Genomic DNA, 287,694 nt, shown 5'->3' with positions numbered 1-287,694 from the left:
GGAAAAATCCTTACCTGGGGAAACAACCTTTCTCGGAGAGGTGACCTTGGTTAAAACACATAGCGCTAAGGGGAACAAACATATTAAGAACAGTATGCTATATACGCCAGGTCCTTTGAAACATATGCTGTGCAGATGTTTCTTTCCTGCAGCGACTGTGTCAAGCAGCAAGGATGGACCGGCTTCCGGCAAATGTGTGTGTGATAGCTGGTTTGGCTCAGTGGATAGAGCATCAGCCTGCAGACCAAAGGGTCCAGTTCCATTCCAGTAAAGGGCTCTGCAACCTTGGTTTCAGGCTCCTCTCAGGCCCCAGACCTGATTGGGGCTTGGGCAGGAGGCAACAAATCAATGTGATTCTCTCACACTGATGTTTCTCTCTGTCTTTCCCTCTCTCTTGCACTCTCCCAAAAAATCAATGGAAAAAGATCCTTGTGTGAGGATTAACAACAACAAAATGGTGGTTAGTATAAATGAGGAAGTTAATTTTTTTCATTTAATTTTATTTTAATTAATTTAAATTTAGGGAGCATTTGAGATCTTTCTCCCCAGCATCTGTTGTCAATTTGGCTCAAATCAAAACTTATAATATTTTAAATAAATTAATTTTCATTTAAATAGCCATACATGGCAATAAAATAAAATAAATTTTAAAAGAAAAAAAAAAGCCACACCAGGTTATTGTGTATGCTCCATACACACATGTTCATTTCCATTTCTATATTTTATAATGCCCACTTCAGCCCTGGCTGGTTTGGCTCAATGGATAGTGTCGGCCTGTGGACTGAAGGGTCCCAGGTTTGATTCTAGCCAAGGGCACATGCCTGGGTTGCAGACTCAATTCCCAGTGAGGGGCATGCAGGAGGCAGCCAATCAATGATTCTCTCATCATTGATGTTTCTATCTCTCTATCCCTCTCCCTTCCTCTCTGAATTGAATAAATAAATAAATAAATAAATAATAAATAGAGTAACTTTATATAATGCCCACTTCACAGATGAAGAGAGGCTGAGCAAAGGAATGTGTCGGCTCTAAAGTCACACAGCCTCCAAGTAAGCCTAACTATGCAGGTCTTCCTCACTGATGTTGCCCAGGAGAAGCTTAAGCAACTGAGATGTATAAGCCATGAACCCATTTGCATGAGACCCTATCTCGCAAGAAATTCAAAGCACTCTAGTTTATGTGAATTTTCCCAAATTTTTTAAATAGATTTTTAAATTATAATTGACACAAAAGACTATCTATATTCATTTCAGGAATACAACAGAGTGACTAGACATACAAACCTTACAAAGTTATCCCCATGATAAGTCTAGGACCCGTGTGGCACCATACATAATTATTCCAATATTATTATTTTTAAAATATATTTTACTGATTTTTTTACAGAGAGGAAGGGAGAGGGATAGAGAGTTAGAAACATCGATGAGAGAGAAACATCCACCGATCAGCTGCCTCCTGCACACCCCCTACTGGGGATGTGCCCGCAATCAAGGTACATGCCCTTGACCAGAATCGAACCCGGGACCCTTCAGTCCACAGTCTGACGCTCTATCCACTGAGCCAATAACCGGTTAGAGCTATTCCAATATTATTGACCACATTCCCTCTGCTGTACTTTACATCCCTGTTACTTATTTTATAACTGGCAGATTGTACTTTTTCATTCCCTTCATCTTTTACACCTTCCCCCACCTCCCCCACCCCCATCAGGTACATATTAATTTGTTCTCTGTATGTATGAGCTTGTTTCCATTTAGTTTTCTTTGTCCTAGTTTTTACATTCTACATATAACTGAAAACTGATGGTCTTTTTCTTTCTCTGTCTGCCTTTTGTCACTTAGCATACTATCCTCTAGGTCCACTTTGTCACAAAAGGCAAGATTTCATTCTTTTTATGGCTGCGTAGTATTCCTTTGTACATATGTAGCTCGTGTTCTTTACCCATTCATCTACTGACAGATGCCTAGGTTGCTGCTTGTGCTGAATGAAGGGCATTTGGGAGAGATTGCAGGGCGTGCCAGAAGCAGGCCGTCACTCCTGTAGAACGTGAGGCTTTTCGGGGAGACTATGTGGGCTCTTGTGAAGGGTCTGGAGCTGCCGGAAGAGGCCCCAGCAAGGTGAGCTGGTTGGGTGGGGCAGGGTCTCAGGGAAAAGCCAGAGCAGGGCAGACAGTGTAGGCCAGGTTAATAGAGAGAGATTTTGTGCCTGCCTGCTCAGGGCCAGCTGGATGGGAGAACTCAACAAAGGGACAATAGCACTCTGTCCCCTGAGAGAGTTCCTACCAATCCCTGCCCCTCTAGCCTGTGCCCTAAGGTTAATCCATTGAGTTCCTCCCTTAGGTCCCAGGCACTTCTGGAGCTGTTGCCTCTGTGCTGGAGCTTAGAGGGCGGGAGTTCATGGTGCTAGGTCTCCTATAACCCTTCCTCCATCTCAGACATAATCCTCACTGGTGCCCAAAGCTGGATGTTGCAGGAACTCTTGGCACAGGTGCCCCATGCTGTGGAGCCTGGAGGTGGTCAGACCTCTGACTCTTTACTGGGGACCTGTGAAGCCCAGCTATCCCTCCCATTCATTCATCACTACACCAGGGGTATGGTACCTGCCCAAACCACATATCCACCCTCCTACCTGTCGCTTTGAGGCACCTTCTTTACACCTTTAGTTAGAGAAATTCTGCTCAGCTAGTCTTCAGGTGGTCCTCTGTGATGGGTGTTCTATAACTCAGTTTTAATTCTGATGTGCTCCTGGGAGAAGGTGGGTTCAAGATTTACCTCCTTGGCCACCATGACTCCACCCCCCCAACCACCACCCCACCCAGTATTTTCCCTAATTTCTATTGGCTTAAACATTGTTGTCCTAATGTGCAAGCAACTAAATTCGATTTTCTCTTCCGCATAAATTTCCAGAGGATTCCTTTCTAGCTCCTCTGATGCTTTGTCACCAATCCTTCCCCCAAGGGTTTTTATGGATAAAGACAACTTTCTTCCAGCATTCCATTCTTTATCTCTTGGCCACACCTTGACATCAGACCATTGGGAAGTATCTTTGAAGGTCAGACTTCTCCAGTCTGCCACAATCTTCTTACTAAATGTATCTACTTCCTAACTTAAATAGATTAATGGACTGGAACAACATTTGTTCTCTGCTAGGCTGTCTTTAAGATTCAGCACAGAGCTTGATTTTGGGTCAGACTCTGGAGCCTAAATGCCACGCAAATTTTGAGACTGTTTATATCTGAAGGGATCTTAAACTACTGGGGCCAACTCCTCAACTGATAATGAATAAACTGAGGGCCAAAAAGAGGACTAGAGGATGGGACCCACAGAAGACACACTGTGGGGCCAACATAGAAGAGAAAGCCTAGAGTGCCTGCTCCTACTCAACTGTTCTTGTCTCTCAACACACATTATTTCACCAAATATTCATTGAGCACCTAATGCTAAGCAATGGGGCATCTGATGGAAGAAAAAGAAAAAAGCAAACCTTTTTACCCTCAAAAGTGTAGGTAAACAAGCTGCTACCTTTAATAAAAAATGAAGTAGATCCCTGGCTGGCATGGCTCAGTAGTTTGATCGTTGGCCTGCGCACTGACGGGTCTCGGGTTCAATTCCTGGTCAAGGGCATGTACCTGAATTTCAGATTCAATCCTGCTGCCGGCCTAGTCAGGGTATGTGCGGGAGGAAACCAGTCAATGTGCCTCTCTCACATTAAAGTTCCTCTCTCTCCACCCTCTCTCCCTTTCCCTGTTTTGTTTTGTATTTTTTTTTTTTGGTTGGGGTTTTTTTTGGGGGGGAGGGCTCTGAAACCCAGGTATCCCTCCCATTCATTAATCACTATGCCCACCCCTTCCACTCTCTCTAAAAATCAATGGGAGGAAAAATATCCTCAGATGAGGATTATTAAAAAATAAAAAAGGAAGTAGAGCTACACTGTGCCCCAATATAATTGATATAAATCTTTCCGATGTTAATAGCATGTCCATGGCCACTCTGGGTTTTGAACTTGTGTATGACAAAAAATGTCAGAAAACTGGGAGGGACAGCTGGGCTCCTCTCACAGCCATAGGGCAGTCCCTGTGCACTGTAGAACGTTTTCTAAGAAATCATGAGAGTAACATGACTTTTCCTTCCTAAAACCAAAACAATGGGTGTTGTCTCCTTAGAAACATTGACAATATCGCATCTTTGCTTTTGGATGAGTACTTTCACTTGCAACCAGTGTGCCTTATTGTATGATCACATGATTATGAGACATTTCCCCCACATTCAATTTTGGAAAGATGGCTGGGTCAAAGAGACTTAATAGCATTGGTATTTTGCTATTTATTATTATACAAAATACTGTAAAATATTTTCTGAAGGTGACCCAAACATAAAATAAGCATTTTTAAATTTATTATGTGTTGGTATCTTTATTCTTTGGTTAATCCTCACCCCAGGGTATTTTTCCATTGATTTCATTTTATTTATATTTTTTAGAGAGTGTGGAAGAAAGGAGGAGAGACATAGAGAAACATTAATGTGAGAGAGATGTGAGAGACACACATTGATTGGTTGCCTCTGTGGACGAAAGGGGCCATACGCTGACCTGACAAGCTCAGGGAAGGCCTGCGTGGCAGCCTAGCAGACTCAGAGACCTAAAATAACCACAAAGGATGGTCTGAAATTAAACTTTAACTAAAAGCAGTTATGGTGGGCAGTTATGTCCTAAGCCAGTATCTTCACTGACAAGATCAACTTTGATCCTTACTGAGCCCATTTGCCTTTTTGCCTCTAAGATAACATACCCTTGAAATGTCTGGGTAACTTGTAACTTCCCTTTTTCTGGAGCCCCTGGGGCACAACCAAATGTTCTGGGCACCAGGACAGATACTACAAATTCCTTCATTATCATGTTAATTGATCCTGCACCCAACTAAGTATGTGTCCATCATTTTACTTTTTATCCTATCACAGAGGTTCCCCCCCCCCACCCCCCACCACCCACCCCCCCCCACCCCCCCCCCCCCTCCCCTTCGTTTAATCCCACCTCCTTAAATGTGTCACCAATGAATTTCATGTATAAATACGGATGTAACCCTGCCATTCTCCGGAGCACTATCTCAATTCGTTGAGGTTCTGCTTCCCGGCATATGTCGACAGTTTGGCTCAAATAAACTCACAAAAATTCTTTACAGGTTTCAATGGTTTTTTTATGTTAACACCTCTCACATGCGCCCCATCTGTCCAGGGCTGGGATTGAGCCTGCAACTGAAGTATATGCCCTTTACCTGCAATAGAACCTAGGACTCTTCAGTCTGAGGAGTGACACTCTTTCCACTGAGCCAAACCCACTAGAGTAATACGCATTTTAAACAAATCCCACCACCACCACCATACATGACTAGTTTAAATAATTAAAAAGGTTTTTTTAAAAAAAGGTTTTAAAAAAAGCTCACTGCTTTCTCTGGGAAAAGAGAGTCACACCAAAAGCAGAAGGAATTTCAGCAAGAACTAATAAAAGAAAATCATTACTGTGAGTAAATGAGTAACTTGGAATGCCCTTAATAGTTCCAGTCAATGTAACTACAGAAGATCCAGAAGCCTAGAACTAACATTTCTGACTCATGCTGCTCTTTGCACAGGTTCCAGAAAAATCGGCCCAAATCTGAGCCATCCTTAAGCTTGAGAACTTTCCACCCTAATGGTGCAACTGTCCTTTTCCCCACTTCCCACTGAGTCCCAGAAAAGGTTGGTGGAAAACCTTAAAAATAACAGATTTAAGGCATCTCAACTTATCTCCAGAAGGATCCACACTTTCTCAATAGAAATCTGGAGACAAAGTAATGTGGTTTAGTTTAATTTTTTTAATTTAAATGAAAATGAAGTAGGTTTTTGTTATGTTGTTTTTTTCAGCCTGTAAAATACCTCATCTGGTTGCTTTTGCATATTAAAGGCAAAAGTGTATGTGAAGGTATTCGATAGCAAGCACAGAAAATGCACCAAATAAATTTTAGCTTTGATAAAACTTTCTAAGAAAAAGATTGAAAATAAAATTTAAATTTAAATGGAAATAAGCTCGAGGGACACCCCGAAGTCAATTGCAGCACACCATGCAGATGATGCGGGATCACTCCTAGACCACGCACAATAAAGTTAGCCTGGATCTTTTTGCTGTGGCAGGGCCCTGCCTTCAGTTTATAAAAAATAACACAACACCTGTGCAGCACCATAAAGGGAAGTACAAACAAGGAACCGCTTGAATTTCTGCTTCCAGAATTTCAAACCTAGAAAAAGGAAAGACAGATAAACCATAGTAAGACCTTACTTTTTCAGTCTCAAAAGATAAAGGGGCCCCTCTTTTCGCAGCCCATGAGTCTCTTAGGCAGAGCTCTGGGAGAGAAAAAAAGCCCTAACGCACTTCCATAAACAGATCATATATTCAATATTATTACACTGTGATTAAGTTACCACTTGTCATCTCCAGGGCACTGGTCGCAGCTTTTCGTTCCTCTTTCTGCCATCTGTCTCATTCCAAGTACTTGATGGAAAGTGGATCCCACTCAAGTTCACTGACAGCTTGACCTTTAATTTACTTAACCTGTCCCAGGCTTCATATCTTTCTTTCTTTTTAAGTGAAAGAGAGTTTGTTAGTGAAGCACTGTGACAGAGTGGCTACGCCACAGACAGAGCAGCCTTCGTTTCTTTCTATGAAGTGGGGGGCAGGCAGGAAAACACTGCTGTAATGCTTAACCGTGCCTTTTCATTACAAAAGGAAATGGAGATCATGGAATCCTTACAGAATCACCTAAAAGGTGTGGACGAAAGGGGCCACACGCTGACCTGACAAGCTCAGGGAAGGCCTGCGTGGCAGCCTAGCAGACTCAGAGACCTAAAATAACCACACAGGATGGTCTGAAATTAAACTTTAACTAAAAGCAGTTACGGTGGGCAGTTATGTTCTAAGCCAGTATCTTCACTGACAAGATCAACTTTGATCCTTACTGAGCCCATTTGCCTTTTTGCCTCTAAGATAACATACCCTTGAAATGTCTGGGTAACTTGTAACTTCCCTTTTTCTGGAGCCCCTGGGGCACAACCAAATGTTCTGGGCACCAGGACAGATACTACAAATTCCTTCATTATCATGTTAATTGATCCTGCACCCAACTAAGTATGTGTCCATCATTTTACTTTTTATCCTATCACAGAGGTTCCCCCCCCCCCCCTTCGTTTAATCCCACCTCCTTAAATGTGTCACCAATGAATTTCATGTATAAATACGGATGTAACCCTGCCATTCTCCGGAGCACTATCTCAATTCGTTGAGGTTCTGCTTCCCGGCATATGTCGACATTTTGGCTCAGATAAACTCACAAAAATTCTTTACAGGTTTCAATGGTTTTTTTACATTAACAAAGGAAAAAATGAAAGTCTATATCTTGACCATTTGCTCCTGTGGGGTAAACGTATTCATTTGGGTATATTTTTCCAGATTTTTTTTTAACCGGTGTCCCTTCACTTGACGATAGAACCAGGGGACTGGAAACCATGGGCAACAAAGACCTGATACCAGGGGCAGAGCTTTCCCTCTGCCTCCATATAGTTCTGGGACCAGGACCATGTGCCAGGTCTTAGCAAGAAGAGGAGGGTCTCCCAGACTTTTTTAAGGTAAAGAAAAAAGGTCTATCACTTATATATACTATTCTAGAACATTCTTTTTAAGTTATCAATAAAGCATTCCCCTCTGACAAATGGCACAAGCTTTGTCAGAATAAGGGTTTCATCTGCTTCCTCACTGTTCTATTCAAAGGGACTAAAATAGTACCTGATAAAGTAGATGCCATAAATGTTCACAGAATGAATGGATGGAACGAATTCTCCTGCAGTCAGACTAGAAGTTCTATGTGGTCAGAGATGTGTCTATTTGGTCTCTCTCTCTGGTCTCAGTATCAGACTACCTGGCACATAGTAAGTACTAATAAATATTTGTTAAATTAGGCAAACAGCTCAAAGATGAAATCACCCTGAATACATCTTACCTGCCTCGGTGTGCTGATGCACCACAATAATCAACTATTCCCCTATCAATGGAAAGAGGTTTTTGCAAACATCATTGCAATGATCATCCGGGTGTACGTACCCTTGTTTAAAGATTTCTGTGGGTAAAAATCTCCTTTGGAGGGAGCCACTGATGTGGTCTAAGTGTCTTCTGAAGTCCCTTCCCTCCAGGTGACTAGCATCATGGCATGCAGCACAGCAGCAGGTTGGTCATCACCAAGGCAGGGGCAGTTTTCAGACAGTGATGGGTGCATATTGGTGATTGATTCCCTATGTGCTGGGGAGGGCTCAGCAGAAAGGGGGAAATGGACAGGGAGGAACAGACTTCCAAGAGCCTGACATGGGAGATGATGCAGAAACAATAGCCACTTTTGCCTACATAGCAACACAGATTGAGCTTAGGGTCTGTGAGTTCTTCAAGGAGTGAGGTGACTGCCCTGACCGGTTTGGCTCAGTGGATAGAGCATCGGCCTGTGGACTGAAGGGTCCCAAGGTTCGATTCCAGTCAAGGGCATGTACCTTGGTTGCGGGCATATCCCCAGTGGGGCATATGCAGGAGGCAGCTGATCGATGTTCCTCTCTCATTGATGTGTCTAACTCTCTATCCCTCTCCCTTCCTCGCTGTAAAATATCAACAAAATATATATATTTTTTTTTTAAAAAAAAGGAGGTGACAGAATTCTGTCTGAGTACTTCAATGGAAAAGCTTTCCAGAAAGCTACCTTTCTAGGTATTTAAGATTTTCATTGCAAAGATATTTAGTAAATTTATCTTATGTCTCACACAGAGGCAACAAGTAAGGAGGCAGAGCTAGTCTCCACAGTCTTGGAATGGGAGCTTAGGGACCACTGTCTTCCCTCCAAGGGATCTGAGGCTGACTAGTACAGATTGCTGCAGCCCTTTGTCTTCCTTCCACCAGGAAACGGAATTAGCATCCCAGTCACTGCTTCTTCTTCTGTGAAAACATGGCCCTGGTTCTCTCCTTGAATGGAGAAGTTGGTCAGAGACGTTTCCCTCTGAGTTCACTCCAAGCAGAACTTGACAACATACACAAATGCACTTCCTTTTTCCCCAGGAGCTCCTGCCACACCACTGCTTTCTGGACCGGCTTCTTTGCTGAAGAAGGAGAATGTAAGTTGGTATCTGTAGGAGAGCCTTCATTCAAAGAAGCTTGAACGTTGAGACTCAAAGGAAACCTTCAAGGCCATCTAGTCTACTCCAGGAGTTTCTTCACCTTTTATGAGTCAACCTTCTCTTTGAAAATCAGTGGCCCCTTTAGACTTTCTGTACCAAAAAGGCATGCATATATCTTAGCACGGAATTCCCCCTATCCCTCCCCCCTCCCCTGCTCCCCGCCCCTGCCCTTTTCAGGAGCTTCGTGGACACATCATGGGACTGAAATTCCTGGAATTCAGGAGACCCCACATTAAGAATTCCTACTTGACAGAGGAGCTCATTTGTGATCTAAAGCCCTGATTATCAGTCTCTGAGTTGAGTAACCTGTTGGCTGCAATGCAGAGGTAATGTAATAACATGTCTGAATACTGGGTAGGTCATGGTTCAATCGTTTTGTGAGCTAATTACCTTCAGAAAATGGAAAAAGGATGCTGGGTAGCTGTAGGCAGAACCTTAAGGTCAGTCAGCTGACACATCTGACAGTTTTCGAAGAAGACGATACAAACTCAAAAATAAAGCTGGGGCCTGGCTAGTGTGGCTAATTGGTTGGAGTGTCATCCATGCACCTAAGGGCCATGGGTTCCATTCCCATTCAGGGCACATACCCAGGTTGCGGGTTCACTTCCTGGGGGCACAACCAACTGGTGTTTTATTTGTTGTTGTTGTTGTTTTTTCTCTCTCTTTGTCAGTCTCAGCCCTGGGAGAGTGACTTTTGTCTTAGAAACTTAGACGCCAAGGGTTCTTTACAAAAGGCAAGTGAGATCACAGACTGAAGAGTTTCTCCAAACCCGTGGTCTTTCTCTGTCTTTCCTTCCTGCATTTTCCTGTCACCCACCTTTGTGCCATCAAATGCATTTTTCAATATATTTTTATTTGTTTCAGAGAGGAAGGGAGAAGGAGAGAGAAACGTCAATGATAAGAGAGAATCATTGATCGGCCGCCTCCTGCATGCCCCACACTGGGGATCAAGCCCACAACCTGGCATGTGCCCTTGACCAAACTTGAACTTGGGACCCTTCAGTTCGCAGGCCTATGCTGTATCCACTGAGCCAAACCAGCCAGGGCTCCGATACATTGACTACAAACCTCCAGCTTGTTCAGCGTGTGCCCTTGCAGAGCACCACAGAGCTAGAAGTTACCCAAGAGATCACAGCCAACCTCTTCATTTATAGACAGAGAAACTAGACCCGAGAAGCTTGATTTGCCCAAAACACAGGATTTCAAATGAGAACACAAGTCCCTAAGCTCCAGATTGTTCCACTATAAACCATGTTTCATGAACTTGATATTTGCCCTTGATATGTCTGCCCGCATAAAAACTAATAACCAGCAAATGCCCATATTCAAGTGTAAGGCAGACTCAATTAACTATGGGCTCAGGGCTTATATTTGTGAAATAGCATGTGGTATGTGAATTATCTCTCAATAAAGCTGCTAAAAAACATTTTTTTTTTTTTCAGCTAAATTCTGACCAGGGCTCTCTCACTGGGCATTTGCTAGGGTCACTCTGCCAACTTCCTGCCCCTGACAGGACCAAGTTTACTGTCCTCCCTCTAAGAAGTCCTTTCTGTCTGCCAGGAAGAGTTCTAGAATTGAGTGCAGGCCTGCAGTGGCTTCTGGCCTTTAAAAAAATTACTGCAAACATTACGATGCCCCTCCTTGTATCTTCATCTTGCACTATCCAATTGTCATCCTCCAAGTACTTTTTTAGGCTCAGCAGATTCAGCATTTGCCAGACAGAGCAAACTCCATCTCAGCAGTCCACAGTATAAAACAAAGAAGGCGACCTTAGCCGTGGTTCTCAATCTTCTGGCCCTTTAAATACAATTCCTCATGTTGTGACCCAACCATAAAATTATTTTCGTTGCTACTTCATAACTGTAATGTTGCTACTGTTATGAATCATAATGTAAATATCTGATATGCAGGATGGTCTTAGGCGACCCCTGTGAAAGGGTCGTTTGACCTCCAAAGGGGTCGCGACCCACAAGTTGAGAACCACTGTCTTAGAGTAAATCTCACAGGCCAAAGGGACTTTTTCTTTGCTTATTTTTACAACTTGTGGAAGAAAACGTTTAGTCCTCAGGAAGCCCGGGGACAGTCAGCTCAACAGCTGCGGGCTGGCTTCCTGAGCTTTCAAACATGTGGCAGCGTCCATGTTTCCCTTCCCAGGGCTGCCACCAATATAATGCTGTTGCCATGCAAGCCAGACACAGGAAAGATCTGCTATCACCCAGCGTCTGCCCACCTGTCCCAGCCCGCTATCGATATTGTTTTAGTCTGTACCTTTTATGTTTTGCAGAGCTCTCTTCACACAGAACAAGAGCACAAGTTCTCACCTTCCCTTGCCAAGTCCTTCCAGTTCAGTGGTACTCCCTCTCCGCTACACATTGAAATCAATCACCTTGGGGGAAAAAAAAGACAGACTCTTTCTGGCCCCACAGCTGAGATTCTGATTGACTTGGTCTGGGCATGCGTAGTTGGCCACGCTTCCCAGGTGATTCTAATGTACAGCCAAGGTTGCAAAGCACAGGTCTCAGCTGGTCATATGAAGAGAGTGGTTTCTATCTCATAAAAAAGTTTTAAACACTCTTAGCTCTTCCTCTGCCTCTTCTTCCCCAGCACCCATAGAAAGGTTCTAGGAAACATTCTTTGACTGTATTCCCCAATTTTCATAGGTATGTACTAAGCACCTGCAATGTGTAAGCTGGGTGTTGAGAAACAGCAGATGCTGCCATCAAAGAGCTCAGTATACAAAGCATCCTCAACCCACACATCTCTAATACAAAGCACTAAGTTATAGGGTCACTATAGAGTCACAATTTATGCTTGTAGTTTGGACAGACTCCATTTGACAAGCCTTTGCCCTGGCTCAGGGGCTGTGCCAGCCAGAAAAATGAAGGGGAGTGTGTCTGTAATTCACCCAGATGTGCCCCACATGCTAAGTAGGGCCCTGGCCTCATGCAGAATGACCCAAGCTAGGCGATAGCACCGTGCCTGGCATATTTGTCTAGTGGCTAAAAAAGGCTCCACAGAAGTGTTCACAAGAGAAGATTAATTCTGGCTAGAGAGATGAGGTCCAGCAGGGTTTAAGAGGTGACATTTGGGCTGAAACTTAAATATATTCCCAGTGAAAATACAGGAGACAAGCTTTCCCCAAAGATGGGTTGAGCTTCAGAGCAAGAGTGGGCATTTGTGGCATTTGTCTCTACTAGAGTACAGCGGGGAAGGCTTGCATGAAGCAGACCATGGGAAATCAGTGAGGGGCTTATAATGGATTAGAACCTTTTACCCACTGGGAAGCAGTGGGGGGATTTTCAGTTTACCTGGAACACAATCAGATCTTGGTTTTTTATTATTTTTTCATATATTTTTATTTGAGGGGAAGAGGGAGGGAGCAAGAGAGGGAGAGTAAGGGAGGGAGGAAGTGAGAAACATCTATCTATCTATCTATCTATCTATCTATCTATCTATCTATACATATATATATATATATAAGCCTAATATGCAAGGTGTCCCTTCGGGAGTTCAACCAACCAGGATTTCGATCGCTCAGTATGATGTGAGCTGACCACCAGGTGCGGTGTGGAAGGAAGGCCCCAGCCGGCAGCCACTAAGGACTCTACCCATGCACAAATTTCATGCGCTGGGCTTCTAGTCAATGAGAACCATTGATCAGCTGCCTCCTGCATGCCCCACACTGGGAATCGAACCCACAATTTGGGCTTATGCCATGACCAGGAATAGAACCATGACCTCCTGGTTCATAGGTGGACGCTCAACCAGTGAGCCACAGCAGCAGGGCAGATCTTGTTTTTTTAGATTACACTGGAGGCTAGGGTGACAAAAGGGCTCAGGGGACATTGGGTAAAGACCCAATAACCACCACACTCTGAAGTCAGAGCTCCAAAGGCCCTAAGGGAACTTTACAGTTAGATTCCCAGGTATTCTAAGTCCCACATACACCACACTGACATTTAGTAATCAAGGCCGATAAGGCACCACCTTACACTTTGGTGGCTACCATTACCTTTTCTCTAGATCAGCAGTTCTTAACCTGTGGGTCGCGACCCCTTTGGGGGTCAAACGACCCTTTCACAGGGGTTGCCTAAATACATCCTGCATATCAGATATTTACATTACGATCATAACAGTAGCAAAATTAGTTATGAAGTGGCAACGAATATAATTTTATGGTTGGGGGTCACCACAACATGAGGAACTGTATTAAAGGGTCACGGCATTAGGAAGGTTGAGAACCACTGCTCTAGATGAAGCCATGACATTTTTCTATTTCCTCAGAAAAACTGATGTAATCAAGTCAAAGAGACAGTCTGGGGAGTGTAACTCCCGACCACTCAAAGCTGTTCAAAACCAACTGACCAAAGCTTATGATTAGGGGGAGAGCAAAAGACAAATTATCTCTTTACTTCCAGATAGCACGTTAATAAATGGTATCATAATTTGGTGATGCATAGAATGTTTAACCCTTTACATGAAGTGTTTTGTTTCCTAAGAATAGGACTCTTCTCAACAGATGTGTTCATAGGGCCCTTTGCATTCAGCCCCGTGAGAAAATGCCCATGTCTCCAGCTAATCTCTTTCCAAACCTCCTCACTCACTTTGCTGCAGCCACACTAGATTGCCTATTTATTTGTCCATTCATTTGTTTGTCTAAAAGAATAGTTTGATTTTTAGAGGAGGAAGGGAAAAGAGAGAAACATCAATGTGCAATATACATAAGCTGCCTCCTGCATGTTGTCTTGAATTTAAAAGAAAAACGCTGTGGTTTGAACAAAAATGTATAAACCATATTAATCTCACCCTATTTGGGAAACCCAGTGGACAATGCTCAACAATATTATTTGCCCATATACTATAACCTTTATTCAGAGGTGCTATAATTTTCTAGAATTCTGTAGCTACATATCAAAAATGTTGCCTTCAAAAACAAGCATCCTGCCCTCCTAGTCCACTTTGGTGTGAGTAGCACTGAACATCAAGTGTGAATTATTTCAAAATTAACTCAAATTGAAATTACTACCCAGCCTTGTGAACTATTCATGTTGAAATGTTTCTGATATGAAGAAAGAAAATGTTTCTGGTGGCTAAAAATATTCTTACCTTTTTTGTGTTGTTTCACTATCTTGGCAAAACCAAAAATTTAATTCATTTGTGGAAAAGGAACAGCATTGGAATTGATGAGATAAAAAAATTCATCCTTCTAAAATAATTTTAATAATCAAAGTGGTTTGGGAACAATTTAGAATTCCAGTTGAAACTAGTAACACTCTCAAACAGCACTCTTAGATTTGCACTTACTTTTCTAAGGCAGAGGCCTTTTGCCCTAACCTCTCCCTTCCTTTTGCCCTTTTATTTATCTCTGTACTGCATCACTCTAAAAGTTAGTTCAGAAGCCCTGATGGTTGTCTATATGGGGCACAGCTGTAGCAGAAGTAGCACACATGTGTTAAATCACATGGCCATCGATTTTCTCCACCTATTTACTTGCTCCGCTCACCAGCCTAGCATCTTCTCTTAGAAGCCCCAGCTTGGCCCCAAGGAGAGCACTTAAAACCTCATATTTTCAGAGCCATGAACAAACAGATCTAATGGTGAAATCACACTATTTCCCCATGAAGAAAATAAAAATCTGTGTGCCTCCATAATTTGAAACCTTTGGGAGAACTTATGAAATGTAATGTTTTAATTGCAAGATTAAAAAAAAAAAAAAAAACACAAGAGTTAATCATGAAATGCTTCCAAGTGAATTCATTTAAGTACCAAATCGAATTTGCTGATTTTTTTTTAATATATTTTATTGATTTTTTTACAGAGAGAAAGGGAGAGAGATAGAGAGTCAGAAACATCGATCGGCCGCCTCCCGCACATCCCCCACTGGGGACGTGCCTGCAACCCAGGCACATGCCCCCGACCGGAATCGAACCCGGGACCCCCCAGTCCGCAAGCCGACGCTCTATCCACTGAGCCAAACCAGCTTCGGCCGAATTTATTGATTTTAAGTCCTATTCTCCTCCTTGTGACAGCTTTAGTGACCAACGTATTGGTTCATTTGTCAACCCAATGAGAAGTCTTGATGGATACAGGATTCATAAGGTTTGTACAGAATATACAATTCTATTGCTTCTCGGCCTTTTGGCTAAGATCAAGTGCAGAATATACAATTCTAAAGTGTTCAGTTCATATTTAGAAGAGGGCTCTGCTTTGACCAGAAAAATTGAGCCAATTTTAATATAAAAAATTAAGACTAATTACCAATGAGGTTTGACTTCACACTGATGAGCTAAAGATACTCTAACCAACATCACAGACACATTGGAACGCCATGAAATATTGACAGAAAAATTATCCTGGAGCTTAAAAGGACTGACATGGTGAGATCTGGTCAGTGCTTTCTGCAGTCAAAGGCCTAAAGGTCCTAGCACCGATGGGTCTTGATAAACGTTATAAAGATCGTTCTCAAAGCAGAGATTCTCATGTGGTTGGTAGCGCACTGATGTTCCATTTTGTGAAGTTTCGGTCAGAGGCTCTTTGCTACAAAAAGAATAACATAAGTGAAAAGCAGATCATTTCTAAATAATGAACAGCACGTTTGTCTATTTGCAACACTAGAGCCCCATTCACACAACATATTAAATGGCTAGGAGATTCCAGAGTTGTAAATATTAAGTTGTGGGGAAGTTTGTTTAATAAGCAAAATTGGGGGGAAAAAACCATCTAAGATGTATTCAGACTATTCTCATTCAAGACATCCAGTACCAGAATACATAAATCAAAAAACTAAGACAGGTCTGGCCAGCGTGGCTCAGTGGTTCATTGTCGGCCTATGAACCAGGAGGTCACGGTTCGATTCCAGGTCAGGGCACATGCCGGGCTGCAGGCTTAATCCCCGATGTGGGGCATGCAGGAGGCAACCCATTGATGATTTTCTCTCATCATTGGTGTTTCTCTCACTTCCTCTCCCTCTCCCTTTCTTTCTGAAATCAATAAAAATATTTTAAAAATCTAAGACAATTATCAGACATCAAATGGAAGTACTAAATCAAGATGCATATTCACAAAGGTGGCTAATGAAATGGTTTTGCTGGTGATTTTCCAACTGTGGATTGTGCTCTTTATAGATGGTTATTAAATACAGGAAGTGGCCTTCTTCCTGTATTTAAGATAAACAGAGAATACAAGATAGCAGAGCATAAAAGTAGTAAAATAGTGTGTACTGGATCATGGTGTCAGAAATATTACTGTGTCTTTATGGTCAAAATGTGAATGCCATGAGTTAGATGACTTTCATAACACATACACTCACACACCAAATGTATAAAAAGGTTATGTGTAGAGTTTTGATATAGCTGCTTTATAATTTGTACATAGTGATGGTTTTTATTACCTGAGCCTGCCCAGAAATTATATGAAATGTAGAGTCTTCACTGAACTCAGATCATTAAAGGAACCAGGCATACATGTGAGAACCAATTTCGGTGTTAACAGCTGAAAATGAGTCAGTGTGAAATAGCTGCCCCAAATGTGTCATCATAAATGCTCTCTCTCTCCCCTTTTCTTTCTACCAACCCCAAGTAGCCTGCTTCTTTTAGTAGTTTGGGCTTTAAGCAAGGTCCCCTTAAAAGAGGACTTAAACTTTAACTTGGCAATAGGTTAGATTTACAAAATTGTATATTAAATGCTTATGAGGCCACATAACCAATGTAAAGCAGCAGAGCATGCTGAGTGTAGAACAACAGGGGATGGGGGACTGCTTCAGCCTGGAGTTGTCTTCCTCCAGATCTTTGCCAGCAGCCTTCTACTCCATCAGGCTCACTCACACAGCCCACTACCCTCGTCTACATTCCCCATGCTATCTGTCTAGTAGAAGCACTAAAAGGACCCTGGTGACTTGCTTCTATGTTGTGTCTGTTTTGTTCATCTCTTTGGACTAGAATAGGCTTTCAGTAAACAAAGCACTGAATGAAATCAAGAACAAACCAAACAACTCAACCAAACGTAATTTCATCAAACACTATTGTGATTTAGTTCTCGTGCTCTGAGAGCGTAGGGTTGGGGTGCTGTTTCTGTAGTAGTTTCAGGGAAATAGAGAAAGCTAAAAATATCACTGGAAGGTGTGGACAGCGATGGAGGTACTCATTGAACTAGAATTTTTAGGATCCAGGGTGTAAAATGGAGAGTTCAGGAGAAAGGGGAGAGGAACAGAGATGATTTTTTCTTTATTTTTATTAGAGTAGGAACATCAAAAAGCATTGACACAAACCTTTCAAGCTTACCTTATATGAAACACCTTTCTTCTCCCACATAAATATTCTAAATTGGAAAGGAGTTGAAGAGAAAATAAAACATGTCAGCCAAAGAATTCATGAGACCTTTTCTAAAACATATATATTATTTCTACTATTACTTCATTTTCTTAATCCTTCCCCGAGGATATGTTGAGATTTTTTCATTGATTTTAGAGAAAAATTAAATTTAGAAGAATGGTTTTTAAAAGAGGAAAACAAAACTCAGATTACACTCTTCCCTAATAAGCCCCGGTGTGCAAACTATCTCATGTTTATTAATGGTTTAGCAGTGGTCGGCAAACTGCAGCTCGCGAGCCACATGCGGCTCTTTGGCCCCTTGAGTGTGGCTCTTCCACAAAATACCGACTTCCGCGCATGGGCCACAAAGTTTCAATCGCACTGTACGTGCGTGCCCGCACATGGTATTTTGTGGAAGAGCCACACTCAAGGGGCCAAAGAGCCGCATGTGGCTCGTGAGCCGCAGTTTGCCGACCACTGGTTTAGAGTATTCACACATGCCCAAACTTACTTTAATATAGTTATTAATGATTATATTTCATTTTAAGAAATGGACAGTTGTGGTTCTTTCATGGAGGCTGGCATGGCTAGTTTTTGAAACCCGTTATTCTAGCCTTGGCCTGAAATCTGTTTCCCCTCCATTGTCTCATTTGCCTCTTTAGCTAAGTGAGTGCTGTAAGATTCTCAACAATATTATCCTTCATGGGAGCAAAAATGGGGTCTTGAGGGCAAGGAAGGAAGAAGAGAGAACAAATCTGCTTAGTAGAGCGGTTTGCTGCCTTCCAAATCCCAACTCCAACCAACAAACTCTTATTTCTTAGTGTTTTATTTCTCCTGTGGAGAACTTAATTTCCTTTTTTCCTTACAGGCCAATATTTTTAAGAAACAAAAGGAACAAGGTTATGAAACAGGGAAGTTATATGATGTCAAAAGTACATGGTGTGTGAAGCTCCTTGGACCCAGGTAGTTTGGCTCCAGAACCCTCACTTTATTCCCTCAGGCACAGTGGTCAAATGACTTACTTTTGGTAAGTATGGCAGCCAAAATGGTGAGCAATATCATGGCAGCACTGGAGAGTCCAATGTACAACTTACTGGTGTTCCTCGGTGTATTTTGTTTCAAGCTCGTGTGCTAAGGAAATATAAGCAGATTGAAAAAGCATCTTGTTAGAATTATGGGCAGAAAACATTTCTTATACTCAGACACATTTATCTTTATTGGCTCTAGTCTACTTCTAGATTAGTGATGGCGAACCTATGACACGCATGTCAGAGGTGACACGCGAACTCATTTTGGATTACATGCATCGAAAGAGACAAAAATTTGCATAATTCAAATATTGGTCTCTCGCAACGGCCAGAGTTGGGCATCACTCGAGTAATATTATTACTCATGTTACTCATGATCAATAATGCAATTCTAAAACCGGATGTAAACATGTACATCGGTGTTGCGGAGCAAAGATACATAGTGAAAACATCCAAGATACACTGTTCCAATATTGACAATATAAAAAGGTTAATAATTGCACTATAAAGAGGTTAATCTTTACTCATGACATTTTATTTTTACTCGAGTGACAAAATGCCCAATTCTGGAAACGGCCTTGTTATTGTCAACATGTGCCTCAGGTAAGCTTCCCGTGCGTTCGGGTGCATTCGGCAAACGGACGCACTTGATCGCCATGTTCATTAGGAGACAGGAGTGGGAGGGTTAGAAGAAAAAGATATACAGTGCAACAGTGCTTGACGAGACATTCTGCGTGTCGGATAATTGATTACAGCACCATATATTTGTTGGTTATACATACTATCTTTGAATTGTTTTGTACCAGGAGTCAGTGCAACAACACTGCAAAAAGTTAATAGGTAAGAAACCTATCAACCTTTTATAAAAAACGCTGTGATTTATATTTATTTATTTTTGCAGCCTTTTGATGGAGAATCAAAAAAATAAAAAAGAAAGATTGAATGATAAAGGAAGTGGAAGTAGCAGTAGCCGACCCTTTCAAGACACATGGACTGAGATGTACGGGATTGTCCACAGAAACAACAGATCATTGTGCATACTGTGTAATGAAACGGTAGCAAGCAGAACATGGAATGTAAAGAGACATTTTGAAACTAATCATTGTCAGCTCTTGAAAAAAAAGTATCGATGAAAAGAAGGAATACATTTCTAGGCAGCTACACCTCTATAAAAGTCAATCAAATTCCATCATTAAATTTGTAAGATGCTCTACAAATTTAACATCAGCAAGTTACTGTATTGCTCACTCCATAGCTCAGCATGGAAAAGCCCTCAGTGATGGAGAATTTATTAAGGAAACATTTCTAAGATGTGCACCAACTCTATTTCACGATATGAAAAATAAAGATAATATTATTAAAAGAATTTCTGAGTTACCACTCAGTAGAAATACTATCAAAGACATAATAATAGATCTTAACAAAAACGTACAACATCAATTAAAAAAAGACTTAAATAGTTGTAAATATTTTTCAATTTCTCTTGATGAAACTACTGATGTCACATCAAATGCTCGGTTGGCCATTATTGCTAGATAGTCTGATGGTCTCACAACGAGAGAAGAGTTGATAAAGTTAGAATCAGTGCCAATAAGTACATCAGGAAACGAAATATGTAAGGTTGTTATAAAAACATTCAGTGCCTAAACATTGATATCTCTAAAATTGTGTCAGTCACAACAGATAGGGCACCAAAAATGGTGGGGAAAAATGTGGGATTCCTGAAATTGTTTATGGAAGCTTTAGACATCCACTTGTACCTTTTCATTACATTATCCATCAGGAGGTGTTGTGTGGCAAATCGGGATTCTCAGAATTGAATGATTTAACATTCAATTGTAACAAAAATTGAATGTCAGTTGTAACAAAAATTGTGAATTTTATAGCTTCTCGACCCCTTCACAAGCAAGAATTTTTTGCACTTTTACAGGAAGTTGATTCAACCTACAGTGGACTACTGATGTTCAATAATATGAGATGGCTGAGTCGAGGTAAAGTTCTTGAGCGATTTGTGGAGTGCTTTGAAGAAATTACGGTATATGTTGAGAATAAGAATCTGGCAAACTTTCCTCAGATCAATGATCATAAGTGGGTCAGCAATTTGATGTTTTTACAGATCTCTCTGTTCATATGAATGAACTGAACTTAAACTTACAAGGTTTTGGCAAAAGTATTGACGTTATGTTTGGATACATCAAATCTTTTGAAAGTAAACTTAAAATTTTCAAGCGAGATATTGAAACTAAAACTTGTAAGTATTTTCCTCGGGTAAAAAAGTATTTCGAGAAGGTCACTACAACGAGTGTAATGGAGTCCATACTTATGTATCAGAATATAGTAAACTCGTTATTTCAACACTTCAGCGAAAGATTCGACCAATTTAGAAGCCTAGAACAGACTATTAAAATAATTAAGTATCCGGATGTAGTTGTTTATAGTACTTTGGAATTAAAGGATTTCCAATGGATGCAAATTGACGATTTAGAGATGCAACTTGCAGATTTTCAAGGTAGCATTTGGACTCATGTGTTTGTCGACTTAAGGTCGAAACTTGAAAATCTGGAATGAAAACATTTGAATAATGAAGAAGAGTGCAACTATGAACAAGAAATTTTGAGTGCTTGGAGCAGAGTACCCGACACTTTTAGCGACATAAAAAAATCTAGCGATGGCTTTGCTAACAATTTTTTCATCAACATATTTTTGTGAGACTTTGTTCTCAGCATTAAATAATATTAAAACGAACAAAAGAAACTGGCTAACAGATGAAGTTAGTGGCGCTTGGTTGGCCTTGAAGTGCACCAAGTATGAACCTGCAATTGAAGAATTAGCAGACAAACTTCAGCACCAAAAAAGCCACTAATTTCTAGTTTTCGTACCATTTGATTATCATTGTTATTATTATTATTTTTTCCTAAATGTACATTGTTTTTCTGTTTTTATTCATTTTATACATATTTTTTGGTTTATTTTTCTTTGTTAAATGGCATTTAAATATATAAAATAAATATCAAAAATATAAATCTTTTTTTTACTATGGTTACAAATAGCAAAAAAAAATATGAATATTTCCATATGTGACACAGCACCAGAGTTAAGTTAGGGTTTTTCAAAATTTTGACATGCCGAGCTCAAAAGGTTCGCCATCACTGTTCTAGATCATGAGGGACAAAACCAAATGATCTCCAGAGGTCATAACCACGGTGAAATTCCCAGACAATTTGAAATTCAATTATGTATTTAGAGATGTGGAAATATTTTATATATGCTTGGAGTTAGATTTTTGTGGGTGCATGGCTTATCAAAGCTCAAAGTGTAGTTCAAAGGCTGCTCTTTATTATATGTAAATTATCCATATTGTTCTTTAAAATTTCAATAAGCTTCATCCTCTTATATTAAAAGAAAGAAACAATTTTTGTTCATATATAAGTTCACTTGTTGATGCTATCTGAATGTGCTGAATTATTGAATTTGGCCTTTGATACAGTGTTTATGTTTTTAACATAATTCAAAATTCTATTCATGTCTATTGAAATGGGCCTGAAAGTGGCTGCTCATAGACATAACCCTGATTAACAATGAACTTAAATTGTGCAATTGGGTGGAAATGCAAATTTTGCTTAAATCTCCTGGTGCAGTTTGTAAGTATCCCCCTCCTAGAATAAGCTTAAAACATGCCAGGCATCATGCCAGGCCTCATTCCATAGCTTAGTTCTAATACTGAAAAGATCCCACAAGGTAGATATTTTAACAGAAAGCAAGTGGAAGATCAGTGAGAAGGATTAAGCTTCTTGCTGCATCAAAGTTTAATATCTGAAGTCAGAATCCTGACTCTTTCCTAGTCACTTACTCAATCACAAAGTTGTTTAACACATTAACACCTTAATAAGTCATCCTATGGGGAAACTTACTACATCAGGTAGAGAAAATCTCAGCATTGGCCTCAAACTTTCTATATGGAAGGCATTCAGGTTGGAAAAGGATATTGGGGGGGCATATTTCAAAGCAAGCACACTTTCACTTACATAATATAACTGTTTAGAACAGCCTCCATGCCACCATAGCGACTCAAAGCATGTTATTCCCCTAATGTTAACTGAAGTCTTCCTGGGAATGGTATGTTAACTCACTCTCCTTGAATTAGTTCATTCATTTTTATTCAAATTTTTGGCCAGGAGAAAGTCTGTGATGTGTGAGTATTGTGTGTATGTATGAGTAAAACATCACTTATCAGGCATCTGTAACAAGCTGATCTACCTGTACCCATATGAACTTTAATCTTTGGGCTAGCCTTACAGAAGTAATCTCTAAATATAACTTGCTTCCAGGGGAACATAGCAGAGAATATGGCTAATAAATACGAAGAAATTTGCTTACAGTTTCATTGTATTGCCAACCGCTATCTGAAGGCTGGGTCACAGTGCTATTCCCATCTGTTCAATAGGAAATTGAAAATTTGTTAGAATTATAAAAAATATTGAATTTTTAATACAAACATGAAATATATTTGCATTGCTTTCTGGTGATAAAAGAAACAATGAATAAAAAATATGGCCAAGAAATATATACATATGGCCAAATGGAACAGGCATTATAAGAATTAAACCAAGTTACTAGTATTTATTAATCTATCCTGTAAGGTGTGATTCTTAACAATTTTGTCATGGAACCTGTGAAAATGGATCCCTTTTTTCTTCTTTATGAGAAAAATATGTATTCCATAAAAAGTTTTACCTATAATTTTAGGAGCACAGAGGCCATTCATGGAATCAGGTTAAAAGTGCCACCGGTATGTATTCTGGACATCTACGTAATAGTCATAGTTACTATTGCATCTATCACTTACCCTCCTATACCTATGTCCCAAGCTCTTCATCTCATTTAATCCTCACAAGAATTCTGCATGATCAGTGATGTTCCATCCATTTAGAAATGATGAAATCAGATTCAGAGAGGGTAAGACATTTGTTCCAGTCACATAGCAGATTAGAGGGGCCAGTGTCGGCACTCGTGTCAAAATATGTACACATAACTCTATGTCAATGACTTTCAAATTTTGAATGCTCTAGGTCTTCAGGAAAGAAAATGCAGTTACCTGTTGGGCAAGAAGAGTTCAATGATGAGGTGGTCGTACTTGCTTCCTGTGATCTGATAGGCTGGGTTTCTGTTGTCTGCAGTGGAGAAGATGAAGTGGTTTCTGAAATAAAAAGGATGCAAGAGCTCTGTTCTATTTGTAGAAAAATCTCCAGCCCCAACAAAAATAGGCAGCAAACCTAAAATTGGGAACTACCTTCAACACTTTCTTAGAAATTTATTCAAATATAACATTGAGGCATTGCACAGCCATCTAGGTCTTTACTATCAGGAATAAATCTGATATAGATAACGGTCTGGATAGTCATCTATAGACAGAATTATTTCACACTTTCCACACTTTTAAGATGTCCCTAAATGCGTAATGCCTACAAAAGTGCATCTTATGAAAGACACCCGATTAAGCTTTTATCCATACAAATGACATTTCGTGTTCATAAAACAGGGCCTAGGAATTTACACTAATCTGTCATCCCATCTTCACAATAACCCCAATCTGGATTTTCTGACATTATTCAAGTTCACGATTACCCATCCACACATCTTTCCAGAGAGACACACATATGTACCAGCACAGAATACATCCTCATAATATTTAACTCCTTGAAGTTTCTTCAAGGTGACTGCATTGCCCAATCTCTCAACTTGGTAATGATTCACAGCCCTCGGCCAGGTTCCTGGTAGACCGTGACCCCGGCTCCTTCTGCAGTTGCATTCTGCTCACTCCTTCTGAATGACTGATTTCCTGTGTTACCTGACTCATCTTCCATTTCTCACCAAAAAGCTTCACTAAGAATTCTCAAGCACACCGCTATGCATCACTTGCCTCCTCATAAAATCTTCATATTCCCTCCCCAGAGAGCACCACAGAACTTAGAGCAAATTAGTGGTGCTGGCTGGGCAAGAATTCGCAGACCTGGGCTTTCCTTATTGCCTTTCATCAGTCTTCCTGATTCCTCTTTCCCACCACCATCTTCACATTTCGACATCATCCTTTCTTTCTTTTTTTTTTTTTTAACATGTTTTTTATTTCTTTTAAATATATTTTATTGATTTTTTACAGAGAGGAAGGGAGAGAGATAGAGAGTTAGAAACATCAATGAGAGAAAAACATCGATCAGCTGCCTCCTGCACATCTCCTGGGGATGTGCTCGCAACCCAGGTACATGCCCTTGACCGGAATCGAACCCGGGACCTCCGCAGGCCGATGCTCTATCCACTGAGCCAAACTGGTTTCGGCAACATCATCCTTTCTTATGTTTTACTCCAATACTGAACCCTGTAACAGGATGTGGAGACGTGGCTCTCTTTAGGAACAAAGAACAGGACAGTACAAGAAAGTCAGATGATCAGTCTATCCAACTTAGGTCTGTGCAAAAGGTTTCTGACCTTAACCTCTTCCCCAAGTTTGATTTCTTGTGGGCATCTTTCTTTGCTCCCCTCCTCCTATAATCTTACATCCAACCATTTTATGCATATTTTAGGAAACGAACATGTGCTGGAGGCACTGAGGACAGATAGGAAGTGGCTGTAAAAGTAAATGTCTCTGCATTGAATTAGCTCCAGTGCTCACCTCCCTCCTGTACTGTGAAGCTCAACTCTAGACTCCAACTCCTTAGGAAACGATCAGGATAAACATAAGGTTCAATTCAATTAATAATCAATTAATACTAGTAGCCCTGAGCACAAATCCATGTGCCAGTAGCTCTTTGCAGGGCCTGGCAGCTCCATGCCTGCTGCTCAGAGGCTCTCTGTGGCCCAGAGGCCCATCCGGAGCTGGGAATGGAATGCTTGCCTCGTTGCCAGGACAACACAAGCGTTCTGCTCCAAGGCCTGGCCAGAGGCCCATCCATGACTGGCAAATGCAAACGACTTCCCTCCCTGTTCTCGGGAACTCTGATAAAGGACTTCCTTCCTCTTTCTTGGCTGGCTTTCACCCCTGTGCCTCCACCGCCAGCTCCTCCTATCACACTATCCTCCACCCCCTCCACCCTCTGGCTGCCCGGACTTGACCTTGCCCAGGAGTCAGGGGCCACTCGACTCTGCTCAGCTCGCTGGTTCTTTCTCTTCTTATGCAAGTGTTCCATGACCTGGCCTGGCCAGAGGCCCATCCAAGGCCGGGCACAGAACGCTTGCCTCGTCGCAGCAGCGAGGAAGCAAGCATTCCACCAGGCCACTCACACTGCCCGCTCTCAGCAGCTGCCTCCTTGCCTCCCCCCTCCACTGGGTGACTCCCTGCTGGGGCTGAGAGGACTGGGCACCACCATCTTGTGGCTATGGGCACCACCAACTTTGTGACAGAGTGACAGTTAATTTGCATATTACCCTTTTATTAGAAAGGATTCCCCAGGAGGTCACACAGATCTTTTCTTCTGAATTTCTACTTTAAATGAAGTCAAAAACTTATGTACGTTCACTAAACCAAGTTGACTAATCCACACACTTTTGCAGACACACACTATGTGAAACTAAGTATATAGAAGCTAAATCAATATTAAGAAAATCAACACACCCAGCCTGTATGCTCAGTGGTTGAGTATTGCTCTATGAACCAGCAGGTCATGGTTCCATTCCCATCAAGGTACCATACCCCAGTTGGGGCTTGATCTCCAGTATGGGGCCTGCAAGAGGCAGCTGATTGATGATTCTCTCTCATCATTGATGTTTACCTACCTACCTACCTATCTATCTATTTATCTCTATCTCTCTCTTCATCTCTGAAATCAATAAAAATATATATTTAAAAGAAGAGAGTCAACAGATTCTCTACTGTGTTCAGCAGCCTGGAAGAAAGCCATTTTTCTTACATACATTTAAGGCTCTAAAATCTGAGTTTTAACCTAATGCCCTCTCCTCCATACTCAGCTTATAGCACAAATGCTTCAGATCCCTTATGGCTAAATATACACAAGACTCAATAGGAGTTAAGGAAAAATCAATGTTCCATCAGATTTCTCTGGCTAAGAGGTTGAGACATTTCAGAATCCAGACAACCTCAAGGAGTCAAAAAGTTTTGAAGGTTTTGAGAATCTTCACTAAAGGTTTTCTTTTTAATCTTAAAACTAGAAGGTTTGATTCTGAAGTAGTCCACAGGAGGCCAAGCTATTTCTTGACTCATGTCAAATTATTCTCTATTTGTATTACAATTAAACACTTAACTATCCAAAACTTGAGGTGTGAAGCACGTAGCCTGAATTGAAAAAAGCCATACATTCTAAATTCCTGAAATCCTTAAATCACATATTTACTTTGTCATCAGTATAAACAGCATTTTTTTTTCAATTTTTATGCTACATACTAAAGTAAAGAATGCTAGAAGCAAAACTGTCACTGAGTGACATAAAAAGACAGGATAATTATATAAAGGGCTTTTTCAGTGAAGATCAGGACAAATTCATCCTAATATAACTTCAGGCCTCATGGTAGAAACACCATCCGGTAGTTATACCCACAGTCCCAAATTCAAACTAATGGAGACTGAATCCTGACTCAACCACTTTCTACCCATATGTCTTTCAACAATGAAATTAGACTCTGTGCCTAGGTTCACACAAATATAAAACAGAATTGAATCACACCTATAATGGGTAGGGCTGGCATAAGAATCAAGTAATATACTACTTGTAAAGAACTTAGCAGATGGGAAATGTATTAGGGGCATGGGTAAAAAAGATTGAGGGATTTCGAAGTACAAATTGATAGTTTCAACAATAGTCACAGGGATGTAAACTACAGCACAGGGAATATAGTCAGTAATATTGTAATAACTATATATGGTGTCACATGGATCTCAATTTATCAGGGCGATCACTTTGTTACTTATATAAACATCTAATCATTGGGTTGTACACCTAAAACTAATATATTGTATATCAACTATAATTTAAAATACTAAGTAAATTAAAATTTGTAAAGGAAAAAACTTAGAATGAATCCTGTCACACAGGAGACAGAGGAAATGATGATCTTGATGAAGCCTTACCTTCCAGATGAGGCTCTGACTTCACAGTGGATAAAGGATCTCCACTTCAAGCTCCCTGTGGACCTGTGCTCCACTGAGCCAAGTTCACACCATTCTCATTAGATGTCAAAGAGAAATGGTCTAGGGACTTGTGGGCTAATAATTAACCCCTGGAGAATCTGATTTAAAGAAACTATGGGTCTCTTCACTCTGAAAAATACTTACAGTTACAAACGAAACATGTAATTTGGAATGAGAATTGTCAGCTACTGTGAAGCTTACGTTTGTAACCCAGGGAAGAACATTAATCCGAGATTATACTTCCACCTTATAATAATACCCTGGGTGGTCTACCTCCTCTCATTGGAAGGCCTCTGGGCTCAAAAACATATCATATTCTTTCTCAGGATGTTCTGCAGGTGAACTGGTGCTATAGCAGAGGTGGAGACCCCAGGTGATCTTGGGACCGTGGTGAGCTCAGGTGCAGCTAGAAATCCACATGATAGCAAGTATAAATCCAGCAGAAAAAAACAAGGGCTTTGTGCTGGGCATGAACATCAACAAAGCCAGTGAGGCACTGGGTTCCCCTGTAGACCTGGGCACAAATCTCCCGAGCTCAGAGTTTCTGTCCTTGCTCAAATAGACTCTGACAGGGGAGGGCTTGAAGTCACACTGGAAAAAAGAAATCACCTGTATGAGAAAGTGTATTTCCCAGGGGTTTCACAGGTGAAAAGGAAACCTGTAATTTACATTGAAGCACTCTGAAGACCATGCATATCAGATGTATGTATCTTCAAAAACATGTGTGAGGTGGAGAAAATGTCTAGAACATGAAGACCGACTCTCATTAGCCTAACCCCACTTCCTGGCATAACCTAGACTTTCCTCATAAACCTGTGCTCCACTAAGCCAAATCCTCACCATCTGCATTAGATGTCCAAGATGTCTGAGATTTGGGGATAATAAAAAACCCCTTTGAGAATCTCATTTGTTAAAAAAAAAAAAAAGATTCCTTCACTCTAAAAGTACTTATAAGTGAAAACTGAACGGACATCACCCAGAACCACAGGAACGCTGGCTGAGTGGACGTCCTACAACTAGGAGGAAAGAGAAACGCATACGGACACTCAGAGGAGGCGCAGTGCTGAAGTCAAATTCTGAGGTGTGGAGTGCGCGGAGCGGGCTGGCGGCGGAGGGCGCGGTTGGCGTTTTCAATCGGGAGGGAGTCGCAGACTCTGAGCTCCAGATACGGGGGAGTCTTTAGGGACCCAGACTCAAACGGGAGAAGTGGGACTGTCTGGCTTCGGTCAGAGCGAGTGCAGCTTTCTCTCCGAGCTTTGCAGTGGGTGCTGGGACTCAGAGAGGCAGAGCCCCTGGGGACAGGACTGAGAGCCGCCATAAGTGCTCTCTCCGGCCCACCCTGTTGATCCTGTGCGACCCGCCCCGCCCAAGCCCTGCACACAGGCATTTGTAAGATAGCCTCAGGCAAAGGCTAGATTAGCACCTCCCTAGAGGACAGAAGTTCTCTCACTGCAGACACAGCTGATTCACATAGCCACTTGGCCTGGAGGTCAAACCCTCCCTGGTATTAGCTACAACAATCAAGGTTTAACTATAAGACTGTGCACAAAGACCACTAGGGGGTGCACCAAGGAAGCATAACAAAATGCGGAGACAAAGAAACAGGACAAAATTGTCAATGGAAGATATAGAGTTCAGAACCACACTTTTAAGGTCTCTCAAGAACTGTTTAGAAGCCGCCGATAAACTTAATGAGATCTACAAGAAAACTAATGAGACCCTCGATGTTATATTGGGGAAACAACCAGAAATTAAGCATACACGGACTGAAATAACGAATATTATACAGACTCCCGACAGCAGACCAGAGGAGCGCAAGAATCAAGTCAATGATTTGAAATGCGAGGAAGCAAAAAACACCCAACCGGAAAAGCAAAATGAAAAAAGAATCCGAAAATACGAAGATAGTGTAAGGAGCCTCTGGGACAGCTTCAAGCGTACCAACATCAGAATTATAGGGGTGCCAGAAGATGAGAGAGACCAAGATATTGAAAACCTATTTGAAGAAATAATGACAGAAAACTTCCCCCACCTGGTGAAAGAAATGGACTTACAGGTCCAAGAAGCGCGGAGAACCCCAAACAAAAGGAATCCAAAGAGGACCACACCAAGACACATCATAATTAAAATGCCAAGAGCAAAAGATAAAGAGAGAATCTTAAAAACAGCAAGAGAAAGAAACTCAGTTACCTACAAGGGAATACCCATACGACTGTCAGCTGATTTCTCAACAGAAACCATGCAGGCCAGAAGGGAGTGGCAAGAAATATTCAAAGTGATGAATACCAAGAACCTACAACCAAGATTACTTTATCCAGCAAAGCTATCATTCAGAATTGAAGGTCAGATAAAGAGCTTCACAGATAAGGAAAAGCTAAAAAAGTTCATCACCACCAAACCAGGATTATATGAAATGCTGAAAGGTATCCTTTAAGAAGAGGAAGAGGAAGAAAAAGGTAAAGATACAAATTATGAACAACAAATATGCATCTATCAACAAGTGAATCTAAGAATCAAGTGAATAAATAATCTGATGAACAGAATGAACTGTTGATTATAATAGATTCAGGGACATAGAAAGGGAATGGACTGACTATTCTTGGGGGGGGAAAGGGGTGTGGGAGATGCGGGAAGAGACTGGACAAAAATCGTGCACCTATGGATGAGGACAGTGGGTGGGGAGTGAGGGCGGAGGGTGGGGCGGGAACTGGGAGGAGGGGAGTTATGGGGGGAAAAAGAGGAACAAATGTAATAATCTGAACAATAAAGATTTAATTAAAAAATAAATAAATAAAAATAAATAAAAAAAAATAAAAGTACTTATAGGTAACACACACACACACACACACACACACACACACACACACACGGAACAGAGATTCAAAGATACTGTGAAGTCCATGTTTAGAAACCAATAAAGAATTCATACCCTAGAATCGTAACTCTGCCTTAGCACATGCTCTCAGCTGTCTACATCCTCTCATTGGAGGGCCTAGGGCTAGAAAACACATTAGTTTACTTGTCTTGAATTTCTGCTGCCCTCCTGCTGGCTTTGTAGGAGTAGACATGGAGACCATAGGTGATGCTGGGTCCATGGTGATTTTAGGTGGAGCTAGAAATCAACATGAAAGCAAGGATTAATCAAGCAGCAGAGAATGAGAGCTTTGTGCTGCGCCTACACACACAAACATCCAATGAGAGACTGTCCCCTGCAGAACTGGGCACTACTCTCCCCTGAGCTCAGAGTCCTTGTCCTTAGTCTACTAGAATCTGACCGGGCTGGGATTGAGGACCAGCCTTCAAAAAAGAAACAGCTGCATTGAAAGTATAGATTCCAGGAGCTTCAGATGTGAAAAAGGTTGCTCGGATTATGCACGGAAGCACTTTGAAGACTCTAGCCATGCGTATCAGATTTACATATCCTTCTACACATTAGTGAGGAGGGGAAAGTGTCCAGGGCCAGGACCTGACTTTGTCCTCTCTGTGGTGCATGACTAAGATTTAAACAGTAGTTCCAGGCCCAGAATGTTTACCCAATAAATTTCATTCATTTCAGTCAGTCATGAATACCCTCCCAGGAGTCCTGCACCTAAATTAACTCACACCACAAGTATATGCTAGATCACACAGACCATTTATACATTATACACTTGGTTGAAAGGTGAATTAGACCACCAATGATTCCTTCCCAACTAAGAGATGAAAAAGGTAATAACTTGGGCTCTTTCCATGACAGAGCAGATTTAGGATTTCAAAGCAGTTACAGAAGGTCTCAGAGATACCCAGAGAGAGAGATGGCAGTGGAATTAAGCACAAACACAGTGCCTGGCACAAAAGGCCATCAATGACTGCCTGATCTACAATGTGTACTTTTTCCTCATCAGGCACCTTTTTTTTTTTAAATATATTTTTATTGATTAAGATATTACATATGTGTCCTTGTCCCCACGTTACCCTCTACCCCACCCCCGCTCATGCCCTCACCCCCCCCCCCCCCCGTTGTCCATGTCCATTGGTTAGGCCTATATGCCTGCATGTAAGTCCTTTGGTTGATCTTTCCCCCTTACCCCCACCCTCCCCTACCCTCCCTCCAAAGCCCGACAGTCCAATCAATGCCTCTCCGTCTCTGGATCAGTCCTTGTTCATCAGTTTATGTTGTTCATTATATTCCACAAATGAGTGAGATCATGTGGTATTTATCTGCTCTCCAGTTTCATCCATGCTGTGGCAAATGGTAAGAGTTCCTTTTTCTTCTTCCTCTTCTTAAAGAATACCTTTCAGCATTTCATATAATGGTGGTTTGGTGGTGATGAACTCCTTTAGCTTTTTCTTATCCGTGAAGCTCTTTCTCTGACCTTCTATTCTGAATGATAGCTTTGCTGGATAAAGTAATCTTGGTTGCAGGTTCATGCTATTCATCACTTTGAATATTTCTTGCCACTCCCTTCTGGCCTGCATGGTTTCTGTTGAGAAATCAGCTGACAGTCGTATGGGTACTCCCTAGTAGGTAACTGACTGTCTTTCTCTTGCTGCTTTTAAGATTCTCTCTTTGTCTTTTGCTCTTGGCATTTTAATTATGATGTGTCTTGGTGTGGTCCTCTTTGGATTCCTTTTGTTTGGGGTTCTCTGCGCTTCCTGGACTTGGAAGTCTATTTCTTTCACCAGGTGGGGGAAGTTTTCTGTCATTATTTCTTCAAATAGGTTTTCAATATCTTGCCCTCTCTCTTCTTCTGGTACCCCCTATAATTCTGATGTTGGTACGCTTGAAGTTGTCCCAGAGGCTCCTTACACTATCTTCATATTTTTGGAATCTCTTTTCTTTTTTCTTTTTCAGTTGGGTATTTTTTGTTTCTTTGTATTTCAAATCTTTGACTTGATTTTTGGGATCCTCTTGTCTGCTGTTGGATCTCCGTAGATTATTCTTTATTTCAGTCAGTGTATGCTTAATTTCTAGTTGGTCCTTTTTCATGTCCTCCATGGTCTCACTATACTTATTGAGGGACTCATTAAATTTATCAGCAGTTTCCATAAAATTCTTGAAAAACCTTATAAACGTGGCCTTGAACTCTATATCCAGTCGTTTGCTTTCCTCCATTTCTGCCATTTGTGACCTGTTTCTTTGTCTCCGCATTTTGGCTGCTTCCCTGTGTTGATAGAGTGGCTTTGTGTGCTAGGTGTCCTGTAGGGCCCAGTGAGTCAGCCTCCCCAGTTACCTGAGGTGGACACTCTTGGTGCACCCCCTCGTGGGCTTTGTGCACAGTCTTGTTGTAGCTATGCCTTGGTTGTTGTAGGATCACTGGGAGGAATTGACCTCCAGGGCAATTGGCAGCGAGAATCAGCTGTGTCTGCAGTGGGAGAACTTCTGTGCTGGAGACACTCTTCTGGGGCAAGACTTGCTTCAGTGGGGTTTTGGTGCTCACTGAGACTGCACCCTGAGTGTGTCCCTTATGGATCTGAGGAGTTGTGATCTGGATGGTTCCCCTCTGACCACTGGGTACAGTGGCTCTTGGATCTAAGGAGGTGCTAATTTAGCCTCTGCCTGAGGTTACACAGCAGGAACTACGAAGAGAACTGCAGATTCCCCTTCCTTTTTTTTGGAGTTTGGAAGTGCCCTGATGATGCTCAGCTGTGTAGGAATGCAAGCCGCTGTGGGGCCTTGGGCCTTCTCTTGGAAGCTCTGGGTCTATCTGGCCCGGCTTCAGCTAGGTAATTACAGGTTGCAAATGGCCGGGGCATTCATATGCAAAAGCCTCTGCTGCAGCCTGGGCGGGGCAGGGTCTCAAGAAATCAAAGGGCGGAGAAAGCAGCTATGGCGGAGCCTCAGCCCTGCCCTAAGGAGTCGCAAGTCCCAGTGTCCCGGCAATGGCTGCAAGCACCTCTGAGGGAAAGCCGCTCTCAAGCTCGCCCGCTACCAGACAGTCCAGTATCTCCCCGTATGAGTCCTGGGTCCCCAGAGACTTCCCGGAACCGGATTTCAGAGCCGTCGGGAGCTTGTGTCTCCCTCCGGATTCAAAAAGGCAGCCGCGTCCTCAGGTGCCAGACCCTTCCATGCGCGAGCCCCCGTACCTCTGCACTCCACCTCCGCAGCTCCTCCCGCTCGCAGTGTGCTTTTCTTTCCTTCTAGTTGTAGAATTTACACTCAGCCAGCCCTCCTGTAGTTCTGGATGATGTCCACCTTGTGTTTTTGATGCATTTATCGATTGTTGTGGGAAGCAGCAATTTCCCAGTGTTTATCTATGCCGCCATCTTAGTTTCTCCCATCAGGCACCTTTGTATTCCGCAAGAATCTTCCTTGAATCTCAATTTGAATAACTAGAAAAAAAGAGAACCTTTGCACAGGAGGCCAATGGTTTAAAAGCTCTTCTTTGGAGAGATACAGTTGAATTTGGAATCAAGCCAATTTTTGCTATGCTGTGCAAAAAACATAAATCAACAAATATTTTTTTAGTGTCTATTACATGCAAGGCATTAGTCTAAAGCACAGGTCAGCAAATCTTTAGTAAGTACCCAGTTGAAAGTGTTAGGGTTTGGCGGCTGTAGTCTGAGTGGCTGTTGTTCAACTCTGTCATTGTGAAAGCAGCCATAAACCTACCTGATGGTACAGTGATTAGAAATTGTTCTTTCAGTAAAATATTACAGGTAAAACTAGTGGTGGGCATGTTATCCTTGTATGAAGGGTCCAACTTCAGAGAGGACTAAAGGAATTCCACTCAGATTTCCCTTCTTCTCTAGAATTACATAGATTTTACTCATAAACCAGTGCCAACTAGACCAAATCCACATCATTCGTTGTCCAATATCATAGGTCTTGGTTTTTTGGCTAATGATGAAACCCTTTGAGAATCTTTCTTTTTTTTTTTAATTAGTCTCTTCACTCTGAAGATACCTATTAGATGCATGTAATGTAGGACAAGGTTTCACAGATCACACGAGGCCCTATGGAACCCAGGGAAAAACCTTTAGCAGAGATGGTAACTCTGCCTTAACACATACTCTGGTGGCCTTTATCCACTCACTAGAAGGCTTAAATCCTCAGAAACATATCATTTTACCTGTCTTATGGTTCAGCATTGGTGTTGGAGTTGTAGGAGCAGAGGTGAAGACCTTAGATGGTGTTGGAACACTGGTGACCTTAGGTGGAGCTAGAAATCAACATGAAATCAAGGATTAATCAAGAGCAGGGAACAAGAGCTTTGTGCTGGACCTGTACATCAACATAGCCAATGAGAAGCTATCCTGAAGCGAAGCTGGGCACTGATTTGCCCTGAACTATGACATCCTGTCCTTGGTCAATGAGATCCTTACAGGGGAGTGTTTGAAGAACAGCCAACGAAAACAGAGATAGCTGTATTGCAAGAATATATACTAGGAGGTTCAGAGGGGATAAAGGATACCCAGGATTAACACTGAAGCACTCTGAGAAGACCAACCACGCAAATCAGATTTATGATCTTTGTAAATATTGGGGAGGCAGGGAAAATATCTAGAGCCTGGACCTGTCTTTGTCCTCTCAGTGGTGAATGACTAAATTAAAAAGTAGTTTCTAGGCCCAGAAAGTTAAAAATATATTAATCAATACATAGCATTCATTTCAGTCTTGAGGATACTCTCCGAAGAGACCTGCACCCTAAATGAGGACTAACTCACACCCACTAGCATAGATAAGATCACACAGACACTTATATATTGGCTGGAAGGTAGACTAGACCACAGGTAGTATCTTTGTCTCTTTCCTGGGTCAGATAGGGTGTTGGATTCCAAACCACTTACGGAAGGTCTCCGAGCTACCCAGAGAGTGCTGACACTAGAATTAAGCTCAAACCCAGTGCCTGGCAAAAATGCAGATCAATGAAGGCCTGATTTAAAAAATGTGTACATTTTGCTTAACAGGTACCTTTATATATATAGCTTCCTTCAAACTCAACTCTACTAACAATAAAAGAAACCCTTACAGAGCAGACAATTGATTTGAATGCTCTTCCTTTTAAAGAATCAGTTTCATTTGGAATTAAGCCCATCTGTGCCTTGAACAGACTAAACTCTTTTTCAAAAATTTTTTATATCTATTACGTGCAAGGCATTAGTCTTAAGCAGAGGTCAGCAAACTTCCTGTAAAGGGCCAGACAGTAAATGTGTTAGGCTTTCCTATGGCCTCATTGTCAGCAGCTCAACTCTGTCAGCGTGAAAGCACCACAGTCCAGCTAGTACAAGGAGTGAGTATAGCTGTTCCAATAAAGCTTATCTATTAAAAAAAAAAAATGCTGGGCCTGTTTTGTATGTGATATGGCCCTAGGCTATAATGTTGGCTGACCGTGATCAAAGCCATAGTCAGAGGCTTTTAAGAAGTATTCAGTCTAATCCTTTCCCTTCATTTAAAAACCTAATACCTAATATAGAGAAAAAAGCAAGCATGCAAAAAAATCTGATCAAAGGAGCACAATGAACAATAAAGAAGAGGAAACCAAGACAGATCTAGTAATAAACTTGTCCTCATCAGTAGAAAATATCTTCCCCAGGAAGAAGGTAGGAAGATATAAGGGTAGATGCAGGTGAGGAAAGCTCTAACAGAAAGGTGAGGAGTAAGCTGAGCCTGTGAAAAATGAAAGAAAACTTAAGCATAGACTTGGTTATTGGAGGCTCAAATATCTATCAAAGGAATGGGAGGACTGTAAAGTTTCCTACTTATTCCATTCCATGTCACATTTAAAAATTCAGACGGATTGCCCTGACCGGTTTAGCTCAGTGGATAGAGCGTTGGCCTGCAGACTGAAAGGTCCCAGGTTCAATGCCAGTCAAGTGCATATACCTTCGTTGCAGGCACATCCCCAGTCGAGGGTGTGCAGGAGGCAGCTGATCGATGTTTCTCTCTCATCGATGTTTCTAGCTCTCTATCCCTCTCCCTTCCTCTCTGTAAAAAATCAATAAAATATATTTTAAAAAATTCAGATGGATCAAAATAATTTCACAACTCCCAAAATTTCATAATCATAATCTCTTCTCCATGTGCTGCCTCCCACATCTGTCTATACAGCTCTGTCTCATCAGCTTCTTTGGCTTCTCTGAATTGCTTCCCAGATATAGTTTCCACAGAGTCAGCTGTTTTTTCCATCTGAACTGACCTTATCTTACTTGCCTTTTTAACAATCATTTGTATATTTTTTTAAATTGATTTCAGAAAAGAAGTGGGAGGGAGAGAGAGATAGAAATATCAATGATGAGAGAGAATCATTGATTGGCTGCCTCCTGCATGCCTCCTCCTAGGGATCAATCCTGCAACCCGAGCATGTGCCTTTGACCAGAATCAAACCCAGGACCCTTCAGTCCACATGCAGATGCTCTATCCACTGAGTCAAACCAGCTAGGGCTCTCACTTGTCTTTTTAAAGGAAATAACCTAGTCCAAAATTTGAGATGATGCAAATAAAATTTTCTTAATTTAATAAAAATGATAAAGACACTCAGCTTATTAAGGTCACAAATATTGTATTCTACTGTCAATATAAGACTTTACTGGAAGGAGATTAAGGAAGAACTCAGAAACCTGGGCCATTATAATGACCATCTCAAGAGAGAAGAAATGTGAATTTGCCAGATTTTTATATTTCATGAAAATCTTAAAGGCAACTAATAAATAGTTATTGGGATGCATCAGTTTTTATATTACAACTAGAAGCCCAGTGCATGAAATTCATGCACTCGTGGAGAGGGGGTCCCTCAGCCCGGATTGCAAGAGGGTGCAGGCCAGGCTGAGGGACCCCACCGGTGCACAATTGGGGCCAGGGAGGGACCTTGGGAAGGCTCCAGGGCGTGTCCAACCTGTCTCGCTCAGTCCCAATCGGCTGGACCTCAGCAGCAAGCTAACCTACCATTCAGAGTGTCTGCCCCCTGGTGGTCAGTGCACATTATAGCGAGCAGTTGAGCAGCCTTAGCATATCATTAGCATATTGTGCTTTGATTGGTTGAAGGGATGGCCGGACACTTACCATATTAGGCTTTTATTATATAGAATAATGTCATTTTAATTTTTAAACAAGCAATATCACAATATAATGTGAATTATGCTTCATGAAATCCAAGGTAAGGCAGAGTGTGGAGGTGGGACTATATATGCTTACACAATGCATATGCAACAAGATTGAGCTGGTAATGTATCTACTTGACAATCTCTTATACAATATTGTCTATACATTTGAAAATCTCCATTTTAGGTTTGAAATGTTAAGAAAGGTCATTTTATAAATGTTCGGGGACATCATCTCAGAGAAAAGGTACAGTTGTTTACATTGAATAATTTCAGTTTGAGAAAAATATTCACCTCATCTCCCTATGGAGCCATGAAGGCCTCTTCATGAACTAACCAGCATTTTTGAAGCACTGCTGTAAGAGATAGTCTGCAGACTGGGAAGGCCCTCTAGTCTACACTCCTGGCTCTAGGTTATTTAACACTTCATTCTACACAAGTAAGTAATTCTATTTCCCCAAAGTTATTAAAAAACAGGATTGAGGAACCTCCTCTTTCTTTCTTAAAGGAAGAGAATATCACTACCAAACAGTAAACATCTCAGTTCATGCACATGAAGTGATCACAGGAAGACAAACTCACCTGGCTTTATCTCCAAAAATATATTCTTTTTATAACCATTAAACCACCCTTTGAACTCAATACGGCAACAATAAGTGCCAGTGTCAGACAGGGCTGCATTCTGTATGGTTAGAGACAAATCCCCTCTGGAAATGATTCCATTCATCCTATAACGTTTGTCCTTCTCAAAGGTGACATGGTAGCCATCGGTCATTATGAGTTCATTTGAGCAACTGAATGAAGGACATGCCCTTCGACCCCAGCACATGGGTGAGATTTCATGAGCTGTTGAAAAGATACAGGGTAGCGTGACAGACTGACCCACCACTCCAGTCACATATGACACAGAAACTACAGCATCTGCAAATAAAAACAAAACTGAGTGTGAGGCCTCAATATTTTAATTTTACATTTATGCCCACTTACCTTTTTTATATGGTTTATTTCATTTGTAATCATGTGACTTTAATCTTAAATCTAAAAATTTTTATCAGTTTTTTTCTTTACATCTTTATCAGCATTTTGGTTTTTTGATAGTTGTAAACAACAAATAATTTAACCTTATTTCTATTTTTTGTTAGTCCTTACCCTAAGATATTTTTTCATGGCTTTTTAGAGAGTGGAAGGGATGGGGAAAGACACATAAAAACATCAATGTGAGAGAGACACATCAACTGGTTCGACTGGTTGCCTCCCGCATGAGCCCTGACCAGGTCCAGGTTGTAGCCTGCATCTGAGGTACATAACCTTGACCAGAATTGAGTCTTGGACCCTTCAGTCCACGAGCCTCACTCCACCAATGAGCCAAACCGGCTAGGGCTATTAAACTTATTTCTTTATTTAGGATTGTTTCCTGATAGGATAAATTTCTAAAATAGAAATTATCAGAACGAAGAGCAGAATTACTTTTTCCAAATTTCTTTCCAAAATATTTGAACCAAATGACACTCTATCAGTACATGAGAATGTATTTCATTCTGCATTTGACAGGTATTTGATTATTAAATAAGTAATGTATACATGTTGCTTTTCCCCTTCCCTAAATCCAATTACTATCTCAATGAAATACATTTGAAAATGCCATTGCAATTAAGTTTTAATTTTTATTGCAGTTTTAAAAATGTCTATTCCAAATGAAGTCACCTCATTAACCATCTCTCATAAAAATAAGCAGAGCTAATGTTTTCTTTAAATTATTGTTGGGGCCCTGGCTTGTGTGGCTCAGTTGGTTGAGTATTGTCCCATGCACCAAGAGGTCACCCAATATGGGTTGAGGGTTCATTCCCCAGTAGGAGTTTGCAGGAGGCAGCAGATTGATGTTTCTCTCTCATTGATGCTTCTATCTCTCTCTCCCTCTCCCTTCTCTCTCTAAAATAATCAATAAAAACATATTTTTTTAATATATTTTATTGAGTTTTTACAGAGAGGAAAGGAGAGAGATAGAGAGTTAGAAACATCGATGAGAGAGAAACATCGACCAGCTGCCTCCTGCACACTCCCCACTGGGGATGTGCCCGCAACCAAGGTACATGCCCTTGACCAGAATCGAACCTGGGACCCTTCAGTCCGCAGGCCGACGCTCCATCCACTGAGCCAAACCGGTTTCGGCAATAAAAACATATTTTTAATTAAGTCTTTATTGTTGAAAGTATTACATATGTCCCCTTTCCCCTCCCCCTTGCCCCCATCTCAGGCCTTCACCATCTTATTGTTTGTGTCCATGGGTTATGCATATATGCATACAAGTTCTTTGGTTGCTCTCTTCCCATCCACCCAACCATCCCCTCTGAGATTCCACGGTCTGTTCTATGCTTCTATGTTTCTGGATCTATTTTGTTCATCAGATTTCATTTAAGGACCAACTTGACTGCATTGGATGATAAAGGGGTTTTTTAAAAATATACTTTTATTGATCTTAGAGAGATCATGTCCAAAAAAAATCCAAGTAGAAATCATTCTTATGAGGAGATGAGCATGGCACTGAGCGAGGCCCACTTCCCATGGTGAACCCACAGAATTAGAGAACATTCAATCAAGTACTAAGTTAAGCCACTTAAAAACAAAAACTCTCTCCTGTGGTAATGGCATTAATAACCCCATATTTCACCCGCCTGGTATGGCTCAGTGATTGAGCATCAATCTATGAACCAGGAGGGCAAGGGTCAATTCCAGGTCAGGAGCCAAGCCCTGGTTGCAGGCTCAATAGCCAGGAGGGGGCGTGCAGGAGGCATCCTATCAATGATTCTCTCTAATCATTGATGTACTCCCTTCCTCTCTCTGAAATCAATAAAAATATAATCACTCTATATTATTTTTACTTTTTAAAATATTTTTATTGATTTTTAGAGAAAGAAGCAGGGAGAGGGAGAGAGAGAAACATTGATGTGATAGCAAGACAGTGATAAACTGACTTTTCCATGCCCCCTACCTGGGATCCAGTCAGTAACCCTGGGCATGTGCCCTGACTGGGAATTGAACCAAGACCTTTTGGTGCATGGGGAGATGCCCAACCAACTGAGCCATACTAGCCATGACATATCTTATTTTTAAAAGCGCTATTTGCACTTTGTTAAAAACACATGCACAAAATGTACAATGAAAAACACACACACAAAATGTCTCTTTCCATTCTAGCACCATCTCTTCTTTTCATTCCCTCCTACACCAGGAAAAAGCTGGTTCTATTTCTTACATCCATGTGAGAAGTCCATGTATACCCAGCTACCCACCACCCCCTTTTTTCTTAAATAGAAATGGCAACATATAAGTGTTCTACTTAGCCTTAGATTTTGTGATTCATACCATTTAAGAATTTTTTTTGTTTCAGCCTGGTTCTTTGCTCACTAGTTGACCCATTACCTGCCAACAGAGTCCAAGCATATCCATCTTGCTCCCCCACATCCACACACACCCTGCACTGCCTCATGCCCAGGCCTTCCAAACCCCAGCCCATCTATCACTTACCTGCCCAAAGTAGTATGAGGCTGGGGAAGGCTACCCAAGAAGGCATGATGATATCAGCCTAAAGGGAAGAAAAAAGAGAAAATGGACTGTTTGCTGTGCCCCCAACAGATGGTATGGGGACACATCTTAATTCTCAGATTGCAACTTTTCCTTTCACCCTAACTGCATGCATCACATGAGCCTACCCTGCTATGGATGGGAGACCATGTACAATGGCTTCAGGTCTCTGTTAGCTCAAGGTGGCTGAGAGCTCTGTACCTCCAACAGGCAGGCAAAGCTGCCCTTGGAAGTAGCCCCTTATTTCCCAGCTCCTTTCCACACATAAAGTCCACACCGACTCCCGATGCTCAGAAAGGAGATTAGGGAGGAAACAGGAAGGAAACCAGAGCCAAGCTCAGTGGGGGGACACCAGAGCAAAGACTAGTCCTCCAATGGTCCTGATGCACTTGCCCTTGGGCTCTGAGATGACCGTCTACTGGCCCTTGGGTGGATACAGGGTACTTCTTGCCCTGTGGCCACAATGGCTAGTCCCTAGCCTCCGTTATATCACCAAGTTATCTATTAACAAGGATTAAGTCAGAATGTGAATCACTGTGTTTCATCACTCATGCTACAGGAAGCAACGACTCAGACTGCATCTTATTGAAGGATGTCAGGAGAACATTTCAGAAAGCAGAATGTGGTCCAGGCCCAACGCTCATAGACCCAGACTCAGAGAAAAGCCCCAAAACTGAAAGTCTACCATCATAAATGGGGGGCAGAGAGAGACTGACAAAAGAAGCAGCCACTCCAATCTGGCAAGTAACAGTTTAGCCAAAAAAACTCACATGCAAGCTTCTTCTCCGGTGACTGCAAGACAAAATGGATGCCCAAGCTTCTTGGCAGGGAATTATATCGAGTAAAGGTGGGAAGAAACAATCAAAGATACTAGTTCATGAATGCTACCAGCTATTGGAAATTACTTTACATGCTTGACAAGGTAAGGACAAAGGCCTGCTCCCAGAACTAGTGCATAGCAGGAGGCAAAGCAAGGATACTGATTAATGTCAGAATGAATATCGATTATGAGCAGACAATCAAAGGGGCAGTTTGTGGAAAGCAGCCTCCATTCTGGCCTGAACCAGTTTGTGGGACAAGCAGAAGTCACGTCATAGAACAGTCTCTCCTTACACTCCACCCTCATGACCAGCTCTTACACTCCCATGCCTCCTCCCTTCTGCAAGGTAGCCTACAGGTCAGCAGGGACTTCAGTGGCAGGGAGGTAGCTCAGTTATTGCTAATTGTCTGCACTGAAGACACAGTTCTCAGTAACAGTACAGACACATACAAGGAAAAAGACAAATTAAATAAGCAGCCCAGGTATTAATAACAAAGTTTTTCTTCATGCCTCCTACGCCCTAAGCCTATGGGTAGTAGGTCACCTAGGCTGTGGCCAGATCATTTATTTACTTGACTTTTCATATGTACTATCAAAAAAAGAAATATTATAAGCTGCATCGGGTATAAAACCACAGCATTTGGTTTGGATAATGAATGCCCCCCCACCCCCGACACACACACACACACTCCCCATAAGTGAATGCCACAACAGCAGAATTCTAGGGTCAGAAAGACAAATATTTAGTAGGAACTTGAACTGAGAGATCTCCTTTGAGAATTACACCTGCAGCCTAGCCAGGCTGTGTAAACCACAGGTTGTCCAGCAGGAAGTTGTGCTCTCAGGGGTATGGAAGGGGATAGGAGGAGGAATATGCCAGAAGAGGACCCATTCTCCCCTTTCAATGGATGGGTCCCAACTGCATTAGAATGACAGGGTCCCAACAGAGGCTAAGCAGTTCCTCCCCACGCAGGGATGTGAAGACCTATCCTGGTGGAAAATCCCATTGTAGTGTCTACTAAATGGTCCCTGTTCCAGGGGAAAACGGCTTGGTGTCCTCATCATAACTCCTTGGTCCATGGCAAGTTTAGGGCCTATTCCTGTGTCCTTTGTTTTCTATACCTTTATTTTAACACAAAGAACAAAATTCTGATTTTGTATCAGTTTATTTTTTTTAATATATTTTTATTGATTTCAGAGGAAGGGAGAGGGAAAGAGACAAAAACATTGTTTATGAGAGGGAATATTGACTGGCTGCCTGCTGCTTGACACCTATTGGAGATTGAGCCCACAACCCAGGCATGTGCCCTGACTTGGAATAGAACCAAGACCCCCGGGTTCATAGAACAGCACCCAACCACTGGGCCACACCAAACTGGCTGTATCAGTTTACTTTTGATATTTGAAGTCCATCAAATAAACCCTGGCCAGATAGCTCAGTTGATTAGAGCATCATCTTGATAGGCCAGGTTGTGAGTTCCATAAAAGAATCAACCAATGAATGCATAAATAATAAATAAGTTGAACAACAAATTGATATTTCTCTCTCTCTTTTTCTCTCTCTCTCTCCCCCCCTCTCTCCCTCTCTCACATCAATAACAAAAATTAAAAATCAATTAAAATAATAAATTCACTTAATTAAACCTATTCTAATTTTAGAATGCTTAACCAGATCAGGACAATGGGCCTATACGAGGGACCAGAACATAGGAACAAGCAAGAAAGGGGTGCTGATTTATGTTAGAACTAGAGGCCCGGTGCATGAATTAGTGCTTGGGTGGGATCCTTCAGCCTGGCCAGCAATCGGGGCCGATCGGGCTGTCTTGCCCAGTCCCAATGGGCCATTGGGGCCAGTGGGCAGGGGGAAGGGACTGAGGGAGGTTGGCTGTGGGAGCACACTGACCACCAGGGGGCAGCTCCTGTGTTGAGCATTTGTCCCCTGGTGGTCAGTGCACATCATAGTGACTGGCTGACCATTTGTTCTACTGGTCCTAATGGTCACTTAGGCCTGTGGTTGGCAAACTGTGGCTCGCAAGCCACATGTGGCTCTTTGGCCCCTTGAGTGTGGCTCTTCCACAAAATACCACATGCGGGCGCGTGTACAGTGTGATTGAAACTTCGTGGCCCATGCACAGAAGTCAATTTTCGGCCTGGGCAAGTCTATTTTGAAGAAATACTGTTGATATTTGGCTCTGTTGACTAATGAGTTTGCTGACCACTGACTTAGGCATATATATATCAATTGTCATCAGACAGTCTCTAATGGGGGGTTGTGAAAAGCAACCTCTGATCCAGGCCAAATCCAGCTTGTGGGACAGACAGCAGTTACATCAAGAAAGAGTTTCCTCCACACTTGGGTTCAGATACCAGCTCTGCCACTTAGGAAGCTGGGTATCTCTGTGAGTTACTAAGTTGAGCCAAGCCTTGATTTCCTCATTCCTTAAATACTTGTTCTATCTCTCTTAGATTGTTGTAATGAACAAACTCAAAACTAAACCTAAATATGCATGAATACTACAGCCTCCATTTCTGGAGAATTTACTGTGTCATAGGCTCTGTGCATTTTACTTTCACCCTTAGGCAGGTGCTCTTATTAACCCATTCTTGGAGGAAGAAGCTGAGGTTTGGAAAGATTATATCAGCCTACATATTTGTTTTCCCTTTATGCTTTGTCTTTATATACTTACAGTGGACACTACTGACCCTACCTCAACCACCACCAAAGTTAGGAGACATATTCTGAAATGCTTCACATACAAACAGGTCATGCCTTATTATTTGGGAGGCAAAAGGTTTTAAAACCAGCCCTGGACCATGTGGCTCAGTTGGTTGGAGCAACACCCTTTGCACCAAAAGGTGGAGGGTTCTGTTCCAGGGCAGGATGTATCCAGGTTGCGGATTTGATACCCAGTCTGGGCATGTGTTTTGGAGGCTACTGATCAATGTTCTCTCTCACATTGATGCTTCTTTCTCACTCTCTATTTCTTTTTTCTCCCCCTTCCTTTCTCAATATCAATAAAATAAAGTAAAAAGATTTTGACTAGTTTTGTTATACGCTGAAACTCTGCCAAATCCCAGTAGGTCAGAGATAAGGATTTTCTAATTAAATTAAATACTTTTTACTATTATATTGAGGCTAACAAGTATACCAAAGGATAAAAAAGTCCAGGATTATTCTATCAGGCAGAGATACAGGTAAAATAAGCATTTAACTAATAAAATTGTGCAGAAGGACATAAAGGGCCAATATAATTAGACCATGACACTCCCCCACTTACAACCCTCCCATGACTCTTTCAGAAGAAAAAAAAAATCTAACTCCTAACCTAGATACAAAGGCCCAGTGATCTAACCTCTGCCCAACTCTCATATTTTTCTATCTCTCCCCTGCCCATGGGGTTCCAGTCACTCATGGTTCTTTCAAATGCATCCCTACTTTAGTACCTTCTTGCTGGTGGTGTCTCTGCCTAGATCCCTATTCCTTTAGCTCACCATTTCCAGACTTCCCCTTTTCGTTCTGATCTCTGCTTAAATGTCACCTCAGACATTCCTCATCACTCTCTTTAGTTTTCTACACTGCATTTGTTACCTCCTTTCCTGTGATGTGTGTGTGATGTGATGCACGCACATGTGAGTCTGTGTGTGCGTGTGTGTGTGTGTATGTGTGTGTGGTGTGTGTTGACCATCTCTCTTAGAATTTTCTGTGATGATGGAGTTATTCTATATAGGTGTTGGACAAGCACTTAAAATGAGGTTAGTACAAATGAGGAAGTTAATTTTCTTTTCATTTAACTTTATTTTAATTAATTTAAATTTAGGGAGCATTTGAGATCTTTCTCTCCGGCATCTGTTGTCAATTTGGCTCAAATCAAAACTTATAAAACTTTAAATAAATTAATTTTCATTTAAATAGCCACACATGGCAATAAAATAAAATAAATTTAAAAAGAAAAAAATATATAGCCACACATGGCTATTGTATGTGCTCCAATGTTTGTTCCTATTTCCATATTATACAATGCCCACTTCACAGATGAAGAGAGGCTGAGCAAAGGAATGTGTCGGCTCTAAAGTCACACAGCCTCCACGTAAGCCTAAATACGCAGGTCTTCCTCACTGATGTTGCCCAGGAGAAGCTTAAGCAACTGAGATGTATAAGCCATGAACCCATTTACATGAGACTCTATCTCCCAAGAAATTCAAAGCACTCTAGTTTATGTGAATTTTTCCAATTTTTAAAAAGGATTTTTAAATTATAGTTGATATAAAAGCTTATATTAGTTTCAGGTGTACAACAGAGTGACTAGACATACAAACCTTACAAAGTTATCCCCATGGTAAGTCTAGGACCCGTGTGACACCATACATAATTATTGCAATATTATTGACCACATTCCCTCTGCTGTACTTTACATCCCTGTCACTTATTTTATAACTGGCAGATTGTACTTTTTCATTCCCTTCATCTTTTACACCCCCCCACCTCCTCCACCCCCATCAGGTACCTACCAATTTGTTCTCTATATGTATGAGCTTGTTTCCATTTAGTTTTCTTTGTCCTTGTTTTTACATTTCACATATAACTGAAAACTGATGGTCTTTTTCTTTCTCTGTCTGCCTTTGGTCACTTAGCATACTATCCTCTAGGTCCATTTTGTCACAAAAGGCAAGATTTCATTCTTTTTATGGCTGCGTAATAGTCCTTTGTACATATGTAGCTCGTGTTCTTTATCCATTCATCTACTGACAGATGCCTAGGTTGCTGCTTGTGCTGAATGAAGGGCATTTGGGAGAGATTGCAGGGCGTGCCAGAAGCAGGCCGTCACTCCTGTAGAACGCGAGGGCTTTTCGGGGAGACTATGTGGGCTCTTGTGAAGGGTCTGGAGCTGCCGGAAGAGGCTCCAGCAAGGTGAGCTGTTTGGGTGGGACAGACTCTCAGGGAAAAGCCAGAGCAGGGCAGACAGTGTAGGCCAGGTTAATAGAGAGAGATTTTGTGCCTGCCTGCTCAGGGCCAGCTGGATGGGAGAACTCAACAAAGGGACAATAGCACTCTGTCCCCTGAGAGAGTTCTACCAATCCCTGCCCCTCTAGCCTGTGCCCTAAGGTTAATCCATTGAGTTCCTCCCCTTAGGTCCCAGGCACTTCTGGAGCTGCTGCCTCTGTGCTGGAGCTTAGAGGGCGGGAGTTCGTGTGTACCCTCTGCCTACAGTGCTAGGTCTCCTATAACCCTTCCTCCATCTCAGACATAATCCCCACTGGTGCCCAAAGCTGGATGTTATAGGAACTCTCGGCACAGGTGCCCTGTGCTATGGAGCCTGAAGTGGGGTTCAGACCTCTGGCTCTTTAGGGGGGACCTGTGAAGCCCAACTATCCCTCCCATTCATTCATCACCACACAGGGAGTATGGGACCTTCCCTGACCCCATAGTCACACTTACCTGTGTCAACGTGGTTCCTTCTTTATAACCTTAGAGACTTCTGTTCAGCTGGTCTTCAGGTGGTCTCAGTGACCTTTGTGCAATAATTTCCACACGTTCCTGGAAAGAGGTGAGTTCAGGATTTATCTACTTGGCCACCTTGATTCCTTGGCGCTCTCCCCTGGAATTTTCCCTAACTTCTATTGGCTCTATCATTGTTGCCCTAATATGCCATATAATACTCAGAAAGTTCAAGCAACAAAGTTCTGATTTTCTCTTCTGCATAAATTTCCAGAGGATTGTACTTACACATGAGTTAGGAGGTTTCCAGCTCTTCTGATGGTTTGTCGCCGATCCTTCCCCCAAGGGTTTTTATACCAGTAGATAAAGATAAATTCCTTCCAGCATTCCATTCTTTATCTCTTTGCCACACCTGGACATTAGTCCTTTGGGAAGTATCTTTGAAAGTCAGACTTCTCCAGTCTGACTGGATTATAAGGAGATATTAGTGGACGGGAACAATATTTGTGCTCTGCTATGCTGTTTTTGAAAGGTTCAGCACAGAGAGTGATTTTAGGTCAGACTCTAGACCTGCAAGGCCATTTTTTAAAACTTTATTTATTTATTTATTTACTTACTTATTTATTTTTACTGATTTCAGAGAGGAAAGAAGAGGGAGAGATAGAAACATCAGTGATCACAGAGTATCATTAATTGGTTGCCTCTTCCACTCTCCCCACTGGGGATCAAGCCTGCTACCCAGGCTTGTGCCCTGACTAGGAATCAAACTGTGATGTCTTGGTTCATAGGTCAAACTCTGAGCCACACTGGCCAGGCTAAAAGGCCATTTTGAGACTGTTTATATCTGAAGGGATCTTAAACAATCAGGGCCAACTCCTCAACTGATAATGAATAAACTGAGAGCCAGAAAGAGGACTAGAGGATGGGACCCACAGAAGACACACTGTGGGGCCAACGCAGAAGAGAAAGCCGAGTATGCCTGCTCCTACTCAACTGTTCTTGTCATTTAACAAGCATTATTTCACCAAATATTCATTGAGTACCTCCTGCTAAGCAACCATCATCCTATGCTAAAACAAAGAAACAAACATATAGCCTTTACCCCCAAAAGTTTAGGAAAACAAGCTGCCACCTTAATTAAAAATGAGGTATCCCTTGTTGGTTTTGCTCAGTGGATAGAGTGTCAGCCTGTGGACTGAAGGGTCCCAAGTTCGATTCGGCCAAAGGCACATGCATGGCTTGCAGGCTGGATCCCCAGTAGAGGCATGCAGAAGGCAGCCAATGATTCTCTCTCCTCATTGATGTTACTGTCTCCCTCTCCCTCTCTGAAATCAATAAAAATACATTTTTAAATGATGTAGAGTTACACTGTGCTTCACTATAATTGATATGCAGCTTTCAGATGTTAATAGCAAGTCCACTGAAACTGGAGATTTTGAACTTGTGTATGACAAAGATGTATGGTTGAAAGGGGCCACTTGCTAACCTGACAAGCTCGGGGAAGGCCTGCATGGCGGTTCTGCAAACTCAAAGACCTAAAGTAACCACAAAGGATGGTCTGAAATTTAACTAAAAGCAGTTCTGGTGGGTAGTCACATCCTAGGCCGGTATCTTCCCTGAGTTAAGGTCAATCTTTACCTTAACTGAGCCTATAGTCTTTTTGCATCTACCACAACATAGAAAATATATCTAGATACCATATCATTGAAATGTCAGGGTTACTTGTAACTTCCCTTTTTTCCAGACTCCTCGGGGCACATCAAATGCCCTGTGTGCCAGGACAGATACCACAAAATCCTTCATTTTTACTGTTATGTTAATTGTTGACTGTAAACTATCCTGTACCCACCTAAGCAAAAGAAGTATGTGCCTATCATTTTATTTTTTTTAAATAATTCTTTATTGTTGAAAGTATTACATATGTCCCGTTTTTCCTCCCACTGATCCATTTCAATCTAATCCCCTCCCTGCCCTTCCCCCCACCTCCCACTCTCTACCCCAGAGCCCTCATCGCCCCATTGTCTGTGGCCATGGGCCATGCATATATGCATAAAAGGTTCTTGGTTTATTACTTCCCACCCACCCACCCTCCCCTCCTGCTCTCCGAAGATTCCATACTCTGTTCCATGCTTTCATGTCTCTGGATCCTCCCTGTTCATCAGTTTATTTTGTTACTTAGATTTCAAATATGATTGAGATCATGTGATAGGTGTCTTTCTCTGACTGATGTATTTCACTTAGCATGATACTCTCCAGGTCCCTCCATGCTGTCTCAACGGGTAACATATTCTTTTTTACTGCTGCATAGTATTCCAGGTATAAACATACCAAAGCTTTTTATCCACTCATCTACTGATGGGCACTTGGGCTGTTTCTAGATCTTAGCTATCATAAACTGTGCTACTATGAACATAGGGGTGCATACATTCTTACTGATAAATATCATTTTACTTTTTATCCAATCCCAGAGGTTTCCCCGCTTTGCTTTCTCCCACCTCCCTAATCTATCACCAATGGATTTCATTGTAACCCACTTACATCTCCTCCTTTGACTGTAGAGTATAAAACAAGGTGAAAATCTGCCATTCTGCGGATTATCCCAATCCGTTGAGATTCTGCTTTCCGGCAATTGTCGACAGTTTGGCTCAAAATAAACTCACAAAAATTCTTTATAGGTTTGAATGTTTCTTATGTTCATAGATGACATCGTCGCATATTTGCTTTTGAATGAACACTTTCATATGTAACCAGTGTGCCTTGTTGCATTGCCACATGATTGTCAGACACTTCTTTCACATCCGTTTTAGGGAAGTTGGCTGAGTCAAAGAGACTTAATAGCATTGTGCTTTTAGCCAGATAGTGTTAGGGTCATTTACTAAAGGACTCTGTAACTCTCCCAAACTAAAACCTTTATAGAACCTGGGCACCAAGTGGAAAAGCCTGTGCTAGTAACAATTACTTAAAATGTATGCTGAGCCCTAGCAGGTTTGGCTCAGTGGATAGAGCATCGGCCTGTGGACTACAGGGTCCCAGGTTCAATTCTGGTCAAGGGCATGTACCTGGGTTGCGGGCACATCCCCAGTAGGGAGTATGCAGGAGGCAGCCGAATCGATGTTTCTCTCTCATCAATGTTTCTAACTCTCTATCCTTCTTCCTTCCTCTCTGTAGAAAATCAATAAAATATATTATTACACTGTGATTAAGTTACCACTTATCATCTCCAGGGCACTGGTAAGAGCTTTTCGTTCCCCTTTCTGCCATCTGTCCCATTCCAAATAACTGATGGAAAGTAAATCCTACTCTGAAAACCAGGGTCCCAGTCCTAGCTCGCTGCCAGACTTGCTCTTTAAGTTAACCTGTCCCAGTCTTCATTTCTTTCTATGAAGTGGAGGGCAGACAGGAAATCACTGCTACAATGCTTAAATCTTACCATTCTATTATAAGAGAAAAATGGAGATCATCAAACACAGAAGCATGTAAAAAAAAAGGTGAAAGTCTCTTTTTTAAAAAATATATATTTATTGATTTCAGAGAAGAATGGACAGGGAGAGATAGAAACATCAATGATGAGAGAGAATCACTGATCAGCTGCCTCCTGCACGCCCCACACTGGGGATCGAGCTTGCAACCCAGGCATGTGCCCCAATAGTGAATCAAATCATGACCTCCTGGTTCATAGGTCAACGTTTAACCACTGAGCACCACTGGCCAGGCTGAGTCTATCTCTTAACTATTTGCCCTTGTGTGGTAACCATATTAACTTGGGTATATTCTTCCAGATTTTTTAAAGATTAAAAAAATTATGCGTCAATTGTATATATTATTCTAGAACTTTTTTTTTCTTTTGATTTAGCAATATAGCATTTCCCTCTGACAAGTAACATAAACTTTGTCAGATTAAGGGTTTCATCACTGTTGTAATCCTAGGGACTAAAACAGTGCCTGATAAAGTTGATGCCAGTAAATATTAACAGTGAATGATAGAACAAATTCTCCTGCCTGTCAAACTAGAAGTTCCATGGGGTCAGGGATGTGTCTATTTGGTCTCTCTCTCTGGTCTCAGCATCAGATTACCTGGCACATAGTAAGCACTAATAAATATTTGTTAAATTAGCAAAACAGCTCAACAATGAAACCACTTAATTCTTCTTACCTGCCTCGGTGTGCTGATTGACCACAATAATCAACTATTCCCCTACCAATGAAAAAAGGTTTTGCAAACATCATTGCAACAATCGTTTAAACCCTTGTTTAAAGATTTCTGTGGGTAAGAATCTCCTTTGGAGGGAACCACTGATGTGGTCTACGTGTCTTCTGAAGTCGCTTCCCTCCCGGTGACTAGCATCCATGGAATGCAGCACAGCAGCAGGTTGGTCATCACCGAGGGAGGGGCAGTTTTCAGACAGTGAGGTGCATATTGTCACTGTCTGAAAACAGCCACTTCTGCCTACATAGGAGCACCAATGGAGCATAGGCTCTGTGAGTTCAAGAAGCGAGGTGGCAGAGCTCTGTCTGAGTGCCCCAATGGAAGGGCTTTCCAGAAAGCTACCTTTCTGCATATTTAATGTTTTCACTCCAAAGATACCTAATGAATTTCTATTATGTGTGAGAGCAGAGGCAACAAATAAGGAAGGCAGAGCTAGTCTCCACAGTCTTGGAATGGAAGCTTAGGGACCACTGTCTTCCCTCTAAGGGATCTGAGGCTGACTAGTACAGATTGCTGCAGCCCTTCGTCTTCCTTCCACCAGGAAACAGAATAGGTATCCCAGTCACTGCTTCTTTTTCTGTGAAAAACATGGCCCCGGTTCTCTCCTTGAATGGAGAAGTTGGTCAGAGATGTTTCCCTTTGAGTTCTCCCCAAGCAGAACTTGACAACACGCATGAGTGCACTTCCTTTTTCCCCAGGAGCTCCTGCCACACCACGGCTTGCTGAGCCAGCTTCTTCATTGGAGAAGGAGAGTGTAAGTTGGTATCTGTAGGAGAGCCTTCATTCAAAGAAGCTTGAACGTTGAGACTCAAAGGAAACCTTCAAGGCCATCTAGTCTACTCCAGGAGTTTCTTCACCTTTTATGAGTCAACTTTCTCTTTGAAATCAGTGGCCCCTTTAGACTTTCTGTACCCAAAAAGGCATGCATATAGCTCAGCACGTAATGCCCCCCCACACCCCCGCCCCACCTTCTCAGGAGCTTCGTGGACACATCATGGGACTGAAAATCCTGGAATTCAGGAGTCGCCACATTAAGAATTCCTACTTCACAGAGAAGCTCATTTGAGTTCTAATGCCCTGATTAGCAGTCTCTGAGTTGAGTAACCTGTTGGCCGGAATGCAGAGGTAAGGTAGTAACAAGTCTGAGTACTGGGTAGATGATGGTTCAATCCTTTTGTGAGCTTATCCTCAGAAACTGGATAAAGAATGCTGGGTAGCCGCAGGCAGAACCTTAAAGTCAATCAGCTGACACATCTGATAGCTTTCAAAGAAGACAATACAAGCTCCCGAATGAAGCTGGGTCTGATGGCACAGAAGGGTGAAGACCCGGAGTTGTCAGGCTTGCTACCCACTAATGACATAGCAGTAATCCGCATACGGGTCCTCCAGTTCATATAGGTTCTCCTCAATTGTATAGATGTTTTCCCTTGAGCGCATCCCCTCTGCTACTGTATTTTCTAACCCTGAGGGAGGAGGGAGGTTGGCCAAAGTGACGAGGCTGTGGAAATAAAATGTCGCATTTCAGGTAAGCATTTCCCAGGAGACATAGAACAAAAAGAGAATAGGCTTTGCTGAAGACATGCCAACCAAATGCAGTACATGATGCTTGACTGGGTCCTGACTGGGGGAGAAACCGTAAAACAGAATAATCTGAAGAACATTCAGACAATGTGAATTACTCTTTAATTTCCTTAGGTGTAAAAATGGCATTGTTGGAAACAAAAAACAATGGCATTGTGTGATCTAAGAGAATATCCTTATTCAGATGAGATACAAACTGAAGTTTAGTGAAGTGTCAAGATGTTGAAATGTCCTGAAAACAGTTCAGAAAAAACATACACGTGTGTATAAAAAATAGATAAAGCAAACATATTAAAATGTTAAATTACACATCTTGGTGAAGGATTCTACTATTCCTTGTATCATTAGTTCAATTACTTTGTGGGCTGGAACAATTTCAAGAAACAAAAAAGAAATAAATATGTTATGTACCCAATCAGATTTGAGTCTGAATTTTATCCCTGTCACTAAACCAGTCGTGTAATCTTGAGTTTTGTTATTTCATTTGCTCGGGAACTATTTAGTGTGTTACACACTGTTTCATGCAGCAAGAGACACAGCAGTGACTAAAACACACATCCCAAGAAGGTTACATAGTAGAAAACTTCGTCTCAGGATCCTCATCTGTAAAATGGGAATAATTAGTACCCAATCTGACCAGGCTGCTATAAGGAGCATTTATTCATTCATAATAAAATACTGAATACTTAGTGCCTACTAAGTGTCAGGTGCTGTGCTAGGGGATACAGTTGTTAATGTGGCAGACAAGTTCCTTATTTTCTAGGGAGTTTACCTTTATAGGTAAAGATGAGCATTAACCAAATGGTGTGACAAATAATGAATTAATGCATGTAAATGTCACTATTAATGTTATCGCATTTCAGGTTTCAGCTCTATGAAAGAACAGTGACACAGATAATCTAAAACCATTGATACATATTTTACTTGACCTTTTTTGGCTTCTGACTATTTACTATAGACTATTTTGTTTTCATAAGTATACTGTCTCTACTTAGTCTAAAATTGTTATTAATGTAGATAGTATTCAATGGACAGAGTCTTTTTTTTTCTTGATACACACTGCATTCTACCAATGTACCAAATGTTGCTAAAATGAAGTAAAAGTTATGTACACTATATGTATTTGGAATTGGGGTGTATGCATATGTGTGTATGGAACTATGTGCAGATAGTCAGGAATGGACACTAAGACTGCAATATAAAGGACCAGTTGTTCTCAACCCTATTTGCACATTAGAATCACTTGGGAAGCTTTACAAAAATATCTGTGCTTAGGCTTTATCTGTAAAGAATCTGGTTTATTTGCTCTGGGGATGACAACAGATTGTGTAAGTGACTCTAATGGGTTATTAACGTTAAGAACACCTGGACTGGGCTATAAAAGCCCTGAGAGTAGATTCTTGGTGTCTTGTTTACTTAGGGGGCACAGTGCCCAACCAGAGCCTGAATGTAGTAGATAATCCATCAATTGAAGGGTCAGTCAACTAAAAAGGCTGATTAAAATAGAAAGAAATATGCACTTCCTGTCATGGGGAGATGACTTCTATACCTTAACTTTAGGACTAAGGAAGCTAGAGAGATCAGGAAGTAAACAGAGGAGCATGTTTACATTTCATAAATCCTAAAGATTAGATCCCAGAGTTCCAGAGCAGGACTTCTAAAAGCAAAGATCAAAGCCATATTGGTGTAGAAACCTCCAAGATTCCCACCTTCTTTCACCTCATCCCTTATTCTTACCTGGAATTCTGTAACTTCTCTTTCCTATGAGAATACCCTGGGTAAAAAGGTGAAGAAAAGTCAATTAAAATTGCTTTCATAAATTAAAAAAAAAAAAAGGGCTCATAGGAGGCAAGGATTATTTAAGAAAATCTGGTCTCCCTTAAATTGAATTAAATAAAACTACTAATGTGTGTCTTAGTTTATTACATGAACTACCATATGCTTTAAAATAATAAAGATGCATTTTTCATATCATTTTAGATTTTTTAAAATTGATTTCAGAGAGGAAGGGAGAGAGAGATAGAAACATCGATAATGAGAATCATTGATTGGCTGCCTCCTGCATGCACCCCCTACTGAGGATCAAGCCTGCAACCCGGATATGTGCCCTGACTGGGAATCAAACTGGGATTCTCCTGGTTCATAGGTCAACGCTCAACCACTGAGCCACGCTGGTTGGGCCATTTTTCATATTTGACAAATATATGGAACACCTACTTTGTGTCTGGCAGTATGCTAAGTAAGCATCAAGGACACAAAGGTAAATTATGAGCCCCGAGTTTGTGAAACTTGTGTTCTAGTGAGGGTGGATTTCAAAAATAATAACAACAACAATAATTTCTCATTGTGCTGTGATATAAAGGAAACTAACAATGCACTGGAACATATAATAGAGAAGGTCAGGAAAGCACTCTCAGAAAAGGTGACCTTGAAGGGCAGCTCTGGAAGAGGAGAGTGAGTCAGCCACGTAAAGAGCCAGAAGGAGCATTCCAGGCAGAGAAAACTGAGGAAGACCACGGTGAGTGCCTGAAACTGAAAACATGGCTGGAATAAGAGAGTAACCCAAGATAAGGTCTGAATGGTAGGCTAGAGCTAGATTTATAGGACCTTTTAAGTCATAACCAAAGTTTCAATTTTATTCTAGGACCTGTAAGAAATAATGAAAACATGTTTCTCTACACCTACTATGCAGTCTATTCCTTTTTATAAAAAATCCTCACCCAAGGATGTTTTTTCCATTGCTTTTTTTAGAGAGAGTGGGAGGGAGGGAGGGAGGGAGGGAGGGAGGGAGGGGGAGAGAGAAACATCAACGTGAGAGAAACACACTGATTGGTTGCCTCCCTCATGCACCCAGACCAGGGCCAGGGATGGTACCTGCAACCCAGGCACGAGCTCTTTACCGGGAATCACAACTAGGACCTTTCCTTCAGTGTACGGGCCAACACTGTAACCATTAAGCAACACTGGCCAGAGCCAGTCTAATCATCTTTAGGTATAAATATAAACATATTTCTGCCTAGGTTTATGTTGGTTCCTATATTAGCAGTTCCTAACAGAGGAAAAGACATACAACATCAAGTGACTTACATTTGAGAATTAAAGCACCAAAGATAAGAACCAGAGCCAGCCCAGCAGTGATCCCTGCTCCAATATAGACACTTATTCTGGTGGTCCTGTAACCAGAGTCTTGTAACTCATCCGCCAATGTGGATATTTGCTATAGAAACACAAACAGAATTGCAGCTTATGGCCAGAAATAGGTTGTATGCTCAGCTATTTTCATGACTTATGCATTGGACCATCCTTTTTGCAGCATCACAGGAATACAGGAACCTAGAAACCACCCCTGATCTGTTCCCTTCTCGACAAGCCTCAAAACACCCAAAGAAAAGGAGTACTTAATCTTTGGAGTTCACAAGGGAATAAAATGTGCCCTTCTGTGCTGTGCAAAGAAGGAGCTCTTAGTAAGTGGACTCCCCTCTCCCACAAAAATGGCCTTGGAGTAGAATCCTCTTCATTCACACCCCTTTGTGTTCCCATAAAGTTTCAGAATGGTCTAAATTTTGTGGCTTGCAGTGAAACCACTATTTTTGCAGAAAAACTGTGACTTAAAAGCCAGACAGTCATGAGTTCAACTCCAAGCTCAGTCCTCAAGAGTTGAGTCATCTTATAGAGTTATTGGGAAATGTAAGTGACAAAAAATACAAAATGCATGGCATAGGGCCTGATACATGATAAATGCTTAATCAGTAATAGCTACTGCTATTGCTGTAATTAATTTGACTTTTTGACAACTGAGAGTGACACAGAAAATCCTCTCCTTGTAAAATTTCAGTCCATGGTCTCCCTTTAAAACCAACAACAGGAAACACTTTTAAAACAAAGTCAAGGAAATTAAATCTTCCATTTATTCAACAAACATTTACTACAGGAGTGCTATTTGCAAGGTATTGTGCATCAAGCATTATGGGTGCACACTTAAAAGGCAGTCCTTGGTCGCAAAGAGGGGAGAAATACAAAATGTTGAGCCTCAGCTGTGAACACACAAGCACGAGATTGAGTTAAATGAATGAGGACCCCTAGAGAAGTCCTCAAAGAATTTTTAGGTCAATGCTAGAACTTTGCTTTCAAGAGGTTTTTCTCCTTTACTCGAAGAAAGTGGGGGACATTAAATCATCCTGTTTTTGTTTATAGTTGGATATATAAATTCCTGGCTTAGAATATTCCTGACTGGTATCTTGTCATACATAAATAAATGAATAAATTCAAACAAAAAATAATCTTTCTCAATCGGATTGCAATGGAAGCAAGAAAAAACATGTTCTGGGAAGATGGAGGATCTTTGACTTGCCCACAGTGGTGTACAGCTATGAACTTTGAGAAGAGGGACACAATGCTAATGCTTCTTCTTTTTAGTTTTCCAGGGCTAACTATGTGCCTGGCCTTCACAGGCATCACTGCATTCCATGCGTACAACAGGCCCATGTTACAGCAGTTAGAAGTGTTATCATCAACATGTTGCAGTCACGGAATCTGAAACTAAGGAAGATTGGGCATTTTTCCCAAAGAAAGAGTGGGCAGGAAGGAAGACTAAAGCCACACTTTCTTTCCTCTGGGTTAAACACAATGTTAGCTCACACACACACAAAAGTTACTTACTGTTTGATTTTTATCATGGAGGGTCTCCAGAGTCTGTGTCTCTGCTACAAAGAGGAAGAATAACCAACAGAACAGTTAAAAATATTTTGTTGCTTAAAAGCAGACTTTCCTTTTAGATAGAAATTCTCTTGCATTTAAAATGCATTGGTATACATACCAGTAAAGACGTTGGCTTGCTGCTTGCTATTCCACCCAACAGTGGGCAGTGATAGAAAGAATGAACATGATTCTTAAAGACCTGTGTAAACGCATGAAAGTGCTTCTGAGGAAATGGACAGGTCTTGAGTTTTGTTTTTCTTGCCAAGTCAACTATTCTGCCCTATCTGTGTTGCTTAATATTTAAGTCTAGTTCTAAATATAGATCCATTGGGGGGGAAAAAATATTTTATTTTGCCCAGTTGTTGTGGCTCAGTGGTTGAGCATTGACCTATGAAGCAAGAGATGACGATTTGATTCCGAAGTCAAGGCATATGCCTGGGTTGCAGGTTCGGTTCACAGTGTGGGGTGTGCAGGAGGCAGCCAATAGATGATTCTCTCTCATCAATGATGTTTCTATCTCTCTTTTCCTCTCCCTTCCTCTCAAAATCAATAAAAATATATTTTTAAAAGAGTATGTTTTCTTTTATTTGAATTTTAAAAAAATCTTTATAAGCCTATTTGAAATGAATTCTACTCTATACTTTTTACAATAATTAATTGGGAGACCAACAAATTTTACTGAACACTTATATGTCCATGTTAGGATTCCCCCCCCCCCCCCCCCCCCAGGTAATGAACCCAGCTACTTATGTTCTATGAAATGGAGATTTCTGCCCTGAAGACCTATGTTCAATATGTAGTTTGTTGTGTCCACAGGGCCCTAGTAGAATCAACAAAATCCCAACATTGATGACACTCAGGCAGGCATGCTATTGTAATTCGATTTCAACAAATAACAAAAGTTAATTTTCTTGAAAAAGTTTGGCATTTTCTCAATAAGAGGAAAACGGGGTATTTGGTTGCCTAAACATGAAGATAAAAATAACTATAGCTACAATTTACCATGAGCAGGCATTGTGCTAAACTTCTGAAGTAACTCATTTAGTGTTCAAAACAACCATCCTAAAGTAGAGACAATTAGGTCCATTACACAGATGAAGAAGCCAAGAATTAGGAAGTGACTTAACCGAGGTCACACAGCTTAGTGAGTGACAGAAATGATCTTCCAATTTAGTTCTCCATGGCTTTAGCATACACTCTTTAAAAAAAAATGTTTTTATTGATTCTATATTGATTTTAGAGAGAGAGCAAGGGAAAGGCAGAGAGAGAGAAACATAAATGAGAAACACTGGGAATCGGGCCCACAACCCAGGCATGTGCCCTGCGGGGGGAATTGACCCAGTGACCTCTTGATGCTTGGGTCGACACTAGGCTACTGAGCCACACTGGCTGGGCTTTTTTTTTTTTTTTTTAATTGATTTTTTACAGAGAGGAAGGGAGAGGGATAGAAAGTTAGAAACATCGATGAGAAACATTGATCAGCCGCCTCCTGCACAACCCCTATGCAACTTATGAGATTTGTGACATCAGAAAGTCAGATTTACCTATTTTTAACTGCATTTTACGGAATAAAAAAAATGAGCTCCAGAGAGTGTAGGAGAGACCAGGTCTCTGAGAGAAAATATTTAAGATTAATCTTTCTGATCAATGTGACCTGAAGACTGCTTTTCTGACCTTATCTTCTCTTCCAGAACAGCATGGAAAAGGCCTCGCTCAATTACTTAAAGAATTTAGCTGCTCCCACTGAGATCACAATCTGAGGAGGAGGCCGGGCTTATTCCAGTTAGAAGAAGTCCAGGAAATCACAGAATCCAACCCCAAACATGGACTGGAGTCAATTCAAGACAAAACATCACCAGTCCAGGAATAAATCACAAAATAATAGTGCAATGTAACGAGTTTTTCATTAGATTAAATTTATTTAATTTAAAAGACTAACCCTTTTTTGCAGTGATAGCCATTTTAACACATTTCATACCACTCAGGAGTTTTCTCGTGTTTCGCGCGCCATCTGTTAAGGCCGGCTCACGAGTGTTCTCGTTTTTCACGCCCATGGAAAAAGGAGCGAATCTAGATACTTACGTAAATTTTGTTTGGTCCCTCTTCATAGAGGAAAATGTTTTACGCAGTACCATATGTTAAAAAAGTACTAGGAACTTTAATTGTTTAATTGTTTTTGTAAATAAAAATGTTATAATTATTGAAAAACAACACCTAAAGTGCATTATGATGATTTAAATAATGTGCAGTTTGCCCAAAAACGTGCGGTCCCTGGCGTATGTCTTAGAGATTTCTATGCGGTACGCAATGTGTTAAGATAGAAATTTTGCTTCTTTTACTTGGCAAAATATGTTGATAGAAATACTTTTAGGTGGGGGTCAGGAATTTTTCTGGGTCATGAAAACCATAATTCTCTGGACAGAAGAGAATGCTGAGATGCAAAGAAGTGAAAGGTACGGGCCCAGGGCTCATTACATTTCTCAGTACAGGTTAATTCCAGCACCTCCCTCACCTGAAATTCTCTCTCATGTGTACAGAAACATTTATATGTCAGTTCTTACACCATTTCCTCGTTTTCCCCATATTCAAAATCCTCTGAACTCCGAAACCAACTAAAGGCTTCCTCCTATGCCCATGTAAAATTACCTGAGCCATGTTCCTCAGTGGTAAATATCCTTGGAAAGACTGTAGTGAAGGCTCTCCGTGGAGTCCCAGCAGGGGTGACCTTGGCTAGTGTCAGAAAGCAGTGTAAGAAGGAGGCTTCTCTGAGAGCAGAGAGCTTATTTCAAGGAAGTAAAAGGACAATAAATAAAGAGAAACACACGCTCACCTTCAACCTAAACACCTTCGTTAAGAGTATATCACACACTTTACGAACTGTGTTACAGTCATCACTGTCACAGTCTAATTGTTAATAACAGAACTAATAGCCACACACTAAATGCTTTTCATAATACATCTCCTAAAATCCTTCCAATGGCCTATATGATAGGTATTACCATATTTCATAGAGGAGAAGGTCAAACAGTTTAAATAACTGGTGCAACATTACACAGCTAGTAAGAACTGGAGTTGAATTCAGCTCCGTCAGCCACAAGTACATGCTCCATAAACCTTAAAACATACAAGCACATGCACCCCCGTGCACACCCACAGTTCAGTGGGTCTCAATCCTGGCTTCAGGCAGGGAGGAAGCACCTGGGGAAGACTTTGTAAACTCCCAGGGCTCAGGCTCTACTTCCAGAAACACTGGTTTCTCTGGTTTGTGGGTAGGGCTCTAGCATCTATCGATGTTAAAAAGCCCCCCAAGTGCATCTGATGAGCAGCCAGGGTTCCAACTATTGATCTAGGCCTTTCCCGCCATTATATAGATCCTTTCCATAAGTTTCAATATAGATGGAAGAATTAAACACGGCCAGACATTGCTTATAGGCCTATTGGCTTAGGGGTCCACCACCAGGGCTGTCACTGGTGAGGAGAGAAGTGAGAACAATTATTATATTTAATATGATCTGCAGGGGATTATTCATAAAGAAAACATGCAAAGTCCACTCACCTGGTTTGATGTCCAACTCCAGGTTTGATTTTTTATCATTCATTGGGCCTGGGAATTGGATACGGCAGCAGTAAGTCCCACTGTCGGCTAAAGTCACATTCTCTATGGTCAAGGACACATCTCCTTTGTGGACATTCCCCTTTAGCTGGTATCTGCTGGAACTCTGGTAGTTCAAGTGCCTTCCATCAGTACTGAGCATCACACTCGTACATTGAGTTAAAGGACAGGGTCCCCTGCCCCAGCACATGGGCACAAGGTTCTCTGAGGTGGTTGGAAAGTAGTGGCAGGGCAGATAAGCATTCTTGCCCACCTCGGCTGTGCGTGACCCTTCCAAAGACCCTGGATAAAGAGAAAAGGAGAGCAAGATGCAGGTGATGAGTGAGATTGGTCCACTTCAGGAAAAGTGCAAATAATGCTTGCAGAGCAAAGAAACCACTGCTGTTCTCCAGTTTAAAAGGAGGATCCACTAAGGCAAGACTCTCAGACTGGAGGGGCATCTGAACCACTGGGAAGTCTGGTTAAAACACAGATGCTTGGCTCAACTCCTAGAATTCCTGACTTACTAGATCTGGAGTAGGGCATAAAAATGTATTTCTAACAAGTTCCCTGGAATTGCTGACATGGCTGGTGTTGGAACCTCACTTTGAGAACCAATGTGCTAGGAGAGACTTGTGGCCCGGTCCTGTGAACAAGGCAGGGATGATGGAAAGAAAAAATATATATATTATAATAATAATCATTCATTGTCAGCCAGGAAAACATCTCAGCCATTTGGGCTAGTTGTTGTTCATCAATGAAGAGCAGTTATCCTAACACAATTCTCTCTCTCTCTCTCTCTCTCTCTCTCTTTTTCTTTTCTTAAGTACCAGGTACATAAGAATAAAAACCCTTACCTGAATAAGAAGTTAATATATAGCCCTTTTTAGGTTTATAATTAATTGGTTTCTTTAAAAAAACATACACTGTAAAACAAACAGTATAAAAGGTGCATGAAAAGTCTAGTCCCTCTGCTCTTTCCCATTCCCAGCTCCCCTTCCCAGAGTCTACACACTAAGAAGTATCTGTGTAGGGCCACACCCTGCAACACAAAAGACAGAAAGAAGTCTACTATACACATTATTCCTCTCCTTTTAAAAAAAAAATTTAACATTAACTCAGAGACACTTCATATCATTTTGTTTAATCAGATTTACTATTTGCTTCATAGATATATCACAATTTATTTTGCCCACTTCCCTGTTTGTGAACATTTAGGTTGCTTCCAAACTTTCTCTACTGCAAATATTATGAAGGCCATCCTTGTGTCTTTATCTCGCACAACCCCATTGCAAAAGTCCATGCCCAGACTTACTTGTCAGTGGTAGCAGCCACAGAAGGACACAATCGAAGGAAAGATGTGAAAACATGGGTTATAAGAAAAGCTCAAGAGTGGCTCTGTTGAGGTGCCGTTTTAATTCTTCAATTGAACCGTGTGCTTCCTGCAACTGAGTTTCTACTCCACAGTCACGCGAGTGGTGGCCACTTCCCGAGTGCCAGACCAGCACACCAGTGCGGCAGGCTACTGATCATTCCTCTGTTAAAGCCACTAAGTCTACATCAAAGGAAACCCCAGTTCTCTGTCATGCTCCACCAACTTCCTGTAAGGGCTCTGATATTCATTCTGATAGTATAAACAAAGAGGAAGCAATACTCAGAAAGTATTACTCAGTAAAGAAAAAATAGTGTCTCTCAGTGAGTAGAGAAAGCCTTCTGATACCTCCAGTAAAATAGTCCTTTGTTTCAAATGGATCATGTGTCGGTCCAGCTGGTTACCAGGGAACACAAGGTGGAAACACATGCATTCATTCAGACAGTCAGTAAATTGGTCAGTGATGACCATTGCTTATGAAGCACCTACTGTGTGTCAGGCACTGGACCAGGAGCTGGAGAATATCACATTGAATGGCATGTTCATTACCCTTACCTTTATGGGCCCTTTCCACTCCATCATAAGCCTAGTTCTTAGCCTTGTTCTAACACAAATTGGCCTACACCATATAATCTTGCTGGATCTCAGTTTCTTCATTTATAAAACTTACAAAATGAGGAATTTGTGCTAATATTCTGACTTTGACCTGAACTTTTAAACTCTTCCACTTAGGGAAGACACAGTCTTGTCACCAATGCTTTCTCCCCTCCTTGGAAACCTCAATATTCTATTCCATCTCATATACACAAGGTGTCCCCTCCCCACCCACCCTAGGGGCTTCAGGCATCAACTGATGGAAAATATTGAATTACCGCCACACTCTCCATCACTGAGCTAACATCTCAGACCCAAGCAGTCTCAGCCCTGGGAGAGTGACTTTTGTCTGGGAAACTTAAAAGCCAAGGGTTCTTTACAAAAGGCAAGTGAGATCACAGTCTGGAGTTTCTCAAAACCCATGGTCTTCTTCTGTCTTTCCTTCCTGCATTTCCCTGTCACCCACCTTTATGCCATCAAATACATTTAATATAAACTTCCAGCTTGTTCAGTGTGTGCACTTCCATAGCACCACAGAGCTCACAGTTACTCAAGAGATTGCAGTCAACCTCTTCATTTTATAGACAGAGAAACTGAAACCTAAGAAGACTGATTTACCCAAAAGTATATGATTGGTAATTTCAAATGAGAACGCAAGTCCCTAAGCTCCAGATTGTTCCCTATAAACCATGTTTCATGAACTTGATATTTGCCCTTGATATGTCTGCCCACATAACTAATAACAACCAGCATATTCAAGTGTAAGGTAGAGTCAATTAATCATGGTTTCAGGGCTGATATTTATGAAAAGCATGTGGTTTGTTACCTCTCAGTAAATCTGCTAAAAAATAATAAAAATTCAGCCCAGCCAGTTGGCTGAGCATCCAGTTGGCTGTGCACTGGAGGGTTGCCGGTTCGATTCCCAGTCAGGGCACATACCTAGGTTGCAGGTTCAATGCCTGGTAGGGTATGTACTGAAGGCAACTGGTCAATGTTCTCTCTGTCTCTCTCTCTGTCTCTCTCTCTGTCTCTCTCTCTGTCTCTCTCTCTGTCTCTCTCTCTCTCTCTCTCTCTCTCTCTCTCTCTCTCTCTGTCTCTCTGTCTCTCTCTCTCTCGCGCGCGCGCGCGCCTTTGGCCTTTTTATTAATTAGCCAGATGGATTTTACTTTTTGAGGAGGGCATTTTAATCACTTGCTCATGATTACATTCACAGTTCCATTTCTGTACTTAAAATTATTCTGATCCTCACTTTACAGTATTACTGCCTTCTTAATACCTTTGGAGTCACTTAAGACATTGTATGACTGGAGATGTTTAGGTAAAAGGAAAAAGAAAAAGATAAGTAAATACTAGTGGTACAACTTGGAGAGCTCTGGCTTAAAAGCTGAAGTCTTGTCTGTGACTGTGACTGGTTAGTTACTGTCCTGTCTGGGACACACTTGACTGTCACTTTGAAATGTGCCAGTCATGGGTTCACAGTTTCAAAATGTGCTCCAAGTACAGACCTCACTCAGCTCCCATTCCTGCCCTTGGGAAGCTGGGAGACAGCTCAGGATGCCACCGAAAAAACCAACACAAACAGCAGAAAACAACCAGATAGAAAGGACGCCTCTTGGTGTGGAGGCCAGGAACATTATTTTGCATCATGATGTGTTGGAAAGAGTCTGACAATTGGCGTCAGGGAACCTAAATTAAATTTGTAGTTTCACCTCTACCCTTGGTGTGACCTTGGACAAGTCACCTTACCTTTTGGTATCCTTAGTTTGCTTCTTAGCAAAACAAAGGTGATGATCTTCAGGGTGGGGGATGTAATGTGTACCTTGGCTTGGGGCAGGTCACATACACAGGGGAAGTGGGCTTGGTGGAGACTGTGGAACAAGAGATGTGCTCCACCGCCCCAGCCCCAGGCAGTTGTCACCAAGGGGAGTGAATGCTTATTGGGACTAGAGTTCCATTTTGGCAAGACTCCTAATTTTTAATTGTTGGTAATTAATTACAAAATTGTAAACCCTGGAGAGAGAAGCGGGGTGTGGGGGGGTGTTGGGGAGTCACCTAGGAGGAATATAGCCATGGGCTAACGATTTGGAGTCTCTAAGCTTCCTCCCAGCTTAAATTTTTACTTCTAGGTGTATATATTAATATTTCAGTTGTGATATTATATTATTCTAAGTTTTTTATTTCTTATTTTTAAATCTTCACCCGAGGATATGTTTTTATAGATTTTTTAGACTGAGAGAAAGCGAGGGAGGGAGAAAGGAAGAGAGAGAGAGAGAGAAAGATGTGAGAGAAATATCAACCTGTAGCCTTTCATTCGCACCCTGACTAGAGATAGAATCTGCAACCTAGGTAAGTGCCCTGATTGGGATTCAAACCCACAACCCTTTGGTGTATGGGACGATGCTCCAACCAACTGAGCCACCCGGCTAGGGCTATTCTAAGTTTTAAAGACAACATTTTATTCCTCTGCTTCAGTTTACCAGTCCACAACTGGCCGTGTTATTATTAGCATACAATTCAAGAAAATGATGACATTTCACTATTTATTAATCATTGTTGGAGATGTGGGTATGTCCTACCTCCTTCAGCTAGGGGGCCTCCCGCTCTCCAAAGCCTTACTTCACTTCTCTCCAGAAGATTCAAAGGGTAGACAGCTCCTTAAGGTTCTTAGTAACAACAGTGCCCTGGAAATCTGCTTCTTTGTAGAATTAATCAACCAACCACACATAACCACCCACTCATACGATAGCTACATAAATATCTACTCAGCAAAGGGTGACGATGGGCTCTTTCATGGGTGGTGTGTGGGTGTGGACCTATGATGCTAACTCATGTTGATTTGGGGTATGGTAATACTTTACCTGGCCATTGAAAAATCCTATTTGAAATTGCCCTTTTTAAGACTTACAGAACCACACCCCCCTCCTTGGCCCCTCCACTCGCACGCCCCCACCTCCAGCAGCTACTGCACAGTGAGACAACCAGGTATTTTCACTTCTTAGGTGACCCGTAGGAGCCTCCGTTTTCCCTAATTCTGGGCTTTTCACCATCTCGTTTACAGGTAGCCTGACTTATTTTGAGCTGCGGCACATCTCTATTTATATCCTGCATGTCAGACAGTTGAAGGAAAGTTCCCTTTTGTGGCTCCATCTTTCTGCAAATGAAAGAAATTGAGATCATTCTTTACACTCATGCAGTCTCCCTGTGTGACCCACACACTCACAACTCTTGTGCTCACATAACTGTCCCTGTATTTCAAGTAGGAGAGTTGCCAAAGGCAAATTTATTTCCTGAAATCTTGTGTGATCCACAGAGGGTGACTGAATCCCTGCTTGCTGAAGCTGTTGGTAACTGCTCTCACCCTTTTTCCTCATTCATAAATACTGAGATGTTCTTTGCTGGGTATTTGTGGGAGAGTTCAGGTAGTGAGGTTTCCTCCTTAAGCAATTGCTTTATGGGAGAGGTATGCGTGGAGAGAGAGGCAGCCTCAGGACTGCTCTCTGTGTTCCAATTTTTGAAAAAGTGCAGGCATAGGGCCAAAGACACTGAATTGTCGCCACCACAGTTGTGAACTGCTCCAGCTTGTGTGCCTGCCCTGTCTTCCCCTCACTTGGGTAAATTCCTGGGATTGTGCACTGGGGATCTTCAAAGGGCTTGGGGAGGGTTAATACTGTCCTTGTTCTCCTGAGTTTCAGGTTGGGTTTAAGGCCAATTGTGGCATTAGTTTCTTTATATTTCCCACCCCCATGGCAAAATGCAGTGCCCTCACAAAGCTATAGTGCAGGGACCCTGTCAGCTAACACTTTATTACCTAACTAGAGGCTCGGTACATGAAATTCATGCACAGATAGGGTCCCTAGGCCTGGCTGGCAATCAGGGCCAATCTGTGGGGCAATCAGAGAGCCCCCGCTGGCACCCACCTTAGCCGGCCTGGCACTGCCCGCTCACCGCCCCGCCACCCTGCCGCCACTGCCAGTTGCCTCCTTCTGCGGGGTGACCGTGGGGTGACCTGGGGGGACCCCCCCCACACTCCACCCCCTGCCCCACTCACACCTGCCTTGGCTGGCCTGGGGCCTGTGGGTTGGGGGCAGCTCCTGCATTGAGCATCTGCCCCCTGGTGGTCACTGCATGTCATAGCGACTGGCCATTCTGCCGGTCATTCAGCTGTGTGGTCAATTTGCATATTAGGCATTTATTATATAGGATGATCTAATATGCAACAAGGCAAAGAGCTGGTGCTCATCATCCTGACATTGTGCCGGGAAAAGTGACTAATTAGGTTCCATTAGCCTTCGCAGCTGTGGTGAACTCACCGGCAGCGTTTACGTAAATGCCAGTGAAGACACTCTGGTGGCTTTGTCAGGAAGCCGTCTGACAAGCAGTTTAAATGCTCATTTTTTTAGGGGACTTAAAAAATTTTTTTGATGTGCATGTTTTTTTCTCATTTCCTCCTTTTTGTCTTCCCTTCACTCTCCCCCATTTTTGGACTATTGGAGGACCTTCCCTAGTCACTAGGGAAGTCTGAGCGAGTAGGGAGCCATGCCCTGTCCCACACTGAAGTTAAGCCCCCAAACTGCTGTTCTTCAGATTTAGAGATATTATTATTGTTGTATATTTATATAATCTTCATATTTATTTGAAAAATCAGTAGAACTGTGATTAATCAAGAGCTTTAGAAGATGAACATCTTAAAACTGAGGTCCTACTTGGTTTCTTGGCTCAAATAGAGATGCTTTAAAACACCACTGCTTTTAAAAATGGAAAATGATGGACATTTAGCTTTTGTGGGCATCAGATACGAATGAATTAAATTTTCCTTCAAAGTAATTATACAGATTGAGATGTGAAGTATGCGTGTGCCAGGATCCCAAAATAAACAGAATTAAAACAAAAGTGGGGTTTGGTCAAACGAAAAGTACTTGTAGAAGCGAGTGGTGACAGAATCACTGGGCCCTTCTCCTTGCTATGATGAAGCAAGCAAAGGATACAGAAACAAATTTCCAGGCAGATGAACCAGGCAAAGGGGACAGAAACAAATTTCCAGGCAGATGAACCAGGCAAAGGGGACAGAAACAAATTTCCAGGCAGAGAGAACAGTGTACACAAAGGCTGTTTTGCTTAAGTGAGTTCAAGGCACCAAAAGAGACAGGGATGGCTCCTGCTGCTCCAGGGCTGGCAGGAGAGGAGGCTGGGCTGGCTGCCAAGGGCCAGGTCACGCAGGCCTGGGATGCTCAGGCCCTGGTTGTAGAAGTTGTGAAATGGCGGTGGGGACCAACCAAGTAGGGTTTTGATGAACTCAGTTTCAATTACAGGAACTGCTCTTGTGCCAGACAGTCCAGGGCAAGATTGCTCTGAGTTGCTTATAACTTTGCCCTTCCCTGCCAGCCTCTGGAAGCTCACCAGGGAGTTGGCTGTGCCTTGAAGCCGTCCCCCTAATCACTTCTCATTCCGTCAACAGTGCATGTGTTCAAAACAGGAAGAAAGTCAAACATTTGAGGGTTCTTTTTCTAGATGGCTTTGGCTTATGAATTCACTGTTTTTCCCCATAATCAGCTTAGAAAGAGTTTACCTATTGGCTTTTTTTTGAACTTGTAAAGACTTAACTTTTTTTCAGGTCTGCTGTTATTTGACCTAGGAAATGTAAATTACTTATCTGACCCTGACAAAATTAAAATGGGATGAGTGGAAATAAACCAAACAACAAAGAGAAATGCACCCTCCCAAATTTCTCTCCTCTCCCACCATGGTCAGTGGCCAAGTCACAGCACATTCAAGCATGGAGGCCATGCAATAGATCTCCTGGAGACCCAGAGAGGGGATGCAACCAGCTCAGGCTCACATAGCTACTTTCTGTCAAAAGCCGTTTAGTGCTCTCTGCACTTGTCATGGTTAAGTTGGCTAGCAAGTATGAATTTCAGGGGTTGCACAACTAAAAGGTCATTTGGTTACACAGGATGTTGGAGAACTGGGGGTCCACCCTTGATGCCTGTGCAATCCAGGTTGGCTTAGGCTTGCAGGGACCTCTGGGATTCCAAGGATCATAGAAGGTTGTCTGTAAAATCTCTCCAGCCTCATGACTGAAACGCACCTTCAGATCACATGGGCAGAGGATGAGGGGCCCAGAGCTTTACACTTAGAGTTTCAGTGAGAACTCCAGCCAGGCCTCCTTTGGCAAGAGCATTTTGGTGAAGGGTCCAAGTTACGTAGAAAAAATGGCGATAATATTTATTGCCGAGGGTGAAATATTACCTCTTATTTGATTTTCCTACTTGGGAAAGCAAGAAAGATGTAAGATCAGGACATTAAGTTAAGAATAGCCTATTGTGTCACAAAGTAGAGCACAAAGGCCCCAGATTTTCAAGCATCAAATCAGGCCTTTTTCTTTTTTAAAAATGTATTTTAAAGGGACACATATGTAATACCCTTTGTAATACTGTAAGCAAAAATTTAAATAAATAAATAAATAAATAAATGTATTTTTATTTCAGATCAGAAGGAGATAGAAACATATATGATGAGAGAGAATCATCGATCAGCAGCACACCCCACACTAGGGAGCAAGCCTGCAACCCAGGCGTGTACCCTGACCAGGAATCAAACCATGACCTCTTGGTTCACAGGTCAATGCTCAACCACTGAGCCACGCCGGTCAGGCAAGGCCTTTTTCTTTGAGGAGTGGGGAAGATGTCTTTTGTCTTCCCTCATAATAGAAAGGATGCAGCAAGAAGTCAAGATAATGAACAAGGACCTAAGTGAAGACTGACTTTCAGTGTATCCCCTGAGTAATCCATAGAGCAAGTAATGCCAGAAATCCCAACACTGGGAACTTGGTAGCCAGCAAGCTCTGTGTCAGGCGGATCAGAAATCATGAGCCACAGGTCACTGCTAAGAAGGTGGTCCACGTTATCCTTATTTGAATATGACACCACCAACAGCGTTAGTGACAAAGGAGAAATGGTGCTCAGACTTTGCCGCCCGGCTTAATGGTGATCGGCCAGGTAGTAATATGTATTAATTATTGCTATTATTGTTATTTTTGTACTAATATCAACTAATATTTATGGAGCATTTACTATGGGCCAGCACTATGGTGATCATTTTACTTATATAATCTTATCAAATCCTTACAAATCTAAGGACCTATAATAATTATTATCCCCATTTTACGGATGAGAAAACTGGGCTTTAGAAAGGTTCAGTAACTTACCCAAAGCCACAAAACTAATCAGTCTTAGACCTGGGATGGGACCCATGGTCTACCTAAGCACATAGCTCTGGGTAATAGTAGTAGTACTAAGAATAATGACAACAAACACTCATTGAGCCCTTACCATGTTTGCACATATCTGCTATAGGCACCATGGTAAGAAACAGAGACTTTCCCAGAGGTGCACAGCAAATAAACCAATAATATGAGCACCTACTATGAGTTAGGCCTGAGAGATGATTTTATGGACATTATGTGTGGGGTGATGGGTGAGGGGAATGTTATGTCAGCAGTTCCAATGTATTAAATCCAATAGTAGGGTCGGAGATGGGTCTGAAGAAATGCCAGCCTCCTTGCGGGGCCTTGTGCCTTTTCGCTGCCTCCTCTTAACACACAGCCGGCCCGCAGCCGCCCCCCCGGCATGCGTGGCCCTGGGCAACCTGTTCCAGGCCAAAATAAGACTCGGAACCTCCGAAGGCTTCTTCCAGCTTTAAGCCAACAAATGTGGCATCATCTTCCCAGCCAAAAAGAGTGAGTCCTAAGCTGGAGCTTAGTCCACAGCAGATACAGGAGCTACGCCAAGCTTTTGATCTCTTCGATACTGATGCAACGGGGACCATCGATGTTAGAGAGCTCAAGGTGGTGACGAGAGCAATGGGCTTTGAACCAAAGAAAGAAGAGATTATGAAGATGATAAGTGAAATTGATCCAGAAGGTACAGGAAAAATGAATTTCAATGACTTCTTGACTGTGATGACTCAAAAAATGTGCAAGAAAGTTTCCAAAGAAGACATCCTGAAAGCTTTCAAGCTCTTCGATGATGATGAAACTGGGACCATATCGTTCGACAATATCAAACGTGTATCCAATGAGTTGGGTGAGAACATCACTGATGAGGAGCTGCAGGAAATGACTGATGAAGCTGATCGAGATGGAGACGGGGAAGTCAATGAGGAAGATTTCCTGCGTATCATGAAAAAGACCAGCCATTACTAAGAGTATTCTCTCCTGTTGCAAGCACACACAACTAGTTTTAGTGCCTGTTATTGTGTGAAACCTGGTTTTTGAGAACACAAGTGTTTTTTTCCCCCACTAACCTCCCTGTATACCTTTAGTAACAACCTCACACCCATTTTCAACTTTTTTAAGTGTTCTTTGACAATATAGTCCTTTGTGAGGTGACCTGCTGCTTCCTTTAATTCTCCAAAACAGAACAAGAGCACATTAGAGCATTTACCCACTTGCCATTCTACCTTGCATTGCTTCACTCTTGTCACGCAGTCCCACATTTATGCCACCATAGAAAGACTTCGCAGGCAAATACATGTTGTAACTTTGTCACCACAAACAGCAGGCATCTCTACAATGGTTCTGGTTTTAATTGACACTTAAGCACAGCTTTCTCTTTTAAAAAATACAGTGAACTCTCTCACTTGCAAAAAAAAAAAAAAAAATCCAATAGTAAAATGAAAAACAAACAGGCAAGTGTGAGTGTTTGCTCTTTAACATCCAGATTGAACAGCCCAAACCTCAACAAGTAATTGCTGAGAAAGCTGAGTCAGTTTTCATGAAGTTCAAATGGAAGTGGAATTCCCACTCTTTGCAGCTCTGTCTGGATAAATTTGATGATACACATTCCGGTGCATGTGTCGTCACCGATCATCACCACGGAAACATAAACATCTGTGCTCTAACAAACACTGGAGTGCAGCGTCACTGAATGTGTCAGGGAGGAGAGGAAACTGGCTCAGGATGATAAGGCTCTCCAGAATAAAAGTTCACTCAACTACAATAGCAGTGGCAGCCTCGGTCGTGGAGAAAAATATAAGCATTACTTTTCTGAAAAGCACAAAGCGGGAGTCATGCGTTGCTAAAGGTTGGGCAAGGTTGATTTCGAGATGCTGTCCACATTCAAAACAGTTTCCTTAAAAAGTCACTCTCTATGCTGTCTTGCATGATGACAATAGAAATCCTTCAGGAGCAGGGAGCTCATCTCCCAAACTGCTCACAGAAAATCTCCTGCAGGGCAGAGGAAGGCTAGCGGGGACTGCTGTATGGTTCTGGGAGAGGCCTCGAACAATCAGAAGTAGAATTGACCGTGGTTGTGGTTTGTGTTTATTGTTTGATGAGTCGGTGGCAGTATTAGTTATGTAGTTGTAGAAATTAATAACTAAACGATGGTTCTTGGCCCTGCATGGATTTATAGAAGTTGCACATGGGTGAGTCAGATCATGGACTGAATCCAGGGCTGAGGTATGTTTAAGTTTAATTTGTATGGTGCTTAAAGAAATGATATATTTGTTGCTTTAGAATGAAAAGTAATGAAATTTTATATAAAGTTCTGGATTTGCAAATTATGTTTGTATTCAGAAGATCTAGTAGTGCTGGAATCACATTTTCAAATGACAACAATTTGATCAAACAGAGGAGTTGTGTCCCTTTTAGGTGGGGCATATACTCTACAGTTAGCCACAGTCCCCACCTCTCCCATGGTGTTGCCCCTAGCTAATTTTAGTTACTTTCCTTTCTGTCTGGCCCTATGAGCATTTGATTTTGTGATCATTGGTGGTGGTATTAGAGAGTAATTATTCCTAGCAAAGCTCCTGGCATATGAAAGGCATCCCTAAATGGTAGCTCTGATTATTCTTTATCAATTATGGGCACAGGTATTTAAACTTGATCTTTAGGTTAGCACTGTCCAATAGAACTTCCAGTAACGATGAAATGTTCTATCTCTGTTCTGCCCAACATGATAGTCACAAGTCGCATGTAGCTATTGGCCGCTTGAAATGTAGCTAGTATGACTAAAAAAAAAATTTCTTTTTAAAAAAGTTTAATTAATTGAAAATTAGATTTTAATAGCCACATGTGGCAAGTGGCTACTGTATTGGGCAAAGCAGATGTAAGTAATGGGATTGAACATCCAGTCAGGCGTCCTTGTTCAGAATAAAATGTGGAGAATAGACATTGGGGCTGTGTGGGGGCATGTGCATTTTACAAGAGATTACTTTCTAGTGGGCTTCATCACACAGCATCACCTCCTTTCAGAAAGGAAACCTCCCCTTATTACCCAACTAGAATTTTTGTCGATTTAAGGAGCCAAAGCTATGTGTTTTTAAGATGTTGACTGTCCATTCCTACCAATAAGAACAAGTCATCTGAAGCGTGAACGGGAAGGTTTGCTGCTGTCCAATTAAGGATCCTGACTGTCCAGTTAAGGGTACTGCATAAATATAGTAACTAGACCTGTGGGTGGGAAAGCCTAATTTTTTTGATGAGCTGCTTGACTGACCCTGTCATTCACGAGAGCATAGAGCCCAGAGCCAGTGCTGCCAAGGGGACTGTGGAAAGGCGATGGTGGCCTGCTGACTGCTAGAGGGATCCGATATTCCCAGAGCCAGGGCTCCGTGGGCTGCCTGCCGTCTCTGCGGTTTCCATCACAAACACACATTGATCACATCGAATGATCACATTGCCATATACCAGCTACAAAGTAGGATTCTCAAAGATCCCCCTTTCATGCAACTTACTCATTGCATGTTGTTTGCCCAAAAGTTTCTGACACTGACCTGCTTTGCTGAGCCCAGCAGTCAGAACCCTCCCTTCCTTCGTCACAGGTTTGGAAACCCCAGAACCATCCACCAGACTTCAGCCTATTGGTAACTTACCAGTCTCTGTTCTGAAACTTGCCCTACCAGTGGTTCTCAACCTTCCTAATGCCGCGACCCTGTAATACACTTCCTCATGTTGTGGTGACCCCCAACCATAAAATTATTTTCGTTGCTACTTCATAACTGTAATTTTGTTACTGTTATGAATCGTAATGTAAATATCTGATATGCAGGACGTATTTTCAGGGGTCGCAACCCATAGGTTGAGAACCGCTGCTCCAACTTGTCTAGCTAATAAATAACTTCACTGCTTCTAGGGATTTATGCACAGGAGGGTAAAACTAACATTAGCCTGTTTCATTCAAGATGAAGCTCTGAATTATATCCCTCCTCCCCCCCAAAAAAAGGCCCCCCCCAAAACAGAGAAAACCCTGTTTCCCATTTTTTCACTTCTCACAGGAATCTACTTTACAACAGAATTTGAGTAGTTTTCCAAAGTGCTTATCCTAGCCTACATTCTCACTAGCGGTGAAGAACTCTTATGATGCTGCATGTCTTTGCCAATATCGGTACTGTCAGACTTTAATTTTTTCCAATATGATGGGTGTATGATGATGTCACAATATGGCTTTAAGGTTAAACTATTGTTTAGTGGAAAATATAACAGATGTACAGAACATTACATGAACTTATAGTTTAAAAAACACAAAGCAAACACTCAAGAAATCAGGAACCAAAACAAAAAATAAAGCAAATCTCCTAAAGTCCCTCCAACCTCTACTCCAAGGCCATGTGTTCCTTCCTGATCTCAAAACCTTCCCTCTCCTACAGGTAATCACTATTTGAAATATTGCAACTGTTTCCTTGCTTTTAAAAATAAATAAATCTATTTTTTTATTTTTTTTTTATTTCAGAGAGGAAAGGAGACAGAGAGAGAAGTACAAATATCAATGATGAGAATCATTGACTGGCTGCCTCCTCCATGCCCCACACAAGGATCGAGTTTCAAACCCGGGCATTATGCCATAACCAGGAATTGAACCGTGACCTCCTGGTTCATAGGTTAACGCTCAACCACTGACCCACCAAACGGGCTGTTTCCTTGCTTTTTTTTTTTTTTTTTTAATATACATTTTAATGATTTTTTACAGAGAGGAAGGGAGAGGGATAGAGAGCTAGAAACATCGATGAGAGAGAAACATCAACCAGCTGCCTCCCACACACCCCCCACTGGGGATGTGCCCGCAACCCAGGTACATGCCCTTGACCGGAACCGAACCTGGGACCTTTCAGTCCGCAGGCCGACGCTCTATCCACTGAGCCAAACCGACTACGGCTCCTTGCTTTTCTAATGACCTTGATAAAAGGACTAAGGGGAGAATCTGACTTATGTGATACATGTAGGAATTCCACCTACAGGAGAGCTTCAGAGACAGAAAGGGAAAATGAGAAATAAAAAACATCATGAGCTAAGGATGAGGTCAGGGACCAGGGGCTTCAGAGGGGAGGAAGGTCATTCATCGAATATGAGGAGCAGATATTCAGTAATTAGCTATTTGTCCTGCAAACCTATGTTTGCATCCCAAATTTTATGTATAGTTTTATTTTAGAACATCATGAAAATGGAACCATATTGTCTATAGGCGTTTGCGTCCTGTCTTTCCCTCAACAATGTGTTTATGTGATCCACTCATGCTGTTGTATATCCCTGTAGATTGTTCTTTTTTTTTTTTTTTTTTTTAATATATTTTATTGATTTTCCACAGAGAGGAAAGGAGAGAGATAGAGAGTTAGAAACATCGATCAGCTGCCTCCTGCACATCTCCCACCGGGGATGTGCCCGCAACCCAGGCACATGCCCTCGACCGGAATCGAACCCGGGACCCTTCAGTCCGCAGGCCGACGCTCCATCCACTGAGCCAAACCGGTTTTGGCTAGATTGTTCTTATTACTCAAAGTTTTCCTGGGAGTAGATATGCATCAAATTATTTGTTCATTCTATTTTTAGATGAACATTTAATCTTCTGTTTTAGTTATCATGAACAATGCCGTACTGGACATTTACATGAATCCCAGTGCACACTTCTCTGAAGTATATTTCTGAGAATGGAATTACTGGGTCAAAGGGTACATACCTTTTTAAAAAACATTTTTTATTGACTTCAGAGAGGAAGGGAGAGGGAGAAAGACAGAAATATCAATGATGAGAATCATTGACCAGCTGCCTCCTGCATGCCCCACAGTGGGGATCGAGCCCAGCAATCCAGCCGGGCATTTGCCCTGACCAGGAATGGAATCGTGACCTTCTGATACATAGGTTAACACTCAACCACTGAGCCACACCAGCCAGGCAAGGGTACATAACTTTTGAACCTTATTAGATAATGCCTGTTTTCTGAGACATCTACCAACAGTGTGTAAGAATTCTTATTCCACATCCTCATCAACACTTGATATTGTGTGTGTGTGGGGGGGGGGGGGGGGGGTACTGGTAAGGATACAATGGCATCTCAGCATGGATTTCTCTGCATATCCCTCATTACTTGGAAGTTAAAAAACCTTTTCTTTTGTTTATGAACCATTAAAACTGGGACAATCAAGCCCTTGAGGGTTCATGAGAAACTTACATCTTCTTTAAAGAATTTAAACTAGGAGCCTTGCCCATAATAAGCATTATTATTAAAAAACAACAACAAACCTTTTTGCTCTATAGGACAGAGCAAACCTCCTATTCATTTTAGAATCATCTCATCAAATTAAAAAAAGAACCTGGCAAAAATTTGATTGGCTTGCACTGAATCCACAGATCAATGTGGAGTAAATTTGACGTCTCTACAATATTGAGTGTACCAACCCATAGACATATTTTCTCTCTCCTGTATTTAGATTTTCTTTAAAATCTTAAAATTTTTCTCCATAGAGGCCTTCAACTTATTCCTTGATTTTTTTTCCTGGGTACTTCATATCATTGATTTAAATTTTTTTTTTCATTTGTTGTTGGTATTCTGAGATGCATTTTTTAATGTATTATTTTTTGTTGTTAATCCTCACCCAAGGATATTTTTCCATTGATTTTTAAAGAGAGTGGAAGGGAGGGGGAGAGGCAGAGAGAAACATCAATGAGAGAGAAACACATCAACTGGTTGCCTCCTGCACACACCCCGACCAGGGCCAGGGATCAAGCCTGCAACCTAGGTGTGTGCCGTTGACCAGAATCAAACCTGGGACTCTTCAGTCTGCAGGCTGATGCTCTATCCACTGAGCCAAACCAGCTAGGGCATGAATGTATTTTTCTCCAAACAGGAAACTCTCTTTTTAATAAGTTATCTGTAGATTATATTGAATTTTCCATGCAGAAAAACATTTTCTGCAAATAATGGCAGTTCGGCTTCTTCCTTTTTTTATTTTACCATGCTGGTTAGGGAATCTAGTACATATTTAACAGAAGTGTTGATAGCAGGCATTGTAGTTTCATTACAGATCTTAAAGGAAAGGTTTTAGCTTTCTACCTTGGGTGTAATACATGTTGCAGATTTTATGGAGCTACAACTTATTAGATTAAGGAAGTTCTGTTCTATTCCTAAATACTCTAATAGGTTTTCTTTTTTAATTAATTTTTTAACTTTTTTTTTTGAGAGAGGAAGGAAGAGAGAGAAACATCAATTTGTTATTACACTTGTTTATGCATTCATTGGTTGCTTCTTGTATATGCCTTGGACCTTAAGGTATCAGAACAACACTGTAACCAACTGAGCTACCCAGCCAGCCAGATCCCCCTTTTTTCTTTTTCATGAATGGATACTAAATTTTATAAAATGCTTTTTGTGCTTCTGTTAAGATGATCAAGTGAATTTTTCTCCTTTTATCTATTATAGTGACAGACTATATTAATTAATTTTCTATTTTACATTCTTAAACATGGTTTGGCCATAAAGCATTACTTTTTATTTTTATACACTGCTAGATTAACATGCATATATGTCTATGCTAATCTCATAAAAAGACCTTAAGAATGTTTCTTCTTTCTGGCAATCTTTAATAGAACTTGCCAGCAAAGCTATACTTAAAAGTTTCTTTGTGAGATTTTAACTACTGGTGTTTTTTTTTTGTTTGTTTGGTTGGTTTTGTTTTTTAATCATTAGAAAGCTAATCAAGTTCCCTATTCTTAAACCGATATTGGTCATTTTATAAGAATTTGTACATTTTGTCTAAGTTTTCCAATTTTCCACAATATTTTTGTATTATTTCTTACTGTCTATATAATCTATAGTAATGTCACTTTTTATTTCTGCCATTATTTGTGCCTTCCTTTTTTATTTATTGTTTTATATATTTTTATTGATTTCAGAGAGGAAGGGAGGAGATAGAAACATCAATGATGAGAATCACTGATGACTGTCTCCTGCATGCCCCCTACTGGGGATTGAGCCTGCAACCAGGCATGTGCCCTGACCAGGAATCGAATGGTAATCACCTAGTTCAGTGGTTCTCAACCTGTGGGTCGCGACCCCTTTGGGGGTCGAACGACCCTTTCACAGGGGTCGCCTAAGACCATCGGAAAACACATATATAATTACATATTGTTTTTGTGATTAATCACTATGCTTTAATTATGTTCAATTTGTAACAATGAAAATACATCCTGCATATCAGATATTTGCATTATGATTCATAACAGTAGCAAAATTACAGTTATGAAGTAGCAACGAAAATAAGTTTATGGTTGGGGGTCACCACAACATGAGAAACTGTATTAAAGGGTCGCGGCATTAGGAAGGTTGAGAACCACTGTCCTAATTCATAGGTGCTCAACCATTGAGCCACATGGCCAGGCCCTCATTATTTCTTTATCGCTCTCCCTAGTAGGTAGCAGTAACTCATAAAGTCCTAGGCTCACCCACCACCTAAGCCTCCAGGCACCACCTTCCCTCTTCTAGATCAGATACTTCTACATAGATGATTAGCAAGCCTAAAACCTGACAAATTTCAAAAAGAATTAGAATGAATCTTCTCTTTCATTGTCAACATTAGATGGTACCTACCCTTTGAGATGGGTACCATAATTACTATAGTTAAGGAAATTGAGATTCAACCAAAACTACACAGTTAGTAAATAATGGGGCCCAAATTCTACCATGCTCTTTTTCTTTCTCTTTTTAAAATTTTCCTTTAAGCTTCAGTTTTAATTCTGCCATTTACTAGCTGGTGTCCTTTGTGTATAGAAAGTTACATTTGAGTCTCAATATCCTCATCCATAAAATGGTTTTTATATAATTTTCCAAATTTGACTCTGCATAGACAGCCACAAATATACCCAGCAACTTACTTTTATCAGATCTTGAATATCTTTCCTCAGCAGTATGCTCTCTTTTTTTAAAAAATCTTTATTATTGAAAGTATTACATAGGTCCTCCTTTTCCCCCCCATAAACCTCTTCCAGCTCCCGTCCTCCCCCAGTACTCTCACTCGTAATGGCTCTTAAATGGTTGCATATTATTCACAGCAGATTCCTTTATTTATTGAATGAATGTAAAAATCAGTAAAGACCCACAAGATATCTTTCCTTATAATGCTGATACAATGCATTCCTGGCCAACCATACCTCCTTGCAAGACTCTCATCTTTTGAATGCCTTCCCTTATTCCAAACCTAGAGTGGGGGACAGGGAACCAGCAGCTTCACAGAATTTGGTCATATATTAAGCAAATGTGAGAAGCATCTTATTGTCTTATTCACTAACCAATAATGGCTGAGGTCTTTCCCAGAGCTGCCTAGATAAGACCTTGTCTTATCTAGGCAGCTCTGAGAGAAAGGTTCTAATCAAGACTCTTATTCAAAACATAATACTGATTATTTTGAAGAATTCACACCATGTTCTCTCCACTAGAAAAGGCCACCAACAGGCACAGGCAGCAAGTCTCACTTGTTGAATAAAAAGCTCAGTATTATAAACAGAACCTCTGAATTTCCTCATCTTTGCCCCTCCTCTGCCACCTGGCTACAGCTACAAAACTTATGGTAAGAGTGCCACTTACTGTTAGATTCATTACATTGCAATTTGAAACCAGTTCTTCAATCTTTGATTCTAAATGCCAAACACAAAAGGCAAATGACTTAGCAGAATTGTTGACTTTTGATAGTTTACTAAGTACCATAAATTATGCTACGTGCTTTGTAGCCATAAAACCACAAAACTGACCCTGTTTCTTAAAGTGGAGATGATACATAGGTATTTCTTTAAAATACACAGAGAAGTCTAAACATAAATGCCTTAACATGTCCAATTCCCACATACAAATCTCTTCCTCAGTCCAAAATCATGTAGTATCTATGGACTTTATATGGTAAAAATGTTGGATTCTACTCTTGGCTCCACTATTTATTACCTATTACTTATTAACTGTCTGATGCAGTAGAAAGGTGGTAAAGTATGGAGGTTAAGTGCTTTGGCTTTTTTTTCTCCTCTTTTTTTTTTTTAAAAAAAAATGTTTTTATTGATTTTAGAGAGCGAGGGAGAGGGATAGGTAGAAACATTGATGAGACAGAAACATCAATTGGCTGCCTCCTACATGCCCTCTATTGGGGATTGAGCTCAAAATACAGGCATGTACCATGACCTCTTGGTTCATGGGTTGATGCTCAACCATTGAGCCACACCAGCTGGACTGCTTTGGCTTTGAAAGTAGAAATTTTCAATCCTGGCTCTGCCACTGTCTTGGTAACCTTGGGTAAATTACATAACCTCTCAGAGCAATTGATTCCTCATCTGTAATATGGGTATAAAAAATCATGATTTCATTGGGTTGTTGTGAGGATAAAACGACTATGTAGTTATTAGAACAGTGTCGACAAAGGCCTATATATGTTTGCTATTGACTTTCCATCAGATTTAGGATAAAACAAACTCCTTCCCTTGGCCTTTTAAATCCTGTAATCTGCTCCATATCTGCTTCTCTAGCTCCACCTCCTCCCTATGTTGTGGCAATAGTAACCTTTCAAATCCAATTCATGCCACCTTTTTATTTCCTCATGAGACCCTTGCACTTGCTATTTCCAGTCACTTCAGGACCTACTGTTAAGCAGGATAGATAGCTGCTTGGGCAGGAGGGGAAGAGAGGAGGGAAAAGGGGAGTTTATCTCACCCACTGAACAAAGAAGTCAGCAGACTTGGGACTTGCCAAGATAAAATTGTCAGATGCTCTCATAAATTCTGGGAAAAGCCACAACAATATAACAGGGGGACCTTGAAATCTAGTCTGCTGCCCAAGATGTCAGCAAGGGGAAACTTGAAACCTAAGGGGAGAGAGAAACATCAATGTGAGAGAGACCCATCTATTGGTTGCCTCCCACACACCCCCAAGTAGGGGTGGGGATCAAACCCCTTGACCAAGAGTCAAACACTAAACCAGTGGTTCTCAACCTTCCTAATGCCGCGACCCTTTAATACAGTTCCTCATGTTGTGGTGACCAACCATAAAATTATTTTTGTTGCTACTTCATAACTGTAATTTTGCTACTGTTATGAATCACAATGCAAATATCTGATATGCAGAATGTATTTTCATTGTTACAAATTGAACATAAAGCATAGTGATTAATCACAAAAACAATATGTAATTATATATGTGTTTTCCGATGGTCTTAGGCGACCCCTGTGAAAGGGTCGTTCGACCCCCAAAGGGGTCGCGACCCACAGGTTGAGAACCGCTGCACTAGACCAATGTGTAGGTTGACACTTTAACAGTGAGCCACACTGGCCAAGACCATATAAGTTTTTAAACTTATAACTATGAGATCTTGTGCTACTTTATACCACTGAAATAGTTCACATCAAAATTCTTTTAAAAAGACCTACAAAATTGGATCCTCTCAAAGTCAGAATTTAAGATTGCTAATGGAATTTAAATCCTTAATCCTCTCCCCAAACACACAAATTCATATACAAATTATGTCATAACTCTTATAACAATGTGATTCAATTAGGTTTCTTTTCCTTGCGTGGATTTGCAAAACAGCCAAAAATTGGCTTTGTACCTTCTTAGCCCAACATCCTTAAGATTATAAAAGGGTTGAGGGGAAATAACAGGATTTCTTTTGAGAGCTGCTCAAGTGTTATGCAATGTCTAGCTTGCTCCCCCAGAAGGGAATGAGGGAATACTCCTTCACCTTCATTGTAAACTTAAGACTGGCCTGTGTCCTCTGGAGCCCAACGATCCACACCAAATACATGTCAGGAAAAAAAAAAGTGGCCGGTCTACTTGGGAACAGCCTACACTCCAAAGATTTCTAAAGAGGATGAATGTTTCACGTATAGAATTGACCTGTGGTCACTTTAAACTGGTTTTTGCCAGCTCTAGAGCTGAAGACCTTAATAGAGGAAGAATGGTATATTGGAAACTGGGGACTGAGAGAATTACCAAAAGTGTACATCTGGGAAAAGGCATTACCTTTATCAGTGATTCTTTTTTTTTTTTTAATATATTTTATTGATTTTTTACAGAGAGGAAGGGAGAGGGATAGAGTTAGAAACATTGATGAAAGAGAAACATCGATCAGCTGCCTCCTGCACACTCCCCACTGGGGATGTGCCCGCAACCAAGGTGCATGCCCTTGACCGGAATCGAACCTGGGACCCTTGAGTCCACAGGCCGACGCTCTATCCACTGAGCCAAACCAGCCAGGGCTCAGTGATTCTTTTTTTTTTTTTTATTAGTGATTCTTAAATCTTGATTATTTGCACCACAATCATCCGAGGGCTTATTAAATCACAGCTTGTTGTATACCACTGCTGGAGTTTGATTTAGTAGGTCTGGAGTGAGGCAAGAGAACTTGCATTTCTAACAGGGTCCCCAGTAATGCTAATGTTCCTAGTCTGAGATTACTTTGAGAACCACTGGCCCACATTAAGAGAAAGGCCAGCAGAGAACCTCAGATACAAGGCAGACTCTTCACCAAGACTTTGGTGGAGGAGAGGTTAGCGGGAAGAGAAGAGAAATACAGAAATAAAATCTGTGATCAAAACAGGTGACTTCTTGCTCAGATAGTCAAATCAGCTGGATTGGGGTCAGGGGTTAATGAAAGGAGGGCCTAGTCCTCAGTCATTCAAGGGCCCAAACTAACTGAACCTTTATCATCTTCAAAATGGTAAAATTATGCTGGCCATCCAACCAGAAGGGAATGGAGGACCCAAAGTTATCCTGGGTGTGGCCATCCACCCAACAGATAAGAACAGAATGGAGGATTGTGCAAGAAAATTTTTATGGGGCAGGCCTGAATTTTTACCCTCATATTCCACTGCTAAGAACTTAAATCACATAGCCTTACACACATGCAAGGGGAGTGAGGAAATATAGTCCCTGGCAGGGCAACCTTCTCTCAGCACCGTATCTCAGGGGAGATACAATCTCCAGTGAACATCTAACAGTCTCTGCCACCAAACTCCCTTCCCATATCAGGTTTCCAGCTTTAAACAAGTATGAACTGAATTTTAAAGGAAATGTACAATTAATTACATAAACATTTCAATTACTAAAATGGTTGCAACTAAAAGTGATCAAAGGACTTATTATCTGATTGACTAAAAAAGGATAGGGCCAAGACTGTTCGACATAGTGTATTTCCAGGAGCAGTCGAGAGGAAAAATTGCTATTTTATAACTCTATGGGGTTCTTCTCTTTTAACATGTTACAATACTTTTTTAGAGAGTAGGCAAATTTTTAAGTAAAATATAAAGATTTCACAATTTCATATTTATACTACTTGACATCCTTTATTTATCACTTTTTTTTTTTAACACCAAGCAACCTACAGGGCTGCTGCTTCTATTAAATAACAAGTCTACGTTCCAAGGACGGAAATTTGCTATTACTGAGGATTATCTTCAATGTTTAGTGCAACTCCAAAAACAGGAATATTCCACACAACAGCAGCACTTTGCTTTTTAAGTTGATTACTCTTAATGCAGTCACACTCGCTGCCTATGTTTGCCATAAAATGAAATTACTGCCTGTGACATCTCATAATTGATAAAGCTGGAGAGTGAAGCTGTTACTAACTCCTAGTTATATCTCTTTTAAGACTCTCCAAGAGCAAATGAACTAATATATGATGCTATTTACTGAAAGGAAAAAATAAAAACAACAAAAAAACCCTTTATGGTCTTTCATTCATTTCATCAATTAGAACGCACAAGGCAGCATCTTTCTCTATAATCTGGTCTTTCCGATGACCTGAATTTTCTCTTTCTTGTTCATTCTGTCCAGTACAATTGTTGCTATCATCAGCATCCATTGGTTCAGTTTTTACTCTTATCCCTGCTTCTGAATGAGGCAAATCATCAGGCAAAGAAGCCAAGCAATTTTGAATCATCTCAATGACTCTTTCCAGATGCTTTTGAAACCTCTCAGCTGTTTCAAGGCGTTGACGTTTCTGCACCTCCATCATGACCCTGAGGGTCTCTCTTGCTTGGTGAGGTCGGTATTCATTTATGAGATGATGAACATGTACAAAAAGCAGCTTAAGATCTTCCAGTTTCTCTTCTCGTTTTATACTCCCAGGGCTCCTTATCAAGATATCTAAGAGGTCTAAGAAATTAATAAGGATAGACATATTCAGTTTTCTCAGTTCTTTCTTGTGATCAAATTGCATAGGATGAAGCCGTTCGATGCCCTGACTTTCTAAAGGGCGGATGATAAGATCATCACACTGGAACTGGTTGCCAAACATCATATAACTGTCTTTTATTGGAGGTGGAGGCTTGGGAGCTAGTCCTTCCTGAATATTTTCATCCGTATACTCCTTGATGTATTGCATCGGAGGTGGCGGAAGGGCACTCACTTGCTGTGGCTCACCCATTGTGGAAGATCAAGAACCTATAGAAATAGACCAAAGATTTAGAGTACCTCTACAAAACAAACCTGTCACATTGGGTAACTAGAGACAGAGTATTTTCCTTTTTTCGCCCTGGCAGTTGGGGGCCCAGAACAAAATGATCTCCTTGGTTTCTAAAACTAACATTTACAACAGGGAAAGGCTATGATCCTTTTCTATTTATCCAAGTACTTTCCTTCTCTACTTAATACTTTCAGCGGCACAAAAAAATATGCTGCAGTATATTTTCATCTATAAAGAAAATTGTGCTCATTTAGACTGACCTTTCAGGTTTTCAAGATATAATATACTGGAGGCAGTTTTATACTGGAATTTGTGAAGTTCTAAGGGCAGCTATAGAACATTCCTGAGTTTCCACCAAGCCACAGTGGCAGAGAGAATGTTGCTGAGAATCAATGCGTCAGTAGCGTTTATTCTCTGTATCGGTATCTGATTTGTCTCCCCAAACAGACAATAAACTCCATAAAGGGAAAAATTTTGTCTATCGTAGTTCTCACTGTGTCCACAACCTTGAACACAGAAGCTTCATAAATATTTGTTGAGCAGCTTCATCCATTTCAAGAGGGCTCCAAATCAAAGAGAACTTGGAAGTAGGTACAACATCCTTAATGTGTGTTCATTCTTTCATATATTTGTTAATATATGACGCTGAGTATCCAGGAATGATAATTATGATAACAGATAATATCTGTGTGCAAACTATATACCAGACACTATTCTAAATACTTTTCTCATGGTTGTGAGAAATCCGAGAAAAGAAAGGTGCTCTTTCCATTTTAGAGATGAAATAAGTGGTTGAACCATTTGTGTAAAGTCACAGAGTAAGTAGTAGAGGATGGATCCAGAGTCTAAAGATCTCAAAACATTACACTATACTACCTTTCAAGGATAAATAAAAACCACTACCTCCATCCAACTGCTGCTTACAATCTATCAGAGAAATAACTACATGTTTTAAGGCTACTACAAAAGACCAACAGATCTGACTACCAAAAATAAATATAACACAACAGAATGGTGGTTACCAGAGAGAAAGGAGGGTGGGGAAAGGACAACAAGGATAAAGGTTCAAATACATAGAGACTAGACTTTGGGTGGAAGGCACACAATGGAGTAAAATTATGAGGATGTACACCTGAAACTTACATAATGTTATGAACCAATGTCACACCAATAAATTTAATAAAAATAAATAAATCTAAAAATTCCATTTAGCAAAGTATAAGCAAAATAACAGGCAATCTCATTTTTCTAGGATATAAATGCTTGCAAGCTAACAAAGGGCAAAAACTAGAAATTTTTATTTTTCAAAAACATTATTTTCTGACTCCATTTCCCAGGAGCACCATGACTTCAGTAATTGCCTGTCTTGTTCACAATTCTACCAAGCTGCACCTCAAACAATGCCTAAAAGGTGGTAGGTCCTCTATAAAGGTCCATTGAGTGAATCTCTTAAAAAAAAACAAACAACAACAAAAAAAACTACATTAAAGAAGGATATAGGCAGAAGATGACAAAGAAAAAGAAAATGCAATTGTTAAATAAAGTTGGGATGCCCTGACCAGGTAGCTCAGTTGGGGTTAGAGTCATCCTGATATGCTAAGGTTGCAGGCTCAATCCCCCAGTCAGGGCACATACAAAAATCAACCAATGAATGCAAAAGTAAGTGGCACACAAATCGACACTTCTCTTTCTCTCCCCCTTCCTTTTAATAAAGTCGACAAATTTAAAAAATTTCAATATAAACAAACAAAGGGAAAATATTCAGGCTAATACACTTTGTTTTAAGATGTTACTAATTTATAGAGCGAGGGGAAGGGAGAGGAACAGAGAGAGAGAAACATCAATGAGGGAAACCTCATCCACTGGCTGCCTCCTGCACGCCCCTGCTACCCCGGCCCCGCATGCGCCCTGACTGGGAATTCAGCCGGGGAGTTAGGCCTTCCTGAATATTTGGTTCATGGGTCAATGCTCAACCACTGCGCAACACCAGCCAGCCCAGGCTAATACACTTTTTAAACCAATTTTTTTAAAAGGAGACTTTCAACAAATAGAACACCTTCTATGTGGCAGACCTTGGATTCCAGCAGACATCACACTCTCCTTTTCAGTGTCTGCAGGGCGGTCATCCTACTTTTAGAAGCAGATGTTTAGCTACCCTGGCCCTTCGGGGAAGTGTCTGGGGTAACACTCTTAGGTGGTAGGCCAGCACCCCCCCTCCCCCCCAAGATAATGTGGGAAATTCTCATACACAGCTGATAGGAAAGGAAACAAGTACATATTTGGAATTTAACTTGGCAGTATCAAAAAGTTTAATACTGATATTCTTTGGACCAATAATTCTATTTATAGAAATTTATCCTATAAAATTGGTACAAGTACACCCCAAAAAAAAAATGCCTAAGTTTAATGCAGCCCTGTTTGAAAAGAGCAGGACAAGTGGGAATTAATACATGATTTTATAGATGAGGGCTGTATAAGGTAGTCTATATAATACAATACAGCCATTAAGGAAAAGGGAATGAAAGCGCATGGGAGGAGGGTTATAAACACTGTGTACTGTTCCACTAAGTTACAAACTTAGGACAGCTGCAAACAGTTACAATCAACCCTTTAAACCATCTTAACAGCCCTGCTCGGTTTAGCTCAATGGCTAGAGCACTGGCTTGCAGACTAAAGGGCTCAATTCTGGGCAAGAGCACATGCCAGGGAGGTCGGGTGGGGACGCTGTTCTCACTTTACAGAGGCCGGAGTCGCCAGAGGGCTGGCCAAGGCCACCCCGGTTCGGTCCCCCAACCTGCAGCCCGGCCCGGTCTCCCCACACGGACGGAGGCACCCCCAGCCCGCCGGGCGGTCCAGCCGTGCTCCGCGCGCGGCCGGGAAGCCACGCCGGGGGCCGCGCTGAGGGAGCGAGCGCGCCCCGCCCCGGGCCCCCCCACTCCACTCCCGGCCTGCCCCGACGAAGCCGCGGGGTCCCGGGAAGAGAAAAGCGTGGGGAACCGAGCCCCAAACCACCGCCGCCCACTCACCTCAGAACTGCGTTTACTCTGGTAACGGCCTCTCCCACGGCTGGCGAAACTCAACTTCCGGGAAGAAGTCGATGATGCTGTCTCTTTATTGGCTGAAAGAGCTGTTCTTTATCCGAGACTTGTCCCGCCTCACACCGCTGGCTCGCTAGTGCGCCTGCGCATAACTTTTCTCCCCGACCTTCCCGCCCCCCCCTCCCATCTTCCTGCAATTTGGTGGCTTCGTCGCCAGGGGGCGTTAAAGTGGGATAGTACCTCTACTTTCTGCCCCTAAAAGTAGCGGCTGGTAGCTGCCTTTCGTGTTTGTTTTTTAACGCTTAAAATTAAACAAGGCATCTATCTGCATGCCTTCCATAAAGGTTAGAAAATAAGGATAAGCAGATCTTTTTTTAAAGTTATGTCGACTCTAACCCCACCATCAAAAATAAATTTTTAAAAAATGAGATTGGATTTTATATACTATTTAAATGGTGTTTTTTTTTAATCTGGAAATATTTGTGACCATAATTGGAAATGAATAATATATTCCTAATTTCCATTTCTTCACCATCCACTGACTTTTATTTTTATTTAGAAATTCAGAGATATCTATTCTATTCCCAGGCAGCAAATTAACAAAAAAGAAATCAGACATAAAGATTTCTTTAAAGGTTATTTTCATTAGAAGTGTCACAAACTTCTAAATTCGTGGGCTGCTTATGAGAGCATGGTGCACTCAAACGGAAAGATTGTTATTCTGATAAAAAGTTCTCAAATTTACCTCATTAAAATAAGATTCTTTGATTTCATTTTCAAAAACTTCTTATGGAGCATTTGAAATGTTGATAGGTCGCTGCCACCAACTCTCATAGTTTGCTGGCAGAAATAAAACATGATACAGCCTCTTTAGAAAACTGCCTGACGCTTTCTTATGTAGTTAAACATGTAACGATTACAGGGCCCAGCAATTCCATTCCTATGCAGTTACTGAAAACATATGTCCATATAAAGACGTGTATATGGATGTTTATAGGACTGAAAATAGCCCAAATGTCCATCAACTGGTGAATGAATAAATGAATTATGGTACCCCCGTACAATGGAATACGCCTCATCTGTAAACAGGGACAAGCCCTTGATACATGCAACAACACCGATGGACCTCAAAAGATTTATGCTAAGAGAAAAAAAGAAGCCAGATATGAAAGTCTATATGTTGTCAGATTCTATTTATATGACATCCTAAAAGAGACAAAATTTTGCACATGAACAGCTATCAGATTACTGGTTACTAGGGACCAGGGTTAAAGGGAGAAGAAGGAACACAGAGGGGGCAGAATTTATTTGGGGTGATGAAAATATTCTATATGTTAATTCTGGTGGTGGTGGTGGTTATATGGAAGTACATATTCATCAAAACTCATAGAACCATACACCCGACGTTCATTTTACCGTATATAAATTATACCCCAATAAATCTATCCTTTAAAAAAAATTCTGTGGTGCCCTGGCCGCTTTTGCTCAGTGGTTAGAGCGTCGGTCTGCAGACAGAAATGTTTCCAGTTCGATTTCCGGTCAAGGGCGTGTATCTCAGTTGCAGATTTGATTCCCAGCCTCTGTAGGGGCACATGGGGGAGGCAACCAACCAATGTGTCTTTCACATCGATGTTTCTCTCTCTCTCTCTCTCTCTCTCTCTCTCTCTCTCTCTCTCTCTCTCTCTCTCTCTCTCTCTCCCTCCCTCCCTCTTCCTCCTCCCTCTCCTCCCTCCCTTTCACTCTCTAAGCAATGGAAAAAATCAAGTGAGGATTAACCAAAAATAAAAATAAAAAAATAAATCTGTGGTTAATCTTTTCATTTTCTTAACCGTGTTTTCTTGTACGGTTCATATGCTTCTTGTGTCCTAGCCAAGACATCTTTGCCTAACACATGGTCACGAAGATTTCCCCTTGTGTTTTCTTCTAAGCAGTGGTTCGCAACCTTGGCTGCACATTAGAATCACCTGGGAATCTTTTTAAAATCCTGATTTCTGGGCCAATGAGGATTTTAAAAAGATTCCCAGGTGATTCTAATGTGCAGCCAAGGTTGAGAACCACTGCCATCGTGTCTTGTGCCTGCTACGCCATTCCTTAGCAGCAGGGGACGGTAGTAACCCTAACATTTGAGAACTATCTTCAGTTTACATTTTCTTTTATATCAAAGATTTGTGCCCCACATGTGACGCCCCACTGAAGGACAGTGAGCCCCCACTGAGGACCAGTTATCTCTTCTTACAGAAGTTAAAACGGAGTTAGAGTCCTACAAAAAGGGAGGTAAGCCCTTTTGAATTACTTGCAGCTGTTACTGTGGTTGAAGTCTCCATTTGCGTCGCTATGTGGAATTCCATCGAAGAAAAAGTAAATATACTATTATCATGCCTGTTTTGGAATCATCACAGAAATCTCCCCACGTTATTGGTTGCTTGGGTGGGGGAGCACTGTCTTTTCTGCGACGTTCGGCTGGAGTAGAGCAGTTACTGTGTGAAAGCTTTCTGCCCTTTTCTGGCTGTTCCTTTCCTGGTCTTTTAGAGAGAGAAGGTTTTTGTTGGGACTTTTTTTCAGGATTGCCAGCTTCTTCAGCTCCAAGTCTGAGATGCATGAGACAAAAAAGAAAAACCCGGGGAATTCACCACCTCATTTCCTGTGGTCCCTGGCAGGTCTCTCTGTGTCTCCCCGCCTTTCAGAGTCTTCTCATGTTTATTTTACATATAATGTCCTAGGTCTTTAGTTGTATGAATGAGAGGCGTAGGGGAAAATGTATCTGCTCCATCTTTCTGGAGGCATAAGTCTAACCCAGTGGTTCTCAACCTTCTGGCCCTTTAAATACAGTTCCTCCTGTTGTGACCCAACCATAAAATTATTTTCGTTGCTACTTCATAACTGTAATGTTGCTACTGTTAGGAATCGTAATGTAAATATCTGATATGCAGGATGGTCTTAGGCGACCCCTGTGAAAGGGCCGTTCGACCCCCAAAGGGGTCGCGACCCACAGGTTGAGAACCGCTGGAACCAGTTCATTTTTGAGTAATCGGTGAATTATCAAGGCAAACAATGGGATGTTTGTTTCCTTTTTTTCATATCTACATGTTCTAAACTTTCCAAAGTAGACACACTTTTGCAGTAAGGAAATGTACTTTATATTTAAATTTAAAACCATATATAGTATATTATACCCTTCCTGGCTATCACTAACTCTCCCTCTCTCTTTTTTTTTTTTTTCAAATAGAAGCAAAAGTTTATTTAGAAAGATACAGTGGCAAAAAAGAAAAAAAACAAAAGAAAAAGGAAAAATAAATTTTTTAAAAAAGAAAGAATAAAAAAAACACAAACAAAAAATAGAAAGATACAGTGGTATAAGAAGTGAGCTGTGGAAGAAGTGAGCCAGCTGAGCTGCGTGGGCTCATGAAACAAGTTTTAGAGGCAAAAGAAGGGCCCTTGGAGCTTAGGAGAAAGAAAGCAAGGATGTAAGGGCTCTGGTGTGCTCCAGAAGAAGGGGTGGGAGTACCTACACTCAAGGGAGGGGGAGAGAACGAGAGAATGAACGTGTCTATCACCAACTCTTTTCGCAGGGTTAATGGAGTCAGAGGAGGTGGCCACAGCACATTATACTAACACAGTGTTCCCCCCACCCCAATTTTTTTTTTTTTGCTTTTTGCTCTTTTTATTTTTAAATATTATTCTGAATTAGTTTCAGTTGTGCAGCATAGTGGTTAGATAATCATACTTTACAAAATGTTTCCCCAATAATTCAAGTATCCACCTGACACCGTACAGAGTTCTTAAAATATTGATTACAGTATATTCCCCATGCTGTACTTTACAGCCCTGTGACTATTTTGTAACTACCAATTTGTACTTCTTAATCTCTTCACCTTTTTCACCCAGTTCCCCTTTAACCTACTCCCCTCTGGCAACCATCAGTATGTTTTCTGTATCTATGAGTTTGTTTCAATTTTGTTTATTCATTCATTTTGTTCTTTAGATTCTACATGTAAGTGAAATCATATGGTATTTGTCTTTCTCTGACCGACTTATTTCACTTAGCATAATATCCTCTCGGTCCATTCATGCCATTGCAAGTGGTAATATTCTTTTTCATGGCCAAGTAATATTCCATTGTATATATGTACCACAGCTTTTTTTTTTATCCACTTGTCTATTGATAGGCACTTGGGTTGCTTTCATCTCTTGGCTATTATAAATAACACCACAAAGAAACCAATTTTGAGATAGAGCTTTATGAAAAGGATGTTTATTAAAGAGTGCCCTTAGGACCAGCACCTGTGGACGGGAAGGGAAGAAAGCAGGAGTACACAGAAGAAGAAGTCGAGCTGTGAGGCAGGCCCAACAGAAGCTCTCAAACTCAGATGGCCCTTGAGCGTTGGTCTGTGTTGGGCTAAGATGGCCAGACCTTCACACTCCATGTCGATCAGTTGTTGTTGCGTGCTCTGGGCATTATCTTGGGTGAGGGAGTTGTCTGAAGCCAAGGCAATGTCCAAACACACTCCTAGCAGCCTGGGCCACAAGTCCTTCATTGAAGGAATGTCCACCCACATGGATATTTCAAATGGAAAGGTGTCTTTCAAAACATCCCCTCCAATCTCCTCATTTTATGGATCCTGTGGCAAAGATAGGAAGTAACATAAACTCACATATTAACAACCCCCTCCCCAAATATCTCTCTTCACAGCGACCACAGTACCCTTTACAAAGTGCAGATTTGATCAAGTCATGCCCCTATTTACAGCATTTCAGTGGCTTTTCATTACTCTAAGGCCAGACATCACCATCCTTTACATGGACCTCAAAGCCTTGTCTGACCTGCCCCCTGCAGATATTCTCCGGCACCTCTCTCATCACTCTCGCCCTTCAGCCCTGACACCGCCTTCAATATTTTGAGACACCTTGTTTCTTCCCACCATAGTACATCTTTCTTCTGTCCAAAAGACTCCACCCAATCACCACAACTCCATGAATTATCTTATTTTGCTGTTGGCAAAAGATCCCTTTCTCATCTTTTGTACGTAGGTGTGTAAGCTAGCGTTTAAATTTGGGACACTGGTTAGTAGTCAGCCATTCATCTCCTCATTACACTTGCTGCAGAAGAATTGCTACCATGATGATGCATATTATTGTCAAATATAGTTTTTATTAAAAAGTATGGAATGCTTCATGAATTTGCGTGTCATCCTTGCACAGGGGCCGTGCTGATCTTCTCTGTATTGTTCCAGTTTTAGTATATGTGCTGCCGAAGCGAGCACCTGTCAAAAATATTGGCCGTTATCTGATGGGGTGTATTGACTTGATCCCCGAATTGGTATCTCCCCCAGAGGAAGAGGACTGTTGCTTTGAAATATGTAGGTATTTACGCATCTGTTTCTTGATGAACTGTGGAGATAGAAAAGGAAATACAGAGAACGTGCTGGTAAAGTCCCCACCTCCACTTTACTTCACTGGACCTTTGTGTAAACTGTGGGTCTGCTCAGCTAACACCATGCACAGTGGATAAACTAGGTTTGTTAAAGCAATGTTTGGGGGTGTGACAGTGGGAATGCCTAAAACAAGACTAAGAGAGGGACAAGAGATAAAGCCATAGTCTACAAATCATGAGATTAAGCCACTTATGACTAGGATGTATCAGCCTCTGGTATTGTGTAAATTTGATGGTTTTAAAGAGAGTTCACCTTTCTCCCTCTCCTCTACCCCATAGCTTCTCACATTCCCGGAAGGCTTCCCCTAAGCTCCTCTCAGGTCTTGGAGAGCATGCCTCTTTCTCTGCTTCTACCTGTATTCACTGCTTCAAGAGTCTCCTCCAAGGACACCTTGATCCCCAGCATCAGTCCCTGCATATCAGAACTCACAAGGTGGGGTGTTCCAGCCGCCCATCAGAGCAATTGAGCAGGGCTTCCACTGATATTCCTAAGCCGCCACTCCTCCCAGAATACCTGGTGTCTTACCTCCTCCATCTCTGCCACACTTGCTCGGTCTCCGGAAGTCCCTAAGTTTTACTGGAAACCCGACTTCTGCCCTAGCAGACTACTGTCACAGAGAAGAATGAGCAAAGAATTGCAAGGCTGGGCAGATGACTCCCAGATGACAAACACACATGATCCTCAGAATCATTTTTCTCAAGTTCAACTTTTATCATCTATTATTAATACAACCTAATGATGTTTATAGGCTCGTGAAATTTATTTACTTTTTAATTTTTATTTATTTTTTAAAATATATTTTTATTGCTTTCAGAGAGGGAGCGAGAGGGAGAGAGAGATAGAAACCTCAATGATGAGAGAGTATCATTGATCGGCTGCCTCCTGCACGCCCCCTACTGGGGTTCGAGCCCGCAACCCAAGCATGTGTCCTTGACTGGAATTGAACCCGGGACCTTCCAGTTCCCAGTCCAATGCTCTATCCACTGAGCCAAATCAGCTAGGGCTTATTTACTTTTTTAAACTGAGAAGACAGTAATTTTTTTTAAGTAGACATTTGTCATCTCATTTCTAATGTATGATTTTTTATGTTTAGAATTACCTTTCCCATGCACACATAATTTTCAGAGTTCATTAGTAAACCACATTTTGGATTCTTCTACAAGATATTTAACTCTTTCCCATGTTCCTGGATTCTGAGTATTTGTGTTACTTAGAATTTTTCTTTTATTTATTGAAAGATATCTTTCAGACTTAGGTATTTTGTCATCTAACCTCTCTTGCCCAAAGGAAAACATAAGAGAAATAACTTGGTTGGTATCTTTAAAGCTGTGACTGCCACCTGGCTGACAGCATTTTAAAACCATGCTGATTTCAGAGATGTTAAAATAAAAAAAGATACAATAGCTTACCATAGACCTTTGCTTAACAGAACAATCCCCTCCCGTCAAGCTCTTTGTATGCATCTCTCAGATGATCCCCCCCTCCTTCTCACCCTATAGATATCCACCCTATAGATCAGGGGTGGGCAAACTTTTTGACTCGAGGGCCACAATGGATTCTTAAACTGGACCGGAGGGCCGGAACAAAAGCATGGATGGAGTGTTTGTGTGAACTAATATAAATTCAAAGTAAACATGATTACATAAAAGGGTAAGGTCTTTTTTTTTTTTAGTTTTATTCATTTCAAATGGGCCGGATCCGGCCCGCGGGCCGTAGTTTGCCCACGGCTGCTATAGATAAATGTGTTTATCATTTCCTTGCCTTTTTCTATACCTTTAGCAAATACATATTGTTTGATCTTGTTTCTGAACTGTTCTGCAAATGGAACTGTATCATAGGTATCTTCTGACTTGTTTTTATTATTCAACATTCTCTGAGGTTCATCCATGCTAACATGTATAGTTGCTGTTTACTTTTGCTGTTGTATTAGGTGCACTGTAGGCATATTCCACAATTGATCATTTCTTCTGTTTGATAAACATTTGGGGTTTTGCTATTATAAAATTTTTTAATATATTAAAAAATCTTCTTTGCAAGCCTAAGTGAGAGTTTCTCCACAGTATATACTCAAGAGAAAGGAGAATTGTTAAGATTAGATCCATGGTGGGAAAGCCTTTTCTGGAAAGTGCTAGATAGTACATATATTAGACTTTGCACACAATACAGTCTCTGTTGCACCAACCCAGATCTGTTGTTTCAATGTGAAAACAGCCATAAACAATATATGAGTGACTGTGACTGTGTTCTGATAAAACTTTATTAACAAAACTGGGCACTTAGCAAGATTTGGCCCTCAGGCTACTGATTCCTGACTTGGATGATAAACTTTACTATTGTGATTGCCTACATCCCTTTTCCCCTCCCCTATTGATTTCCTGAGGAGACATGAGTCCTGTCTTCACTGAATCTATGGGCTGGACTAAAGGTACATGTTCGGGGACCTTCTGGAAGAAGAGGAGGAGGAAGGGCCTGGGGACTTGGTGGTGGTGGTCCTTCCCAGCCCATAACCTGTCACTTGTGGCCATAGTCTTGGGGAGACCAAAAGACAGAAGGGGGTTGAGGCAAGACAGGACACTCATATTGGACTTGGGTGGGAGGTGGGGATCTGCCTGACTGGAGACTGGAGTCTCAGGCTTTAGCACAGTTTACATCACAGACGCCACTGTGAAGTCACTACCAGGAGAGAGGACATTGAAAGCCAAACAAAAGCAGCATTTCTCTTGGAGGTGTATTGTTTCCTTTATTCAAGAACACTGGCATTGTCTCTCTAGGGATACTTTCATGAGGCTAGGTCTCCACTGCAGCTTCCTGCCCTGGCTCCTATTTAATTGGATTTGGTTTCAATGTAGATCGTCTCCATCATCTCCGATGTCACGATGCCAGTGACCTCCAGGTCCTGGCCACCCGGGGCTTTCTCTACCGTCGCCTCTATGTTGCGCTTCCCCACCTTCTTAGCCTTGAAGTCCATCTCCCTGTCGTGTGATGTGACCTCAGTTTTTGAACCACGAGTGACTCTGAAGCTCCTGAAGAAAGAGCCAATCCTACTGGACTTCTTACTTAAATTACCCGAGCTGGCAGATCTGCTCTTCCCCAGTTTGTGAGCTGTCCTCGACTCCTTCCCAGCGGCGCTGTGGCTGGAACTCTTGTGAGAGCTGTGCTTTCTGCCCTTGACGTTGCTCGCCCCTTTTTCTTTTTTGTCGTCTCTTGCGTTTTTATGGCCCGATGATGACCGGTGGGAGGATGATTTCCGGAGCGGCTTGCTCACTCCTGTCCTGCGGTGATGGGAACTTTTCCTTGTGGAAGCTATGTCCTTCTTTTCTCTCTTTCCTTTTTTTCCCCTCGGAGATTCGGCTCTGGGTGGGGAGACCTTCTGGTTCCCTTCCCGCTCACTCTTCAAGGTGGAGACGTGGTCTTCAGCTCTTTCTACGGCAGGATTTGTGGTTGTCACTGTACACGTGATGCTGGTGCTGCTATCCCGGGAGATATTAGTAGTCCCTGCCATTGCCATGGAAGTGTTTAATGAGGACGAGCTGCCAGCACTCACCAAGACCACATTCGTGCCCTCTGAGGATATGTTGGCAGCACCTGCCGCGGCCTTGCTGGATCCACTTTCTCCTGGACCCTTGGCGGTGGCTCCGGCCATGGCTACGCCTATCTGGCCTGTGCCCCCATCCTTGGTTGCTGCTATGCTCAAAGCACCTGCTGTAGGACTTGCTCCCGCTCCTGCTGCCGCCACGTTGGCTTTAGGTCCTGTTCTCACTCCTGCTGCCGCCATGCTTGCTGTAGGACTTGCTCCCGCTCCTGCTGCCGCCACGTTGGCTTTTGGACCTGTTGTCACTCCTGCTGCCGCCATGCTTGCTGTAGGATTTGTCCCCGCTCCTGCTGCTGCCCTGTTGGCTGCAGGGCTTGTTGTCACTCCCGCTGCTGCCACGCTTGCTCTAGGGCTTGTTCCTGCTACTGCCAGGCCTGCGGTTGCCCCCTTGGCCGCTCCTTCGGCGGTCCCTGGAGTTTTCTTGATGTGAGTTGCAGTGGGCATTCCCTCTCCCCCAGCATAACCAGAAGAAGTGGCTCTGGACACATCACAAAGATTGCAAAACCTCGCCTCCTTCTGATCTCCATCTCCACGGAACTCTGCGGTCTGTGCCAAGGGGAGGAGAAACGGGTGAGACAGAGATGACAAGGTGAGACCACGACAGTCTGCTCGCTCTCATCTTGGAGCTGAGCATCTCCAGGGCTTCTAAGTAGAAGCACCTTTAAGATCCTTAAGTCTAAGCTCCCCTGGGAGGCAACGTCCCATTCACAGCATCCCTGTCAAACAGTCACGTGGTTTTGCGTGAACAGTCCCCATGCCAAGGAAAGCGCTGATGCAATTCCCAATCCTCATGCAGTGGGGTTTTTTGTTTGTTTGTTTGTTTTTTGCACACTTGTGCTTATTTCTCTGCAGACATCTTACAAATGGGATTGCTGGGTCAAGGTTGTCACATTTCACATTTCAGTGGCTGCTAAAAGAAATAGTACATGTGCAGACACCCAAGCTGAATTGCGCTGATTTTAATCAGCAATGGCAGTCACAGGGGACAATCAGCAATGGCAGTCACAGGGGACAGAGGAAGGAAGAGACCATCTGGGTCGGGGGAAGTGTTCAGAAAGGGATAGCACAGTCAGGATGCTATAGAAGGCATTACAACCCTGCGGCTGAGACCCGAGCAGCTGACGCCTAAGGTCTCGCTGAACTTCGGCTTTGTGGGACAATGTGGAGAAGCGCGTGGAATCTCCTCAGTGTGGCTAGTGCCATTGTGGTGGCCCTGAACCTTCTGAAAATGGAATGCACTTCCCTAGTGAGCTTCAGAGAGCATCAGCGACTTTGTAGGACCAGTTTTGAGCTGCTCCCCCAAAGCACCCGGGCCCATGATCTTGAGTCTTACCAATAGGCTTACCAATAGGCTGCTGTCATCCTCTATGGTTGCTGCATCCCCGCTTTGTGGTACCCGAGCACTGCTGCAACTCTCCACTGGTGGTCTCAGGAGATAGACAAGCTTTTCCCAGTAGCAAAATAGGTCTTCCCGTGCGTCTGCGGAGGGACACAGCTGCAGATAGAAAGTACGACCAGTGGCAAGCTTCAGGCGCAACTGCTGCTTCTCACGATCGTGAATGGAGATCTTGACAAACTTCAAGGGCAGGAGCCTGGTGAGCTCTAGGGTCTTCGGGGGCTTGCGGCCTCTCCCCTTGGCGGGCCGGGGGCGTCTGGTATGCTCTTCGCAGACTTTAGTTGGTCGGGCTAGCAGCATGACGTCAGGCAGCGGGAGGATGGGGCTGGTGGATGCGATGCCCACAGTCACCATTCGGACGCGGTTGTGTACGTCAATCATCTCTCCCTTTTTGCTAATCTGGATAAAGTCGCTCTCAAACATCGGTGCGTACTTGAAAATATCATACTCCCCTCCCTTGTACAGTTGTCGTTGCAGGTCCCCCATGCAGGTATTGAACACGCCCTGGGAACGGTAGCTGTGGGCGGTGTAGTAAGGTAACAAGCACTCGCTGCTCATGGTTCTCTGAATGTAAGACAGCCATAAATCGAGTCTCCGAGAGAGAGGGAGTGAAGTCCACTGCCCATCTCCCTGCAGGGTTCTGCCTACAGCTCCTCACACCACTGCATTGACCCTGACAGTCCTTTGTGACCTGTCACTATTACACACCCCTTTGTCCAGCCTTCAACCAGCCACCCCCTTGCGACAAGGTCACCAGCCCTCCCCGCCCAAAACAAAACAAAACACAAACCAACACTTCCAAGGGTGACAGGCTGACCCTGCCAGGGTGTGGGTGGAGGTAGGCTGGGTGTTCTTTCTAATCAAGATGCCGGGATGTGTCATTGATGAAACCATCCTGCTTTGGTAAACATCCAGGTTGTTTCCAGTTTTATTGTTGTTGTTACAGATATCCCTGCAATGATTATCTTCCTTCAAATATATTGTTGCTTTTGCTGAAAAACTGCCTGGGGATAAATGCCTGGAAGTGGGTTGTGTGCTGGCAATGTTGTTCTCCGCGTGCCCAGTGAGTAGCACAATGCAGGCAGGCACTCAGGAGTCCAGGGAAGTTGTTGAATGAACACTCCAAAGGGGCTTCTGCTACCGATCAGAACTAGAGTCCCATTCATACAGTGGTTCCCAGGGTGTGGGACTTCCTCCCCCATTTCCTCATTTGAAGGAGGCTAATTTTCAAAACCATAATTTTATGGTTAGGGATTGAGGCTCAGAATTGTCCTGCACAGCATCAGAATGCAGAACTGGATTCTACCTGAGGTCTGGGGACTCAGATCAGGGATTTTTCTCTGCCTCCAGCTGCATGGCTCACCATTAGAGTCTCACTTTTCTCTAAATATAGAACTGTTTGCAGTTAGCCATATGCGTGGGGACTTACTGGGAACCACAGGAATTCAAAGAGCTCTTGAATCACCATAAGATTTCCCACACTGGTATGCCTGTTGTTTCACTCTTGATGTCTACCTGATAAACCACTGATGTTTGGTTTCTTTGAAAAGCTCTTCAGAGAAATTATGGCAAAGATGTATTTCTTTGTACAGGGTCATAAATCCAAATTTCCCCTCCTTCAGTTGGAAACTACTTCTGAGATGAAATACATCCCCCAAACCCAGTGATTGCTCTGTAAAGGTCTTGAAATAAACTTCAGCCCTCAAATGTTCTTTTTATATCCCTCGAGCCTATTGCAGTACCTGGCATGTTGCAATTTTTCAAAACATATGAACTTGCTTGTGCCCATTGAGATTCATTCTTTCATTTGTTTATTCAACAAAATGTACTGAGCGAGTACTATTTTCAGGACAGGTCAGAAAATGGAAATGCAAAGACAGTCTCTACCTCTAAAGCACTAAAATGCGTTTTCTGAAGATGTTTAATGACTTTTCCAAAAAAAGAACAAAGTGCTTATATTCTATTGTAAGGAGATAATCACTCAAAGTTAATACTATTAGGTTTAAAATAAGAAGTGAGGGATTTCTATATTATATTAATTTTTTTTCTTTAAGACCTTTCAAAAATTTATTCCCTTCTTCCAAAGTTTAAAACTCTAACACATCCTTACCAAAAAAATGGAGGTTAATTTATCAAGATGTATTTATTGATTGCCTACTATGTGCCCGTCACTGTGCTGAGAGTATTCAGGTTGTCAAACATAAGTTTCAAATATTTGTAAACATGACTCTTATACAAATACAGAATGAAACATGTCAAACATTTAATTAATTCATCAATAAGGGAACCAGCAGGATGGTAACGATGGTTCAAAAGGGAATTAGGAATATGCATTGGCATTGGAGAAAGAATGGTGACCTAACATTGCCAGGCTAGATTTTTTTTTTAAATGGTTAAATGTCTACAACGCAATAAAAGGATAACCTTTGGGGTTATCTTTTCTGCTAAACAAAAGTCTCTAAGTTACGTTCACAGAGTCTGAGCCTTGGGTCAATATTAGCTTTCTTGGGGTGCTGAAAATGTTCTAAAATTACATTGTGATAGGTACACAACTCTGTGAACATACTAAAATCCACGGGCCTGCACAGTTCTAATGGATAAAGTTTATGGTATGTGAAATGTATCTCAACAAAGCTGTTAGAAATAATAGATAAGAATACTTCACTCTTAATTTATTGATCCAATCTCATTGTCTTACTTTCCTCTCCTGTATAATTAAATAATCCTTGGGCAGGCATATTAAACAAGCTTTAATATGACATTGGACATACATGTTGCCTGCCTTACAATTTTTTAATTTATACGTTTTGGGTCATTTTTTCCTATGGAGGAATAAAGTGAAGCACGTATAAGTCATGACCCTCAATCCAAAAAGCTTACAATCCAGTAGGAGAACACAGTGAAGAAACAGGACAAAACAGGAAGGAAGTGAAATACATGCTAGAGGAATACAGAATAAGTTGAATGAACGGTGGGCCTAATAACATTTATTACCAATAATTGTTTTCGTAAGAAGAAAAACTGCCAAACCCACCATTCTGAGGATAGTTTTCTGTGCATTTTAAATTGGCTTAAGATAGAAGAGATGTAAAGAGTGAAAACACAAAACACTGGATAAGATGTACTAAATATGTGTAGATGTGCAAGATTATAGATGGTCCAAGTCTACCTATTTATTGCGGGAAGAGGTTCCAAGTCCATCCCTTCTGTTCCCCAACTATTATTTTGAAAAACAAGGCAAGCAGACAGCTATAAATAGCCTTTTCAATGAATATGCCTCCTGAGAGGGCACTGTGAGCTAGGCAGGATGTGAGGGTGGGGAGATTTCCATACTGTACACAATATGTATGTGCTGGGTAAGTCCCCGGGCTCAAAATACAATCCACAGTCCTTTTATGTTGATGCTGCTAAGCCGAGATGGCGTGGGATGAGCTGCGGTTAGCCTTGGGCACCTAAGGACTTCAGGAAGCCAGTCTGATTTCTGCCTTACCTTTGGCTGTCAGAAAAAGACCACAGTCACCTAGACTCTTCCCCTGAGAGCCATTATGCAAATCAATTTGCTTCTGCCTTGGGTTTCAAAAGAAAATGGGCTGGAAAGAAAAAGAAAGAAGATGGGCTGGGATACATCAAAGAAGTCAGACAGGTGATCAAAATAATTGTATTTCTCAATTTGCTGGTCTGAGTAGCGGGGCCCCTCTTCACCTCCTACTCTCTTTCTGCTCCTTTGTTTTTGTTCTGCTCAGCCATATCTAGCCCGACTCAGAGCCAAAATTCTGCCCTGCTTATCAGTCTAAGGCTGGGGTCCTCAAACTACGGCCCGCGGGCCACATGCAAATACAAATATTGTATTTGTTCCCGTTTTGGTTTTTTACTTCAAAGTAAGATATGTGCAGTGTGCATAGGAATTTGTTCACAGTTTTTTTTTTAAACTATAGTCCGGCCCTCCAACGGTCTGAGGGACAGTGAACTGGCCCCCTGTTTAAAAAGTTTGAGGACCCCTGGTCTAAGGACTATTTCCTTCTCTCTGGTTCCAATTTTGCTATGTTTCTAAGCCATGAGATATCCCGCCTCAGTTTATATATTTATTTCTTTGATGTTGTACTGAAGAAGCTGAAACTGGAAAAGTTGACGTTGGTGCTACCCATCACCACCAGGACCACTAAGTAGAGACAAGGATTGAATCTGAGTGGACACTTTATTCAGAGGACTGGTGGGCTGAGAACAAGGCAGGTTATGTGCCTTAAAAGGTGGTCATCTTACATCTCATCTCAAGCCAACCCTTCTTATAAGGATAAGAGAAGTGTAGGTAAAGGGTTTGGAACTCAGGAGAAAGTAGGTTAATCAGATAAAAGGTGCAGCCTGGTGACTTTCTGAGCATCCCTTCATCTGCTGACTGGTGATTCTTCATCTGCATCCTGGGTGGTGAACACTCTCTCCCTGGAGCACAATGGTCCAGGTACTGCCTTGGCCACTCGTGGTCCTCCTGGAGCACAAAGGTCGAATTGCTTGCAAGTCTTCTGAAGTCAGGACAGATCCAGTCATACCCTCCAGTCCCTGGACCAATAGCTTTTACATGCATTAGCTACCAAGCCTATTAACCGTATAGCTAAAGCTACAAAAATTTTAACTTCTTGAGTTTCCCATGAAAGCTTGTAATGGCCCAGCCAGCGTGGCTCAATGGTTGAGTGTCGACCTATAAACCAAGAGGTCACAGTTCAATTCCCGTCTGGGCACATGCCCGGTGTTGCAGGCTCGATCCCCAGTGGGACATGCAGGAGGCAGCCGATTAGTGATTTTTCTCTCATCATTAATGTTTCTTTCTCTCTCTCCCTTTCCCTTCCTCTTGGAAATCAATAAAAAAATATTTTTTAAAAAAGCTTGCGATAAAATAGGCACACAAGTAATAATACAGTTAACATCGAAGTTCAAAATAAAGATGAAAGCCTCTATACAGGTAGAAGGGAGTAAATGATCCAGAAGCTGGGATAAGATGATAATTGCAATTAAATATTAAATTTAACTCTGAAAATACACTGGAAGAATGCAAAATAAATGTTCACATTGGTTTTCTTTGAGGGGTGAGACTGGAAATGATTATTATTTTTGTCTATTTGCTGGTGTGCTTCTCCAACAAGAATATATTTCACTTTTATAACCAGGAAGATATATATTTCAAAAAAAATAGCTCTAAGCTTCTGGCCACCCCAGTGATCACTGTCTTCTACTAATCAAACCAATGATTTCTGACAAAAGACTTATTTTTATTTTTTTATCTTTTTAAATTTCTTTATTGATGAAGGTGTTCTGTCCTTTCAAAGGTATTACATATGTGTCCTTATCCCCCAACTACCCCCCGACATATTTTTATTTTAAATTGGAAAGTAAAAATATTCTCCCACAATATTACCTTTTTGAATTATATAAATTTGGAAATGCAACATCGCTCTGGCTGGTGTGGCTCAGTCAGGAGGAGCGTCAGCCCATACGCTGAAAAGCTGTGGGTTCTATTCCTGGTCAGGCAAGTGCAGGAGGCAAATAATTGATATTTCACTCTCACATTGATTTTTCTCTCCCTCTCCATTCCTCTCTCTCGCTCAAATCAATAAAAGCATATCCTCTGGTGAGGATTAAAAAATTAAAAATAATGAACCAACTTAAAAAAAGAAAAGTGAAACATCTCTCTACCTCTCCAGTTCCACTTGCTAGAAGTTTGATATGTAACCTTCCTGACATTGCCCTATGCATATACATTAATATAAACACAAAATGCTTTTATGTAAAAATGGATCATACCTATTTGGAAAAATGTAATGGTGAAGGCTTATGGAAGAGCTGTTTACTTGGTGCCAAAAGGAGAAGGGGCTATCCTGGGGCAAGAGGGTACATCTATTAACCGCAGGCCAAGGATGCCTGAGATGGGCCAAGGGATGCCAACAGAGATGGGGGAGCAGGAGGCACCCTGGAGGTGGACAAGCAGAAGGCCAAGGGCTGAGGGTTGGGCTCATCGGCCAGTCAGAGCGGCATCTTCCAGGCCAAGAGAAGTACTGGCAGGGCACTCTGAAAATAATGGCAACGACAAAACTTTCCCATGAAAGAAAAAGCAGCAACGATGCATCTACATTCAGGAGGCATCAACCGAGATTACACCTCTTGCCTCATTAAATGCTGTGCCTTTTCCCTTCTTCCTCCCCACACCTGAGCCTGAAGGGGTCGGTTGGGAGCCTGGCTAGGATGTGTGAAGAAGGAAGAGTTCAGACTCAGTGGAAAAGACAACATGCTTCAAAGCCTGAAGCAGAACCATACTTAGCTTAAGGGAAAAAGCATTAAATTGAATGCATGTTTGGAGTTTTGATTTACAGTGAATGGACAGGCCTTTTTCCCCCTTAACTTTTCATTATGGAAAATTTCAAACATATAGCAATGTAAAAAGAATAGAATAAAGTACTCCCACCTACCCATCCCTCAGTGGCCAACTCATGGCCAAACAGTGTTTATCTCTTACCCTACCTATTTCTCCCTCTCTACTGGACTATAGCAAAGCAAATCTCAAACATTTTACTACTGTATCAATTGTTATTTCAGTATGTTTCTGTGCAAAATAAAGACTCCTTTACCATAACAACAGTGCTATTACTACACCTTTAAAACTGAATAAAAATAAAAATTTGATTAATGAATGATTCATTAATAACCAAATATGCAGTGTCCTGATTTCTAATTGTCTCATCATATTTTTCTACAATTAATTTGTTTGACTCTACATCCAAACAAAATAATCACATGCTTGGCCTGTCTCTTAAAGTCTCTTTCAGTCTATAGCAGTGGTTCTCAACCTGTGGGTCGCGACTCCTTTGGGGGTCGAACGACCCTTTCACAGGGGTCGCCTAAGACCATCAGAAAACACATATATAATTACATATTGTTTTTGTGATTAATCACTATGCTTTAATTATGTTCAATTTGTAACAATGAAATTGGGGTTCACCACAACATAAGGAATTGTATTAAAGGGTCGCAGCATTAGGAAGGCTGAGAACCACTGGTCTATAGGTTCTCCGTAACCTATTTGCTGTAGACACCAGTCACTTGTCTTTAATGTTTTGTGTATTTTGGACTTACCCAATTACATCTGCATGCTTTTGACATGTTCCTCTATTTCCTGCAAACTTGGATATAGATCTAGAGATTTGATGAAAATTTGTGTTTGATTTTTTTTTTTTTGCAAGACCTCTGTGTAGGTGGTTTTGTGTGCTTCCTATAGCATCATATCAGGAAACAGAATGTCTAGTTGTCTCTCTTTTTGTGATGTTAAAGTTGATCAATGTATTATAGTATTATCTGATATATAAATTATAAATTTTCCTGATGGCTTTTTACATAATGATTTTATTTTTTTTAAATATATTTTTGTTGATTTCAGAGAGGAAGGTAGGAGAGAGAGATGGAAACATCAATGATGAGAGAGAATCATTGATCATCTGCCTCCTGCATCCCCCCTACTGGGGATCAAGCCCACAACCTGGGCATATGGTCTAGACCGGAATCAAACCTGGGACCATTCAGTCCTCAGGCCAACACTCTATATACTGAGCCAAACCAGCTAGGGCTCACATAATGATTTTAGCAGTCATTGATGATGATTGCACAGACCCATTATGTCATTGGGATTGCAAAGTGGTGATATTCTATCACTTTTTCATGTATTAGCTGGAATTCTTTTCTAAAGGACTTTCCCTTATTAAATATTTGATTACTAAACTGAGATAGAGTTCCTCAGGAAATTTCCAGAATAATAAATTGGTTCTCCAGCATCTTCCAAAAATGATCAATGAGTTGGGATTTTTCTTCAAATATCTTATGAACTTGTGATTTTAACATTTTGGTTGTTCTTCAGTTTGTTTACATTATTGTTCTTTTTGATGCCCAAATTCTTCCATCTTTGATGAGCGGGAGCTTCTTGAAGTTGGCTCCTGTGAATTGAACTTTGTAACAAAAGCAAAGGGACTATTCATCTTCACGTACATGTTCCTGAAAGTAAGAGGGAAAATATTGGGACCTTAAGGTTACAAAGACAGATCCCAGTGAGTGAGTTTGAAGGTGCTATGAGAGAGGAAATAAAATTACTTATGACTGTACTCCATGGAAACTTGGCAAATGAAAGGTTCCTATCACAATCCTATATAATAAAAGCCTAATGTGCTAAGTGTCCGGTCAGCTGGTCAACCATTCAACCAATCAAAGTGTAATATGCTAATGATATGCTAAGGCTGCTCAACCACTCGCTATGATGTGCACTGACCACCAGGGGATAGACAGTCGACCGGTCAACCAGTTGCTATGATGTGCACTGACCACCAGGGAGCAGATGCTCTGACGGGTAGCTTAGCTTGCTACTGGGGTCCAGCTGATTGGGACTGAGACTGGCTGCACACTCCCTAGAGTCCTCCCGCAGTCCCTCCCCGGCCCTGATGGTGCACCAGTGGGGCCCCTCGGCCTGCCTGCGCCCTCCCACAATCTGGGCTGAGGGATTCCCCCAAGTGCACAAATTTCGTGCACCGGGCCTCTAGTACCCACATAAGATACTTTGTGAAGCCTGTACATCTTTTAACTTGAATAAACCAGGTATAAATCTCTCCTTCTCAAAGAAGTTTACAGTCTAGTTTGGAATATAGCAGTGTATTAGTTAGAATTAGGTTTGTGTTTATGACAGTATGTCAAAATAACAAGGGCCTAAATTTTTTTTTTATCCCCCTCCCCTATTTCTTTTTGTTAAAAAAAAAAAAAAAAAGTGCTCCCAGGCTGACATGGAGGACCCAAGGTCACCAGGTCCCAGGCTCCCTCTATTTTATGTGTCATTGTCCTCAACATATAATTTCTACCTCATAATATAATGCAGCTGCTCTAGCTCCAACCACATCCACATTCTAGTCAGCAAGAAGAAGGAAAAAGAGAATGAATATGGTCTGATGATTGCCCTTAAGGACATTCCTTAAAAGTCATGCTCATCACTTAGGCTATGTTCCATTAGCTAGAAACCAGTTACATGACTGAAAAATGTAATCTTTTTTTTTAAATAATCCTCACCCGAGGATATTTCCATTGACTTTTAGAGAGAGAATATTGATGTGAGAGAAACACTTCAATTGGTTGACTCCCGCATGTGCCCTGACTTGGGCCCAGGCCAGGGAGGAGCCTGCAACCTAGGTACATGCCCTTGATCAGAATCGAACCGGGGACCCTTAGGTTTGCAGACTGACACTCTATCCACGAAGCCAAACAGACTAGGTCTGAAAAATGTAATCTTTATTCTGGCTAGCCAGAGGTCCAGGTAACCTTTAGAGAATCAGTTACCTGGGAAGAAAGGGAGAGTAGATACTTGTAGAAAATAGAAATCACTGTCTCAAACACATTTCAAAAGATATATATATATATATATATATATACATTTTCATTTCTTCTTCTGAGAATATGTCTTAAAACCTCAGAATGGGGGAGGAGGGGTCATTTAAAGTGCCCCCTTCCCCACCATTCTGAGCGCCTTGATTATGCAGGGCAGCCAATATATGAAACAACATTAAGCTGTAATCTTATAATTTACATTTTAAAATTAATTTAGATAATTGCATTTCTATACAGCAATAATGATCATCTTGTTTCATTATTTATCTCTGTACAGTATATGCCATCTCTGTCTACACTGCGATTTCTTGTCTATTCATGCTAGACAAGGGCTCACGTATTATACTTCAAATATGTACTAATTCTAAGGCGAGATACATAGCATCCACCATTCACAGATTCAGTTCTCAAAAGGCCCCTCACAAGGAAACTAAAGAACAGACAAGGTAAGGGGCTCACTGAGATATAATCAGCTCAGTAAGTGACAGAACTGGGATTCCAACACACCTTTGTCTACCTTCAGAGCCAATGCAGGCCTTGTTCATTATGCCATATTGAGAGATTTACTTATTTTCTGTTTTTCCACTAAATTTTGGAACAGAAAAGTAATTATCTACCTGCAGTGTAGAGAGATTTCTACGGGTTTTTATTTAAATTATTTAAAATAAATAATTTCAATATGTTTTTCTTAAGTGTTTTAATGCTTCATGTCTCTTTTAATTGTCAGACCCAGTTTGGTGATTATTCACTCAACACATCCTTTTTTATGTACTAAGCACTGTGATGGTTGCTGAGTATATAATGATGAGCAAAACTACACATAATCCTGACCATCATGGACCTTTTAGACTTGGGGAACACAGGCATTAACCCAAAAATCACCCTCCAAAATGTACAATTGCAACTGTCACAAAGAGGTAAAAGAGAAATGTGTAAGGTGTCATCTGGGTAAAATTGGTGGATCTGAGTTAGGAAAGCCAGGAAGACTTCTCTGAGGAGGTGACATGCGGGCTGAGGCTTGCAGTATAATTTAGAGTTAACCAGGCAAAGTAGGGAGAGAAGATGTTTTCAGGCAAGATGAACAGATGTTCAAAGCAGCATAAGGAGCATGCATGAGGGCTGGAGTGAGAATGTGTGAGCGAGGTGTGAGATGAGACTGGCAAGGAAGCCGGAGGGGAGCCCTGCGGTACCTTATGTAGGGGCACTGTTATTCCCTTTTACAGATTAGAAAAAATGAGACTCAGAGCTCTTGAGTAATTTGTCTCATCTCACAGCTAGTTAAGTGGTGGAGCCAGATTTCAAGCTGTGGTAGGTAGAATAATGGCTCCCCTACAGATACTCATGTCCCGGGAACCTGTGAATATGTAAGGTTACATGGCAATGGGGAATTAAGATATGAAATGAAATTAAGGTTACTAATATTTGACCTTAAAATATGGGGGTTATTTTATTTTATTTTTTATTGATTTCAGAGAGGAAGGGAGAGGGAAAGACAGGAGCATCCATGATGAGAGAGAATCATTGATCGCCTGCCTCCTGCACAACCCCTATTAGAGATTGAGCCCACAACCCAGGCATGTGCCCTGACCTGGAATCTAACTGGTGACCTCCTGGTTCCTGGGTTGATGCTCAATCACTGAGCCACACCGGTCAGGCAGGGGGGTTATTTTAGATGATTCAGGCAGTACCAAGGCAATCTCAAGGGTACTTAAGTATGAAAGAGGGAGGCAGAAAAAGGGCTTACAGTTGTGAAACAGGAGTTTCTAGGGGTGAAAAAGACAAGTTTTAGGGAATTTTAGAAATTAAGGGGACCATGGAAGAAACACAGGGCTGCAGAGCAGCAGAAGGTATATTTCCATAGAATAGGGGAGCTGAAAAGCTGCAACAAGTATATTTCCATAGAATGAGGGAGCTGGGAACAGCAAAAGGTCTATATTTACAAAATAAAGAGAAGGAAGCCCTTCATCCAGAAGGAGAAGAAGAAAGCCCAAAGGGAATAGGAAAACAATAAGGAAGGAGGGGGGAGAGAACCTCACATGTCCCATGTGAGGTTCCACCTTTGAGCCCAGGAGTTACTCTAGTAACCAGTGAGGGACTAGTGACCAATCAGAGGGGATATCAAGGCACAAGGATCTGCAGTCTTTATAAGCCATAGGGAAAAGGAACTCAGTGGGACCCTTTCCCCCTACCCAGGTGGGTCTCCGTTCTGTGAGACTCTTCCCCCTCCCTACATGGGAGTCTGTACTTATTCTTTAACAAATTTCCACCTTTGCTATACCATCTTCTGTCCGTGGATTCATTCTTCGACTCCAGCAGACAAAGATTCTGGGTTCCAGTCCAAAAATCCTGCATCACTAGAAGCTGGAAAGGACGAAGAAACAGATTCTACCCTAGAGATCCTTCCTGGCTGACATCTTGATTTTAGCCCAGTAAGACCCATTTTGGACTTCTGAAGAACAGAATGCTAAAACAATAAATCTGTGAGTCACTGAGTTTGTGAAAATTTGTTACAGCAGCAATAGTAAACTAATACACAAACTATGCCTATTGACTATGTTCCTACCCTTTGTGCTACATGCCTTAACTGTTGGATAGGCTAAACCAAGAACTCTAAAGATTAAACTCTAATCTTTCATGTCATTGAGTCTAAAGTTTTTCAGATATCATTTTCAAACCATACAGCAAAGAGTGTGAGTATTTTATTTACATATGCCTCTTAGTTTTGTGAATTTCGAAAGGATGTGGTTATGGCCTTTGACATCAGAGGGGAAGCTCAGCAATGTTGACTGAACACTGATAGAAAGATAACGCTGGAGGCAAGTTGCCTCTGAACAACTCTCTCAAGATCAACTGCCTCCCCATTGCATTCCTTGCCCTGAAGCTGTTTCCTCTGGTTGTGCTGAGGGCTGATGCCCAAGGTGCATCACTTTTCAAGAACTGGATCATGAACAACTCCAACAACTCTATCCTCCTAGAAGAACAGCTCATCAAGAAATCCCAACAAAAGAGAAGAACTTCTCCCTCGAACTTTAAAGTCCGCTTCTTTGTTTTAACCAAAACCAGCTTGGCGTATTTTGAGGACCGTCATGGGGTATGTGAGAACTTTGTGTTTTGGGGGGCTTTTTTGTCTTTTTAAAAACAGTATTTTCTACTTAGACTGGGCTGAATGAAGATATACATGGAATAAAGTAAGGACACAGGGGACATGCTCGTTATAACAGCCTAAAAAGTACAATAAGAGTAATCAGAAGAAAATGTGGAAAAAAGTCAAGAGATGGGGTGGTTGTATTAGGTGATTTTAGTCCTAAAATCTATACAAGAGTAAATTTAACATTCATTAGCTTTTCCCCCCCCTTCAAGTTAGAGTTCAGTGTTTAAATTCTAATATTTCATGTGGCAAATGTTATGATTGGGTAGAATTTAAACTTCATTTGAAATAATTACTTTTATGGAATGTAGATTAATAAAATATTAGCAGTCACTGTGACCTAAGTGATGATCTTGCTCAGTTTCCCTAATGTATACTGGATGAAATTAGTACTTGGAATGGCTAAGTGATGGGTTCAGTGTCAACATTTTTATGAATTCAAATCAATTTTGTTTCAATGGTCATCGCTAATCTGATATCTTGGAAAAATATTCTCTGGGCATTTAATTGTCTCAAATTTGCAAGGCACAATGGTCAACCTTTTTATCCCTTACAAACTTTTAGGAGACTAGGATTACCATGCAGTGCTAAGTGTTAAGCAGTACAGACTGGCGATTCTTATCCAGAAGATTACAGCTGCTTAGCTAAGTTAGTCTTTTCATATCTAAAGACATTCTTATATTCCATAACAACAATAATAATAAGAGCAACATAAATTATCAAAACTATGTAGTTTGCCATCTTTAGCAAATTGCAGTATGTTATAAGCTTGGCACTAGATTTATGACAGCCTGTGAAAAATAGTCCTACCTTTTCAGGAACAAATTCTATAATTCTGCAAATTAAATATGTTTTTATAACTTTAAATATCCATTGTCATTATAATGCTGGTTGAGCCTTTTATTTTAACATGGATTTAGCTCATGGATTCATGTCTGTTTCCCTTATTGAGATGTGCAAATGTTTTCAGCAGAACTCTGTCTTCCTGCTGGAGCAGTGGGCCAGAAAGAAGCATAGAGCTGGCTCACTGGTAGACATGATTTCAGATGCTCCCCTGTGCTTGCCGAATTTCTTTGCTAAGTGGTCACTGATGCCTGACATTTACTGAGCACTTACCACATATCGGACGCTGTGCTTAACAGAAGACAATGAAAGATTAGGGGGCCTGGTGGTATGTTGGTAAATGTTTAACAGCCATTGTAGTACTAGTGACAGTAGAGTATTGGGGAGCTCTACTTCAGAGCGGTTGCTGCTTCCTCTGGTGTAAATACTCCCATTGTGGCCAATTTCAAACTACTGATGTAATGTCTACTGGCTCACAAAATTCCTGAAAATTTAACAGTCAGGCCCTAGCTGGTTTGGCTCAGTGATTAGAGCATTAGCCTGTGGACTGAAGGGTTAAGGGTTCAATTCCAGGTAAGGGCATGTAGCTCAGTTGCAGGCTCAATTCCTGGCCTCCTTGGGGGCACGTGTGGGAGGCAACCAATCGATGTGTTTCTCTTTCTGGCTCTCCCCCTCCCTTCTACTCTCTCTAAAAATCAATGGAAAAATATCTGCTGAGGATTAACAACAACAAATTTAACAGTCAGCTTCCATGAGCCAGTATAAGCCATTTCTAGCCCACTGGCAGCTACATACAAATAATCTCTGGAGAGGTAGACATCCGCTAAGCAAAATGTTTAGTTGCACGTGACTGACATCAGATCCTGTTCAGGAGTGAAAGAGAGGGCCTCTGGGACTGTGTATAAGCATGGGCTGGAAGGGGCAGCATAGACGAACAAGCCTCACAGCTTGGGGAGGCCAGGGTAGCCAACTAGAGTTGAATTCATATCCTCCCTCTATCACTTTCTTGATGTGGGTGAAATATTTAACCTCTTTAAGCCTCTGTTTCCTATTTGTAAAGTAAGAGCCCCAATACTACCTACCTCAAGGGATATAGAATATTTCATGAGAAAAGTATGTTATAAGCTTGGCATGATAATAGTACCATCTTCTGAAAGGCCCTCAGGGGAAATGGAAAGGTTTCCCTATTTTCATGACTCTGCGCCTTAGGAATCAAGCTTACTGTGCTCACTATGGCATGGAAGCCATTACCATTTACGTGGGATGGGATGAATCCTCAAGTTCATCATTCTAGTCACTTTCTGGAAAGGGTCATCACTCCTCATGGATGCTTCCCTTTAGCCTACAGCTGATCTAGCAACAGAGCCAGCTCTTGTAACATGCGTCCATCCTAAATGAAAAATGGCAGGTGGCGGAGGTGGTCCCCTTTTCTTGCTTTTATGGCTTTGACCACTGCATAGTGGTCAAAACCACTTCTGGTGCTAGACAGATCTGTGTCAAAGACCAGCTCCCCACTTAAGAGCTGTGTGTCTTTATATAAATTGTTTAATGCTGTATGACCCTCTAGAAAGCTATTTATGTCTTTTAAAATGATTAAACAGTTCTTCTTGATCTTGTTTTCTTTTAATGAAATGGAGGTCACAATTATTTTAATAATAGTAGTAACTAATATTTACTGAGCACTTACCACATGTCAGTCACTGTGCTAAATGTGGGTTGTTTCACCTAATCCTTACAATCACCCTGTAAATTAGGACCTATTATTACCCCAGTTTACAGATCAGGAAACTGAGGCAAAGAGAGTTTAAGTAACCTGCCTGAGGTTTCCTATGTCTCCGGAGCCTACACAGACTCCCTGATTAATGGAGCTTATACTATTAGCAGTTGTTATCGTAGGTAGTTTGGGACTCCACTGGGTTATTACAAAGTGCAATGCCTTCTTGTTCTGAAGTCCTCCAAGTAAGGGCAGTCCTGGAAATCAGAAACCCATGCCAAATGGTTCTTCTGCAATGAAGTGTATTATGAGCGCTATCATTTCCACATAGACTGCAGAACAAATCCTTGTCTTCACTTACTTCAAGGAGCCCTACTATGTGCCCATAAAGAAATGAGATCCTTGGGAAACGTTGCCTCCTAAGTGCCTCTAGAATCTGTTCACTTCTCTCCATTTCCTAAGGTCACCTTCCTCGTGAAAGCTGCCAGCATCTCTTACCTGGGACTGCGGCCACCTCCTAGCTGTGTCTTTGCACCCACTCTACCTCCCCTAACACACTCCATTCTCCACACAGGAGCCAGTGTGAGCATTTAACATGGTGACAGTGATCATGTCCTGATGCCTCTCATCAGAAACTGACTTGTGCCTTCAGCGGTTCTCTCCTTTGCCCTGAATGTGGACACCAGAATCCACAACACGGGTTCTCTTGCCTCAGCTCATGTCCCTCTTTCTCCCATCTTTCAAGATTTTCTTCAGCTTTAAGGCCTCCGCTCTAAATGGCACTTATTTGGGACACCCTCCTTGATTTCCCTAGACTAAGTCATCTCCTTTTGTTAGGCTCTGCCACAGCAACACATATGCATTATTCAGAGCACATGCCTAAGTTGTAGTTGCCCACTTATTAATCTGGTTATTGTACCAATGTCATCCCTCACCCCATCTTCTGTTAGATAATAAGTGTCATGAGAGCTGGCACCCAATTGGCTAAAGATGGCACCACCAATGTCTAGGACAGTGCCTGACACATATTATCTTATCCATTAATTATCTGTGGAAGGAAGGAAAGGAAGGAGAGAAGGAGGAAAGGTGTGAGGTATAGATACATTTGAAGAGGTTAGAGTTACACAGATGATTCCTAACAGAACCAGGTTCAAGGACAAAAGTGTAGAAAACAAAGCAAGTGATATAGGACTTTAAACAGGAAATTCCTGCGTGTCCGAGTAACTAAACAAGACTCCCTGCAGATAGAGTTTATGGCTTAGCCTTGAACTGAGGAAGAGGAGGGTCAGGAGGTTGGACTTTTAAGAGTTGGGTCAGAGAGACACATGTAAGAACCAAGAGGTGGGCCAGCCTCCCCCACCACAACTCTTTTTAAAAGAACCAAGCAACTCTGCTCTCTTTTTTCCTCCATCTTGTCTTCCCCCTTCCTCCCTTGCTTCCTTCCAGGTAAAGCCTTTGTGGGTAATATTCTTAAAGCTGCCTGAGCATGTTTGCTTGAGACCTTCATCAGTCAAGCTCTCCCCACCTCATTCTTCCATGATGAGTTGCCTTCTAGCTGGGCTCTCGCTGATACTTGATGCTCCATACAACCTATTATCCACGAAAAACCTGGAATAAACGTTTCCAACAATGAAGCAGATATTCTTTCTTCTGTGGCTGTTTTCAACTCTTCATCTTGTGGTCCCTAACTGTCCCTCCGATTTCATTTCACACCACACTTCCCTGTACCCATCATGCTCCTACCCCAACTGCCTTCTTTCTGAGCCTTGAACACCCCAAGGTAACGCTCCCCCTGGGGCCTTTAGACAGGGTCAGAACTGGGGTGAGCAATGGAGAAGCACACTTAAGCGCACCCCCCCACACACACCCGCTCACCCTCAGGGTCCCACAAGTGCAGGGTCTTTGCATTCGCTGTTCTCACTGTCAGGAACACCACAGCTTTTTTTTTTTTTTTTTTTTTTTTTTTTTGCAAGGTTCTTCATTATTTCCCATCTCTTTAAATATTTCCCCAGGATTCTCTTTCTTTTTTTTCTTCTGAAGCAATAGATACTTCAATGCATCAGTATCTGCACTTATGTATTGGGTCTATTGATGTGCTTCCTTGTTTATTTTCTGTCTGTACATCCATCAGAAGGTGTTCCATGAGACCAGAAATCTTGATTGCCTTGCTCATCACTGTAGCATCAACACAAGCTGCTGGGGTGTCAGTAAATACTCAGTGAGTGAATGAAGGTCACATAACTCCAATTGAATTCAGAAGAACAACCGGGAGCTAAAACTGTGGGCCTTGTCTAATCAGGCAAAAAAATAAAATAAATAAAAAATAAAAAAAGAATCCAAAGCAGAGTGCTTTGCAATTCAAGCCCCTCAAGCCCAAATATATGCAGTTTCTATGTCTGCCTTAGTGGACTTTCTTCGTGAATTGATTTTTGCCTGTGTGTTGATGTTTTGTGGAGATAGCGTCTGGCTACAGCACTTTTGTTTTGGAAGCAAATACTCCCACATTAAAATTAGATGTGATTCCTGCTGCTCAGGGACTGGTGCATCCATTAATGAGAGTCTGCAGGAAAACTAGGTCACAGCGCAATACTAAAATGTGAGGGCTTCGTTACTGACTCAGTCTGGAGAAAGGTGTAAGTAGAAAGCATGGGAGTCTCTTGTATGAGGTCCATGGAATACAAGACATCTTCATAACTAACGTAGTAATGGGCCCCACAGAAAATAACTCTAAAGTTCTTAACTTTTCATTGACCAAAAAAAAAAAATTCTCTCATTTCCTTAACCAACCAGTAATAACCATGAGTTATTACTTCCACTTGTCCATGAGTTATTAGGCCTGCTGAAGAAGGGAGATCTTTCAAGATCTCATTTCCAGCTAGATGCCAGTCTGGGTTTGCTGTCATGACTGGGGACCTCACTTAAAGTGATCCAGAGGAGGAAACAGAAGCTCCGAAATGGTACCATGCATATAAAATTCCCCTTTTAGATCAAATGTCTGCTTGGCTCCTTGAAATTCAGTAAAAATTATCAGTATGTTAATAGAATAAAAACCTTATCCCAAGTCTTATGTTGTCACATAATCCCCATTAACCTAAAGTATTTATAAGCAGGCTTCTTACTATATAGTAATATTTGTAAATTTATAATTTAATATAAACTTATGTATACATTTTATATATTAAAAGTCACAGGAATTACACCTACTTTTTATAAAAAACTCAAATCGTATAGCACTTTTTTCCCCTCCAAAATTACATATATGGTACCAAAGCTATTTCATTTTTCTTTATTTATGTATTTTCACTTAACACTGTATCAAGGACGTTTTCCTGTTTTGGTGGGTGTAGATTTATTTATTTGTTCAGCAAGCCTTTCTTGAGCACCTACCATGTGCCAGGCTCTGTGGTAGATGCTGGGATTACAGTGGTTAATAATCGAGACAAGGTATCTGCCCATATAAGCTCACATGCTAGTGGAGGAGACAGACAATACGCAAGCATAAATACAGGATATAGACTGCGGTAGGTTCTGCGGAAAAACTAAGCAGTAGCTGGGGCTGCTTGGGAAGAGGGTAGTCAGAGAAGGAATTTATATCTAATGTCCGTGGGGATGACAGATTATACAAGGGGCAGGAGTAGAAGCCAGGAAGCCAGCTGACACACGATGTGGTCTAGATTGGTGAATTCTTCTGATGTATTGTGTAGTATGCGACGGGCAACTCTGTTTTAACTTTCTTATAGCATCCCTCTCCCTGAGAGTACTTGATACAGAATCATTCTACTCCACATTTTGGTGGAAATGTACCTGGTGTCTAACCTGCTTCATGACCAACACTGAGCCCAGACAGTCTCTAGAAGCAAGGACTGGTGAAAAGTTAGAATCAGGTTAAACTCATTGATTAACTTCAAAAGACAGAGCAGCAAGCCTTCATATATTGTTTTAAAAAATGAACAAAAAACAATGACACAAAATGTTCTCCACAATTCTTTTGTCTGAAGACATCAACTTTAATAATTGAATTGGTTCATTTCAGAGATATACTTATCTATTTCATGTGTCTAAACAAATTGATGAATTTTTCTATCATCTATTGTTTGACATTTATTTCAGGTTGTTTCCAGGTAGTCAGTGAAAACACTGAAAAATAATAATATACCTAAAACAGTGCTGTCTCCTTTTTAAAATCAGTCCCTTAAGATAGAGTACCATGTGTGAGATAACAGTGTCACAGGCTGAGAACACTGATGGCCTCCATCATTTGTTGCTACATCCCCTTCCAAAGGGACTGAAGCAATGCATGGGGCCACCAAATTTACCAGAACTAATAAAAAACAGAAGAATACACCCTGGCTGGTGTGGCTCAGTGGTTGAGTGTCAACCTATGAACCCGGAGGTCATGGTTCGATTCCCAGTCAGGGCACATGCCCAGGGTTGTGAGCATGATCCCCTGTGGGGGGCGTGCAGGAGGCAGCTGATCAGTATTCTCTCTCATCATTGATGTTTCTATCTCTCCCTCTCCCTTCCTCTCTGAAATCAACTAAAAAATATATATGTGTATTTTTAAAAAATCCATTGTTGTGGCCATTTTCAAGTACACTGTTTTTATCGGTTTTTAATGTTATGGTAAGAGAGCAGGGAAATATATTTTATACATGGGTAAGATGATTTGATTTAAAGTCAGTATAGATGCGTATAGATGAACCCACCACCTATATAGTAGGATTTAAGGGGTGCCAAAAGACCTCCTACTCTGCAAAATATCAGTCTCCCTACTTGATCACCTTAGAGGAATCTGAAAGGTTTGCAGGAATGAGCTCTTTGGGTTAGATCCATGGTCGGCAAACTGGGGCTCGCGAGCCACATGAGGCTCTTTGGCCCCTTGAGTGTGGCTCTTCCTAAGCCTTAGGAGTACCCTAATTAAGTTAATAACAATGTACCTACCTATATAGTTTAAGTTTAAAAAATTTGGCTCTCAAAAGAAATTTCAATCGTACTGTTGATGTTTGGCTCTGTTGACTAATGAGTTTGCCGACCACTGGGTTAGATCATCAAGTGTCTTTATTAAGAAGCAAATGAAGTACACATAAACCATTTTTGACTGCTCCATAGAGATCAGCTCTAATTTTAGACAGGGCCTAAAGGACTGAAAGCCTCAGATGCACTGCAGTTCTGTAATTCCAGAAAAGGGAACGGAGATGAGGAAGCAACAACCTGGCAGTTTAATAGGATGAAGATCTGGCACCAATTAGCCTGGGTGACCTTGGTACTTCCTTATTCTACCTGGAATTTCATTTTCTTGTCCATAATACCAAGGGATTGGACTAGATGAGTGGTTTTCAAACTTTCTATAGCATGGAACCCTCTCTCAGTACAAAATTATACATGGCACTCCCACCCCCGCATATGAAACAGGTAAAAGTGGAGAGGCTCTGCTGGAACACCAGGACCCTACTCTCTGGGCTGCCCTTTGACCTGCAATAATCACCAAGCTGCCTTCCAAGTCTATGTCCTCAGTCTGCTCAGAGTGTAAATTGAATAGTAGAAATGGAAAGATAAGAGCCAATTTAGAAAGTTGTTTCACCTTGAGGTTAAATATTTAACATAAACATTTAGATACTGCCCTAGCTGGTTTGGCTCAGTGGATAGAGCATCAGCCTGTGAACTGAAGGGTCACGGGTTCAATTCCAGTTGGGCACATGCCCGTGTTGTGGGCTCGACCTCTGTAGGGGGTGCATGCAGAAGGCAGCCAATCAATGATTTTCTCTCATCATTGATGTTTCTCTCCCTCTCTCTCTCTCTCTCTCTCTCTCTCTCTCTCTCTCTCTCTCTCCCCCTTCCTCTCTGAAATCAATAAAAAAATATATTTTTTAAAAAAGAGATACTGATGGAAAAATTAGATATTCATTTCTAAAGACCCTTTAAGCTCAAAAAAGTAGAAACTATGTGATTATAGCTCTCTCCAATGATATCATGAGTTCACAAATAGAGATGGAGATTATCTAAACATGGATATCTTTCCATTTATATTGAGTGTTATCTTAGCCCTACAAAGAACATTTTCTGCTGCACACTTGGTCTTATCTGCTGCTCCCTCACTCAACCGATTGACAAATATTAATTGAACATCACCTCTGTGCAAGGAGTTATTTCCTGAAATGCAATGAAGTTGTTATTAATTTTCTATTCTCTGGTTACCAACTCTCCAGTGCTTTAAAAGTACATGTAAAAAATGTACTCTTTCAAACTAATTAAAAATCTCATATCACTATTCTGGAAAGAAGGAGGGCTTTGAAAGAGCATTCACAGACCAGAGACAATGAGATACAAAAGGTGCAGGACACCGTGACGATCTCCTTTGTACGGCTTATAGCACTTAGTTCTTAGTTTCCGCAGAAGCCCTTTTCTCTCTGCCCAATTTGTACGCGCATTTAAACAAACACACTTTTTAAAGGCTAGGATCACTAATGTCTTTATCAAATATGAATAAGGGTTGGAACTTATTCCTGAATTATTGCTTCGCTTCTAAGATAAATACACATAAAAGCACACAGAGTTGCTTCTTTTGAATCTCTGGAGAAAGTAGCTATCACTCAAGAAGAACATGAGAGGGCCCATCATGAACTTGAACCTACATGGATACAGAGGAGCAGGTGACAGGTGCTGCCTGGCTGCTGTTTACTGCTAATGAGGTCATGAGGTTCCAAGGCAGAGCTGCACCACTTTGCTCACCCAGCATTTGATGTGCAGCCCTCACCCTTCTCCCCTCGTCATCTGACAAACCCGTATTACAATATGGTGTTTTGAAATTTTCTGACTGCTTTAAAATATTATTTTAATTTTTCTGCTTAGTAAACTTACATGCTCACTGTAAAAAAACCCAAAACTTCAGATATTATAGAAGTACTAGATGCCTGGTGCACAAAATTCGGGCATGGGTGGGATCCCCTCAGTCCGGCCGCCTGCACCCTCTTGCAAACCGGGACCCCGCAGGGGATGTCCGACTACCAATTTAGGACTGATCCTGCAGGTGTCACCTGGCTGCCTGCCTGCCTCATCGCCCCTAACCACTCTGCCTGCCTACTTCATCACCCCTAACTGCTCGCTTGCCTGCCTGATCATTCCTAACTGCCTCTGCCTTGGGCCCCTGCCACCATGGCTTCATCCGGAAGGACATCCAGAATGATGTCCGGAAGGTGTCCAGTCTAATTAGCATATTACGCTTTTATTCTTATAGATGTCACTTGCATTGCAAAAGTCTGCCAAACCCCACCCAGAAGGGAGAGCCAGTGTTAGCAGTGTTCCTTCTTATATTATCTCTTCGAATTTTGCATAAACTGATCTACAGGGTATCCCAAAATGAATGCACACTTTGAATAATTATGAATTCCAATGGGTTAAATCTGAAAAGAAAGAAACATCAATTGAGCTATCAGCTGTTAAGTGTGTACACATTTTTCTGTGTCATCCTGTATATTAGATTATTTTTTCCAGAAGTGAGATGAATGCTTCATCTTTTGCTCGAAACCTGCTTTTTACATGTAATATAAATACTTTTGTCCCTCCATATGCACCAATGTTATGGTTACAGAGCAGACGCAAAATGGATGGATCATAGCTAAGTTAACCATTTGTCTTTGGTGGATATTTAAGTTGCTCCAGATATTTCTTTAGTTTCTATGACTAAAAGGTCTTGTGGAAAAGGTGAAGGAAAAGTCAGTGTGGGATGGATCATAGTCTCCAGGCTTTTAAGTCAGCCCAGGAGCCTCGGAACCAATTACCTTGACTCCAGATCTTCCCAGAACTTTACATTTTAGTGGCGGTAGGTTCAGATGAAGCTGGGTGGGAGGGAAGGAACCAGCAACAGCTAATTACCAATTGTACTTGTGGATACTACTTTTTCTACAGAGACAGTAATAATCACATCTTCACTGGGTATCAAGCAGCGTGTTAGGTGCCTTCTTTGAGTGCAGGTCATAATAACGCCAAGCTGCAGCCATCAGCATCCCCTACTCCTGAAAAACTAAAAGAAATAAGAAGCGCTAAGAAAACTAAGCTCAGAGAACCGAGACAACTTGCTCCATGTCACCTGTCATAGGGATTCAAACCTGTCCTTTCTCCCTTCTGAACCTCTGCTTCTCTCCCCTGCGGTACAAGGGTTGCCTTTGTCTTAAAAGACAGAAGACTGAGTGAGTTGGGAGACTGGCAGGGAATTTGTGGATTGCCTCTAGCATATTTTTGCAGAAGGGATGAAACTAGAATCCGGGAAGACCCCTAAAACTAATTTTAGAACTGATATTGTGCATTCGGCTAGGAGCATGGCAAACAACCCCCACGTCAATCACTTAGGTTTCATCTCACACATCAGTTTTTATTTCAATTGTGTCATTGTGGGATTTCAGATTGGTGCCATGGCTATGCTACATCCCAGAAGAGGCTATGAGCAAAATATTTGACATGTCTGGTTAAAATCATCATCAGAGCCCGGCTGGGTAACTCAGTTGGTTGGAGCATCATCCTGTACACCAAAAGGTTGAGGGTTCAATTCCCAGTCAGGGCACATATGGGAGGCAACCAATCAATGTGTCTCTCTCACATCAATGTTTCTCTCTCTCTCTCACTCTCTCTCCCTTCCTCTCTCTCTAAAATCAATAAACATATCCTCGGGTGAGAATTTAAAAAATCATCAGAAAGATTTCCTAATTTTAAAGAAACTGATAAAGGAAGACAGCGTGTGACTACATTTACCAGTACAGTGTGATCCAGGAAAGTCTTAAATGCATCACTCCCCTTTGAGAAATATTCTCAGCTGATGCCTGGAATTCCATTATCCAAGTTTCCTCTTGGCTTAAGTCCTCTAATACCTGTCCTAATCCGAAATCCTCCAAAACAAGTGAAGCATTAAGTTATAAGTAAGTCAAGCCTCTGGTGAATGTCTATTTGAGGAAGGTTTGGACCAGAGACTTGAGAGGAAATAGAAAGCTAAAGTCCTCACATTGTGACAAAGTTGGGAAGACCAGGAAGCAGGTCCCTTTCATGGTTTTGCTCTATGTTTACAAATAATTGACAAAGTAAAAAAAATGACTCCAGTTAAAAATTAATGCTATCTTCCCAAATGGTGGTTCTTGGTTACGTATTTGCCCAGAAAAAAACAATTCCTAAGGAAAATGTGGGCACCTAAAGACGAGAGAAGAGCCTTGTCTTATGGGCAGCATTTGGAGAAGGCAAGGAAAGTAACATTTGAATTAGTATATCATTTGAATGATTTTATTTTGCTGGTAAGTTTATGTCATTCTTTTCAGTCCTCTAAATTAACCCATGATTCAAGGATCGTTATTAGTCCCACTTTAAAAACAAACAAACACAAAGCAACTGAGAAGTTCAGACACTTGTCTCAGGTTGCACAGCTGGTCAGGCAGATGTGGGTCTTCCTGACATGAGAGTTCTGTTTCTGTCCCATTCTGCCTCACCAGAGCAGAAAGCTCAAATTCTGCTGTTTGCAAGAAGCGTAGAGATGTCCTCTCGCATGGGCACCAGACATATAACTTCTCACTAATGTATCCACTGGGCTAGCTGAGCAGCCAAGGAGCAAATGTTATGGAGCAAAGAGGAGCTATTATGCTGAGGAGCCAGGGAAAGCACTCCCCTTTGAAATCCACAGGAGCATTGCATGACCAAATGTGCAGAAACAAATCTCTATTGGCTCATGGCTTGGAGAAATCGGTCATGCCATTGGCTGTTCAGTGTTGGGGTTGGGGAATAAAAGCCTTCTGTGGAAAGCCAGGGTGAGTGCAAAGCCATGAAGCCTAGTCATGAAGGCTCTGGGGTCTTCGAGTTGAGCTTGTGTGCTTCTCTTCCACTTACGAAGAGACTCGACCCTTCTGAACCTCAACTTCCTTGCCTGTAAAATGGGGATCGTGATTAAATAAGATGGCGCATCAAATGCCTGAAGTATAGGAAATGCTCAAAAACATTATCATTTTTTTATATTGCCCCCCTCGCCTCTCTCTTTGAAAGTCACAATCCAAAAATCTATTTTATACAAAAGTTAACATTAAGAGAAAGGAGATATCAAAGCCACTCACACAAGCTTGCCTTTTCACATGTATATGGGCACCTGTTGGATTGTGTTGGACACACGTCAGATGTCCCGGAGGAAGCTTTGTAATGTGAGGACAGCTTTGAACATGGCCAAGCAGGGAGACAAGGCCAAGTGAAATTCTGCGCCTTTTACCCTGAGCAACGCAGACAGAATAACAAGGAAGAACAAAGTCATGTTGTACTTGGTGTCTCTCTTCCTGGTGGCTTTTGTGTGGTTTCCTTGGAAGGTTTTACCCTGGTATTTCTCAGAAATAGCACCGTTATTTGGGATGATTACAGGCAATCACCAGTTCCCAGAGAAGGAACTATGTTTGGCTCGCTGACTGGCTGCTCCCCAGGGCCCGGCTGGGGAAAGGTACAGCTGACTTGTTGTTTACCACGTATCAGGTCTTGTAAGATCCAGGAAGAATGGCCCGGGAGCCTTTGGAGAGACTGGCCAAGAAGGATGGCTTGTGAGGGGGGAACCCACGCTCTCATTTGAGAGTCAGAGTGAGTTTGACAGTGGGACATCAACCCATCCAACAGAAGAGCAAACCTGATAGCAGGCTCACCTGACAGACGGTGAAGGCACAAATGTCTCTTAAAATCCATGTTTGAAATCAATGAGTATTAAGAACTCACAGGAGAGCATCTGAGTTCAGAGGAGAAGTCTTTCTTGGAAATCTTGAAGCCACACTGTCCAGTAAAGTAGCCACCAGCCATGTGGTGACTACTGGGCACCGGAAATGTGGCAGGTCCGAGTTGAGATGTGTTATAAAATGCATGATTTCACAGACTTAGTATAAAAAAGTGACATATCTCATTAATTTTTTGTGGTGATTCCATATGGAAGTGATAATATTTTAAGTATATGGGTTAAACAGAATATATTCTTAAAATTAATTGTACTTGGTTATTTGTTTTTTGCCTTTTTTAGTGTGGTTACTAGACATTTTAAATACATATTTGGCTCACATTAAGTTCCTGTCAAACAGTGGGACTTTAGAATTTCATGTATAATTTTTATCCCTATTCATAACTCCAGTTACCATTTACCTCCGCTCATACCCTAGTTATGATGATCTCAGGCTACTGAGACCAACACTCATCCAGAACTTTTCCACCCCAGGGCTTTCTGCTCTGACCACTCACTCTCCCTAGGCTGCTCACTCCCCAGACCCTCTCATGTCTGACTCCTTTCTCAGCTTTCTGATCTTTTCTCAAATGCCCTCCCTCTAGAAAGGCCTGCCCTGACCACACGTTGATCACATCAATCTGTTCTGTTGTCTTTATAGCACTTGTTGGTATTGATTGCCTTCCCAACTAGACTGTGAGCTCCATGAGAAAGTCTACTGTGTTCGTCTCTCTGTTACTGCCTTCAGAACAGTGCCCAGCTCATTGCTGGCCTGCAATAAATATTTCCTGAATGGCTAAATGCATTAGCCTTAAACCTGATGGAGACTGGCTTCTATTCTCAGAAAACACAGGACTAAGTGAGTTCCAAGGACAAAAATGTCGGCAAATGGAGCCGTCATATTACTGCCATGAGCCCTTTGTTGCATTTCATTGTGTGTACTGCTAAGGAAATAACCCAACAGAGATAGAAAAAACAAGATAACCTCAAAGCTGAGACACAATGTTTACTGGTAGCAAAATGGCTGTTGAAAGGACTGCTCCTTTGTACTCTTCTGTTTTGTTTTGTTTTGTTTTGTTTTTAAAAAAAAAAAACATTCTAAAGACTGTGATTATGGGTAGGATCAGGGCATATATTTCTAGCTGTGGAAGACCCTAAGTGAAAAGATAGTATGAGTCCAGGGCACATGTTTACAGAGGCTTTTAAAGGGAGACTGACCTCTTCATACAATGCTAGATTACAACGTGGCTGTAGACCACTGCGTGGGGCAGATGCTTGTTTTTGTTTGTATATATCCTATAAATGTGTGTGGGAAAGTCAAATGCATTCCAAATGGTTAACCTTGACTGCTTCAGGATTGTGGCGAGGGTAGGATAATAAGACACTATAAATAGTTTCTTCATAGACCTCCAGGTTGTTTTATTTCTTGAAAGGACCATGGAGAAATTTTTGTACTTTCAAAAATAAATAAAGTAGATTTTAGAAAGAAAATTTAAACAGAAATACCAGAAAGCTTCCCTGTACTTGATAGGAGGCACTTCTCACATTTTGAAGTTTTTTTTTTAATTAGTTCTGTGCCCAGCTACTAAATAAAGTACAGGCCAGCAAACAATCTGGGTATCAAAAAATGAGAGGTAAAGACTGATCTCACTTCTGGCCAATTCGATGATGCCATGGCTCTCTGAATACCACCAGCCAAGTGCACTCATATATCACAACTCTCTTGTCATAGGACTTCTGAACCTCTTTAATTGAGAGGGTATCCTTTATTGAGGGCAACTATTATAAACAATGTAATTACACCTTTTTCTCCTAATCAACCCTTAAAAGGTAGGTGTTATTATTCTCACTTATCAGATATGGAGATTGAAGTTTAGGGAGGTTGGTAAATTGTCCAAGATCATGAACCTAGTTAGAATCAGAGCTCAACTTTGAACCTAGTCCTTTCTAAGCTTTTACCTAGTTCATCACCACTTGTTGTCTCTTTGTAAGGGATGAGGTGTAATGAAATGTTTCTCCACTGGTTCCACAGATGAATTAAACTTTAATTTCAACAGAAGCCTAATTCTAGGCTCCTGTGAAAGGTTTCTGATCTCAAAAAGCTTTTCCCTAACTGGCCTTCCATGAGCCCCAATAGTCCATTAATAGAATCAGTCCTATTGGGTACCATCCCCTGGGATCCACTCTCCAAGGACAAGGACCCTCACAAACAGGTAACATGTAACATCATTATAAATCATGAAGACCATCGTGTGAATTAGTTTTCAAGGAAATATATCTAACAAGCTTCTAAATGAAAGAGACAAATGGGCCAGTAAGATTTTCTGGGGGTGTGGTGAAGGGAGAGTTATAGAGCAGATTCAGGAACATGCTACAGGGCTGTCATTGTGGGACTGTGGACAACTAAGGGACACGGAGAAGCCAGATGTAGAACAGAAAGATACTACTAAAGGTATACATCAACATCCAGATCAGGCCTGAGCTAATTACTGACTTAATAAGGCTATGGATAGACACAAAGCAGAGAAAACTGGCACATGTGTGACTGGTTTCCCGTAGACTTTGCTACCCATCCCAGGTTCAAGTTCTGCAAATGCTGCCGTTTGTCACAAGCTCACAGAAATGTAAGACACCGTGCTCCATGAGTGGAAATCAGTCACCTCATCAAGAAGACAATTCAAAGAGCATGTTCTCCTAGGACTCTGCTCAGTGTCCTGCTCAGACAATGAGGCCAAGGAGTCGCTTCTGGATATTTGGAGGGTTGGTTTACAAACCTAATGGATCTTACCTAGTAATGGATTTCCGGAAGTAACCTGGATAAAAATATTGTCTGCTCTCTTTTTAAATGGGGTGTGCTTTCCCCTCCCACAGAAAAAGCGCACCTTGAAGGGCTCTATTGAACTCTCCAGGATCAAATGTGTCGAGATTGTGAAAAGTGACATTAGCATCCCTTGCCACTACAAGTATCCTTTTCAGGTAAGTCATCGTGCCTGAGGGCACCAGTTCCTCATACCTTATATATGATGGTTGAAAGTCTCAGTCATTGTAACAGAAGATGAGACAGGGGTGACTCTGGTCTAGCATTAGAACTTAGACAAACGGAAGGAAACAGCTGCTGTGTTCTGTCGATCAATTACACATTCATTCATTCATTCATTCATTCAACAAAGATGACAAAATCTTGAAAAAATTGTCATTCCTCATTCTCCTTTTCCTTATGTCTTTCCTACCTCAAGGAAAGTCGTGGGGGAGGGAAAAAAAAACTAGCAAGGGCCCCAAGCCTAATGTTCTTTAAGAGTAGTTTAGTCATGACTTGGGGTGACCAATTGCAACTCTTGGTTAGCAATTGCTTGGGGGTGCTGAGGTTAAAAGGGATCAGATTTTGCCATCTGAGAACTAGCCGGCATTATGCTGTCCAATACAGTAGCCACTAGCCACATCTGATTGTTTACATTTAAATGTGAATTTGTTTAAATTAAACTATTAAAAATTCAGCTCTGAGTCACATTGGACACATTGAATGAACATTTTACATGTTCAATAGCCACACATGGCTAGTAGCCACAGGTGATAGAATATTGCAATCACTGCCGAAAGTTCTATTGGAAGAGCTTTCTGTCCAGGTGATAGGAAGTTCTATAGGGCAGAGCAGGTGGAGGGTATCTTTAGCCTTTAGGTCATGATATTGCCTACATCTTATTACCACTCTTGGCATTTGTAGCTCTCCAGGAGTGGGTAAGTCCTTGAACATCCTTGGGTATCATTCTTGTTTGACAATCTGGGTGGCATAAAAACGGACTTCTGTCATACTAGAAAGGTGACTTCCCTGGGGTTGGAATTTTTAGGGCTAAAAGTAAAAGGAATAACGTGTATTTTCCTGTCATTAAAATTCCAATTACAAGTGAGTGCAAGACAAAAACTGGTAAAATTCAAAGAAGTTCTGTAGTTTACTTAATAGTTTTGTACCAGGGTCAGTTTCCTGGTTTTGAAAATGTGCTGTGATTACATAAAAGGTTGTCACTGGGGAAAGGTGGGTGCAAAGTACACAGGAACTCTGTACTATTTTTGGAACTTCTTGGGTGTCTTACATTGTTTCAGAATGAGAAGTTCTTAAAATCCCAATTAAACATTTGTCATCTGCTAAGGTAATATCTTACTCTTTCATATGCCAGAAAGACTTTCTTTCCTGAAAAATCAACATGAGAAATAAAGGTGCTGTCAAGAGAACTCTTTCTTCAGCTGTTTTAATTTAGTGATGGCTTAACTGGTGACAAGCAGCCTAAGCTGTGGAGGTTCACTCTGTGTCTGGACAGCACCCCAAAGTCTGAATGAAAAGGACACTGGTCCCCCGATCATCCAGAGTTTGCTTTTTGGACAACAAACACTGAGACCCCACTCTTAGCCCAGGAAGCCAGATGGGCCTGCTGTCAGTCATCCCTCTCCAGCCACACCACTCACCTTGAACTCTGTGTGTGTCTCCAGGTTGTGCATGACAACTACCTCCTGTATGTGTTTGCTCCAGACCGTGAGAGCCGGCAGCGCTGGGTGTTGGCCCTTAAAGAAGGTAATTAACCTCCTGTGTGGCTGGGTCCTGAGATCCCTTGATCCTCTAGCAGGCTTGGGTTCCACAGTAGAATAAAGGGCAGCTGAGGGTCAAAAATTTCTTCCTTTTGGTGTTGCTGGAAGGTCCAAACCTTTCACTCTGGGCCCAAATGGTAACAACCAGTATAGTGCAGGGTCAGAAAATCCAGCCCACCACTGGTTTTTGGTTTAAGGTTCCAAGCTAAGGATGATTTTTTTTTTAATGGTTTCATTTTACAGGGTTATAGAAGTACCTACATAATGTATCAAATCTGCCTGCTGATGAGCAACCTAAAATATTTACTATTTGTCCCTTTAAGAAAAAAGTTGGCTGTCTCCTGGTTTGGGGTGAAGAATAAGAGCATGGACCCGCCAGTTAGATGACCTGGACTTGAGTCCTGGCTCTGCCACTTGCTAGCCATGTGTGCCTGAGCAACTTCCTCCACTGCTCTGTGCTTCAGTTTCCCCATCTATTTTTAAAAGGGGGTGTAGGAGGGAATAATAATAGTGCCCGCCTTCAGAACTGCTGTCAGTAAAGCCCTTGGAGCTAGCTGGCCCAGAGCCAGCGCCCAATAAATGTTAACTAGCTTTAAACGCTGTCAGACCAGCAGCAAGGGTATTTCTTAAGGCTCACCTTTCTGAACGCATAATTAGAAACAGCACAGCGTTTGGGTCCATGTGATGTGGAGCCAGGCTGCTAAGGTGAAAATCCCAGCTCTGCCAATTACTAATGTGTGACTTGGAGCAAGTTCCTTGACCTTTCAGTGTCTCCATTTCTCAGCTGTGAATTCTGACTGGTAACACCCATAAGGTTATTGTGAGAATTAAATGGCTTAGGACACGGCAGATGCACAGGACAAAACCAAAAGGGAGCACGCAATCGGTGTTTCTATTATTATTATTATTTAGCTTGAAGCCCTGGTTTTACAGGAGAATGGGGTTCAATTATTAATCTGTCTCTAAGTAGCTATGGGGACTCATGGTAAGCAAGCTATTGGAAATCTCAGTAGCCACAATGCCCCTCTCTGAAAAATGAGAATAAAAATGGGAGTCTTATCTTCTCCCAAGGTTAGTGTGAGTCTCAACTGGTATATGAACAGGCAAGTGCTGGGTAAATTGGAAAGTGCTCTCAAGTATAACAGCCACAGAACAAACATGAGAAGTAATCAAAAGGGCTCAAACTGTGATCATTGCCCTTCTCCCTCTGGGAGAGGCTTTTACTCATAGGATGCTAAAACTAGGAGAAGCATGAAAGACAGTCCATCTAGTTCTCCAGCTTTTATACTGTGGTTTTTTGTGTTTTTTTTTTCAACAATAGAGTCTTCCCCCCACCTCACCATAACCTTACTTTATTTTTTTTAAATATATTTTTTATTGATTTTTTACAGAGAGGAAGGGAGAGGGATAGAGAGTTAGAAACATCGATGAGAGAGAAACATTGATCAGCTGCTTCTTGCACACCCCAAACTGGGGATGTGCCCACAACCAAGGTACATGCCCTTACCAAGGTACATGCCCTTGGCCGGAATCGAACCTGGGACCTTTCAGTCCGCGGGCCGACGTTCTATCCACTGAGCCAAACCGGTTAGGGCCATAATCTTACTTTAAAGCCACAGATCTAGAAGGGATAAAAGCAAAGTTGCTGTGGTTGAAAGTGGGAGAGATAGAAAGGGGGAATCCCAACTACTCAGTCTTCCCATTACCCTAAGGCAGTGGTCGGCAAACTGCGGCCCCTTGAGTGTGGCTCTTCCACAAAATACTACATGCGTATAGTGCGATTGAAATGTCGTGGCCACACTGAAGGGGCCAAAGAGCCACATGTAGCTCACGAGCCGCAGTTTGCCGACCACTGCCCTAAGGCACTTTGTGGGGCCCACTGAACCAATCTAACAACCTCATTGTACACTGGGGAAACTGAGGCTCGGACAAGGGTTTTGCCCAACCTAAGGACATATAACTAATCCAAGACAGAGCCAGAGATCTGCTGATACAACATGCACTCCTGCATACATGTATATGCCTGGGAAAAGGGACATTTTTCTGACTATTCTGAGTACTAGTCACTCAGTTCACACAGGTGGGTCCAATCTCAAGTTAGTAGTCCTCTATAGACTGATCTGGAAATAACTCTTCTGCTGGTGTCAACTCCTTTCAGAAACGAGGAATAATAACAGTTTGGTGTCCAAGTATCATCCTAATTTCTGGATGGATGGGAGGTGGAGGTGCTGTGCTCAGCTGGAGAAGCTTGCAGTGGGCTGCACCCAGTACGATCCAACCAAAAATGGTAAGACACTGGGAATTCCCTTTCTTCTTTGTAAAATGCATGACCTCACTATTGGTAGGAAGTAAAAGCTCTCAGCTTCTCCGACATCAGGGGTGTTGGAGACCTGATGCAAAATTCTACATTTTTAGAAATTTCAGAGGAAAATCACCAGCCTTTACTATCGGGTCTGTTGATTTTTTTCCATCTCTATACCTCCTCCTACTCAAAGGGTGGTCCTTGGATCAACAGCATCAACATCACCTGAGAGCTAGTTAGAAATGCAAATTCTCTGGCCCCATCCCTGGTCTTCTGGATCAGAATTTGTATTTTAACAAAATCCCCAGGAGATTAATATGCACAGTAATGTTTGAGAAGCACTGCTATAACTTTCAAGTTAGCAAATTTGAATGCATGGTCTACTTAAATCTTAAATTTTAGGAACACCTTAAGAGGTATATAATATTTTTTTTATTATTGTTTAAAGTATTACATATGTCTCCTTTTCTCACATTGACCCCTCCCAGGCCACTCTCACCTCCCCCAGGACACGCCCCCACCACCCCAGTGTCCGTGACCATTGGTTATGCTAATATGTATGCATACAAGTCCTTTGGTTGATCTCTTACCTCCCCCCATTATATTTATTTTTTATAGAGTCATCACATCACACAAGTATTAATTACACAAGTTCAACTCTATACACTTGGAGAGGGAAGAAAGTAAAAACAAAACAACAGCTCTCTGGCTCCTCCCCACTTCCCCTTCAAACTTGCCCTGGCCCTCCGCAATGTCAGAGAAAAGGAGGCCACAGCTTATATGCAAAGTGAAAACAAAAGAAACTGTTGTTTGGCCTGCGAAGTCAAGGGCTCAGATCCTGGGGATGAGGGTGCAACTCGATTTTACTTTATGTGATGACTTGGAGACCTGAACTCCCAATAAAGTGCAGCTCCACTCTGATACACTTTTATATGCAATATGCTCCCGTTTCTGGGGTAGAGGATGTGATGTTAAAGAAAGAGGGGACTGAGGGTTCAGGATGCTCAAGGTTACACAGCGAGGAAGTGTTCTGCAAAGCCACTGTTGAATAGGAATGATGGAATTTTTTGCTCCCATTCCCCTCACCTCTCAACCTCTTAGCCCAATTACCTTTTCTCATCTGTCAATTTTTTTTTTTTTGCACTAAAACCTAATACCTCAGATTGACAACTCAAGGCGGATGTGTTAAATGTGACACATGGCTGGATTTTCTGTGGCTTCCTGAGTCATAGCCCATTTTAGTACCAGTTTAGAAAACACTGCTTCTCACCCTCCACCTTGGAAGAGAAAGTTCAAGGTTACCAGTCCCTTGGCCCAGAATAATACTGTTTATCTAATTTTAGAAATCAATGATCCTCTGCATTAGCCCTGTTGACCATACTCATGAAGATGATGAGTATTTAATGAAAAGGAAACGGAAGGTTTTATGTGGGTGGAATTGACCACAATGACAGGGTGGCATGGGCTGGCCTCAGGGAGTGAAAACCCTTCCCAACGCCAGAAATCTGGTGTCCAAATTCCTGCCAGCACCTTGCTGTGGACCCCCAGATGAGTCACTTGGCCATTGAAGGACCCTAACATCTTTATCTGTGAAATGGTCAGGGAAGCTTTAGGGGGCCTACGCTGAAATATTCTCTAAGCCCCTTTCCATTTTTGAAATGCTTTGAATCTGTGTTTCCATTTGCTGTTTCCACCATGCATGTCACAGCTGTATCGGTTCAGGGTGAGCAGTGTTTCCCTCCGCTGAGTGGTGGACACATGACTGAGGTGTGAGAACCATCGGAATAACTCACCAGATGACACCTGGGAGGCTGGTCATGCTGAGCTTCTCCCCACATGAACCCAGGGCAGTCACTTTGCCAATGGTCCTGCTTCTGCATTGCCACCTAGATCATGTCCCCACCTGACCATGCTTTCTTTATACTCTTTTAGACTTGTTTTAAATAGCTATGCACCACGGCTTTGACAGAGCTAAGAGAAGAGTCTGAGAACATACCACGCTGTGCACACAGCACATGATCGTTAGCTTTGGGTGAAGTCTCATAGGATTCCTGTGTTGGGCACACGTACAGGGAAGGGTCCAATTCCACAGACCTCTGGGGTGAAAAACACTTGGAGGGGTGAGTCCCAGCCCCATCACTTCCTTGCTATGTGACTTCACATATGTTACTTAACCTATCTGCATCTCTCTGAGTCAGTTTTCTCATCTATAAAATGGGGACAATGATTATAAGTAGCTACTTTGTGGGGTTGTTGGGAGACTTGGGTTATGCAAAGCTCTTAGCACAGCTTCTGGCACTTACTGAGCTCTCCATAAATAGCCATTTTGTCTATTAATCTTTCTTATCTGTGGACAGAAGAATGAAGCTGAGATATAGTAGTATGTGTATGTATGTCTGGGAAGCAGGAGAGGTGATTGAGTAAAAATGGACCCTGCTGTACCCAACCCACAGCAACACTTATTTTTGCAACCAAAACTGGCCTTGATCTCACCACATACCAACTTCACACAGAGGGCAAGGAAGGAAGGGAAGAACAAGGCCAGAGGAAGAACGAGATCAGTCACAGAATGTTCAGGGCCAGAAGGGCCCAAGGCCACACAGCTGGTATGTGGTGGAGCTGGGGTGAGAATGCCAGTCTCCTGGCTCCAAGTTCAATGCTGAGTAAGAAGCATGCTTCCTATTATGTCAGTTTTCCCTCTTCTCTGTGAATTGCATACCCAATGCCCAACCCTGCCCGTGCTCAAGGAGTTAGCACAAAAGGAGGTGAACCTCCTCTTACCACATCCCTGACACAGGCTGCCCAACATCAAGTCAGCCTCATGCAGAGATGAGGAACTCACCATCTACTTATGCATCCCAGTCCCCTCTTATCTCTGATTGTTAGAGAAATCTTTGAATTGAGCAGAAGCCTGTGAACGGCCTCTTATATGCCACCCATACACACACACTTGGTCCATGGATTCCAGGCCTGACTTTCCAGGGTCTGAAAAGAGAAATACTGAGAGATGGGGAAAGAGATGAAAAGAAAGAGAGAGGAAGAAAGAGAAAGAATAGAGAAGAAAGAAGGACAGAAGGAATGGAGAGAGGAGAGATCAAGAAAGGTGTTGGTGTGTGCTGTGTGGAGGAGGCAGCAAAAACACATACTCAGAGGCCCTAAGGTAACTAAAAGTGGATTTCAGCCTTGGTGGCCGCCCCCCCTCCCACCTCCTCCTCTAGCCCACAACAGCATCAGGAAGCCAGTGAGTCACTGCCCCCCTGAGTCAGCAATTCCTACTCCTGGGCTTAGCAGGTGCCATCGTGGAAGTCTCCAGGAAGGACACAAGCCTAATCCCTGTCACAACCTTGGGGTTAGGCTTTGCCTGGGAACACAGAAAAAGAGGCCTGGAATATTGGCTTCCAGAAGTTCCTGGTGTCTCCTAGAACGACATGGCGAACCAGCAGGCTGAGGGAGATACAACAGAGGTTCTACCAGGGTCGGTCTTTGTATTTCTGTGTCTCACCGGCTCTTTCTGCCCCTTTCTCCTGCTGTTCTCCTCAAAGAGGGCCCCTTTTCTCTGAAAAGCCCCCGACAGCTCACCTCCGGTTGGGGATGTTCAGTTTTAGGCTCATTTTCTTTTTCTGTTTTTCTCGTTTCAGCTTCAAAGAAGCCTCTTCCTCCTACTCCTGAAGACAACAGGGTGAGTGAAACCTTTAGCGCCGAGTGAGGGTGGGCCCACTGCTGCGGGCTGCTTGACTGGCATGTTCCCACCTGCATTTTTCCTGCGTGCCCAGATTCCTCAGACCCTCTGTGAAGGCAATACCAGTAGAGTGTCGTGCTTCAGCTGAACTCAGCACACTGGGCCTGGCAGTTGGGCCTGAACTGTCTCATGGGTCTGTCCATGTAAATGGGCCACTGAGCTGCTAAAGCTTCACCTCACTTTGCCCACTCAACAAACACTGTATTAAATGCTGTGTCCAGCCACCTGACTACTTTGGAGTATAATAGCCGCTCACATCTACGTAAACTTGCATATTTACTCCGTGTAAAATTGCATATTCGTTCTACATAAAGGCACTTTGGAAGCATATATTTGATATTACTTTATATTCTTTATAGCACTTCCGCACTTTTACTAGTTCAAAACTCACTAGGAGTTCGAGCTGCTCAAGAGAGGTAGCGCTTCATTCTCTTCCTAACGCTTGGGAAATCAAGTCCCAAGAGACGTGTTGGGACTCTCCCAAGGCCATTCAGACACTTGGGAGTCAAACCAGTAGGCTGCAGAGTTTCTGGTGGGGTGGTCTCTAATTTGAGTGGTGGTTCTCAAAGTCTAGTCCATGGACCAGCGGCATCAACATCACTTGGGAGCTTGTTAGAAATTCAATGCGGACACTCAGGCCCCTCCCCAGACCTACTTCATTAAAATCCTGGGGAAGAGGCCCAGCAATCTGCATTTTAACAAAGCTCCAGGTGAGTCTGAGGCACACTGAAGTTTGAGAAACACTGGCCAAGATTTCAGTGATATTGAGTCAACTCTGGGGAAGCTATTTAGTCAAGAAGACAAAAAAAAAAAAAAAAAAAAAGGAGAAAGATCAGCCTGCCCCTTATGATCATATCAATACCAAACACCACATTTTAGTACTTGCCCTTTAATTCCAAAACCTACTGATTCTGCTTCCTCACTGCTCTTCCCAAAGGATCAGCTCTGCTGCTTCCCTCCACATGGTGACATTTCAGAAACTGGCAGCGTCCTCATAAGAGAAGTTTTAAATCGCTCAAAACCTCAGGCTGGTTTTTAGATCTGTGTCATCGGCCTCACCCCTCACAACAGGAAAGCAGTGTGTTAAGTTATAGCAGAAAATGAGCTCTTCTCCCTCTTTTTTTCATTGATCTTCTAAAAATATTTCACCACATCTCTTGAAGACATGGGTCGGAATCTCACCACCCTGGCACGCAGATGGTTTCCCCCCCAGTCTCACCTAAACCCACACACCTCTACGCCTTAAGCTGGTTTGCCCTTGTCTGATTTTCACTATCCATGAAGGTGAAGGACAGAAAGCACTGCCCACCCTGCTCTCCTTGGATTCTGCCACTTGGCTCTTGAAGACTTTTCAGAGCACATGGCCTTTGCAGTCGTTGTTCTACTTTCAACCACAGGTTTAAATCCATTGCAACATTTCTTACCTTGAGCCACTTGAATTTACTTCTCCCTTCACTTATGTGCTCTGTCCCCTAACGGGTGACAGCATCTTGAATGGGCATCTAGAGGTGCTATATGTATTTTTTAACCAGTCTGAGCTAACAGGCCTGATGCTCTGTGTGAGAGAGACTGTGGAATAATCATATCCCGCCTTTACCTCCAGATGCCCTTGACACAACTCCTTCTTCTTAGGGCAAAAGCCTCAGGCCCATCAACTCTACTTCAAGGAACCCAATGTACCACTTCACAAGCTTCATAAATAGCTAGGCTTCAAATTCCATTCTGGACACAGCTGGGATCACACACAAAAAAAAAAATTCTTTTTTTTTTCTTCCTTTTTAAGCACTAGTATTTTTATGCTATCAAATACTTCAAGGACTCAGAGAATTTTTGACTTTTATAACAACAAATCTCATTCTAGCCGGTAATCGCAATCTCTTCCCTAATTAACTCTCTCACTAAATTTGCCAACCCGCAGCATGTGTGCCCATCCTGGACTTGTCAGCCTTACAGTCTCTTCTTCATGTCCTCAATCTCTCATCCTAAGAAAGGTATTAAAAAGTAGTGACAGACCTGACTGGTTTGGCTCAGTGGATAGAGTGTCGGCCTGTGGACTGAAGGGTCCCAGGTTCGACTCCAGTCAAGGGCATGTACCTTGGTTGTGGGCACATTCCCAGTAGGGGGTGTGCAGGAGGCAGCTGATCAATGCTTCTCTCTCATCGATGTTTCTAATTCTCCATCCCTCTCCCTTCCTCTCTGTAAAAAATCAACAAAATATATATATTTTTTTAAAAAGTAGAGACATAGGCAACAGAGCCCATAAGAAGGGAGCCCGTGTACTATAGTGGAAAGAGCATTAAGACTAATTCAAGTGCTAAACTGAGTACATGCATTACTCCATCTGGGCCTCAGTTTCCCCATTCTAAACAAAAGAGTGAATTGCATGACCTCTAAGAGGAATTCCAGCTTATGATTCTATGGATCTGGACAAACCCACAAATCAAATCAGAGAAGCATGGGCTAAACGATTTAGTGTTGGCTGTATCACCTTCACCAAGAATGTCATGCTTCCAGCAGAGAGGCTGCAACATGTGACATAGTACAAATGGAGAAATCAGCAGGCTTTTGTGAAATGTGAGTGGCTACTTGGAATTCACTGTGGTCGGAATTCACCTCGTAGAATGGGAGGGGTGATGAATTCCAGGTATTGAATGTCCTTGTGTCATATTCAGTACCGTGATCCTAACACATAAAGAGAGACAACTAGAGAAAGGCAATTGTCTCAGAGAATACCCCAGTGGATTGTAGGAACTGGTGTTTGACCTGGCACCCTCCCAGGAGCAAGTTATAGCTCAGGGACTTGCTGACCTCGCTCTGCAGTTTACCTCCTTCCTACATCTTTGTTTGATTTTGTCTTCTTCCTCCAGCGATCACTTCAGGAGCATGAAGAAACCCTGGTCATTGCCTTGTATGACTACCAAACGAACGACCCTCAGGAACTCACGCTACAGCGCAATGACGAGTACTACCTGCTGGACAGCTCTGAGATTCACTGGTGGAGAGTTCAGGACAAGAATGGGTAAGGCCTCTCTGGTTGCTGTCCAGCGTTTGAGGTGAGGTAGTTTGTCCTGCCCCTCAACAGGACCACGGCACTGAGTTAGGAGAGGAGAGCAGCAGTAGAGGAAGTGGAAGGAAGTCATTGAGGGGTGTCTTTCCGTTTCTCAGAAGTGGCTGGGAGGCAGTCACTTGCTATGCTTGCCCCCTGCACCCCATCAAGCACTCCGGGGCCCCCAAACTCATCTAACAATCTCCTGGGTTTTTCTATTAACATCCACCATTTGGGAGGCTGACAATTTATTCCACAAAGAAGCACTATTGTGCCTATATGGGAAGGCTGTACTAGACACAGGTTCAAGACTGCCTGGCTCTCCAAACAGCAGTGGAACCTACTCAGAAGTCCATCTCTTCAACCAACTGACATTTCATTAGCACCTGAAGTGCCAGGAAATTTCTTCTCCTAGGTCTCACTTTCCCAAATGACAGTTTACCCTTTGTTCAGGGGCCTGTAGAAAGGCTCAACTCTACACTTCAAAGGGATATGAAGAGGACACCCCAGAGGCCAGTCGGCATATGGGAATTTCCCCGTTTGCTCTGTAATAGTGCGATATCATGGAAAGTACACAAGGTGGCAAGACAGAAGAGTTGCACTTTAATGTCAGCTGCTCCTGTTGCACAGGACTTTGGAAAAAGTCCCTTAACCTTTGTGAATGTATTTCCTCATCTGCAAAATGCAGACTATAATATCAGCTTTATTTATTGATGGGAGGGAGAGAGGGAGGGAGGGAGGGAGAGAGAGAGAGAGAGAGAGAGAGAGAGAGAGAGAGAGAGAGAGAGAGAGAGACTTGTTGTTCCAGTTATTAATGCATTCTTTGGTTGATTTTTGTATGTGCTCTGATCTGGGGATTGAACCCACAGCCTCAGAATATCAGGACAGTATTCTAACCAACTGAGCTACCCGGCCAGGCCTGATAATATCAGCTTTGACTATCTCAGAATTTTGAGAAAAATCAGTGAGATGATGAAAGTGAAAGGTCTTCGTAAATTCTATATCCACAGACGAGTGAAGATAATTATCATCATAGTGTAGAGAACTCCACTTTGGTTGGCATGTTAAAACTCAGTCATTCTACTTGAAAGCAAAAATAGTATTTGACCTATTATTATAATTGTAAACATATGGTGTGGCAGGAACAGATATTAAGAGAGATATAAAAGAAATAGCAAATTTCAGAACAAGCTGACTCCTACCACTTGGCACTGACTACCGTGAGCACGGGGTTAGGGAGGCTTCTGTGGCTGGAAGTCCAATTCTCCAAAGAAAGCGCATCGTGACTGACTAGCTCTGTCAGCCGTGGGCACAGGCCATGAGATCATCATCCCGTGATGGACAGCCCCATTCTTGCTTTCTTCAAACCTCAAAGCAATTCTGTGAAATAGATTACACATTCCCCATAAGCATCATCCCTCGATTGAAAAATGGCAAAACACTTTACGAAGTAAAAAGCAAGAAACTGTCGGCCATCTTTTGATAGACTGGCAGAGTCTGGAGGGATTGTATGTGTAATCTAGTTTAGGTCCCTTATTGCAGGTACAGAGTCAGAGGCCGAGAGAGTGAAGGCACACTGTTCTCACCTTGTGGTATGAAAGGCAATCGCGAATGTGAATGTAAAAGTGCTTTGGAAAGCACAAAGCTCCACACAATTGTGAAGTATTTGGATGCGCTTATTCGTCCCTTAATCTGTATGTCTTTGTTTATGCAAAATTATTTAGTCCTGCTCAAAAGGGATGCCCGTCCCCAAATCCAACATGACTTGTTCCTTTTTTCTCATGTTTTACCATTTATGTCTGAAGGAGCTCAATTAACAAAGAATATTAGGGAGGCTTTGAATTAAAACTTACAATGCTGACTGGCAGTATTTTTTGACACCTGTGGTTGGATAGTAATTTTTTAATATTTTAATTATTTTGGTTTCCTGACTGTAGCAAAATAGCATTAAAGTGGAAAAGATACTGATTATCAAATGCAGAAAAAGTTTCCTTATAGAAAATAGAGACCACACATTGACCTTTTTTTTCCAGTAGAGGAACTTTCACGCTGAGGAGAGAACAGCAAGCAGCATGTTTTAACTAAAATAGTGGTGTTTTATTTAGTATGGTTCATGTTTCAGTAGTGAATCTATTGCCTTTAACAGATAGATTGTTGTTATTTTTTAGCAATGTTTTTATTCTCAAACTTCAAAATCTCTTGTCAGGAATGCCAAATAATGTGAGACTCTCCCAACTCTAAGGGACTTTTAGCAAATTAAACTTATAGAATGGAGATATGAAAATTAGTCCTCTATTAGTCTAAACCAGCAGTTCTCAACCTGTGGGTCGCGACCCCTTTGGGGGTCGAACGACCCTTTCATGGGGTCGCCGAAATACATCCTGCATATCAGATATTTATATTACCATTCATAACAGTAGCAAAATTACAGTTATGAAGTAGCAATGAAAATAATTTTATGGTTGGGGGTCACCACAACATGAGGAACTGTATTAAAGGGTCGCGGCATTAGGAAGGTTGAGAACCACTGGTCTAAACACTGATTTCCCCTTTCACAGACACGAAGGATACGTACCAAGCAGCTATCTGGTGGAAAAATCTGCAAATAACCTGGAAACCTACGAGTAAGATATTTTATTTATTTTTAAAAAATACGGTACTAAGGAGTCCTCCTTGGTTTAGAAACAAATTGTTGGTTGATGATAAAATCACCAGGCATTTTCTCTTCTTGACCTGCTTTCTTCTCCTCATCCCTAAGTAGCAGCAGAAGGACATTTTATATAGGAGAAGGGGAGGGGGGCGTGTTCTCACCTGCCCTTTTACCAAGAGGATACTTCTCAGATGCCTATGCAGATTGTAGGAAAGGAAAAGGTTCTGAGAGTCCGAGAATATTGGTCTTAACTGAGAACGAAAAAAATGCTATGAACACTGGTTCAAATACAAACTGATTCAAAACATGGTTTCATACATCCAATACCAAAATAGCAGACAAATAGGTATTAAATATCTGCTTAGCTTGTGTTGTTTGTTCCAAGCTATCATTTAGAAGAGCCCACATGGGTATTATTTTAGTGGAACTACTTAGAGTTTAATACAATCAAATTGCCGCGTCCAGGGTACTCACCATACGTACATAGATTTCCTGGCTCAGCTGCTGAAAGGCCCAGAAGCAACAACACCAAAGTAGCAGTGTGCACACTGGATCTTGGTTTGTAAACCACACTTCCCCCTCTACAGACCAGGAGTTCTTGGAGGAACGAATTGTGGATTCAGAGGTGGGGCACTAGTAATCCTGGATTGGCTCTTGAATCATTAAAAAATCAGCTGTAATACACATTATTGGGACAATTGATGAACACTGAATAAGGTCTGATATTAAATAATAGTATTGTATCACTGTTAAATTTCCTGATTTGGATAATTGCATTATGGTTATATAAATGTATACTCTATTTCTTCGAAATACATACTGAAGTCATTAGGAATAAAAGTCTATTTTCAAATGGTTCAGAAAAATATAGATTTATCTATCCAGAGACACTGGTAAAGCAAATGTAAACAATTGGTTCCTCTGGGGGAAGTGTATATGGGAGTTCTTTTATAGTGTCTTACAACTTTTCTATACCCTTGAAATTATTTTAAAAAAAATTCTTTTTAAGTCCTCACCAAATATGCAATACCAAGGTTGAAGAATGCTAGCTGTGAAGACTTCTATTAACTTCTGAGGGTTCTTAGTAGTTCAAATGCGATCAAGTTATTTGTTGCCGAAATTTGAATAAATTCTACAGAGAAGAACTGTCATTTATTTTCTGAAGAGTCTCTCAATATGAGATTCATTTTGATGACGTACACAAATAACCTCACCCCTCAGCTAAAAGAGCCATCAGTTCCAAGAATCCTTGAGCTACAATGAAACACATAAAACATGCTTGAATAGAATTCTTTTTTAAAATAATCAATGCCTGTAGAAAGAAATATGCATTTATTCCAAATGCTCACCAGGCTTGGAAGTTTTGTTTTTGCTTTTAATTCGAATCTCCTAATTTATGATGGAGGAGACAAACCCAAAATTCCAACCGACTATACAGCAATATAGAATGGTGAAGCCTGGGTCAAATGAAAATGTATATTCTCCCTCCTGGAGGTATTTCTGGCATTAATTATCTTTCACAAGTAAATCATCAAAAATTTCAAATGTCATTGATATATGGCTTTTTCCTGCTTTCAGGTGGTACAATAAGAGTATCAGCCGAGACAAAGCTGAAAAACTTCTTTTGGACACAGTAAGTCTCCTTCACCCGCCTTTTGACTTAAAATAAATTGTACTGGCATTAGCCATTTAAAGAAAAATCTCTCCATCCGAGTCTAATATTCAGATGATGCTCTGACTAGTGCCCAACCCTAACCTTCCCAGTGAGACCAGTAGGCAGTAGGCATGAGTTAATGAAGGCATTAGTCTCCTTATGCCAAATATCAACACTATTCCTGCCATGTCATCATATACCGTTTTCCAGCTGTGGTTTGAAAGTATTTCCTATCTTTAAGAATCAAATGCAAATCTTTCCTGAATGGAATGAAGCTGGAATGGCCAACTCATCTTGGCTTGCCTGGAATTGTTCTATTTGTAAAACGGAGACTCCTGTGTCCCAGGGGCACCCCTATCCCCCACCAGTCCCAGGCAAATGGATAATTGGCCACCCAAACCATCCATGATTTTGGACAGTGGTTAGAAATTTAGAGAAGGAACCTGGGAAGATGTCAGGAAAGGTGTGAAAGGCTGTGATGGGAAGGTAGAAGGATGACGAATATTTTCAAAGAATAATTTTAAGACACAGAGTTTATTATTAATGTCTGTTTGCTTTTGCACAAGAGAAACTGAGAATAGATTGATTCATTCTATCAGAGGAAACAAATATAATATCTGTAAGAGGAAAATGGGAGGGGAGAAGGAAAGTCCACAGTCATATTGGGGATAGCGAACTTGGGTTTTTCTTCTTTGGGTAAGTTGCTCTTAGCAGGCAGCTAACAAGAGGACAAGGTAAGCTGTTCTGCCCTTGGGCAACTTGTCCTCACCAAAAAGGGAAGGTTTAGGTGTCTGTGGATTCTCCAAAAGACTGTGTGTTTACCAGTGATGAATGTGACACCGGCAGTCTATTACACCGGCTGTCTCAATGATCACCTGTCTCAGTTATGGTATGCTTGCACCATTTCCTTTATTAGGACTTCTTAATATAAACTCCAGGACCTCACCATGTTGCTGAGCACAGGACTAAATACTTAGGATTTTTGAGCTCAGTGAGCTTTGGGCTCTATTGTTTTATTTTCAAAACAAACTCTGAAAAAAGACTTCAAGGGCAATCTAAGATAAGCTATGAGCATATGAGGCAGGCTCGCAGTGGTCTCTGAGTTCAGAGAAGATGCTAGCGGAGTTAGAAAGATTTCATGGAAGAAGAGGAATTAAGCTGAGTCATTATTGGACTCTGGTTTCTATTTGGTTCCACATTGACTTAGCATTTAATCTTTTCCTGGTGTTCCCAACAGAACCACTGGGGAAATTTTATTTATTTATTTATTCATTCATTCATTTTTTTATTGATTTTTATTGATTTTTTATTGATTTCAGAGAGGAAGGAGAGGGAGAGAGAGACAAAAATATCAATGATGAGAAAGAATCATTAATTGGCTGCCTCCTATATGCCCCCTATCGGGCATGTGCCCTTGACCAGAATCGAACCCAGGACCCTTCAGTCCACAGGCCCACGCTTTATCCACTGAGCCAAACCATCTAGGACCCACTAGGAAACTTAAAAATTCAGATTCCCAGGGACCACCCCAGATCTACAGGTCAGAATCTCTAGTTTGAGGTCCTGGGGATCTGTATTTTTCCAGTCAAACTTGGGATCCATATGTAGCCACCCTGGCACCTGGTTTCCCCAACCTATGTTATTGGATAACATAGTGAAACTCAGCTAGTTGAGAGGAGTGCAAAATTATTGAAAACCTGGATTATACTGAGTTTAAACAAGTGCGGTTTTGTTATTTTCAATCACACACATTGGTTGGTGAAGTATTGCCTATGGCCTCATGAATGACTAGCTAAAAATGACTCCTATTTTACAGCAGTTCTTTGAAGGAATTTAAATACAGTCTGCTTGCCCTGGATGTTGAAACATTCCTCCTTACTAATACTCTGAGCTACTTTATCAAGTCCTTTTTGCCTCCTTAGGTAACACAAGTGTTATATGCTGTTTGAAACAACTGCTGAATTGTTTCATGGGTATATTAGTGCCTCCTTATCTAACAAGTATAGGACCATTATGACATGCATTGACTCATTTTCCTTAACCAATAATGGATTTCTTTCATTTTTAAACTAAGTCTCCTGATGTAGTGCCCTATACATATTTCTCCACTAGATTAGACATCCTTTACCATATCATGTACCTACTGTACCTAGGAACCCAGACCTGTACCAAGTAGTTGCTCAATAAATGAATGAATGAATACATAAAATGTTTAACAAATGCTTTCAAATGAACAACTGTGCTTAAGGAAAATCTGGCTGATATGAGCATTATTGGGGGAGGTTTTTAAAAAATACAAATTCTAAGACTGTAGCCCTCACCAATCAGAAACTCTGGAGGTGGCTCCAGGTGATTCTGGGACTTACCCAAGTTTGGGAACCACAGAAAAGCATCTCCTATGGTGTCCTATCAACTCTTCAGGTAACACATCCTTGGCATGATTTTTTGTCTATTGTTATCAGTTTAATTATTTTTTAAAAATCTTTTTTTATTAATTTCAGAGAGGAAGGGAGCGGGAGAGAGAGAAACATCAATGATAAGAATCATTGATTGGCTGCCTCCTACACGCCACCCACTGTGGATTAAGCTGCAACCCGGGCCTGTGCCCTGACCCAGAATCGAACTGGGACCTCCTGGTTCATATGCTCAACTTCTGAGCCACGCCAGCTAGGTATTTTTCCTTCTTTCTTTTTTTAAAACTATATTTTTATTGATTTCATAGAGGAAAGGAGAAGGAGAGAGAGATAGAAACATCAATGATGAGAGAGATACTTTTTTTTTCTAGATAAAATATAAAAGGTAGCCCTGACCAGTTTGGCTCAGTGGATAGAGCGTCGGTCTGCGGACTGAAGGGTCCCAGGTTCGATTCCGGTCAAGGGCATGTACCTTGGTTGCGGGCACATCCCCAGTGGGTTTGTGTGCAGGAGGCAGCTGATTGATGTTTCTCTCTCATCGATGTTTCTAACTCTCTATCCCTCTCCCTTCCTCTCTGTGAAAAATCAATAAAATAAATTTTAAAAATAAAAATAAAATAAAATATAAAAGGTAAATAGAGACCTTGACAATGTCCCGTTGGAGTGAGGTTCCCCTGCCCTGGGCTGCATCGCTCAGGCCAGTGCCCCAGTGTATCGCAGTGATATGAGCAAGACCCTTCAGCCTCCCCTGTTCTTGGTGGTTGTGACTTCCTCTGAGCCCTTTTCGGAAGTAGGTGGTGTGGCATGTGCTGGATGCCTCATTTTCCCCAGAACTCTAGGCCCCCTCAGCCCCAAACCAGAGTTTCCTGTCACCATCGCTGCCTGTCGCCTAGAGCAACTGCAGGGGAGGAGGAGCTCGGGGCCTCCTGCACCGCAGAGCTGACTGCAAACCTGGCCTCACAGGCTCCTCATGTCTGCCATGACTCTTGTTAACAGCTGTGCCCGGCTCTGATTGCAAATCTCTGTCCAAAAAAACCCCATAATAATAATAATCATGATGATGATGATGATGATGATGATGATAATGGCTTCTTGGAAGGAATAGCAACAACAAAATGCTCTTAATTCAATAGAAGAGATGTACCCACTCCCCTCTTCACAAGACAGTTGTTAAACTTCTGGGCTTTTGGTCTATGTTTCTTCCCCTTTAGAATAACTTACACATGCAGATAAAGCTGGCCTCTGTTGAAGTTTTGTTTCTTCGTGCCTTGCGTTTAACCCATCACATTTCCACGAGGCAAGAGCAAACGCTTCGCTATTTAGCAAAAGGGGAGACATTTGGAAGACAATCTATGCTACACATAATGGGTGGATGAATATCACAAACATAATGTTGAGAGACAAAACTGACATACAACATTGCATAAGTTCAGGGTGTACAACCTAATGATTTCATACATGTGTATATCGCAAACTGATCGCCACAATTAGTTAACAGCCATCACTACACAGTTACAAGGTGTGTTTTTTTCCTTATGACGACTTTTAAGACCTACTCTCTCAGCAACTTTCAAATATACAATTCAGTATCGTTAACTATAGTCGTCATGCTGTACATTACATCCCCAAGACTTATTTATGTTATACCTGGAAGTTTGTACCTTTTGACCACCTTCATCCAATTCCCCTATTCTCCACCCCGCCACCCCCCCCCCCCCCAATGTCAAAATAGACTCTTGAAACTCCCAGCAGAGATAAGAAGAGTTTGGGGAGTTTCACAAAGTTTATGTGGTAAACTATATGTTTGGCAACAATGAACAGCATTTGTAAGAGCCAATTGTCCCCAATCTCCTCCCCCGCCCCCCACCACCACCCCCCACACACATCCTGCATGTTTAGGGCCAAGTGAGAGGAAGCAGATTGTGTGTCTGTGCAGGATAAGCCGTTAACTCTCAGTGCTTTGTGAGACAGAGACCATTCATCAGGACTGTTGTAAGTAAGAGCTGCCTGTTTAGCTGGGTCCGTGGACATCAAACCTGGATGTCTATAAGGATCACATGGCAAGCTTTGGAAAAGTTCAGGTACCAGGGTCCCCGTCTTGAAGATTCTAGTGTGTAGATAAGGGGCAGAGCATGGTCAGTTGTTTGCTGTTGCTATTTTGTTTTGTCTCAGGGACTTGTGATAATCAACGAAGTTTGGGACTCAGGGTTTAGGGAGTTAGGCCAGATCAGCGGTTCTCAGCCAGAGGTGGTTTTGTCCACCAGGGGACGCTTGCTAATGCCTGTCATCCAATGGTTAGAGGCCAGGGATGCTGCTGACTATCATAAACAGGAAAGGCTCCTACCACATAGAATTACGGGGCCCAAGATGTCAATGGTGCTGAGGTTGGGATAACCTTGAACTAGATAGCCTTTACAGGGTCCTTTCTAACCCTGAGGCTCTAGGATTCACACAATTAGCATGGCCATCTGTGGGTATTACTTTTATGTGTAGACAGCCCACCGTTGGGGTTGGGGAATGGAGGGGCCTGTGTTGTTCTAAACTGTGTATGCTTTGCTCCACATGTTACAAGTGTATGCCCCCCGCACAAGGTTCCTGTCTCTTTCTGGCCTTCCCTTGACCATACTATGTCTGCGTTAAGTAAATCATAATAATAGGTTTTGCAGATATTACCAGCAGAGATTTACAGGTGGGTGGGAACAGAACATTAGACATGAAGTACTCAAACAAAGCTAAGATTTTAAAGTTGCCACCAGGAAGAAATAAACTGGAATATCCACGTGCTTATACTGATTTTATCAGCACTAGCAATATTGTCGGGGGAAGTGAAGGGGACATACTTGGGTCTTCCCCTTCTCTCCACTTCCCTCGTGCCCTCAGGAGCTTCACATTTTTTCTCCTTTTACCCAATAGCAAAATCAGCACTTTGGAAAGGGCCTAAAAGATTTTTTTTTCCCATTAAGGGACTGATAAAGTTTCCAGGACAGAAAGCTTATGCCCTTGTGGGGGAATGCAGATGGGGCTTCTAACATTTGATGAATGGAGGCACCACGGAGCAGTAGAACGAGCACTGGCTTTGCTCACAGGCCATGTTCAAGGTTCAAATGCCAGGTCTGCCACTTACTGGTTGTAGGTCATGAGAAAGCCACTTAAACTCTCTGGCACTCGGCATCCTCGTCAGGAAATCGAAGATGGTAACTTCTAGATTGTAGTGTTGTGGTGAGGGTTGGACAATATCTGCAAGGAATCTGGCATGTGGCCAGCTGCAAGAGGGCTGTTTGTCTCCATTACTACTTAGATCCCCACTAGAATAGTCTCTGACCCATGGCCCATGGTAAGAGCCCGAGAGGTATCTGTTGAATGAATATGTAAAATGGCAGCCATTGTTGCTGAAAGTCTGCTCTGTGCCTAGCTGGCCTACAGAATCGCCCCGTCCCCTTGTTCACAAGCAAGAAAGCGGAGCTGCGTGCGTGAGCCTGGTCTTCTGGGATCACTAACCTTCCATTCTTTCTAACCATTCCAGGGCAAAGAAGGAGCCTTCATGGTACGGGATTCCAGGACTCCAGGCACGTACACCCTGTCTGTCTTCACCAAGGCCATCGTAAGGTATGGCGCCACCTCACTTGGCAGAGTGGGGAGAGGCCGTCCTGAAGGGGATGAGGAGGGCAGCCCACAGCAATGTCAGAGCAAGGGGTCAAAGGGCCGCTAGGAATGATGTGTGTTCCCTGTCTCCCCTTCCCGCCCTCCCCTGAGATGTCCAAGGCCAGAGAGATTAGGGACATAACTGCAGTCACTTAGCAGGAACATGGCAGAGCTGGGGCTGGTGCCAGATTCCTTTCCCGGTGAGCATCCCTGAGTGCAGAGCTCCAGAGAAAGAAAATACCTGGCCCTGTATCTGATGAGTTTGTAATTAATTACACGGAATAATAAAAACGATACCTCTGGCTGGCAGTGAGGAGATATGAATGCTAGTTCTGGCTCTGCTAATGAAGCTGCCTGCCATTTCCCGAGTCCTTACTATGTGCCAGAACATCGCCGACCATGTCCAATCCTAACGAGCCCTGAGGCAGGTGTTACTATGCTCCCTTCACAAAGGAGAGACTGAGGCTCGGGGAGCTGCCTGCACTTTCCTGAGGCAACGGAGTGCGAGCGGCCAAGCCCGTCATGTCTCCGCTGACTGCCTGCAAGACCCTCACTACTTACTTGTCTGCCCCTCTCCGGGCCTCAGTTTCCATCTCTGTAAAATGATGTCAAATTCTCTTCTAATCAGAAAATCAGGAAGAGTAAGCAGTTTGGCAATTACCAAAACTAAAGAAGAGAAGAGGGAAAATGAATTATGAAGGGGCCCTCGTGGAATACTTGTTGGAGGACAGAGGATGTGAGCAAGACTCAGAGCAAGAGCAGGGTTTAGACAGGCGACAGGGAGGAAGGGCGCTGTCCAGGGGTGGGAAAGATGGGGTGCACATCACAGAGGGGCCCACCTCTGCCCTGCCTGGGGGACAGTGGCGAGAGTGACACGCAACTGCGTAAGGTAGAATGGAGGAGAGCCAACCAAAGCGGTGTGGAAGTCTCCGAGACCACCCCCAGGTTCAGTGATTCATTAGGAAGACTTCCCCGGGCTCAGCATGTAGTGGTACTCAAGGCTGAGATTTATCACAGCCAAAGGATGCAAAGCGAAATCAGCAAAAGGCACCTGGGGCCAAATCCAGAGAAAACCAAACACAAGCGACCAGAGTCCTCTCCCAGTGGAGTCACACAGGGCATGCGGAACTTCTCCAGGAACAAGTTGGGGCAACAGGGTGAGGGGCAGGGGGCACGGGGGTGGAGGGGTGGGGGTGTTGAGTGGCATCTACGAGGGAAGCTCAGGAGAGACTCAGTGCCGATGGTTTTCATGGGGGCTGGCCACGTAGGCAGCCTCTGCCTAGCACATAGCAACATTCCAGGCTCCCAGAAGAAAAGCAGGCATTGGGCATCACCACATTGTTTATACAAACCATTTAGGCCCAGGGAGCCACCCCTATTAGTTAGAGAATGGTGAGAATCCTCCCGAAGTCCAAGGTCTCAGATGCCAGCCCAGGGCCAACCTTGCAAGGGGGTCTTTCTAAGGACATGAGTCAGGGCTGCTAGGTTAACTCTGCTGCACACATCCAACGGGTGCGAAGGGCCCGGCATGCTTCCCTAGCATATGCTGACAACTAGGTAAACCCTTAGAGCAGGGAAGGCCACTCTGGGAAGGCCTTAGAGCATGGCATCTATGAGGCCACTCCCATTTTGTGGCTGTGGGAGAAACATCACGGCACTGACTCTAACTGGGTCCAGGTGCAGACTCCAGTCCTTCAAACAGCGCTCAGAGCCAACCTGTCCAGGCGGACACAGGTTGACATATACCTGTCGTCTTTGTGAGCGAGGAAAAAACACACAAAAGCTAGTAGGAACCTGATACCAGTTGGCATTTTTGTGTCAAAGCATTGCTTCTTAATTATTGCATTTCTGTTTCATTTGTTTAAGTGAGAGCAACCCCTGCATAAAGCACTATCACATCAAAGAAACAAATGACAACCCCAAGCGATACTATGTGGCTGAAAAGTATGTGTTCGATTCCATCCCTCTGCTCATCAACTATCACCAGCACAACGGAGGAGGTGAGTCCTGCAGGACAAGGGCGGGGGGGGGGGGGGGGGGGGGGGGACGGGGTGGCGGCTCCCACAGGCACTTGGAGAAAAGTGACGAACGACGAGCCTGGTTTCCTCATGTCAGACACGCTGACCTTAAATGATAAGTAAATAGACAAATAGAAAAGGGTGCCAAACACTGGATTATATTACATATTTTCCATTAGTCAATTCTGCTGCTGGGAACCTGGGATTTCGCCACCTGCCCACCTGTGTTTCTGACTCCTCTCAGAGAGGGTGGAATGTCAGTGACTGGGCTTTGGGATCTGTTTTCCAGAATAAAAGTAGCGTTTGCACTGCGTTATATTGCTTCCTGGTGATTTAACTTGGATGGTTGTTGGTACAGCAACGCTCTAACCACAGCCTTTTGCTTTTTAATCAACCCAGGCCTGGTCACGCGCCTTCGCTACCCTGTTTGTTCCTGGAGGCAGAAAGCCCCCATCACAGCTGGGCTGAGATACGGTGAGCAGTGCATTTAGAAATGTTATACTTTTGCCTAAAACTCATGTCCCTAAAGGTCTGGGGGCAAATCTGAATGGACGTTCCATGAACCTCAGTCTTCCCCAGACTTAGAATGGCCATTAGAACAGGCACATCTGGAGATGTGTGTACAAAGAAAGCATGTATGTGTGTGAGTAAGAGAGTTTTATATATGAGACCATTTATCTTGGCCAAATCAATGTCCATTGGTTTTAGCTGAGCATTCATCGATGAAGTGCTTATTGAACCCCTACTTTGTACAGAGCACTCTACTAAAAGCTATTAGAAACGTATTAACAAACAATGCCTGAGTGCTGCTGGCCAGCCCTGGAAAACCCTCTCTGTCGCCTCCAGGGAAATGGGTGATCCGTCCCTCGGAGCTCACTTTCGTGCAGGAGATCGGCAGCGGGCAGTTCGGACTGGTGCATCTTGGCTACTGGCTCAACAAGGACAAGGTGGCCATCAAAACCATTCAGGAAGGAGCTATGTCCGAAGAGGACTTCCTGGAGGAGGCTGAAGTCATGATGTGAGTGGTCTGAACCAGGGCAGACAGAGGTGCCGTGGGGAGGGTGTTCTCGGCTGTGTTCTTTAAATAGCACTCTGATGCCGTGTTGTGCCAGCTCCCTGCTCAAATCCAGCGATGGCTTTCTATGGCACGGAGAATAAAGTCACACTCTCACCCTGGTCCCCAGGCTTGGCATGGTCTGGCCCTGCCAGCTGGTGAATCTCACCTCCTACCCAGCTCTCCTCCGGTTCACAACATGCCAACCCCACAGGCCTCCACTCATCCTCATACCCAGTTGCCATCCTTCAGGTCTAGGCTCATGTGACACGCTTTTTGGTGGTGGTGGTGGTGGGGGGGGGGTCCTTTTCAGGAAACTAAATGTGGACCGTCTCACCCCTTGCCTTTTTCCTCCAGGAAACTCTCTCACCCCAAACTGGTCCAGCTGTACGGGGTGTGCCTGGAGCAGGCCCCCATCTGCCTCGTGTTCGAGTTCATGGAACATGGCTGCCTGTCGGATTACCTGCGCAGCCAGCGGGGGCTCTTGGCTGCAGAGACCCTGCTGGGCATGTGCCTGGACGTGTGTGAGGGCATGGCCTACCTGGAAGAGGCGTGTGTCATCCACAGAGACCTGGTAAGACGGTGTAGGGCATCCACCTTCAGGTCCGGGAGGAAGGGCCCCTCAAATGTAGAGCTACTGGGATGCATTAATCAATATCAAGTCACACACCCACTCCCCTCCCATCTCCTCCCTTCCCAATCTTACTTCCTCTACCCACTTCGGGATGTCCCAGTGGGAAAGCGTTTCATGAGGACTTTGAGTGGGGCTCTAATCGCAGCCCCACCTCTAACTTTAACCCTCTGAGATTCAGTTTACATTCTACCAAAATGCAACGAAGCCTCTCTGTGTCCTCCTGGTAAGACAAGGGACGTGGACAAGTCATTTTTTCTTAAAGTGTTAGCCCAGGATCTATGAGAATCCCACCTAGAACTGTCCTCGGAACCTCTGGGGCTTGGGGCTCCGGAATCCTTATTTTAACACGCTCCGCCATGGGCTTGTAGGCACATTAACATTTGAGGCTCCCTGGAGTCTCTTCCGATGCCACATTCTGGGATACTGATTGGGGAATAGGTACCCTTCCTACTGAGACATAGTTCCAAGGGGATTAGCAACTTGAAAACATTCTTATTTTAGTCAAATGGGCGACAGACTCTTCCCAGCAGCCCTAATGTTAGCGTTTTTATCACATATGGTTGCATTAGAGCATATCATTGGTTAGACCACACATGGATTTCTCTTCTAATTAGGATCCCGGAAAGAAGATAAAAGGCCCAACTTCCTCATCCTGATAAAGCACCTCCCGCATTCCTCTTTCTCGCTACCTTTCATCAGGCGTTTGTGAAGCTCCATTAACGTTTGTCGAGCTCCTCGAGGCCTCCGACAGCAGCACCTAGAAAAGCAAAGGACCTGATTATAGGAGACGCCTTCATTATTGATTATCCACTAACAGCTTCTCTTTCCCTTCTGTTGGCCTGCCCCCTGTCCAGGCTGCCAGGAATTGCCTAGTGGGAGAAAACCAAGTCATCAAGGTGTCGGACTTTGGGATGACAAGGTAACTTGGGGACATGGTGCCGGCACAGCCTCAGGAGGGGGACTCAGGCCCCCAGAACATGCCGACATGCTCTCTCCGCTCTCTTCCCAGGTTTGTCCTTGACGATCAGTACACCAGCTCCACGGGCACCAAGTTCCCGGTGAAGTGGGCATCCCCGGAAGTCTTCTCCTTCAGCCGCTACAGCAGCAAGTCGGATGTGTGGTCATTTGGTGGGTGTCGCCTGGCCCAGAGCCACGTGATCTGAGTCTGCTTGCCCTTGAATTCTGGATGGGAGGGAGTCTGGTAGTCTGTGTGTAATAATCGCTCTCAAAAGCATGAATCGTATTTATTCTAGAGATCTTTCAAACTAGGGTAAAAATGAGAGTGGGAACAGGATTCTGGTGACAGCTGCTGTGAGATCCAAAGCTGGAGGAGTCAGGAGACTAGAATATGAGTTCCTTGAGGATCAGAACCAGATTTTGTCCAATATTATATTCCCTCATTTAATCCTCAATAACTACTTATTTATTCAGCAACAGTTTATAGAGCATCTGCTGTATGCCTGGACCTAATGTAGGAGGTCACAGTACAGTAACGGATAGTACAGCTCACAGTACAGGAAAGACTGCTCTTGAAGCTGAAGTTGAGGAGGAGACAGATAACAATTATGTAAACAAGCTAATCCAAAAAGTCAGGTAGTGATAAGTAAGTGCTATGAATAAGACAAAGTAATGGGGTGGAGAGTGACAGGGATGGAGAGAGGGTCTGTTTTAAGTACATGATCTGGGAAGGCCTCTCTGAGGAGGTAGCTCTTGGGCACCTGAATGCTGAGAGGGAGCTGAGTCCACCCGCAAGGTTTTGTCCTAATTGGCTGTAGTGTTTTAAGCAGTCCGGTTTGGGCCTTCCTGAAGTTTCTCATCAATGCCTTACAAGGTTTGCATGAAAGCAATTGTTTTCGAACCAGCATTGAGTCTCAGACCCCAATTTTCCAAAAAAAAAAATCTCACTAGAAATCCTGGCATCTTGGGATACTGAGCAGTCTTCTTTACAGATAGATTCTGAATTTCCAAAATGCCTGAGGCATTCTTAAGGATCCTTTGGAATCTTGATCCAGAGGCCTGGGCGGGGGCCAGGATCTAGCATTTGAGCCAACTTCTGGGGTGATATTTATTCAGACGTTTTGGAGATGCTGCTTTGAAAAAATCTGCCCTAAGGTTCTCTAGAATATGCTCTGAAAACACCTGGGCCGCCAGCTGTCTTCCCACTCTGTCCCCGAGGAATGTATTAGCACATGATAAAGCTGGGTGTGACATTTGTACTTTGGGCAGAAGAGGAAAAGGAATTAAATCAGGTGGTCGAAAGGGACAACCTGAAGATGTCTTTGGCTTGGTCTATACCAGCCGTGGGCAAACTACGGCCCACGGGCCGGATCCGGCCCGTTTGAAATGAATAAAACTAAAAAAAAAAAAAAAAGACCGTACCCTTTTATGTAATGATGTTTACTTTGAATTTATATTAGTTCACACAAACACTCCATCCATGCTTTTGTTCCGGCCCTCCGGTCCAGTTTAAGAACCCATTGTGGCCCTCGAGTCAAAAAGTTTGCCCAACCCTGGACTACACAGTATTCTTAAAAATGAAATGGAGTTGATATTTTAAAACTCTCAGTATATGACGTCTTTTGGAAAATCAGAAAATGTGATAATCCTGAGCCCTCATGTGCTCTGTTTTGCTGGAGCTAAATCACAGCTGTCTTGATAAGACAGAACTTTTGCTCCCCAGTTTTCCACAGTCCTCACTAGTCCCTATTACACACCTCACCCTCTTCACTCATTTATGTCACGTGTAGACATTTGAGTTTATGTCCCCTGCAAGTTTTAGTAGTAGCATTTGAGTTAGATGTAACAGGGGGCTGAGCCTGACAATTCTTCACCACTAAGAAGGTTGGGAAATCTCTGTTCTTTAGAAATAGTACAGGCCTAATGAGCCTCAGGTGGCTTGATATTTTACTTCTTGGAGGTAGGGACTTGAATCTTAATGTCAAGGAGTCTGTGATTTCTAGATGTATGTTTGTTTGCTATTTGTGAGCTTTCTCATTACTTGTGCTGCACTCACCATTTCTTATAGGTGTGCTAATGTGGGAAGTCTTCAGCGAAGGCAAAATCCCATATGAAAACCGAAGCAACTCAGAGGTGGTGGAAGACATCAGTACCGGATTTCGGTTGTACAAGCCCCGGCTGGCCTCCTCTCATATCTACCAGATCATGAATCATTGCTGGAAAGAGGTCAGTAAAGGAAGTGGGTTCCGCTGCATTACAACCTACAGCTTCAGTGTCTGCCCCCTTCCCCAGAGAAAGAGACCCTTTTAGAGGATGAGTCAGCAGGGATGAATGAAATAGATGAGCAGGAAAGTGACTTTGAGTGTCTATTAACTAGAGAGATCTGGCAGTGACCTGAAATATCATTTGATTTGCTACATAATGTCACAAGCCATCAGCACATTGTCAGAGAGAATGAGGGAGTGAAGCGTATGTCAGTATTTCAGTTTCCTGAGGGGGCGGGGGGAAGCATTTGTGTAACATTGTAAAACCGTTGTATGTACGTGAAGTTAGTTCTATAAGTTGGGGATCAGAAGTTCATGTGTGCTGAGAAAATATTAAAATGACTTAGAGTTCATTTTACTCATGTAGCAATTCAGAAAGGAAATCCAATTACTCTGCACCCTCCCAGATATCTCAGTGATCCACGTTTGGGTTACAGGCTGTGCCTTGAACCACATCAGCATGAGTCTTAGATGTCCTTGGGTGAGCTAGGAAATTGTAAATTTCAACCAAAGTTGAAAGTTGCTGAAATAGGGAGTCAATACAAATTCAGATCATTGAAGGGGAACAAGGTAGAATTAAAAAACTATAGAATACTTGGGTTTTGTCTCAGCATTCCCCTGTCTTAGTCATTAATCTTAGACAATTCTCTAAACCTGCTCTTTCTTGCTGGTAGAGAATTACATAATGCTTGATTTGTAAATTGATAGAGCTAAGTTCATAGATCTTTTATAATCAGAAACAAAGAAACAAACAAACAAGGTCACAAAACAAATCTAGTCCATTTCACAAGGGCTGAATGCTATAATAATTATGATAGATGATATTTATTTAGCACTTTTTTCTCTTCTTTAACCTGATAAACATTGTTAACGAAGTTTTAGATTTACAGAAAAATTGAGCAAATAACAGAATTCCCACATACCTTTCCCCTGTGAATACCATTTTTCATTAGTGTAGTGTATTTATTATAATTAATCAACCACTATTGGTACATTATTAACTGACATCCATCATTTACATTAAGGTTCACTCTTTGTGTTGTGCAGTCTTATAGGTTTTGAAAAATCTATAATAATAAAAGGATAATATGCTAATTAAACCGAATGACCTTCTGGGCGACCTTCCAGATGACCATGCTATGACATCCACTGGGGCCAGGCCAGCCAAGGCGGGTGCAGTGCAATTGGTCAGGGACCCGGCCATCGCCCCATGATTGCCCTGCAGAGGGAGGCCCAGGCCACCGACCAGCAGGCTGCAGTGTGTCGGTGGCCTCCCTCTGCGAGGGAAGCCCCCCAGGTCCTGGGTGCCAGAGGGGAGCTGGTGCTGGCAGCTGGGGGAAGGAAGGTCTACTCTTGCATGGATTTTGTGCATCGGGCCTCTAGTGTATAATATGTTTCTACCATTATAGTATCATACAGAATAGCTTCACTGCCCTGAAATCTGCCATACTTCACCTTTATTTATCTTTTCTCCCCTTCTCCCCAAATCCCTATCATCTATTGATCTTTTTATTATCCAAGTTTTGCCTTTTTTTAGAATGTCATCTAGTTGGAATCATACAGTGTATAGCCTTTCCATATTGAATTCTTTTACTTAACAATATGCATTTAAGTTTCTTCCATGTCTTTTTGTGGCTTGTCCACTCATTTATTTTTATCACTGAATACTATTCCATTGTATGGATAGTCCACAGTTTGTTTACCCATCCACCTACTGAAGGACAACTCGATTGCTTCCAGTTTTTGGCAACCATGAATAGAGAGAGCTGTTATAAACATTTGTGTGTAGGATTATGTATGGACATAAGTGTCAGCTCAATTGGGTAAATATCTAGAACTGTGATTACTGGATCTTTACGATAACAACGTCATGTGTAGCTTTGTGAGAATCTGCCAGACTGTCTTCCAACGTGGCTGTACCATTCTGCATTCTCACCAGCAGTGAGCACTCCTGTTGCTCCACCTCCTCACCAGCATTTGGGATTGTCAGTGTTCGTGTTGTAGATTTTAGCCTTTCTAATAGGTGTATAGTGGTATCTCTAAAACAAGTGGTATCTTGTTTTAATTTGCAATTTCCTAATGACATATGACGTTGAGCATCTTTTCATACTCACTTGCTATTTGTATATCTTCTTTAACGAGGTGTCTGTTTAGATCTTTTGCCCATTTTATTTTTTTATTTTTAATTTTTTAAATATATTTTATTGATTTTTTACAGAGAGGAAGGGAGAGGGATAGAGAGTTAGAAACATCGATGAGAGAGAAACATCAATTCAGCTGCCTCCTTCACACTCCCTACTGGGGATGTGCCCACAACCAAGGTACATGCCCTTGACCGGAATCGAACCTGGGACCCTTCAGTCCGCAGGCCGATGCTCTATCCACTGAGCCAAACCGGTCAGGGCAATCTTTTGCCCAGTTTAAAATCAGGTAATTTGTTTCTTGTTTTTAAGTTTTTGGTTTTTTTGAAGCTATTACTTTTTTATTATTTTTTTAATTCTTTATTGTTGAAAGAATTACATATGTCTCCTTTTCCCCCCATTGACCTCTCCCAGCCCACCTCCCAGAACAGGCCCTCCCTCTCCCCCCCCCCCCATTGTCTGTGTCCATTGGTTATGCTTATATGCATGCATACAAGGCTTTTAAGTTTTAAGAGGTCTTTGTATATTTCAGATATAAGTCCTTTATCAGATGTGTGTTTTGAAAATATTGTCTCTCAGCTTATGGCATGTCTTCTCATTCTCCTAACAGTGTCTTTTACAGAGTGGAAGTTTTTAAATTATAACAAAGTTCAACATCAACTTTTTCCCCCTTTATGAATCATGCTTTTGGTGTTGTAGCTAAAAAGTCATTGCCAAACCCAAGGTCACCCTATGTTATCTTCTAGAATTTTTATAAGTTTTACATTTAGGTTTATGATCCTTTTGAGTTAATTTATTTTTTTTAATATATTTTTATTGATTTCAGAGAGGAAGGGAGAGGGAGAGAAAGATAGAAACATCAATGATGAGAGAGAGTCATTGCTCAACTGCCTCCTGCACATCCCACACTGGGGATTAAGCCCACAACCCAGGCATGTGCCCTGACCAGGAATCGAACCTCGACCTCCTGATTCACAGGTTGATGCTCAACCACTGAGACACACCCGCTGAGCTTGAGTTAATTTTTGTTAAGGATATATGTATGCGTCTAAAATCATTGTATTGAATATGGATGTCTAATTGGTCTGGCACCATTTTAAAAGCATATTTTAAAATCAGCAGAGGGTATTGCTGGTGAAGTCTAGTTTGCTTTTGGAATTAGCTATGGCACACAAGTACAAGGAACTCACAGAGTTCTTTTCTTCCTTCTCTAGAAACCTGAAGACCGGCCACCCTTCTCCAGACTCTTCAGTCAACTGGGTGAAATTGCAGAATTGGGACTTTAGCAGAGACTCGGCTGCAGATCCTGAGCCAAAAGAAGTCCTCCCTCCACAGAGCATTAAAAGCTGCCACCAGCCCAGGACTCCCCAGGGGCAGCTGGCCTCTGGTGCCAGTCCCTGAGCTGCCAGGGAGGCAGCACCTTGACAGAGGCTGGCACTCCGCCACCAGCAGAAGCCTCAGCCAATGAACTGGGAGCCAGGCCAGGCAGCGGCCATGTCTCCACCCTCCCTCCAGCCTCTTATCTCGGGTGGTGCACAAACCTCAATCTGACAGCTTTCAGGCAACCTTTCTTGCACTTTTTCTTAGAGAAAGAGAGTGGGTAGGACCCTGGATTGTTGTTTTATTATTATTATTATTTTAACCATGGATCTAAGGTTAGTGGCCAGGGACTTTTTATTTGACTTGACAACACAAAATCCCAGGGATGGGGCAAGAGGAAGAGCAGCATGACTCCTGATCAAGGAGAACTGTGAGCTAATTCAGGTCAGAAAGCGTGAGCTCCTCGCACGATGCTGTCAGCCACAGCTTCCTGCCAACATGGAGGGAGGAGCAGCTGCTCACATCAGAGGCCGGATATTCTGAGAAGCAGCTATGTGAGGTTTTACTCGGAGCACACCGCCACCTTTCTCCTTGAAGGCAGCCTTATGGATTTGGGTGGACAATTCTGATCCACTGTTGGAGCGTTGGGTATCTGGTGTCTGCGCAGAAAGAGGGCATCTGATGGTAGGGAACCCGCTGAGAAAGACCTTATATTGTTACCACACCAAATGTTCACCTTTAGTACTGAGCCAGGCGGGTAACTATGCCTCCCTCCCCTCTGCACAGAACGCCCGCAGGCATCCTAGGAGGAAATGGCTGCTTCTGAACACAGACTCTGAGGACTCTGTCACCTGCCACCCACGCCTCCAGGAGTCAGGCCCCTGTCTGCATGCTTCCATCAACAACAGAGGGCAGCCTTGCGTTGTGCAGCATGGCCTTGTAGAGAAATAGAAGCCTGTTTAAGCCCTAGAAATTCACAGCTTTACAGTTGAGACTTGAAGTATCCCAAAGTTCTGGGAGAGGAACAAGGGGTCTGTTCTTTCCCAAACCATATGGATGTAAACTGAGTCAGGCACTAAGTGGGGTGCTCCTGTAGCAATGGCCACTGTGGATTGAGCACCTAAATAGGCAAAGTGAAAATGTACTGAGCTATAAGCTTTCTCTGCAATTCACCCTGAGTTCACCCCAATCTCGTGCGATAGTATTATTATTCCCGTTCTACAGACAGTAAAACTGAGGCTTTAAAAAGCCAGGAAACCTGCCAGAAGCAACAGAGCTAGGAAATATAAAGGCCAGGATTCTAGCCCACATCTGTCTGACTCCAACGCACAGTTTCTTTATTCCTGTTCAGCACTGTCTTTTACAGAGGATGAAAGGGATTGCAGAGGAGACAAATACAGCAGAGGGGAAAGACAGAGAAAGCCAATGAAGACATAAACAAAGCACCACCAGAAAAAAGGTTGCTCCTGGGGTTGGCACTGTAGCCCTCCCACTCAGAATAGGATCTTCTCTTTCCTCATCTGTAGCCTCCCTTTCGTCAAAGTTAATGAGTTTGGACTTACTCAATTAACCCTTTGATTCACGCAACCCACCAGAGCCATGTTGCATGCAGCCATTTATAGGTGAGCTTCAAAGCAGCTTAGAAAGACTCTCCTGCAGAAGTGTAGAGGCTCTTTAATTATTCCAGTGTTGAGCTGGCTGCGGTCTTCTGGGACACTTTGTGGGGAAAGGTATTCCCTGATGTAAGAGAGTGCAATTTTCCTCCAGTGTTTAGACAAAACTCTTGGTGTGATTGTTGGATGGTGTTGCAATCAGCTCTTTCTAACCCATTTGACATTTTGACTGGCTGGAGATTCAGATGTTAACTATCATGATTGTGAAACTGGGAGCCCCAAGATAAACGCTGTCATTCATAAGATGATCTTACTCAAGTTATCCAGAATCACCCCTGTGTACTTGTTTGTACATTTTCTTTGGGAAACCTTCATTAGAGAGGATTTCTCATCCAGCCTAGAAGGAAAACGTCAGAGGTGACAGATTTCTGTGGTCTGGTTTAGAAAACCCCCCCTTGCATGGTATTATCTTGTCCAGGCTCAGAGTCATTGGGGCCTTAACCGAAGGTGTGCAGAGAGTTCACCTCCCACTGCCCTATCCTGCAAAATGGGCTTCTGGCCTGTTTTTATTTTTAGTTTTCTAACATTTTGAAAATGGTGCCATGTGTTCCCTAGAATGCCCTCATACAAGGTTTGGGTTCTGGGTGCATTTTGCCTTGTCTATCTTTGGAGACTATGTATTTATATATGCATAGGTTGGATATTTATTAGTGTACAGTCATTGCTAGTGTTCACAGTAAAAATATTACCAATATCTCTTTCCCGTCATAAAGCACACAGAGTTAAAGGTGGAGTCCAGCAAATAAAGCTGTCGTTTTAATAACTAGAGTATGTATGGCCTGGGTTTCATATTTGTCCAAATGTCAAACAGTCACAGATTCTCCTTAAATAAACATGGTTAAATGATTTCATGTCCCACAGACAAGTAAAAACTATACGTCAGTCAACATTTGTTCAACAGGTAAATATCAAATGCTTCCTATGTTCCTATGACATGCTGTGCTGAGAGCTGCAGAAAAGGCACAGTCTTTACCTTTAAGAATGGTAGGTGGGTGGTGGGGGAAGGGGGTCCTAATATATGGTGACAGGAGAAGATTTGACTTTGAGTGGTGGTCACATCGTGCAATATACAGAGTTTGTAACATAGAAACCCACACCTGAAACCTATATGTTCATGTTGATCAATGTCACCCCAATAAATTTAATTAAAAAAAAGAAATGGCATGTATGTTTGGGAAGGCAGACATATAAACAAATAAGATTATGTATAATACTAGAGGCCCAGTGCACGAATTCGTGCATGGGTGGGGTCCGGCCGGCTTGGGCCCAGTTGGGGAGGATCAGGGCCAGGCCTGTTGGGAGGAGGAGATGGCGAGAGGTTGGCCAGCCAGCCCACCCCATCAGGACGATTAGGGGGAGGGGCCTCAAGCGATTGGCTGGCAGGCCCTGCCCCCAATTGGGGTGGGAGGGGCCAATCAGGTCAGTGGCCAGGGGAGGGGTTGTGGGAGTTTGGCCTGCCAACCCCACCCTCGATTGGTGTCTGTGGAGGTGATCAGGGGCAGAGCTGGCTGGGGGAGGGGCCATGGGCCAATCGAGGGTGGGGCTGGCCAGGGGGAGGGGCTGCAGGAGGTTGGCTGGACAGCCTTGCCCCCAGATCAGGCCTGTTCGCTGGCCACAGTGGGCATCATAGCAACCGGTCATTCTGGTCATTACAGCGTTCCGGTGCCTGGTTTTTTATATAGACAGATAGTATTAGAGCAACAACAAAAATATGGTCAAAGAAGAGAAGAGTTCAGAAAACTGGTGGAATCTAACACTTTTAATAGAGGGAGGCGATGTGACCTGCTGCTTTAAGTGTGGTCCCTGGACCAGAAAGAGCAGCACGACCAGCTTGTGAGAAATGCATATTCTCCAGCTTCACCCAGAGACCTGCTGAATGAGAATCATCATTTTAACAAGATCCACAGGAGATTCTATGCACATGAGTTTGGGAAGCACTGCCATAGGAGATATAATGTCTGACTCAGTTTTGAAGATGAATTATGGTGTTTTTTTTAAGACAAGCAACTGGGGGAAAAAAAATAAAAATAAATAAAAAAAATAAAGTTAAAAAAAAAAAGATAAGCAGTTGGGCAGAAATAAGAGAAATACTTTCCAGATAGAGAGATAGAGGAAACAAAATGTATTGGGAAGCTATTATCAATTCACCATTGGTGTGTGCACGCGTGCGTGTGTGTGGTCTGGGCAAGGGTGAGGATGATAGAAAGGGTAGGCAAATTGAAACCGAGGCTATAAATCTAGGCAAGGACCATGTTACAAAAGACAAAAAAAAAAAAAAAAATTGGAACTCTACCTATAGATACAAAAGTTATCATTGAGCAAGGAGAGAAAGCCAAAAAAATTTATGTGTTTTTATTCATTTTTTTTTTAGAGATCAAGGAAGGGGGAGAGAGAGAAACATCAATTGGCTGCCTCCTGCATGCACACACCCTGTCAGGGGACTGAACCCACAACCTGGGCATGCACCGTGACCTGGAAATGAACCGTCAACCTTTTGGTGCATGGGACAATATTCAGCCAACTGAGCCACATTCGCCAGGACAAGAAGGCCAAATTTGTGTTTAAAAATGTATTCTGGCAGCAGCATATCGAGGAGATTTGAGAGAGGCAACCTGGTGGAAGAGAAACCAATTTGGAGATGATTTGTGTCTTGCTCCCAGTATCAGATTATTGTTCAGACTCATTCACTGTCGTCTGCTCTGTGGGCGACATGTGGAAATTATAATTCAGTCTGCAGTCACAGTTGGACAGAAATAGATGATCTTCCCCTCCCTCTTAAAATCTCAGGGATATGAAAGCCAGGTTATTATATTTTGGGGTATGAAAGCCAGGTTATTATATTTTGGGGTATGAAAGCCAGGTTATTATATTTTGGGTGAGTTGAGCGCTCCCTGTACCTTTCAGTTCACCAAATGCCGACGTCCATTTCCCTGCAGGAACCAGTGCAGGCTCCAGAGGACCTCTAGGCACAGAAGAGAAAGCCTGTGGCTTCACGCCTTCCTTCACGGGACTCCCCTCTGGCCTGGCTCCTGCTGGCAAGTGATCCAGACAGGAAACTTCTAAAGGGGGTAGGTGAACAGACTGCTTCTCGGAGCACTTATCCTGAAGACCCTGCTCTTTCCAGAATCTTCCAAAGCTCTGAGGTCCACCACTCTGAGGAGGCAGAATAAACTCCACCCAGAAAGATGGGCCGTGCACACTCACTGTGAGAGGGTATGCATGGGCAGAGGGAGCTGTGGATTCCCTTGTCAGGGGCTCAAGAAGGCGGTCTGATGATCAGGAAGACAGGGTTGGAGTTGAAGCTGCATTTGCACAGAAAGCACATATTTTCAATTAGAGTCTATGTTTATTTGCAGGGGCTTTGAGGGAAGTGCATTGTAGCCTGCTCCCCAGAGCCACCCCTTGGTGGCAGCACTGTGTGTGCATGTGTGTGCGTGTGCATGTATGTGCCTGTGCGTGTGCGTGTGTGTGTGTCTTCAATGACTTTGAGGTTCTCTCCAAGTCGTGGTATGTAGTTGGCTTGGGAAATAACAGAAGCATACGCATACTGCTAGAAGGAGCTATAGAGATCCTTCATTTATTTCATAAGTAGTTACCATTCACTTGCTATTGCCTAGCACGGTGGTAGGTGCCTAAGATGAATAAGATGTCAGCGATCAAACACATCACACTCACAGAAAGCTCATCCAAGCAGGGTTGATTTACAAAAGGACAATTTAAAAATAGTGTGGGTCAGGTTTGGGAGAACCACGGGAAGTGGTACAGAGGAAATAACAGCCACGGAGCAGTCACCACACCGAGGCCTGGAGAGCAGGAGGGGAGTGGTCATATGAATGTGGAAGCAGAGGGCCCGTGGGAGAAGGCTGCCTTCAGAGAAGAGGACCTTTAGTCAGGACAGAGGAAGCCCCAAGCAGCATCCCAAGGAGGAAGCCAGAAGAACAAATATGCTGACCCTGCTCTCCTCCCTTCACCCCATCAACTGCTGAGGCTTCTTGTTAACCAAACCAATGGGGGCCAGAGGGCAAGGAAACCCGAGTAGGGCAGTCCACAGAGGTCAGTCTCCAGGGGAGACAGCAGGTGAGGAGAGTGGAGTGGTCTGGAGGACTGAGAGACACCAACCTGTCTGTTTCCAGATTACATGCTCCCAGCCATTCTGTGGGGTTGACTGTAGGGCCACCTATGCTAGCCTGAGCACACAGCAGCACCGACTCCATTTTACCTCAGCTATGTTTTTACATTCTAAACCCATTTGGAATATGCTCAGATCAGTTCTCATCCAAAATTGCTATAACTAGTATGTGTTTAAATAAAGATGAAATGGGGGGGGGGGGAGATCAAATGTTCTTTGCTATAAGTTATATGTAAAAGAGCTGACCTTCAAGGGAGGCTAATTCTCTGAAAATTGTGGGAAATGAACAAAGTGAAGGAAGACAGCAGAGAAGGGAGGGAATGCATTTCCAAATGGCCCAGGATGGAGCTGCAATGTTTCAACAGCTAAACATCCTCAATATTCTACATAATAAAGTCCTAATATGCAAATTGACCAAACAGCAGACCGACTATGATGCACACCAACCACCAGGGGACAGACACTCAATGCAAAAGCTGCCCCCTGGTGGTCAGTGCACAGGGGGACCTCCGCTCAGCCAAAGATGGGCTCACGGCTGGTGAGTGCAGAGGTGGTGGCAGGAGCCTCTCCTGCCTCCACTGCAGGCAGGTGGTAAGGAGCAAGGGGAGCACCAGACTGCGAGAGGGATGTCTGACTGCCAGCTTAGGCCCGATTCCAACCCCCTCCCTCCACCCCCCCCCCCCGGGGATATCCCCTCGGCCTGATCCCCCAGGCAGGCAGACATCCCCCAAGGGGTCCTGGACTTCGAGAGGGCATAGACTGGGCTGAGGGACCCCACCCCCACCCCCCATCCAGTGCATGAATTTTGTGCACCGGGCCTCTAGTCTCATCTATAAAGAAACAGACTCACAGATGCAGAGAACAGACTGAGGTTGCCAGAGGGGAGGGAAGTAGGGGGCTGGGCGAAAAAGGTGAAGGGATTAAGAAGTACAAGTTGGTAGTTACAGAACAGTCATGGAGATGTAAAAGTACAGCATAAGGAATATAGTTAATAACTTGTATGGTGCCAGGGGGATCACTTTGCAAAGTACCTGATTGTCTAACCATGATGCCATATACCTGAAACTAAGACAAAATAATATGAATGTCAACTGTAATTGAAAAATAAAAATTTAAAAAATCAACTTAATGGGTAAAAACAATACCTTAAAAATATTTCATCTATAAAATAATAGGGTGACTTCTAAGGATTTTGTGAAGATGAAATGAGCCCACCCATGTGCAATACTTAGCATAGAGGCTGGCCCCAAGTGAACATCCAATAAATTTCAGTTTTAAATATATTCTTTAACAACTCTTTTCAGATTCAATGAAGAAAATGGCCCTGACCGGTTTGGCTCAGTGAATAGAGCATCGGCCTGTGGACTGAAGGGTCCCAGGTTCGATTCCGGTCAAGGGCATGTACCTTGGTTGCGGGCACATCCCCAGTGGGAGGTGTGCAGGAGGCAGCTGATCGATGTTTCTCTCTCATCAATGTTTCTAACTCTCTATCCCTCTTTCTTCCTCTCTGTAATTAATCAATGGAATATATTGGGGGGGGGAAAAGAAAGAAAATTGGCAATCCGGTTTCCTATGAAAAGACCAGGGTCTGGATCTTGCTGGTCTTGAGCAACACTGCCCCTTTCTGGGCCCCAGTTCTTTCATTTGTAAAATGAGGCAATTTTGAGCAAGTGGTCAGGTTTGATCTAATGGATGATGTAAATTGTGTAACTGACCATTAACCTTGTCTTTTCCTGATAACTACACGAATGTTAACTACATGGACCAGATGTGTGAGCCTTCTGTAGCAATATAGAGATTTTTTTGGTATTATTCACATTTTCTCTCCATTGCAAACCTTTTTCCATCTTCCTTTTAAAATGCATTACTCATTTAAAGCATTTAAAAATAATGCATCTCTCTAATTTGCATTAACTATGGTTTTGGAATAAAGTGGCGTATTAATGAATACATGGATTCCATTGGGGAGGGACAATGAGGCTGTAGATAATTTTGGTTAAAAGCGTGAATTTGGGTTTCACTACCTGGGAAAGTTATTTAATCTGCCTTAGTTTCTTCTATTATAAACTGGGGCTAATAATTATATTTATAGGATAATTGTAAATATTATATGAAGATGCACTTGATAAATGTTAGCCATTATTATTAATATCAGTACTTTTTATTTCTCCTTCCAGAACCAATTCGTACGCCCATTACATATACACCACTATTGGTTTCTATGAAGCAGAATCTGTCAAAGGATTTTATTTATTTATTTTTAATATGTTTTTATTGATTTAAGAGAGAGGAAGTGAGAGGGAGAGAGAGAAACATCAATGATGAGAGAGAATCATTGATCAGCTGCCTCTGCACTTCCCCTACTAGAGACATGCGCTCTGACCGGGAATCGAATCGTGACCTCCTGGTTCATGGGTCAATGCTCAACCACTGAGCCACACCAGCCAGGCCGGCCAAAGGATTTTAAATGGAGACTTAGATGTCCTAAGTAATGAGGCTTTTCTAAAAACAAGGCAATATTGCCACACACAGAGACACAATGCGTGGGACACAGTTTTGCCAGTGGTGCAGCAATTCTCGCCTGATAGCCACGGTCCTCTCATTGCTGATGTTGCTGACCGGTTGGACATGGAGGGAATCTGAAGGCAGTAGATAGACGGCGACACATTTCACTGGCAACACAAAAACTAAGATTTCATTTTTGATTATTCATTCAACCCACTTTTACTGACCTCCTATGAGTACTAGTCTCTGAGGATGCAGTGGGGAGCAAGATGGACACATCCCTTCTCTTAGGTTTTATGTTCTACTGATGGGAGGCAGGCAGGTATGTCAATGATTACAATGCAGCATAACAAGGGGTATGATAGAGGAAGCCCAGGGAGCTATAGACAGCTGATCTTAACCTACCCCCAGACACGGAGGGAAACTGGAGGAAACGACATCTAAGTGGATACCAGAAGGATAAGTAGAAGCTGGGCAGCAAAGAGGGGTAAAGTGTAGAAAGGGGAGGGAAAGGAGGAGATCGTTCTCAGCAAAAAAAAAAAAAAAAGCCCAGCTTGTACAAAGGCCACAAGAGAGAGCACAGCAAATTTGGGGAACTAAGAGATTCCTTTCAGCTGAAGCAGAGCAAGCTTGTCCACAGGAGAGGTACATGCCAGGTCATGAAGACACCATAGGTCACGGTAAGGAGTTTGGGCCCCATCCTGAGAGGGTGGGGAGCTAGTGAAGTGCTCTAAGCATGGCCAAGGCGTGTCCTTTGTTTTAACTCAAAAGACTTTCCACATTCAGAGGGACTTTGGAGTGTATCCAACCTACTTCACTCTATAGAAGGAGGCACAGGGCGGTAGAGTGAGTTGCCTAAGAACGCTCAATTGCAAAACTAGGACCAAAAGGCAAGGCTCTGAACTGCCTGCATAGTGGCGACAAGAAGACCATACTGCTTCCCTTCTAAGCGAATAGCATGCGGGAGTCAGAAAATCATTTTTGCCTCAGATCTCACCAAACACACATGTAATAGTCTCTTCTGTTTTTAAGCAACTTGTTCCTAAAAGGTGAAAAGACAGGGAAGGAACCTCAGGGAGAAATACGTCTTCTGGAAGCCAACACCATTCACAACAGTATTTTCTTCAGAATGAAATCCATTCTCTCATTGTCACATATTTGTAATCACTGACACTTAAAATCCCAAGGATCACAGTGGAAAATGAAAAAAAAAAATTTTTTTAAAGAGAGAAACCTCAGTTCTGTTTTCAAAGCCATCCTTCACAAACACGCCCACAGTTTTCTCACATGGCTTCAGGAGCAGAAATGCATGAGTGTATATATGTATATATACACCACCCTTTCTAAAAATAGCCATTTAAATTAGAGTGATGTAACATCAAACCACAGAGGATCATGACTTCTGAGTGCTTGGGGACTGGTGTGAGATCGGTGAGGACAAAGACTGCCCAGCCCTTGAGTAACATGGCTCCTTTATAAATAGCCCTGGATAGGAAGAGGGAGTGATTAATATACATTTGAGGGCCCTAGGCAAACATTTCCCAATGGTTCCCTTAAAACAGGACGTTATCCCTTAAATCTATACACATCTCAAATTGCCTCAAATGCTTTGGGATTATTGACCCTGTGAGGTAGGTATGGCTCCTGATAGCCATGGTGTCATCTCAGGAGCAGGTAGTGAAATGACTTACTCCAAGGTTAGGATTGGGTGCTGTCGGCGGAGAGCCCTAAGTGGCCGATTAAGCCACGAAGAAGGTGCCTGTGCTCTTGGTTCCTTCTTGGGCTTTGCCAGGAATTACTTCATGTCACCATATCTTGTCCTTTTTGTCCATTAAGCAATTCTTCCTGAATGAGCTTGAGGCAAGTCCTGCTTAAGAGATGGCAACCTCAGGGATTCAGGAACTGAAAAGAAGGCCCCTTTCCCCAACCCCAAGGTGTTTTTCCTGTCACTTCGCCCTGTTCCCTTCCTTCACAGAACTTCTCCAGGCTGTAACTGGACAAGAGCTAGGTTCATGTACGTCTGTCCCTCCTGGGAGATCAGTTCCAAAAGGGCAGGGACCCCGTGGTTTGTACACATACCCAGCTCCTGGCACGGTGCTTGGAACAAAACAGGTGCTCACTGCCTATTAGGTGGACAAATGAGCGCTTGGGGAAAATGTGAGATCCACGAGATCGCGTGGAGCCCAAAGCTTCTGCCCTCCCGCTGCTGCAGGTGTGGGTCCAGGCGCGCGGGGCCTGGGGACAAGTGCTCCCTCTCTTCTCCTTCCCCAGAGCAGGGTGGTGGCCGGAGGTAGCCGGGGCGGGAGGCCGGGGTACAGGTCTGGGATACGCCGGCCGGCAGCGGAGAGGGGCGCACCCCGAGCCCCTCGCCGCAGCCATTTCCTGCTCTTTGTGTGACAGCCGCGCCGGCGAGGGGCCGGCACCGGAGGCGGGGGCGGGGCCGCGCGGGAGGAGGGGCGGGGCCGAGGGCGGGGCCGCGCGCGCAGCCGGCGGACCCGGGCCCGCAGAGCATCCTGCGCCCCGGCGCGGGGCCCCGCGGTATCCTCGGGCGGCGCCTCCGGACCTGCCGCACACCCAGGTAAGCGGCGTCCGCAGGCCCTGGGGCCGGCGCGGGGACCGGGATGCGGCTGGAGACGGCGACGTGGCCGGGAGGATGCGCGAGGGGTTGGCGCCCCTTCTCCCAGCCTGCGGGGGGCGCTCGGCGCCGCGCCCCTGCTAGCGCGGCCTGAGGGCCCCCGGAAGCCCTGGAGGCTGGGCCCCAGGCTCTGCGGGGGCCCCCGTTCCCCTCCGGCCTACCCTGGGCCCCGCGGCGAGGACACCCTGCGGAGAGGCGCGGGCACACCGAGGGGCTGGGGCGCGGCGGCAGCAGCAGCAGGTGCGCGGCCTGGACCCGAGCTGCTGCCGGTGAGGAAGCGACGCCGATCCGAACACCGGAGACACCTGCAGCGGCCGCGGTCCGGGCAACGGCAGCAGCCTTGCGCGCCCAGGTGCTGCGGGGCTCCAGCCTCTGTCTCTGCCGCCGCGGCCACCCTCACCTCCCCCAGGGCTAAGGGAGCCGCCTGGGCCCGCCTGGCCGTGGCCTTGGGCACTCTGCGCCCCGCTGTGAACCTGAGATGGGTGGGGCGAGGGGGCGTAGCGGCGCTTTGTGGGGGGCGGGGGGCATTAATGAGGGAGGAGGCGCGTCTGACCCGCTTTGAAGCTTCCAGGCCTCCACGGGCAGCGCGCTCTCTCCTCCCGGCTAGCTGGGGCGGGGGAGGAGGGGGGAGGGGTGGAGTGGGCTGACTCCTGGGGAAGAGGTTGGGTTGTCTCGAGCTCTGAAGAATCAGGAAGACGCCCACCTGTCTGTTGGTTTCAGCTTTTCAGGACAGCCGGCCCCCTGCATGGTACACACCACCTATGTGAAAAGCAAGAGAAAGGGGCGCTCTCTGTTTGGGGGTGGGGCAGGAAGAGTAAGGCTCTCTGTACAGAGAACCCGGCAGGGAAGGACACAGCTGCCCAGGTGCCCTCTCCAGCCCAGGGATTCTGACTTTGAATTAGAGTTTTCCCGGCACAGCAGAAACACCAAGGGCCAGTGGCCCTCAGCTCCCTCTCCAGCCAGGCCAGGAAGGGGGCAAGAATATATTCTTGCTGGCTCTGGGTGTTTGTGCTCCCAGGGAATGAGCGGGGATATCGGGGCAGCCCTGTGGGCATGATCAGGAGAGTGCTGGCCCCCACAATCCCCCTTTCCACCTCCTGCCTGCGTCCCCCCCTTTATTTAGCACAGGGGTCTTACCTTTCTCTTGGGCACAGGCCCTGTTGGAAGGTACTGGCGAATCTGAAGATCACAGATGGTGGAGGGTAAAAATCAAGGTCCACATTCTAGCGCAGGATTCTTAAGGCCTTAAGGTGTTTTCTCCAGCATCAGCTTCCTCTGGGACCCTCCGTGAGGCCTCCCACCTCCACTTCCACCCAGTGCCCTGTGCTTCCCATTCTCCTTGTTTTCAAGAAAGGAGCCAGTGACCATGTTTATCCTCAAGAGCTAAATACAAAAGAATTTCCCATTCCACACAGAGCAGGTGCTTTGATGTCATTTGACCAGAAAGGAAACAGAGGAGGAGAGGCATTTTAATGGGAAGCAAAGCTTTCGGCCAAATACCCGATAGCTCTAATGGTGGAATTTCAGGCGGTGGCTGGAAGTCAGAGTGGGGAGCTGAGGAGCAGTTTTGGGGAACAGCTTCCTTTGGGGAGCAGCTGCCAGCTCCATTTGCTGCAAGGGCAGCTTTGGACCCGAGGGCAAAAATATAGTAAGAGTGTGTATGTGTAACTGGTCAGGGGTTACTGTCACCGGAAAGCATTTGTTGAGTGAGCACCCAGTGTCCACTTGGGGAGAGTTACTCCTTGGCACTGGCTGCCACCTGCCAGGATGGCTACTAGGCCACAAGAAGAATGTGGAATGTGTGGTTACTTACAGAACCAGTGTCTCTGGCTAGTTGTGCATGCTGAGTCTCCAGCTGGGGGCAACAGCTCTCTGCTCACTAAGCTTCTTTATTATATTTCCTGGCCAGTTCTGACCGGTTCTGTAGGCACCCAAGGCTGCTTTGTTCAGTCCCTGCTGGAAATGGAAAAGGAAAAACTTGCTTTAGGCATTAGGCCAAGAGTGGGGTATAAAAACCAGCAGGATTGAAGAGTTTTCCTCAAATCAAATCAGGCTGGCCCAGAGAAGGAAGTCAATGTGAATTTTAAAATGTGAGAAGGGCCCCAGGAGAACATGACAGGTCTTCTCTGGTGAATCGTGCCCGCTCAGGGTGCTCAGTGGGCCTCCACCGCTGTCATTGACCAGCGAGCAGAATTAGTTGATCAATAGGCCACAAGCTAATTAACATTGGGGACAGCGCCCCTGGAAAATTGTGCATAGCTCCAGTCTCCACGTTTGAGGATCAGCCTACACTCTCAAAGGGCTTTCTTTGGGCCACTGTTGGCCCCAGGGTTCCACCAAGGGCTTCACAAAATGGCCTTTTGTAGCCTCCATGTGGCCACCATAACAATGAGTCTATTTCTTTACTGGCAAGTATTAATTATTCACTTGTAGCTGATGAAACTAGACGTCAGTCACCTCATTGGAGCCTTTGTAAAAAGGTCTTTGGTCTTGTTGTTTTAAGGAGCAAAGCCATGCGTAGGGGCCAGAGGATGGGCCCTGCATTTGTGGTGGGACAAGGAGGTGGAGCATGCTGCTGCCTACTGACTGGCAAGGGGGCAGGCCAGCAGCAGAGGGGCAGGAGCTGGTACTTCCTTGGATGTTCTTATTTAATGAGGGATGCATGAAAATGCTTAGTAGAGTGTCTAGCACATGGTGCCATTATATGTATAAATTTATTGTTAGAGGTCTCTCTTACGTAATCATTAAGAATGTGGCTCTTATGTGTAATTAATCCACAGCTCTTTTTGGTTTGTTTGTTTTGTTATCCTCACCAGAGGACATTTTTCTATTGGCTTCTTTTAGAGAGAGCAGAGGAGAGAGGGGGAAACAGAGAGAGAAACATCTATGTGAGAGAGACCCATCAATGGATTGCCTCCTGCATGCGCCCTGACCAAGGCCAGGGATCGAGCCTGCAACCAAGGTACATGCCCTTGACTGGAATCAAACCCGGGACCCTTCAGTCCGCAGGCTGACACTCTATCATCTGAACCACACTGGCTAGGGCTTAACCCACAGCCCTCACCAACTCCTCTACCTCCAGAGCCTTCCTGGATTTTGCTTTTCTCAAGGGAGTTGGTCTCTGTAACCAGGAAACCGAGCCCCAGGTTTACCTGCAAAAGGTAGCCAAAGGAAAGAGTGATAAGACCGGGTGTCAGTAAGGGCTTCAGGTAGGAAGTGCTCTTGAGTAGCACTCTGAAGGTGGGTATAATTTGAGTAGGCAGAGAGAGGGGGGAGGGAATATGCGGAGCAGAAGCCCAGAGGTAGTTCTCACATTTCGACACAGGTCAGGAAGGACCTCTTCCTCTGTGTGCATTCAGCATTTTGCAACCAACCAGGCACGTTGGAGGCACGCTTGGCTTCTCGGGCAGACAGAGCAGTACAGTGGACTTAGGACACAGGACTTGCTGTGTTTCTTTCAATCAGCCACTAGCTCTCTGACTTTAGAAATTGGACAATGGAAAGCAGCCTGCCCAGCCTGTTAACCTACCTGTCGCCACAGGAGCCCAAGATGAGATAATGTCTGTAAGTCCCAGACTAAGAAGAAAAGGCCATGGGAAGAGAGAAGAGAAGGAGGTTCCGGAATGTGTGCTTCTCTTGGATGGCTGCCCTCCATTCCTAAAGGAACAGTTTATTAATTCTATATTGTGTGTCCATTTGAGAGGACAAATCTGTAGCCTCTCTGTACTATTGTGCCAAAGGGAAACTGAAAAGCATTTTGTGATTCACAGATTCTGTCAAGGCCCCTGGATGGCCTTGTCTGTTCAAAGACACTTCAGATTTCAGTCAGTGGGTGTGGGACACCTCCCAGGGTGCAAAGAATTTGGATATTGGCTTCCTAGCCATGGCCTTTGTGCTGAGGGCTGTGTGTGATGTTCCTCAAAGGATGACCTTTCGGGACATACTTGTTGGACTCTGGTAACAGAGGAGAGAACAAATGGGGTGTAAATTCTTAAAAGAAACTTTTTGAGAAGACAGCTTGGGTTCAGGCAGAATTTCTTGCAGGGATCTTTCTGGCTGAGTGGCATACATGGCCTTCTGGAGAGATGCCCAAGAAAGACCCAGTGATGACTTCATCAATAGGCCTTTTGATTTTGTGTTTGCATCATCATTATGTCATTTTACAGCAGTCGTTCTCAGACTTCCGTCTCTTCGTGGGATGGAGGGATGATTAGTATGTCCAGGTTGTATGGTCCCTGTCTTCTGAATAAGGCAGGAGATGAGGTCTTATGCAGAAACTAAAGGTGGTGGAGTGGTTAGGAAAGTTCAAGAGCCTTCCGGAGGTTTGGAGCAGCTGCCTCTGTGGGTGGAATAAGAAATCTATTGGGGATGAATGAGGGGATTGTCTAACTCCACTGAAGGCCCAACCAAAACCAAAGAGCATCTGCAGGGCTAGCCCTCATAGAAAATACTCAGTAACTCAGTATTAAGTGAAGGTGTATCTGAGAATGATTTTGATTTGTGCTTTTAAAATGTGATTCCTTATGACCGATTTTGGTCTATATAACGGGAGAGACAAGAATTCAACACCGAGAGTCATCCATCAACCTCCAAGTGTGCTCTCTCACATGGAAAAGAACAATGAGGTTCCACTTTTTATGGATGGAGGTGGGAACTATGACAGAAGGATTTTGTAGAGGTCTCTTCAGATTCTTACAGGAATAAGACTTACTTAGATACGATACCTTAAGGACCATGGTGTTTTATGTTTTGTGTTATTTTCTTAACTAGAAGACATGAATTTTGGCCATTCACGCATGCATTCAACAAATTATTCATGAGGTGCTAATTAAGCAAGTAATGCCTTGTATGTGCGCAGCTCTGTAGTAATTGATATCCCCCAAAAGATGACTTTGGGTGATCCACTTCGGTAGTAAAGTATAAAGCAGTTTATAATGCAGTAGGAAGTGATGGACTCTAGACTGTGAGTGGAATAGGAATCCAGAGAAATGAAGGTTGTGTTGGAGCTCAACTGGTCACACCTTCACGGAGGCAGTCTTCCTTGAATAGGGCCTTGACAATCAATAGTCAAGGGTAGGATTTGAGAAGGGGAGTAAACAGCCCAGTAGAGAGTGGAGAGAGTTTGAGCAAAGGCACAAAGAATGCCCATGGGCTGGTTCGTGGCACCCTGAACACCCTGGCCACAGTGGCCAGTCCATGTTGGGAAATGTGATTTTTACAGAAGCCCTTGGGATGGAGTGTCCCATCTATAGTCAGTCATTTGCTTTTGAGTTGGAAAGAGAAGCTCAAGTCCAATGATTCCTAACTGGTTGGAGCAATATTGACATCATACCCACAGCTATTCCCTCCCCCTAACTCTACCCCATTTTCTCCCACTTAAGGAAAGAGATGAGCACACAAGCAATGATATCATGGGAGGACTCTGAGCCCTCCTTCACACATAACGAAAAGCACCTTGTTTGCAAACCTCACTCCTTAAACCGTTATTAGTACAAGGTGCCACAACAACCTTCACAACAGAGCTTTTGACAGAGAACCAACACCAGGTCACCCTGCATATTTCACAGTCAGGGAAATTGCCCTTTTACAGCGAGTGAAAATGTGATTCAGGACCTAATCAGTCTTCAGGCCGAGCCACCCTCAAGTTGCAATTTCACCTCGATGGAGCTGAGGTCTGGGTGCTCCCATCTGGTGGCCAAACCTGAAGTCTCATTCTTTGTTTCGCCAGCAGGTGCAGTGGCTTCCCTTTTTTGAGTTTTAGCAGGTGCCTCTGAGAGGCAGCTGCTCTCCCTGGATTAAAGTCCTTTCTATTGGTGTCCCTCATGTGGTGGTTTGTCACAGGCCCCCCTCGGGAGCAAATCAGCAAGCTGCCTTCCGTGGTATGACCCCCCCCCCCTCCCCCGCCCCTGGAGGCTGGTATCTGGCTGGTTGGGTGATCAACAGAAAGTCCCCCTCAACCCTGACAACAGGAAGCTGCTGTAAATCAGCACATGCAGTGGCGAGCCCTTGGGCCCCACCAGGGTCTCTTTCTTCGCTGTTAACAAAGAGGACGATAGGCCTTCTCCAGAGGCCCAAGTCCAGGCTGACAGCCTTCTCTGCTCTAACCTCAGGTCCCCTGTGTGGAGAGAAACTGCAGGTGGCAGGGCCTCTGGTCCCAGAAGACCCAAAGTGAGGCCCTTACTTAGCAGAGTCTGCCTAGAGACAGGGCTGGGGGACAGGCCAGATGTCTGAACTGCTAGAAAGGAGGCCTTGGGTTGTTGTCTTTTAAAGTAAAATTTAAAATTTTGATCAAAGCGATGCATGCACATGCTTAAAAAAAAATCAAATGGTATTGAAAGGCGCATAATGAAAAACAACCATTCAGTGCCCACCTCCTCCCAGAGGCTGTGTGGCTTTTAACTCACTGTTTGTTTCCAGTAGTTGCTTCCAGATCTCTAAATGATACACTTGCGCTGCTATTTCTTGATTTATCTATTCTGTGCACCGTCTACTTACTTCCTGCTGTGATGGATGAAGATTTCGCTTTCTTACACCATCTCCCGCCCTCCCCTCCCCCCGTCTCCCCATACAGAAAGAGCTCTATTTTAACCGAAATCCTGTATGAAGTGTCCACATTATTATTATTCTTAAATATATTTGTGTTGATTTCAGAGAAGAAGAGAGAGGGAGAGATAGGTAGAAACATCATTGATAGAGAATCATTGATCAACTGCCTCCTACTGGGGATTGAGCCTACAACCTGGGCATGTGCCTTGACCGGGAATGGAATTGTGACCTCCTGGTTCATAGGTCAATGCTCAACCACGGAGCCATACCAGCCGGGCAAGTGTTGACATTATTAAGATGTGTAAAGGATGATCACAAGAGAGCCAAGTAATGCCCTTTGACTCTATTTCCTTTCTTACATGGCTTTCTGTTTTATCTCAGAATTAGAATGCATTCTCCCCCCATTCCTCACATCCCCCCTTTTTCTTTTACAGTCTGTCATAGCTGTTATTGTATCACGTCCCCATATCTTCCCAGGAAGTCAGTGTTAGCCCCAGCGCTGCCCCTAATCACCAAGTGACCATGTGCACAGTGCTCCTCATCTCGAAGCCTCAGAAAGAGAGCTCAGGTGGGAGGAGGAGAGCTGAGACCCACCGTCTTCTCACCAAGCCCATCACCCCACCTCAGAGGGGTTTACTGTCCGAAAAGGCGGGGCAGCCCCAGCACCTGACAGGTGGCAGTGCACATAAACGGGGGGTTGGGGAGTCGCGGGGGGGAGGGGTGAGGGAGCTGATTTGAGCCCTGCCCATGGTGGTCCAGCTCACCCTGCAGCCTTGGGGGCTGCCCCTTGGGGTTAGTATGGGTGTGTCTGCAGCTCTCTTTTTCTCTCCTACTGTCACCTTTTGATTTTTACTCCACATGGTCTCTGCTTGTAGGGACAGATTCAAATTCCTCAAACTCCCCAAGGTCCTACTCCAGCTTCATCTCTCTTTGTATCACTCCTGCTTATGTACCCCAAATTTCCCCAAAGTAGTCATACAAATACTAACATTTTTGTGGTAAGGACTTTATTGAGATATAGTTCACATACTGTACAATTTACCTATTTAAAATATACAGGTCAGTAATTTTTAGCATATTCACAGAATTGTGCAATCATCATTATGATCAACTTTAGAACATTTTCATTACCCCAGAAAGAAACCTTGTGCCCTGTGGCAGTATCACCTATTTCCCCTAATCCCTACCCCTGGCCTAGGCACCTGCTAATATACTTTATGTCTCTGTAGATTTGCCTATTCTGGACATTTCCTTTAGAAAAGCATATTATACTTCTTTCATGTAGCCTAATATTTTCTTTCTTTTTTTTTTTTAAATATATTTTATTGATTTTATACAGAGAGGAAGGGAGAGAGATAGTTAGAAACATTGATGGGAGAGAAACATCGATCAGCCGCCTCCTGCACATCTCCTACTGGGGATGTGCCCGCAACCCAGGTACATGCCCTTGACCGGAATCGAACCTGGGACCTTTCAGTCCGCAGGCCGACGCTCTATCCACTGAGCCAAACCGGTTTCTGCAAGCCTAATATTTTCAAAGTGCATTCATGCTGTAGCATATTTTCACATTTCATTCCTTTTCATGGCTAAATAGTATTCCATTAAGTGGCTATACCACATTTTATTTACCCACTCATCAGTTGATGGACATTTGAGTCGTTTCCACATTTTGGCTATTACAAATAATGCTGCTATGAACATTTATGTTCAAGTTTTAGTGTGGATGTATATTTTCATTTCTCTTGGGACTGCATCTAGGAGCAGAATTGCTGGCATATAATGGAACTCTATGATTCAAATATTGAGGAACAGCCGAACTGTTTTCCAGAGTTGGTTGTATTATTTCACATTCCTACCAGCAATGCACAGGGGTTCTGATTTCGCATCCTCACCAACACCGCTAAGAAGCCCAGCGAGTTCCAAGGAAGGAGCAATCATGTCGGAGAGGGGAGGGGCCTTGAAGGATGAGTGAAATCAGGTCATACAATGATAGAGGAAAGAGATTTTATTTCATAGGTAACTGTTTACCAGTTATGGAAGCTTTTCACTTTAAGAGCTTGAATGTTAAAATTTGAACCATTTTGATGCAGTTCTTTCTAAAGTATAAACAACTTCTTTGCTATTTATATTCCTTCTCCTCCTCCCCAACTTTGAAAAACCTGGTGTCTTGGACATAGCAATGCCTTTCTTGATGTCTTGGGTTCATCCACTCATGGAACACAGAGTTCAGCTGAGTTATGAGTGTGTGCTCAGCCCTGTGCTGGGAGCTGAGTGTGAATTAGACGCAGCACCTGCCCTGAAGGAGTTTATTGTTGAGGTCAGGAGTGAAAACATGCTAAATCATGTAATAAAGTATTATGGAAGCCGTGGAAGAAGAAGCATGCTGGGTTCAATGAGGAATGAGGGAGAAAGTGGATTCAGGTGGGGGAGGGGGTCAGAAAGGCTTCCTTGCGAGGTAACCATTCTTGGTCTCTCCCAGCTCTGGAATCATCCTGGCAACAGATGAAATAGGTTGAGTTCTGTTGTAAATCATGATGTTGGTGATACTTCTGCAGGCTATGGAAGTGCGGAGAGTGGTCATTCCATGGCTGAGCTACATCTGTATGGTTCCTCTCCACCTTGTAGAGCTCTGTCTCCTCTCTACAAGCCACTGCGAGGCTTGGCTGCTCTTAGCATCCGGCCTGCTTCTAACCTGTGACTGTGTTTTACAGATGGTTCAGGTAACACTCTGCAGGTGGCTCCAAGTGGCCCCTGTGGGGTTTGGAGCCACAGGTCTGACCACTGGACAAGAGGAGCGTTCCTCTAAAATGCACTGCCTGTCTGCTCAGAATTAGCTCCATGGTCCATTTTGGCGCACTCTTTGGCAGTCTTATAAGAAGCACACAAGTGACCTTGTCCCTGCTCGGCCCCCCACACCCATGAAGAGGCTCTGGCATGTAAAAGGGTCTTAGCTGTAGGGGAACGCTATGACCTGTAGAGCTATAACCTGTCACAGCAAACCTGAGCCCCCATACAAACTCCAGACACACCCAGCTTACACCCGCGATGGACATGCTAGCTAGATGCCAGATTTCTTCTTGGAATTTTTTTTTCTTGCTCAGTGAAATGCTACTTTTAAAACATTTTTTTTTAAAAAAAGGGACCATCTGAGGCTTTCTTTTAAAATATATTTTATTGATATCAGAGAGGAAGGGGGAGGAGAGAGAGACAGAAACATCAATGATGAGAGAATCATTGATCAGCTGCCTCCTGTACGCCGCCCCCCACCCCCACTGGGGATCGAGCCTGCAACCTGGGCAAGTGAATCAAACCTTGACCTCCTGGTTCATAGGTCAATGCTCAACCATGAACCACACCAGCCAGGCAATGTTCATATATTTTAAAATTTGTTTTTATTTATTTATTTTAGTTGCTTTCTAGCTGGAGAGATTTACAGACAGGGAAAATATTTCCTGGCCTCTTGATGTTCATGAGACCCAAAGGGCAAAGTTACCTAATCTTTCTAGCTTGTGAGAGTCTTGTTCTTTTTGCGGAAGGAAAAGGCAGCCAAACTGAAGAGGGGGAAAAAGTAAGTGCTTGGTACCTTCCAGAAAGGTACAAAGGTAGGTGTGGTCTAAAAGAAAGGGCAGAGAACTGAGAGTCAAGATATCTGCTTTCTGCCCAGCTCAGCCACTGGCTGACCATGTGACCTTGAATGGGAGTTTTCACTTCTCAGTGACAACAGCAAAAATAGCACCTGCACTTTCTTAAACCTGCAGGGTCGTTGTGATTGAGGAAGTCAAACGGAAAGATCTGTAGAACTGAGATAAAAATATAGAGGTGTGATAATAATAATGCCTTCCTTTTTGTGGAAGAATTGCTGCAGTGTTTAATTCATCCATTCACTCTATTTAAAAGAGGCCGCCTGACCAGCTAACATTTCCCGAGTGCTTCCTCTGTTCCTGCTGCTGGACTAAGCATTCCACATGCCATCATGCTATATAATTCTCAGACTGACTCACTGAGGGCAGCGACTGTTATTAATTAGCGCCCTTTTGCAGATAAGGACACTGAGGCTCAGGTTAAGTAATATGTTTATGGTTATATAGCTAGTAAGTGGCAGGAGACAGATTTGAGCCCGTAACTCAAGCTTAACTACTATACTTAGCCTAATATTCCACTTCAGTAAAAATACCTTTTCTTCATTTCCTTCCAGAATGTCAAACAGAAAATGACAGTGCATCTTTTGCTCACAGAGAGGCAGGGTTTGGGGTGTGGGTAGTCAGGCCTGCATTCCCAAAGCCAGGTTCTCCTAGCAGCTACCCTGCATTTGTGGGCCCACCTCCTCTTGCTCAGGCTCTGTCAGTCATCTCAGCCATGGGCGATGGTGGGGCCTGAAGCCCTTCTCAGAAGCACATTGCCTGCAAGCCCAATGTTATTACTTGTCTGGTGACTCCAGGCCACTGCGTTTGAGTTTGTTGTGAAGACACTGAACTTAAATACGCCGTGAATACCCCACAGTGAGAGGTGGCAAGCTGCGTCTGGCAAATGATGCTCCCAGAACACTGTTCATTTTTAAACATTTTATTAATTTCTCTTCCAAAATGACAAAACAACCATGTAAGTCGAATATAAAGAATGCCTCTCATTTGGAAGGTTGCATAACAGGCAGGGCATGTGGGCTAGAAAAAATAACTTCATTTCCATGTATACCTCTGTTAACATTTCCAGTAGGTTTTTTCTTTCTGATTGATGTGGAGTTGGCAGTGACTTTCAGCACTTGAGTTAAAAACATCTGATTTCCTTCTTCCTTAGGCAGTGAGTGATCTACAAACACACAGAGAAATCCATTAGAGAAGCTGTATTTACAAGGAGAAAATAGAGGTTGCATTAACGAAATAAAGACTCCTAACTTACTGGCTCTGTAGGCTGTTCACTTATGATTCTCTTCAAGGAAAGTGTAAGGTTATTATTGTGTTGAAGCAGGAAACCTTAAGGATTATTCTGGTCAACGAGTATTTTGATGTCTGCAAAGCCCAGAAGAAACCCAGGTTATAGGAGAAAGGAGAGGGGAAAGGTCATGGCAAGTAGGAGTCAGGGCAGACAGATTCAAACTGGGAGTACATACGCTGAGCTGGAGGGCTTATGGGAAATTTCAACATTTATAAAATTGGATAAAAATATAATAAATTCCTACGTCAGCATCACACAGCATTGACAATTATTACCGAATGGCCGATTTTGTTCCATCTAGTATCCACTCTTCCCCATGTAGTATCATTTGGAAGCAAATACCTGTACCCTTTTATTTATATTTTAGAAGGTATTTCTAGAAGATAACTCTTTTAAAACATAATCTCAATATTATTATCACATCTAAAAACTAGCACTATTTCCTTGATATTATCAAATATCTGAGTCAGTATTAAATTTTCCAATTTTCTTACAAATGTGATAATTTTATTTTTATGATGCTTTGTTTGTAATAGGATCCAGATAAGGTCTTATCATCTATAGCTTCCCCCTCCATCTCTTTTTTTTCTTGCAGTATTTGTCGAAGGCACTGAGTCATTTGTCTAGCAGAGTTTCCCATAGATTATATTTTACTGATTACATCACTGTGGTGTATTTTAATGTGTTCTTCTGTCTTCTGTGTTTCCTGTCAGTTGGTATCAAAGGCTTGATGAAATTCAAGTTTTTGTTTTGGCTCCAGCATTCTTCATAAAGTGATGGTGTGTTTTTCCATCAGAAGGTGCATAATGTCAGATTCTTTCATAACAGTTGATGGTCAGCGCCTATATCCATTTGTGTATTAGGGGCTGGGGAAATAGGAATATTTTAATTATGCCACTGTTTCTGGAAATAAAAAGAGAAAGAACTTTATAGAGAAAAACATCTCTGTCTTCTGCAATTTGGTTTTCAAGTGGTATCGTTTGTATAGGAAAGACTGGTTAAGTGTTTGCTTCTTTTCTTTCAGTTGGTGATTTTCAACATAAAAATTGGTTCACAGGCATCCTCCAATACGAATAAAGTAATAAAATCCAAGTTTTTGTTAAGTGTCTTTATGATCTCATGGATTAAGACATATCTGATGTTGTTGCAAGTCCACTGAGTTATGCTGGGTGGTTCTCACTTTGCCCTGTCTTTGGCTAATGGAAGCTGCCTCAGCTTGGCTGCTGGGTCCCTTTGACACAACCCCGTTAGTTATAGGTAGGTAGCTGCTTCTAGGCCTTTTTTTATAGGACAAACCTGGGTTCCAACTACTGCTCCACCACTTTGCCAGCACTTGACCTTGTGCAATTGCTTAAATTCTGAGTTTCTGTTTGCTCACCTGTAAAATGGGAATAATCATAGTTTGTAGGGTTGATGCAAGGTTAAAATAGTCAAGTATTTGGCAGAGTGTCTGACATGGAGTAAGGGCTAAAAAATGTTTAGTTTTATTATTGTTATTATCATTATTATTATTTGAATTAATGAATAGTGTCATCAGGGTTTTGTAGCTTGCTCCATAAAATCATTAATCCCATAAAAACTTACCTCCTCCTGCAAAATGCAAGAGGAGTTAATATTAATGCAAGAAAGAAGGCCATCTTTCTTGTGGATTGGCAAATGGTTTTGCTGTGGAACTGAATGCCACACTTAGAATTCAGGAGAGAGAAGAGAGAAGAGGAAGGAACATAGGTGTGGGAAGGGCCTGAAACCACAAGATGAGGCCAGATGCCTGTAGAAGGCAGAGGGGAAACCTACTTCTGAGCTCTCTGTGTCCTAATTAAATGTGGCCTTGGCTCTTGCCAGAGTGCATGGCAGGGGTGAGGGTGGTGTGTGGGGGTGAAGGTTGTTGGGAACTCTAAGTGTGAGTCATAGTTAGCTGCTCAGTCCCATCTGCCCGCCCAACCACAGGCCTAATGGCAACAGTAGTTTAGGGGCAGCAAGCCCCTGGGGACACTCCAGCTGTTTCAGCCCCTGGACCCAGTTCTCAGGTTCTTGGTCCCCTTTTCCCCATTTCCTAGAACTCCTGCCCTTAGGCACATCTCACTCCTCCCTGTGATGGGGTGGGAAGGGATGGGTGGGACGACTTCTGTGACAGCAAAGTGGGCCTTCTCTTTGCTTCCTTATTCAAATGTGCTAAAGGGTTAGCTTAGTATTAATCTTCTTGTAAAAACAGTTTTTAGATTTTTTGTTCACATAGTCTACTATTCGTCTGTTTTAGTTTGCTTTGTTCTTTGCTTCATTTATGTCTGCTTTTCGTTTTCATTTCTTTGGGTTGAGGAAAATTCACTTCATTCAGTTCCACTTTCCTATTTTCTACGAAATGCATTTAAGACGTTTATTTATGCTCTCGTTCAGTTCTAAATATTCTATAACTTCTATTTGGATTCCTCTTTAGCTGTAAGTAACGTTGAAGTGTGTTTTTATGCATTTTCATAGGTGTGGGGTGCTTTTGGCTGTTATTTGCATTATTGAGTTCTGATTTTATTGCACTGTGATCCGTGAATGTGACTGCTAGGAGATCATGCTTGGGAAAACTTAATGGTCTGAGTCATGATCATTTTTTATCTACATTTCACTTTTGCTTGAAAAAGAAATGTGGATTCTCTTTGCTGAGTTGGTTAACTAAGCTGACTGCCTGCAAATCCTCATGGAAGCCACTGCACTCTGCCAGCATCCCAGACACAAAAATGTTTGTTCAGGGCTGATTTGTTTGGTGGGACTCAAAAAACATACCCCGGCCAATGGATGGCTCTTCGTTTTTGCAAATAAGGTTAATATTGTTGGAGTCTAAATTCTTTAGTCCCAGTTGAATTAGCTTGTAAGACCTAGCCTCTGGTTTCAAGTGGATACTCGTGGCTATTGCAATCATGGGCTTTTGTGCCATGCCATAATTTAAGCGTGGAACTGATACATTTTCTCTAAAAGAACAAATGATGGGGGCTGGCCGTGGCCTGTGTCCTAGCATCAGGCGTTATTTGAAGTCCTTTGCCCTTGGTCACTGTGGTTGTGTGGGTGTCACATAACTTCTCGGAGCCTGGCTTCTGCCTCAGCTCTGTGGATTTGATACCGTGCTGATCACAGAGGAATGTGATGCTGCTCAGCCGAGGTCGTAGACATAGAAGTGCTTGTAAACCATGAAGAGATCCTCAAATATCAGCTGCAGGTTAAGGGCACCTTGTGAAGAAAGAGAAAGTGTGGTCTTAGTGCATGTTACCTCCCTTTGTTCTCTGGAGGGAGTCTGAACTGGTGAGATTTAGAGAAGTGTTTGGAGGGCCCTGAAATTCTTCATTCCCTCCCTTCCCCTCAGTGCGGAATACGGAAACTGCAGCCATGACCACCCACGTCACCCTGGAAGATGCCCTGTCCAACGTGGACCTGCTGGAAGAGCTGCCCCTCCCTGACCAGCAGCCATGCATCGAGCCTCCGCCTTCCTCCATCATGTACCAGGTCAATTCTCCGAGGGCTCTGGGGGGATCAGGAACCCGGGGGGTCCCCTAAGAGGGTTTGCCCTGAAGGCAGAGGGAAGGGGGAGCTCTGCATCTAGAAGGTGAAAGGTCGTGAGCTGATGGAGTCCCTGGTGCCCTGGTGGAGCTGAGTGTAAGGAATAGATTAGCTAGTAAATGTACACCAGGGCTGCTCCTCCTCCCTGGGGAAGGCTTGTTGATCTGCTCTGACCCCAAATACCTTCCCGGCTGTTCTTGCTGCAGCACCAGCCAAGGCGTTGGCAGCTCTGACCTCATGAATTAAATATTGCAATTTAGAAACCCCTAGAGCCTGCCTGGGTAATTACTTTTCCTTCATGTATGTGAGGAGAGCTCTTCAACTCCTCACAGCAGCTAATGGCTCAGGGAAGCCCGTTACAGTCGTTTGCTTTCGCCCAAGACGGGTGAGCTTGTGCTAAACCATGATCAGATGACTCAAGACCATGATCCACCAGGGTATGGGGGAAGGGCATCGTGCAGCTGGATTCTGCCTTGCAAATAGCCCCTGCTCTGGGTGTGCAGGGCGAATATGCCAGGCTAAGAAAAAAATAAGTTAATTTGAAATTCTTTGCTGTATTTGATCTTTTGAAAGTTCTTGGGCTGCTAAATGAGACTAAATATAATGCACAATATATTTTTAATTTCATTCAGTGATTAGATTTACGAAGCACATGCCTGAAGTTTCAACTCATAAACGTTGTTTATTCACATTTTCTAACCCACCTTGAAATTTTAATTATATGAATCTTTTAAAAATATTTATATTGATTTCAGAGAGGAAGGGAGAGGGAGAGAAAGATAGAAATATCAAGGATGAGAGAGATCATTGATCGGCTGCCTCCTGCACACCCCTACTGGGGATCAAGCCCACAACTTGGGCATGTGTCCTGACCGGGAATCGAGCTGTGTCCTCCTGGTTCCTAGATCACATTCAACCACTAAGCCACGCTGGTTGGACAATATCTTTTTTATTATAAGCCATACAAAAAAAGTATAACAAATAAATTTTTTATAAATATGTCTATGTCTATGTCCATATATATATATATATATATACACACATTTTTACCATCTATATATATGCATATATTTTTAATATAACAAGGGAATCATACTATATATATAGTGATGTATCATTTGACTTTTTTAGCTTAAAATTTATTATGGATATTTTTCCCTGACAATACTACATTGCTGCCACATTATTTTTAACTACCATCTACTACATGTAAATCCATTGTATGAATATACTATGATCTAATTAGCCTTTCGCGGTTAATGGACATTTGAATGATTTCCAGTTTTCTCTATCACAAAAAATGCTGCAGTTATTACCCTTTACATATGTATCTGCACCCTCAGGTGAGTGTTTTTGCAGCTGCTGGATGAAAGCAGTGCGCATCTTAACTTTTCAGCAGCTGTTAGGTGTGTAGAGTATCAGTAAGCATTTATTCCCAGGGCCAGGTGGGGTGACCCTGATGGGAAGCGGATGTGGGCCCTGCCTGTAGGCAGCTCCCGTCCAGTGTGGCCGAGTGGGATTTGGGGGAGGGAAGATGAGAGGGTGATGTGGACATAGCTTTCCACAGAGAACTGGTGGCATTTGTTGGCAGCAGTGCGTTCCCCTGGGCACCCAGCCACCTTGGACCTGTTTTTCAATAACCAAATGTTCCTGTCCTCCAATTCCCACAGGCCAACTTTGACACGAACTTCGAGGACAGGAATGCATTTGTCACAGGCATTGCAAGGTACATCGAACAGGCTACGGTCCACTCCAGCATGGTGAGTCTCTGGGACCCTGCCAGGGCAGGAGGGGCTGTGGGCAGCTATTCCAGGACCTCCAGCCTCAGGCAGACCCACCTCCTTAAGCCCATTCTCACACCTGCCCCAGCCTCTCTCAGTGCCCAGGGCCATCCTGTGCCCTGTGTCTTCCAGCTTTGCAAATCCTGCTCACCTTTAGGGCCCAGCATTATCCTTACTCTTCACTTCCCTGAGCGCCTATAGCAGCGGTTCTCAACCTGTGGGTCGCGACCCCTTTGGGGGTCGAACGACCCTTTCACAGGGGTCGCCTAAGACCATCGGAAAACACATATAAAATTACATATTGTTTTTGTGATTAATCACTGTGCTTTAATTATGTTCAATTTGTGACAATGAAAATACATCCTGCATATCAGATATTTACATTACGATTCATAACAGTAGCAACATTACAGGTATGAAGTAGCAACGAAAATAATTTTATGGTTGGGTCACAACATGAGGAGCTGTATTTAAAGGGCCAGAAGGTTGAGAACCACTGCTTTAGAGATACTTTATACTCTTGAGCAAAACAAAAGGTTTCTCATAAAGGGACGGTGGCTTTGGAATCACATGTTGTTGACCCGAGGAAGCTGGTGGCCTAAATCGTTCACACACGGGGCCAGCTGTCTGACCCATCTGCGAGGGATCGCTCCTTCCCTCTGGGGCTTTCGTGGATTTTATTCTCCAGCAGCACTGAAATTTGAGGAATTCAGATTCCTCGTTCTGCAGCTCTCTGGAACTTTCTCTCTATATCAGCTGTACTCTAAAACCTGGTCTTATCATACCCCACCCATTTATTTAATTAGTGTGCACCTGGGGCCTGCAGAGACTGTGCTAAATGCTGGGGAGGGGGATACAAGGACAAACGGGGATTCTCAATGGGTCAAGTGGAAATATAGACAAGCTTACCATTTATCAAACACTTTCTGTGTAGATATTTTAAATGCATTGTCTCAGTCCTCAACTCACTGTACTGTGAGGTAGGTTCTATTACAATACCCATTTCATGGATGTGAAAACTGACGTCCAGAAAAGTTAAGTTTCATAGGGTCCTACCACTGATAAGGTCTGTCTGCTCTAGACTACTCTTTGCAGACCAATAAAAATGCACAAAATTAAAGGTAAATGACATGGTAAAAGTATAAAGTTCTTTGTTTTTGAAGGGGCCTTGAGGGTGTTGGGGAGAGCTTGATGAAGGAAGTGGCTTTTGAGTAGGGCCTTGTATTATACATATGTATGTATAAAATATGTAAATACACAAATTACATAACCATATATATAAACTTTAAAATGTATAAGGTATGTTCATACATGATATTATGGAACTTTATAACAGCCCTGTAACTTGCAAAGAGGTCATTATACCCATTTTAGGGATAAGAAAACAGAGGCCTAGAGAAGTTAATAGCAAGTTGCTCATGATCCCACTAGTAAATCATGGGGTTGCACCTGGAATCCGGACTTTCTTTTTTTTTTTTTTTTTTTTTTAATATATTTTTATTGATTTCAGAGAGGAAGGGAGAGGGAGAGAGAAAGAGAGATAGAAACATCAATGATGAGAGAGAATCATTGATCGGCTGCTTCCTCCACACTCCACACTGGGGATCAAGCCCACAGCCTGGGCATGTTCCCTGATGGGGAATTGAACCTTGATCTTCTGGTTCATAGGTCAACCATTGAGCCACACTGGTCAGGCCAGAGGCAAAAATTTTCAAGGCTGCCTAGGTTTGGACTGTAAGGTACATATAAAGAAATTCTCCGGTATTTATGGAAAACTAGATAAGGGTCTGTGATATGCTACAGACTGGATGCCTCACACGTCCAGAGGCTAAAAGTCCAATATCAAAGTGTCAGCAGGGTTGATTTCTCCTAAGGCCTCTCTCCTTGGCTTGCATACCGCCACCTTCTCACTGTCCTCACATTGCCTTTCTTCTGTGAGTACACACACATATGGTGTCTCTGTGTGTCCAAATTTCCTCTCATTAAAAGAACACCAGTCAGATTGGATTAGGGCCCACCCTGAAGGCCTCATTTTAACTTAATCACCTCTTTAAAGGCCCTGTCACCAACTATAGTTCCATTCTGGGGTATTGGGGGTTAGGGCGTCAACATATGAATTTTGGAGGGACACAATTCACCCATCATAGAGGGTTGTAATTCATTTAATAAAAATGAAAAGCAATAGAAAATTGTTTATCCCTGGGAGAAATGTGAACAGACCTCTGCTTGGGGAATAAGTTCCATTTGTTAGTTATGTGTAGAATAAGTTGTGAGGCGAATACACTGGTTGATACGGTTATCTGCATTGGAGGCATTAAAGGCTGAGTGAGGCTGGTTGAGGGCTGGCTAAGGAAGTGGATATGAGAGACACTGGAGGTTAACTCCATCTGGCTTAACAGTTGTCTGTATAAATACCAGGTCAGGGGCACCAATCGGCGAGTCAGAAGGAGGGGCTGGTTTAGAGGGGGATTGTGTTTTCTATTTCTGCTGTAGCAGATTGTCACAGACTTAGTGACCTAAACCAACACAAGTTTATTTGCTTACAGTTCTTTCTGTCAGAAGTCCAGCCAGGATCTTACAGGGTTAAAGTCAAGGTCTGTGGAGGCGACTCCGTTTCCTGGCTTTTCCCAGCTTCTACAGGCGGCCCACCTTCCTCGGCTCACCCTCTGCCAGCCAGCAGTTCGATCACTCCAGTCTCTGCTTCCACCCTCCATCCCATCTCTGACTCGCCTGCCTCCCTCTTTCACTCATTGGGACCCTTGTCCTTACCTTGGGTCCACCAGATAATCCAGGACAGCCTCCCTCCCCATTTCAAGGTTTCTAACTTAATTACATCTGCAAAGGCCCTTTTGCTGTGGAGAGGATTGTATTCACAGTTCTGGGCATCAGGATTCAGGCATCTTTGTGGGGCTGTTATTCTGCCGACACAGGGATAGTGTTGATACGGTCTTAGATGGGTCAAGAATAGGGTGTACCATTGGCCTTCCTGAGTAATGCCCAAACCTCACTTCACTCAACAATTTCTACCTTGTAACTTGCTAAATCTCTCTCCAGCATACCTTATCAGCAGCAAAGTGTCTTCATTAGATGCTCAGCTTCTTGTATTTCTCCTGCCTGCACTTGGTAAGTCTCTCAAATGGTGGGAGAGCCAGAAGAAAGAGGAGTGAGAGAAAGTGTATAAACCATGTAATTGACCAGCTGCATGGAACGGTCAGGGCTCTTTGCTGGAGGTCAGATAGGGGCTGAGTAAGTGCTGAGAGGTACAGTCTGTCACTACCAGTCCTGAAACTTGAGCTGAACTCACATTGCATTTAAGTCATGGACTTTCAGAATCTTATAAAAATAAAGGACCTTAGAGATCCTTTGTCCAGCAGCTGCCACGCTGGCTGCCCATTGGGTTCACCTGGGGGGCATTTGAAAATGCTGATGCCTGGGCTCCCTCCCCAGGGATAATGATTTATTTCTGGGAGGTCGTGGCCTGGGCATCAGGAGTCTTCCAAGTTCCCCAGGTGACTAATGTGCAGCCAGGGGTGAGACAGTGATTGAGACCAACTCTTTTCCTCCAGTGAGAAAACCATGACATTTTTCAAGGTAAAAGGTAGGCCCAACAGAGCCAGGACCAGAAATCAAGCTTTCCATGGCCCTACCAGGGGAGCCTTCCACCACGCCATTCTGACCTCTATATCACAGGCTTAGTTATACAACAAACCTGGTTGATGGTCACCTGCCCTGGCCATAGGTCAGAGTCCATCTCATTCTGTTCACTGCCCTAGTCCCAGCAAGGAGCCTGGGACCCCTCAGGGCTCAAACATTCTTTGGGTGAGTGAGTTGGAATACTCACACCTACCAAGGGCCAAGTTTGTTGCTAACATGCGCCTTATGTTTCTGTCACATCCCTTTTCTGATGTGTGTTCTGAAGCAATGGCAGCAGGAGACCCACACATTTCACCTTGATTCTCTGTCATCTCAAGGGCAACGTGTTCCTGATTTTCAAAGTGCTGATTGAAAGTGTGAGTTGTCGGTGGCATTGGCTGTTGAAAACAAAACCATAAAAAGTAATGAGCTCTAAATTAAATCTGACCTTGTACTAGAAAGGTATTATGAAATAGACATGACATGTGGAGTAAAAAAAATAAATCAGTAAGGGCTCATTTTTATATCAATACAAACATTTACAGAAGAGATGGTCTAAAAATACTCTTTTTTACTGTGTTTTTGAGATATCGTTCATAGAACATAAAATTCACCCTTTAAAGTGAACAGTTCAGTGTTTTTTAATATATTCACCATGTTAGACAACCATCTCCACTATCTAATTTCTGTCACCACAAAAAACAACAACAAAAAACAAACCCGTTAGTAGTCACTCCCAATTCCTCTCTCTTCCCATTCCCTGGCAAACACTAACCTACTTTTCGTTTTTGTGCATTTGTTGATTCTGAACATTTCATCTTAATGGATTCTGCAATATGTGGCCTTTTGTGTCTGGCTTCTCTCATGTAGCATCATGTTCTCAAAATTCATCCATGTTGTGCTAGTATAACGTATCTTCACTGTATTCCTTTTATAGATGCACTAGAGGCCTGTTGCACGAAGAGATTCGTGCAATAGGCCTTCCTTCCCCTGGCTGCCGGCACTGGTTTTCCTCCGGCACCCGGGACCCAGGCCTTCGCTCCGGCCATAGCGGAGAAGCCAAGCTTCAAGGCTTCTCCGCTCTGACCACAGCAGAGAAGGCAAGCCTCTTCAGTCTTCAGTCATCTTCTGTCTTCACTCCACGCCTGCATATGCAAATTAACCATCATTTTGTTGGGTTAATTTGCATACTCATTCTGATCAGCCGGTGGGCATCACGGAGTGACACCAATTTGCATGTTTCTCTTTTATTAGTGTAGATACTATTCCATTCTCTGGCTGTACTGCATTTCATTTCTTCATTCATCAGTTGTTGGACTTTTTGGGTTGACTCCACTTTTGGCTATTAGAATAATACTACTGTGAACAAGTATGCAAGTTTCTGTGTGGACCCATGGGCATTTACCTAGGAGTGAAATTGCTGGGTTATAAGGTTACCCTGTGTTTAACTTTTTGAGAAACTGCCAGACTGTTCTTTTTCCTCGTAATACTGTTGGCTCCCTTTACAGATTACATAGAGTGTGTATGTGTGTGTGTGTATTCCATTTAGTTCTCATAAAACTCTTTGAGGTTGTTATTGTCATCATCACTAAATGGAGAATCTTAGGTTCAGTGATTGCCTGAAGGCCAAATGGCCAAAGAGTGATGAAGCTGAGATTGGAGCCTAGATATTTGTACCCTGAGTTTAGGGCTCTTTCCATGATAGCACTTACTAGGTGTGGTGCGTCATCACTGTATTTTTCAGATTTATTTTTGGTGCTGTTGTTGGTTTTGCTATCTGCTCTGCATTATTTTAAGGAATTGATATTAATAATTTTTCTGCTTGTGAAATAGTCACATAAGCTTTTCTAAAAAAGTGCAAACATTATGGTCCTATGTGATAGGAAAAGTGAGTGCCCCGCAGAGAGCCTGCTAGTCCTATTCCACCAAAATATCTCCAATATACCATAATGTACTTTCCTAATTGCTACTCTTTGTTTAGTTTTTCTTTATAGCCTATGTGCTATGCATACTGTTTTGCTAGTTGCTTATTTTCTTGCTAAGTATATCTGGGACAACTTTTGCTGTTGGAACAAATAGATCTGTTGCCTTCTTTATGAGGTGGCTATCCATCTTTGAGAACTGCAGCCTGCTTACAGAGCCCTTGGTGTCTGATGAGAATACCTGAGGCCAGTGCTTCTCAAACTTATGTTGCACCTGGGAGGGTGCATCCCCTGGGAATATTCCTGAATGCAGATTCTGATTCTGTCAGCCAGGCAGCGGCCTGAGGCTCTGCATTCCTAATGAGCCTCCCAGGCGATGGGGATGCTGCTGGTGTACAGATCTCACTGAGCAGTGAGGTTTTGGGGGCTGATGAGAAGCCTGTTGCACCAGGGCAGTTTCTCCCTGATTAGCGTGTTTTGCTTTTCAGAATGAAATGCTGGAGGAAGGACACGAGTATGCGGTCATGCTGTACACCTGGCGCAGCTGTTCCCGGGCCATCCCCCAGGTGAGGCTGTCCTTCCCTGGGGGCTCTCCTGCCGCCAGGGGGCACCACCACCCTCCCCCTTACCCCATTCAGGGAGCTGAGTTTCTCCAGGTGGCAGGGAGCAAAGCTAATCCAAGGGGACATGCTGAAAACCTTCAGAGAGTTTCCCATAAAACTGATGCCAACTTTGAAAAAATTGTTCAATATACTTTATTTGGAAAACAGTATATGCTAACTGTACAACATCAAACCATTGCAGAAAGGTATAAAGTAAAAAGCAAGACAGCCCCAACTCCTCACCCCCACCCCCCAAACCCACCTCCCATCCGAGCATGATCACTGTGGACATGTGTTGCTGCCTGTTCCCCTGGATCTTTCTCGCTGATTATCCTGAATATTTCTATGATTATTATTTTGTAAATAATTATTTACAAAGCGTATGTTGCTTTTTACTTATATAGTTCTGCCACTTGATATTTTTACACTTTATTCCTTTTTAAAAACATATATTTTTATTGATTTCAGAGAGGAAGGGAGAGGGAGAGAGAGATAGAAACATCAAAGGTGAGAGAGAATCATTGATCAGCTGCCTTCAACACCCCGCCCCCCCCACACTGGGGCCCACAACCTGGGCATATGCTTTGACCCGGAATCGAACCGTAACCATCTGGTTCATAGGTCAGTGCTCAACCACCAAGCCACGCCAGCTGGGCTACACTTTATTCTTTATCAATGACATTTTTTCATGTTGACACATACGGATAATATGTGTATGTGTCAACCATCATTATAATTGTCATATATTTCATGAGTCCCATTTTAATAAAATCCATGAGGCACAGATGTGTAAAGAGAAACAGTTCTTCACCCTTCCTTAATCTTAGTCCCCCGGGGTAACTATTCCTGTATCATATATGAACAAACACACACATACTGTTTTGTTTAACAAAAATGGGACTAAGTGACACTTCCTGTCCCATCACAGTTTTTACCTGTCAATTTATGGTGGCAGTCTGTCCATGTCAGGTGACATAGATCTGTCTCATTCCTTGTTACTTAATGATACTGAATTGAGTGTATCATATTTTATCCTTTCAATCACCTGGACGTTGAGCTTGTTGCTCCTATTTTAAGAATTTCTAAACAACAGTGTGAAGAATGACCTTGAACTTACCCTTCGCTCACTCATCAGTTTCAGCCGCCTTGTTAGCACTCCTGGGTGTGTGTGCTGTGAAAACACCCGCCATGTGGTTGTGATGTGTTGAAAACCGTTGGGCAGAGCACATGGGTTTCTTGGTGGGCCTGAGTGTGGCCGGGGGGCTCTGCCCCGGGTGCATCCGGAGCAGTGGATGGGACATTTTTCTCTGCCAGGAATCTGGCGGGGCCCCTCTGGGGTTAGAGTGAGGAAGGGCTGAAGGAGGGAGATCTTACAGATAAACGTGGACGTGTGTACAGCGACTGGTCACAGTACAGACAGACTGAAGGTGGATGGTTCTGTTCTTGGGACCAGCTGGTTTCTTTCCTGCAGCCAGTGTCTGGGGAGCAGTGTCGCCCCCAATCAGGGCTACCCCAGCCTCCTCTCACCACGGTGACCTTGTCATTTATCATCCTGGATGAGGTGCATTCAAGAGTGAAAAGGGGTCCATTAATAAGTCAACAGGTATGACCCAGGACTGCCTGGGCGGATCAGGATGTCTGAGACCCCTCTGCCCACAGGTGAAATGCAACGAGCAGCCCAACCGTGTGGAGATATATGAGAAGACGGTGGAGGTGCTGGAGCCGGAGGTCACCAAGCTCATGAAGTTCATGTACTTCCAGGTGAGGGATTGGTGAATCTGGATCAGAAGACTAGAGAAGGCCCCTGCCCTTCTGTACACATGGGTCTGGGTTTTTGTGCCATGTTGCTTATTCATTTGGTCAATACTTTTTGAGTGCCTCTGACACACACCCCTGGTGAGCAAGATGGACACTCCCTCCCTCCCTGAAATTTCCATTCTAGTGAGCACAGGAGTATGTTCTGGGCAGGAGGAGAGACTGACAATAAACAACAAACAACAATTCTCAGGGCCTAATATGTGCTGTGAATAAATAACATTTCAAAAATCCCTGGGCTGCAGGTGTCTGCGACTTGGCTGCAGCTTTAGGGACGGCCTCTCAGGAGATGGCATATGAACTGAGGTCTGTGTGATGAGAAGGGCTGGTGTGTGATGGTCTGAGGAAGAGGGTTTCAGGCAGAAGGAACTGTGAAGGCCAAGCCCCTGAGGCTCGAAGGGGCCTCATGTGTTTAAGAAACAGAAGGAAGCCAGGGAGGCTGCAGGGTGGGAGAGGGAGGGATAAAAGTGAGGCTGGAGCAGTAGCCAGGGACCCGCTCACACAGGGAACTGCAGGCCATGAAGTAGGTTGTGAAAACAGTGTGCGGATTTTATTAAATCACCACAGAAACCACTGAGGATTCTAGTGACAGGATCTGTCATGATTTCTTCAAACACCTTTCCTATTCCTTTCTCCCTTTCTGCCTCTTATGGCACACCTACTATTCTAATATTGTTGTGTTTCACATTGATCCACAGCTCCCTTAAGCTAACCTCCTGTTTTTTAATTTCTTTTTCTTTTTGGCTCTCTAATTGAGTGATATTTTCAACTCTGTCTTCTAATTCACTGATTTGATCCTCAGCTTCCCCTAATCTGCTATGTATTCCTTCCAATGTGTTTTTTATTTGTGTTATGCCATTCTTTATCTGAGACTGTTCTTTTTTCATAGCTACTATATCTTTTTTTATACTGTTGAGCATTTTTAACATCATTAATCTGAACTCTGTTTCAGATAAATTTCTTATCTCTGCTTCACTTATCTCTTCTTCTGGAGAATTTACTAGTTGTTTCATTCAGGGTTGTTTCTTTGTTTCATCATTTTGGTTGTCTGTTTGGGTTTGTGACTATGTTTTAGGTAGATCCTCTATACTTCTCAGTCTCTAGTGCAGGATAGTGTTAAAGGCTGTTTCTGGCTAATTGGATCAGGCAAAGACTCAAAGCCTCCAGAGGCTGCCTCTGTCTACAGACTAATAGGATGCAACTTGAATTGCTTCCAGGCAATCATCCTCCAGTTTGGCAAGCGTTTTTTTTCAACAGGGTGGGGCAGTTGCTTCTACCTGGAGGCTAATTTTTACTTTTAATATCTTAAGTGGCCTCAGGGCAAGGTGTTTTCCAATGGGGTGTGTAGACTGCCTTTCCCCCCATGCAAGGCAGATGTCTATGTTGGAAAGATGTCCTCCGCTGTGTGAGGTAATGACTCAGCCCAGGAAACTTGGGATGTCTACCTTCTGAGCTCTATCCCCCGAGTCCCCAGTCCTGGGTTCTGCTCTCACAGCTCCAGTCCACTTCACCCTCCCTCTGCCAGAGTACAAGGTGGGTAGCTCCACAGGGAATTTTTGTGCATTGGCCCTTTAAGAGGGTTCCCAAACTTTCATCTGCCACTCCCTGGCAGACAGCACCCCACTGCTTTTCACAGCTAGATGTTATGTGGGTACCCTCCTCAGTTTGGTGCTCTCTGCCTGGGGAGCCCAGCTTTGGGATTAGATCCCAGGGTTCTCAGTGGCACCCCCCCCCCCCCACACACACACACACACCTGAGATATCTCTCTGGGACTTCAGTTGCCGTCTGTGGTTGCCTGGCCAGCCCTTTCGCGCCTCCGCCCCTCCTACCAGTCTCTATGACTTCTCCACCATCAGTCCTTGGGTATCAGGACTCTCTCCTGTGAGTTTTCCCTAGTGACACGATTTGATTGGTATGTTTACAACATCTGGCTGCTTGGGGGGAAATGGAAGGGAGATGAGGGCAGCACAGATGTGAGGGGCGGGAGGTGACAGGAGTGGCAGCAGGAAGACCAGTTGGGAAACCAGGAAGAGTGATCTTTAAAGGAGGAAAAGAGGAAAAAGACAGCCAAGGGCTTTCATGAGGGCAAGCTAGTTAAATTAAAAAAAAAAAAAAAAAAAAAAGGAGGGCAGCTTGTTAAACAGAAATAACCAAGGAAAAATAAGGCAACAGGTTGATTATTATGCTCAGGTTGGAAGCTGCTCAAGAATGCAGGTTGAGCACTTTAAGACCAGTCTGTACCCCAGGGCAGCGGTCATGCCACACACTCTGCCCTGCACGTGCTCCACGGAGAGCTCAGACTGGTAAACAGACTTCCAGGCTCTGGCAGATATCCACCCCGTGCTCAGCCCCACACTCAGCTCTGCATGGCCTGCTGTACCCGAGATGGGGTGTCTGGGAATGTGCAGATACCTGCAGCCCAGGGCAGGAACGCTGGCTCCAGAGGCAGGAGACCAAGGCTCCTCCACAGTGTGACTGTGCCTGTGAGTGACATAGCATATCTGATGCCTTCAGTTTTCTCACCTTGGAAATAGTACCTATTTCACAGGTTTGTGGCGAGGATAAAAGAAGTCTATTGTAAAGAGCCATGTAGAGCCCTAGTTACACAGGAGGGTTAACACATCGAAGCTGCTGTTAATCGACCATGGACACTTTAGAAAGGCAGGTCCAAGAGAGAAAAACTATACAGAAACCGAGAAAGGATGGTTTGGGGTCACCTGGAGCTACGCTGTTCTGTACGGTAGCCCCGTGTGGGTATTTACATTAATTAAAATGAAATAAAATGTAAAATCCAGGTCCTCCGTTGCCCGAACCACCAAGTGCTCAGTAGCCACATGTGGTGAGTGGTTCTCGTATTGGGGGTTGTAGACACAGGACGTTTCCACAATCATAAAGTGCTCTTGGACTTAGGCTCTGGAAGGAGGAGGCGTAGCCAGTCTGGTCTTCACAGGCGAGGAATTACGGGTGGGTATCCCGGCCTGAGGAGGGGAGAGCAAACACAAGGAGTCATTTCTCTCCCTCCTCTCCTCCTCTTGTTCCCCTTCCTCCCTCTGGCTCTCTCTCTGGGTTACTCTTTAGCCTTGTTTGTGGATTGTTATTCAGCTGCTTTTTTGGTAACAGATTTATTGAGAAATAATTCACATACCATATAATTCATCCATTTAAAGTGGTCAGTTCAATGATTTTTAGTACATTCACAGGGTTGTGTGTTCATTACCAGGGTCAATTTGTAACATCTTCGTCACCCCAAAAAGAAATCCCATTCCCTGTTGCTGTCACCCCATTATACCCCCATCCATCCCAGCTCTGGGCAAGCATCCTCCCACCCCCTTCCCCCACTTTATTTTTCTCCATAACACATATCACACTGTAATGTACAGAAGTAGTTTATTTTGTTTTCTGTCTTCCTTCACTAAAATGTAAGCCCCATAGGGTAGAGATTTTTTTTTTCTTCATTCTTTCTTTACCCCGGTGCCTAGAATGGTGCCTAGTGCATAGTAGATACTCAGTAAACACTATTTATTGGTTGAATGAACCTCTTTCTCTGAATCTCTGCCCCCTTGTCGAGTGGTGCCTGGCACTGTCCTAGGCACTGGAATACAAAAGTGAATAACACGGTGCTTCTCTGCAAAAGCCTGACGAATAAATGCGTGGGGTCAACTCACTGGGTGGTGTGTTCCTTTGAGAAATCAGCTTTGAATGTAGGGACTCCTCTGAGGAAGACCTCTTGGCGGATTTGCTTCTAAATGTCCAGACTCTCACCCAGGGCCCCAGGGGAGCCTTGACCCTGCCCCCACCTGAGAGCTCGGGGAGCCGCCCCCACCCATGCTGCCCGTCCTTACCTGCTGCCCCCTCCCTGCCCGCAGCGCAAGGCCATCGAGCGGTTCTGCAGCGAGGTGAAGCGGCTGTGCCACGCCGAGCGGAGGAAGGACTTTGTCTCCGAGGCCTACCTCCTGACGCTGGGCAAGTTCATCAACATGTTCGCGGTCCTGGACGAGCTGAAGAACATGAAGTGCAGCGTCAAGAACGACCACTCTGCCTACAAGAGGTCAGCCTCCCCTGCTCCCCACTTCCTGGGTAGCCTGCCAAGGGGAGGAAGAGGATGGAGCCTGTCTAACAGGCCCCTTCTCCAGAATCAAACGAGCCACTCCCCAGTCACACAGCGGCTGGGCCGGACCTGTTTGTGTGGTTTGAGGAGAAAGGTGTAGGGCTGGGTCCTGGGGAACTGGGTCTGTGCAGGGCTCTCTGCCTCAAGATGGAATCAGATGCTCATTTCTCCATCTGTGGAGCAGCAGCGTCCTCTCGTGCCCTTTGTAGTGCAGAGCCAGTGAGATCATTATAAAGTGGCCACATTGTCATTCCTGTAAGAATCAGAAAGCCAGTTCGAACTGCTTCTGTGGAAGAGGGATGGGTTGGCTCCCGGAACTGAAGGGCCCTGCGCACTCTCAGGCGGGCTGTGCCCTGGGGTGGCCTCCGGCAGCTTTAAGCCCTCCTCTCGCCAGCATAGCCACCCCAGCTTCAAGGGAAGAAAACGATGCTCTTCTTTGCAAATGATTTTGCAAAAGTCCCAGCTTGGTCATGTGCCAGGTTCCTCATCAGCCATTGTGTGGGTGGGGGCTCTGATTGGACAGGTGCTCACCATGGGGTCACTTGGGGGTCAATGTCAGCTCAAGAGAAGGACAGGGAGTGGGAAGGGCTCCTTCCTCTCTAGAAATTAAGTACAGCCACGCAAAAGTGGGCGGGGGCGGGAGGGTGAGTCAAAAGCAGCAGATTTCCTCTGTGTTGTCTAGACACATCTCTTGGGAAGGCTTTTCTGTGTCTGATGAAAGGCCTCTCCTCCTAGTAACTGGAGAAAGCAGAAGAAAGCAGACAACAGACTGATTCTCAACACGCTGTCCTCCTGAGTGAGCTGTGAAAGAGCCCCTCACAAGCCTGACTCAAAAGCGGCCGGAAAAATCTGGGCCGCCACAGTTTTCCCCTTCACGTCCTGCGTGTGTTCCCCACACGTAACATCCCTTCACTCTCAATCCCAGCCGGTTAAATAGACTGGGTTCTATGTAATGCTTTGCTTTAGAAGCCTAGAGATTTTCCAATAAAGAACACAATACAGAACAAAAACAAAGCTTCCTGCCCCTGGCTCTGCTCCGTGGCGGGCTGTGCAGGTCCGCTGGAGGCCACTGCGGGGCCAGGGGTGCTCATTGCACTCTGTCTCACCCCTCCAGCTGGTTGATAGGATGCTAGCTGCCCTTCAGCTTGGAGTTTGAGCTTCAGTGCATTCTCGCCTCTCAGTCTCAGGTACCCTTATCAGAGGGTGTAAACAACTCCAAATGACTCCAGAACATACTCCCCGTTGACTTTAGTCACCTGTGATGCCAGAGCCGGTTAACCTCAGGGGCAGTGTCACTCAGGTCGGGTGGGAGGCGGAGCCCGAGAGGCCTGGTTAGGCTGGTTACTTGAGCGTTCCTCTCTGCCACCCCGTGTTTCAGGGCGGCGCAGTTCCTGAGGAAGATGGCGGACCCCCAGTCTATCCAGGAGTCGCAGAACCTCTCCATGTTCCTGGCCAACCACAACAGGATCACCCAGGTGACGGCAAACTCCACGTTAGTCCGGGCCTGGCGTCCCGGGCCACAGGCAGGGGCCTGGAGGGTGGGTGGACCGTGAGCAGAGGAGCTGGGCCCAGGTCTCACACCCTCACTGCCCTACTCCAGAGTTAGACTTTGGATTAAGTCTCCCTTCCCAGACAGTCCTTTCACCCTCTCCCAATGTGGTTCCCTGAAGACCTTCTCAGCCACTATCCTGCCCCCACATTAGTGCAGATTGAGAGCATGGGTTCTGGAGTTAAACAGCCTTGTTTTCTAACCCTAGACCCATCATGAGACCGTGGGCAAGTTCTAAGCCTCGGTTTTCTCGTCTGTAAAACGGACCTGGGATTTTGAGAATGTTATGAGAATCCATGTGATAGGACTGTTGTGAGAAATACATGAGATACTGTATAAAAAGCCCTCCGTATGCAGAGCCTGACAAATGGCAAGGGCATAAGAAAATGGAGCTGTTATTACTGCCACCGCTTGGCCAGGGCACCCCCGCTGGGCGGTGGTACTCATGCTCTGTCTGACGTAACCTGTCTTGCTCATCTGTCAGTTCAGCCTAAACAGGCACCAGCAAGAATGTCAGCAGGACTCAGGCTGAGTGGGGCCCTCCCTCTTCGAAGGGTTTGGAGACTCGGCTCTCTCTCAGGGATGCTGCTGGCTTCGCTAGGCCCTCCCTACTCCTTGTTGAATGCAAAAGGCTATTAACTTTGAAGCTGTAGGTTTCTTTCCTAGGACACAGTCCCATGTTGTCAGACCCTTCTTTTGGGAGATGCGTTTCTTTCTATACTGCTGTGTCCTGCCAGGAGGGAGAATGCTGCCGGCCCAGCTCTCCTACCCCGGGCTAGGCCATCCCCCATCATCTGAGGAGACACCATGGCTAGGTCCACAGCCTCAAAACTAAACTGGGAAGACGAACAGGCCTTCTGCTATAACGCAGAGCTGCTTTTCAGCTCAGCCCAATCATATACTTTCTAACCATCAAAACTGGCAGGGAATAACATGGAGGGCCCCTAGGGGAGTGAGTTCCCTGCCAGGGGAGATGTGCGGGAGCTCAGACCAGCCACTGTGGGGACATGGAGAGGATGCAGGCTTCCTCCCCCTAGTGGTCAGCTTGTGTGTGTGTGTGTGGGGGGGGGGTGGGGGGGTCCATCACATGGTGTGGATGAGGAGGGTGCAACAGCAGAAAAAGGAGCTGACCAGAGGGGGGCGCTGCTGTTTAGTGTCTCCATCAGCAACTGGAAGTGATCCCAGGCTACGAGGAGCTGCTGGCGGACATCGTCAACATTTGTGTGGATTACTACGAGAACAAGATGTATCTGACCCCCAGCGAGAAGCACATGCTCCTCAAGGTACAACCGCTGTGTCCACGTACCCAGTGGTCTGGGCGTGCCCTCTCACCTCCTTCTTATTTTAAATCATTTTTTAAAAAACGGTATATATTTTTTCTTACTTAAACATGGATATATAGCCACTGCACAGAATGTTTTGTAACCTGTTCCCCCCCCCCCCCTCTTTAACATGTCATCTATACTTTTCCAGACATTAAGGATATTTCCGCAATGTAACTTTTAGTGGCTGCCAAGGATACTATTCTATGGAGATATTGTTAGTTAACCAATCCCCTCTCGTTGGATATCTGTTTGCTAAGCTGCACTGAACACTCTTAGAGCACAGCCTTTGTGTACATACCCTTGTCGAGTCTGACTTCTAGGAGGAGAAACAACCAACTCGAAAGGAAGGCAAAGTCTTCAAGCATTTGCTCTGTTTTACCAAAATCGTCATATTTGATCCATCAGTTTACAAGTCTGATTTTTAAATTATCAAGTAATATTGATCATTGTAGAAAACTCTGAATTAAACAGAGAAGCACAAAAAATATTAATCTCTCACAATCTTTCTCTCCAGAGGGAACACTTTTAGCATTTTTATGTATTTCTTTCTCATTTTTCTATGCTTATATATTTTCAACAAATGCGGTATACATAAATGATGCATATGTAAGTCTTATCCCTTTTCATTAAATGTGTTGGAATATTAATGCCGTCGTATGGGTGAGCTTTCCTTTTTTTAGTCATTTCATTGTTAGCTGCTCAGGATGTTCCTGATTTCCCTCTGACAGCTGTCGCACTGAGGTGAGCAGCCTCCACATTCTTTTTACACACGGCACAGCCCCATTTGATTCTTTCTTCCCCGGAACCTCACCTTTCAAAGCTCTCTGGTGGCTTTGCTTTTTCCTCCTCTCCTCCTTGTCACTCTGGCTAGTCTACGCATCCCAGGCCTGTTGACGTGCCCTTCCTTACCTTTCCGTGCACCTGGATGGAGTTTGCAGGGAGCGTGGCGTTGTGACTTGTTCACTCTGGCTTCCTCTGTACAGCCAGACTCTTTTGTGTTTTTGTTTTTTAACTTTCCCATCAGATGTGATAGGCTTCTGTGCTCTGCCCCTTCTCACTCCAGGTGATGGGTTTTGGTCTCTACCTGATGGATGGAAATGTCAGTAACATCTACAAACTGGATGCCAAGAAGAGAATCAACCTCAGTAAAATCGATAAATTCTTTAAGGTCAGCACTGGGGCTGGGGCTGGGCAGGGACCAAGGGGCTGTCTCTCAGTAGCAGATTCCGCTACTAAAGGCGGCTGGAGGCCCTGCCATTCTATCCTCTTCCTCCTCCTGGGGTCTTTAGAGCTACAACCCAACCAACAAGCCTCACTGCTTGCTGGTTAATTTCATTTCTTTCCCCTGAGAGACAGCCCCTTGGTCCCTGCCAAATGCAGAATGACATGTATCCACACTATGGTGTCATACAGGTAGTTACACTGCCCTAAACCCCCCTGGTTTTGAAGTAGTTGGCAGAGTGCCCAGTGCATCAGAAGCAGACAGTAAATGTCAGCCTCCCCTCCGTTTGTCCTGGTCTTCAGATGGGACTTGTCTGCCCTCTGGTGGTAGGTGTTATGATTTCAGTTACTTTGCACTGGAGCTTCTCAGAAACACTACACCTAGCCAGTGGCATCCAGGCACGCACGCCTAGTCCGGAGTTCCAAGCAGCAGGATCATCTGATCCGAGGGAAATTAGAGCAGAAAGGACCCTGCCCTGGGAGGCAGGCCATCTGGTCCTCATCCTTCACCCGGTCTGCCTGCTGGGTGACCTTGGACAAGTCACTGTGCCTCTCTGGGCTGAGCTGCTGGATCATACGGTTGGTTGAGGCAGGGGACCTGTATGCTGGCTGGGGCTCTTTTTGGCTCCAGGGTCACATGGAAGCATCATCGGAAGCAGGAGCGAGGGGTCAGCCCAGAGGCTCACGGAGGGAGGCTGCCTCCCCTGGTGGAAGGCAGCCCCCTAGTCCCCCCTCGGCGTCTCACGCGCTGTGTTTGCTTCCTTTGCAGCAGCTGCAGGTGGTGCCCCTATTCGGCGACATGCAGATAGAGCTGGCCAGATACATTAAGACCAGTGCTCACTATGAAGAGAACAAGTCCAAGTGAGTGCCTGCCGTAATGTCTCTCGGCTCCCGCGAGGTGCCCAGCCCGGGCAGGGGGCCGAGGGGCCACTTCAGTCCCTCCCCCCTCCCCAGAGCCCTGGGCAGGTGGATTCCAGAGGGGAGCAGTGGAGGGTGCTCTGAGCCCTTTTGTATCCACCCTTTGCCGCTGGGGTTCAAAAGTGCTCAGAGCACAGCCACGCCCCTTCTCTGTCCCAGCTGCACTGGGACAGCAGGAGTCCTTCCTTGAGAAGCAAGATGACGTCATTCTTTATCACCTGATTCCCTCCTCAGGTTTCGTGTCCATGCAGTAAGTATGCTGTAACACGTATGGTTTGGACAGCTCCAGCCGCATGAACTGGTTGATGGCCTCGCCTTAGGTCGTTCTATGAATCACCATCCTAGGGAATCCACGCTAAGATCTGGGGTCTGGGGTGTCAGTACTTCAAGGGAGTGGGGACACCCAGCTACAGCCTTTATCTCTGGGGGTTGTTAAGAGGTTTCTTCTGCCTGCGTCTCATTCCAAAGCTGGGTGGTTTTGACCTTTCCATATGGCAGCGGGGGTGGGGGTGGGGAGGGTAGAGGAGGGGGTGACCATCCTTTAGTCAGGGCTGAGGCCTTAAAACTGTCAGCCTTTAGCCCAATGAAATCTGGGTCAGTCTCTTCATAACCCGCTGGCTGCCAGAGCAGCAGGAGGTGTTCTAGGAAAAGCATGGAGTCCAGAATGCTGCACTCATTTCCTCACGTTTCTGCATGAATTCCCTGCCACCGGAAGTTGGTTGGGAACAGTGATGCGGCCAGGGTGGGGCGGCAGCAGTCAGAGTGGTTGTGTCCCCATCCCTACGCTGCTGACCCAAAATAAAACCAGCATGAGGAAGCCTCTCACCGTCCTGAACATTCTGTGAGGGCCACTTCAGGGCTCCCTTTGAAATATTAAATTACCACCCCCCCCCAATATATTTTTATTGATTTCAGAGAGAAGAAGGGAAAGGGGGAGAGAGAGAGATAGAAACATCAGTGATGAAAGAGAATCATCGATTGGCTGCCTCCTGCAGGTCCCCCACTGGAAATGGAGCCCACCAACTGGGCATGTGCCCTGACCAGGATCAAACTGTGACCTCCTGGTTCATAGGTCAGTGCTCAACCACTGAGCCACACTGAACTGGGCTGAAATACTAAATTCTTGCCAAAACGTTTATCTGCCTTTTTTGGTGACTGTGCTTTTAATCTGTCAACCGGGTCACCCAGCACTAGAGGGCAAAGGGGGCTGTCTTTTTTCTCTTGGGGAAGGAGAGTGAAGATTTTCATTCATTCATTTCCTCTCCAATTCAGGCTGATTCCCCCAATGATAAGTTTAAAAATAATGGTTGAGGAGGAAGAGGTGGTAGAAGAAGAAGAGGATGAGGGAGAGAGAGAGAGAGAGAGAGAGAGAGAGAGAATGACCATGACCTCCCTCACCATGAAGTGCTTGCTTGCATGTTACTGGGTCACGGTTGAAAAGTCCTTCCCTTTAGGCCCCTCCAAAGCCGGCTTCAACCTCAGGATGTCAGAGTCAGTAGACAGGCTTGGGGAGGTCACCCACCTTGCTTTTTCCTTGCGTGGATTCCAGGCCTTTGTAGCCCTAGAGAGGCTGCAATTCCCTTCTCACTCGTGTAACTGGTAAGTACGTGGACACCAGGAATCTGGAAAAGCCTGTGATTGGGTCCTAGAGGAGGAGGAAGGGCTGGTCCGCTCAGCCTGTGAGCCCCGCGATGTGGGATGAACAGGCTGTCGTGCTCGTATCTGGGTTACCCCTTGGTTCTACCCAGGGGAGCCAGCCACCTTGGCTGGGCACCAGGAGCAACACGTAAGTGGAAGGAGCCTGTCCCGCCAGGCGCCTGAGACCAGGACCTGCTCCGACCCTGTGATTCTCTGCCCAGGTGGACCTGCACCCAGAGCAGCATCAGCCCCCAGTACAATATCTGCGAGCAGATGGTTCAGATCCGAGATGACCACATCCGCTTCATCTCCGAACTCGCTCGCTACAGCAACAGTGAGGTGAGCTCACTCCAGCTGCTGGGATGGAGGCCCGTGTGGGCCCCTGGTGAGAAGGGGTGAGGACCAGGCAGGACAGAAATGACCACAGAGATGATGGAGAGCAGGAGTGAGGGGATACCCACTAGAGGCAGGAGGGCAGAATGGCCAGGAGCATGGATTTTAGAGCCACACAGAACCGGGTTTGATTCTGGTTCTGCTGCTGACCATCACAAGTGATGCAGCCTATCTGCCCCCATTTACTGCTCTGCAGAATGAGGGTGATAGTATCCAGAAAGGTTCACTGAGAGGATTACACCCTCTGACGCACGAAAAACACATTGCTGAGTAATTGGGAATTAATTGCTAGAACGTGTCCCAGACCATCTCCGCCCTGCTCATAACACCATCTAAATATTTTAAAATTACACAATAATGACTGATCATTGAACAAGCCAGAAAATGCAATTTGGGACATAGTAAATGCTCAAACCTCAGAAAAAACAAAAAGAGAGATGCAAAAGGAGGGAAAATCAGTCATGTAAGATCCTACCACCCAGAACCGACTACGATTGACATTTGAGTGTATATATACTCCTGAATCTCTTCTCTCTAAACCAGTGGTTCTCAATCTTGGCTGCACATTGGAATCATCTGAGAATCTTTTTAAAATCCTGGTTTCTGGGCTTCATCCTCCGGAAATTCTGTTTCTTTGTTACTAATGTTGTGGCCCCACCCCATAACAAAGAAACAGAATTTCCGGAGGATGAGGCCCAGAAATCAGGATTTTAAAAAGATTCCCAGGTGATTCTAATGTGCAGCCAAGGTTAAGAACCACTGCACTAAACCTTTCCAATGAGTGTATATATTGGTTTAATAGCACAGGTGCCCTGATTTGAGTTCCTTTGTTACCTGGAGCTCTTGGGTAGATGACTGCACTGTCCCATGTTTGCTCACTGGTTGTACCATGTGGCTGGGAGCCATAGTGCCCGTGCTTTCCAAACCCAAACTCAGAAACGTCTTGTATCAAAGAGGCAATGTATTTGAAATGAGGACAGCCAGACAAATGCGGACAGTGTGGTCTTAGGCCAGTGGGCGTGGACCAGGGACAAGTGCAAACTCTTGGACTTTCTTAACCATATGTGCCAGTCAACTGAACTAAGGCTGTGGGACCCCTACTTTAAGAGCAGGGGTCACCTTTATTCCTTGTGAAGTTTTGGTTGTGGTCTAAGAATGAGTCTGGCTCAAAGTTATTTTTAAATCATACGCTTTATATGTGTGTATATGCAGACCGTTCTCGTTATTCGCAATAATGTTCTATGAAGTGGCCATGAACACTGAATTAACCAATTCTGAACCATTGCTCCCCAGGGGAAATACAGGGTTAGGTTCCTGTGAGTCTCTGGTCACAACCCTTTCACCATCCAATCAGTGCATAACCTTGTGCTTTTCTGATTAAAGTCACCTGATGTAATAGATGTTGTTTCATGAACATTAACTCCCTCAGCAGGACACTGTTCGAGCCTCACTTTCTCTGTGAAGGGGATGTCATAAAGCATCTTTTTGTAGCAATCTTAGGGGAATCAATGAAGTAATGCATAAAAGTGCCAGGCACGTGGATGGTGGGGGTGACGGCTCATGCTCCCCAGGTGGTGACGGGCTCGGGGCTGGACAGCCAGAAGTCTGACGAGGAGTACCGTGAGCTCTTCGACCTGGCCCTGCGGGGCCTGCAGCTCTTATCCAAGTGGAGCGCCCACGTCATGGAGGTGGTAGGTGCCCCAGGCGGAGGCTGCCCCTCCCCTGCCCCCTTCAGACCAACCTCGGTTCACTTGGAACCTGTCTGCCTCTGCCTTCCCCCAGCACCCTTTTTATAGCAGCTTTACGGAGATACAATTCCCATGCCATGCCACTCACCCATTTAAAATGTAGAGTCCCTGGTTTTCAGTATATTTACAGAGTGGTGCAATCACACATTTAGAGCATTTTCATCACTGCAAAAATCAGTTGCACCCCCCCCACCCCCACCCCCGTGCCCTGTCTCCCCTGCCCTAATCTACTTTCTGTCTCCATAGATTTTCCAAGTCTGGTTATTTCCTACAGTACATCCTATATTATGTGGTCTTTTGTGGCTGGCCTCTTTTACTTTGTATGGTTTCAAGGTCCATCCATCCTGTAGGATGAATCAGTACTTTATTCCCTTCAGTGGCTGAATAATCTCCCAGGGCATGGTCACACCTCCTTTTGTCTGTCCGTTGCTCCACTGATGGACATTTGTGTTCTTCCCCATCCCCCACCCCCACCCAGTATTCCTGGAAGCTGGTTCACCCCACCGACAAGTTCTGCAACAAGGACTGCCCGGGCACGGCCGAGGAGTACGAGAGAGCCACGCGCTACAACTACACCAGCGAGGAGAAGTTCGCCTTTGTGGAGGTGGGTGCCGGTCTCCTCCAGCCCCAAGGCTGCTGCTCAGGGTCCCGCAGTGGGAGGGAGTGGTTTCCAGCAAGACAGCAGCCTTGGTCCCCTCCTGTGCATGCACTTCCCCGTCTCCTTCCTGCTCCCCAAATTCATCTCTGTCAGGTTAGTCACAAACGATTAGAAACTCATTCTGTTCTTAAAAATCCAAAGGAAAGTGTTCACTCCACTAGAAAAAAAATGAGCAAAAGGAAAATAGCAGCAGAAACAAACCAACCAAAAAATGGCTGAAAGAGTTCAGAGAAGAAAAAAAAAGAGCTCAGAAAAATGCCCAAACCAATGAGTGTTCAGAGAGAACTGCAGATTGAAACTAAGATGAGGTAGTGTTGTTGACCAGTCAGGATGGTAAGGACTTGGAAGGATGGTGATGCCTGTGGCTGGGTGAAGCGTGGGAAATAGACCTTCTCAGAGACTGGGAAGCCCATCTACATTTTACAGTCTTTCTATGAGCGGCTCTACCCAAATGTTTAATGTACATACCCTTTGGCCCAGAAGGTTCTGGAAATATATCCCAGGGAATTAAGCCAATTGTACAAAGACATGTGCACATAGATATTTATCACAATATTGTTTATAATACCAAAATATGTGAAACGACTGAAATGTCCTCAGTATGGGACCAGGTAAAATAAGTGAAGGTACTGCTATGTCATCGAAAACTGTGTGGCCACTAAGATGTGGAAAGATATGCACAGTCTATTGTTGAGTTTAAACAGGTTAAAGAACAGCATGTAAAAAATGACCCCATTTATAGTAAAAGTGATATACTTTTGAATATTTACTCAAAACTGAAAGACATAGGTTTTTATATTGACAGTGGTAATTTCTGTTTGTTTCATTGCAAAAAGATATTTCTATTTGGGGGAGACTCATTCACACTCAGTTGTGAGTGACAGCTACCTCTTTCATGACCACCTGAAGCCTAGAAGTCAGAGACCTGGATCCTAGCCCTGGGCCCAAGGTCACTTCATCTCTCAGAGCCTCAACTTCCTTATCTGTAAAATGGACCCGACAGTCTCTACCCACTCATCCCAGGGTTATTCTTGAGAACCAAACAACAGTTGTCAAAGGGGATAATGATGCCAATGAGCTATGGAAGCTGGAAAGGGTCAGAGCATAGCAGGAGTTCAGGTTGCTCTTTTGTACATCTCCAGGCTGCACCTTAAAGGACTGGGGTTCAGGGGTGTAATTGTAATCATACTTGGCCTGGAGCTGAGTTCTCCCCGGACCTCCTGGCACTTCCACTGCTAACGGGTGTGATAAGTGTGGTGTTGTCATGAGGCTGATATGGCACATGCTTTCTTCTCTGAATTCTGAACCAATCTAGGAATTAGCACCTGAGGCTAACGGGGGGGAGGGTGGGGGGGGGGGGTTAAGGATTAGGTTTGTTGCTGGTAAAGCTTGACCAGAGATTGTGCCTGCCACCCAAGGCCACACCAGACTTCCTATTTCTCCCCCATCCCATTAAGCGCACCCACTGGGAAACAGGCAAAGCAGCTACAGAAATACATGCTCCCTTCCTCGGGCAGGGAGGGGATGATTAAGAGGAGACAGGAACCCAGGGGAGAGGACACTCGCCCTGGGGACAGGCAGATCCCAAGATCCCAAGAGAGAGCACCAAGGGCTATACTCATCACAGACACCAGTCTCCCCACGTCTGCAGGCGGATTAGTGAGTTAGGGGCTGGGGAGCAGGCAACTAGAGGGGCAGAGGCTCTCCCCTGAGTCTTCTACAGGAACCCTATTTTACGGGTTCAAGCAGCTGCTGGCCAAATTATTTCAAAAGCAAAGATTGTAAAAATTCTTTTAAAATGTGCATGATAAAAAAAAAAAGTTCTATTATTTATGGCCTGTGGGTGCATGCTGTGTGGAGAGGCCACAGAAGTCAGAATGGCACTCAAAATGCAGTCCATGGACCAGCTGCCGTTTGTCACCAGTCCTCAACAAGGTAGGGAGCTGGTGCCGGAATGGAAATCGGCAGCGACATCTTTGCTTGGCTGCAGGGCTTTCCTGATGAGGGGCAGAGTGCTGATTTCCGTTCCAGCACTTGCTTCTAACCTAGCCATGGATCAGCACTCGAGGTAGCACTGGCTGGCCTTGTGCTTCTGTCATTTCACCCAGCGCCCCCCCTATGATGCGGTGAAGGGTACTGGACAGACAGGTGTGCCCAGGTGCGGGGAGCCTGACCTTGATCTGTGCCCGGCAGGTGATCGCCATGATCAAAGGCCTGCAGGTGCTCATGGGCAGAATGGAGAGCGTCTTCAACCAGGCCATCAGGAACACCATCTACGCAGCCCTGCAGGACTTTGCCCAGGTGACGCTGCGCGAGCCCCTGAGGCAGGCGGTGCGGAAGAAGAAGAACGTTCTTATCAGGTGGGTCTTCCGATGGCGTTTTTCAGGGGCACATCAGAAATCAGGGGTGCGAGGTGCAGAGCACAGAGGAAGATCCCTGCTCAGTCAACTTCCAGGGCAGCCTCTGAACACACAGACCCGTCCGGCAGGTTTTAGGAAACCTTCTTAGGAGACTGGACATTTGAGATGACTGGTCCTCAGTCTCTGGGTTGGAAGCCCATCCCCACTGCTGTCTAGTTAGGTGAACCCCATCAAGTTACTTACCTTCTCTGAACCTCACTTTCCCTCATTTGTAAAATGTGGATGATAATGGTTCTTGCTATAGGCTGTTGGGATGATAAAATTGGATAATCCGCGTGTAGACCTAAGCACACAGCCACATGGAGTAAGTGTGCAATGAATATATGCTATTATTAAAGCTTTAAATAGTCAGAGATATAATTGGACTAATGAGACTCTCCTATAACCAAAAACAGAAACAGCCGTCCTACCTCACTTGAGTTCTTAGCCCGTGCACAGGCTCAGAGCTGAGGTCTCAGGTAGCGTTTGGCATTGGGATCACCTGGGCGCCTGTAGAATGCTGACTCTGGACTGCACCTGAGATCTGTTACACCAGCATCTCGGAGGTGGGGCCCAGGATGAGCACCTTTGACAAGCACCCCAGGAATTCTGGGAAAGTGGCCCTGGGGCACCACAGACCCTAGAAACAGGCTTGCAGTGTTTCCCTCCTCCTGGTGCTAAACCCGAGTCTGAGCCTCCGTCCTTCCTTCCCAGTGTCCTGCAGGCAATTCGGAAGACCATCTGTGACTGGGAGGGTGGCCGAGAACCCCCCAATGACCCATGCCTGAGAGGGGAGAAGGATCCCAAAGGTGGATTTGACATCAAGGTGCCCCGGCGTGCTGTGGGGCCCTCCAGTACACAGGTAAGCGGCTCTGGGCACAAGCCAGCTCTGCTGCCTCAGGCCAGCCAGGCCCTGGTAGGTCGTCCTGGCTGGACCATAGGGCACTGGGGCTGGGGGTCCTCGGGCAGGAGGGGCAGGGTCAAGCAGCTGCTCTAGTCTTATTCTACCATCTTGTTTTGATATAGGAAGGAGGACCGCTGGCTTAAGATTCAGGAGACCTGGATTCTCGTCCTAGATACCTGTGTGACCTTGGGCACGTTATGTAATCTCTTTGTGCCTCAGTTGTCTAATCTGGCAAATGGGGGTAATACCAGGACTGGTTCCAAAGTGTAGGAGGAGTTTGAAGTAGACTCTCTGTGCATCTGCCCTGTCCCTCTTTAATGAACCCTGCCCCTTCCCCTGCAGTGGCATCCTAGCTTGGGAATTCACAGGTTCTGCCTCTGACTTGCCCTGTGATCTTGGGAGGTGCTGACCTCTCTGAACTCTGACTCTCTTCTCTGTTAAATGAAAACGTTGCATGAAACCATGTTTCTGATTAGATCCTTCTTTTTATTCCCCCCGTGACTCCAGAAGGACAAGTGTCAAAAGCCCTTGACTCCTTAGAGAACGTCTAGTAATCAGAGATATTCAGAGTTTCCAACTGGAGCTTCTGAACAGGTTGCCTGTGGCTTATCCAAAGCAGTTGTAAAATTCCAGGGGGAAAAAAATAAAGAATCTGGGCATCTTAGTTAAATCTGTCACCTACTTAAAAGACAGCTAGTTTTCGGTAGGCTTACAAGGTCTTGGGGGAAAGCATATGGCTCCATGGAAGTGTTTAAAGGTCGTCCAGGCCCCAGAAGCCCCAGGCTGGGGACTCCCGCTTCACATGACCTTTCAGCCTCTCTCCGCCCTGAAATCCTGAGTCCCTGAGAGGAGCCATCCCTGTCCCTTCTCACTGTGTGTGTGTGTGTGTCTGGGCAGGGGGACGGGGCAGAGGGACAGGGGCGAGGTGTGTTCTCAACTCTGTCATCATTAACATCCCCTGGCTTCCCAGCTGTGGTCAGTGTGCACTCACCTTGCCTGCTGGTTGTGGACCGTCCTGAGGAAGCTTCTGCAAAGAGTTCTGTGTAATGTTAGGGGCCAGAGACCTTTCTATCCCAGAATTCCCCAGAGGAGCTGAACAGGGCTTTCAGTGTTTCTGTGAGTCCTAGACATAAGTGAGGGTGAGACAGACAAGGCACAAGAGAAACTGGAAAGGAGGAAGGTGAGCAAGGGGGACCAGCAGGCAGAGAAAGAGACAGAAGAGAGAGGAGAGAGCAGGACTATTTATATAGACAAGCGAAAGGTGCATGTCACCAGCAATCAGCCCCCCAGCACCACCGAGTCATGTTAGGTGGCACAGATGCATTTAATAGGCTTTTAGACAGTCAGAGCTGGGAGCATCCCTAGACACAAACTAGTCCCCGTCCCCTCCCCCCATTTTACAGATGGGGAAACTGAGGTCCAGAGAGGGGAAGTGACTTGTCCAAGCCGCAAGGTGAGTCACAGGTTGAGGTGGGACAAGAACCAGGTCTCCTGACTCCCACCCAGGGCTCTGCTAGAGACTTCGGAGCACAGTCGACATGGGCATCCAGCATAGCTGGACTGTCCTGGTGGGTCAAATGTTCTGTTTAAAAGGAGGTGGGAAAACAGTTCCCCCTCTTATGGACAAGTCGTTAGAATTTGATATAAATCAATCAACACTCACATGGATGGACATAAGAATGCTTTCTTTGAGGCCTCCTAGGCCATCGCTAGAACAGGGCTTCTCGGTTCTTAGGGGTGATAGACATGCCCACCGACAGGGTTGCAGAGGGTGGACGTCTGATAGACCGGCATCCATGGTAGCTCCTTTACCGCGAAGGGAAGGCTATGGTAGGATGGTGCCACTCCTTTCTGTGGCCTCGCTGCCCTGTGCAGTGCGCATGGTGGGTGAGGTCCCAGAGAAGGATGGACCTGTGGCAGAGGGAGGTTGGAGCATCTCAGAGGTGGTCGGCAAGTGGCCCCTAGCAGTCGTGACGGCTTTCCCACCGTATACAATACCTCTTGCTTTTCTCTCTCTCTCTCTCTTTTCTCTCTCTCCCTCTTCCCTGTCTCTCCTGCCCTCCCATCCCCTCCTCCTCTCTCCTATCTATGTCTTAGGCCTGCCAGTGGTCCCCGCGGGCTTTGTTTCACCCCACTGGTGGCACACAGGGCCGAAGAGGCTGCCGATCCCTGGTATAACACCGCCTGGCTGGGTTGGTTTGGGTACACTTCTCCAGGAGGCAGCAGGAATGGACTAGCCTGGCTCCTCGAGGCCCCTTCCAGCCCTAAGATTCAAAGACAAATGATGTGGAAAGATCTAGATTAGCACTTGTACCCTTTGCACTTAAGGTCTTCTGTAAAAGGGAGTTAATTGTCTAGTAGGCTCCTGTGTAAGTACCAATCTTCACCCAGGATTTCGGCAGGCTGTGCCATGCAGCTGGTGCCACCAAAGGGCGATGGATTCAAAATACTGAGGGTCAAAAACTTGAGGTGGTGGGGGCTTGTTCTGATCATCTCCCATTTCACAGTTCTCAGAATGTTAGCGCTGAAGGGGACTGGTTTGGGAAAGCTGCAACCCCTTCATGTTGGCAGATAAGAAAACTGAGGCCTGGAGTGGGACTCTGTTGCCCAAGGTCACACAGCAAGTCAGCGGCAGTGGCTGCCCTTGACACCCCAGTCTTTTGACTCTTGGTCCAATGCTCCACTCATGGTGCTACCGTGGCTGTCCAGGATGGCAGGGACTCCAGGGTGGCATGGAATGAGGTTCTCCTCTGATGCCCACATCCTTGGCTGAGAGAGCAAGCAGGAACCTGGACCTTGAACTTCCTAGTTCTACCCAGGCACCTACCCAGGGATGCCGCAGGCCCCAGACAGAACTGCCTTCCCGGGCTGGCTGGCCTCCCGCTTGAAAGTTTACACTTTCCAAATTCACTTCTCCAACCCCAAAATGGGTGCTTCCTAAGACAAAGCTTTATAAGGGCATCTTCAGAAAATATATATATATAAGTGCAGCACAAAGCATCCTTCCCCCCAGATGCAGGGCCAGTCCCTGACCTGCCCATCTTTCTTTTTCAAGCTGTACATGGTGCGGACCATGCTTGAGTCGCTCATCGCAGACAAGAGCGGCTCCAAGAAGACCCTGAGAAGCAGCCTGGACGGCCCCATTGTCCTCGCCATAGAGGACTTCCACAAGCAGTCCTTCTTCTTCACGCACCTGCTCAACATCAGTGGTGAGCGTGGGGGCTCCCCGGTCCCAGAGCCACTGAGCTGTCAGGAGGCCACTGAGCTGTCAGGAGGCCAGAGTTGCAGAGAGCTGTGATCACTGACCGAAGGGGCACATTGGCCACTAAGGAAAAAAACGCACACTTGCCGGTGGACTCTGGGAGCCAGGAAAGACCGGGCTCAATCCAGCTCTTCTGACTTAGCTGGAAATATTTGTCCAGTAGACATTGTGGCTGACTGGGCATGAAGTCCTTAGTAAAGGGGATCAAATAGCAGTGTGCACGACGCACCTAGGGCCAGTGTTTTGCATCTAAGCAGCAACTCTGAGCCCATGAGTGCTCGTTGCTCCTAGCAAAGGAGGCTCCCGGCTGCACCTCAGCCCTGTGTCCCCCACTCCTCCTCTTCTGTCTGTAGGATGTGTGCACAGGTGTGACAGGGCAGAGTAGAGGGACAGTAGCAGCCCAGAGTGGTGTGAGTGGTCAGGCATTTGTTGGTATTGAAGAGAGATCTTAGCCAATAGTCCCAAGTTCTTCACAGAAGCAGCCTTGGAAAGGCCTCAAAGCCTCCGAGCAGTGAGTTCAGAATTATCACGTATAAGGTGTCACGGAGCTGCGGTTCAGGTAAAAGCAGAGACCTAAGGCCTGTCTTCACACTTTGAATGGCAAGTATTTTCAGGATGGCTTTGGAGCAGGGGGAGGGAAGTGGACATTGTAGGGGCACCAAAAGCTCTAAAATATCATCACTGCCACCGCCGTGCACGCACGTGCACACACACACACACACACACACACACACACACACACACTGTCTCTGCCTCTGAAGCTTAGCAAACCCTGTCTTCTAATGTTAGCCTGGCATTCAAGTTCAAGAGAGCAGGATCTACGGTCAAGTCATACCTCTGAGGGCCTGCTGTGCTCCAGCACAGCCATAAGAACAACAGTAGCATTCATAAACAGTCCGCTCCCAGGCCCGCCGTGCTCCGCTGTAACCCAGGCCTTTCCCTCGTGCTTTCCAGAAGCCCTGCAGCAGTGCTGTGACCTCTCCCAGCTCTGGTTCCGAGAGTTCTTCCTGGAGCTGACCATGGGCCGGCGGATCCAGTTTCCCATTGAGATGTCCATGCCCTGGATCCTGACAGACCATATCCTGGAAACCAAAGAACCTTCCATGATGGAGTAAGACGCAGGCTTGCACCAGCAAGGAGGTTCCTGGGGTGCAGGTGGAGGCTAGTTTGCCAGCGAGCTCTGTTTTCCCCCCAAGCTTTCCAGATGAGGCATTATGCCAGGCCAAGGCCACAATAGATTTGACTCAGCCTTGCAGATAGGCTCAGAAGTCTACCAGCCCATCTGCCCCTCCTATGCTTTGTCATTCTCATAACAGTCATGCTGGGGGAGTTATCATCCCTGGGGATTAGGAAGCTAACTCATTTTTTCAGGCCCTGGATTTATATGCATCATGGACTTTTGATTTTTATGGGCAGATTGTAAAGTGAGCCATCTCTAAGTGAAGGCTGGAAACATAGAGTGCTGAAAGTTCTCCTTTTCTAGCTTTCTCCCAAATCTTCATGTTTCCGAGCAGATGGAAGTCTGGCTGCCGTAAGAGAGATGGTTATTAAGCTGCTGGTCCTTGTTTTTTCCTCTTCAGGTACGTCCTCTACCCGTTGGACCTGTACAATGACAGCGCCTACTATGCTCTGACCAAGTTCAAAAAGCAGTTCCTGTATGATGAGATTGAAGCCGAGGCAAGTGATGCTTCTCCCCCTGTTCCTGAAGGCTTATTCCAGGAGTCCGGACTTTTCCTATCTTTAGCTGGGTGGCTCATAAACCACAGACACGTGTTTCTCACTGTTCTGGAGCTGGAAGTCTGAGACCAGGGTGCCAGCATGGGCGGGTGAGGGTGCTCTTCTGGGTCACAGACTTCTCACCATGTCCTCATGAGGTGGAAGCCCAGAGGAAGCTCTCGGGGTCTTTTTGTAAGAGCACCAATCCCATTCTTGGGGCTGCACCCTCATGGCCTAATCCCCCTCCACAAAGGCCCCACCTCTTGATACCATCAGCCTTTAGGGGTTAGGATCTCAACATATGAATTTGGGGGAGACCATAGTATGGGATCAGTGACTGGTTCCAGAGAGAGCTCTTCATAAACATAGTGGTTGTCCTAAAGGACCTAGACCAGGATGAGGTCTTTCTTTTTCAAGGGATGGGACATGATAGGACTGCTTGGGTAAAATTAATTTTCCAATGGGTCTTTCATGGTTTGATTACTTGGCTAATAAAAACAACAGTAATATACCTATCAATTATTAGGTATTTACCATTTGCCAGGCATAGTGCTAAGCACTATATAAACATTTTAAGTAATCTACAATAATTTTTAAAAAATCTGTGCTACCACCTATTTGACAGATAATAAATCTGAGATGTCAAGGGGTCAGGTGTCATTACCCCAAGGTCACAGAGTCTCTGTATAGTACTGATAGGACTGACATAGCCATCTTTTCAATTGGTAAAGCTGTTTACTAGAGAGGGTTTATTTCTGTAAAGGTCAGGATAAGCTAGGTTGTGATGCAGTAACAACCAACCCCAAAGTCTTAGTAGCTTGAAACCAAAGGTTTATTTCTCTAGTATGGGTTGGCTGGGGCCTCTATTCTATGTAGTCTTCAGTGTGGGACCCATCTGGAATATTTATTAGTTGCAGGGGGAAGGGTTAGGGTGAATCACATTCTGATACTTTGATACTTAAAGCTTCCACCTGAAAGTGACACAGGCCATTGGTCAAAGCAAGTCACGTGGCTGTGCCTTCTTTCAAAGAGGAGCAAGGAAGTGCAGTCCTTCCATGGGCCAGCAAGGGGCAGAAACATGAGATCAAAGGGACTAATGACGTAGTTTTACCTTCTGAAATTAGATGATAGTCTCTGTTCCACTTAAGCATGTGAGATTCTACAAACATGGAACGAGGCCCATTTGGTAAAATTGCCATAAGAAATATAGGGCATTCTTATTTATAAAGGAAAGACTTGAATGTTTTAGGGTATGCAGTGCCACCAGATTTGTTTGAAAGTTTATGTATTCCAAAGAAAAGGTAATAGAGCTGCTGCTTCCTTTCTAGATCCTCTAATTTCTATGGGAGTTGAAATACAATCTTCTGTGTCTCCTGACCCCTTTCTCTTCCCATCCCCAAACCCTGTTTCCCACACTGAAGGACCTCATGTATATGTACATGGATACCCAAGCTTCGTCTACCACGATGGCCACAAAAAATGGCCTCTTGGCCAGCCCTGGGGGTGCACATACCTACAGTATAGTTCACCCTCAAGGTTAAACTCAGGGAAAAGAGCATGCAGAGCCTGGAAGGGGCTTGAGCCACTTGGGCAAGGATGCTCAAAGCTGGTTCAAGAAGAGGATCATGGGGTATGAGTGGGAACCCCCACCTGGACCCTGCAGGCTCTTTGCCTAAAGGAGAACCAACGAACGCCCTTGAAGTTCAAGTCCAGGTCGGATCCCTTGGTTACCTGCATATGAGGCCAGCACTGTATATGCCACCTGGGGTGTAAAACAAAAGGCATGAAAGCTCTTTGAATACAGAGCTGAGAATTTGGTAAGAAAAGAATCAAAGATGAATTACCTAAATATGATCTGTTTCCTTTGACATTACACTGCCACTCCCCTTTGAAATTTCACCCTCAGCCATTTCCTGCTCTTGCTGGATTGGAGGATTGGGATTTGATCCTCTGTATCTGATGCAAACTTCCTTCCCACCTGAGCATCACCAATGAGATGAAACATTGACATGGCAAGACAGCCCCTTGTTCGCTGAAAATCAAAGACTTTTTTTTTTTTAAATATATTTTATTGATTTTTTACAGAGTGGAAGGGAGAGAGAGACAGAGAGTTAGAAACCTCGATGAAAGAGAAACATCAATCAGCCGCCTCCTGCACATCTCCCACTGGGGATATGCCCGCAACCCAGGCACATGCCCTTGACCGGAACCGAACCCGGGACCCTTCAGTCCGCAGGCCCACGCTCTATCCACTGAGCCAAACCGGCCTCGGCCGAAAATCAAAGACTTTTAAGCATTGTATTTTTGTGAGTGTTTAAACTTCTGATGACCATCCACCTCTTTATTTGCAAAGCAAGGTTAAGTACAGTGAAAGGAAAAGACAAGAAAGCCTGTCATGAGAGGTGGCCATGGGATGCCGACATGAGTCATTACAGGACATGAAGACCTGTCTGTGATGGCCCCCTTGGGCCGGCCCCTTGTAACACCAAGGAGGGGACTGGTGGAGAGGGCGGTTTCTCAACAGCTTTTTGAACTTTGCCTTCTCTGTGCCTCACTGAGGACCTTCAGAACAAGGAAAAAGGTTTCCCAAAGTTGACTTGGCCATATAATCTTTTTTCTTTTTCCTTCAAAGCCTCTCGCCCCACAGCTTCAGGCCCCACTGCCCTCTTTGAGTTGCCCAAGTCTCTGTGGTAAAGCTGGACAGACACCACTGACACGTTCTGCTTCCTCTTCACCAGGTGAACCTGTGTTTTGATCAGTTTGTCTATAAGCTGGCGGATCAGATCTTCGCTTACTACAAAGCCATGGCCGGCAGGTAAGAGAACCTGGGGTTTGCTGCTGCAAAACCTCCCTTCATTAGCACGTAAGGAAACCTAAATGCTTCCATGGGTCTGGACTGGGTGCTAAAATGTAGGAGAGGAAAATAGATATGTCTGGGGAAGACAGACATTAATAAAAACTAGTGAATGCACAGTGACAAGGGAAGTTACGCGCTCCCTATGAACGAGAAGTTCATGGGAATATATGACAGTTAAACCTGAACTAGTCTTTGAGTGGGGAGCTGGAAAGGCTAGCCTGAGAAAGGTACATTTGAGTTCATTTCTGAAGGTGATAGGAGTAAAGTAAAACTAGATGAAGGAGGGGACAGGAGGATGCAGGGAAAAGGAACTACTTGTCCAAAGTGCCTGTGGCAGAAGTATAGTAACAATAGCATGCCAGCTACTACATGATGTCACGTATGTGTGGGATCTGAAAAACAGAACACACGAACAAAACAAAAAGAGAAACAAATTCACAGGCACAGAGAGCAAACTAATGGTTTCCAGAGGGGAGGGATGGATAGATGGATGAAAAGGGTCAAGTTTAATAAGTTATAAAATAAATAAGTCATGGAGATGTAGTGTACAGCATAGGGAATATAATCAATAATATAGTAACAACTCTGTAGGGTGACATACTTATTAGACTTATCATGATGATAATTTCTCAAAGTATAGAAATGTCAAATCACTATGTTGTACACCTGAAACTAACATATTGTATGCATTACTTGGAAAGTTCAAGAGGCTGTTGAGAGAGGATTAAGGTGAATTAGTACATGTAAAGATCTCCACAGACCACAAGAGGGAGCAAACTGCATGATAAAGCTGGAGAGATGTTGGAAGAGTTAGAAAGCACCGAAGGGAGAGAATGATCTAGATCAGTGCTGACCATTAGAAATAGAATCCAATGAGCCCTGGCCCATGAGGTTGGTTGGGCGTTATCCCGTGCACCAAAAGGTTGCCAGTCAGGGCACATGCCCAGGTTGCAGTCTAGATCCCTCATGCAGGAGGCAGCGGATCGATGTTTGTCTCTCCCTCTTCCTTCTTCTCTCTAAAAATAAAACCATTAAAAATCTTAAGAGAGAAGAAATATAATGCAATTATACATGTGAGCCACAAATGTAATTTTTAAAATTTTAGTTGCCATATTTAAAAAAGGAAAAATAGGCAAAAGTAATTTAGGAGTATATTTCATGTAATATGTAATCCAATATATCTAAAATACTAAAATTTCAACATGTAACAATTAAATATTACTAGAAATAGTTTTTTTGTCTAAGTCTTCAAAATCTAGAATGTAGTTTATACTCATAGTGCATCTCCACGTGGACCCACCGCATCTCAGGTGCTCAGCAGGCTCATGGGGCGGGTGGCTGCTCTCTGTACTGGAGGGTGTGCATTTAGATTGGGTCACTGTCCTGCTTCATGGCTTCCTTTCCATGACATCCAGTTACATCTGGAGAGCATCTAACCTCTTTCCTATGGCTTAGGTAGTCCCACGTGACCTGGCCCCTGGACTAACTTTATAAGTTCATTTTTGCACCATGATCTCCACCAGGCCCTGCCCTGTATCCACACTGGCCATCTTTCCTTTTCTCAGACATCCCAGGTGCCTGAGGGATTCTTCCCCCAGATCTGGCCATTTTTCGCATGTAGGACTCTGTCGAACAAAACCTCTCCAGAGAGGCTTTCTCTGACCTCCTCATACCAGATGGTCCTGTTTTATTGTTTTCAGAGCACTTATGACTCTGCAGTGTGTGCTTCAGTGTGAAAGATGATAATGGTACTTCCAACTCATGGATGTGAGAGGAAAAGCGACTGTATGAGTGCGTGTGCACACCTGATACATAATGAATGCCATGCAGACGTACACTATTTGAAATTATCTTATTCCTCTGCCTACTTTTTCAGTTTTAGTCACTCTTCACTAGAACATAGACTTCCAGGGACCGGAACTTTGTATTCCTAGGGCTTAGCTTGTTTCCTGTTGGGAACTGTCTGTCCCAAGCAAGGATCTGGGATATGACAAGCATGCAATCCATTTTGTTGTTATTGCTGTTGTTGATTTTTTGGTCAGTGAATAAAAGAGGAAAGTCATTCAACTTCTGTGTTGCCAGTCTTTAAGTTAGACATTCTCGTTCACATATTGAGCTCTTCTGGTTGAAAAGAAATTTGAAGGACTTTGCTCTAAAACGGAAAGGAAATTATACTTAAAATGCATAAGACAGTGCTTTATGGGTAGATCCTGGTCTAAAGCAGACGCGGCGGGGTAGTTGAAAACGATTCGCTGTCACGTTGGCTGGCCTCATTTAACTCTCATCCCTTCCAGTGTCCTGTTGGATAAACGTTTTAGAGCCGAATGTAAGAACTATGGAGTCATCATTCCGTACCCGCCGTCCAACCGCTACGAGACGCTGCTGAAACAGAGACACGTCCAGGTAATAGGGGACGGAACCCACAGTGGAAATGGAACAGGCTGAGACAGTAGCTGTGAGGGTAGCATGGAGGTCAGAAATCAGGGCTGTGCTGTCTGCACATTGCCCCGTGTGGACGTCTAAGATAGGTGTGACACAGCCTCAGAGTCCACAAACCGTGCAAAGGCACGGGGCCTCCTCTGGTTCAAGTTCCAGGCTCACTGCTCGTCTGCAGCTCACCCCTGGGGAGCAGTGGCCACCAAAGCCTCCGTCTTCCCATCCTAAGCTGCGGCCCACTTCCTTGCGTCGGGACTGCTGCTCAGCAGTGGGTAAATGTGTCCCTGCAAGGCTCAGATGCTAGCCTAAGTGATGGAGAGCTTCGGGCCTTTGAAACAAACACAGCATGTCAGGCTAAACCCAGGGTAGAAATTATGGTTTATTTTTGTGGGGTTAGTTTCTGTGAACACTTGACCCCCCAGTGTAGAGGAAATGCTGTCAGGAGCTCAGACACATATTCCTGCTTAAAAATGTTAACGGAACAAGGGAGACAAAATAAGAGCTGCCCCAGAGGACTGCTCCCTGCTCCTACGCCCTGCTGGCAGCCACCTCCTGATTGCATGGAGCGTGAGAGTAGAGAGGGGTCTTGAAATCTCTTGGGAGATTTGGGCCTTTCCGCTGTGGCCTCTGCATGCTTTTCATGTGGTCCATGGCGTTTGTGGAAAAGACTGAGGTGAAGGGGGCCGAGCCTCCACTGAGGGGATGGTTTAGGTTCTCAACCTTCCTAATGCCGCGACCCTTTAATACAGTTCCTCATGTCGTGGTGACCCCCAACCATAAAATTATTTTCGTTGCTACTTCATAACTGTAGTTTTGCTACTGTTAATGAATCATACTGTAAATATCTGATATGCAGGATGTATTTTCATTGTTACAAATTGAACATAATTAAAGCATAGTGAATAATCACAAAAACAATATGTAATTATGTATGTGTTTTCCGGTGGTCTTAGGCGACCCCTGTGAAAGGGTCGTTTGACCCCCAAAGGGGTCGCGACCCACAGGTTATGAACCGCTGGTCTAGATGAAGAGGAAAAGGGTTCCTTAGAAACCCTGACATTCCCGTTGCTATGAGAAATGCAAGGGAAATGGAGAATTGTAACAGGAAAAAGAACATTTTTCTCCTCTGCCGACAACAGAGAATTATGACTGTCACTTACTGGTGCAGCAGAGTTAGCCACAGGGTGTTTAATACTGAGGGCTTTATGTGTGCACATTGTGGCTTTAAGGGGCCCTTGTCAGTTAGAAAATTCACCCCAGAAGACAAGTAGAAAAAATTAAACGGTTAAGAATAATCCTTGGGTACCTAGCAAAGTGCAGGGCACAGAGCAGGTGGTCAATAAATGTTTACTGCTCTCTCCATAGCATCTGCAGGGCTGCCCCTGTGTTCCCCAGTAGAAATTATTGTAAGCTACATGTTCCGTTCTGTAACCAGCCCTTCATGCTCCTGCTTTTAAATTCATCCCCACAAAGGCACACAACGGCCCTTTGTGGGGATGAATTTAAATGCTGAGGGGTGGCTATTCCCGGTAACTGTGAATTGGGGCACAGGGCAGATTCAGGAAGGAGCTCAAGGCTAATTTAGGATGTTAGCATTGCATGGATGCCAGAGCCTGTCCTGCAGTATGAATAAATTGTATTTTCCCTCAGCATTTTATATTTCTTTTTTTAAAAAATATATTTTATTGATTTTTTACAGAGAGGAAGGGAGAGAGATAGTTAGAAACATCGATGAGAGAGAAACATCGATCAGCTGCCTCCTGCACATCTCCTACTGGGGATGTGCCCGCAACCCAGGTACATGCCCTTGACCGGAATCGAACCTGGGACCTTTCAGTCCGCAGGCCGACGCTCTATCCACTGACCCAAACTGGTTCCGGCAGCATTTTGTATTTCAAAACTACAGGAAACTTGAACAATGAGCACATATATTCTTTATAAACAGATTCATTATTAATGTTTTACCACTTTCTCTTTCTCATGTGTATGTTTTCTCCCACAAATGCAGCAAATATATAAAATATATTTATGTATAAATATAAATAGTATATGGAAATATATATTTTAAAGAATATACTATTTGCCCAGCCAGTGCAGCTCAGTGGTTGAGCATCGACCCATAAACCAGGAGGTGGAGGTTTGATTCCCTGTTAGGGGGCATGCAGGAGGCAGCTGATCAATGATTCTCTCTCATCATCAATGTTCCTTCTCCCTTCCTCTCTCTGAAATAAAAGTATATATATTAAAAAAAAGAATATACTTTTTTTTCTTAACCATTTGAGAATAAGTTGCGTATATCATGAGACTTCACCCCTGAACACCTCAGCACCTATCTCCTAAGAACAATGACATTCTCTCGAAATGAAAATAGAATTGTCATACTCAGGAAATTTAACAATACTCTTTTCTACAGAGTCCCCATTTGTCCCAGTTATGACCTTTATACTTTTAATCCAAGTTCCTATCAGTGCATTGCATTTCATTGTCATGTGTCTATGCAAATCTTAAGTAACTTCTCTCTCTCTTTCTCTATTTCTCCTGTCCAGCTCCTGGGTAGATCAATTGACCTGAACAGACTCATTACTCAGCGCATCTCTGCCGCCATGTACAAATCCTTGGACCAGGCCATCAGCCGCTTTGAGAGTGAGGACCTGACCTCCATAGTGGTAAGAGATGGGATGATCTGGGATTCTAGCTGAATGTTGTTGTGAGCTTAGTACTGGGCCAGTTATAGAGGGCAGCAAGTTTCCTTCCTATCTGAATAGAGCAGGAAAAATAGACTTAAGAATGAAAATAATCTTACTCTCCTGATTGCCTGGGGCTCTGTGCTGGGTTTAATGCTCTGCTCTTGCTGTCTTAAAATTCTTAATAGTTTTTTTTTAAATGTATTTTATTGATTTTTCACAGAGTGGAAGGGAGAGGGACAGAGAGCCAGAAATGTCAATGAGAGAGAAACATCAACCAGCTGCCCGCTGTACACCCGCCCCCCACTGAGATGCTCCCGCAACCAAGGCACATGCCCTTGACCGGAATCGAACCCGGGACCCCCCAGTCCTCAGGCTGACGCTCCACCCACTGAGCTAAACCAGCCAGGGCTCTTAATCGTTTTTTAACGAAGGTCCCCACATTTTCATTTGCCAGGGGACCTGCAAATTATATAATCGGTCCTGATGCATAAGCATGGACCTTCCTTCTCCTATTAAACAGCTTTTGAACTTCTCTATATTAATTCTTTCCAAGAATTAGAGTAAGCTTGATTGATCAGTCAGTCTTTAAGTGAATCAAAGGAAGGCTTTAATGCTTTCAAAAGCAGATGAGTAGAAAGAATGAAGTCACCATTAGATCACTACATGGATGCTAAAATTAGTGGGCAGAATTTTTTTTTTTTAAGATGTTTTTATCGATTTATTTTTGGGAGAGAGAGTGCCAAACATTGATTGGCTGCCTCCTGCACGCACCCTACTGGGGATCAAGCCCACAACCCAAGCATGTGCTCTGACCTGGAATCAAACCGGCAACCTTTCGGTGCACAAGATGGCACCCAACCCACTGAGCCACATCTGCCAGGGCAGTGGACAGAACTTTAAGAAAAACATATTATGATTCCTCTTATTAGGAGATTCCCAGAGTAGCCAAATTCATGGAGACAGAAAGTAGGGGAGTGATTGTGGGGAAGGAGCTTTAGTGTTTAATGGGAATGGAATTTCTGTTGAGGAAGATTAAGAAGTTCTGGAGATGGATGGTAGTGATGGTTGCACAATAATGTGAAGGTACTTAATGCCACAGAACTGTACATTTAAAAATGCTTAAAATGGTAAATTTTATGTTATGTATATTTTCCCACAATAAAAAAATTATCCCCAAAATAACTTTGGAAAGAAACAGAATACTTGCATAATAATATCAAATTATCTCCTTCAAGACATTTATTTGCTCCAAATAGAAGAATAGTAAGTTCACAATGGGGAGACTTAGCAGACACCCTCTTACCCAGGCATCAAAGGTAGTAAGTAATAAGATATATTCATGTGTCTCCTGATATGTATTTTTCTGTGGTATTCTTTCCAAAATGCATAATCTCAATCTAATCATGAGAAAAACCACATACACCCAAATCAAAAACAGTCCCTCAAAAGAAACACACACACACACACATAGGGAACAATACTTTTCAAAAGCATGCAGATCATAAAAAGCAAAGAGAGACTGGAAACTACTAGAGATTGGAAAAGACTAAATGCAAAGTGGGTCCTGATTGAATTCCAGAGCAACAAAAAGCACCTTTGTGGACAAACTGGGGAAATTCAAATAAGGTCTGTCGTTGAGTTAATAGCATTGTGCCGACGTTAATTTCCTACTTTTGATAATCATGCCATGGTTATGTAAGAGGTTAACGTTGGTTAAACCGGGTCAGGGGTGTGCAGGAACTCTGCTGTTTTCACTTTTGTGTAAGTCTAAAATTATTTCCAAATAGAAAGGTGTTTGCTTGTTTTTAAGTGGACAAATTACTTTTTTAAAAAGTAGAGCTCCAGAGTCAGAAAAACCAGTGGGTGCAGTCCTGACCCTGCCTCTTACTGGCTGGGTGATCTTGGCAAGTTATTTATCTTCTATAAGCCTGTTTCCCTACCTACACTGTGGAGGAAAGATTAGCATTCACCTCATGGTGTTGTTTCAAGGACAAAACGAGCCAGTCTGGAAAGAGCTTTGCATAGTTCATTGCACTTAATAAATAAATAGGCCTGTGGGGAAAAACAGAGGAGAGGAACACAGGGATCTGGAGCTGCAGGGAAATGTTCTCGGGGTGAATTTTCAACGTTTCCTAAGAGGACTTGATCCGGCTGCCCACCTCAGCCCAGGTCCCTTACGGGAAGAGACTGTCATGCAGCACGCCTCCTTCCAGGACATCTATTTTAAGAAATAGATTTTTCTTTGTTTATGCCAAAATGTTAGCAGTGATTATCTCCAAGTAGTAGGACTTTTGTTTTCATCTTTTTTAAAAAAAAAAATCTATCTGTATCTTCCAGTTTTCCAGTAATGAATGAGCGTATCGGGTGGGAAAACTGGTTTGGGGTGTGCGTGGGAGTGCATGGCCCAGCCCTTGAAAGGCACTGACTGCTCTTTGAGCCGAAAACAAAACAAGCATGAAAGCCGGTGTTTACCTGGTGAGGATGATGGCCCCCAGGAGAGCAGCCACTGCCCCTGAAGCCCTTGAAGAGGAGGCCCCAGGGACGCTCCCCGCTATGGGATCAGGAGGCCCCCCTCACCTCCGCTGAGAGGCTTCTGCCTCTTCTAAAGAACAAACCCAGGAATGCGCTGCCCTCAGCCCTTCCCTCCACCTAGAAACTCCTATCTGAGATGGGAAGGCAGCCTGATGCCGAGTGGGGAGGCTGCAAACATTTCCTGTCAGTCACCATCCTACGCAGCTCGGTAAATAGATGCTCCAAGAGAGCTGTGAAAAGCTAAAGCTGACCCCGGCCAGTGCCAGTGTGGCTCAGTGATTGAGCATTGACCTAGAAACCAGGAGGTCACGGTTCGATTCCTGGTCAGGGCACATGCCCAGGTTGCAGGCTCGATCCTGGGTCATGTAGGAGGCAGCAGATCAGTAATTCTCTCTCATCATTATTGTTTCTATCTCTCCTCCCTTCCTCTCTGAAATCAATACAAATGTATGTTTTTTTAAAACAAAACAAAACAAACAAACAACAACACTGCAGCTGAGAGCTGGCAGCCTGAGGCTGCAGAGCATATTTGAAATTTTGAGCCAACATTAAAAATGTGGAAGAACACAAGTAAATGTGCAGAAGCTCTGATAGCACCAGCCCAGCCCTCCCAGCTGGTAACCATTGCCTAGATGTGCCTGGCAGCTGGACTGTGCTGTCAGTTTGCTGCCAGCTTCCCGGACACATCATTCATGGATCTAACCTACCAGCTCTCACTGATCCTGGGTTCAAGAATCCAGATCTTCTTGCCCCCCTGGAGCCACAGAGCTGGTCACCAGGCCCATGTGGCTGACACTCGGGTTTCTGGTTGCCCTTGAAGAGTTCTTCCCATACTTCACAGAATTGCCCTTTTGGGTATTTTATTTCCTCAGTAAACCGACTGTACTGTGGAATGCTGACATCCTCTCTGAAGGTGCCTGAACCACTCACGTGCCTTTTAAACCCTCTGCACCGAGCCCTGCATCCGTCCCACAGGCAGGGGCCCTCCTGAGGGAAGCCGGGAGAACACAGCTGATGCAAGACCACAGTTGGGATTATGTCACAAAGAAACACCCTTGTGCTGCTGCATGGCAGGCGCTGGACCTCCACTTCCAGCCACTTCTCTCTCCTGGTCTCCCTTGTCAACACTGACACGCATTCCTGAGACTGTGAAGAGCACAGAACAGCAGGACAGGAGTGGTTCCCCGCTTTCCTATCTGCAGCTATCTTCCCCATAGTGGGACAACTCGCGGATCTCAGAAATGTAGTCCTTAGCGTTTACTCTTTTTATTATTGTTATTTTGGTGTTTTTTAACCCATCCCAAGTGAATCGAAACCAAGATGAGGTCCAGCTAGCTGGGCCAAGAGAAGAAGCGGAGAGCTGATCTGTGTGTCTGCCCTCCTCTACCTCATAGTGCACAGGGACTGGATTTTTACTCTTCAGCTGCCACTTCAGAATTGGAATCCAGATGTTGACCTATTTTTGAGAAGTGGCAGGTGCTCTCAGCTCCTTTCCGACGCCACAATCAGATGGAGTTCAGCAGCTTCGCCTTTCTCTGGGCTGGGCGCTCTGATTTGCCACAGACAACCCAGCCCCACGACTCCCTCCTGCCCTGCTTGTCCCACTTACCTGACCTGCAGCCATTTATATTTATAAGCTGCGATCCAGGCCTGTGCCCCCAGTTTAGAGCCACAGAATCTGAGTTTCAGAGAGGCTAAGCTCCAAGATGGGAGGCGTGGCCTGGGGCCTCCACCTGACCACACACGGGACCCCGACCGGGGTTCAGGGGGCCTTGTGGCCGATGAGAACGAAATAGAGTCGCTGGTGTGGAGCTGCCTCCTGTGACCACAGATGATTAAGTTGCATCTAACTGTCCCACCACCGGGCTGCACTCTGGTGAACTGCCCTTCTGCTGTTCTCTTTGCTTTTATGTTTTAAGACAGTCTTTATTTTCAGAGGGCTTTCTTAGCCATGATTTCTTTACTCCAGGCAGCTATCTGTGTCACAGGGGCCAAACACACATGATTTGGAGTCTGAAGACCTGGATTCACATCCTAAGCCCCGTTACATATGTCCTGTGTGACCTTGGGCAAGTTACTTCACCCGCTGAGTCTCAGTTTCCCCTCTGTGAAGGGAAGTGGAGGCGGCCTTCTCTCTCTCTCTCAGCATGAGACTGCTCTGATGCTTTCCAATGGCAATGTAATAAGGGACTAAATGAGCCCGAAGGTTCACTCCCCTTCCACTCCTCAGCAAATGTAGTGCCCTGCTGTGTCTGAGTAGTATCCCCTCTGCTCCCGTTCTCTGCCCAAAGGTGGGATTCCAACAGTCGGCCCACAGCTCACTCAGGTCCCTGGTCATTGTGGCCAACAGCAGGTTGCTCATCCGCAGCTTGCAGCCACACCTGTGTGACTGAGGTACCTACAGCCCAAAGTAGGGGACGATCTGCTCCCAGCTGTTTTCAGAATCCCTATAGGTGTCTCACAGGGTTAAGAATGTGGACTTTGCAGCCCAGTTTCCCAGATTTGAAGCTAAGTTACTTTACTTCTCAAAGCTTCAGTTTCTATATGTGCAAAGTGAGGCAGCAATAATACTGACTTCATAGGGGGGTTGAGCATTAAATGTATTACCACATATAAAGTGCTTAAAATACTGCTTGGCACATATTAGGTTGAACCCTATGAAGTTACTCATATTTGATGGCGTTTGACCTAAAATATCAGTAGCTTCGTGTGATCTGACCTAATCGTAAGCACCTAGTGTGCTTGCTTAATGCAGGGCAGACATGTAGCCTCTGGTGACAGCCAGTCACAGCTTCCTTTTACGTTACCTGTGACCTTGAGGTACAGGCTTTTTCTCACAGATGGAATCTGGAGAGCAAGCAGGCATGCTTTGTACCCAGAGGGGAGCAAAGAGTCATTTGCACGTGACTTGGCTCCCTTCCTCGGACAGGCATGCAGCCTGGGCAACAGCTGTCAATCAATTCCTTCCCCTCAGAACAAGGGAACGTTGTCACATGCCACTGCTGGGGTCCTGGTCCCCATGCCGGCAGTTGGGAGGTTGTGTGAGGGGCTCTCGCCTGTGATAGGAATGGCTCAGACCAAGTGGTGCACACCTGAAAGGTATGTGTGCGTCCTCAGCAGCTGCGGTTCTCTCTCGTCCAGGAGCTGGAGTGGCTGCTGGAGATCAACCGGCTCACTCACCGGCTGCTGTGCAAGCACATGACCCTGGACAGCTTCGACGCCATGTTCCGGGAGGCCAACCACAACGTGTCCGCCCCCTACGGCCGCATCACCCTGCACGTCTTCTGGGAGCTGAACTTCGACTTCCTCCCCAACTACTGCTACAACGGATCCACCAACCGGTAAGGAGTCCCTGTCGGAGGGGGCGGGGCGAACTGGGGCCCAGGGAGCAGCCAGCTGCCTCCTCCAAACTAGGCCCAGCCCAGGGGTCCGCTCGTCCCTGCCGCAGGCATCTCACAGGGCCCCTCCTGGGTGCAGGCTCGGTGCTGATGCCTTCCTGCCTCTTGGAGCCAGATCAAACAATCACACAGTCTGTGAAGTGATGTATCACACAGTAAATGTGTTACGATAAGCGGTGAACGTGGAGATGGAAGCAAGCCCACGGAGCCACGAGAGAACAGCCCCACCTGATCCAGTCCGGGAGCCATGCACACCTCAGGAGGGGCTTCCTCCTCTGAGCGGGCATGCTTGAGTTGCAGAGCGGAGGATGAGAAGGCAAAAATAAAGCAAAAAGGCAGAAGAGTATTCCAGGCAAACTTTCTAAGGAGCCAGGGAGCTGGTAAGGGTGGAGCAGGTGGGATGGGGAGTGGTGCCATGAAAGATGCGGCAGGATGCAGGAGGAAGCAGGTCCAGACTGGACTGCTCCACAGACCACATTAGGATCGAGCATTTATGAACCTTTAAGGAAGGGAAGTGACATGATCAGATGGTACTTTTGTGAGGACATATGGGAATGTATGTGTGCAAACAGGCATATGTGTGCAGAGCACACACATGCACGGCAAAGTGGAGCATGTCTCCTGTAGGTGACCTCAGCCCTGGTCCAGGCACCAAGGTAGAAGCAAGACCTGATCCCTTATCCCCACAGAGGTTCAAAACCTGGTGGAAGAGGTGAGAGGTATTCACTTCAAAATAAGTATGTAAGGATGAGCAAAACTGGGCACAGGTCCTCTCAGTATCCTCAGGACCAGCATTCAGTAAGCATGTGCTGAGTGACTGGGAGGTCTGGGAGGAATCCATCGATGCTCCTGAACCCACGCACTTAGCAAGACGCACTTCCTGTTCTCTGAAGATTTGGGAACTTTAATCTTCTTGAGCAAAAGTCTACAAACCCTGGCCCACACGCCACAACCAGTTCCCCGCTATTTTTGTACAGCCCATGAGCTAAGAATGGTATTGATGTTTTCAAATGGTGAGGGAGACGGGGAATCCAAAGAAGAATCCTCATGTGTTGGCAAGTGGAAAGTATTTGAAATTCATAGGAACTCTGCCATGCTCATTCATTTACTATTGTTTACGGGAGCTTTCCTGCGACCAGCAGAGCGGATTTATTTGCAGCAGAGACCATCTGGCTGGCAAAGCTGAAAATATTTGCTGCCTGGGCCTTTATAGAAAGAGTTTGCAGAACCCTGCTCTGTGGAAACCCAACATGGGGGTTGGGAGGTGGAGAGGTGGGGCCCTGGAGAAGGCCATTCTCAGGCCCAGCCCACTGTCACGAGCAGCCACAGGCCCCACATCAAGCCTGTGAGTCTGGACCTCAACTTGCCCATCTTTGGGGAGGAGGCAGTGGTTGGATGGGAGTATGTCGGAGGCACCCACTTGAGAAGCGGTGTGGTTGCACCTGGTCAGGAAGGGCTCCCACTACATCACGTCCCCCGAAGAATATCAGGACTCGGTTAACGCCTGCCCCATCTTTCCTCTCCTAGTTTTGTCCGAACTGCCATTCCTTTCACCCAAGAACCGCAAAGAGATAAACCCGCCAACGTCCAGCCTTATTACCTCTATGGGTCCAAGGTGAGTCGTCTTACCCGGGTCCTACCTCTAAAGGGGCTAGTGAGCAAAAGCAAATGGAAAAGTATTCCCCGAAAGAGAAAAGCAAGGAGTGGAGAAAAGGAGGCAGCAGTGAGATCCAGGCGGAAACGACTGTGAGTTTATTCATCTTTATTAGTTCACAACTAGCAGGGATGGGGGTGGGGGTGAATTCCAGCCAGGGGCTGCATCCTGCGCGGGGACGTTTTGGGGAGGGGAACGGGCAGTGCATGCATGGGGTTTGTCGTCTTGGCATTTGCCCTCGCCTCCTGTTTCTCGGCTGATTCGAGGTGGCATCGTCCTGGGATTCTGGGGGTTGTGCTCTATCAATTTAAGGGGTTCGCAGGCAGGAAGCAGTTGGGAGGGGAAGCTTTGACTGGAGCTAGAACTGAGCAGCTTTGTTCACAAGCACCCATCCTGACGCTACACATTCCCAGTGGTGCCTGTGCTAGACCTTCCATCTACTGCCATGCGTTGGACAGACATTTATTCAACATCCAGGAAAGGCCAGACACTGGGCTGGGTTTTACATGCTGGGGGTGTAACAGAGATTGAAGCAGACGTCACCGCTGCCCTCCTCAAGTTCCAGTTCCACCTCATGGTGACGACAGGGAGCAACGTTCACAGTCTGCCCATCATGACGGATGGAGGAGATTCGCTTCTTACCCCGGGGGGTTAAGGGAGGACTGAAGAATGCCACTGAAGCGGTGAGGTGTGTCAACAACAAATAAAATGGCCACCTTTGACCCCGACTGGATAAACATGGCCTTGTTAGGAAAGGTGGTCCTCAGGGCCGGGAGCCCTGGGTTAGGAAGGGTAATGAACCCAGATGCGCTCCCCCCAGTCGGACCTAGAGGTGGGGCTTAGAAGGGCTCAGGGCGGTGCTGGGAGGTGTCTTCTCCAGAACAGGCAGTCTGGTCCAGGCAACGTTCTCATCGCGGCTCCGACTCACAGCATTTTAGATGGTTCACAGCCACAGCATTAAATCCCAGGGACTCACAAAGTAAGAACACCTCCCTTTCCACTTCTCTTTCAAACCTCGTTGGTTATATCGAGGAGACAGACCCGATGTTGGTGCTAATAGGTCTTTCGTACTTCAATGCTTACTAATCTCCCCTTTTATCGAAGAATAGAAAGCAGGCTTTAAACTTGGAGCCTAGTAGTATCTAGGTCAGATTTATTATTTTGTTTTCGTTCTATTTATCCTTATGTCTCTTCTCTTTATGGCAGGAGGGTGCCGGTATTCATGTTTGGATTCATGTACAGCTTCCTTTTAAAATAAGTTTAAGTTTTAAAACATGAGTCAATTTAAAACTATTTGCTAAGAACAGTAAAGATGGTATCTGGCTTAAAAAACAAACAAAAGTAATGTCTGAGGTGGTATGTGATTGCCTGAAAGTTGGAAAACAGGCTGGGGTGAGTCTTCGTCCACGTTTCCAAAACAGCCTCCCAAAGCAGAGGCTGGGCTTCGGCCTGAAGCTGGCTGGCCGCGTAGCTCAGCGAGCCCGTCTTCACCTCCACAGCTCCCCTGAAGTCCTGTGTTTTGTCAAGTCATGCACATTTCACTTTCTACATTGTAAGGAATTCACATTTATTTTCATGTTAAAATAGGTTTTTATATTTCTAACTGCACCAGCCGACACTGGGCCCCCCCTGAGAGGCCATGCTTCTCCTGGAGCACAGCATGGGGTGAGTCCTCGGCTTGAGGAGTGTGGTCGCTGAGCCAGGTGGTCCACAAGAACACTGAATTTGCGGGGAGACATGGAAAGTCTATGGACACATTTTTACAAAGGAACTCCTGTGTGGAGGGCTTGATGCCACAGATTGGGGGCTGCCTCCTCCCCACCTCTCACCCCTCAAAATGAGGCAGAATGCCAGGTTGGCCACCACCCTCCCTCTGGGGGGCACCTGCGTCAGGGGCATCCGGGTCATCTTCGGCATCTGCATCAGCTGCAGCTGCGGCGTCGGCTGCGGCTTCGGCCTCCGGTTCCACTCCAGCTCCTGAATCTCTGCGTGGCATTTCCACCAGGGGGACCCCCTGCTGGTCTTCCTCCTCCTGATCGAGAGCCGGGCCGTCCCGCGGCCATCTCACCAACCCATTGGCTTCCATTAGGTGGGGCTCTCTGTAAGACCAGCGTGGCACATGGCAGCGGATGCACCAGTACTGGAGGCAGATGAAAGCAAGCACAGCTGTGAAGCAGGCCAGCAGAATGGCCAGCAGGACCCACAGGGAGAGCTGGGGGTTTACCAGGTAGCCTCTGGGAACCAGCGGGTTCTTATCCGGGGTGTAGAACATGGTGCAGTGATGCTTGTGGGGGTAGGTGATCTTCTTGCAGCTGACGCACAGGAAGTAGAAAGTGGAAGGGGCGAGATGCTCGAGGGCCACCCTGCTGACGGTTCGAGGCACCTTCTCCTCATAGTGGAAGCTGTTGCGAATGTAGCCGGTGAAGATGTTGTTCCAGTTGGCCCTGTACATAACATTGTAATGGTCCTCCTGGCAGGGCTCCAAGGGCTTCCAGGAAACGATGGCTCTCGAAGAAGAAAGGTTCCACACCTCGATTTCCATCCTGATCCTGCAACCAGAATCAGAGTGAAGAGTGACTTCCCCTAAATTATTTATGATCATCACAGCCACTGCTCTTTATGGAGCATTCGAGATGGAGACTAATATTACCCCCATTTTACGAAGAAAGTAGAGGCCAAGAGGCAACGTTACCAGCTAGGCATGGCCAAACAACGGCAGGACAGGCGTCCCATCAGGGCTCTCTCATGCCGAAGCTGGAGGCCTTCAGACCTAAAAAGGATGGGCCCACATTCCCCAGTCCCGTCCTGCCCTGGCTCAGATCCTTTACCTACAACGTTGTGCCCAAGCCTTAAAAACAAGAAGAAAAAAGGCAACGAAAGGAGGAAGGCAACTCTCAGGACCACCTCAGAGTCCCTGCGTTAGTCACCACAGGTCTGAGACCTGCAAGCCAGGCAGGTATTTCACCTAAATTTCCCTTCCGGACCTCTTGCATCTTCTCTAAGTGCTGGTAGCTCCACCATCTAGAACATTCTGCCTCCCAGTTCTGTTGCCCATGGCGAGAGATTTGTTTTGTCGCTCATTGGCGGCTCACTTCTCCCGAAAGCCTCTGCTCTCGTTGTGTTTGTTTTATCAAAGCCAAAGGTACCCAGGAAGTAGTTTCATAGATCAATACAATCAGCTGCTCATACCAGCACAGCTGCTACTCTTTATTACTACTGGGACCATGAATGTTAATAATGGTAATAACCATCAGTTAGCAAGCCGTTGCCCTCTCACAGCTCTTGCTAGCTGTTCAACCTACAGTAACAAGTTCCCTTTATTCGTCACCACACCCTCTGAGCTAGATTTCCATTCTACAGATGAGCAATTTGAGGTGACTCAGCTAATAGGAACCAGCCTCAAAGCCACTTCACTGCTGGATGTTCAGAGCAAGGTTGCTGGGCTTAGTAATAGAATGTTACTGCGACAGGAGATGCTGGTGCTAGGACCCGTTGCTGTTTTACCAGACAAGTCCAGCGAGCTGTCTTCAGATTGCCAGCCCTCTGGCTTTGGGAAGGGAGCGCCGTCCTCAAGCCTTTTCGTTTCGTTTTCATTCTGCGTATTTCCCCCTCACTGAATTTCCCCTCATCGAAAATCCAGGGGCAGCCATATTCAACCTGCGTATGTTGACGTATAGGTCTCCCCCTGCTCTGTCCTGTGCTCCTCCTCTCCCATGAAATATGGACGGTTTTGTTTCAGGTTGCAGTGACACAATCAGAAAACAATCCGATTTTAACTAGAATTGGAAATTAAGCCAGACTGGCTTCCAGGAGGAGCTGCTCTCCTCCCTGCCCCCCCCCCCCTTCTGTCTTCCTGCCCGTGTTCCCAGAGGGGGTGAGCTGCAGAAAGATGCAGTCCTTGTTTTCCTTCTCGAAGGATGACAGTGAACTGAAATGCTCAGGAAGGGGAATTGTTTCTTCCTATGTGGCTGGAAATTTCCTCCCAGCAAAATGGGGTATGAAAGGGACGAAACAGGTGTGTGAGCTAGGATCCCTCCAGGGGAGGTCATTGCGAAGGAGACTGACTGCATTCGCTCCCTCTCATGCACACCCATCCACGCCACCCAGCACCCCACACATCCCTGTAAATACACCTCCGACCACAGTGAAAGAGCTTAATTCATGACTAAGGACATAGAGGCAATGGCCCTCGTAAATCGCTTCCATCAGGGGTGATTAGCAATCCGTTTCTTGTTGTGAATCTTCTCCCCTGTTTGCCTCCCCTCTGCAGCAGGCTGTCTTTGCAGACTGAGTTCCCCACAGCAGACATTTTTAAGAGCTTTCTGTCAAGATGCTAACAGCATCCTCAGCTTTTAGGACCAAATCTGCCTCCCTTAATTTTTCTTCCTCTGCTTCTGTTTGGAAACACACACCCCCCTCCACCCCCTGTGCGTAGCTATGTATATTACCATTGCCTGGCCCTCCTCCAAGCAGAGTGGGAAAGGAAAAGCCGTTTCCATTTCCAAGAAGAGCCGTTTTCCCTCTTACCTGATGCTTGTGTGCTGATGCCAGTTAGAGCGTAGCCTTCAGAGGCAGGGTGGACCCGAGCTAAGGGAATGATGCCTTTCCCCCTCTGCTCTGGGCTCTCCTTGATGTCTCTCTCGCCACCGTCTGAGTAATCCCACTGCCGCCCCCAACGCTCACACTATTCATTTCTTCAGATCAGCATCATTCACCATGGCAACCAGCAGGCATAAGTACGCAGGATGCTTTCGGGACCAGTCTGGAAAGGCTTTTGTCCAATGAGAGGAGCTCTTGTTTATTTGGGGGAGAAAAAAAAAAGGCAAACAAATCTGACCCTCAGAGTGGTATTAATTCTTCCAAGGCTCCTAAATTTTCTAATTAGCTCAGGGTTTTTTGTGTTCTTTTTGTTTGGTTGTTTTTGTGGGGTTTGCGGGGGGGGGGGGGGGTTGCCACATCTAGATACTCTTTGGACAATGATTTCGAATGCAAAGATGCCCTTCTCTATTATCCCACAACTAAAACAGTGATTTCATCTCCCTCCCACCTCACCCCACTCCCACCCCTATATCGTATCCCTCCTCTGCAGTCTTCTTCATTCTGGTCGCCTGTGGCATTACCTAGGTATATGACACAGGTCAAGAGTCTTTTATTCTCTGGGCCTCAGTTCTATTATCTGTAAAGCTGTGGGCATGGGCTACATGGGGTGGCAGATAGAAGACATGGGTCCTACCCCTGACAAGTCCTGAACCTGTGTCAGGCTTACTAAACCATCGTGGTGGTTCTTGTCCTGGGTTGGTTTGAATGACCCCGCAAAATTCAGGTCCACACAGAACCTCAGAATGTGACCTTATTTGGAAATAGGGTCTTTGAGGAATTAGTTAAGGATCTCAACATGATCTTATACTGGATGTAGAGGGAGTCCTAAACCCAATGACTGGTGTCCTTCAGAGGAAGAGGAGAGGGAGATATACACACAGAGAGACACCACAGGAAGAAGCTATGTAAAGACAGAGGCAGAGAGTGGAGTGATGCTGCCATAAAGCAGGGAACGCAGGGGTCACCAGCAGCTGAAAGGTGCAAGGAAGGATTCCCCCCTGGAGCCTTCGGAGGCAGCGTGGCCCTGCTGACTCCTTGAGTCCAGGCTTCTGGCCTTCAGAACTGTGAGAGATGCGAGACTTCCATTGTTTTAACCCACCACATTTGTGGTAATTTGTTAAAGCAGCCACACAGAACTACTACAGTGCTCCTCCCATTGGGGCTCAGAAACACAGCCTCAGAGTCCTTCTTAACACAACCCTCCCAAGAAACTGCCATCAGTCAATCATTTGGAGTTGGCACCAGAAACTCTTTACTACTCCTGGGTTGGATGTTCACCAGAGTTCCTTTTCTTTAAAGAATCCTGACTTTGCTTCCTTGCCCTTTTTCACTTCCCTGCCTCGGAGCTTCCATCCCCTTCTTTTCCCCCCCCACCTTAAAAGAATACATTACCGCTGTTCTGTTGGAGAGATCAGAGGGCAGGCTGAAATAGAGAATGCAGTTCTGTCATCTTAAAGCCACTGAGCCCGAGGTAATCTGTTACAGCAACCCTAGCTCCGATAGATGGGAACCTGAGTTATTTACACAAATTATGTGTTGTTAAAAGTCAGCGTTTTTCTTCTCAGTTCTTGGCCAAAGTAGCCAAGTGCACCCCTGAAGGTTTCTTTGTGATTCATGTTAGGGATAATCAAAAAATCGCAAAGAGTTGCCTGGTGAGTCACAGAAACCACCCCCACCCCACCCCATCCCCCGCCCCCTGCCAATGGTCTCTGTGAGGTGTGGAGTCGTTTTGGCCAGCGTCTCTTGGTTAGCCGTGCTCTGTGACTTTCCCGTGGCCTTGGTTAGCTGTGCTGTGTGGCTTTCCCGTGGCTTCGGTTCTCCCAGGGGCCTGTCACAATCTGCTGTAATTCTTGCTAATGGTAACTCCCCACAGAGTGCGAAGGCATCCTCTCCACAGAAAGGCCAGTGTGCTAGTCTGCAGGTGCCTTTTGAAAAGGTTATTTTGAGCGGAATAAAAATACCAATTAAGGAGCCTGTGGAGTGATAAAATAGAACTCAAGCCTTTACCACGGAAAAGGGGAATTTCCTTTTAATGCTTCTGGCTGCCATTTTGAACACTGAGCATTTTATTGAGAAGTTGAGATGCTCAGAATATGAGGCCTTACGAGTCCTTTGGCTTCATGGATCCCAAGAGAAGGGACCGCATTCCTCGGGCCATGGCAGGGGTGGAAACTGAGTCCCTGGCCGGGAGTCGGCCTGCTCCTTTGGGCACCACCATTCACCAGCATCCAGGGCAGCCAGTGCCGCGCTAGGTGAGTGAGGTCAATGGCCCAGGAAGTCACAGCCCAGCCACGTGCACCCTGGCTCACCTTCAGGGAGGCCCATCTGCAGTGTGTCCACGTTGTAGGCTCTGCCACGTGTATAGGCCAGGCTGTGTACACCAGATATAAATCACTGCCTGAGGAAATCAGCCAGGAGTGGGGTTCCTGTGCCCTTCCTGAAGGTGGCGGTAAAGGGTCCAAAACTGATTGGCATCCAGGGCTCAGAGTACAGGCTCTGAACCCTCCCAGGCTGGGCTCACATCTGACCTGTGTGGCCTTGGATGAGTTCCTTCACTTTTCATACCTTGGGGAACGCCTGTGTAAAATGCAAATGTCAATAATGCCTGCCTTAGAGTGTTGTAGCAGCGAGATGAACCCCTCTCTATAAAGTGCTGGCTCTGTAAAAGTAGCAGTGATTACTAAGAAGAGGTCAGTGAGTCAGAGCCATTTCCTGAGTTGGTTAGTCCACAGGCTGCAATGGGCAAGGTTTGTACCCTGCATGATGCTACCTTCCCTCGGGCGTCTGGAGGCCAAGTGCACCTGCCTGAGCCTGAGAACTCTCACTTCAGGTCAGGGTTGATGTTAAAGGTAAAAAAGTTCCATCAACTGATTAGTAATCAAAATTAGCACATGAGCCCAAACTTTAAAAGTATATTATCTAAGCAAAGTAAATGATATAGAATATATCATACAGCTACCTTCTAAGTGCTGCAGATTGGGGCACAAATCATTCTTTCAATTATACCAGTGATTTCCGGATCATTTTTTGGTCTTTAGAAAGTATTGGTGTGGTCGTCACTGGCTACATGATGCCCCACGGCATGATTTGACCTCAGGGAAATGTATCCTAGTCCTGCAATGCCTTCCCCATTCAGTCATCGTCCTGAGGGGCTTTGCTGTAGCAACCAGCTGGGTCCATACCTGGGCGCAACCTCTTGCCACGGGGCCTGACCTGGGGAGTCTGCCTTGGCCCTGTAGACAATACCAGCAGTGCCACCCACTTTGCTGCTGCCACCCCTACTTGTGTCTGCGTGGTTACACTCCCAGGATACACGTTATTTATTCACCATCTGGAGAATTCCGTGATTTTGGCAATTTATACATATAGCAGAATATCATCTTGTATTCCCCCTCAGGCAAGTCACCTCACTTAGATTCCTCCTCTGCTAAATGGGGATGGTTGCACCTGCCTCACCTGGTGCCGTAGGCTGGTAATGGCCCCCAGAGATGGCAAGCCCTGATCCTGGGACCTGTGAATGTTACTTGATTTGGATAAAGGGCTTTGCAGAGGTGACTAAGTGAAGGATAGTATGGTAGGAAGATTATCCTGGATTAGCAGGATGAATCCTAAATGCCATCACAAATGTCCTTATAAGAGGGAGGTTTGCCCGGCCAGTTCAATGGTTGAGCATAGACCTATGAACCAGGAGGTCAGGGTTCAATTCCAGGTCAGGGCACATGCCCAGGTTGTGGGCTCGATCCCCAGTGGAGGTTGTACAGGCGGCAGCCAATCAATGATTCTCCTCATCATTGATGTTTCTATCTCTCTCTCCCTCTCCCTTCCTCTCTGAAATAAAAATATATATTAAAAAAAAGAGGGAGGTTACACACATACAGAGGAGAAGACCAGATCTCAGCAGAGACATTGGAAGATTGGAATGATGCAGCCACAACACAAGGAATGCTGGCTGCCACCAGAGCTGGAAGAAGCAAGGGACGAATTCTTCTCTAGAGAGTCTGGAAGAAGTGTACCTGCTGACCTGATCGTGGCCCAATGATACTGATTTTGGATGATAGATTCTAGAATTACAAGAGAATAAATTTCTGTCATTGTAAGCCCCCCCTCCCCCCTTTTGTGGTAACTTGCTACTGTAGCCACAGAATGCACCTGGACAGTTATGAAGAAATTATTAGCTGAAAACATTCATAAACAGAGAAGTATTATACACATATCCTCATGACTATATTCGATTATGGAAAAAAAAGTGATGACATTGGTTTCCTCTAAAAATTTAGTGTTAGAGGGTTGATATGGTATCTCTGAATAGGAAGGCCAGTTCCTGCTCTCCCTCTTGCCTTCTCCAAAGGACTGACTTTGTCAGACAAGGAAGAGGAGCATCATTTCTTGAGGTCTCTACAGCACCTGCCTTGACTCTTTCAGCCTCTTAGCTGAGAAGACCAACAAGGAGCCCAGATGTTGGAGACCCAGCCCTACAGCTCAGTAGACGTCAAGAAGGGATGGACAGACAGACACATCTGCACATCCCCATGCCCTAGCAATGGATTTAAACCTGTAACTCAGAAGTTACTAGTTTTTTATGCCTCTTTCCTGTGCTCTTCCCTGGTGTTGCTGTTTTATTCATTTACCTACAGGGATTTCAGAATTTGCAGCTCGCTCTATGAACCGGATTAGAGAGCTGTGTTTGTGGCTGATAATATTCAGATTGCTCGAAGAACATTAGAGAAATTATAACTAAAACAGGAAATTAGAAACAGTTTTAATTCCTCTTGGGATCTCTGAAAACAGCAATTGTGATTCCAGAAAGCAGATACAAATTGCTTGCAAATTCAGTTTGCTAAGTAAATAGGTCTCGTTGTTTAAAGTGGCTAGCCCTGTTTACAATCTGGTGAAAGAGGCCCTCTGACTAAAAGGCCATATACCACACTTTAAAATGGCGTGAACAGTAGCTTCTATGTTATGTATGCTTTATCACAATTTTTAAAAGGTCCGTGTACAGATAATATAGTGCCCAGGAACTGCCAGGTCGAACTCACCATATTTTTTTCCTTCTCCTTAAAATACTGTTTTGCCTTTTTAAAACAATGCACCTCTATGTCACACATTAATAAGATGGCTCTGATTTCCTGCATCAGGATAATTTATCTCTTAAGATCTCATAAAATTATTTTGTGCAGTGTGGATGGTGCAGGCTTGTTTAGCTTGATATTAAAAGTGAGCCATCCTAATCGTAATTCATTTCTAAGGTAGGCCCTTCCTTGGGTTGTAACCTGAGTCAGTTAGCAGGACTGGTTCAGTAAAAGAGATTTGGAGCCGTTTCAATGTCTCAAGTCATGTTGCATTCCTGTTTTTCTTTGCCAACCTCAGAAAATGCCCAGGCTCCCATATTCCCACATTTTCTCAATAGGGCCCAGCCTCCTACTGAGCCAGCAGGTCAGATGGGTGCCCTCCGGGGGTGTGTGTGCATGTACTTTTTGGCATGTGTGTGCTTCTTCTTGCATGGGTGTGGTGTATTTTGGGGGTGAGGGGTGCTTGTTCACGTAGAAGGATTTGAATTCTGCTCCATTCATGCTGGTCCTTCCTGAGCCTGAGTCATCAACTGAAGCTTAAACTTCTGGTCTAGACCAGAATCCAAGACTGATGTAAGAACGTCAACAAGAGGCTGCCTGTCTGCATTGAGCAGGCCTACAAGGGGGATTTTTAAAAACCCTTGTGTGTGGTAAAACAATTCCAAAATTTTCCTCTCTTCTGTCTAGAACTGGGGAGGGCTGTTGAATCCTATGTATATTTTGTGTGTGTGTGTGTGTGTGCGTGCGCGCACACTTGCCAGCAAGTGCTAAGGAAGACTTGGTACTAGAACAGTGATGGCGAACCTATAACACGCGTGTCAGAGGTGACATGCGAACTCATTTTTTTGGTTGATTTTTCTGTTAAATGCCATTTAAATATATAAAATAAATATCAAAAACATAAATCTTTGTTTTACTATGGTTGCAAATATCAAAAAATTTCTATATGTGACACAGCACCAGAGTTAAGTTAGGGTTTTTCAAAATGCTGACACACCGAGCTCAGAAGGTTCGCCATCACTGTACTAGAAGCTCCTTGGGTGGGCTTAAGAAGACTGCCAGGGAGGATGAGCATCCAGGAAGACCTCGCTGGAGCTTGCACCTCTGAAGGGAGCATTAATCCCATCTCTTCCAGTGCTCAATCCCAGGCAGGTCCCCTTCCAGCAACCCTGAGCCATGTTTCTCAGCCTCTGCCCAGACACTTGCGGCAGTGAGAGCTCCTACCCAGCGCAGTCTGTTGTTGAACAGCTCTCACTTTTATAATGTTGTAAATATTAAGCAAAATCTTCATTTTGGGGTGCATTTCAGCAGCTGGTTCCCAGCTGTATCCTCTGTGGGACATCCATTGTGTTGTGTAGACTTGTACCCCATGTATGCACTCCCCCTCTTTACATTCAGAGCATCATGACTGCTGGGGGGGTGGGGATTTGACCGGGACGCTGTATTTCCCTGGTTTACTTACCAAATTACCAAACAAAGCATTAGTAATGGCTGCTATTGCAATGAGTGCTTGCAGAGTGTCAGGCACCAGGCTCAGTGTTTTCTGTCTGTTATCTCATTTAAACCTCCCAATAGCCCTATTGGAAATTGCATTATCTTTACTTAGGGAAAACCAAAGCTAAGGGAGGTTAAGTAATTTGCTCAAGATCATCTAGCTAGTAAATTTATGGACCTGGGATTTGAAGTCAGGGGTGCCCATGCCCGTTTATAACTATAGACTCAGACAAAGCAAAAAAAGAGGTCATAGAATCAGACAGAAGAAATAAAGCAGCTGATTGTTTTTTGCCTCCTCCAGGGATAACCACTGGAAATCACCTGCTGCTCAGAAATGCCTTTTATAGGATACTAGAGGCCTGGCACACAAAATTCGTGCACTCGGGGGGTGGGGTCCCCTCAGCCTGGCCTGTGCCCTCTTGCAGTCTGGGAGCCCTCGGGGGATGTCCGGCTGCAGAAGAGGCAGGAGAGGCTCCCGCCACTGCAGCTGCTCTCGCCAGCCAACCGTGAGCCAGCTTCTGGCTGAATGGCTCTTCCTGTGGGAGCGCACTGACCACCAGGGGGCAGCTCCTGCATTGAGCGTCTGCCCCTTGGTGGTCAGTGCTCGTCATAGCAACCAGTTGTTTGGCTGTTCAGTCGATTTGCATATTACCCTTTTATTATATAGGATTTGAAAGGGGATGAAGGAAAAGTGCTCTGCGCTTTACTGGGTTCAGAGGCGAGGCCCAGAGTGTGTGGTGTGTGTGTGGAGGAATGGAAGGGAGTTATGTCAGCCCATGCACCCTGTCAAGTGCCCCTTGGGGCCACGAGCAGAGCCAGGTCACCATTCCCTCATGCCTGTGCAGGCTCGAGCTGCAGCCCTCTTCCGGAGGAAATTAAACTAAGGGTGTTGTTTTTTAATCTTTGAAAACAAATGTTGGGAAGTAAATTAGGCCATGATGTAGCCCAGTGGGTTTTTTTTATTTACTTTTATATGGACACATAATCGTATATAGTAAAATGTACTTAGTTCCGGCTCCTATAACAAGATTATCATCAACTGGGTGGCTTAAAATTTCTTTATTACCTCAAGGCTGGGAAGTCCAAGATCAAGGTGCCAGTGGATCTGGTGTCTGGTGAAAGCCCACTTCCTGGTTTGCAGATGGCCTTGTTCTCATTGTATCTCACATCATGGGGATGGGGGGAGGGAAGCTCTGGCATCTCTTCTTACAAGGGCACTAATCCCATTCATGAAGGCTCCGCCCTCATGACTTAATAACCTCCCAAAAGTCCCACACATAGGGGTTAGAATTTCAACATAAGAAGTTGGGGAAATACAACCACTTGTCCATACTAGTAAATGCACAATCATAAGAGTACATGTAGTTCCATGAGTTTTGAAAAATGTATATACATCTGTGTAGTCAACAACCAATGCAACATGTAGGGTATTTCCATCGCCTAGAGCAGCCGTGGGCAAACTACGGCCCGCGGGCCGGATCCGGCCCATTTGAAATGAATAAAACTAAAAAAAAAAAAAGACCGTACCCTTTTATGTAATGATGTTTACTTTGAATTTATATTAGTTCACACAAACACTCCATCCATGCTTTTGTTCCGGCCCTCCGGTCCAGTTTAAGAACCCATTGTGGCCCTCGAGTCAAAAAGTTTGCCCACCCCTGGCCTAGAGGGTTCTCTCATGCCCCTTTCTACTCAGCCTTCTTCCCCTACCAGAGGTAAGCCATGTTGGTTTGGTGTTTGCTATATACTCCTCATCCCTAGCCACGGAAGCAGGAGAATACAGAATGAGGCTCTGAGAACAGAGCCAGAACTGGGATACACTCACTGAGGGAGAGGGCCCCTCCTAACGTTTTGTGCTCTAGTGCCTCACTCACCCCACCCTGCACCCAGCTCAGTTAGACTGGGTGGCCTGTTTTACTCACACAGTAAATGGCCCCCCTGATTGGCTGAATCAAACTCAACAATTTATATACTTCCAGGATTTGCTGAACATCGACTTTAGTGAACGTCATGGGTTAAGTCAGTTATAGTTCCCGCCCTGCATAAACGATTCGTGCCCCCTTAATACTTAGAAATCCTTAGGAACCACATACAAACTACCCACCCGCCAGGTTCAGGCAGAGTTTACTGTGACAGCACATCCGAATGGAGTGCGGAGCTGCTCTTTGTCACTTTCTGAGCCTCCCACATGTAGGCACTGGCTTCCCAAACGAACTGTCATTCAGCCTGCTGGATGCGTGGGTGTTCTGCTTCCTCATGAATCCTCGCTGCCAGTGGGTTTCCCAGTTGTGTTCATGTGTCCTTGATAGTAGAGGCACTATGATCGTGATGCGTAGTTTGTAAAGTTTAGAAGAATTCATCTACACTAAAACGTACTTAACCCCAAACCTAGACTGAACATAATTAAATCTTCCCACCATGGCTCCGGAGGGAGTTGAGACCCTTGCAGTCCTTCAAACGCACCATTACAGTTCCTGGTTCAGTCATGTAGGACTTCTCATTAGCCAACTACTAGAGAATTTCAGCTAGTAGACTATCAGGTGTGGTCTCGTATATGCATGGTTTGTGTTCAAGATTTTTATAATTCCAGGCAAGAAAACTACACTCAGACCTAAGCTTTGGAGTGAGGCCTTATCTGGTTTGGTCCAGCCCCTCATTTCATAGATGCGGAAACTGATTTTCCCAAGCACTCAGCAGAGGTCTCCTGACTCCCAGGCCTGTTCCTTCCCAAGACCCCGCCCTATCATAGACGGAGACAAATAAAGTAGAAGAAAGAAGCCAGTGTTAGCCTGCTATTGTGTTTTCACAGGGTTCTTCCAGCCAGCTTCTAGTAGGGGTGGGCAAACTTTTTGACTCGAGGGCCACAATGGGTTCTTAAACTGGACCGGAGGGCCGGAACAAAAGCATGGATGGAGTGTTTGTGTGAACTAATATAAATTCAAAGTAAACATCATTACATAAAAGGGTACGGTCTTTTTTTTTTTTTTAGTTTTATTCATTTCAAACGGGCCGGATCCGGCCCGCGAGCCGTAGTTTGCCCACGGCTGTTCTAGTACCAAAAATGTCTCTAGAAAAAGAAAGTAGTCATTTTTACCCCCACCCCATAGCTCGGTTTGTAAAACTCCTGGTGTGTGTGTGGACAGTTGGGGTAGCAGGAGTCTTTGTAAAGAAGATACTCGCCTGGAAGTTCTTTCTCTTCTTTCCCTGGGGAACCCCTGCTCCATCTAGTGGCCTTTGCTCCATCCTGTGGCCACTGACCACACCTCTCTCCATGGCCAGCATCTTGCACACATACTCCCCGGGGCGCTCAGTGAGAGCACCGGGTGACGTCCTTTCTCCTTTCTATCAGTGATACATCCCCCACCTGGATAGGCCGCAGGCCGGCGTCCATTCCGTGCTCAGTCGCTCACCTTGCACATCCTCTCCTTTCCAGCCTCTCAACATCGCCTACAGCCACATCTACAGCTCCTACAGGAACTTCGTGGGGCCCCCTCACTTCAAGACCATCTGCAGACTCCTGGGCTACCAGGGCATCGCCGTGGTCATGGAGGAGCTGCTGAAGATCGTCAAGAGCTTGGTAAGGACGGGCCACACGAGGCCTGGGATGTGCCCCAGCGGGGTTGATAGGAACAAGATCTGCCGTCACCTTTTACCCGGATCTGAAATCAAGACACTTCAGCTGTGTCTGTAGATAGAGACCTTTCCCATTATCCCTTGGTTCCTCTTACCTATTGCTCTGTTACATTTCTGTGGTCCTTCTGACTTGTGCCTATGCCTCTCATTGTCTGACCCTGAGCTTACTCCCTGTGCTTGATGACTGAACTCAGCAATCCTGACGTTGACCTTCAGGGCCTAGTAATGATTGCTCGTAGTCCCCTCCTGTGCCATATTGTCTAATTTCTGCATGGTATGCCTATGGCATGGATGCTACCATTTTCGCCTCCCATGCCCCTGGCAGACATCTCTAATCAGTCACCATGCTTCTTCCCCTTGGGATTTCTTGCTAAATTCTACCAATACTGCACTGGCCTCAAGCCAATGCCTTTATCACAATTCTGTCTCTGCCCCATATATGATCATCTGAACCTTCATTTAATTCCCTGGAACACTGTTAAAATAAGGGTGAAACAAGATTTTCCCGAAAATTTGATGAAAGAGAAATAAAAAAGTAATGTATAACCATGTCGGGCATGGCAAGCAGGATTCACTGGCTAACTCCAGTTCTCTGGTAGCAGCTGTGTGGAGCCATGGATTATGAACTGTGACGCTCAATCCAGAAAATGTGAATTGATTAAAGAAGTCTGCCTTGAACACGAGGGATAAATGTGCTATGGGTTTTCCCTGCTTGAAGAAGAGACTGTCCAGTCTCCACAGTTCCCTGGCCCCATTTCATTTCAGCTGTTAGTCTGGGTCTCCTGTAAGCCCCCTACTCCAGGAAGGACAGCATGCCTAGAAACTGCCCTCCTTAAAGTCTATAAGCCCAAGGGGCTAATGAGAAAGCTCCCTCTTCTGTCTGATAAAGGCCCATTTTCCCTTAGAAAGGCACCGGGACTACTGCCCATCGTTAGGGGAGAACCTGCCCTGTCCTGTCAGGGCACAGAGCCTATTGTCTCAGTCAGCTCAGGCTGCTGTAACAAACATACCACAGACTGGGTGGCTTAAACAGCATACTTATTTCTCACAGTTCTAGAGGCTGGAGTTCCAAGATCAAGGCTATCATGGTCAGGTTCTGGTGAGAGCCTTTCTCCTAGTTCACTGCCTTCTGGCTGCATCCTCTCATGACAGAGACATCATCTCTCGCCTGTCTCTTCTTATAAGGACACTAATCCCATTGTGAGGGCCCCACCCTCATAATTAATTACCTCTGGAAGGCCTCATCTCCAAAGACCATCACATTGGGAATTAGGGTTTCAACACATGAATTTAGGGACACGTTCAGCATCGCACTTACCCACAGGTTTCAGCAGAACCCCCGTCCACCCAGCGTTTAGCCTAGAGATGCACCTGAGCAGCAGCGGTGGATTATTTCATTTTGTGCTCTTGTTTTCTCAGCTCCAGGGGACCATTCTCCAGTATGTGAAAACACTGATCGAAGTGATGCCCAAGATATGCCGCTTGCCCCGGCACGAGTATGGCTCCCCAGGTGGGTGATGGGGAACCGGGGCAGGGGTGGTGAGAGGAAAATAATGCAAACCCCTCCCATGGTGGGAAGGGACTCCGGCCACCTGCTTCTCTAAAATGCCCACACGCTGGCAGAGCTCTGGGCTTGCATCCTTCCTCCGCCACTAGCTAGAAGCTAGCCTCCAGCCATTTTTTATCCCTCTGAGGGTAGCATTCTTCCATCAGTGAAGGCAGACGATGGTGGCTGGGCCTCCCTCACAGGCCTGCTGCGAAGCTGTACGAGGATGCAAACGGGAGAGCAAGGTTTACTCCTAAAGGTCTTCTTTAGCTTAGCATCTCTAGGATTCCATCCTCCATCGGCCCCAGGTGGCATTTCTAAAGTGAGTCCGGAAACAGGAGTTTTTGCCATTTGACATCTGGGCAGAGAAGTGATTCTTCTCTCATAGTCAGTGGAGTAGAGACTGAATTGGGCGCTCGGGGCATCCAGAAAGATGGTCTGCTGGGTCAGTGTGATTTAGAACAGGAAAGGGCTGGGGCCGAAAACTCTGGTGTTCAGTCTCAGCTGCCCCATGTACTAAGCTGTGTGACTGTGGGCATGCCACTCACCCTCTCTGAGCCTCATCTGAAAACGAGAGTAAAACTGCCTGATTCATAGTGTTGTTATGAGTATCAAATGAGGGATTGCAGATAAAGTCCTTAGCACAGCATCTCACACTGCTAAATAAATATTAATGCCTGTCATTATGAAGAATTCAGGTAAGTTTTTGGAAGGACTAGGAAAGACCCAGGGCTGCTCACTGTGCGTGTGTGTGTGTGTGTGTGTGTGTGTGTGTGTGTGTGTGTGTGTGTTTTGTTCCATAAAAGATTGGAACCCGCCTCCTGGTCTTCCTCTAGCACTGAGCCTGAAGGAAGCCTTACCCCAGGGCCCGCAGGTTTGGCTTTTGGCTGTCCAAGTCAGGTCTGGGGCTGCTCTCAGTTGACAGGTCCCATGAACCCAGCTGAGCTGTGTCACTTCCCCGCTGACGACCCCCCTGTACCCCCAGGAATCCTGGAGTTCTTCCACCACCAGCTGAAGGACATCATTGAGTACGCAGAGCTCAAAACAGACGTGTTCCAGAGCCTGAGGGAAGTGGGAAACGCCATCCTGTTCTGCCTGCTTATAGAGCAAGCCCTGGTGAGTCCTGAGCCCAGAGGGGAGCGTCCCAGGCTGGGAGGAACCCGCCCCCCGTCAGACTCCTGAGGCCCCACTGCACCTGACCAGGGCCTGCAGCAAGATCCATGCTCTTCTGGTGGGGCCCGCACCCCACCTTTCTGTGTCAGAGAGCTCGACCACCTGAGTGCTAGAGAAGAACAAGGGTCCCACCCCGCCCACCTTCACTAGCGGCTGGACCTTGGCCATCTGGGAGTCTTAATTTTCCCATCACTCATTAAACAAATAATGACTCCTTGGCTGCCATAGGACAGGCGCTGCCCTCCTGGACATAGCAGTAGCCAGTCCCTGGCTTGTGTCCTGGACAGTCACGAGGAGACCCATTCTGAGCAGTATTTACCCAGAAGTGATATGGTCACAGTGACAGTGCCATGAGGGACGAGTGCAGGTTTTAATGGGGACATAGAACCGAGAGCCTGTTGTGGGGTTGAGGGTGAGCGAGTGAGGGTGTTGATAGTCTGCGCCTGGCCAGGTGCAGGTCTGGGTGGAAGATAAATGGCCAGGAACAAGGGCGACAGATTATTACTATTTTTATTCTGGAGAGGGAGGCGTTGGAAGAAGTAAATAAGCAGAGATTGTGAATGCAGGTGGTGCACATGCTGTGAAGCACTCAACAGGGAACTAGGACACACAGAGAGTGATGGGTGTCAGGAGAGGATGAGGCTTAAATGTCTTTAAGAAAAAGCAGCCCATAGTGAGCGGGACTGCAGAGGGTAAGGGGACAAGGTTGGGGCTGAGGGGGGAGAAGCAGGTGGCCACAGTCCCTGGCCATCCCCTTGTGAGATGGAGAGTGAGGGGGTATGATGGACTTTCTTTAAAGGCCCCTTTGGCCATTCAGAGAAGGACTGGCTGGAAGGTGAGTCAAGGACAAGGCTTTTGCAGTTGTCCATCCTAAGGGTCACCTTGCAGGCAGGCACATGGAGAAGGGAGGGAAAAGGAAGGAATTAGGAAGGAGGGGGACAAAGGTAGAGAGAGATGTGAAGGAGGCCATGATAGCAAGAGCTCAGAAGAAGAGCCCGGGAAGGTCCTTGCTTCCCGTTGTCTGTAAGCCGGCCCAGTGCACACCTCAGGGTTCCATCTCCACCGGAGGGACATGTACGCACTGGAAGGTCTGAAATATGCAGGTTTGCTCTTCCTCCATGAGTAATTGCCTCTCTGCTCCCCTTTAGAAGGACTCTCCAGACAGCTAAGTGTTCCTCTTTATAGAAACAGGTTTATAACATGGTTCAGTGGGCCTGGGTTGCCATGGCAACTTAGCCTTCAGCAGTCGTGGGGATGAGATAAGTAGGAAGCACCACTCTGCTCAAGGCCTCAGGAAGATGAGGAGATGCTGCAGGGGCCCTGGGGGGGGGGGAGAGCTGGGAGGAGTAGGGGGAGGGCAGGTGCCTGAAGCCTCAGGTCCTGGGTGTCTCCTGAGCACACCTCCTGAGCATCAATTACACTTCTCCTGACAGACCCCGAGAGGCAGACTATGGACGGGGCTACAAGGAAAGGGGAAATTTTTCTCAGGCATCCCTGCCTTGGTCACTTGCATGTATCACTGAAGACAACAGGACACTCCTCAGAGCTGAGAGAGACCCCAACAGAGTATATGTTCCAACCCCGCCCCCCCATTCATAAGTGGGGAAGTGAGGAACCAGAGAGGGGAGCCACTCGCCCAAGGTCACACAGCACATCAGCAGCTGAGGTAGAAAAACAAAGTCATAGGTTTTTAGCACCATTCCCAGTCCTGGGGATGGGGACAGGCACATAGAAAGGTCAGGGCTCCCCAAAGCTGTGCGCTCCGCTTTCTACATAGACAACTGGGGAAATCCCCAAAGCCATGACACTTTCTGAGGTTAGAACGAGGCGTGAGCTTTCTGGAGTTTCTTACTTTATGAAGCTGGAATTACATACACATTTAAATAACATATCAATTGTTCTCATTAAACAGGGGGACTAGGAGCAAAAATAAGGGGGGGGGGGTTGGCAAGGAGGAAGGAGTGCGACTCACTGGCCATCCAGGGGGCAGGGCTATGTAAACTGTGGAGCATCCATGCTATGGAGGACTCTGAAGTCATGAATATATATAAGGTACTAGCTCGGCTGATTGGCTCAGTGGTTGAGTGTTGGCCTATGAACCAGGAAGTCATGGTTTGATTCCCGGTCAGGGCACAGTAGGGCTCAATCCCTACTGTGGGGTGTGCAGGAGGCAGTCAATCAATGATTGTCATCATTGATGTTTCTCTCCCTCCCTCTCTGAAATCAATTAAAAAAATTCTTTTTTAAAAAAGAATAAGGTAATAACTACAGTAACTTTGTACATACCAGCAGAAAACAAGGTAAAAGTCATAATATTGAGTGGGGGAAAAGCTAGTCCCAGGACAAGACACACATCAGTATGATGCCATACATGTAAAATAAACAAAACATTAAAACCCACAAAAGAATACTGCATTAAAAAAAAAACAACTAGGAGAAAAAAAGCATAATAATTTAGTCATTTTCTCTATGTATTGGAGGGAACCAGGATTAAAGGTCAATAGGGACTTTACTTTTATCTGGAGTGTCTGATATTTTACACAGAAAGTATATTCGTGTAGTATTATTGAACCAAAAGTAAATATAAAAAGGTAGAAGTGTATATAATAGTTTAGAAAACCTGAAAAGTACAAAGTGAGAAGTCTTTCCCATTTTTCTTTGGTGTCATCTGTCTTTTTCTAACAGACTTGCAGTTCTTTCTGGTGTGGGCTCCATATTGGTGTATATTCTGCAAGCTCCTTCTCATTCTGTGGCTTGCCTTTTTGTTTTTAACAGTTTATTAGTATCTCATTACTTTTTTAGGTAGAGAGAATATAAATTGAGAAGTGATTACTTAGACAAAGGCATATTTTCTTCTTTAACTTGGGTGCTTGTAAATTTTCTTAATATTCAGGGTGCATTATTTGTACAGAACCCCATACACCTATGGAGTGGGGTGTTTGTTTTCTTGGTGCTTTTAATTAAGGTCCACTGTACATCCAGTAATATACAGAATATGCAGTATTCTCACTGCATAGATTAATTGAATTGTCCATTTTACTTGGGATGGACATTTGAATGATTTGCAGTTGGATACCGTTATGAAAGGAGCTGTCATGAATATCCTTGTACACTTCTTTTGGTGAGTATACGCTCCCATCTGTATCAGGTAAATACATGGCAGTACAATGGCTGAGTCCATGTGTGGACACATGTTTAGCTTCAGTAGAGGACTGCCAGGCAGTTTTACAAAATGGTTGTACCCATTTATTTTCCCATTCAGCGAGGTATTGGAGTTTTAATTCTTTGCATCCTCATGAACACTTTGTCTCTTTTCAACATTCATAAGCATTCTGGTAGATGTGTCATGGTATCTCATTATGGTTTTTATTTCCCTGATGACCAATGTGGCTGAGTCTCTTTCCATATGGTATTGCCATTTGGACAGTCTCTTTGTGAAATGCTGTTCAATGTTTTCACCTATTTCTTATTGAGTTACCTTTTTTTTTTATTATTGATTTGCGGCTGTTATTTATATATTGTAGGTATATGTGTTGCAAATATATTCCTGCAGCTTGTCTTTTGATGAACAGAAGTTCCTAAGGTGTAGTGTATTTTATTTTATTTTATTTTTCCTGTATGGCTGGTGCTCTTTGACTTATTTAAAAAGCCTTCCTTACTGTAAAGTCATGAAGTTATCTTCTAAAAGTTTTAGAGTTTAGCCTTTTAAGACGTAACAGGCCTTTAAGTGTGTTATGTATCTGGACTGGATGCTTATGTTTCCTGGGAGGTAGGAATCCAATCACATTTCTTGCCAAGTTGGCCCAGTACCACTGATTGAAAAGACCTCTCCTCCCCACTCTGCATGGTCGTGCTGCACCTGTCATTTATCCAGCGTCCACAAAGGGTCTGGTTGTGGCAGGCTCTTCCATATTGAGTCTAATCTAAAATGAGTTAGCATTTCTTAAGTAACTGTTTACAAGTCTGTTATGTTTTTCAAGGAAATTCTGCTATGATTGATTAGTATTTCCTCTTTTATCTCGAGAAGTCATAAGGTGGTCATTAGGGAAATATCCCACCGACACCATGTTTTTATTCAAATATTGTGTGGTTTTCCGCTCTTCAACCCATTGCTTGCTATGCCGACACACACCAGGAGGGGGCCCTGTTCATTCACGTGAGGAAGGGAGGCCTCAGTCCACATCTGCCTTTTACTGCCAGGCCTCCCGCTGAGGACTTGAGACTGTTTCCTGCCTTTGACCCTGTTGTTTATTTCTTCTCTCCCCCTCATAGTTGAGTGGGCCACAGCCACAGTCTGGTGGGCCATGAGAGCTTTGCTTCTCTTACAGGAGGTGAGGAAACGCTGGACCCAAACTCACAGAATTGAATGTAGGTCAGGTCTGGGGAAACCATCAAACCATCCAGAGTAGATGTCTCAGCCTCGACACCCCTGTCATTTTGGACAGAGAATCCTTTGTTGTAGAGGCCTGTCCTGTGCACTGTAGGATCTTGGGCAGCATCTCTGGGGTCTACCCAGTAGGTGCCAGTAGCACCTTCCCCAGTGTGACACTGAAAAGGTTTCCAGGCACTGCCTGATATTCCTTTGGAGGACAAAACCTCCCCCTACTGAGAACCACCGATCCAGTGCAATCCCCCATTTCACGGAATGGAAACTGAGGCCCTGAGAGGGAGACGCCCTTCCCAGGGGTTCAGCTAGAGCGGGAGTGGGGCGAGAACCAGGAGCCTTCCGGCTGGCACGCAGGGACAGAGAGGCAATCCGCTGCACTGTGCAGACTGCTGTGTGGGTTTGGGGTTTTATTTTTTGTTTGTCTTCATTCCAGCTTCACATCTGGTTCCTTTATCTCCTGCTCCCACTTTATAGTCCCTTTAATTTGGTTTCCTTGTTGCATAACTGAAATAAATTCACTGCTAGGACACCCAGAGGAGCAGAAAGAAGAACACAAAAGCCACATTGCCACGCTGCCAGAGCCATTGCTCACAGTCCGGGGGACGCCTTCCAGACGCTCTCATGTCTCAGCATATAAATTTCCCTCATGTATGTGTTTTTACTCTGTGTAGTCATAAAAGTGTTCTTCACCAAGCGGAGACGTGCAGCCCGGATGGGGAGCCCCTGACCTGGGAGGGGTCTCCTTGAACGGCTGTTTCCAGAGCTCAGTCATTGCTGTGTGCTTGTCCAGTTCTTGCTGGACCTGCAGACCACAGGTCCTTTCCTTCCATGATAGTTTTATTTCAGTTCGCTTACTTCGTAACTTCAACTTATTTTCAAGGAACACTTTACATCACCTCCATTAAAAACTCATCATCTCTTATCACCCTTAGAAAGCAACCAGAATAATAAATTCAATCAGAATAAGGCAAGGCTGTGTCATTCCAGCTGCCGCCTGCTCGGGCCTCTGCACCGGAAGCCTGCTCCCTCTCTGTGTTAAAAACAGAGCTTAGCACATGTTCCAGAGGTAATGGGGTTGCTCTTAGGAAAGGCTGCAAATGGAGACTTTCTCATTAAAGTTGTCAGAACGATGGACAGGAAACTGGAAAGGCAGTAACCTCCTCACTGTCTGCTCACTGTTATGAAATGCCCTTTCCCTGTACCCCAATTCGCACCCTTTGGGAAATGCCCACCTTGGTAGACATGGACATGCATTGTTGGGGGGGGGGGGGGAAGAGAGTTACTTTCTAGGCCAGTTTCTTGGTTGTAGAGCTTTCCCAGTTGACCACACATGATTCTGATCCAGAATAATAACTCTTTTTCCTCTTGACAATTCGGGGGGTGGGGGAAGGGGGGGAGGTGAGACATCACAATATGGAGCATTAATGCAGGTGAGGCTCAGATTGGTGGGGAAGACCACACACAGAACCAGATCAGATTAAATGACTGATTTATTTAGCCGGGGCTACAGAGAGCTGGCTCCTGAAGGGAGCGGCCCCCGGAGCAGGAGCGCATGGACCGCACTTCAGCTTCCCCCATACCTGCAGCCCCAGATGAGGGGCCGGAAGCTACAGCTGGTACGTTCTGTACCAAGGAGGGTCATGTGGATGTGGGAAGCCTAATTTCTTGCCTGCTCCACAGGCCCTGTATCCTTGGGGCTTAGCATCAGCATGCGGGAAGCACAGACACTGACCATCTATGTGCATCCATATAAGGGAATGTTTAAACCAGACCGCTGGGCTCTGTGGTCAGGCCCCCATCCCCTCCCTGCCTTTCTGAGCCAGAAAGCCGCAGGGGATTCCTGTGGGGGCTCGACCTCCAGTTTGCCAGCTCATTTCTCCTCACTCACTTGACAAAGATAAAAACATGACATTCATGTTAGTGTTATGTGTCTTTCTGTGGCCTCAAAACCCAGAGCAAACTGTTATTTAAGAAAATATTGTTCCGAGATTGCTCTGATGACTACCTTTAGGAAATCCGTTAAAATGGTGCGGTGTTTTTCACCCAGAGGCAGAGCCTAAAGGGAGAGGCTGTTGTTCTACATGAGCCCGGCATGCCTGGGATCACAGTGACCCCGTTTTTTAAAATATGCGTTTTGAATTTTCATGGTATCCTTCAGCCGAGAGAAAGCTGTCCCCCGTTAACCTCGGGGGCTACATTGGGAACATGAGGTTTTTATGGTATTTGATGGTCTATCAGTTTTAAATTAAGTGAAACAGAAAAGGACATTTCTAAGGCTGAAAGCAGTGCCAAAATAAAACACTCATCCCTTGAAGAATTTTGATGTGGGTTCCTTACCAATAAAATAGTTTTTGCATTCTGACCAAAAACCTTTTGGCTTTGACTTGCACTGTTGGCAAAGAGCAATTTTACATTCGAGCTTGATCCTTATTAATCATCTAATGATCACCTCTCTCGTAACATAATACATTAGTGTTGTCCTAGGCAACAGGAATAATAAGCATCACTGTGGCGCTTGGTAGGTGCAGAAACTTCAGAAAACTCATCATGGTTGGATCCCAGTTAAAAAAAAAGAAAAACTATAGAAGAAATTTTTTAAGAACTGAGCAAATTTTGGTATTGCCTGCATATTATATGACATTAAGAATTTTTAATTTTTTTTATTGATTGATTAATTTAGAGGGGCAGGGGTGGGACGTTGCTTCTTGTATATGCCCTGGCCGGGAAAACAGGCAACCTTGGTGTATCGGACGATGCTTTAACCAACTGAGATACCTGGCCAGGGCTAAGAATTTTTTTTAGCGTTGTGATCATAGTACTGAGGATGTCCTTGATTTTAGGAGTTGCGTGCTGAAGTATTTAACGCCGAGTAATGCAATAGCTTTAACTTATGTTCAAGTGATTCAGTAAAACATATAGTCAAAGCAGATGTAGCAAAATGTTCGCAGTGATGCTGCATCAAGGGTATAAGGATGTTCATTGTTCTTTCAAGTATTCTGTTTCTTTAACATTTTTCATAACATAAACTCGAGGGAGAAAAAGGTAAGGTTGGTTTTAAGAAAGATGATTGTCCTGTAGGCCTGTGGCCACTTACAGATCAAGCCAGACAGTCCTGGGAGGTCTCAGCTCCCCCCTGTCACCCATTTCTTCATTTAATAAGAAGCACTACTGTCTTTACTTATATCCGAACTAGAGGCCTGGTGCACAAAATTTGTGCATGGGGGGGGGGGGGCAGGGTTTCCCCTCAGCCCAGCCTGCACCCTCTCCAACCTGGGACCCCTCAGGGGATGTATGACTGCCTAAACTGACATCCCCCGACTGCCAGTTTAGGCAGTCGGACATCCCTCTCACAATCTGGGACCGCTGGCTCCTAACTGCTCACCTGCTTGCCTGCCTGATCACCCCTCACTGCCCACCCCCGTCCCTCCCCACCAGCCAACTGCTCCCTCCCCCGCCGGCCTGGTTGCCCCCAACTGCCCCCCTCCCCCGCCAGCCTGGTCGCTTCACGCAGCCTGCTGTTCAATAGTTTGGTCATCCCTCACTAATCCCCCTGCCGGCCTGGTCGCCCCACGCAGCATGCTGTTTGGTTGTTCCTATTACTGTGACAGCATCCCAGACAATTTGCATATTCCTCTATTATTAGTATAGATAAATACACAGTGCCTCCCAATTAAAGAAATGGTATCTCTAAGTCTAAAGACCATCACACAGAAGAAGACCAAAAAGGCATCAAGAACCAAAGGAGAAGGCAAGGGTATCGAGCCCACAACCTGAGCATGTGACCTGATCAGGAATCAAACCCTGACCTCCTGGTTCATAGGTGGACGCTCAACCACTGAGCCATACTAGCTGGGCTGATCAGTTTTTAAAAAGAAAACTGTAGACTGGAGGGGCTTGGAAGACTCTCAGAAGGTGGAATTTGAATAAGTCTTTGTGGAGTGGTAAGAGTGAGGGGAGAATGTTGGTTTGGGAGGAATTTATAGGTATAAATTTATGGGTAGAAATTTGACCACATGAGTGTCCTTTACCTTACCTTGGAATCACACCAGCAGATCTTCCAAAATTTGCTGCCTGCAAAGAAACTACTTACACAAATTCAGGATAGAGGCTCCCTTTGGAGGGTGGAGAACACAGGTATCAGTAACTTCCTATTTCTTTTTTCTGGAAGATGGCTCAAGATTCATTTCATTCTTCAAGCTGCATATACATATTACAGTATGTTCAAGTTTAAAGAATGTTAGTAGCTATGACCAGAAACCCAGGAAATAAAGCAACAAAGGACGTAATCCTAATCAGATATGAGTGAGGCTAAAAAGTTTCTCAGGTGGTGAGATTTTAAGTAATTTTCTCCTGTTTCTGTTTTTTATAATTTTTTTTCATCATATGTATGTAAAATGGGGGGGGGGGGCATATTTCAAGTGTCCCAAGGCTTTGGCTGCTTGGGCTGCTGTAGAAAAGCAGTGGGTGTGGAAGTGAGGGGGCCCTGGGTCGCAGTGTCCACCCCACTGCTTCTTTATCACCTTCCTGAGAGCCTCCGTGTCCTCGCCCATAGGATGGGATGCCTCCCAGGATGTTCTGGGGTGTGGGGCAGATAGTGGGTACAAAGCACCTGGCACACGGTGCTCAGTAAATACTCATTTCCTCTCATTCCCTGGAGAACAGGTGATTATGTTGTTACAGACTCTCTGTTCTAGGGAAGGACCCTGAGACGCTGTTTAATCCAACTTCTTCACTTTGTTCCATTTAAATTGTTCTTAATTGCACCTGAAAACAAATTAAAAAATATAGATGAGCTCATGATGCAAAGCATCCTTCTTGACTCGACTGCACCTCTCCCCACCTGCATCCCACTTGCCAGGCAACCTGTTCTCATCATTCCTGATTCAAGTTCTTCTAGTTATCTCCGTGATGCCTGATAATACGAGGATGACCCCTGTTTCTTACTTAGCCACTTTAGACAATACTTACAGACTCCCTATTTGGAAAGATGATATTTTAGCTCATTTACATCTCTTCTCACTCTTCCTCTCAATATTTCATTATACTACTTATAATTTCTGTTGTTTTCTCTTGTAACCAGCGATAATATATTTACATGATACCTCTAGTGCAGCAGTAATATTGATTCTACACACTCTCAGTGGACTTCACAGGCCAGTGGCTGGGTGGGTTCCTGGGCAGAGTTGAAGGCCAAGTGCGGATCCTTTCACACTGAGATTGGACAAGAGAGAGGTCAGCCGTTAGCATTGGCACCCACAGTGGAAGCTTGTTTGGATCCCTGACGCAGGCCTGTGTGTGCTCCACACTGAACTAGACATTAGATAGATGATTGATAGATAGATAGATAGATAGATAGATAGATATTATTTATTTCAGAGAGGAAGGGAGAGGGAGAGAGAGAAAGAAACATCAATGATGAGAGAGAATCATCGATTGGCTGCCTCCTGTACGCCCCCAGCTGGGGATCGAGCCCACAACCCGGGCAGGTGCCCCTGACTGGAATCGAACCTGGGACCCTTCATTCCTCAGGCTGACGCTCTATCCACTGAGCCAAACCACCTAGGGCTGAACTAGACATTTTTATCATCGCTATGGCCTCAGCAAACAAATGCCGAACAAATACCTCCCAAGAAGGTGTTGCAGAGTATGCAGCCACCTCACTATGCAAATGGCCACATAACGCCTCCTCTGGGAGCTCCTTGCCAAATGTTTCCCCACCTTTACCAGGACACCACATCCTGTGTCTTTCCTCACCTTCAGTAACAAATGGCATTGCCAGGTGGAGAGCACACAGGAGGCATGCCAGCATGAAGCATCCTTCCCAGGAACCTTTGGAGTCCTGAAGTTTGCAAACTCAGCGTGGTGGTGGGGAGGAGAGGGGTAAATGGACACTCTTGTCTCCCCCAAAGAAATCTGAAGTGGAAGCTCATCATGTAAAATGGATAAGTCAGCAACATTGCCTCTTTTCCCATCTCCTAAATGTCTCCCAAGATCAATTTCACCCACATTAACAAAACAAAGTGGATAGTTCATACAACGGGCAACTTTTCTAGTAACAAGGCATTTCTAGGAGCAACTACAATTTTGGAAGCAAGCAAGAAAGATAAAAAACTTGGCAGTGGGGTATCTGCTTGGATACTTCAGCAGTTCCTCATTGCCCTTCAAATAAAATCCAGGCTTCATACCATGCCTATGAGGCCACACATGAACTGGTCCCTCCCTACCATCAGGGCCTCAGACTGGACTATGATTCCTGCATCACTTTACTCCAGTTGACTTTCTGCCCCAGGCCCTTTGCACTGGAATGCTCTTACCTCATACCTACATAGCTTGCTCCCTCACTTCATTCCATTCTTTATTTAAATGTGTTTGCCTCAAAAAAAGATTTTTACCTAACCACCTTCTCTCAAGTAGTCCCTTCCCCAGTCACTCTAGCTTATTACCCTGTTGTGTCTTATCACTATGTGAAATTTCCTGATTTATTTACCTTTGTTTATCTGTCTCTATGAACTAGACTGTAAATGCCATGTGAGTGCAAAGATCTAGTCTAACTTGTTCAACATCATATCTGCAAAACCTAGAACAGTGCCTAGTGCTCAATACGTATTTGTAAGATGAATGGATGTAATAGTATTCTTGTATTTGGAGGATTGTCATATAGATAAATATGCTCATTTACATACTCATCTAAGAAACATAAGGGGGAAATATTCATTCACTTAATAAATAATTGAGAAACTATTATGTCCTAGGCTCAAAAATGAATTGGGCTACCTCCAGAAGTTCTGAGCTATTGATTACTGGAGGTATAGAAGAGTAGCCTGAATGTTATCTTAAAAAAGAAGTTATTGCCAAAACCGGTTTGGCTCAGTGGATAGAGCGTCGGCCTGCAGACTGAAGGGTCCCAGGTTCAATTCCGATCAAGGGCATGTGCCTTGGTTGCGGGCACATCCCCAGTGGGAGGTATGCAGGAGGCGGCTGGTCGGTGTTTCTCTCTCATCAATGTTTCTAACTCTCTATCCCTGTCCCTTCCTCTCTGTAAAAAGTCAATAAAAATATATTTTTTAAAAAAAGAAGTTATTAAATCAGTATTTAGGCCTCTATCATAAGGAACTAGAGAAAGAAAAGCAAATTAAACCCAAAGCAAGCAGAAGAAAGAACATAATAAAGACAAGAACAGGAATCAGTAACATTGAAAGCAAAAACTATAGAGAAATATTAATGAAACTAAAAGCTGGTTCTTTACGGGGGTGGGGGTGTGTGTGGGGGGGGGGAATCAATGAAATTGATAAACCTCTAGCCAGACTGACCGAGAGAAAAAAGAAAAGACACAAATTACCAATACCAGGAATGAAATAGGGAGATTACTATAGATCCCACAGACATCAAAGGTCTACTGCAAGCAACTCCATGTCCACAAATTAAACTTAGATAAAAGGAGCAAGTCCTTGAGACACACAAACCCCCAAACTCACTCAGAAATATCGATAACCTGAATGGTCCTATTACTAAAGAAATGTTATACCTAGTATTTTAAAAATATTTTTTTATTCAGAGAAGGAGGGTGAGGGAGAGAGAGAGAGAAACATCAGTGATGAGAGAGAATCATTGATTGGCTGCCGCCTGCACACCCTCTACTGGAGATCGAGGCCGCAAGCAGGGTATATACCCTGACTTGGAATCAAACCATGACCTCCTGGTTCATAAGTCAATGCTCAACCACTGAGCCAACCAGCAGGGCCTTACCTCGTTGTTGTTTTTTTAAAGCTTTCAGCAAAGAAAACTTCAGATGCAGATGGTTTCACTTGTGAATTCTAACAAACACTTAGGGAAGAAGTAATACTGATTCAACACCCTCTCCCCCAGAAAATACAAAAGGGTAATCTCTTCCCAACTTATCTTATGAGGTCAGCATCATCCTGATTAGTGAGTTGGAGGGTTGGCCCAGCTAGCTGCTTTGAACCCACAGGCCTCACAACCAATGAGACAAACACAGCCTGGGGCCCATTATCTCTGCTTGATCCCACTGTCACTCATTCGAATTCTTCAGCAAACTCCTTATAAGATTATAATGAAAATGTGTTGCACACTCATTGTGTGCCAGGGACTTTGCTATGAAGTTATGCATTCTCTCAATTAATCCTCACAGCAGCCCCTTAAAATGGGTACTATTCACATCTTCATTTTGCAGATAAATAGTCTCAGAGAGACTAATATCCCACAGCTAGCAAGTAAAGTGGCAGGATTTGAACTCAGGTCTGGCTGACTCCAGTGCTCAAATTTTTAGGAATGAAAATTCTTCCTGGTTTAAAGTTATTTTTTAAAAATTTCCCTCCATCTCTGATTGCAGTCTCAGGAGGAAGTCTGTGATTTGCTCCATGCTGCGCCCTTCCAAAATATCTTGCCGCGAGTCTACATCAAAGGTAAGAAACCACTAACAGCCACTCAGTAGCCAACTTGATTTTGAACTTTATGCTTACTTAGTCCCAATAAACCAGATCTGCAGTCAGAAAGGGAGAAGGTAAAAGCTTTGGGCAGCTATGAAATGGTCACAGAATGGTAGACTTGGATGGTGCCCCAGGCCTGTTTCTTCGTCCTTCTGGAACATCCCTAGCCTCTTGCTGTCTAGCCTGGGTTTGAATCCTTTGAGTGACGGGAACTCTCATCATCCCACGAGGTAGATGATTCCATTGCTGGACAGAGAGAATAGAATCTTTTTCCTTATAGTGAGTCCTGATCACACTCATCAAAAACAAGGAGAACAGTTCTACAGGCTCCATTCAAGTTTTAGAATGCAAATAGGTCACCGCATCCTCTGAGAGTGTCCCTTCCCCAGGTCCCCCTGTTGTGGCCTGAATCTCACTCTCTGCCTACTGCTCCTTTGACAGAGGGGGAGCGTCTGGAAGTCCGGATGAAACGCCTGGAAGCCAAGTACGCCCCGCTTCACCTGGTCCCTCTGATAGAGCGGCTGGGGACCCCTCAGGTACGATCCTTCACCGAAAGGAGCTTTAGAGGGAGAGCATTTGGTCCAGCCCCTCTTTTTACAGGGAAACTGGGGCCCAGAGAGAGGAAGAGATTGTCTAACCACAAAGCCTTTTAGTGGCAGGGCAGGTCTGGAGTGAGATTTGCTGGCTCTCAAGCCTGAGTTCTTCCTTCCACCCCCTGTGTCCTCTATACTGCCAAGAAAGAAGGAAGTCAGACAAGTACCCATGATGCCCTGTTCGGTTTCGAGAGTTCTGCTATGTTATCTCTCAGAATTAAAACCCCACACACCCTGTGAGCCAGCAGCCCACGTCTGCACATCGTTGCCAGGGAAACGCTTGCAAAAACCAGGTGTTTACTGCCGTGTTATTCATTAAAGCAAAAGCTAGAAGCTGCCTAAATGTCAGTCAGTGCAGGGTTGACTAAACAAAAGGAGGTGGCATCATCTAAACGCGGAGCACTCATTATGTAATCATGAAAAGGAAAATTCGATCCGGGTGCATCCATGTGGCTAGATCATAAGCACGTGGCTGGATGAATAAAGCAAGTTGTTACACCACAGCTCATACAGTTTGATGCCATTTGTACATTTTTAAACCCACACACATACACACACACAAACACCATATAAATAAAACTTTTCCTAGAAAATGATACACAGCTAGGTCAAAATGGTGGCAAGCCCTAAAGAAGATGAGAGACAGAGATGGGGGGATCAAAGACCAGCCTCCTCTGAAGTGCTCGAATGTTATCAAAGGTGAATGGGCATGAATTCGGCAACTAATTTTTACAAACCAGTCCTACCAGTGGCTTTGAATGTGAAGACGAGTAAGACAGGAACCCCTGCCTTCAGAGAACTCACAGACTGTGCAGGGGGTCAGGACAGAAGGAAACTGGGGAGAAAGAGAGACAAGAAAACCATGTGCTGGACCAGGGCAGAATTCAGGAAGAAGAGAGACAGGGCACCAGAAGGAGCCAAGCCAAGATGGTGCGTTTTGGTCGCCAAAGCTCACTGTCAGAGGTTTAGGATTCGGCTCCCTCCTGAGCTTGCATTCCTGTGGCCCTCTGTCCTGTGTGTATCTGAAGACTCACACTCTGGGGTCTCTCTTCTCTTGAAAAGCACAGCAAGCATTTGGGGCAAATTGCAGAGCCGATCCGCCCCGGTGTCACCCTGATGCGCCAGACCCTCTGCAGGCCACCCACCATCTCCGGAAAACGTGACTAACCGTTCCGTGGGCAGGCTCTTTGAGTCACCCCTCAGGGAGTTCAGACACTGTGCAGGGCGCACACTTTCTTTCCCGGCCTTCGGGGGCTGAACAGAGGAGACCTCTAACGATTTCCTTTTAGGGAGAAATCCCCCAGGCCGGCACCATAGCAGTGTGCCTGCCCCTCGGCTGGTGTCATCCTACAAGAATCCGGCCCTCGCACCGGGCTATGGCATGCGTTTCCACTCAGAGCGCTGGACTCCTGCCCTGCTCTGGCCAACACCATTTCCTGGGGACCGATATAAATCGCAATTTGTCAAACACAGAGTATTTTATAAACAAAAGCCTAGACAGTCTGCAGGAGAGGAAATGCCAGTTTAACAAATCTGCCGGCCCTCAAGAAAGAGTCCAAAACTGTGCTCATCCTGTGGACCCAAGAAGAGTTAACTAAATATTAACTTCTGAGCTGACTGGGGTTTGGGGGGCTCATGTAATACAGGTTGAGCCAAAAGGAGGTTCATAGTTGTTCATATGGAAAATTATACAATAACGAATAAGTAATAATACAAGAATAAACTCTGTGTTTCGCTTCCTCACAACTATACACCTCCTTTGCCTCACCTGTATGTAGGTCGGTGATGGCAGTTCTGCTACATATTCAAAGTCAGGAGTTTTAACATGATTGCATCACTTGCATTGGTTTCTGGGACACGTTGAGGTGACCTGACTTGTTGCCCAGTGCTATCCTGGAAGGAACACTCTGGCAGAGAGTCAAAAGGCAGGGGTCCTGGTCCCAGCTTCACCCCTGCATTGTCACATAACATAACGCTAGACATTTAATATCTTAGTCTTGGTTTTCCCATCTATTAAATGGGCTAGTAGCTGTTTTGTTTTGCCTTGCATGATCATTACAATGAACAAATAAGTAAAAGGCTTCTAAAAACATAAAGAATTATTTTTTTAAGAAGAGCATCAATCCTGCCAGCTTGACTCAGTGGTTGAGCATCAACCTATGAACCAGGAAGTGGCGGTTCGATTCCCGATCAGGGCATGTGCCTGGGTTGCAGCCTTGGTCCCCAGTGGGGGGCATGCAGTAGGCAGCTGATCAATGATTCTCATCATTGATGTTTCTATCTCTCTCTCCCTCTCCCTTCCTGTCTGAAATCAGTAAGAAATATTTTTTTTTAAAAGGAGAATATCATTCTCCTCCAAAGGTCACTAGCTGTAATCAGAGTGCTCCATGTGGAAATGCATTTCCATGTGGTTTCACAGGTGCTTCATCTAGTCCCTTGTTAACTCAGAAAAGAATGGCAGAAAATGAGAGAACCCCCTCCCTCGAGTGGAATAGAAATGGATAAAATTTATGTTAAACTATATATATATGTGCTCATACATATATTTATGCTCATATATTTATGATCATATATCACCAAGCACAAATTGGGGGTATTTACAGCAAATAGTCTATAATATACTTTTTCAGAGAGAAAAAAATGACAGCATACCAAACGAAGAAAGCACATGAAAGAAAACGACAACATAAAAAATATAAATGCCAACAAACATCCGAGAAAGTGTCCAGCCTTCCCAGTAGTCAGGGAATAGTAATTGAAAATCACAGGGAACAACCTCTGTTCATCTCTCGGGCTAGTGGACGGCTTCTCTGAACAGCGGAGCACCAGGCAGGGTCAGGAACAGGCTTCACACAGACAGGCATTCTGGGGCCTGTCACCATGTGGCAAACGCCTTTAAACTATACAGTATACTCTTTGATGGAGCAGTTCTCTTTCTAGGGTTTTATCCTAAGGCAATAACTAGAGGTAACCTCAGCAAGTGTTCTGTGTAAGGCTGGTTGTGTAGGGATTGTCTGTGATGGTGAAGATTTGTAAACAATTTAAAATAACCCACAAGAGGAGAGGACTAGATAAATGATGGTGTGTCAGTGGCCAGTTTGTGTAGCCATTAAAAATTCATGTGAAAATATGGAAGGAAATGGTTTTTTTAGAGGAAAAAAAAAAAAAGCAATACAGATAAGATGACCCAAATTTTGTTAAAATATAGATGTCTATACACACATACATGAACACAAACAAATGATGCATCGGTATTTTAAGAAACCTCATCTCTGGGTAATGAGGTCTATGGGAAATTTTTATTTTCTTACGTTTTAATTTTTTTTCTAGATTTTACCCAGTGACCATCCATGTATTTATAGTTCACAGGAAAACTGTAAGGCTAAACACTTAAGAAAAGGAATAAAGCCCCTAACCATTTCGGTCAAGGCCCCTATGGTTGACTGTAAGTAGGTGGGGATGGGGTGGTCGCCAGAATTCATAGTCTTTCTGCAGATTTATAAACCCCCTTGCTAATTTTTTAATCCCCCCACAATTGTCAAGCTTTGAGGATTGATTCAGACTAACTAAATGCACAAGAGATTAATTAGTCACTCAGAACTCTGTATGAACTTATGAAGGAGAATATTCCTGACTCAAGATCCTTTATTTGTTTATGAACATCTTCACTATCCTGGACACTCCCTTTCTAAAGGGAAGAACCAAATGCCAGCCTGGCAGAGAGTTGCCTGTGAGAACGAATCAAGCCCCAGGCCCAGGATTCTGTAAGAGCGATTCCTAGTTCACCGTGGCAACTTGAGTGCTCCCTTCCCTGCTCAGTAGCTACCTTCTCTGCCCACAGAATCAAGATGAGTCCCCTTGAATCAGGGTTCCCTCTCCTTCCTGTTTGGAACAAATGTTGTGAAACTCTTCTTCCCCAATTCACGGTTTATTTGAAGACTTCTTTCAGCATGTTGTTGTCATGACAACTGCACTCCTGGCCCACAATATCCTAACAGGCTCCCACAGTGGTGTTTCCTGATTTATTTCCCTCCACAGATTAATTGAGGGGTTGTCCCTCTTCCTGGGGGCTCCAGGGTGAGAGCTTGCATCAAGAAATCAGGCAGGCCCCTCCCCACCAGGCTCCCTGTCAAATGAGCTCTCTGGGGAGACCACCGCCTGGGGAGCCCATCCCACAGGTCCCCTGTGGATCTTTTGGTCTTTTAAGCCACCCTCGTTAGCTTTGTCCCTAGATTTGGAGACCATACTTTGACCTTAGATGTCAACATCTCTCATACTTTGCACATGGCTTTTGAGACCTGTACCGCTATTTTTACTCGGCACTCAAACAGTAATGCGTCTTGATGTGCTGCTGGTCTAGCCAGCCGATGGCCAGAGATTCAATAAGCAGACGCCAGGGGAGAGCCAGTTTACGTTATTAATACAGATCATCTACAGTGGTCAGAGGACTTCTAGCTAGAGGAATTAATTCTGGGAATTCAGTGGCAAATTTTAAGAGTAACATACGCTCATTGTAACACATCCAACTGTACAGAAGTATTTAAAGTAAAAAGGGAAACTCTCACCCACTTCGTCAAGCCCATCTGTTCTCACAACTGATGTTAATCCTTCTAACCTTCTAAAATGTTTTCCACACACCCGACACAGAGTTGTGTGTGCGTCTGTGGGCTTGTGTGTTATTGATGTCTTTTAATAGGATTATAGTATATGTCCTTTCCTACAACTTGCTGTATTCGCTTAACAATTTAACCCACAGACCTACCAGCATTCAGAGCCTCACTGTATCACTCGCCGGCTGCCTCCCCGAACCTCAGTTTCTTCATCTGTAAAATGGGAACAATAATGGCACATACTGCACAGGGTTGGTGTAAGGAATAAATGAAGTCAATACTTATCAAGTGCTTAGAACAGGGCCTGCTATGTTACACACTCAGTGAGTATGAGCTAGAAGTCAGTAGCACCGTAGTAGCAATCATACCATTAGTAGGATCGTCTCAGTCTTTTCAGTGTCTACCTAGCATTTCACTCATTACAGGGGTGTATCAAAATTCTTTAAAACTGTTCCTCTATCCATGGCTCCTGGACTTTACTTACTACCAGACTTCCCTGCCGCTGCGCTCAGGTTTACAAAGTTAATGCCCTGCTATGGGTAAGACGTCAGTTCTGGTGAATGAATTGCAGGTATAACCAGCTCCAGCATTTGGGAGTCTCTGAGATGTCGATAGAAGGTTTATATATACGCTTCTGTCCCCAGCAAATTGCCATCGCTCGGGAGGGTGACCTGCTGACCAAGGAGCGGCTGTGCTGCGGCCTGTCCATGTTCGAGGTCATCCTGACCCGCATTCGGAGCTACCTGCAGGACCCCATCTGGCGGGGCCCGCCGCCCACCAACGGTGTCATGCACGTGGACGAGTGTGTGGAGTTCCACCGGCTATGGAGTGCCATGCAGTTCGTCTACTGCATCCCTGTGGGGACCAACGAGTTCACAGCCGAGTGAGTACCCCCTAGGGAAGGCGGGTCACCTCCACTTAGCTGGTCCCCCCAAGCGGCATCAGCTGCCAGAGCCCAGCCAGAATGTGGTGGGCAGGGGCAGGGCTGTCCAGTGACTATTTATTGAGCACATACTATGTGCCGGTCGCTGTGTGAGGTGCTGGACCTACACCAGTGCTGAGCAAAATTAGTTCCCACCCTTGTGGGGGTTAGGGGGTCTATGGAGAGACATAAGGCACATTGAATGAGACAGCAAGGGCAGGAAGGATGACAGATGTGAAAAGGGAGAGAAGTAGGTTATTAAAATTACCTGATGGCCCTGACCAGTTTGGCTCAGTGGATAGATCATCGGCCTGTGGACTCAAGGGTCCCAGGTTCGATTCCTGTCAAGGGCATGTACCTTGGTTGCGGGCACGTACCCAGTGGGGAGTGTGCAGGAGGCAGCTGATCGATGTTTCTCTCTCATCGATGTTTCTAACTCTCTACCCCTGTGCCTTCCTCTCTGTAAAAAAATCAATAAAACATATTTTTAAAAAAATAATAAAATAAAATTTAACTGATGGACTAGAACTGAGCCTTGGACATCACTGGGATTTACATCTTAGGGGGGAGAAGGGCACATTCCAGGAAAGGCAACATGTGGCCGGAGGCAGAGATGAGCGTGTGCATGTGAGCGTGACATTAGGGACTGCGGACCTTGTAGGAGCGCCGTGTCTTTCTGAGACTGGAAGCTGGGCTGATTGAATGGGCGGGAGAGGGAACCTGCCCAGGTTGGGTTGCGGCTGAGGACAAGAAGGAGCAGAGAGATGGCCCCTCGGCCTCCCAGGTTGCCCGAGTTGCCGCTGAGACTTGGAGCGCGCAGGCGGAGCTGTATCAGACTCAAGGGGACTTGCAGCCCCCACCCCACACACCGGGAGCATCTGCTCATGGGCCCCCGCGCCCCGTCCCTGCCCTCCTGTCCTGCACTGGCCAGTTGGTCTCTCTCTGAAAGGGCTCTTCCCCTCACAGGTGCTCCCGGGCTCCTTTATGGGGCCCAAACAGACTCTTCTTTGACTTGTTGGAAATAGCAGCCATATAAATCTCATGGGCTGGGTGGTTTTTTCCTTGCAAATTTGTCTTCTTCAAAGGCGATTTTTCTTCTATTAGTGGGACACCTCTTTGTGGTTAGAAGGGCTTATAATATAACCACAGTCCCTGGAACAAGCAAATCTATAGCTTCTCTTGTACCCATTTCACAGATTAAGGTATTGTCCCAGAGACCAGCTGCTCACTAGCAGTGCTCCTGGTCTAAGACGAGGCCCCTTCCCACCCCTCCCTGCCTCTCACTCCAGCTGCTTCCTCTCCTGCTTCCAGGCAATGTTTTGGTGATGGCTTGAACTGGGCCGGCTGCTCCATCATCGTCCTGCTGGGCCAGCAGCGTCGCTTCGACCTGTTCGACTTCTGCTACCACCTGCTGAAAGTGCAGAGGCAGGACGGGAAGGATGAAATCATTAAGAATGTGGTAAGCAGCTGGGGCCCGGGGGATGGGGCCAGGCCTGACAAGCAGGCTTTTCTCTAAAAAGGAGGGTGAGCTGATTATGGAGCCAACTCCTCACACGGCAGGGAGTACAGAGACACTCAGTGGAGGGGATCTCCTCATAGGAAGCCATGAATCATTTGCTCATAACCCGCTGGGATGAATCAGGTCACCCTGCAGGGCAGGGCCGGGCTGGGCTCCAGACCTGAAATACACCTTCCCTGTGCCAGCCAGGCTCGGCCGATGCCAGTTCCTCGTCTGCACGAACTTTCACTGAACATGTGAGTTGTGCAGGCTTCGGGTATGCAGTGCTGTTGGGGGAGCCTCCAGGAGGGCTGTCTAAACCAGGCTGAGGAGGGAGGGGGCAGGCAGAGGAGACTTGCCAGGGAGGTGATGCTCAGACCAAGTTCAGGATGATCAGCAGCAAATAGCCAGGCAGAAAATGGGGTCCAGAATGTTCCAAACAGAGGGATAGCTACAGCAAAGACACAGACATGAGGATGTGTGGCTGGCAAGGGTGGGTATTCAGGACCAGCTAAAGGGAGAGAGGCAGGGGCCACCTCAAAGGGTTGGTTTTTGTTTTGGTTTTTCATTATGGGAGAATATATAGAACATAAAATTTACCATTTTAACCATGTTAAGTGGAGAGTTTCACTATTTTTACGTTTCGTGTATTAAGTACACTCAGTACGCTCACATTGTTGTGCAGCCATCACCACTATCCCCAGAACGTATTCATCTCCCTGAAACTCTGCCCACGAAACACTAACTCTTCATCTCCTGCTGCCCCCGCTCCTCCCCTCCCACCCCCACGCCCAGCCACTGGCAACCACCCTTCCACTTTCTGCTTCTGTGAATGTAACTACTGCAGGGAATTCATATGGTGGGATCCTCACCTAGCGTTATGTATTTAAGGTTCAGCAGGTTGTAGCACGTTTCAGAATTTCCTTCCTTTTTAAGGCTGAATTCACCACATTTTGTTTATCAGTTCATCTGTTGGTAAACATTTGAATTGCTTCCACCTTTTGGCTGTTGTAGAAAATGCTATTGTGATCACGAGTGTACAAATAACTGTTCAGGTTCCTGCTCTCATTTATTTGGGGTATATACCAAAGGTGGAATTGCTGGGTCATATGGGACTTCTATTTTGAATTTTTAAAGAACCACCATGCTGTTCTCCATAGATCTGCACCCTTTTACATTCCCAGTAAGGCACAAGGGTTCCAATTTCTTCACATCCTCCCCAGCATTTGTTATTTTCTGGACTTTTTGGTAATAGCCATCCTAATGAGTGTGAAGAGGCATCCCATTGTGATTTGACTCTCATTTTCTTAAAGATTAGTGATGTGAGCATATTGGCTATTTGTTTATCTTCTTCCGAGAGTCCATTCTAGTCCTTTGTTTTTACTCGTTTTGTTGTTGTTGTTGTTATTGAGTTGTAAGAGTTCTTTATACATTCTGGATAGTAATCCTTTATCAGGTATGTGATTTGCAAGTATTTTCTCCCATTCCATGGATTGCCTTCTCACACAGCTGGTAATGTCCTTTGATTCAGACAAGCTTTTTAATGTAGTCCAATTTATTTTTTTCTTTTATTACCTGTGCTTTTGGTGTCACATCTAAGAAATCATTGCCAAATTCAATGTCACGAATTTTTTTCTCTACCTTATCTTCTAAGAGTTTTTGAGTTTTAGCTCTTATGTAGGCCTTCGACCCATTTTGAGCTAATTATTTGTATATGGTATAAGGCAAGGATCTAATTTCATTCTTTTGCATGTGGATATCCAGTTTTCCCAGCACCATTTGTTGAAAAGACTACCCATTCTCCATTGAATGATCTTAACACCCTTGTCAGAAATCATTTGACCATATATGGAAGAATTTATTTCTGGGCTACCCATTCCATTGATCTCTATGTCTACCTTCATGCCAGTGCCACTCTGCTTTGTAGTAAGCTTTGAAACTCACAAGGTGTTTTATGGCCAAGTTAACATTTGATTACCAAGCTCTGGGAACCCATAGAAACCTTTAAGCAAGAGAGTGATGGGATCATTGAGGCATCTGGACCCTAGACCCCAACCTCGCTGAATTTTTCTCTTGCTCACCCTTTATTTCTCTGTCTCCTCCTCCCACCCCTAACCTGAATGGCCGTGTCTTTGCAGCCGCTGAAAAAAATGGCAGACAGGATCAGGAAGTACCAGATCTTGAACAATGAGGTTTTCGCCATCCTGAACAAGTACATGAAGTCCGTGGAGACAGACAGTTCCACCGTGGAGCACGTGCGCTGCTTCCAGCCGCCCATCCACCAGTCCCTGGCCACCACCTGCTAGGCGGAAAGTCCTGCAAACCCTCAACCTGGAGGAGACCACGCAGCAGGAGAGAGAAAGCCATGGCCAGCCCTGCAATGGGGTCTGACTGGACAGCGTGTGGGATGGACCCGGAAGCCAATAGGAACGTCCCCAAACACATCTACACTCCCAAGCGGCCTGTGCATGCTCTCCCCTGACATCTCCATGGTGGTTTTGCCCTAGCATAAATGAAAACAACACAAAACAAAAAACCAGGGCATATGTGCTTTTGTTTTCTCCTTTCTTTCCTCAGCTGTGTTAAGAGCCCTAGTTTCACCCTTCCTCCATCTCACAGCCCCACCCCACATCTGTGGTTGCTTCCCAAGACTTCCTCCCAGATGGTGACCTCCTACCCAGTGCCCACATGTGGCCTCAAAGCTGAAGTCTCTGAAATGGAGAAAAGAGTGTGGCCATGGCCCTAGAAATCAGCCTAACCGGATGGTCATGCCTCCTCTACTGGCTTCTTCACGTCCTCTGGCTCCCTCCCCCAGTTTTTCCAGGTGGCACCTCCTCCTGCTCTGGACACCAGGGATTCTACCGCCAGAGTACTCTGGGCCAGGCGCTGAGAGCCCTGGAGAAAGAGGACAAGGTGTCAGCACCATGGTAGGTGGTGTTGGCTCTGACCTTCCGTGGACTCCAAGCCACATCCTAACTCTCCTCTCGAGGCTCTCCTAGAACCCAGACATGCGTTCTCAGCTGTATCCCACTGAGCGGAAGTAGGTAGGAAGGTGGTCCGGCCCAGTGTGTGGAAGAGGCATTTATGATTCCATAGCCCGAGACAGAAAGCTATTGGAACATTTCATCAGCTTGACGGTGAGATGGTTCCTTTCTTCATTAAGGAAATGCTTAATGATCCCTAAGCCGCACAGGGCGATGGACACTGGGACTGCAGCGTGGAACAAGTCAGCGAGCAAATTAGGGGCCACTTCTTTGCACAGATTGTCATCAAGAAAATATTAAGGGGTTATTTTAATAGGAGCCAGAAACATATTGGGGGTCAAGGAGGTGAGGAATTCAAATAAAATTTGTCAATGAGCTTTTACTACCAAGATCCACCCACAAAAAGGAGTTGTTTTAGTGAATCAGGACTTCATTGTCCTAGAAATGGATTCTTGAGACATTTTATCTTTTGCTCTCACCTTCCTTAATGTTCTTTAACTTAGGTTTTGAGGGATGGGGGTATCCCACAGGGGCATAACTACTTCAGATTTCCCAAACTGATCCAAAATCCCTAGCAGATCTCCCTCCAGGCATGGGGGGAGTGGGAAGATGGAAGCCTTTGGAAGTGAATGTCTCATTACAGAGCGCACCATCTCCAAAGGGGGCCTGTGCTCCTGGGCTTGTAAGAAAATATAAAGTGAAGTATTTGATATCTCCCACCTCCACCCCGACCCAGGAGGAAAAGAAAAGAGAAAAAAATAGAACAATAATGATCCCCTCCCTCAGGGTGGATGGATGGAAATGGTTAACATTAATCAGGTGGCCCATTTTACCCCCATGGGAAGAGCAAGCACGAGTCCAGAGCAAGAGGCTTGTGTGATACACCGATACTCACCAGGGAGGAGGGAGCTGGGGCTCACCAAGTGTGGTCCAAAGGCCTCCTACCACGGCCTCCTGAGGTTACCACATTTAATGATGATTCCTGGGCTCCACCTCAAACCCACTAATTTTGCATCCCTGGGAGTAAGATGGAGAGATCTGAGTTCTGTTGCACAGGGAAGTCCGAGGACCACTGCTGTAGAAGTGCTCTCCCCTGCTAGCCTTTCCATGGAGCTTCCTCTGAGCCATGAAAGTAAATATTTGTAGGGAAGGAGAGTGGTTCAAAGTGGAAGCTGGCAGATCTTGTCTGGAGGTGCAACTTCCTATTCCGATATTTCAATTCTTCCTCTTGAGGACCAGAGATGTGTCCCAAATGCAAGAGGGAAAGACTATACCCCATGGTTGAAAGACACAGAACATGCCTTCAAAACCCGCATCAAATCTCTTAAGTTTCAGAGCCTTCTGAAACTTCAGTCCTGTCTGGGAACAGTCACTGTTGCAGTCAGATGACCAGTTCTTAAGTCCTAAAGGTCTTTCCAGATCCTTGACTGTTGCTTTTGTGGAGATTTGGATCATCCATTTGATGAGATTGCAATTTCAACCACCCACCCTCCTGGCCCTGCATTCATAAATCTGAATTTGACCCATTATCCTCAGGAGATTCTATCCCAGTAAAATGAGGTCTTCACCTTCGGGAGAGACCTCTCATTTCCCCAGCTTGCCGGCAGCATTTATGAGCATTGAAGAGGTTTAAAATTCTTTACGCCTTGATGTTATACCCACCCCCCTTCTGTGGTGTGTGTGTGTGTGTGTGTGTGTGTGTGTGTGTGTGTCTTAAGAATCAAGTAATAAAAAACAAAAGATAGGTTTTAAAAAATTAAAAACACACATCTGTTTCAGAAACTGTCAAATGTACCATATTTGTATTAAGAGATGTTGGGGATTTTTGTACAATGAATTTACATTTATTTATGGTGACTTCTATCTACCCTTGTGATCAAATAATAATGTTAAATTCTTAAATCATATTTGCTATGCAGCTGAAGATGATATTTTGCTTTGTATCTTGGAGTACCTGTGTTGAGTTGATAAACATTTCCATCTTCATTAAAATTGCTTCAAAACTGGTGAAACCAGCATCTTGGTCATGATTCCGGGTCATTTTCCAGTCCTCGTCGCCTTTGGAAGGCCACATTAAAACTGATGACTAAGAAAATAACCCAGCCCGGCCGGTGTAGCTCAGTGGTTGAGCATCGACCTATAAACCAGGAAGTCACGGTTCGATTCCCAGTCAGGGCACATGCCTGGGTTACAGCCTGGATCCCCGGTAGGGGGCATGCAGGAGGCATCCAACTGATGATTCTCTCTTCTCATTGATGTTTCTTATCTCTCCCTCTCCCTTCCTCTCTGAAATCAATACAAATATATTTTAAAAAAAACAAAACCTGAATGGAGTGGGAGAAGATAGAGCCAGCAGGTCAGCGTGCCCTAAACTAATGGCTTGCTTTGCTTTTATTTTTTTTTCTTAATTAAATCTTTATTGTTCAGATTATTACATTTGTTCCTCTTTTTTCCCCCCATAACTCCCCTCCTCCCAGTTCCCGCCCCACTATCCGCCCTCACTCCCCACCCACTGTCCTCATCCATAGGTGCACGATTTTTGTCCAGTCTCTTCCCGCATCTCCCACACCCCTTTCCCCCCAAAAAATAGTCCATTCCCTTTCTATGTCCCTGATTCTATTATGATCACCAGATTATTTATTCACTTGATTCTTAGACTCACTTGTTGATAGATGCATATTTGTTGTTCATAATTTGTATCTTTACCTTTTTCTTCTTCCTCTTCTTAAAGGATACCGTTCAGCATTTCATATAATACTGGTTTGGTGGTGATGAACTCCTTTAGCTTTTTCTTATCTGTGAAGCTCTTTATCTGACCTTCAATTCTGAATGATAGCTTTGCTGGATAAAGTAATCTTGGTTGTAGGTTCTTGGTATTCATCACTTTGAATATGTCTTGCCATTCCCTTCTGGCCTGCATAGTTTCTGTTGAGAAATCAGCTGACAGTCGTATGGGTACTCCCTTGTAGGTAACTGACTGTCTTTTTCTCTCGCTGCTTTTAAGATTCTCTCTTTTTCTTTTGCTCTTGGCATTTTAATTATGATGTGTCTTGGTGTGGTCCTCTTTGGATTCCTTTTGTTTGGGGTTCTCCGTGCTTCCTGGACTTGTAAGTCTATTTCTTTCACCAGGTAGGGGAAGTTTTCTGTCATTATTTCTTCAAATAGGTTTTCAATATCTTGGTCTCTCTCATCTTCTGGCACCCCTATAATTCTGATGTTGGTACGCTTGAAGCTGTCCCAGAGGCTCCTTACACTATCTTCGTATTTTCGGATTCTTTTTTCATTTTGCTTTTCCGGTTGGGTGTTTTTAGCTTCTTCGCATTTCAAATCTTTGCCTTGATTCTTGCGGTCCTCTGGTCTGCTGTTGGGAGTCTGTATAATATTCGTTATTTCAGTCCGTGTATGTTTAATTTCTAGTTGGTTCTTTATCATAACATCGAGGGTCTCATTAGATTTGTTGAGGATCTCATTAAGTTTACCAGCGGCTTCTAGACAGTTCTTGAGAAACCTTAAAAGTGTGGTTCTGAACTGAATATCCTCCATTGACAGTTTTGTCCTGTTTCTTTGTCTCCGCATTTTTTATGCTTTCTTGGTGCACCCCCTAGTGGTCTTTGTGTGCAGTCCTCCTGTAGTTAAGACTTGATTGTTGTAGTTAATACTAGGGGGATTTGACCTCCAGGCCAGCTGGCTGTGAGAATCAGCTGTGTCTGCAAGTGGGAAAACTTCTGTCCTCTAGGGAGGTGCTAATCTAGCCTTTGCCTGAGGCTATCTGGCAAATGGCTCTGTGCAGGGCTTTGGCGGGGCGGGTGGGTCGCTCGGGCTCAGGATCAGCAGGGTGGGCCGGAGAGAGCAGTTCTGGTGGCTCTCCGTTCCGTCCCTAGAGGCTCTGCCTCACAGAGTCCCAGCAACCTCTGCAAACCTCGGAGAGAAAGCTGCCTTCGAGTTCCGACTGAAGCCAGATAGTCCCGCTTCTCCCGTTTGAGTCTGGGTCCCTAGAGACTCGCCCGGATCTGGAGCTCAAAATCTGAGACTCCCTCCCGATTGAAAGCACCAACCGCGCCCTCCGCCACCAGCCCGCTCTGCGCGCACTCCGCACCTGAGTATTTCACTTCAGCACTGCGCCTCCTCTGAGCCTGGGTATGATATTCTCTTTCCTCCTAGTTGTAGAATTTCCACTCAGCCAGCCTTTCTGTGGTTCTGGATGATGTCCGTTCCGTCTTTTAGGTGTGTTTTGATTTGGTTGTTCAAGGCAGCAATCTCCGGCGTTAACCTATGCTGCCATCTTGGTTCTCTGGGTGTTTTTTTTTTTAGCTTCTATATTTGTTAAAATGTTTCAAATTGCAGGCTCAGAGGCCTGCAAGGCCGGCGGGGAACATTGGTTTCCTCCGTCACTGAAGCAAGCAAGCCTCATGTTAGTTTTCTACAATGTTTCTTAAACTGCCCGCTCAGAGGCCTGCAGCCGCAGGCGTGGAACGTTGGTTTCCTCCAACAATCCTCCATCACTGAGGCAAGCAAGCCTCATGTTAGTTTCCACTTTGCTTTTTCACTGAGGAAATTACCTCTTTACAAGTTGACTTGTACAGGACGAGATATAGGAGATATGTCCTGCCCTTAGGGAACGCATAGTCTCACTGAGTGTAGCTGGCACCCTAGACCCCTAGTTGTAAGAGGAAGAATGGGAATTAATATGAATGAGGCCTGATAAGTGTGGGCACTGTGCTAAGTCCCATTCATCATTCCTGTGACCCCAGCACAGTCACTTTGTGTCATAGCCCACTTTGACAGGCTGCACTGTGTTCATTTCCACACAGTTACTAGGTGAAGACAGAGGGAGAAGACGGACACCTGTAAGCCAAGGAGATTTTTTAAAAATTCTTCATTGTTGAAGTATTTCATATGTCTCATTTTCCCCCCCATTAACCTCTCCCCTGCTGCTCCCACCCCCCAGCACCTGCCCTCACCCCCCTACTGTGTCCATTGGTTATGCTTATATGCATGCATACAAGTCCTTTGGTTGCTCTCTTACCCAACCTCCCCCCCCCGCCTCCACCAAGGAGATCGTAAGTGTTCTCCTACACCAAAAAAAGAAAAAAGGTAAATGTGGGGTGATGGATGAGTTAATTAACTTGGTGGTAGTGATCATCTCAAAATGTACTAGTATATCGAAACATTACATAGAACACCTTAAATACATACAATTTTTATTTTTCAATTATATCTGAATAAAACTGGGGTAAAGGGAATCTTGACTATAAGAACAGAATAATGTTGCTAAACCAAAAGCAAGAAAAATTAAATTTATAGAATAAATACATACTAATTTATGAATTACAGATGTCTTTATTTTATCCATTCAAACGTGGCTGGCTCAACAACAGAACACCCAGAAATATGCAGTGATAATTAAATGCAGTCATCTTTGGTATTTTGGCCAACTTGCAGTCATACAAAACCCTTGACATCACATAGACTTTATTTTGTGTTATAAATGTATATTTTGTCATCAGGAAGACAGAGCGTATTTTACAACAGTGTAACAGCTTGATTTAGAACTTTTGATTATTTAGAGACATGTGGTATGTGGTACTTTTGCCCCAGACCCTGCAGACGGTGGGAGGGGGCTGGCTGTGGTCCTGTGTCAGTTCCCCTAAAGAGAGTAAAGCCGGAGGTGGGAAAGAAACAAAGACGCATTTGGGTGAGGAGGAGATTAACCCGCCCCCAAAGCCAGTCTCCCCTTCCCCATCTGGTTTGATTTACTCTGATTTCCTCCGTTGGCGCCCCCTTCTCAGCCTGTTCCCAGCCATCCCCAGATGCTGCACCGTCTGGCTGGCCCAGAGCTTCCGGCAGAATGGGGAAGGCGCAGGGTTTCCCTGGGAAAATATGCCGTGAGATGCTATCGGAGCTAAAAATATGTGGCCCCTAAGCTCCACCCTCATTAGTCAGAATAAAACCCAGGGATTTCTGCCTTCTGGAGTTTCAGACCAACAGGAAAAGGAGAAATCAGCGAACCCCTGGTTGGGGCTAAACACTTTCTGGCAAGGAGCCCAGCCTTGAGCTGGAGAAAGCTCCCTGGACTCTGGTGGTTACAGTGGGCAAGGGGCTGACTCTTGCCGGACAGCCTGGGGACAGTCTGGGGTCAGCCCATCCACGGCTACAACATATTCTCATCTAATCCACTTCTCCCATCGTCAGTATACCCATTTTACACTTGAGGACCCAAGCATACAGTGCAATATACAGATCTTGTATCATAGAAATCTATACCTGAAACCTTTCTGATCCTATTAACCAATGCCACCACAATAAATTTAATTTAAAAAAAAAAGAAAACAATACAGATTGAACAACCACACCACTTGCCTTTTTCAGCTCATCCTGAGGTCCCAGGGTCCCCGTTGCTCACACAGACACTCACCCCTACCCCTGCCTTCAGGGAATGCTCCCCCATCTCACATCCCCTCCCCATCTTCACAGACTGAGCCTTCCATCGCCCTTCAGGTCTCACTAAAACACCCCTCCTCCTGAAGCCGAGGTCGCAGTTGCTCCATTAAATACTCTCCACTCATTCTGTACTTGACCTTCTTGCTGCTGTTTATCAAAATTATAATTCAAGGTTCTGTGGCCAGTTACTGGACACAGGCCGTGGATATAGGGATTGCATCCGTCTTGCTCGCCATCATAGCGCCTGTGACTGTCACAGGGTATGACATGTCAGAAGTGCTCCAACTATGTCTGCTGAATGAACCCATCCCCCTGCCCCCTCCAAAAAGCTTGTAATGGTGTTAACAGGTTAGCGTGCCTTAAATCAGCAGCCATCATAAGAGAGAGGAGAACAAAGGCCTAGCTGTGTGGTGTCGACTATAAGCGCGATGGTTGTACTGTACTGGGTGGTAGGGAGGACTGAAGGTGGGATTGTGCAGAAGGGACAAAGACAAGAAAGAAAGAGGAAGGGATGGGCATGAGGTTTGGGGAACAGCGTGGAGGCAGAGCCTGCTGGGACCACCTGGTGTTGGTCATTTTCTCTCTCTTGGGACCTTCCTCGGCCAAGAATGGGGGCAAATGCTAGTAACTGGGTAAAAGCTGGTTGTTGAAAACCCAGCTCTGCCAGGAACTAGCAAGTTCTCAATCTCTCTGAACATCGGGATCCGTATTGATAAGAAGAGCTAACAGTGGTTTCACCTATTTCTCGGGTTTCTGCAAGGATCTAAGGATAGCATGCACGGACCACCTTAGCACGGCACCTGGCACATTGTTGGCGCTCAACAGCTAGGACTGGGTCAGGAAAGAGGGCTCTGCCAGCCACAGCCACCAGGTTTTCCTCTGCAGTCACATGCCCCTCCTTCTCTCCAACCTGGGGTCCCACTCAGGGCTCCCCATGGAGATCTCACTCACCCCCACTCCCCATTCAGTCCACAGCTATTTTCCAACAGATTCAAGAACCGAAAAAGCCTGAAGAAGGAACCAGTGGAAGGGACTGTCAAGAACCCAGGCAGCCAGGAGGTCAGAGAAGAGAGGGCAGGGCCTGGGGAAGGCCAATGGTTGGTTAAGAAAACTGGCCAGGCCCAGGAATGCTTCCCCAGCCCTCCTCCTCCCTGCGGACAGACAGAGAGCCTACAGACAAAGAGCAAGCCTACCTAGTGAGTGTGGTACCCAGATGACCTCCAAGGACACTTCCCGCCCCGACAGTCTGAGATTTTCACACTGAGACCACAACTGTGAATCTTGGCCAGCCTCGGGGCACCTGGGAAGAGAAGGGAAACTGAAGTCTTAAAAGGCTCAAGACCTCACAAGGTCCAGGGACAAGCTCCCGGGCCTGCGGTCTCTCTGAAATAGTAGGTGTGCATATAGATGTGCATTTTTTTTCTTCTTTAGAGAAAGTGGCTCATAGATAGCCTCAGGTTCTCAAAGAAATCCAAACAGATTCACAACTTCTACCCTGACCTGGTGAACTTTAGACTATATTTCCACTGTTTGGAATGATTTGGGGGATCAAGCACCCTCTCACTCTGGGTACAAATGAGAGCATGTTTGTCTCCTACAGCTGCTTGTACAAATTACCACCAATTGAGTGGCTTAAGGCAACACACGTTTATTATCTTACAGTCATGGGCACAATAAGACCAAATGCAGCCCTGCTTCCTTCTGGAGGCTCCAGGGGACACTCTGCCCCCACCTCTTACAGCCTAGGCTGCCACTCCTCCATCTGCTTCCCTCCTCATGGGGCCTCCTCTGACTCTGACCCTCCTGCGCCCTCTTGTAAGGACCCTTGCAGGCCCACCCAGATATCCCAGGATAATCCCCCATCACAAATTCTTAATTTAATCACATCTACCAAGTCCCATATTTTACAATGTCAGGTAACATATTCGCAGGTTGCAGGGATCAGAATGTGTTTTTGTTTTGTTTTGTTTTGCAGCGTGGGGCTAATATTCAGCCTCCCACAGCCCTTTGGGAGGAATCAACATTTTAAATAATGATACCCTTTGATCCAGCAATTTCACTTCCAGGGTCTCTCCCACACGTATAACTCTACACATGCATTAAGGTGTATGTTCAGGAATGTCTCTTACAGCAGAGTTTATAATACTGAAGCCTGAGGTAATCAGTAGAAATGTGGTTAAATAATTTGTGGAATGTTCATATGCTAGCATATTCTAAAAAGTGCAGTGTTCTAAGTATAATGAAGTACATGTATACATCCTAATATGAAAAAGTCTGCAAGAAGCACTGTAAAGTGAAAAGAGAAGAATGAAATACAATCTGTATAATGTGATCCCATTTTTTAAAAGAATATGCACCTTTGTGTGAGTGTGTGTGATTTCTGGATGGCTGCCAAACAATCTGTTAGTGGTGGTGACTGCCTCTTGGTGGCAGCCAGGGGATTTTTATCCTTCATTATATGCTCTTCTGAACAGCAATGTATTTATTTATTCATTCATTTTTGCTGAAAGTATGTATGACTTTTATAATTCAAAAACCATATGTTCCAGCTGAAATTCAGCACTTTGACCAATAATCTGAGGTCATCTTTAGGAAGCTAGAATCAGGATGCATGAGGACCAGCCTCCTCTTCCTGTAACTTCAGTCCCCATCCCTCTCCTGCTCCCCAGGCCCCTCTGGCTGAAGGAGCTAAGGAAAGAGTGGTTAGTATGCAAATGTGGAGGTTCACACAGACCTGGGCTTGCATCCAAGTGCTACCACCAAGACCAGCTTTGTGGTCTTGGGCAAGACTCTTAACCTCAGCAAAACCTCAGTGTGAACTGGTGATAATACCACGTAGTACTTAGGATTGATGTGAGGACTGAAGTTAGATATGTTGAGTCTAGCCCAAGGCTTCACACTCAATGACTTGCAGGTGTTCTTCTGAATAAGCCCAACTCAGAGAAGGCGATGAGATCCAGAGGAGGAACTTCGGTCTAGTTCGGTGCACACATCTTGAGTGTCATGGTGCCTCCTGTCATCAGCATCATTGTGAGGATTAACATGGTACCATTGGGCTTCCAAGGCCCCTGGTGGTGAGAGAGATAGTAAGTATAACCATCTTGAGTGTGTGGCCTGGTGGCACCATTGAGGGCAATGATCTCTATCTTGGTTAGGAGGAGGTGTTATGAAGGCCTCAAAAACGCCAACATTTCCTTGGGTCATGGAGATACTCTATGTTCTCAGGACGGCAGCTACAAGGGTGCCTACATATGTAACAATACATTGATTTCACACATCACTTTAACATCTGTGCACTATTCTTTATGAAGTGCTGCCCCAATAAAAACGTACACTCAGAAACTTAGGATTTCTTTTTCCTTTGGCCAAAAGCCAAGAGTTACTAACCTGGTTCCCCAAGCGGTATGTGTAGGTAGGTGTGTGCATCTTTCTGGGGCAAGCTTTACCAATTTTTGTCAGATGCTTAAAGGGATGTGGGACCCCTAGCAAGTTAAAAAGGCCCAGCGAGGCCCTTCTCTACACTGAGGACTATTCCCTCCTGGTTCTGCTGGCTTTGACTAAAGGTCAGACCACTCTGGGCAGACCGGGCTTTCTGGGAATGCAGAATGTGAGATGAAGAGGCACACATTTATTGGGCCAGTCGCCAAACAAGCAACAACATTTTTCTGTGGGGAGCAAAATGCAGATCATTATCACTAGTTGCTCTTCCGCTCAACTTTAAAAAAAAAAGGGTGTAGCTTCCCATTGGCCCAGGGCCTTGGTCTGCAGCCAATTCCCAAGGCGCGCCTCTGCCCGCTCCCCCCTGCCTGAGGTCCACGTGGAGAAGCAGCTTTGTCCCCTGCCCCACCTGAAAAACCGGGAAGAAACCTTAACCCACGTTCTGGATTCTTTTGAGGTCCCTCACGCAGGCCCGGCTCGCAAACCAGAATTTCCAGTGTGACTGTTGGCAGAAAGTTAACGAGCCGCCCAGGAGAGCTGGGCACCGGCTGCAGCAGATGTGCCCAAGCAGGCAGAGCCAGGTGCTGGGTCCCTAGCCTCTCTCCTTGGAATGAGGCAGATGGCAGGGCTGCACCTGGGAGGAGGGTCCTAAGCACACAGAGTGGGTAAGCAACTGGCCTAGGGCCACACAGCTGCAAAGTGACTGAGTTGGGATGCACAGCCAGGCTGTCTGGTTCAGGGCCCATTCCTTATGTAAAGCTTTTGTTCAGCACAGAGCCTGGCATACATCCCCCAAGCACTCAGTACAGGCAAGTGACAGACAGACTTGGAGGTTGGGGTTTCGGTTTCCCGATTCCCACCCCATGGGGCTCTCACTCTCATGCTGGCATGGCACTCAGGAGTGTGTGGGAATTTCCCCCTGAGACTCAGATCGGGTCGCCCACACAGGACTGTTCAAACCAACTTGGCAATAGTGTGCCCGTGTCCCGGGACCCTGACAAATGGGCCTGGAGAACTGGGAAGATCCTGCAAGAGCCTCCATGTGGTGAAGTCCCCCCTCATTCCTCTGAACCCTGAGCCGGCTCTGTGGGAGCATCCCATCGGAGGAATGGGCACTGCAAACGTTGTGTGCTCAGGAGGCACACAGGCCCCACTGTTGACCTGGGATCTTCTAAGTCTTGGCGTGAGTGGGGGATGTCTCAGCACTGCTGCAGGGGAGGGGGAGGGGGCAACAGGGACAGGACATGGAGGCTGAGGGTACAAGGTTCAGGCTCCTGCCCTGAATCTATGAAAGAAGCTCCCTTTAAGGAGATTCATATGTTGTCCCGCCATGTAACTTTCTGCTTGGAATAAATATTTTGCTGCCTACTCCCATCTCCCTCTCTCTCTCTCTCTCTCTCTCTCTCTCTCTCTCTCTCTCTCTCTCTCTCTCTCACACACACACACACACACACACACACACACACACCTTTACAAACCACTGATCTGGTGCTTCATTTCATTGCATATATTGGGGAAACGGAGACCCAAAAGGGGAAGACCTGCCTCAGGTCCCAGTGTGTTAGTGGCAGAATGGGGACTAGAACTCACATCCCCTGACTTTTTAAAAATATATATATATTTTTTTCATTGATTTCAGAGAGGAAGGGAGAGGGAGAGAGAGCTAGAAACATCAGTGATGAGAGAGAATCATTGATCGGCTGCCTCCTACATGCTCCACACGGGATTGAGCCTGCAACCCAGGCACCTGCCCTTGACTGGAATCGAACCCGGGACCCTTCAGTTCGCAAGCCAACACTCTATCCACTGAGCCAAACCGGCCAGGGCTCCCCTGACTTTTTAATACCAACCTCTTAAACATCTGTTTAAGATGGATTTATTGCTTTTAAAATCTCAGAGGGAAAACAGAGCCTAAGTTTGTTCTTCATCTTCAAGTTGACTCTTCCCACTTTAAAATCAGAGTCTTCCCTCTGGCCACAAAGTCCACTGTGCCTCTGTCCTCCCTGCTCCCACATACCAGATGCTACAGGTGCAAGGAGGTGCAGGGACAAGTGTCACTACAGTGCCCCGACCCACCACGCTGAGGTTGCTGCCTGCGCATGGACTCGGGCAAGCAGGAGGCAAGGAACAAGGAAGAGACCGCAGTAAGAGCTTTGAGGACCTGCTCGGATCCCAGCTTAGCCACTTTATTATCTGCCTGACCATGAACAAGTCACTAGACTTCCCAGAGCCTCACTGCCATCGCCTGTAAAACGAGGGTAACTTCCTATGCCTCGTGAGACTAAGGACCAGAGGTTCATACGTGTAAGCAACCTGCAGCACAGACGTTGTCCAGCAAGTCATTGTTCATCTCAGTATCATTCTAACTAGTGCTGGTTTTCGATGAGACCTGAAGTTCCTTTCCATACACCAAGTGCACACCCACTCCGAGGCCGAGCAATGCTGCGCTTCCACATATATTCCCCGCAGGGAGCTCTGCCCTCCGGAGGAATTTGAAACGTCTTCCACCTGTGGGCAGATGCTTCGATGAGGGAATCCCACAAACGCAGTGTGATCGGTCTGCTGGGTTTCATCCTGGCTCCACCGCTTAATTCCAGGCAAGTTACTTAACCTATTTCTCACCTCTGAAATGGGAACCACACCCACACCTCACTCCTAGGCTCCTTGTGCAGAGCGAATGGGATCATGTGTGTGAAATCCTTAGTGCACTGGCTCATCCGTAAAAAGTGGCCAAAGATTAATACCCTTCTTATGTGCTCAAGGTCAGCCCTTGCTGCCCAGAACAAAAGCATAGTTGGAGATAGAAGTGCTGGACTGGCATTCTTTTTTTTTTTTAAATATATTTTATTGCTTTTTTACAGAGAGGAAGGGAGAGGAATAGAGAGTTAGAAACATCGATCAGCTGCCTCCTGCACACTCCCTACTGGGTATGTGCCCACAACCAAGGTACATGCCCTTGACTGGAATCGAACCTGGGACCCTTGAGTCTGCAGGCCGATGCTCTATCCACCAAGCCAAACCGGTCAGGGCTGGACTGGCATTCTTAAGTGCCACTGATTAGCAGGGTGTTGTGGGCCTGAACTTGTCCGCTCTGTGCCTCAGTTTCCCCATCTGCAAACCAAAGAGGTTGGATTAGTTGATTAGTTGGATTAGTTAGAGCCTTCCAGCTCTAACTCTGAAGGACGGCTGAGGGAAAGTTGTATGTCTGCCCCGTGTGGTTTCTGGATGGGCCCAGTGTTCCCAGCCACCCCATGCCGAGCAGAATCAAGACGAGGTCTGGGAAGAAGGCTCTGGCCTCCTCAACCAGTGCCCTGGTTAAGAGAGCTGCTCTGGGAACTCACCAGCCCAGCTTGAAGTTCTGTTTCTACTGCTGGGTGTGACCTGGGGAAAGTCACTTCACCTCCTTGAGCCTCAGTTTCTTCATCTGTAAAATGGGACCTAAAATGGTACCCAGAGTAATGACCACATGAGCCAATGCCTTCAAAGTGCTTAGCACACAGAGGAGAAGTCAGTACTATACTGGTGTGTTCTTTCATCATTATTGATGCCAATTGGTGTGGATGCCACTGCTGGGCCAGGTGCTTTTCTTAGAGCCAGTCTGAGTGCCCGTGAGTCCATTCCAAACATTATTTCTATTGACAATAAAGCTCTTTATGAGGACAGCGGCCTCCTGGGGACCCGCCTGGAGAAGGGTGGCTGGCCTCTGCATGTCAATCGCCCAGATTCCCGTGATGCCAGGTCAGCCTGAAGATGATGACAGCCACGCATCCTTCCCAACATGCCCAGAAGACCAGCTCTGCGGGGCTGGGAAGGACTGCAAACTCCTTCTGGCTCAGCCCTTTACCTGGGGTAGGAATGCCAGGAGGAGAAACGACCTATCTGAGTCTTGCGGCATGTTCATAGACCGAGGACCACAAGGCAGTCTGATAGCATCAAAAAGAGTGTCTGTGTTGGATTCTTGGCTTCTGTGTTGGATTACTGTGAGGCTGAGGGCCCTCACTGGACTTCAATTTCCTCATTTGAGAAATGAGATACTTACTAATAGAGCCTACTTCTCAGGGGTGTTGCAAAGATTACATGAACATATTTGTAACATATAGCCAGCCCTCTGTAAAAAACATTCATATTACTCATGTCTCTACCCTCTATTCCCCCTCCATACCACACTGGAAACACACAGGGCATTGATTTTTGGGTTCCCTTTCAGCTGCAGAGCTGTCTGGGGTAGTAGAGTTGACTTGGAATTCCAGTCTGGAAACCTGACTGAAGCCCTCCTCTGCCTCTCGATTGCTCTGAAACAGCGGTTCTCAACCTGTGGGTCGCGACCCCTTTGGGGGTCGAACGACCCTTTCACAGGGGTCGCCTAAGACCATCGGAAAACACATATATAATTACATATTGTTTTGTGATTAATCACTATGCTTTAATTATGTTCAATTTGTAACAATGAAAATACATCCTGCATATCAGATATTTACATGACGATTCATAACAGTAGCAAAATTACAGTTATGAAGTAGCAACGAAAATAAGTTTATGGTTGGGGGTCACCACAACATGAAGAACTGTATTAAAGGGTCGCAGCATTAGGAAGGTTGAGAACCACTGCTCTGGGACCTTCCGCTGGTCACCTTCCTTCTCTGGCCCTCAGCTTCTTCCTCTATAGCAATGCTGTCCAAGAGAAATATAACGTGAGCCACATATATCACTTTAAATTGTTTAGTAGAAGTCAAGAAACTC

At 44.5% G+C, this 287,694-nt stretch overlaps 8 protein-coding genes, 1 long non-coding RNA gene and 2 other non-coding genes across 18 annotated transcripts in view; 3 read left to right on the top strand and 8 right to left on the bottom strand.

Annotated features, from left to right (window-relative positions):
* Positions 1-48,234, bottom strand: part of HAVCR1 (hepatitis A virus cellular receptor 1) — a 76,019-nt gene extending 27,785 nt beyond the window's left edge. The window contains exons 1-9 of one of the 3 annotated variants that reach the window (XM_036312848.1): positions 47,566-48,230; positions 41,252-41,309; positions 38,309-38,647; positions 34,759-34,848; positions 23,666-23,767; positions 22,948-23,003; positions 18,565-18,673; positions 17,513-17,549; positions 15,146-15,770 (exon numbers count right to left, since the gene is read on the bottom strand). In XM_036312848.1, coding sequence (XP_036168741.1) covers positions 15,638-15,770; positions 17,513-17,549; positions 18,565-18,673; positions 22,948-23,003; positions 23,666-23,767; positions 34,759-34,848; positions 38,309-38,647; positions 41,252-41,297 — 912 coding nt within the window. In that variant the 5' untranslated portion in view covers positions 41,298-41,309; positions 47,566-48,230 and the 3' untranslated portion in view covers positions 15,146-15,637. Of the gene's footprint in view, positions 1-15,145; positions 15,771-17,512; positions 17,550-18,564; positions 18,674-22,947; positions 23,004-23,416; positions 23,470-23,665; positions 23,768-30,635; positions 30,761-34,758; positions 34,849-38,308; positions 38,648-41,251; positions 41,310-47,565 lie in introns of those variants that run through there. The other 2 variants (XM_036312846.1, XM_036312847.1) reach the window with 2 other exon arrangements.
* On the bottom strand, positions 7,487-7,629 carry LOC118659457. Its single transcript, XR_004968573.1, has one exon. It is a non-coding gene; the product is annotated as a small nucleolar RNA SNORA57 (small nucleolar RNA).
* A 3,110-nt stretch (positions 48,235-51,344) lies between the features above and the next one.
* Positions 51,345-63,565, bottom strand: HAVCR2 (hepatitis A virus cellular receptor 2). 3 transcript variants are annotated; one of them, XM_036312849.1, is made up of 8 exons: positions 62,959-63,565; positions 61,608-61,946; positions 60,698-60,781; positions 58,013-58,056; positions 56,441-56,570; positions 55,781-55,885; positions 55,091-55,127; positions 51,345-53,270 (listed from the first exon to the last, which is right to left on the bottom strand). In XM_036312849.1, exons 1-8 carry the CDS (start codon positions 63,011-63,013, stop codon positions 53,117-53,119), a joined length of 948 nt encoding a protein of 315 aa, XP_036168742.1. In that variant the 5' UTR covers positions 63,014-63,565; the 3' UTR covers positions 51,345-53,116. The 3 variants fall into 3 exon arrangements, with proteins under 3 accessions (XP_036168742.1, XP_036168743.1, XP_036168744.1); XM_036312850.1 differs by lacking the exon at positions 60,698-60,781 and having other exon boundaries at positions 62,959-63,561; XM_036312851.1 differs by lacking the exon at positions 55,781-55,885 and having other exon boundaries at positions 62,959-63,553.
* A 7,024-nt stretch (positions 63,566-70,589) lies between these two features.
* Positions 70,590-71,933, top strand: LOC118657858 (centrin-2-like). The gene is made up of 2 exons (XM_036312534.1): positions 70,590-70,604; positions 71,291-71,933. The coding sequence occupies exons 1-2, from the start codon at positions 70,590-70,592 to the stop codon at positions 71,807-71,809; spliced, it is 534 nt and encodes a 177-aa protein (XP_036168427.1). The 3' UTR covers positions 71,810-71,933.
* Positions 71,934-83,118: 11,185 nt separating this feature from the next.
* Positions 83,119-88,457, bottom strand: MED7 (mediator complex subunit 7). Its single transcript, XM_036312852.1, has 2 exons — positions 88,344-88,457; positions 83,119-85,295 (listed from the first exon to the last, which is right to left on the bottom strand). The coding sequence occupies exon 2, from the start codon at positions 85,276-85,278 to the stop codon at positions 84,577-84,579; it is 702 nt and encodes a 233-aa protein (XP_036168745.1). The 5' UTR covers positions 85,279-85,295; positions 88,344-88,457; the 3' UTR covers positions 83,119-84,576.
* A 5,052-nt stretch (positions 88,458-93,509) lies between these two features.
* Positions 93,510-93,616, bottom strand: LOC118659372. The gene has a single exon (XR_004968508.1). It is a non-coding gene; the product is annotated as a U6 spliceosomal RNA (small nuclear RNA).
* Positions 93,617-96,611: 2,995 nt separating this feature from the next.
* FAM71B (family with sequence similarity 71 member B) lies at positions 96,612-99,333 on the bottom strand. Its single transcript, XM_036312365.1, has 3 exons — positions 98,725-99,333; positions 97,616-97,925; positions 96,612-97,537 (listed from the first exon to the last, which is right to left on the bottom strand). The coding sequence occupies exons 1-3, from the start codon at positions 99,331-99,333 to the stop codon at positions 96,612-96,614; spliced, it is 1,845 nt and encodes a 614-aa protein (XP_036168258.1).
* Positions 99,334-110,981: 11,648 nt separating this feature from the next.
* ITK (IL2 inducible T cell kinase) lies at positions 110,982-165,408 on the top strand. 2 transcript variants are annotated; one of them, XR_004968086.1, is made up of 18 exons: positions 111,119-111,265; positions 127,462-127,566; positions 129,073-129,154; positions 131,327-131,455; positions 135,109-135,149; positions 138,077-138,228; positions 140,814-140,879; positions 142,484-142,538; positions 148,497-148,579; positions 150,482-150,615; positions 151,033-151,107; positions 151,480-151,651; positions 152,045-152,261; positions 153,176-153,240; positions 153,331-153,449; positions 155,347-155,504; positions 158,898-160,625; positions 163,613-165,408. XR_004968086.1 is itself a non-coding variant. In XM_036312053.1 (17 exons), the coding sequence occupies exons 1-17, from the start codon at positions 111,119-111,121 to the stop codon at positions 158,967-158,969; spliced, it is 1,872 nt and encodes a 623-aa protein (XP_036167946.1). In that variant the 5' UTR covers positions 110,982-111,118; the 3' UTR covers positions 158,970-161,847. The 2 variants fall into 2 exon arrangements, 1 of the variants encoding a protein (XP_036167946.1); XM_036312053.1 differs by lacking the exon at positions 163,613-165,408 and having other exon boundaries at positions 110,982-111,265; positions 158,898-161,847.
* Positions 163,878-171,180, bottom strand: LOC118657693. The gene is made up of 4 exons (XR_004968087.1): positions 171,083-171,180; positions 170,649-170,704; positions 169,002-169,177; positions 163,878-163,978 (listed from the first exon to the last, which is right to left on the bottom strand). It is a non-coding gene; the product is annotated as an uncharacterized LOC118657693 (long non-coding RNA).
* Positions 169,779-275,087, top strand: CYFIP2 (cytoplasmic FMR1 interacting protein 2). Of its 3 annotated transcripts, none has more exons than XM_036312052.1 (31): positions 169,779-169,888; positions 184,770-184,909; positions 186,634-186,723; positions 192,788-192,865; positions 194,561-194,662; positions 198,584-198,765; positions 200,204-200,300; positions 201,529-201,657; positions 202,763-202,867; positions 203,690-203,781; positions 205,698-205,815; positions 207,441-207,560; positions 208,096-208,221; positions 210,469-210,635; positions 211,389-211,536; positions 214,634-214,787; positions 215,795-215,951; positions 216,421-216,517; positions 219,295-219,371; positions 221,708-221,816; positions 224,396-224,515; positions 230,210-230,409; positions 231,994-232,081; positions 246,716-246,859; positions 248,335-248,425; positions 249,447-249,577; positions 262,372-262,444; positions 262,910-263,004; positions 268,316-268,554; positions 269,905-270,052; positions 272,230-275,087. In XM_036312052.1, exons 2-31 carry the CDS (start codon positions 184,793-184,795, stop codon positions 272,395-272,397), a joined length of 3,762 nt encoding a protein of 1,253 aa, XP_036167945.1. In that variant the 5' UTR covers positions 169,779-169,888; positions 184,770-184,792; the 3' UTR covers positions 272,398-275,087. The 3 variants fall into 3 exon arrangements, with proteins under 3 accessions (XP_036167945.1, XP_036167944.1, XP_036167943.1); XM_036312051.1 differs by lacking the exon at positions 169,779-169,888 and adding an exon at positions 169,964-170,214 and having other exon boundaries at positions 272,230-272,397; XM_036312050.1 differs by lacking the exon at positions 169,779-169,888 and adding an exon at positions 170,199-170,297 and having other exon boundaries at positions 272,230-272,397.
* FNDC9 (fibronectin type III domain containing 9) lies at positions 233,946-236,900 on the bottom strand. The gene is made up of 2 exons (XM_036312054.1): positions 236,648-236,900; positions 233,946-234,669 (listed from the first exon to the last, which is right to left on the bottom strand). Exon 2 carries the CDS (start codon positions 234,660-234,662, stop codon positions 233,946-233,948), a length of 717 nt encoding a protein of 238 aa, XP_036167947.1. The 5' UTR covers positions 234,663-234,669; positions 236,648-236,900.
* Positions 275,088-287,694: the final 12,607 nt, after the last annotated feature.

The sequence above is a fragment of the Myotis myotis genome, unplaced genomic scaffold (assembly GCF_014108235.1).
Source record: "Myotis myotis isolate mMyoMyo1 unplaced genomic scaffold, mMyoMyo1.p scaffold_m19_p_6, whole genome shotgun sequence".
Classification (NCBI taxonomy): domain Eukaryota; kingdom Metazoa; phylum Chordata; class Mammalia; order Chiroptera; family Vespertilionidae; genus Myotis; species Myotis myotis.
The sequence above is the reverse complement of the archived record's forward strand: the minus strand, read 5'-3'. Positions and strand labels throughout refer to the sequence as shown.

Coding starts and splice junctions, on each gene's coding strand:
- HAVCR2 (XM_036312849.1), bottom strand. CDS start 63,013: ATGTTTTCACATCTTTCCTTCGATTGTGTCCTTCTGTGGCTGCTACCA. Junction 61,947..62,958: donor GTGGCTGCTACCACTGACAA/GTAAGTCTGGGC, acceptor CTCTTTATCCAG/GGTCTTTGGAAGGGTCACGC. Junction 56,571..58,012: donor TCCATGATAAAAATCAAACA/GTAAGTAACTTT, acceptor GTGTTTCTATAG/CAAATATCCACATTGGCGGA.
- MED7 (XM_036312852.1), bottom strand. CDS start 85,278: ATGGGTGAGCCACAGCAAGTGAGTGCCCTTCCGCCACCTCCGATGCAA.
- FAM71B (XM_036312365.1), bottom strand. CDS start 99,333: ATGAGCAGCGAGTGCTTGTTACCTTACTACACCGCCCACAGCTACCGT. Junction 97,926..98,724: donor AGGATGACAGCAGCCTATTG/GTAAGCCTATTG, acceptor CCCTTGGCACAG/ACCGCAGAGTTCCGTGGAGA. Junction 97,538..97,615: donor GGCAGCAGGAGTGACAACAG/GTCCAAAAGCCA, acceptor GAGTGAGAACAG/GACCTAAAGCCAACGTGGCG.
- ITK (XM_036312053.1), top strand. CDS start 111,119: ATGAACAACTCCAACAACTCTATCCTCCTAGAAGAACAGCTCATCAAG. Junction 138,229..140,813: donor AGAGTTCAGGACAAGAATGG/GTAAGGCCTCTC, acceptor CCCCTTTCACAG/ACACGAAGGATACGTACCAA. Junction 153,450..155,346: donor GTCGGATGTGTGGTCATTTG/GTGGGTGTCGCC, acceptor CATTTCTTATAG/GTGTGCTAATGTGGGAAGTC.
- CYFIP2 (XM_036312052.1), top strand. CDS start 184,793: ATGACCACCCACGTCACCCTGGAAGATGCCCTGTCCAACGTGGACCTG. Junction 268,555..269,904: donor ACCAACGAGTTCACAGCCGA/GTGAGTACCCCC, acceptor TCCTGCTTCCAG/GCAATGTTTTGGTGATGGCT. Junction 270,053..272,229: donor ATGAAATCATTAAGAATGTG/GTAAGCAGCTGG, acceptor GTGTCTTTGCAG/CCGCTGAAAAAAATGGCAGA.
- FNDC9 (XM_036312054.1), bottom strand. CDS start 234,662: ATGGAAATCGAGGTGTGGAACCTTTCTTCTTCGAGAGCCATCGTTTCC.